Raw genomic sequence first — 288,358 nt, forward strand, 5'->3', positions numbered from 1 at the left:
AATAGGCTTCGGTGTTTAAAAACAGAGCTCCCAGTTCTGATTTAATTCTGAGGGTGAGGTGTGATAGCATCATGGAATGAACATTGTTTACACCACTTGCTGACTTAGCTGAATTTTAGGTCTGCTCTGTCAGAAGCTCTGTATTTGTCAGCTTTCTTTTTGCTGGAAGCAAATACCTGACACACACAATTTAAAGCAAGAGGTTAAGTGCTCACGTTTCAAAGGATTCAGTCCGTGGTTGACCTGCTCCAAGGGAAAAACACCATGGCAGAAGGGCCTAGAGTAGGCAAGCTGATGCTAAGTTCATAGTGGCCAGGAGGCAGAGCACAGGAACAATGCAAAGAAGGGGCCAGAGACCAGATAAAGACCCCAAGTCCACACCTCTGTGACTCACCAGAAACATCCAGAAGTGAGCTTTACTAATTTCCTGAACAGCTCCCAAGCCAATCCAATAAACAAGCTTAACCATCACAGGCCCTAACTGATACAGAATATACATCTTTAGAAAACCAGGATAAAATTCAGCAGTGAAGGACAGAGGGAAAATCAAGTATAAGACAAACATTTCTTTTGTACCCTATTTAACATTATTTTGACTAAAGTAGTATTGGGAAGGAAAACATATAGAAAAATAGGAGTTCAACTCGTTATTTATGATACATTATTATGCGTATCTATAAAAATGTAAATAACTTTATTTTTTAAAATTAATTTTATTGCTATGCTTTTTTGTTTTAAAGAGGATAAAACAAAACATAACGAAACAGAACACAGAAGAAAACAATGTAAGTGACAGATTTCAAAGCAAAACAACAGGAGATCTACAGTGGCTACCATAATGTCTCTTGTTTTCTTCTAAATAGTTGTCTATATCTTCACACACAAAGAATTCATACAAAACAAAATAGTGCAAAACTGATCAGAACAGCGTGATGAAGGCATTACAGGCCTTCAAAACCAGACAATAGGAAAACCAGACAATAGGAAAACCGGCAATGGCGGCCATAATGTCTCTTGTTTTCTTCAAAACAGCTGCCCATTCCTTCACAGAGGTTGAAATTGAACAACACAAAACAGAGTAAAACCACTCTGAACAAAGAATAACAGCTTTACTAGATGTCACAGCATGATGATAGGGAATCAGCAATGGATACTGTACTGTCTCTTTTTCTTCAAAGTAGCTGTTCACTTTATTGCTATATTTTTACTATACATAATGATCACATTCCTCATAGGGAATTTGTAGCTGTACTTAACATATCTTGATTCTTCCTGTTTCCATTTTTTCTTCTTTCTATTCTCTGTTTTTCCCTTCCCTCCGCCCTCCCTTCCTTGTCCTCCTTCCCAAATGAATATTTTCTTCCTGCTTTCCTGTATCTATCATCCATTTTTGTCTTTGTTTACACTTTCAGTTTCTCACGCAAAATAAACAATTCAGGGCAGGGTATATAGCTCAGCAGTACAGCACCTGCCTGGCAAATGTAAGGTTGTGAGTTCGATTCCTGGTAGCCCTCCTCTCCTCAAAATAACCAATGCAATATTTAAACATATGTGAACTTTATATTTGAAGCAGCATAGAAAATTTCAATAAGGTGGCCATGTGACATCAGTTTCAAAATCAATAGCTTAAACACTAAGAAATACAATGTAGGAAAACTTTTTTTGGAGGGTACCAGGACTCAAACTCACATCTTTGCCCTTGCTCGGCAGGCATTGGGCTGCTGAGCTATGTCCCCAGGTGTAGGAAAACATTTAATCAATAATGATGATAAAATTCTTTACTAAAATCTTAGGGAAACAAAACGATGTACTTTGCTTCTAAATGGAACGATGAATGTGAAAAGACAAAGTTATTTCTAAACTGTCTAATAGATCAAATGCACTGCTAATCATAGTCTCAAAAAAGTTTTCTTTGGGAACGAGGCCACATTATTCTAAAGTTTGTCTAGAAGACTAAATGTGAAAATGTCAAGACTTGCTTTTTTGAAAAGCGTGACTAGGAATTCTTCTAGGTGAACTGACAAAAATTAAATAATGTGAGACCAACAGAAGAATAAAAGTGCCAGCAGTAAAAGAACTCTGAAAATTGTCCTCATGTTTATAGTAACTGTTCATGATTTCTAAAACCTTAAAGAACATGGTGACTAAGATATGTGACTAAGTAGCCACAGAAAAACATGAAATTAAAATTTTGCTCTTTGACTATACAATATAATAAATGTTAGACAGATTAAAACTATAAAAAATCTTGAACAATATATGCACTTAAGTAATTTTAGAATGAAGGTGAATTTTGTAATCATGAAAGCATTGTAGTAAGTGAGTAGGATAAATAAATTCTAAAGGAAAATTCATTTAAAAATACAAGTAAAATTATGAAATTGAAAAAGTACATACAAAAAGTGTTATTGTGCCAATATTGGTAATGAAAAGAATAAAGGAGCCAGGCATGGTGCGCATCCCTGCAATCCCAGTGCTCTGGGAATCTGAGCAGGAGGATTCCAGGTTCAAGCCCAGCCTGGATAATTTGCTGACTTAATGAAACGCTGCCACAAAATTAAAGTAACAGTAACAAAAAATTAACAGAAGAGCTGGGTATCTAGCTCAGTGTGAAGGCCCTGGGTTCAACGCCCAGTGCCACCACCATCACAAACAAACAGAGAAATGACTGAAATGTGGAAAGGGTTATCATGAACAGTAAGAGAACCGTAACTATTCAACCAAAAACCCCCAAAATTTCAGTCTCACTAGTAATCAAAGAGATTCACATTAAAGCCATCATTGTAAGCCTTTTAAAAAGACAGATGTATATAATAGCTATATATTGTATGTGTCTAAACATAGTCAAACGTTTAATATGTAATACTGGCAGGATAAATACACTGCTTATGGCGTAGCTGGATATGCACACATAGTCCTTTAAGGGAGTAATTGTTCCAAGGTAGTGAGACACTGCAAGTTACTGCGCCTCAGTAGTTACTGCTGCCAAGGGATTGATCAGGGATGAGCTGAGCGTGCGTGGGAAACAGCAGAGCTCACAGTGACCTAAAGTAGGACAACCTGAAGAATCTAATTCCCTTTAAAGTAAATGTACTTATTTATGTATTTATATTGAAGAAGTGCTTCTTTATATAGATAGGTGAGGTTTAAGTTTTGTATCTTTCAATTTTTTGTGTGTTGAGCATATATTGTCTTTATATTTGGAAAGGTACTTGAACATTATATTTAAAAGTTAAAAATATTCTCCCTTTTCCTGTGCACTAAGAGGTATGACTGGTCTAATTTTTCCTTTTTCTGGTGTCTTTCAAGATACGTTTTCTCATAAAATCCTACACCTCCTCAGTAAAGAAAAACATGACATTCTTGTAATTTTGAATTTTCACTTTAACTGCTTTCTGTGGTACCCGGGATCGAACTGAGACCTCGCACTTGCCAGGCAGGTGCTTATGCCGCTGAGCTAAATCCCCAGCCCCCATCAAAAGGTTTTGTATTCACCCGCTGGGGTATAGCCGAGTAGTAGAGTGCTTTCCTGGCATGTGCAGAGCCCCGGGTTCAATCAGTGGTACCCGTTGCCAGCCCCCAAAATTTCCTGAGCGATTCACATTTCAGTTTAGTGTTATCTTCAGCTAACCCCTTTGACTCATCCCAGTGACAAAAGCCACAAAAATAGTTAAGGGAGATCATTTTGGAAAATACTGTAAGATAAAAGTAGACATTACTCTTCAGATATAGCTTGCAAGGGAGGTGCTTATGTTGCTGAGCTAAATCCCCAGCCCCCACTATTCTTGTATTTTAAAAAATAATTTACATAAACTCTTTCTTTAGACTGGTAGAGTTCAATAACTGCAGCAAGCAAGAAGTTTTCTGAGCTTCAGTTTAATCTAAAGCCAATTTCTCATTCTCTTCATGGTCTCCATTATAGTAAATTCACGGATTCTGAATATCATGGCAAAAAAAAAAAAAAAAAAAAAAAAAAAAAATCTTAGTTCCGTGATCTTAAAACCGCTCTTTAAAAGAAGCATTTCCCTAGACAGGTTCTTGAATTTCATTAAGGAAAAAGGGGCAATTTATATTATTACTCTTAACTTTGGGGATTAAAATGTGAAAAACCATATTCTAGATTAGATTTAGCCCAACTTCGTAGGTGTGGTAGGTAGAGGTTGGGTTGAGATGTGAGATCCCTAGATACTCACTTAGGCATTTATAGGTGCCCTCGAAGTTTTTATAATTTCAAATAACAGACTCACACACTTTCCCATAGAAGGTTGCTACTTTTATTTTTCTGGCTTTTGCTTTCCTGCTTTTACTTTTCAAGATAACCTTATTCCAGACATGCTGGCAGTTTTGTGTGACTTTGATGAATAAAAGCCTATAAATACACCATCTCAGCTTGGCAGACAATTTCAAAGCTCGTAGTTCACCGGATAAAGATGGAATTTAATCTGCTGACAACATTGTCACATCACACCATGCAGGACGATTGTTAACTGAAGTTTTGGTTTTTACTTAGTAGAATTGATTTCTACTTTTTTCATAGTTAAAAGCTTAAGAATCTTAAACAATTTATATATGATGGGTGTAAATATATAATATTAAATTTGAATCTACACAGCAGGTAATATGTTTGATTTCTTTGAGTAAGTCTATACACATAGGCCTCTAGACTGTATTTGTGCCTTCCAGAAAGCTCTGTATGGGAAAGAAACTTTCTGGTCTGGTTTATTTTGGGAACATTGCTGAGGGACACACATGACTCAGTTGTGCCAATGAATGCACACTGAAGTTTGGAGCTGGAAGGCTGTGAATTCTCAGTCGCGCAGTCAGTGAGTTCAGTAGGCAGCACCCTCTTTGGTGAATAAATTAGGAAGCTGCATTGAAGCAGTGAATCTTGAAGCAGCTTGAGGGAATCCTCTTCAAGGTGCCTCCAAATTTTACTTGGATATAGGATAGTTTGATCAGCTGCTTTTTTCCCCTATAAGTTTATTGATACAATGTAGATACATACATAACAACCACATTAATTATGTGGGAATTTGTATCTATAGTGATAGACCTTGATTCTTCTTCCCCATTCTTTTTTTTTTTTTTTTAAACCCGGTACCGGGGATCGAACCCACGACTGCCTGCTTGCAAAGTAGGTGCTTATGCCGCTGAGCTAAATCCCCAGCCCCCTTTTTCCCCATTCTTATCGCCTCTTTTCAACCACCTTGCCCTTCCTGTTCACAGACCTGTTTTCTTTTTATCTTTCATTTTTTCTTTCCTTTTCTTCACCCCATCTTCCCTATTTCCCTTTTCCTTCTGATGAGCTAGTTTTCACCAGGAGATGAAAAATGGGGAGAAAAAAATCTCATCATTAGTTTATCATCACTGTTAAAGGAGTCAGGGTAATTTATAAGTACAAATAGAGTCGACGGTGATTTTCACAGTAAGTTCCTAAAACTCAACTGAGAGTTTGAATACAACAGAATCAAAATTTCCAGATCTTTATGTCTTTTTCTCCCTGCTCCATCCTTGTGTTGTTTTTCTATGACAAAAGAAAGAATGATTACAAATAACCAGTAACAGAGAAAAAGTATCTCAGTGAACTTTATAATTCATATTGTTGTTTATCACTGGACCTTGTTTCCAACAGCTGCTTTTCTGAGTTGTAGGGAAACAGTTTACTGAAATTTATCAGTTTTCTCTTAAATCTATTTGGGAAAGAGAGAGAGACAGAGAGTGAGAGAGACAGAGAGACAGAGAAAGCAACGTCCCTAGGATCAGCGCTATTTGCATTGGTATTTCCAGTGGAAATGTCAAGTGTGACCTTTTCTTGTCTGGGTGTCTAATCCTATTTTAAAGCCCCGTCACGCCCCCGCCGGGGGTCAGTGCCCTCCTGAATAGAACTTCTGCACCTGCTCCCCCTTTCTTCTCCTCTTCCCCTCTGAGTAGAACTGGAGGATGTTCCGGATGGCAAACAATACTATGCTTCAGTGACTGCAGTGACAGAAAATCATTCCAGACTTGGGAATTTGGTAGAGTAAGTTTAGAAATCATGGGAAAATAAACACAAAAATGAGCAAACCTGAAAAGAGAAAAGAAAAAGTATGCAGGAATATTGTATTTCACTGCTGTAAATACCGGGGTTAACATGCCCTTGAACTCTTCAATTGATGAAACAGAGGCTTTGAAGGAATATACCAGCTCTAGAAAATACAGGATGTACAAATTAATCATTAATATTTTTCCTATAGTTGAAAAAGTATTAATATGAAAAATATCTTGGAAAATATAACAGGAAATCATCAAAGTGACTGGATTTGGTTTCCTGGAATTCCCCAAATAGAATTCTGAATAATTATGCTTCTGGTGCTGAGTAAACAAATACAGCCAATTTGATGAGTAAAAGGGTTGTATCTTAATGCTCATTACCATTTAAAGGTAAGGCATTATAAAATCAGTCCTTTGGTACTGGTTTCATTGACTTATAATTTCCCATGCCAGGAATTACTAGGGAACTAGAGCAATATAGGTCAGAACATAACCACATTTAAATAGGCCATCTGTTGCTATTAGTTTTAGTGCTAATCACAGGCGAAAGACAATTTACCGTGAAGCTCTGAAGTTCAATACCAACAGTTTTACTTTACGATGTTTGCCATAGACACCTAAAATTGTTTTCCAAGTATATTCATCTCACTGTTCTCTCTAAAATCCTGTGCATTTCTACATTTTATTATGAAATATATCTTCATAGTGTTCTTTTAGATTGTCATCCAAGAACATTTTATTTTTCACTTTGTACCATGCTCCAAAATCCAGTTTAGGGTGCTGTTCTTCAGTGCATACATCTCCACCTTTTCCTCATGATCTTATCTCTTGACCTGCAGTAGTTTCCTAATTAGCATCCTTCCCTCTACCCAATCCTTTGAGCATGCTGATGTAAGAGAAATCTTCCCAGGAGGTAATAGGATGCTTTCTTTAGTATCTCCAAATCCAGGAGTTACATTTAAAAAGATAATTGACTTCTCAAGGATTAATCAAAGCAATAGGGATGTCAGTGGTGGAAGTGTAGAGAGCTGGGCTCGGAATGCCTCAGAGAGCATAGACCTGGACCCAGGACTGGGAGGAGGCGGGCTTGAAACAAGCCTTAAAGACAGAGGAGAGGAGAAGAGGCGAGGGAGCTTGAGTCCTCATTAGGAAACAGGGACCAGAAACAGAAAACTGTCCTGCAGCATGGCTCGTGGAGCAGTTTCACTCGCAAGGAGCTGAGTTTTGGGACATGATTCTGAAAAGTAGGTTAAGATTTACCCATGGCTGGCTGTGATTATCAGCTTATCGGTTTTTGTCTTGTCGGTTTTGGGAAGCCAGTTGAAGGTGTTTGGGCAGGAAAGACTCGTCCACTCATTTACTGAGAGAGATCAGGTGGGGGTGATTGGGTGGGGATTCCTCAGAGGAGGCAGAGAAGCAGGTTAGCAGAGAGCTGCTGTAATCAGATGTGTGTGCAGGTCTTGGTTCCATGAAGGTAGTGAGAAAAATGAAAACAGATACTAAAACCCTGCAGAGCACGTCCTTACAGGATTTGGAAATCAAGTGGATATGAGGAAGGGGATTGAAAAATAACTCTGGAAATTCAAATTGATGACGAGGAGAAACAAAGCACTCAGGACAAGAATCTGGAGCTCTGTGTGTAATAAGAAGAGGGTTTTAGATGTCATTTGGAATGATGTAAGTAATTTTGTTGAGATTATGTACATTATGATGTGTACTCGTTCTCCTATTTACCAGATCTGGTACTGCGTAACTTTTGGGTCTTTTCCAAAGTCAAAATGATTGGGAAAGGTAAACATTTTGAATGAATTCAGGACATCAGGGCAACCCTAATAACTGAACTAAGGACACAAAAACAGACTTCCAAAACCACTTTAGAAAGTGGCAAAAATGATAGGATAAGGGTAATAAAATCAAGAAAGAGTATTTTGAAGAGGATGAATGGCAATGTGTCTTTTATTATAATTTTTAAGAAACAAGCTTTTACTGTAGTTTTTGATCACATCTTATAGGTTGAGCTATAGTGTTTGCCTTCCTAGGAGAGTCCTTGCTAAAAATCAACATTTAGAAATTATATTGAGTGATAGTTGAAGATTTTCAAATGATAAGATCATAAATAATGACCATATTTTGCATGGTGCTCATTTTTATGAAATAAGATAGATCAGAAAAAAGTAAGGAAAGAGAGTAGAGGTGTGTGGCACCCAGGGAAAGATTCTTAGAAAGGCAAAGGAGAGACGAGGCAGAAAGAGGATGACACCAGAAAAGACAAAAAAAAAAAAAAAAAAAAAAAAAAAATATATATATATATATATATATATATATATATATATATCTAGAGATTTCTCAGCAAAAAAGATGAAGGCTGAGAAGGGGCTGCTGGTTTGTAAACTAAGAGACCACGGTTGGCTTTTAAAAATATGGGGCCCGTGACAGATGATTTTTTTTTTGTCTTTTTCGTATTTTTATTTGGTACCAGGGATCGAACTCACGACTGCCTGCTTGCAAGGCAGGCGCTTATGCCGCTGAGCTAAATCCCCAGCCCCACCATGACAGATGATTTAAAAGGAAATGTGTTTTGTGAAAGCAGAGGCCGCAATCCTAAAATTTCATGAACTGTCATGGTACAGGAAAAAGCAAATTGGAGACAGCCAGGGCACGGAAGGCATATGGAGGGCAGCGTACAAACAGGCGTGTTGCTGCTGAGGGTAGAGAAGCAAAAGCCAGGAGAAAGAGACTGAAGGTGTAATAAAGGCAACCACTTACTGCAAGGTGTGTGCTTGGCAATGCTTTCCTCAGTGTACACAAGAACCTGGACTCTTTTGGGCCCATTCAGCTGCAACAGCTGGTGAGCCAGCCTGAAGAATGTCTCCTAGGAAGGTCTCAGAGCCCTCAGGGCTGTGGGGGAAAAGGAACCCTTCTCCACTGGGGTGGGAGTGTAGACAGGTGCAACCACTGTTGAAATCAGTGTGGAGATTCCTAAACAAAAACTAGGATTAGAAGTCCCATTTGACCCAGTTATTCCTCTAGTTATTTTCCCAGAAGAATTAAAAAATCATATCACAGCAATGTAGGTGCATCCATGCTTATAACGACAAAATTTGTAGCTGCTAAATCTTGGAAACAACCCAAATGCCCATCCACCATGGAACAGATAAGAAAGATGTGATGTTTTTATATAATGGAGTATTACTCAGCTATAAAGAAGGATAAACTTGAGGCTTTTATAGGTAAATGGATGCAATTTGAGACCACATTCATAAGTGAAATGAATCAGACTCACATGTGTAAACATCGTATTGTCTCCCTAGTATAAGAAACTTAAAGATTAACTAAGATCAAAAATGTGCAATAGATATTATGAAAGTGAAAGGGGAAGAAAGAACAACAGGGATCAGGAAAAGGAGAAAAGAAGGAAGGGAAAAGAAAAAATATATATGATAGCTAAGGTAATTATTCTACTAATTTCTATTAGTTCATTGCAAAAAGTGGATTGTGTTTGTATTGTTTGATCAATTTTTCATGCTTATATCTTGAAATCTGATCAAGTTGCACATTATTAATTCCCTATTATCTTGTTTTGAAGTTTTGTATCATTTTTATTGTTTTTTCTCTTAAAAAATCTCAGAATCATTAATAACACGGTGGTACTTATTTACCCATTAGTAGACGACTCACATACTCTTTTAGCACAGATCACAGGAGACACTACATGGTTGATCTCAAAGATGCCTTCTTCTCTATCTTCCAATATTTATTTGCATTTGAATGGGAGGATCCCCAAATAGGACTTTGCCAACAGTATACTTGCACTGTATTGCCCCAAGGCTTTAGAGATAGTTCCCACTTGTTTGAAAGGGCTGTAGGGCAAGACCTGAAAGACCTACACTTCAAAAATGGAAGCCTATTACAGTATGTAGATTACCCCCTCATTTATAGCCTCACTAGGAAGCTATCTTAGGAGAACACCATTAAGACTCAGTCTTCTAACAAAACAGGATTATAAGGTGTTCTAATACAAGGCTCAGATTTCTCAACAAAAGATGACTTGTCTGGAATATATATGAATTCCAAGACAAAAACAACTTCAAGGAAAACGGAGGCAATCTTCCATCTGGGTCCTTCAGAGTACAAACAGCAACTGAGGAGTTTCTTGGGAATGGTTGGCTTCTGGTGCATTATGGATACCCCACTTTGGAGTAATAGCCCAGCTGTTATATGAAGCAACTTGATGACCAGGAACAGAATCTCTAAATTGGGCAGCAGCTGCTCAAGAGGCTCTTAAATCCTTAAAACAGACCACCATTAGGAATCCCAGATCTAACTAAGCCTTTTCCTCTGTGACTGAGAGTCACAGAGTAGCCACAGGAGTACATCCCAACATCTAAAGTAGGAAGACTAACAAGTTGCTTACTCTTCTAGGAAACTAGATAGAGTATCACAAGGCTGGCTTAGCTACCTATTGCTACTACCGCACTCTTCGTCCAGGAAATTTCTAAGATAACTTCAGGATAAAAAATCTTAGTTCAAACTCTACATCGAGTAAAGGCTCTAATGGGCTGGGGATGTAGCTCAGCAGCACAGAATGCCTGCCTGGAAAGCACGAGGCCCTGAGTTCGATTTCCAGTATCAAACAATAAAAACAAAACAAAGCAACAATAACAATAACAATCCCCCACCCCCGCCAAAACCAAAGTCAAGCAAAGGCTCTTTTAGAACTCAAGAGATATTTATGGATGACTAGAAAAAGGTTCACTAAATATCAGGCCATTCTCACTGAAAACCTAGATGTTTCTCTTCAGTCTTTCACTGTTCTAAACTCAGTCACGCTTCTTCCAACCAACCAAAAGAACACGAGTGTGATAGACCATCACTCAAAATTATGGCGGTTGTCCTGATCTAGGGCACCAGCCATTAACAGTACTAGCTAACACACTGTTCTTTGATGGTAACAGTTTCATAAAGCATGGCATTAGAAGGGCAGGTTATGCCATGGTATGCACTGACACATTTACTGGGTAGATAGAGGCCTTCCCCACCAGGTCAGAATGGGTTCTAGGGATGATAAAAGTCCTCTATGGCTTTGTCTAGATGTAACCCCAAAGCCTCATGTAGTCATGGAGGCGGGCTTCTAGAGTCTGTAATTGATTCATGGTCAAATGCTGGGATTATGGGTGCGAGTGCTATGCCTGCCTTGGGCCGGTAGCCTACGTACAATGTAAGGGAGGGAAAGAGGCTTGCTCTCTTGCTTCTCCCCTTTTGCTCTGGTTTCTTTTGCTGTCTTCTGCTGCCATAAACTATTGCTCTTCTGCCATGCCACCCTGTCATGAAGCCAACCACTCAAGGACTAAAAAGTCCACAAACTTAGCTAAATAAACCTTTCTTCCTTAATTTTGGGCTTTGAGTATTTTGTCCCAGTAATGAGAGCAAAGTAACTAAGACATACTCTTTAAAGAAGTAATCCCTAGGTTTGGACAGCTTAGATCCATCCACAGTGATACTGGACCCTTTTAAATATCTCAAATCACAAAGCGAGTTCTCAAGACACTGGGAATTAAGTATTGTCTCCACACTGTGTTGAGCCCCAGTTATCTAGAAAGTTAACAGAGACAATAAAACTCTCAAATAAACCTTAGCTGAGTTTTGTCAAGAAACCCACCATAAGTGGCTAGGTCTCCTTTGGACTGGCTGAACGAGAATCCAAACTTAATGCTGGCCCATCTGAGATACTATATGAGAGAACCTTTTTGACAACTTAGCTACTCATTGACACTGAAACCTCCTAACTCCTTCAACACATGACCCATTAGGAACTTTCCAACAGGCCTTCTAGAAATACAGAAGGATAAACAATAATTGTCAGCTCACAGTCCCTCCTGATGAAGTCCTAATTAAGACATGGAAAGAGAGTGGACACCAGGACCAAGTTTCATCCAAATGGAAAGGCCCTTTCACAACTCTACGAACTACTCCTGCCATTAAGATAAAGGGAATAAATAGTTGGATTCACTTTTCCTGGGGAAAACTCAAACCACCTGAGGTGTTAGAAGATATCTGCATACACCTGTGAACCAATAAAGGCTTCAAATTTCTTTTCAGAAAACACCAACCGCTTTGGTGGATCAGATAAGTAAAACAGTTTGCTTCCTCTAAGTAAACTGCATGAATGTACTTGTGAGGAACCATTCAGATTGCTTCAAAAAACTCAGAGGTGTCCTAAGAACACCTGAGAATGTGACCATGCTATCACAAGCACACAGTAGGAGACAGTAAACATGCCTGTGCTGGTTACAGCACTATCCAAGAATGTAAACATATGATAACAACCTGTATAAGAATTGTACAATGAAGATACAGGCTACTTGTGTGCTCTGCTCTGCTCCATGATTTTTGTTGTTGCTGATGTTCTTTAACCTGAGAATCTCACCCTTGAAAATCTCCTTTGGGCTCCCTGAGTAAGCCTCTAATATTACTGTACTTAAGGTTCTTGTTCCAAGTCATAACATGACATCTTTTCTGTTTCTTCTGGTAGCATGTGGGATTATTAAAATGCTGCCAGTAGTAGAGATAATGAGACCTTAAAACTAATCACATCTTTCTCTTGTCATCAACAGCTACCTAAGGACTTGACAAACACCCTAGATGGACTTAACCAGAGTATCGCCTTCCTTCAAGTCCTGATAGACTCACTGGCAGCAGCAGCCATACAACAATGGAATAGAATAGATCTTTTAACAGCTGAAACAGAGGGGCTACGTTTATCCCTAAATGAGGAATGTAATTCCTTTGTCATTCTAAAGGTTTAAAAGAATCAGAGGACGCAGAAATTGGCTGACCATGCTTCTGAGAGTCATGAAAAACTATGTGAGTCATGGATGTGCTGGCCAAATATTTGGAATTGGAGATCCTGGTTACTGTCTTGGACATGGCCTTTATGGATGCTTCTCATAGTCTTATTATTTAGATCTTACACATTTACTTTTACTTGTTTCTTGTTTGGCAGCCATCACACTATTGGTGGGGACCACAATTCGAGATCAGATCTTGCTTCCACATCTACTTCATCAAGAAATCCTTGGAGGAAGTGCTCAGTTCCTTTGAACTCCTAGATTAGTTAGGATGGAAACTTCCTTGGTGTCCTTGGTGTCCAATGACTCTGTTCAGCTGGAAGTGTCTATAGAAGGTAGAACTTCCTTCAATTCCCATCAAAGATTTTTGGGGAGCAGGGCTCTCAGGGGGAAATAGTTTAGGGAAGTTGAGGAAGCCACTCCTTCCCCTTCTTTCTACTGAAAATACAGCAACACCCTAATTATTATCCACGTTGAAGCATAGAATGTTGTCATGCCCAAGGTAGCAGACATTGGCCCCAGTGGACGATGGAATGGGAGGCACTGGAGGCTCAGAGGTCTCTGACCACAGGGGAGGCCTCTGGAGCTAGAGGTGTCGCACCCTTTAAGTCCTGGAAGCCTGAGTTACAGAGGATTCCTTTCTCTCCCCCTTTTCCCTTTGTTCTTCTGCCTGTTCCATACGCAAGAACCTGGACTATTTTTGGCCTAACTGTAACTGTAAGAAAGGTGTTGGTGAGCCCGGCATGGCAATGAAAAGTAATTTGTCTGGATAAATTGTGGTGGGATGCTCTGTGATTGTGAAGCAGGTTGCCTAAACTTATAAGTGGTGCTTGTGCTCTCAAATGCGAGTGGCCGGGGTCTTGGGACCTTGAAGACTCAGATGTATGGTTTGGCTGCAACAGAATCCAGGTGAGTAGACTTCCGGAGACAGAAGTTTCATTTTTAAGTGGTTTGGTTTTTTGAGTGTGATGTGATGGAAAGACAGAAAACTTAGGTTGTCTTAGTCTGCTTTTTGGTTCTGTTATGGTCCCTGCACACCCGTTTGTGTGATTGACTGTCTACCTGCCAGTCCACGCATCACCCCGTGCACCTCAAGGGCAGCTCCCAGCTCCCTTGTCTCTATTCACAGATACCATGACTTTTCTTAGTACATAATATACAGCTGACATTGCTTACTAAAGAAATATGGATTGAATGGAGGAGTTTTTCTGGAGAGAAGAGATAGGTCTTTCACAAGGCAGGAGGAGGAAAAAGAGACAGAGAAGTGTGATTTAAAAAGATCAAATCAAAGCAAGACTGTATGAATAGGGTGATTTCCATTTTATTAGTAAAGTGATACTCGAGAGAGTTTTCTGAGTAGGACAGATAGAAGGCCCGGGAAAAAATGTTGTTTTCTATGAGCAAGACACAGAGTAACACTTTGTATACACTTCCTTCAAACCCAGAATAGTGCCAGGGAGTCATCGTTGTTCTCAATAGGTTAAAATATTCATGTTTACTTATTAAGCTCATAATAAAGTTCAAGCTCTTGACTGCAAAACCTCCACTTCCTTCCATATGGCATACACCAGTGCTCTTAATGGAACTGTCAGAATCGAAGGTGAAGAAAAATCATTATCAAGCAGTAGCAGCAGTCTAATGAGAGGGAGTGACCTAAATTTGCTTGACGTCCAAATGTACGGGTCTATACCTTTGAGCAGAATAGCCTACAGAAACGCAAGTTCCGTAGCTGGTGTGATAGAGGAAGTTTAAATGAGGAAGGTATGACCAAAGGCAGGGCTGGAGGGGCTCTGCATTAGTTCAGATGACTGCGGATCAAACTCGTGGGTACTCTGCCACTAAGCTATGGCCCCAACCCCATTACAGACATAGATTACCCAGGTGGGACTCGAACATGTGATGCTTCTGCCTCATACTCACAAGGTGCTGGCACCTGCACCTGTAGGCATGCACCCTGCCCAGCTCAAATCTAGTATCTCTAACAAGACTAGAAGATTCAAATATGTTTCCTTCTTGAGACTAGCGAAGTGCTAAGGACAGGCTCAGCGAGGTCACTCGCTCTCATCAGACTGCTGCTACTGCTGGATGCTTCACCTTTGATTCTGACAATTCCACAAAGAGTACTGGTGTGTGCCATATGGAAGGAAGTGGAGGTTTTGCAGTGGAACTACTTGTTGACTGTCGATATAAGACAATGTGGAGGACCTGGGTATGGCGGCTTAGGCCTGTAATCCCCGATACTCTGGAAACTGAGGCAGGAGGATCACAAATGCAAGGCCAGCCTGCTCAATTTAGTGAGACGCCGTCTCAGAGAAAAACCCAGAAAAGGCTAAGGATGTAGTTCATTGTAGAGCTTTCCTGGGTTCAATACCTTCTATTGCAAACAAAACAAAACAAAACAAACCCAAAAAAACAAAAACTTAAAATGGAGATTTGTGGTATTTAAATCCAACATTGCTTTGGAGTTGTATCTTTGCTTAATAATATGCTATTAAACCAGACAGGGATTTGATTAACACCAACAGCAGCAGTAACAACAGTAACAGTAACAATAACAATAACAATAACAATAACAATAACAATAACAATAACATAAAGATCTTTGTGAAGGAAAATCAGGCCAAACACATATTCCTGGATCAGAGTAGCTGCATGGAATCAAATCAACAGCCAGTCTTTGGTGAAAAGAGACTTTCGGCAAACATGTTCCCTTATATTTTGTTGTTTGAGGAAGCAAGATATTGAGTATTTTTTGTATACTTCTTTGAGCCAGGCAATGTTTTAAGTTCATGAAATTAACTGAAGGATCTAGAGGTAAATTCATCACGATTTCTTTTGAGGAGCTAAAAAGAGTTCAGTCGTATGTCGCAGAAACAGAGCAGATTAGTGGTAAATTTAGAACTGAAACTACTGGTCAGCTTCCAAGTCCACGTTCCTAGCTGCTTGGCTGTTCCGTGAGTTCTGATGCTTTCTATCTAAGGCAGTTGTGTGCACCTGATGAGAAACGTGAGTAACCTTTTATAAATCTGAAGTGTGTCCTTCCTTGATCGTCACATACATTCCCTTTTATTTTGCACCTGCCCTGTCAATTGTGTTCAGAAGGAAATCCTCTTTCTTACTCATTTGTGTGACATTTGTATCTTAGCGGTTTGCAAAAATATTCAAAACCCAAGGAAAACAACTGTGACAAAGTCAGCCTTCATGCATCTTTCCATAAACAATAGCAAGGCTGAGTCTCCGGCTGTCGGATGGCTTTTGCTCAGTTATGACCGGTTTCCACTCATTTGGCTTTAGAAGAGGTCTTTGTGAAATCCTTTAATAAGGAATTTAACCTGTTGATAATTATAGAAGAATTCTTTAGCAAAGGAATAATGGAACATGTCATGCTTTCTTATGACTTAAACTGGGGCGACCCTGCAGCTTATTATCTTCCCACTTCTATGCCCAAAGGACAGAAGTCACACTGGACTAGCTTGGAAGAAATAATTCTATTTTATGCTCATCTTCTTAAAGCAATAGGTGGAAACTAGAAAATAGCTCTTTTGGCTTCTTTCTGTGAAGTATTCAGAGATAACCAAGAGAAACTTACTTTTGAAGATTAAATGCAAAGTTTGTACCCTGTCATCCTCGTCTGTGAACATTTCCCCTTTATGGACTGTATCATAGGAGGCGTGATGTTAATAAAGATATTTGTTAATGAATAATTTTCTAGAACTACTTAAGGCAGGTTTTAAATTCTTGTTGAGTGCTCTTGTATACCCTAGCCAGCAGTCAAACTTCAGTTCATCTTAATTTAAGGAAACTCCATTGCTTGCATTAATGTGTGTAACAAATTTTTCCAGTTGGAATTTGCTTTTTGAGCTTCTAAAGCAGAAAATTAGGCCAGATGTATTACTTGGTTATCATGTACTTAAGAATTGATAGTACACAAAAAATTAAATTCTATTCATTGGATTTTCTGTCCAACAGAATTTTTTATCTTCAGTATTTTAAAAATTTCTTATTTGTTTGCTTTGCACTGCCAAGTTTAGCCCTTCAGAGGCCTTGCCTAAGACAGATGTTCTTAGCCATACAAACCTGTGCATATACAGTTTGGTGCTTGTGCTCAGTTACTGTACTTCCAATAGGTTCAAAGGCACATGTGTATTCTCCCATCTTACATAATTAATACGTTTATCAGAAATCTTTGCCCATGCACTTACAATCTCAGAGTACAGTCAATAAGCAACATGTACATGCTAAAGTTTTGTAATGAGCGTTGCCAAACTTAATATGTACTTAAAATTTTTGCCCTGAAATGTCTAAAACCACAAAATGTGACAAATAGTGCTAAGTAATAGACGAATAAAATAAACACCAAATTGCCTGACATGAGATTCCCCCACCTCAAGTTTCTGAATTTTATACTAGAGTGATTTTAAACATATGTGGTTATAAGCTTATCATATTTCCAAAAATGAATCTTCTATAAAAATCACATTGGGCCCCTCAGCTGTGTTTTCTTCCATTATTTATAGACAAATTGAAAACAAATGTCATTTTTAAAAAAAGTGCAATGAACTGAAAACAGCTGTCAGGCTGTACTTTTTCTCTAGACTTCATCTGTAAAACAGAAGTATAATAACTTAGAGTTTAAGTCTCATGAAATCATGTTATTTAGTGGTAGTTTGAATGTCAATTCAGAGAAAGAAGTGTTAATGTCTGCTGTACCCATACTTTAATTTACTGAGAGTTATGGCTAAAGAAAGCAACATGGGGCAAATGCAAATATTTCATTTTGGAGTGTTTAATTGCAAATATATTTTATAAACAAACAAAACATCATTTCAAGTGTTTTAATGAATATTATACACATGGTTCTGGGCATTTCCCTCTATAGCTACGAAAGCCTTGTGTGAATGCGTGACTGTCATATGGGCACACAGCAAACGCAGTTAGCAAAAAGGCTCAGAAAATATACGGATGAAATGTTTGATGGCTACCTGTCCTAGAAACATAAAAATTATTTTCTTAATGAAAACATTTCTCTTGCTTTAGAAAAATCATCTTAAATTAGTAGGAGCTTATTTTAAAGTCAAATATTTAGTTTTCAAAAATATTTTTTGGGGCTGGGGATTTAGCTCAGTGGCATAAGTACCTGCCTTGCAAGTAGGCAGTCCTGAGTTCGATCCCCGGTACCAATAAAAAGACAAAAAAAAATTTTTTTTTAATTAAAAATATCCATTTTTTATGGAGACTGTGAGGAGGTAGCATTCCTTATAAGGAATTCCTGCCAGGAATGCATAATCTCAGTTTAATGTGAGGAAACTGCAGACAACTCTAAATGGAGAACATTCCACTTAAAAAAAGAGAGAACTGAAGCAGAGTGGCAGTGGACACTTGTAATCCCAACATCCTGGAGGCTGGGACAGGAGGATCACTGTGAGTTCCTGACTAGCCTGGGCTACGTAGGGAGTGCAAGTCCATTGTGGACTAAAGAGGGAGAAATGAGAGAGAGAGAGAGAGAGAGAGAGAGAGAGAGAGAGAGAGAGAGAGAGAGAGAGAGACAGAGAGAGAGAGAGACAGAGAGAGAGAGAGAGACAGAGAGAGAGAGAGAGATTGTTAATTCTTTAAAATTTTCAAAATTAAAAGGGTCATTAACAGTTAAGTGGACTAACCAATCTTAGACTGGATTGGATTCTTAAGGAACAAATGTTTTGAAAGACATGATCAAGTCAGAAGACAAATTTGGAATGCAGATGGGAGGCTAGATTGCAGTTTTACCAGACCGATCCTGCACCAAGCAGGTAGGAGGACTTCTTTCTGAAGAGTCTCAGGCACAGCGCTGAGAGGTGTACAAGTTATCCTCAGAAGGTTTGGAATCATCAAGAAAATGGGACAGATGTTGACACAAGTAAATCTGAGCAAAGGTATGGAGATGACTGTCATAATATAGCAACTTTTCTGTAAGTCCTGATTTATTCCCCATTTAATTTATTTTACAAAATCATCTTATTTAAAAGGAATGACTTTTGATGACCATGATGGTGTTTTAGGTGAGGGCTGATGTGACAATGCCATGCTTGCCACAATTAGGTGACGCTCAACTGTGGTTGAGGAGGGGTTGTGACTGGCAGGTCAAATGACTTTAGACTTTGGTTTTAAACTTAATGCTAATTGATACAAAAAAATAAAATAAATGGTGTCTACCGACCAGTCTTTTAGTGATTACAGAGCTGGTTGTACTGTACACTGATTTGTTATGCCATAAGTTTCAAACTTTTATTTTTTGTACTGAAGATCAAAACCAGCGTACTCTACCACTATGCTACATCCCCACCCCTTTGAATTTTATTTTGAGATAGGCCTTCATGAAATTGCCCACATGAGACTTGAACTTGCAATCCTTCTGCCTCAGGCAATCTAAATGGTGGCATTACAGGCATGTGCCACCATGCCTACCTTTAAAGGATTTGGAGAAATAGGAGACTTGAACCAAAAGAGTGTTCAAAAGAGGAGAAATATAAGTAATCTAACTCACACTGGTTTTTTCTTTTTGAGACAGAATCTCACTACGTGGCCCACCTGGCCTTGAACACATGCCGATCCTCCTGCCTCAGCCTCCTGAGAGCATTAGCACACCTGGCTCTAAATCACACTGCAATTGCCAGCCGAGGCACTCTTAGGTCTGCACATAATTTTCTCTCGGAATAGACAGTGAATAGTCAGAGAACAAATGGCCTCTACACCAGCTCCAGGCTTCGCCTGTGGTGCACCAGCCGTTTCATGCTCAGCTCTGTCTGCTCACATCCTGTTTTCCTCTCATTTGTGGTAAAATAGCTTTAAAGATTCAAGTATAGTTTAGCACAATTAAATTTATTTTATTAAGGTTAAAGTAAAATGTATTCTATTTGATTCCATAAAACTGGCTTATAATTAATGGTGAAAGTCCCCAAAAGGAAAAATAATATTACTGGCCTTCACCATGCCATTGTTTATTATAATAGTATTATTACTAAAGCAAATATTCTTTTATTTATTTATTTTTTTGGGTTTTGGGACAGGGTTTTACTCTAAATAGTAACTTTCTAAGGAAATTATAAGAAGAAATAAAGCACGGTTTTGTTAAATGGGCAAGCCCTTCATTTATTATTTCTGGAACTCTTCATCTTTACCTGTGGACCCGGGTTTTCAGTAGATGTGATTTTCATTTGGCTGAAGGGCAATTGAAGTTTTTTTGTTAGTTTGTCTCGCTTTTGTTTTTATGGTACATGTCTTTTTTATCTGAAAATTCAACTTATCCTAATTTGTTTTCCTTTTATAAATGTTCTTTTTTAAAAAAATTTTTGGTAGTAGACATCAAACTCTCAACCTCACACTTGCCAGGCAGGTGGGTTAAATCCCCAGCCTTACCGTTATTTGTTTTTTAGTGGTACTGGGGGTTGAACCCAGAGCATTTGCATTAATCTACACCCCAGTCCTTTTTTCCTTTTTATTTTGAGACAGTGTCTTGCGAGGTTCCTAAGTCCCCTAGAGTAGGCTTGAACTTGATCCTCCTGCCTCAGCCTTACAGTTCACCTCTTTTTTTTAATGAATATTTTTATTGGATATACTGTTTTGTGTTAATGTTTTTCCTTGTACCTACTCCCCTGTTCTTTCAGCTCCACTCTTTATGAAGAGATGTCAGACACAGTTTTATCTTATTTACCTCGTTATTATGGATGCACTGTGTCTTTTATTTCCTCTGGTTGCTTCCATTATTTTCTCAGTCTTCGGTTTGGAGGGTTTGGAGCCGTTTGACTGTGAGGTCCCCCTGTGTGGGTCTTTCCTTGGTTGTTTATGGATTTGTGGGACTTGGGTAATGCTTTCACTAGATACTGCAGATTTCAATCTTTTTTTTTGGTCCCATTTTCCTTTCCACCCAGCACTCCAGACATATATCAAACTACTTTATATTGTCCTGTAGGTTGCTGAACTTCTGTCCATGTAATTTTTTTACCCTTGTTTATGTAGCTCTTTTGGTCCACAAATTTACTGACTGTTCTTTTTTCCCCTGTAGCACCTACTCTGCTGTTGTGTTGATCTCTTGATTTAAAAAAAGTTCAATTATTTTACTTTTAAGCCTCAGTTTTATTTTTTATTGATTGAATTATCTTTTGAATTTCTCTATTTATTCATTCATTGTTACTATATTTTCCTTTAACCATTAGAACATATTTCCATTGACTTCATTAAACATACTTATAAACGTTGCCTTTAAATTTTGTGTACTAAATCCACTTTCTGAGCAATTGCAGGTCTTGAACATTGCCAGTAAGAAGGTGTAGACATTACTTCCTACATAGAATATTGGTTCTTGTATTAACCTGGCAGTTCTGCTTGTGGCCAGTCACCCTGGACTCACATGGGTCTTGAGAAAGCCTTCAGGTGTATCCTGAACTCCTTTAATCTGGTGAGCCTTAATCTTTAAACCCTGTCATCTTTGTAGATTTTGTCTGAGTGAGATCTTAGATTGAATAGAGCAAGTTTACAGCAGATCTGAATAATACGTCTCAAATGAATTTCAAGGATGATAATGCGGTGTTAATTACACCTTAACACCCTTCTCTAGCGGGGCTAGAGCTTCAACATTCCCCATCAGGGTTCAACTTTTGTCATGTCTCTGTTCTGTTCCCAAGCTTCTAGCTGCTGCTGTCTGGTCAGCCTCAGGGGACATGGCCTGTGTAACTATGGATTCCTGGTGACCCCTACCCAGGTTCCAGCGCCCTCTTCCTGCACGGTTTGCTTTGCCCTGCAAATTCTCCCCATTCCCGTTGCCGTCCTGCGTTCTGCTTGTTGCCTGCTCAGAGCAGCCACGTATTACACCCTGCACAGACTTCGTTTTGCTTCATATTGTTCAGGAAATATTTGCCAGACAGAAAGCTGGGAGATTCTAGGATTCTAGTATTGTGTTTCTGTTTCAGGATCATTGTCTCGCATTTCTTGTTCTCCATTTCCTGGAAAGATTTACTTTGTTCAGTTTTATAAGTGTTTGAAGGGAAGGCTACTTTGGTTCCAGAAACTCCATCATGTCTAGAAGCTCCTTAAACACTTACACTGTGGAAGTGGAGAGAGACCAAGACTAAGGCCTTGGTGCTCATCTAAGGATGGGTGACCAAAAAGTGGTAGAAATTCGTTCTTTAAAGTCTGTTTAAGGGCTATCATTTAAAAATATGGATAATTTCCTATTAAATATTTGTACTTCATTTATGATCTGAACTTTTCAAAATAATAATTAGCATGTAGCCTTCATATGAGTAATATTTAATATATTATTTAGATTATTTTTATCCTTTGTCTTCATTAATTGTCTTAGAAATATTAGTTCTTTTTTTCAATACTAGCGACTTTGTACTGTGTCCTTTATTTTTTTATTTTGAGGAAAGGTGTCCCCAAGTTGCTATACTGTCCAGGCTGGCCTCAAACTTGCAATCCTCCTGCATCATCCTTCCAGAGTGGAAAATATCCCATTTTGATGAAATCTCATAGGCTATTATTAACAAATAAAAAGCTGTATATTTCCTTGGAAACCTACCATGGCTTTGTAATATCTAAGGCTCATTGCTACGGCTCATCCTTTCATGAATAAGAACTGCTATCATTAAATACATATACACTGCATGATGTATATGTGGTTGGATAAACACAGGAGTTCTAATGCTGTGGTACCCTAAAGAATCCCCTCATCCAATTACTTTCCATTGTTTCATGGGAATTTTCAGGCTTCCTGAGAAAGTAGATCTGCTTGGTAAACCAGTCTCTCCAGCTGCCTATCCCTGGGATTTTCATTTATTTTTTAAAAAAGAGAAAACATGGTGTAAATAATTGATATTAACCTAATATGATGCATTTTAATCTCAGTAAGTCCTTGTCTATCTTTGATTGCTAACACCTAGGTCTGAGTTAGGACTACCTCCTAAGAGTCTCCTCAGAGACAGGTGGCGAGGAGGATTCCGGAGAAGGCAAGCTCTTCCCTGAGCTTGGTAGGGCAGCCCAGATGTGGTGAATTAACTTTGCAAAAAGATGGCCAGCTTATGTAACAGCTCTTCATGTTGAAACCAGGATGGAATATAATTTCTCTGCTAATCATGATGACAAAAGCTTTTTTTGAATGTGAATACTTAGAGTGGCTGAGGCAGAAGTGATTGCAGGTTGCTCTCACTGGAGTGTAACCTGCAACATACTTTCTGGTAACCGATAGGCATCCTGTTAACCATATGGTTGTTTATTGTGCACAAAAATCTGAAATGAACAAATACTGAAGGAACACTATAATGTTAGGGTGTTATAGCTTAGAGCTAGAATGGCCCCTCAAAGCCTCATGTATTCAGAGGTTATGCCTGTGGGACACGATTGGATCACAGGGGGAATCTACTCATCAGTAAATTAATTCACTGAAAGACCAAGCTGTATGTGCCGTTAGGAGATGGGGTTGATGAGAAGAGGTGGCCACTGAGGGCAGGACCTGGGAGGGCCTGTCTCCTCCCCAGCTCCTTCCTCCTGGCTCTCTGTTTCCTGCCTGCCAGGACACGAGCTGCTTTTGTCCACGAGACTTCCACCGTGCCCTTCCTGCCTTGGAACCAGCAGAGCCTGGACCGAATCCTCTAAGAACTGTGAGCCAAAATAAACCTTTCTTCCTTTAAATTGTGGATGTTGAGGATTTTGTTCCAACAATAAGAAAGTGACTAACAGAGTAATAAATAATGTGGGAAACTGTTTTGCATACAATGATGAATGAAAAATGTATAATCCCCAAACTGCATAGTTAGAATTAGAATTTAATAATAAAGTAACATTTTCAGATGTTATGTCATATACTCTGGGAGGCTGAGGCAAGAGAATGGCAAGGTCAAGCCAGGACAACCCAGCAAGCAACTTAGTGGGACCCTGATTCAAAATTTTTAAAAAGGTAGGGATGAGGTGGGAGATGTAACAGTGTAAAGGCTCTGGATTCAATTGCCAGGACTGAATAGAAACAAACAAATAAATAATTAAGGAACTCAATCTTGTAAAAGGGATGACTATGTGGTTTTAGTGGTATCTTTATATTGGTTTTTATGGTGAAGAATGTTTTTATAATTTTAATGACCGGACAAGAGGACATTATTTCAAATTAAATCAGGAAGACGTCAACTAAACTTGAAAAACAATCCCTAACCATCACAGTTACAAAACGTTAGGAACAGTTGGGTAACTTCCATCCCTGGAGATCTTCAAATAGATTATTATTTGTCCTGTATATCCTGGAGTATTTCTTGCTAAACAATTACTTTTTAAATTCTGAGATTAAAACAGTATGTTATCTACAAATCTGTTTTCAAATGCCTGATTGCATTTGTGCCCTACCGTGCCCAGGTATAGTATCTTCATTTTGATATTTTCTCCTTATGTAGCATCTTAACGATGTTTAAAGGTCTGCCACTTCCTCTTCTAGAGCCATCAGGACACCATTACACAAATAACTTCCCTTTTTCTTCCCTCCTCTTTATTTCCTGCCATGGCTGCAGCTCTGAAGACTTTAAGGGGTCCCAGCGTAGTGGCGGTTACAACCGTGGGGCTTCTCTTCATTGCTCTTGGATGCTCTGTCTGTCCGAGGGAGAAGAGATAGGTCTATGAACACGAGGAACACGCTACGGGGCAGCCCTGTCCCGGGGTTGTGCGTGTGTCCCCGTGGACAGCTCTATAAAGCCCTGACCAGTGGTCAGGGTTCCTGAATTAAGAAAAGCACACCAACCCTGAGAGCCACGCAGGCTGTGTTCAACTTCATTTCTCTGAGCTCTTTCTGCTTCACCGTGCAGTGTTTCAGGGGGTGGTGGTGGTCGGGGTTCTAGGGACTGAACACAGGGCCTCTGCACTCACTAAGTCCGCAACGTCTTTTATTATTTTTAAATTTTGAAACAGAATCTAAATTGCCCTTGTGTGGCCTTGCGTTTGTGATCTTCCTGCTTCGGCTTCCCCAGGTGTGTGCTGAGATTAATGACTTGCACCACTATACTCAGTTTGGTTTTATTCATTTAAAGAATTAATGCTTGGTTGATTCTTTTCTTAATGAGGGATATTACAGTTAGCATTTTCAGTGAGTTGTTAGTGCTTTCAGTTAGGCAGAATTTACTTTTTGGTGGCTTAGTCTAGAATGAGTTAAAACTCTCAGGGCAGGGGCTGGGGGTGTTGGCACATCCCTATAATCCCAGCTCTTGGGAGGCTGAAGCAGGAGGATCACTGTGAGCTCAAGGCCAGCCTGGACTACACAGTGAGTTCATAGGAAGCTTGAACTATGTAAGGAGACCCTGTCTCAAAACCAAAACAACACAGAACAATATCAAACCAAACCCAACCCCAAACTAACTCTTAGATCAATGTTAGTTTCCTGCTTTATTTATTTTGCCCTCTGGCTGGCATGGGAAAAGTACTCTCACACGGTTACACCTACAGTCACTTCTGTGGCGTGTGGCAAGATACTGCCCGACTACTGGGGTGTGGGTGATGACTTCTGTAGCAGCCTGGCCGTGAACCTACTAGGACAGTCTCAGGGAAGTTCAAGGTCATGGGTGTCACAGACAGGTACCACCCTCATGCATCTGGTTAGCTGTTTAAAGGGGGGCGAGCAGGGAGGGACAGCAGTGGCCAGAGGGTTCCTCCCTGGCTACTGCCCCTTCCTGGTCCTCTCCCTCTAATGCTGCTGAAATGTACTTTAAAAATTATGAAATTGTTGTTATGCAATAATCAGGCATAAAGAAAAGCATAGCTAATATAATAAATGTTTGCACTCCAGTATTCTATCTAAGAAATAAAGCTTTAGAAATATAACTGAAATTCTGTATCCAATTCTAATTTTCCCTCTCATCTCTCTTTCCCCAGGGCTAATGTGTGTTTGAGATTTGTACATGTTAGTAATTATAACTATAATTCACTTATTTTCACTCTGTGTAGTATCTGACTGTATGAATATCCTACGTTTTATTTACGTTCAAGTTTGTAGACACTTAGAAGACAGGGGTAAAGTTGGTGGGAGACTTTGTAATTAGATGTGAATTATTTTCTACTAATTGTGTTCTGGGAGATATGCTTACAGATGTTTATTAGCCTATTGACAACAAGTTAATCATTAAATATAAACAGAACATTTACAACCCAATAATGACAAGTGTCATGAACCAAGGATCATGATTAAGCCAATGAACGCACACCAGGTTAATAATAAAGCTGCTAATATACCAGTTTGCTATGACCGCCTTAACAAAGTACCGTAAGCTAGGTGGCTTAACCAGCAGAGCTTTGTTTGTTATAGTCCTGGAGGAGCTATGCCAGTGATGTTGGACCCTCCTGAGGTCTCTCTCCCTGGCTTCCTGCCCCTCTCCTGTGTCTTTCCCTGTCTTTGCTTTGTGCCTATCTGTGACCCATCTCCACTGGGTTGGGGCCAACTTGAAGAACCTCTACCTTATTCACTTCTTTAAAGCACTGTCGTTCGGTACAGTCACATTCTAAGGATTCGCCTCACTTTAGCTATTATAGACAATGTGTCAGTGGTAGCCCTGCAAAGGCCTCCTTAAGAAACTGAAGTTTAGGTTCCTGGAGAATCCGTCTAAATACGGAATCCCTAGATCACATCATAGAGTACTACTATTAAATCAGTGGTGATGTGTTTGTGCAGTGGGACACAGCTCTGAGAACTTAGTCCATTTGCATCATGTGCCTTGTACACAAAGCCTGAAGGAGATTTTACACACTTTTGGTGTGTTTGTGTTTTGACTGTGACTTGTCACATGAATTATTCAGGTATGGAGTATTCCACTTGTGATGTTATATGGACCCTCAAAAAGTGTCTGATTTTGGATTGGGGATGCTCAATTTGTGTCATTATTCCCATTTTACTGATGAGAAAACTGAGGCTTGAGGAGATTAATCCTTTTAAGGACCCAGAGAAGTCAGTAATAAAGCTAGGATTCTGACCCAGAACTATTTGATTTCATAACTTATGCTTTTATGTGTTTCACAGCTTCTACAGTAGTGTCATTTGGAGAACTCTGTCTCTATCTCTGTCTCTCTCTGTCTCTGTCTCTGTCTCTCACTGTGGTGTCTCTGTCTCTCTCTTGGCCTCCCCATATCTTTATGAAGTACTGCCCTGGGGCACAATTAGTCACTAGCTGGGAAGCCCATTCATCAAGCTGCAGTCTGTGATGGGAAGATGAATGACAACAGGGCATGAGGACAGTCCAGGAAGAGAAAGGACGCACAAATTCCCCGCAGCCATCTCTCAGAAAGGCACATCTGTGTTGACTTACAAGACAGAAGAGCGGAGGAGTCCTGTGGCTTGCTTCAGGAGCACAGGCATGACATCCTGTGACGAGGTGGCGGAAGTCGCTGGGAACAATGGCCACAGATGCCAGGCAGAGGAGAGAGCCCTTCCCCGGGGCAGGCCGCCTGTCACCCTCCAGCTGCGGGAGCGGAGGACTTACTCAGGAAGGAAGTGGGTAGCCCTGAGGATGGAAGGAGCAGTGAGCGGGGTGCCCAGAGCGGCACCTGGCACCCGGGGAACGCTCACGCAGGTTGTTCACTACTATTAATGTCATTCTCGTTGCAGGGCCAATTTCCTCCAGAAACACACGCCACAAATAGTATGCACTTTACAGAATGAGATAAGCATTCCATTAATAAATCCTTGCACCCACAGTGGAGATACCTACTCCTTAATCTAATTAACCCAGCCTTGACAGGACACCACACATGTATGCTGGGCAACACTTGAGAAGATGCACTGTTCTTTCTTTATAACTTGAAAAATTAAAATGTGTTTCTTTCTTCACACTCAAACAAGCTGAAAGAGTTATTTGGATTTTACTTGAGGCATATTCAGTAGTAATTTCCAGGAAAAAAGGACCTAATTCTTGGGGTGTAGACAGATGGTTTACCTTCTGTCCTTTCCCTCTGTCCAGCTTTTAAGCCCAAATGGCCTATCTTCCCTTGATAAATCCTAGAGTATCCTAGAGTCAAAGCTTGGAATTACTGGCCTGTGCAAATCAGCTTTCTGCAGAGGACGAGCTATTCCCGTGGTACAATTTATAATGCTTTCCTAGTGTGGCTTGGAACAATGTGGCTTTTATCAGAGGAACCATAGTGGAGACGGAGGCCTCTGTTTGTGTTCGGAACAGGTCTGGGCTAGGGAGGAAGGAGGAAGGAGCTGTCCGAGGCGCAGCTCTGTGCAGCAGGCCTGACTGCTGGCTGGAACTCGGAAGGGCAAAGGGTGCTGGAGGCTCCACTTTGATGTGGTGGCGTTGGGCCTGGCCAGCTGGCCCAGCCTCTGTGTGGGGTGTGCATGAGTGCTGGGGGCAGGGCATGGGTGAGCAGGGAAGGTTTTGCAATGCTTGTCTATCAGCTGAGCGCTGGGCAAACATTTCCGCCACTGGCTATTTCCCTGAGGCTTTTGACAGTTTGTGCCACTTGTGTAAGACATTCCTGAAAGAGAGGAGCATTTGTTCAGCTTATATAACTTCTTTTTATATCAGAAGAGGAAAGCAGGTTTTCCGGGCATATGTCCTGTTGAATGTGGTCCAATCGAAACTCCTTTCCCTTTCCATAGTCAGAAACCTGACTACCTGTGTAAATTCCACCTGCTAGCAGAGCGTGTTGTTGGCTCTGGGTCCTAGTGTGACATTGCTTCTTCCTGTTGTCATTCTACAGAATCACCAAATCATTAACAAAAACAATAACTTGTGGGTGAATGATTTCTTTAATGCATTCTCACACTGTGTGATTGATATGTATGTTGTGAGAGATGCTAGGTGATTCCAGAATGGCAAGAGAGGAGTTCAGTGAAGTTTGGGGGATATTATGAGTGCACAAATCTGGCTGCTTGGGAGTGGAAAACTATTCTTCAGAGAGAGCCACCATTTCCTCACTGCCTGCCCCTAGCAAAGGGGTTTAACAAAGCATGTGCAATTTTAAATTTTATTTTATTTTTCACCCTGGCCTAAGAATAATCTTGGGGCCCTCACATTAAGCTATATCACCAATCCCCTTTAATTGTGTTATTTTTAAACAGGATTTCACTAAATCACCGACTTGCCCAGACTGGTTTCAAATGTGTGGTCTTCCTGCCTCAGCATCCCAGAATACTGGGGTTGCAGGTGTGCCTAGCACATGCTGCTGACATATGCAGTTCTTAAGATTTGATTTGGCTCCTGTATCCTTTTTTTTTTTTTTTACAAAAATGCTTGTGGGCTGTTTCTCAACTTATTCTGTTTAGAAGTTTTGGGCATAATTGCTCTAGGACATTCTGCTACAGCTTGAATGCAGGTTCTGATAACCATCACTCCACACCAGGGCCTCTCAGTGCTCTGTACTGTGTGACCCCTCACCTGGACTCCAACTCACCAGGGCCAGCGTGGCAGCCTCCGAGGGGGCTTTCCTAGCTATCTGCTGTTTATGGGTTTATGATTTACAGAGCACCTTTGCGAAGGTATTTTTTCACATTAGCCCATGAGAAAATAGTGCAGGTGTTTGATTTATCTGAGGACAATGCTACAGGGCTCAGAGAGGTGCAGGGCTTTGGCTCAAGTCACACAGCTCATATTTGAACAGTAATATTATTTTACTGTTTTTTTCTTTGTTCCTGAAAAGCACGTATTGCTCAGTCTGGCCTGGTTTCCACTGATTGTGGCTCTTGTTACCACGTGTCAGTCATTGTGTCTACAGCTTCAGGTAACATGACTTGATGTTCATCACAGCTGATGAGGAACAGCCTTATGTCACCCTGTCCTCTCCTTTAGAATGATGTCATTGGTGCAGTGCTGATGCTCTTTTAACTGCTACACACTTGGGGACACCAACCCGCATCGCTCCGTACATGTTAAATGTCTTCCTCTGTCCCTGTATTTCCTGTAGAGCAGGGGTGGGCCCTGCTCCAGGACAGTGATACAGAACAGCAAAAGCGCATAAGTAGACACATAGGCAGTGGTTCGACTGTCTCCGGGCTGCTCAGTCTGGGGTTCCGAGCTGTATGTGTAGGAAATGAAGCACAGAGGACCTGGGCAGCTGGGCCAGGGAGGTGAGGGGACCATGAGCAGTCTGTAACTAGCACAGCTCTCTAGGAAAGAGACCAATGCAAACTCCAGGTAAGTCAAGCACTCAGCACTGCTGTGTGTGTGTGTGTTCACATGCACATGTGCACTTTGCTTGTTTTATTTTTTGACACAGCGTCTCTATGTGGCCAGGCTGGCCTTGAGCTTGCCTTCCTCTTGCCTCTGCCTCCAAAATGATGTCACATAGGAATAAACCAACTCACCTGGCTGGCTCTGTGTTTTCAACCTTGGTGCTCCTGACACTCAAGCTAGAGAAGCCTGCTCCACACGTCCTCAAAGGGAAGGGCCCATCGGCTGGCAGTGTCAGCCCATCCCTCCCCCACCTCTTTTTATCTGCCATCATTGCTGCTGAACCCTTAGTATTATCTGTGAGCAATTTTAATGGTTTTGGCAGAGACTGAGATCAGCTTCACTGGGAAAAGCCGGAAGTGACTGAGCAAAAATCTTCAGGAAAACATAATAAATTGTTCTCAGCAATTAAAATTAAAAAAATACAAGCCATGCGTATTCAAGCATTCTAGTATAAAGCTAAATTTTAAGATGTGGCCCCCGATAATACTCATGAGACTGGCTATAAAAAATAGCCACTATGTTCTGAAACTTTGAATGAAATGTTGGTTTTTTTAAGCATTATTCCAAAATAAAAAATGTGATCCACTTTAGAGCTACTATTGGTTCTTACAGGTCTTAGCTCTTCTATCAATAAGAAGTGAAGATACCTGCTAAGAGGCGTGGATTCATTTTAAAGTATTGAAGTTGCTCGACAAACTATTGTCAAAATACGTTACTATTCACAAATATAGGTCATTTACAAACACAACTAGCCTGATATCTTAAAGGATGATTGAGTGAAATTAATTTGGTTTATGTGAAAATAAGAAATGCCTTTTCCCTGGACTGACTTTTGTAGGAAAGAAAGCGTGCACAAGGTCCTAGGTTTGACCCCACAGAATCATGGAGGGAAAAAGGGAGAGAGAAAGCATGAGAATGAATACAAACATCTTAAAGGGTGCTGGGTAAACTCACATACCCTGAGTGGACAAGTCAGGGTTTGGTCAGGAAAGCAGAAGCCATGCTTATGTGTTCTGGACATGCAGAGTTTGATTCAGAATTAGGGACTTGTACTCCCTCATGCGCCGTGACGAACTTACAGAGCTTCAGCAGAAGTTCAGGTGCAGCCCTAAAATCAGAGCATCAGGCACTGAAGTGCCACAAAACTTGGAGCATCCTCACCAGCTGCTTCCTTAGCCTCTCTGAGAAGCTGCCACAAGCTGTCCCAGTGTGTTGAAAAGCGGACATCGTTCCTCACGAACTGCCTGACACTCCTATAAGAATATCTCTTGCGTGTCCTTGTCATCCTTTGCCTTCATCCCAGGGCCTCCCCTGTTCCCAGAAGGCCACTGGGAGGCAGCTGATGGCTTGGAAGGGAAAACAGTCATGGGAAGCTGGCAGTAGACCTGCCCTGCCCCTGTAAACTCTCAGAAGGAAAATATACAGTAATCACTGATATACAGTAATCAGTGAACAAAACATGGACCCGAGTTGGGCAGGATGGGCATATCTATAATCCCAGTGGTCTGGGAGGTTGAGACCAGAGGGTGGCAAGTTTGAGCCCAACTTGGGCAACTTAGAGACTTAGCAAGACCCTATCTCAAAATTTAAAAACAGCTGGTGACCTAGCTTAGTGCAAAGGACCTAGGTTTAGTTCTTAGTACCACACACACACACACACACACACACACACACACACACACATACAGAAAAAGACTCGAGTTCTGGGGTGAATGTCAGTGCTTGAGCATGTGATTATTATGTTGAAGGTCTCAGTTTCAATACCACAGTATTAATAAATGCAATAATGAAATACAATAGATCTGGTTTTGATGAGTAAGCTTACATGGCATGCTGGGGGAAAACTATTTGCATAGAAACAGAACAATCCCTGTTTAGTTTAGTAGGGGAGATAACTAGGCATCAGTAATACTTGAAAAAACCCAGAACTTTTGATGGCATGAAGGACACAGATGCTAGGAGGGGCATTTCAGACTAAGCCCTGGAGCGGATTCCCTCAGGGCCTTGTGTCAGACACACCTGGATACACACTTGACATTTGAAGAGCTGTGTTTCTCCTGTGTGGACCCATGTACAGAGTGCACATTTTGGGAGATTTTTGACAATTTGAGAAAATTTTCGAACAATAACTTAGAAATATAAAGAGTTAAGAAAAATATATGAATATACAAAATATATGTAGAGGATAGTCTATGTCATTGTTTATTGCTATAAACACATAAATTGATTATCAAATATTAAAATTTAATATTATAAGATACAGATAGAAATCATAGTATGCCACTTGGAGTTGAGGGAATATAATCAAAGATGCAGTATAAAATCATAACTGCATAAAATTAATTCAAGTACATACCATATGCTTGTGATAATTTCACAGCTACTGCGTGGAGCTTGAGAGTTGTACGTGCCAAACTGCAATGCTAACAGACATCTCCACAGAGCAGTTTATCTTGACAGCACGTTGACCATTACTGTAAAAGGTGGTCTTTCACTGGTCTCCGGATTGTTTACTGGGTAAAATGCATACAGCACACACAGTGTGTTCTCACACTGAACGTGTTATGGCAAGACTTCTGGTCCCTGCCAGGATCAGTCCAGGGCAGTCAAACTGCACGTGGATTTTTGCCTGTGCCTCAATCGCAGTGTTGTGCAAGGTCAACCATACTTGTGTGTGTGGTGTGGTTTTAAGCTCGCTCTTGCAGGGCAGGATGATAGATCATTTCTTCTTTTATTCCTCGCACTTCTTGTACAAAGTAAGAAATGAAGCATTCAGTAAATGTGAGCTGGAGCATGTGGCTCACAGTTTCTATATGCAGTTGGACTTTTTCAGACCAAATGGGCAAGCTGTTTCTGTTTTGCATGTAATTCACAAGCTTAAATACGTGATAGGGATGGGTCATAGATTCTTCCAGTTGCTTTGTTTGATAGCTGGTACCTTGGCCTTTACCTGTTCTCAGAGTTCTGATAAAATATATATTTTTTGGTGGTACTGGTGATTGAATCCACAGCTTCCACACTGAGCGTCACCCCCCTCAGTCATTTTTTATTTTAAGATAAGGTCAGAGTCTCACTAAGTGGCTACGTCGGCAGGCGAAGCTCAGCTTGTCATTCTCCTGCTTCAGCCTCCTCACATGGTGTGATTACAGCCCGCATCACCATGCGTGCCTAAAGCAACCCCCCTTTGTGGGGATGGGCTTCTTCGTTGAATTTCCTGAAGGGACAGAATCATGGGGTAATAAATTATCGGAAGACGTCAATTAATGCGCAAATTAGTACCACACTGCACTTGGCACCCTTCCTATCTCTATATAAATGTCATCTTTTCAGAGTTTTTTCCCATAGCAACACTCTGCTGCTCAAAAAATGAAGGCTCATCTAAATTTAGGAGAACAAATGTTTTAGTTTTAATTATTCAGATTAAAGACAAATTAAAGGCAGTAATTAATATACTAGTGGAGTAATTGTTTACATCCTAAAGAATGAATGATAGGGTAAAATTTAAGATTAGGGTAATTGTAGATTTTTTTAGGGTTAGGTTTACTGTCAAAGTTCACATTTTCCTGAAAAGCTGGTCCTAGAATTAATTATATGAATCATTTATTTATACTGTTGTTTACAAGGGTTAAGTAAGTGACTATCTCTTTTTTTTCCTTAGTCTCTTACTGTTTTGTATTTTATCATAGTGGAAATAGAAGAGCTGCCCTAAGGGTTAATGGTCTTTTTTGACTGTCTCTCCATAGAAACCTGTCCCTAATCTCTCATCTTCCATGGCCATGTCTATTCTTAAGGGATAGTTTGGTACCTGGAGCTGATTGGAAAGGCTAGGCTGCAAATTTCTTTTTGTTTTGTTTTGTTTTGTTTTTTGGTGTTTTTCTTTTTTATCGGTACCGGGGATCGAACTCACCACTGCCTGCTTGCAAGGCAGGCACTTATGACGCTGAGCTAAATCCCCAGCCCCTAGACTGCAAATTTCACTGCTGCGTGCAAACCATGTTGTAAAATGTGATCGGCCAGCAGACAGTTAATTCTAGGGACCGCTCCGTGGCTCCAATCCCCCTTTTTGATGGTGCACCCTCCCAACTGACCCCACAACTGTCAAGGGCACATTTCGCATCCGCTCAGGTTGTATCCAGTGTTAAACAGATGGGTCCCGCCACGGCCTGAAGATGGGGGGTTTGCTTGGGCACAATATGTTTCGTATTCCTACCCAGCTGCCGCCTGCTTCCGTCTTTATAAAGTCTGCTGAGAACTCAGGGCTTCTCATGGTAATCTGGAGGGCATGTTCTTTTTGTTTCTTTCTTTCTCTTCCTCCACTGTGGCTGTAAATTATTTTCCCAGTTGTGATTTATGTAGTGTCCTGAAGGAGGAAAATCTGTCCAGCAATATGAAGGAAGAGGCAGCTGGCAGAGCTGCAGAGCTCCCGCAAAGCTCCAGGCGAGGGTCCTGCAGCCTTGCACCACAACTGGATTTGATTTTTTGACTGAGAAAGAGAAAAAGAAGTCTTATTCCCTCTCCCACATCCTTCTCTCCACTTCAATCCAAAGTGCATTCAATTATGTCTCAGGGTCACATTAAGATGTGTTGATAATACTTTGAAAAGCTCAGAAAAGAGCAACACTTCCAAGTAGGCCCTGGTATTGGTACAGGAGATAGGGCATGGCACAGCTGGCTGGGAACAAGGAGCGGGACCTGGTGATTACAGGGTGCCAGGGCACAGGCAGGACCCTGAGCTCCCAGGAGATGCAGACGGTGTAAAAGACACCTGGCCATTGTGGACGCCTGCTGTCCTCCTTGAGTTCTCCCAATGCCCTGTGCTGCATTTCTCAGAGGGGGCGTACCTTTATTTTTGTTTTTACCCATTTGTCCTCTTTGTTTAGCCCAAGTTCACTCTGCAGAGATGGTTTCTTCCATACCCATTCACTCCCATACTTTTCAAATAGACTTTTGGCACCACTTTAAAAAATATTTATTTATCTATTTATTTTGGTGGCTACCGTGGAACAGTATCACTGTGTTCGGCCTCTGTGAAACCATGCTGAGCTGTTCAGGCTTTGGATTTGGGATGCTGAGCCAATTAGTCTCTACCAGGCACAGGACGGAAGTTGTGTGATATGGAAAGAATTCCGAGGAATTTTAAAATCCGAAATGATGGAGCACGTGCTGGTTTTATTTTATTGGTGTAACAAGCAATTGAAGTATGATCAGGTCTCTGCTCTGGGCAAAGCAGTGTCACGTGCCGTGGTGAAGACAGCAGCGTCCTTCCTCTTTTTTTTTGATACCAAGCATCAAACTGATGTCTTCACACCTACAAGGCAAGTGCTTATGCCACTGAGCTAAATCCCCAGCCCCTAACCGTCCTTTGCAGCCCTGAACTGCAGTGATCATTCAGTTACAGAGGACTAGATTCTTTCATTTTTTTTTATTTTAAAGAGAATAAACAAAAGAGAACAGAATAAAGCAAATAAGAACAAAACAATGCAAGCAGCACAGCACTTCATGACAAGATTACTGGATATTAACAGTAGCTACCGTAATGTCTCTTTTCTTTGAAATAGTTGAGCATCCCTTCACACACAATAGTATCAAACATAACAAAATAGTATTAAACCGTTCAAGAGAATGAAAGTATTACAGGACATTCAAAACCAAATACCCGATCATGAACAATGGCTACTATAATATCTCATTTTCCTTAAAAATTTTGTTTAAACTATCACACATATTAAAATCCAATAAGACACAACACAGTAGAACCAATGGAAACAGAAGAGCAAAAGCATGGTAGGACTTCAAAGCAAGATGATATTAAATCAGCTGCTATAATGTCTTGTTTTCTTCAAAGTAGCTGTTTATACTATCCCACATAATAAAATCAAACAAAACAGAATAAAACCATTCCAACCAATGAATGAAAATATCATAAAACTTCAAAGCAATATAATGGGGAACCATAATTATCATAAAATCTTATGTACTCTTACCATTTCTTACACTAGGGAAACTATATGGTATTTATACATGTGGGTTTAATTTATTTCACTTATGAGTATGGTCTCTTTCATTTTTTTTTTCATTTTTTTTATCAGTACCGGGGATCGAACTCACAACTGCCTGCTTGCAAGGCAGGCACTTATGCCACTGAGCTAAATCCCCAGCCCCCATGAGTATGGTCTCAAGTTGCATCCATTTATTTATAAATATCTCAGTGCGATCATTCTTTATAGCTGAGTAGTACTCCATTGTATAAAAATACATCTTTTTTATCCATTCCTCAGTTGATGGACACTTAGGTTGTTTCCAAGATCTGGCTATTACAAATTCTGCTGCTATAAAAATGGGTGCACATATATCACTAGGATATGACGTTTTCAGTTCTTCTGAGAATATACCTAGAAGTGGGATAGCTGGGTCAAATGGGACTTTTAAAACCAGCTTTTTGAGGAATCTCCAGACTGACCTCCACAGTGGTTGCACCAGTCTACACTCCCACCAACAGTACAGGAGAGTTCCTTTTTCCCTGCAGTCTCTCCAGCATTTGTTGTTGGTAGTTTTCTTGATCCTGGCCATTCTTTCAGGAGTGAGATAAAATCTCAGTGTGGTTTTAATTTGTATTTCTCTAATGACTAATGATGATGAACATTTTTTAATGTATTGATTTGCCATTTGTATTTCTTCATCTGAGAACTTTGTGTTCATCTCAGCTGTCCATTTTTGGATTGAGTCTTTGAATTTCAGGCGTCTGATTTTTAAAATTTCTTTATATGTTCTGGGCAGAAAGACTAGATTCTTTTGCGAAGCATGTGTAGACCCGTGCCTCTCCCAATGCCCCAGCTTTGGAGTAGTGTCTTGCATGTAGTAGCCAGTTTTCCATGAACTTCTACCATGAAAATGTGTTGAATTCTTTTAAATGCTTTAGAAGATGATAATTTTCCTGCTTTAATGTGTTATGAAATCAAGGATTTTTAAATGATAGCTCCAGAATTTTAATAATAAACTGTACCTATTAACATTTATTAAATTTTCTGCTGGCTTCAGTGGACTAATATTTTACTTAGGATTCTGGAATATAAGTTTATATGTGTGGTCAGCCTATAATTTTCCTTTCTTGTATTATTTTTCTCTGATTTTTATTTTGGTATTATATTAGCTTCATAAAATAATGTGGGGAAAGTGTCCTCTTTTTCTTCTTTCTGGGAAAAGTTGGTGTAACTTTGAAATTGTGTACTTTTTAGACTGTGTGATGGAACAGCTGTACAAACCCTTAAGTCTGGTATTCATTTTGCCTAAGGATATTAAACCTCATTTACGGCTTTTACAGGTCTCATAAGATTTTTCTCTGTCTTGTGGGGTCTGTTATACTTTTTAGGTAATCACTCATTGTGTCTAGATTTTCAAGCTGAGTGAGTCATATCTACCAGATAAAGTGAAAAATCTCTACCACACCTGTAGTTATGTCTTTTTTTCATGTATCCTTAATGTGAATATTCAGTATTTAATTTGTCCTTTTAGTGCCTAACTTAGCTTATCCCATACTTTGATATAGAGGAAAATAGTTTTATTTTTCTTTAAATTGTAAGACTTTCCCTAATTTGCTTTGATACGTCTTCTGAAGCCTGTGATGTAGAAATATTTTTAAATTTTCAGACTTGAGTAATAAAAAATCATTTTTTAACTTTCTCATTTTCATTATGTTCAGGATTATGGTGTCCCAGATATCAGCTTTTTTTTTTTTAGTTGAGATTTGCTTTGTGGTTCCAATATGAAATAAAATTTTCTGAGTATTTTATTTGTGGCTGAGTGGGAATTTTTCTAGTAATTGGCACATGTACGATACTATATAGACTCACATATTGTTCTATAACCTTACTGAATTATTTTAACACTTTTATTGAGGTATGACTTATAAAATCACACATTTGAAGTTGTTTAATTTGCTGGGAACAGTGGCAGAGTGCTATAATTCCAGCACTCTGAAAGGCTGAGGCAGGAGGATTGCAAATTTAAGTCCAAGTTGGGCAAGTCAGCGACTTACTGTGACCCCCCATCTCAAAATTTTATAAAAGGCAGGTGAAGTTCAGAGAGAAGTCCTGGAATCAGCCCTCACTACCACCAAAAACAAAACAAAACAAAGCAAAAAAGTACAAGTTAAAGTTTTTAACACATTTACAGAGTTGTGCACATTTTATTACAGTACTGTTTCAGAACATTTTGCCTCAGAAAGACCCTGCCTGCCTGTGTGTAGTGATTCCTGCTCCTGTCTCACCTAAATTTTGTATGCTTAATCCACCAGTTTCAAATGTGAGTTTGACTATATCGATCCCACTAGGGGGGTGGCTTTCCTGCTTTCTTTTTGCAGTACTTTAATTTTTGCTTTATACATTTCATAGCTGCTTCTTAAGTACACACAAGTTTAAAACTATAGTATTTTAGAGGCAGGTTGCTCATTGAGTCACCTAAATGGGAAAGTGAAAAATGACTTTTATCATTATGTGACATCTATATCTCTAAACATTTCTTTTGTCTCAAAGCCTATTAAATTCTTATTTTTATTATTAATTTACTTATAACAACCCAATTTGGGTTTATATTTACGTGGCATTTTTTTCCCATCAATAACTTTAAGTTTCCATGTCCTTAAATTATAGGTCTAAATGTTGGAAACTGTGAACAGTCTCATGGTATTTACTGTTTTGTCTAATATGACAATCTCTGTGGTTTTTTCCTTTCCATTTTCCCCAGTACTGGCGAACGAACCTAAGGCCTTGCACTGAGCTACATCCCCAGCCCCTTCTTTATTATTATTATTTTTCATTTTGAGAAAGTGTTTCTCTAAGTTGCCCAGGCTGGGCTCAATTTGTGATCTTCCTTCTCTAGCATCCCAAAGTGATAAAATTACAGATTTATACCACCATGTACAATTAATGTCTGTCATTTTAAAAAAATGGTTTTTCTTTTCTTTTTAATTTTTTTGTTTGTTTGTTTTTGGGTCTTCTAGAGACAGGGTTTGGTTATATAGATCAGGCTGGCCTCGAACTTGCACTCACTTTGTAACCCAGGCTGGCTTGGAACTAACAGTGATCCTTCTGCTTTCCTGCCTCAGCCTCCTGAGTGCTAGGATTGCAGGCATTTACCACTGTGCCTGGCTAAAAATTTTTAATTTTTATTAGTACATACATAATTGAAGTACATGATTACATTTGTCATAGGGAGATAGTGCATACATATAACACATTTTATTTCCGTTTACTTCTTCCCTACCTGTCTGCCTTCTTCCTATTTGCTAAAGATCTGTCTCCCCATTCCCTCCTCCCCCCTTCTTTTTGTACGGGAATTGAACTCATGACTTCACGCTTGCCATGGAAGGCACAGTGCTGCTGAGCTATATCCCCAGCTCGTGTCCTTTTAATAGTTGAGCGTGAACTATTTGCGTTCAGTGTGATCACTGTCATGCTGATCTATATTCTGGCATATTACTTGGCGTCCTTTATTTACCATTTTTTTCCCAATCCTTCCCCATGTCCTTTGATTCTACTCCGCTGAATTCCCCATCCATCAGTCATTTTGTCAGTAATGGTTTCATGCTGACTGCTTCTATCTGGAGGCCCTGTCCACGTCCCCTGCCGAGAATACATATGTCAGGATGACTCGGTGCGGTGTCCCAGGTGGTCATCACTGTGTAGCTCAACCTCCTTCACAATCCCTACACATCCTGATGCTGTTTAATTCCAAGCAGCAATTTGCCAACTATGTTTCGGTCTGTGGTTTTCATCTTCCAATCAATTTTGTAGCCCTCAGATTCTGATTCTCCGAGGGTTTCTCTTTATGCTTTGAAACTTGATAATGCATGTCTATGTTAAAGTATACACTTTATGTATTTTCTCCATGTTATTGGAGCTCCAGTCACTCATGAATCAAAATCTTCTTTAATACCATTGTACAAATTCTTTGTCCAACTGTATTGGTCAGCTTTCCTGTTGCTGAGATACAGTTTGTGGTACCTACAATTTAAAGGGGGAAAAGGTTTAATTTGGCACACATTTCAAGGGGATTCAGTCCATGCCATTGTGGTGGAAGGACATTTTGGAGCAAGGCTGCTCAGTTCCCTGAGGCTGGGAATCAGAGCAGGGAAACAAGGCCAGAGGAGAAGCCAGGAACCAGTGTTACTCTTGAGGTTCCAGGTCCACAACCCTCCCTAACACACCCAGAACAATCAAGTTGACACAGATTAGCCTACCCACCTAGTTTCTGACTCTTTTCCTGAAATAGGATTACAGAGAGAGAGAGAGAGTGCTCAAAAGTTACATGAATTGATTCAGTACTCACAGTACATAGTGCTGAGTCGTTTTCTGTAAAGTTCCAATTTGGTTCTAACAAAATGTTCTGTTGCCATATGATAATTTAGGGAGAGAAGGCAGAGTTAGAGAGGATGAGGACTCACTGGCACTGGAACGTGGGTTATCTTGGAGTAAAGTTTCTCAGAAGGAGGCTTACAAGATGAGTAGAAGCTAGTGAGGCCAAGGATAGAAGAATCTTAGAGGAGAGGGACCGGCACATTCTGGAAGGGACCAGCACATTCTGGAAGGGACCAATTACACAGCCTAATTGAGGAACTGAAGTGAATTGAGTGAAACTAGAATGGGGGGAAGTATTAGAGTGATAAGGAGAGAGGAGGCAGTGAAGAAAAACAGGATTCAGATCAAAATGACTTGTGTCAAGAAGCCAGGGAAAGGGAAAGCTGTGACATGTACTTCCCTGGCATTGTGATGACTGCTCAGAGTGAAAACAGGCCTGGGGCAGGCCGCCTGGAGGCCCCTGCAGAAGAAAGGACATCAAGAGAGATGATGTGGAGGAGACCTGGGCTTTGCAGCAAAGGAAGGCAGAAGCAGCCCACGCAGATCCAGTTAGAGCGCCTCCCTGCACAGGTAGCAACCTACCAGATGCTCAATACAATCTATTAAATACTTGCTGTAGGTTGGAAGTGGACCAAGATCCCTTGGTCTTTCACAGAGTAACAGTGTCACACAGGGCTGCGGGTGCAGCTCAGCAGTGGAACACTCGCCTTACCTGCATAAAGGCCTGAGTTCCATTCCCAGCTGAGGGAAAAAAAGTTATGCACATTAATCTTGACTTTGCTTACCAGCTGATAATAACAAAATCTTTATAATGTTGGGCTGTATTTGTTGAGCCTCAGTGACTCAGAGAACACAGGAAACCCCAGAATCTTTTAGAAGAAAGCCTTTCTGAGTTTGTAAGAGTCAAGGTTACGCTAAGTGTGATAGCATAACAAAAATTAAAAGAGGGATTCTTTTACTACCTAGTACATTTTCAGGGCTTTAGAAGTCACTGGTTTTATTGCTAAGATTTCTGAGTTGTAGGGAAGAGAACTGATGTTAGTTAGTTTTTAAGAGACAGAGGGACTTATTAAAAATATTAGTAGCTTCTAGAATCTCCAAGATCATCAGAGATACAGTCCCTTGGGGACTGAGAGAATGTTCATGTATATCATAGTGCTTGTATAAAAAATGCCACTGTCAGCATAACCTACCTTTTTGTACATGTGACACAAATAACTTGTGACACTGTGAATGCTAGAATTTCCAGGATTGGAAGGTTTATTCCTCCAACTGATAGAGGTACTACAGGCTGACAGTTTGAACAACTCTTTCTAGGAATTTCCCTTTGGTGAATGACCTTGCCACATCCAAGGTCACAGTCCTCTTTGAAAAGCAGTTTGTACCCAGTGAATGGCCCACTCAGATCATCCAAGATAACCTTCTTTATTTAAAAAGCCAACAGATTATCAACATTAGTCTCATCTATAAAATATTTCACAGCAACTCATAGATTACTGTGTGACTGAGTACCTGGGGATTTTAGCCTCGCTGAGTTGACACATAAAACTGAGTTAAGGCGGCCCAGGGAGTTGGGGCCCGGCCACCAATGCCATCTCCACAGCTGCCATCACCTTGTTCCCCACCCTTCGCCTTGACAGAAGAGCTCTCCACGGCCACTTCCTACACTGAAGACGATTTATACTGTCCTGTTTGTCAGGATGTGCTCAGAATGCTGTGTGGACACGGCCTGCCATCATGTTTTCTGCAGAAAATGTTTCCTGACTTCAATAAGAGAAAGTGGAATACACTGTCCCTTGTGTCATGGAAATGTGACTAGAAGAGAAAGAGCGTGTCCAGAACAGGCCTTCGATCTTGAAAACATCATACTGAAGTTTTTTGGTAGTTGTAGATTTGTGCAAAACAGATTAAGTTTTATCACATAATTATAAATCTTGTAAGAAGTATCAGGATAAATATAGTGTTTTTTCTATGATTCCTAACTTTCAGATTTCAGTAATAGGAATGAAACATCTACATCTGATAATACAGATATTACCAACAGAATACAAGTTCTTCTGGGCATTTCTCCTTTAAGTGTCCCTTGTGTCAAGAGTCCAATTTTACCATTCAATGCTTATTGGATCACCTATTTCAGATAATTCCTGTGACATGTCCTATTTATATGTCTCTTCCTTGGGGAGATCCTAGCCAGGTTACTAGAAAGTTTATTAGTCATCTAAATCAAAGACATCAGTTTGATTATGGAGAATTTGTGAATCTTCAGCTAAATGAGGAAACCCAGTATCAAATGCTGTTGAAGAATCTTTTCAAATAGACATCTAAAGTTTGTAGACATCTCGCATCTTTGTACCTGCAAGTGCCATCTTGAAGGGGGAAAATCACATAAAGTCATCATTTCAATAACTTGGTGTGTATTTAATAAAAGTACTTCAGTTTAAAAAAAAACTGGATGAAGGCCATACATGATTGAAAAGTTAGGTTCTTACTGTTACCACTGGTCATAGACCGTGAAATCTTCAAGTTCTATAACTCTGTCTCTTAGAAGCCACCACTTTCTAAGGTATAGTATGGCGTGTGTCACCCAGATCCTCCTCATATATAATAAGGACTGATTGCCCCACCTGTGGCAGAGCTGCTGGACACACTCTCAACCGTCAGCTTATTTGGAAATTGCCCTTGATGGAGGGGGCCCCCTTGCCACACTGAGGTGTAGCTCCGCCCCATTGCTTCAACTCAGTATAATTCTGAGGGGCCATCCGAGTTTCAAGGCCTCCTTCTGGAGTCAGCCGATGCCACTGATGAGATGGAACTGAGCGCTCCTCCACCTTCTGCCCATTCTGTGTCCACAGGCTTTGATCCAGAGAGTCCTCCGTAGTAAACAGGCTAAACTCCATTTCAGAGTCTGCTTCCAGAGGAAACTTGAAATAGGAGTAGAAGCTCGCAGCTGCCCAGAAGAACCAGCTCAGCCACTGTCCTTGCCAGAAGATCTGGTCTCGCCATGTACGGCTACCAACAGTGCCTAGTTCTCCATCCAGGCCTCAGTTAGGTGTGTCTGCTTGGAAGACCTGTTGGTGGAGGGAGTCTTGGAAAGTGAATATTTAGGTTTCTGGCTGCTGTAGTATTAGACATGAAGCCACAGAAGATTTGAATGGGTATAAATTGGAAGAGACACAAAATGTCTCTCCCTGTACTATTCAGCGTCCATTTATCCTTTCCATACTTAGTCAGTCAAACAATAAACAGCAAAAACAACATGCTCCTGACTAACAGAATGCAATGATTTTTTTCTGCAAATATGTTCATACCTTGTCCCAAAGCAGGGGAGTAAAAAAGTCAATCACTACGTCTGAGTGACTTTCATTTCTGCTTTAATTTTGTCAGAATCTTGTTTGCTTATCTTGCATTCTAGGGGCAAAATTATAAAATTTAACATCACCAGTGTATCTTATCTAAGATAATAGAGAGTGATTAAAAAATAAAGAAAAAAATGAGGAGCGGCTAACGCTCTCTTTTTTTTGTACTGAGCACAAGTTTATTACGGACACTTACATTTTCTTTCCTATAGTTACAGTTTGATGTTTGCTGTGCTTTTACCCAATGTCTTACTGGGTCAGGGCTCTTTCTCTGATGAAGCATTTTTTTTTGTGCCTGAAACACCTGAACTCTTGGTATCTTGCTTGAATGTAGTTGCTATAGTCTTTTGGGGGGAAGATTTCTTTTTAATTGGGATAAAATACTTCTAATATAAAATTTACCATTTTAGCCATCTGCAAATGTATAATTTAGTGGCATTAAGCATATTTACACTGCTATGTAATCACCACCACTAGCTATTTCCAGAACTTTTTCATCATAGCAGACAGAAGCTCCATGTTCATTAAGAAACACCTCCCACATTCTGGAAACTCCATTTCTACTTTCTTTCTCTATGAATTTACGTATTTTTGATTCTTCAAAAAAAGAAGAATTGTATAATATTTACCCTTTTTGTGCTTGGGTTATTTTCCATAGCATGACGTTTTCAAGGTTCACTGATGTTTTAGTAAATATCAGAATTTCATTTCTTTTGGGGGATGAATAATATTTTATTGTCTGCATATGCCACATGCTTGTTTATCCATTCAGCTGCTGACAGATGCTTGGGCTGTTTTCATCTTGTGACTACCATGAGTGCTGCTCTGAACACTGGTGTGCAAAGATCTTTTGAATCCCGGTTTTCAGTTCTTCTGGTTATATATGCAGAGGTTAAATTGTTATATCATATGATACCGCTGTGTTCTATTTTTTTAGGAATCTGTTTCCCACAGAGGCCACACCATGTTACTTTCCTACTAGTAATTTACATGTTCTAATCTCTCCATATTCTCATCAGTATTTTTATCACCCATTTTTAAAAAAGTGTAGCCACCTAGCAGGTATAAAGTGGTATTTTACTGTAATTTTTGTCCTAATTTTTTCTAATACCCAAGTATGCTGAATGCTAACTAAGCTTCTTCACGGCTTCTGTTAACTTGTTATCACTTGATTGAAAAAACCCTGCAGGATGCTGATTTCAGATGTGTCTCTTCTACGCAGCTGTCTTTTCTTTTCTTTTTTTTTTTTCTCTTTCTCTCTTTTCTCTTTTTTTCTCTTTTTTTCTCTTTGCATTCTGGAACAATCACTCTAGCATGCTTGGTCCTGAACTTTGTAAATCCAGATGTTTGGAAGCTCCAGATGGCTAGGTGGCATTTTTAATTTCCAGTTTGATAAGACATTATTATATCTCCTTGGAAAATGAAACATTCTGTCATTGACTAATAAAACCTATAAATCAGTAAAGATAAAGCCAAGAAAACTGGAAGCAAAAACATTTTGCAAAGAAATCATTGGCTGTTATTAAGTAGAGAGAGGCTACTTTTTGTATTCCTTAGTTTTTTTATTATTTTATTTTATTGGACACGTATTGTGGTTAATGAAGAAATGATACCACTACTTGTTCAGGTAATGTTTTAAAATTTTGTACCAGGGATTGAACTGATGACCTTGCAGTTGCCAGGCAGGTGCTTGTACCGCTGCGCTAAATCCCTGGCCCTCAGACAAATTTTTGAAAAGGTTCAGGCTGTAGTTCAGGGGTACAGTGCTCACCTAGCATGTGCAAAAAGCTCAACCCACAGTACCGGGGCATAGGGAGAATGCAACTCTAGGCAGTGTAGTCAAATCAACATCAGAAGTGAAGATCTGCAAGGACTGTAGCTTTCCCTCTATGATGAAAAGAATCCAGTGTAACTGACTGTGGCTAGTTCCTTCCAGTTAGAGTTGCCCTATTAGGGGCTCAGCATTGGTTTCTGTTGCTAGAAGACTGGACTTTACACTACAATCTTTTATTTCTTAAGCCAGCTAGGCATGTCTGAATGAAGGGAATAAGCAAATATCTAAAAACTTAAGTCATCTTAATTATCTGGTTACTGAACATTTCCTTTGCAGAGCAATCTACTGCTAATACGTTGACACTGTGTGTAGTTATCTCCGTTCTCTTGGTGTCTTTCTGAATATTCACCTTCATGATTCTTCCCCAATTTCCCTTGTTAACAATACTTTGAACTTGTGTTACTCACAAAACCTGGACATCTGGACAAGCTTTTAGCCACATCAAATCATTCAAAGATGTTTGTCCCTCCAACTGTTTCTCCTAAGAGGCAAGCGAGAGATACTTCCCGAAGTTCTGTCCACTGGTGAGCGTGCTCCTTCTTTGCCATCTCTCTGAGGCTTTCTAGGGTGGGGCTGGGATGCTGCAGCAGGACCCTGAGAGCTGGAACTCTCCCTAAACCAATCCTGAGTGTTTCTTCCTCAGGCAACTTGTCATTGGAACTGCGGAGGAAATCTTAGCTGCATGTTGGTTAATGGACAGCTGGAGAGAGGAGTCATACACTGGGAGTGTGGAATGTCTGATGGAGTAGAGAGGAAGCTAGCTATTTCCTGAGGACACTATGGCTTTGCTCCAAAATCCTTGAAGTTTTTATTGTAATGATCTTACTGTCACAAAGTCCCCCATTGTCCTCATCTGCCAGTTCATAAGAGATAAGGGACAGGATTTATTACCATTTAAACTGGATTGGCTGTCAAACCTTTCCTCCCTGTAGACAGTCACCCGAGGCTTTAGGTGTTATTTAGTAAGTGTATTAAAATGGCACACTTGAATCTAAAGAGACCTACTAAACTTCGTGGTAGGGAACACAGTGGAAAGTACATTGTTTCTTCTTTAGAATGAAGACACTAGCATTTTTGGGTCACTGAAACCCAAAATCTTCACAAAGGCAAGAGATCTCTGAATTTACTTGGGCTTTAGCTATCTCCCATGACATGTTTGGATCTTTCCAAGACATCTAGAGTACTTGTGACTTCCAGTCTACTGGTCTTATTAGCACATTGTCATCAGTATCATGAGTCAAAAGAATACTCCAAGGAATGGTGATGATCAAGGTCTCAGTAGACTGAACTGTCTAAGGAACTGGGACATTGACATGGCCTTGGAATAAGCTGGTGTATGTACAGTGCTAATGCTTCTAAGTAAAAGCAAACTTTCTTTTGACATAACGATGTATGTACACAGGGTGAGGGTAATATGTTCAGGGCCGGTAGGTACATTCCAGATACCAAGGGGCCGTGTTGATTTGTCCGGTAATGAGGTCACATTTGGAACAGGCCTGGCTATACAGTCACCTAATGAGGAAGCTTAGCAACCCACTGTTAGTAATAAAAACTTTTCCTCCCTAGATCAAACAAGTGAGTTAAGAGAGGATATTATGGGGATTACTACCCCTTAAATTTCATTTCTTTAATGATTGTACTTCTGTGTTCCAATCAAGGATCAAATGGCCATCATTTGGGCTTCTGCTTAGGGAAGGATGTAATGGTAGCATCATGTGGTAGAACAAACAACTCACCTCATGACCCAGAGCGAGAGGATAAGACCAGTTATTTCTTGCATGCTGGGCATCAAACCTAGGGAACTCATACATGTTAGGCAAGCGCTCTAGCACTAAGCTACATACCCAGATGACCACTGAGTTTTTTTCCATTTTTTTTGTGTTTTTGTTTTTTATTGGTACCAGGAATTGAACTCACGACCACACACTTGTAAGGTAGGCGCTTATGCCACTGAGCTAAATCCCAGCCCTCGACCACTGAGTTTTAATAAGGCACTGATGCTTCTTTAATGTATTGCTTAAAGTTAGGGTTCAGTATCATCTGGGTCTCACTGCTAGATAGTTAACTAGTGGTCAAGTTGATTATATAAAAATATCCACCTAACTGTTTCTTTAAGTTTTCAAGTTCATTTCTGTATCAAGACATTCATAGCATCTGAACTCATCATATAGACTCACATTAATAAACAGAACTTTTGGCTGCTTAAGGCAAACTCACTGATTAGTGTGGCCATGTTGATTCAGTCAACCTGATTGGGAATCTTTCTCTTTCTCTCTCTAGGCCAGAAACCCCTTTTCAGTTATGGGTGGAGTTGTCAAGATACCAAGCAACCTCAAGTGCCATATGATACCTAAAACGAATGCAAATTCACCTGTGTCATCATTCAGAGACTTGTGGGGACAGACTGTATATCTCATTTTTGACTGTGTTATACAAAAAAGTGTAGTCGATGAGACTGAAAATCTCTGGGGTAGTAGGAGCAATTCCTTGATCTCTGACCATGCTTTTGAACAAGCACCTTGATGTTCTCCTTTTTTTTCTTTAAGAACTGAAAGCCAACTTATAGCTGTCATCCACCTTTTTAAAGGAGCTGTCAGACTCCTGACCTTCTTCTCCATTAACTGGGAGGACATGCAGGTTACAGGTGGGAGTCAGGGAGGCCGTATTAGCCAAGGGTCATTTCTCTTTAAAGATGAAGAATTTTCCGGGAAGAGTGGAGTTTTCCAAAGCCTAGTAGTAATTATGGTACAAAAATAGAAAGCAGATGTTTCAGATATTATAGCAAGGAAGGAAAAAGAAGCCAGTTTTTACAAAACAAAGAACCAATGGCAATGCTCTTCAATCCTCTTTCATTGGTACAACAATGGTACAGCCAAGAACAACAAAGAATAGAAGCTAGAAGAAATGAATTGCAGTTTCTTTTACTTTTCATTCATATCTAAATCTTCTGTGCTCAGATTTTTAAGTAAAACCAGCAACAAGAATTTAGCTCTGGGCTAAAACTGGAAACAATTCAGGTGGTTATATCTTCCTGAAAACAAATTTAGTTTTTTCAGGTTCAAACAAACATAATCAAAGCAATATAATGATAATAATGAATGATAGGAGGAGGTGACAGCATCCTAACTAGATGATAAAATAGTAAATAATTTGGGCAATAGTTCATACCTACTAGATGTGAAAAGTCAGAATCATGAAATTTGGATATAAAAAACCTAGAAATAAGTTTAACTTCTCTCTCCAAGGAAGAATTGTTTCTATTACGTCCTTGACATCTTTTCTCCTATGTTTTTATTTTTCTGGGATCAAAGAATAAACTGCCACATTGGTTATCAAATGAGAAATTTATTTTGTTCATTCTAAATTTTCCTTATTGAAATTTTCCTGTTATTCATATTTACTATTTTCTTTTTTAAGCCTTACAACCTATGTGATCTGTTCTTTTAATTATTAATGCAGTTTTAGGTTTATTTAAGGTGTTAAAATTTGTTTTTAAAAACCCATCCTGATGTGTCATACTTTTTCCTCTTAGAGTCAGCATTAAGCTTATCAGGAGGATTAGCGCCTTGGGTGGTTTCCAGTCTTCCTATTGTGGGGGCAGTAAAGTATGTATCTATTGTGAGTGTTTATCGTGAGTGTCTCAAAGATCCCCCATAACAAAAGGTGGACTAACAAGAGAAAGGCATCACAACTTATTTAATCAAAGTTTTGTGTGATGTGGAGACTTCAGAAATGAAGACCCAAAGACCTAGGGAGAATGTGTGATTTGTAGTTTAGGCTGGCTGAGCTAGCTTTGTGTAGAGATACAGTTGGACGGAAGGGTTTGATCTAATGGTAGTAGATGGGTGGCACCCACTGTATCATTCGACTTTTGGTTGCAGCAAATGTTTGACATTATCAACTTGCAAAAAGGAAATATTTATTTAGGTTCAGAGTTTTGGAGGTTTCAGTCAGCTGTTATAAGTTGTGCAGCCTATCCTGGTGGAGTATGTACAGCCAAATAAAAAATGCTCACCTCGTAGCTGGGCATGAAGAGACCAGGGTCCCACAGTCTCCTTCAAGGGCATGCCCTGCCAAAGACTTAACACCTCTTCACTAAACCCCACCTCCCGAAGTTCTACTACCTTCTAACAGCACCCTCGAGTGGGGACCAAACCTGCCATGTGGGCCTCTGGGGGACATTGCAGATCCAAACCCTAGCATTTAGCAAGGCCCGATCAGATTCCATCTTCTTGGGCAAGACCCGAGGATCTTCAAAAGGGAAGACAGGAATGCCGTTAGTAGGTTTAATGCTTTGTTTGGAGAAGTCAAGCTCTAGTTACTATGACTCATCTTGAGGAAGAACTCTAGTTGCTATGACGCCTATTGGGGAGAAAGAAGAATGAGAGACAGGAGGATGGAAGAAAACCAGTTGGACTTTGTTTCTAAGGTCTGCTGGTGTCCATTAGTTTAATTCTTCACTGTGTCAAAGCTTTGTACTCTAACAGGGATCTATAAGAGGATGTCCCATAGGAAGTTTAAGCCAGGATATAGCAGAGTGTGCTAGTGAATGTCTGTAATCCTAGGGCTTTGAAAGGCTGAAGCAGGAGGATCCAAAGTTTGAACCCATACTGGGCAACCTAGCAAGATCTTGTCTTCAAAAATAAAAAGGGGTCAGGTTGTAGTTCAGTGTGAAGGGCCTGGGTAGAACTCCTAGTGTGTGTGTGTCTGTGCACGCATGCGTGCACAGACACACACACCTCAAAACCAGAAAACAATCAAATGAAGCCCCACCAGGACGGATCTCAGCATCTCTGCCTTCATTTTGTATCTGTGTACTTTATTACCTTAAAACTTTGGGTCAGATCCCTGCTCAGCTTTGCACATCAGCATATTAATTACTTAAGGATTGTCTGCAGTACAAGGTTTATTAGCCCTAAATTTACATGGCCTTTCTCCTCTCCTGTCAAGACTGAGAACACCAAGATAAGAGGAACTAATTTTCAGGATTTGCAGGTATATCTAATTGCCAGCTTTTACGAACTCCAGTTCCAGACCCCTTGGATTGATGCCTAGAAGTTTCCAAGTCATTGTCTTAAACCTGTACTAACCTTGAATTCCAGGGGAAAAAAATCACAGACCACTGTTCACGAGGGAGCAATTCAGAGCTGCACTGAGCTGCCCCTCATCCCAGCAGAAGCCACAGCCTCTCTGATGGGAGCTGAATTGGCACCTCAAGCAATGATAGCTCTTTCAGAGCCTCAAACAGTCCCCAGGTACTGATCAACCAGTCCTTGACTTGACCAGGATTACTATGCAATTCCCTATCTTCGTATTTGTTCTCCTTTCCTATAAAACCTCAAAGCTTCTATCAGCCTCTCAAATACATATTTGCTGCATATAATGATTACATTTCTTGTAGGAGTTGGTGCTCATGCATAACACATTTCTGCTTTGTCCATCCCCTTTCTCCCCCCTCTTTCTAACTTTTGGTCTCATTATCTATTGCAAAAGATCCATCTCCCTATTTCCTATTACTTAGCTTTTGTTTTGCTCTTTGTTTATATTTTGACTTTCTCATATAAGAGAAATCATGTGGTATTTAAATTTGTGAGTCTGAATTCGCTTACCATTATGGTCTCAGAGTACAACCATTTTTCTACAAATGACTCAAGTTTATCATTAAGGCAGAGTGGTAGTCCATTGGATATAAATGTCACATTTTCTTTATTCATCTATTAGTGGGTTTAGCTGTTATAAGTTGTGCAGCAATAAACATAGATGTGCATGTATCACTGTAATATGGTGTCTCTAACTCTTTTGGGAAGATAGCTAGAAGGGGAATAGTTGGGTTTAATGAAAATTCTATTTATAGTTTGTTGAGGAATACACATACTGCTTTCCATAATGATTGTACTTGTTTACATTCCCACAACTCTTTTTTCCTCCCACAGCTTGCCAGCATTTGTTATTATTTGATTTCTTGATGATAGCCATTCTTTCTGGAGTAAGATGGAAACTCAGTATCGCATTTTTCTAATGCCCAGAGATGTTGAAGTATTTTCATGTATCTATTAGCCATGTGTGCTTCTGAGACATGTCTATTCACTTGCCTGTGTTTTTAATTGAGTCTTTTATTTGTCTGGTGCCAGGGATCGAACTCATGACCTTATACTTACCAGGTAGGCACTTGTGCCATGGAGCTAAATACCCAGCCCCCAGATCTTTTATTTTTGACAGCCTAGTTATTTGAGTTCTTTATATATTTTAGATCTGATATGAACTCCATTATTGTTATGCCTATATACTGTAGTTGGTGAAATTTTTTCCCCACTCTATCCGTTGTAACTTTATTATGCTAGTGGTTTTCTCAGGAAGATCTTGCTCAGGCCTATGTCTTCAAGGGTTTTACCTTTTTTTTTTTTTTTAATCTTCCAGCACATTGTGTATGTGTATTTTTTAATATGTAGAACTCTAATCCATTTTGATTTTATTTTAATATATGATGTGAGACATGGGTCTAGATTAAATCTTCTACATGTAGAAGCCAGTTTTGCCAGCACCACTTATTAAAGAGGTTATGTGCCCTTTACCATATCTTTTTAGTGTCTTTGTCTCAAAGACAGTGTCTTATCTACCCCTGCCCTTTAGTACTCAAGCTATACTACACAGTGGGCACTGCAAAGAGACAAAAATTGAAATCCCCAAAGAAAATAAAAATGCATTTATGTACTCTAGCTTAATGTCTTACATATTTTTAAAAGGTAGAATTGGCCTTAATTATAAAATTGATTTATAATGACTTATCTGGGACTGAAATACTTATGGAATATGCAGATGTTAAAGCTTAATAGGAAGTTTGTTGTGTAATATCATTTACTGTGAGATTTACCCTTTCCCACTCTGACAGTTGCATTGGCCAAGACCCTTTTGGGTTGCTGATGCTGTCTCCAAACAGAAGAATGTATTGGGTCCCCTAAATGAGTGATTGACTCAGATAGAATTTGGATTATGATACGATTAGCAGCATTTCATTCTCTTTGTCTTTCTTTCCCTCTTTTTCCCGGAGGGCCAGGTGTTTTGGGGCTACCCCACATTCCTATGCTACCATTTCACCTCTACTGCACAAGATTGCCTCTTTTCTCATATGGCCTGCAGAAGTTCACTGGCTAAATTTCATGAATCAGTTTAGTTCACATGCTTGTCCCAGAAACTTGTGACTGTGGCATGTCATGTGTTTACCGCAGGAACAAGGAAAGTCTGGGCGATGCACCCTGGCTATTTGCTGGTCCAGCCTGGTGCTCTGATGCTGGGCAGCACTTCAGCAACCTGAAGACAAGGGGGAGCTTTTCTAATTTGTGTGAAGTGTCCTATGGATTAGTTGTGGTCCTGGAACTACTATGGGCGTGGGTGGGGCCAGTGTCCCATCCTTTCAGCTTGGACTGTGAATGGAAGAGGACGGTTTTCTAAATGAAAATCAGGTTCACTTTCCATGAAGGAGAAGGCTGCCAGGCAAACAGAATTATCAGAAGTGCCCTACAGAAGGCTCTGCTATTTGTTTCGCTGTGAGCCTGACTCAGCTCAGCTCAAGGTACTCAGCTCACTGAAACCCAACAATTACTGTTCCTTCAGAGTACAGATTGGGCAGAAGGCTGCTACCTGACCTGCCCAAGAAAAGAAAAGAAAAAAGACCGCCCTTACAGAGCATTAAATAGTCTAGCTTTAAACCATGTCGACTGTGACTTTTCTTTTGCTAAGTTCTCCCCCTTTTTTTTTAACCAAATAATTAAAAAATTATCATGGAAACTCAGTAATGATAGTGTATTCTTTTACACCCCAGCAATAATGAGAGGTTGGACCAGGGCCTGCCAACTGTTACCCAGCTACACTTCCAACCCTTTTAGACATTTTTTCTTAAAATAATCTTTATCATGTATTTATGATGTGTCCAAAAATGATTACGGTCTAGTGAACTTATAAGATTAAGGGATTTTAAAGAAAATTCTTGTGTTTTATAGTTGTATCAGTCCTTTCTTAAGCTCCTAACACCCGAAATAATCAAATATAGCTTCTGTAGAGTCATCTCACATTTTCATGACTTTTAAATAACGTAGCTTTCTTTTTGAATTACTACTACTAACTCGGTTTTAAAAGTATCAAACTAGCATTTTCCATTGCTGCTGCAAAGAACAAAATATGCCTTTACTCCCCATGTGTGCTATAGAAACTTTAGTAGTCCATACTAACGTTAAATCCTAGGAAAAGCACAAAACGAACAGCAAGCTGGTAATATTATCTCATCAACATAAAAACCAGGACAGGCGAGTGGAAGAGTGGGCAGTTCCCCAAATGGGATTTGTTTTTATTTAAGCATGTGGGAGCTACATAGATCGCCCCACACCTGAAAAATAATTTAAGTCTGGCTCTTTCTAGATAAAAGGAAAACCAAACTAACCCAAACCTAAAAATCCACCAGGATTTAAGGGCGTAAAAATTTAGGAGGGGAAAAAAAACTGTCATCGGCCTTGTGGAACTTTTAATTTCTGTTGCTCAGCCACAGGCTGGCCTTTTCTGCTCCTCGGCAGGACAGCTGGGAAGCCAGCTTTCGGAGGTGTCCCTCCCGGGGCTGGAGGGGCAGCGAGAGGACCCGACGGGGCGGGCACCGCAGAGACCCGGGCGGCGGGCCGTTTGCATTTCAATGAGCCCCGCTGTTGACTCAGCGCGCGCTCGGCGGCCCGCCGCAGACCTGCCTTTGCGGCTTAGGTCCGGTCAAGTCCGCTCCGCGGCGGGGCGGCTCGCTGAGCGGTGCAGCGAGGCGGAACGCGCGCAGGAAGGAAGGAGCCGCTGCGCCCCACCTCGGCCGGCGGGCGCCCGGGAGAGGCGGGGATGCGGCCCCCCCCCCCCGAGTCTCACCGCACGGGGCCGCGTTTTCCTTTACTGGGGTGCTCGCCCAGACGGCGGAGCAGCCGCAGAGCTCGCCGGCTTTCCTTACCTCTCCGATTGCTGGGGTGGGCCTGCCTTTTGGGGAGCCGTGGGCCCCCCACCCACCCCACTTGCCCTTTTGGTGTCCTCGGGGCTGAGCCTGAGAGCAGCTCAGGGAAGTCCCGAAAGATCTGTTCTTCAGGGGTGCCGCCCCCGCCCCTTGTTTCGGGAAGCAGCACTCGGAGGACTCGGGGTGCCCTGCGTGGGTGGGGGGTGGGGGTCCTGCTGCTTTGAGGTGAACTGGACCACACCACAAAACGGGAAAGGGGATCCTCTGGGCTTCTCATTGGCCCCAAGGTCAGCTGTCACAGTTTGTGCAAAGGTGCTTGCAGGCCTGGTGGAGGAGACATGGAAGACTGTCCGTAGACATAGTCTTCATAGATCGGGGTCCCCCCCCCCCCAAGGACATCAAGGACTCCACTGGGGCTAAGTTTACATTCTAGGATCAGGGGATCATATTTTAAACCGGGCTCAAATGAGGTCAACCAGTTGTCCAAATATCTATCTACCTCTCTCTCTCTCTCTCTCTCTCTCTCTCTCTCTCTCTCTCTCTCTCTCTCTCTTGCTTATTCCAGCGGCCCCCCACCTCCATCCAGCCAGTGTTTGGGATTAAATTCAGGGTTTTACGCATGCTAGTCGTGCCCCGTACCACTAAGGTATATTCCCAGCCCTTGTCCCAGTTTTCGTTTAAAACATGCAGTCAGGATGCTGCTGGGCCATTGCAGTCATAATAATTCACATCAATTAGGAGAAAAATCCGAATGGACAGGCACAAACGTCAGGGAAAAAATCAGCTCGTCTTCCATTTCCAGGAGAGATTAAACAGGAAGCAGATTACTGTCTTGTGGTTTTGATGGTAGGATAAAGTTGACACATTAAAAAATAGATTCTTGAAGTGTTTTAATCTTCAGGTGTTTCAATCCTGGGCATGTTAATACATTTATATCAAGATGTCTGTTTAGTCTCTAATTCTAATGCAAACATTGACTCTGTGAAATGCTCACCATCTTTTGTTTTTCTTAAACACCGCTTTCTCTTACTTGCCATGTGGCTGCAGACTGCCTGTCCTCAGCTGTCTGGACATGCCCTCCCTAAGAGCACACACAATGCACATACAACACCTAGGCTGTCGGTTACTGCCTAGACTAAACCAAGAGATCTTTTCTTTTGTTATTTATGTATTTCCTTATTATCCAGTGCTGGGGATCCGAACTGAGAGCCTCATGCATGCTAGGCAAGTATTCTGCTGCTGAGTTATATCCCTGGCCCACCAAGACACTTGCTAAGTGGCCAAGTGCAAGGATCTTCTATTTCTTATCTGAATACATTCTTTCAACACAACTCCCAGGTCAAGAACTGACCCTTAACTATGAATTCCTGCTTCATTTCCATTTCACTCAGCCATTTAGAGGAGGAGGGAGCCAGAGGCAGGTGTCAGCTAGCAGGTGTGGCTTATAATTCATACCTTTTTTTTCTTTCTTGCTGAAGTAGCCTTCAAAGATAAAGTTATCTTATTAGTATAAATTAGCTAAAATGTGTGGATGGGAATTATTTCCCTGTATAAGCATTCTTCAGTAAACAATTTGTTTAGGTATTCAAGAATGGAGGGGCTGTGGCTGTGGCTCAGTGGTAAGAGTTCTTGCCTTGTGTGCATAAGGCCCTGGGTTTGATCCCCAGGAACACTTAAAAAAAAATTCAAGAATGGAAAGAGACAAGAGATGAAAAAGTTTGGGGGGACTTTGCTTAGAGTGTTTTCATTTTATAGATCTAACTTCTAAATAGTAAAAAATTGGAATACATTATTATTATTATTATTAGTCAGTGGGCAGGTGTGAGTTTGGGCATGTTAAATTCCTTGGCTTTCTTTTGATTTTATATAATGAGTCTTTTGTTTTGCTTCATTACAGTGATGTTCTCTCCTCATTCTGATTAAACCATGTAACACCATACACTCGCTGATACTGGTAATTTTCCTTTACATGGTCAATGAATGTTAGTTCCACCGTTTCCTAGAGCATGCACTGTAGTTAGACGGAAACTATCCTCTCTTAGCAGAGTTTTGATTTTAGTTGACCCTAACATTGTATAAGCATTCATAGTTAATTACTGTAGCCTCTGTGATGAGACTGGGAATCACCAATTCTACTGGGTGAATCTTAGGGTCTCCTAAGACCAGTGTGTTTAGTGAGATCAGTGTGGGTCACTATTATTGATGAGAGAAGGAGGCTATGTTTATCTGTGAGGAATGGTGACATTAGCAACTCGCTGTCCATATGGGAGAGGATTTGGCTTGCTAGGACACGAATTCAGAGGCTTTGTTCATGAATCAGTTCTTGGAAGACTATTATGTCTGGATTGAAGGTATTCAAATAGGACTATAATTTTAGTTGTCACTTTTCTTGGGTTCGTCCAAAATGGACATAATTATGGTGATTCTCCTTACCAAAGAGAAGATTGTTTAGAAGGGCACACCAAAAATTTCCATTTAGGTGCTGAATTCATTTAGGTATGCTCCCCAAGTCAGAAACTGTTATTCCCAAAGTCAGAACAACGTTCCAATTACCACCTAAACAATTTCGGATTTCTTTTGGATCCTCCCTAATCTCTGTAGTGGTTGCAAGAACTGGGTTTCCTGTTCAGAAAGTTCTCCTTAGAGCTCTGGTGGCCAGATGCACTTCTTGTTGGCATTTACCTTTTTGGCCTCTCCTTTTCAGCCCTCTTTTCAGGTTTCGCCCTCTGTTAGCCATAGCTGTGCTCTCTATGGGGGTTTATCTTTGGTTCTCTCCTCACCTGTACATTTTCTCTTGGTGAGCTTCTCGAGAAACCTTCTAGAACATACTATGTGCTTTCCTGCCTCTGGGCCTTTGTACATATGGTTTTCTCTGTTGAGAATGGTCTTTGGTGCTATGTGGCTAGCTTTTTTGTTTTGTTTCTATTCTCAGATTTGCCTTTCAAATGAAGCCTTCTCTGGTTTTTCATAGAAAATAGCAGATACTCAGTCAGGGCTGCAGATAAGGATGGGAAAGCCTAGGTGAGAATTCAAGGAGGTGCCCACTGTCCACTCCTGCAGGGTCAGTACCCAAGGATGAGGGCCTTATTACAGTCAGTAGTTGGAGACATTTGCTTGCTTAAGTCCAGTACCAACCACACTTTAGTCTCTCCATTTTCTTCTCGGATGTTATCACCGACTAGTATCCGTATAATTGATTACTGTACGATATCCTTCCCTACTCACACATTAGAATGGAAATGCTGAACGAGCAGAATGCTTACCTGTTTGGGATTGTGTTGTCTTCCCAGAGCCTAAAATAGTTCAGTATATACTTATATTTAAATGAGTATAGTGTGTGTGTGTGTGTGTGTGTGTGTGTGTGTGTGTGTGTCTGCCACTTACATCACTCATGATGCCCACATGTATGAAAACAAGGTTTGTAAATGGGTCTCTCCCTGGGCTGTCACACAGCTTTTCACACTCACCATGACCAAGATATCATTTATAATCTTCTGCCCCTCAGCTGTCTCCTACCTGCATTCTCTTTGCTGATACATAGCACTTCTGTCCAGCTCAAATCAAAATGCTGGTGAGCTGGAAACTCAGACTCATCAAGCCAGCTTCCCCCATAACAACCACGCTCGTCATTTCTCTCCGCTGTCCTGCTCCCTCTCGGACCCTCCCTTCTCCCTCAGTGGCTTCATCTTCCAATAGCTCTGGCGAATAGCTTGCTCTTCCTCACTCAGAACTTCTGCCATATGGATGTGAAATGAGCTCTAGAATCCACACACATCTGATCATTGCGTCTTACAATCCTTCCACATGGCATCTTCAGAATCTCCTTAGCCTGTGTCTCCCTTAGCTTGGCCTCCTCTTTTCCTGCTCCGGTACTCTGTGTGGCCACAGAGTACTTCAGATCTGTGGGAAAAGCTGACACGTGGATGCTGTCACACCATTGCCTGTCTTGTCCTTTGTTATCGGCTTTGATTTGAACTCTGACTCCATATCTAGCTATTATATAATTTCTGTTTACTCTTCCTCCATGACACTGTGATTACCTTAAGGACAGGAAATGGATCTTTTGTTTTTTCACGCTCAGCCTAGAGAGTTGCCCCTTCATACTGTCTGTTGAATGAATGCATGAATGCCTCTCAAGATTTTTTTTTTAAAGGTTAAAGATTTGTTATGTGGGATAGGTTTTGGATCTGAATGCCTACTGTTTCTTCACTTATTCCAGCATCATTACTCCTTTGTGTAAAAAGTTTATCACACATTATCTTCTTAAAATAGTTGGATAATATGAGGTGTGATCCAAACCTATGGCAGATGTTTACACTAAAAATTTTATTAGGTAAAAGACATGCTGCCATGAATTCCCTTCAAAACACTTCCCCTTGCTTTCAAAATGCTTATCCCATTCTCTGGGCAACCATCTGAATCAGTTATGGAAACACCCTTGCATATCTTCAGTTGCAATAGTTGTGGTTGCCTCCGTGTCCTGAATTGATTTAAAATTTTTACTTTTCAAGTCATTCTGATTTGGGGGAAGAGCTAAAACTTGCATGACTCCAGGTCCTGTGGATAGAAGGGACAAAACACTCTTTAATATCTTTATCCTCTGTGTTTTTAGTCAGATCTTGTGAAGACAGTCAGCTGAGAGGACTTCTAGAACTGCTTCAGGAAGTGTCAAGAATATAGGATAGGGCTAGGGATTTAGCTCAGCGGCATAAGCACCTGTCTTGCAAGCAGGCGGTCGTGAGTTCGATCCACCGTACCAATAAAAATGAAAAAGACATATATTATATATATATAATAACTGTATTTGAAGGAAACGGGGTATTTTGAGGGCATTAATGACCACAGGTCTTTTACTATAATGTTTTAACTTAGACACCCACTATGTTTTGATCACACCTCGTACTTTTTATTTTCCATTTTTCCCTTCCCTTCCTGCTCTAGCAGTAGCTCCTTCAGCCATGTTTTTTCCAGAACATTTTCTGGGCTTTGTCCATGCTTATCTTCTAACTGAAATACAGTGGTACCTCAGTTCATGAACTTGATTCGTTTTATGATTCTGGAAAAGATTGGCCACATTTGTGTTTGGGCAGGAATGATGGCTGTGATCACGTTTGTAACCCAAGGCAGAGTTTGCAAACAAGAACAAAATCTTGCCAAACACTTCTGTTTGCAAATCAAATTATTCACAAAACAGAAGTGTTTATGAAGCTAACTGAGGTACTACTTTTTTGTTGTTTATATTATTATTTATTATTTTACCTGCCTCTCCTCATCTTCACCAGGGAATATATCACATTCACCCCCTCCTCCTTTAAACCCTTTGTTGTTGATTTTAAATACACAAACCCAGTTAAGAATTTTCAATTGTGATACATGAAAATTAACTCTGAAAAAGCAAAACTCTATTTTCTCACCATGAAGTTGGTTAGTTGCTAGTTTAAGAGTAGCTAGATAATACAAAGTCACATCAAAAGGTGACACCGTGATCGCCACATTTGTAACTCACCCCACTTCCTAACAGAATTCGTAGGTTTACCTCTTCTGTCACTCTGTGCTCATTTCTCGCCATGCATAGAGAATCTACCTAGCAAATTAATACATCTGTCCTTTAAAACTCTGCAATGAAGATAAGCAATGTCTTCCATGTACCATTTTAGTAGCAGATAGAAGGTTCTAGATGGAATGTTGTTCCCCTTGTCTAACTTTAGTATCTGGAAATAAATTCAAACTATTTTCTTGGTAAAGCTGAAAAACAGCTGGCCACCATCCCTTTCCAAAGATTCTTGTATTTTCAACTGGCAACAGTGAAATACATCTTTTAGCTTAGTCTAAAAATTTATTTTGTGAGATCTTCTAGAGATTCGTAAATTTTACACAAACCATTCAATCCGTTTATATGATTAATCCTGGATTGTTTACCTAATGCAAGATACTGTGCATTGCCTGAAACTCAAATTATAAAGCAATGGCCATAACCTTGGGGGAGTCTGTGATTCCCGTTTATTACATCATCAGCCTTTCCCATCTACTTGTTTGTATTATAGGATTAAAAACACAATTATTTTGCTTTTTACCTTACTTATTTTAAATCCCTTGGGTCCCTTTTTTCTGGGAACAGAGTCTAAACTTTCTAATTTAAGCAAAAGGGTTTATGAGTCCCTGGGGCAAAGATTTCATTCCATAGCTCTGCAGTTGGAAGCAGGGAGATGATTTGGTTCATTGATTTCTTTTCTGGTCTATTTCTTTCCAGCTTTCTAGCCCCTGATCCCTATCTGCCAGGAGAATAGTTAATCATTTTTCTCATATCCTCTGGCTTTCAATTAATGAGTGCTCAGGTGATCTGATTTAGGGCATGCTTTAAAAGCAATTTACATGAGCCCATGGGCTGATTTCAGGTCAGGTCAGTTTATTGACAATGCATAAGGATGACATAACTTGGTTTATGTGACCATGAACTGAGTGACTTCTTAAATGTGGCTAATTTTACAAAATAAATATAATTGTTTACTTATTTAGAACCATGGAAATGGAAGGCCACATGTACTCTTGACTGCAGGCAATATCTTTTTAAATTATTCAAGACAGCTGAGTTTTAGGTCACACTGTCAACTGAAAAGAAGTAAACAACAACACTTACCTGCTTGAGCTACTGTTTACTAATTTTTCCTTCATTTCTCGGATTAAGAAAAACACCAACAGGACAGGTGAGTCTTTAAAAGCAAAACTTTCTAAAGCAGTGAGCACTTCTGGGATTTGTGTCCTTGGGCTGCAGAGCTCCAGCCCAGCACATGAGGTGCCGAGTGGGCAGAAAGCAGAAGGGAGGGATGGATTGTTTTCTTCCATAGGAGGGACCTTGGGAAGCTTTCTGCTTATTTCAGGGTTGCTCAGTGTTTGTTTTGGGAACTCCCTTTTAAGAAATGTCTTTAGATCTTTTATCCCCAAATATTTCCTGAATCTATTTCTTGTCATTCACTTAGCCTGTGTTCTCATTTAGATGCGTACCATTTCTTAATCTTGAATATGGAAATATCTCATGTTTCATTCTCTGCCTGCATCCCTTCAGTTAATTTTCCATGCTGTTGCTATAATTATCTTTTTCTTTGATCATATGTCTTGGTTCGCAATCAAATGCTTTGTACCAGCTAGTCTTGTGCTAGTTTTCCAGGCTTTTTTTCTCACTATTTCTCCATAAGATTAATACTGATGTGAATACCAGTGTGTCAGTCTTGGGTGTATCTTAATTTATTTTGGGTATATATATAGTCTTGGTGTGGAATTGCTTGGTCTTATGGTAACATTTTGAGGAACTGCCAGTTTGTTTTTCAGAGCAGCAGCACCCTTTTCTATTCCCGCCAGTGCTGTATGAGAGTTCCAGTGTCTCCACAGTCTCATCAACACCTGCTATTGTTGGTCTTCTGAACTGTAACCATCTGTTTGTGTAGTAGTACCACACTGTGATTTTGATTGGTACTTTCCTAACAATTAGTGGTTTTGAGCATCTTCAATATATTCATTAGCTATTCACATCTTTCTTAGAAAAAATGCCTGTTCAAATTCTTTGCCTATTATTTTTAAATTAGGTCATTTGTCTTTTCATTATTAAGTACTAAATTTTCTTTACATAATTGATTTTAAGACCCATATTGGACATATAATTTGCAAATTGACTGGTGCAGCCCCCCAATGAGACAGAGGATGCTCTTGTGGGTTAACAGGTAACTGCCGCTTTATTGTTGCGGGCTCTGGCTTATATATTCGGCCGTGACCAATCACAGGCTGCCACAAGCTGCTCACAAGGAGGCAGGGCTGGAATGGGACACGGGCTCTGGTTAATATACCCAGCTGTGGCCAATCAGGGGTTGCCACAGAATCAGCATGGGGCGAATACGGAGTGAGCACGAGGTGGCTAGTTTGGAGAGGGACGTAGCGCATTGCAGAAGCTGATGTGGTCCTTAGTCCTGGGTGGGGTATGGTATGTTGAGCGCCTGCACCCAACAGCAAATACTTGATCTGTCAATTGTTTTTTTACTTCTTGAGGATATGCTTTGAAACAAAAATATTTTAAAATTTTGATTTACTTTGCCAACATTCTCATTAGTGGTTCTGCTTTGGGTGTCAGTATCTAAGGAATCATTGTCTGATCCAGTGTCACAAAGATTTACTCTTAAAGTTTCCTGTAACAGTTTATAACTTTGGTTTTATCAGTTAGGCCTGTGATCCACTTTTAGTTAATTTTATATGTGGTGTGAAATTAGGGTTCTAGATTCATATTTCACATGTGGATTTCTGGTTATCACAGCACTACTTACTGAAGAGACTATGCTTTCCCCTATGTTATGGTTTGTTCCTGTGGCCTGCCTCAGCCCTCATGTAATCATGGATGTGGCTGAGTCTAGTGTTCCTGATTGATTGGTTTGTTGTCTAGCGCTGGGATTGTCGGTATGTGTGCTTCACCTGCCCAGGTGTGGAGCTGGCATACAGTGGAACGCTGGGAAGAAGGCCTGTCTTCTCTTTCTTACTGGTGTGCACCTTGCTGTTTGCCATGCCACCCTGCAGCCTGGAGCCAACTGAGCATGGATTGAAAACTCCAAAACCTGTAAGAAATCAACCTTTCCTCCCCTAATTTTGGGCGTCAGGTATTTTGTCTCAACAATAAGAGAGAAAAGTAACCAAGACACCCTATTACATTATCTTGGCTCTTTACTCCATGCAGTTTTGTAGTTTAATGTCCTTATTTATTTCTTATCTTGGAGAATTATTTTCTGAACTTCCATTCTTATTCTTTCATCTTACTTTATCATACATATACAGTATATATAGAATAGTGCTTATTTTGTACTCGGCATTTATCTTCTTGTATTCTAATTAGCTGTATTCATGTCTGCCTTTTCTACTACACTATGTGTTTCTTATGCAAGGACTTCCTTTAGTATGTGCTCAGCATAATATGTGACAACTGGTAGTTAATAAGTAAATTGTTGCTGATTAGATAAATGAACAAATGAATATTGACCAAATGAATGACTGTCCCAACTGAGAATACAATTTTACTTTAGAGAAGGGGATGTTGGGAATAGTGGCTGAGCCAAGGCTGAGCTGGGGGTCAGTGAACTCCAGCAAGGCCAGTTCTGCAGGTGTCCAGCCTTGGTGTTCTTTCTTGTTAACTAAAGCACAGATCACTTGGAGAATGTTTCACCTTTAGTGTTCTCAGCAAAACACTGAGACCTTGCATTTTTAACTATGCCAGGTTTCTCCCATTTTACTGTGTATAAATAAAGACACAAACTGTGCTGGGTTGTTGCTGCCTCTCCATCAGAGAGGTCACTTCCCACCCAGTCCCAGCTTTCTATTTAGTATGTGTCTATAGTTTTTCTTAATCTCCTGTTGCCTCCTCTCAGGACCTTGCTGACTGCATGGGTTGTGGCACAATGGATTTTGTTTTTAAATAATCAAGAGTCTTTGGTGAAGAAGAAAGTTACTCTAATGAATGATATGCTGTTATTTTGCATGAAAGGCAAAGTTTACTCCAAAGGAGACTCAGAATGTTTTGACCAATGATAATATTATTGAAATAACTTCTCCAGGTAGTACAATGAAAGATGACCACTTCTGAGTAGATGATTAAGGGCTGATGTGTTTGTTTTAAACCCTCAATGCTTAGTTGTTACATTTCCCCCTGGTGTTACCAGTCTTTGACCAGGGTAGTATAAGATATAATACCAGGATTGGCATTCTGATCTGTGGGATATTACAAACTTTTGCTTAACCCATATTTCCCCAATGAATTGTGACAGTGCTTATCTTTTCTACTCTGTAACCCAGATTTAGTGCCAATATTCTGCCCTATACATAAGAGTGGATGACAATATTTCTGGAAGGTTCTACTTAGAATGCCAAGCCAACCTCCTCTTTGAGAGCACAATCTATTTAGGCTTTACCTTGGGTATTATTGGAGCTTAACTGGTTGTCATTGGCAATCATTATATAGGTTATACTGGTGGACAAAAAATAAGTTGGTAGAGGCAAGACCTCGGGATGGCCAAAATCCCAGATTCTACCAATACTTGTTGTATCCTACTTGGATGCTGTGAAAGACACAATGGTGTTTTGTAGGGATATAGGATCTTTTGCTCTGTAGCAATGAATGAAAGCCCAAAGGCTAATGATCAGGAAAACTGGGCTCAGTTCTAAGACTGTGCTTAAATAGGACTTCTAATGCAAGGCAGCTATTGCTGAGATTTGAATTCCATTGTAACTTGTTGTCTAGAGAGGAGAAAATACCCACATAGATCATTGTGTACTTGGGGGTTGAGAACGTGGTCTGATCTGTACCACAATCAAATCCATGAAGAAGCCAGGTGTGCTTCACCTATGAGTTTTTAGTGTAATTATTATAAGTCAAAGCAACAAAAATTAGTAAAATTCTTTTGAAGATTGTCAAAAGAAGAGTCAGAGTGTCAGCTTTGTATAAGATACACTCTTCCCAAGATACACACATAGTATCTGCCATCTGCAAAACAGTACCAGAACTGAATAGCTCTCTGGTGTGTTGGAAGGAGTCATGAAGCCAGATAGGATACAGGGCAAAGTAAATGCTCATCTGGTAGATGCGTAGATGGAATTTCTGTTGAAGAGACTAACAACGAGTGTCAGGTCGGCAAGTGGCAACCACAGAACACCTGCACCTATTTCATGGGTTGAAAGTCAACTGTATTAAAATAAGCACTTGTCTATTTACATTACAAAAGTTTAATTGTCATACTTTTCAAACTTCATGTAAAGTTGAACATGGTCAAGAATTACATTCAATTGGGGCTGGGGATTTAGCTCAGTGGCATAAGCACCTGCCTTGCAAGCAGGCAGTCGAGAGTTCAATCCCTGGTACCAATAAAAATGAAAAAGACAAAAAAAAAAAAAAAAAAAAAAAAGAATTACATTCAATTGAATAGTATAAGTTATCAAAATTAAAGATCAAATGTTAACCTTTATTCACAGGTGAAGAGACTATTTAAAAACAACCAGAAAGTTTAAGCTTCTATCACTAGGCTAATTTGCATAAGTTAGAATACCTAATCTGATTAGAAGTGTGTAATAAGCGAATGCTGGAATGGCTTTCATACATTTTATCCTTTAGCCAAATACAGCAGGCTTAGCAAATTCTTCTCAGGAAACAAGTTCTTATATAATGACAGGTTTGCTTTGAAAGTAAATAATAAAACTGAAAGCAATTCATTTAATTAATACTTTTCTATTTGTTTAATCATAGCAAGAATGATGTGTGTAGACCTGAGGCCTATTGAACATACATAGCAGTCAATGTATACCATGCACATTTGAGGACTTTGTAAATATCCATCACTTAACAATTTCCAAATATTACTTTGTGTTATTTCAAGTTGTCTCCCAGAGCTGATGGAGAGTGATCTACCAGCAACTGTGTGCAGGACCTATAAGAAATAAAAAGTTAAGAGTCGATGAATGGATCTCAGATGGTAAGGTGCCTTGCAATCACCTGGGAAACAGTAAAAATGTAGAAGTCTTGACCCAAGAATAAGTATATTTTTACCCAGGTCATCCAGGTGATTCTGGGACACACTCATATTTGTAAAATATTGAATTAGGTGACCTGTAAAGTCTTTTTCAACTCTTGGGCTCTATGTGCCTATAAAAAAAGGCACATCCTGTATATGGGCTTTGAAATATCTCATGATATTGACGCTTACACTCAGAGCAAATAAACTTTCTTTGAAAGTGTCTCATGAAAGAAATCAGTATTTTAGTCACTCTGTTTTATTCCTGGTTGCCTCCCCACTGAGACGTTGTGTCAGTGTCGCTCTTCATGATCTATATTTCCCCTTCTTTCATGTGGTTCCCACATGTTACACAAAGTCCCAGGGTATATGAGGTAAGCTGGGTAAAACAGTTCAGTGTGTCAGGGCTCAGCCTTCTTCCTCTCCATTGTATCAGCCCACTACCTGGAAAAGAATGAGGCTATTACAGCTAATCAGATGCTTTTGGGTGAAACAAAATGAAAATGCTCCTTGCTTTAAAAGGTAGGCCTAGTTACAGCCATGGCAAAATGCAGGGGATTTAATTCAAGACTTCTGGGGCTGAGGCTGGGCATTAGCGACTCCAGCCTGTTCTGCCAAAGTCCGTGTGGATAGAGATACAGTTCCTCTGTTTGCTCCTTTCCAGAGCGCTGGGGCCTGTTTTATGTATTAGGGGAAATTAAATCCATAAGACATGACAGTGTAAAAGAAAACTCCACAAGGGAGGGTCAAATGTTATTTAAGAAAATACACTTTTTCTAATTTAAGTCTCTATTGCCCTGACAATAAGGATATAATCCCAATGAAGTTAATAGTGCATCTGGAATGACATTTTTTTGTGAACCTTGGAAAAGAGAATATTCTATTTTATTATGTGGAGTGTGTCTTTGCCAAATGAATAACAATTACGCAGCCTTGTTAATAGGGAGGAGCTCTGCTGTTAGTTTTTAATTATTGGCCTACAGTAACTTATGTGGATTTCCTGGCAAAGAAGGAGAAGTAGTTGATTCTGAACAGACCACAGCTTTAGCATCAGATTGCTCACATACTGTAAAACGATTATTTCACTAGTTGAACCTGATTATCATGCCTGCTTTTCTCTCCATCTCCATGGTAGTTTATCGTTTACTTCTTATTGCATTTCTCTTAAGGCATTAGGGAATCTTTTATGGCAGGGATCTTTTATGCAAAAATTGAAGTTCCCAGAAGATGAAATCATATGTGCCTGTACATTTGTGCATGTAATCCTGCGAGAGGGAGGGAGAAGACAAGTTTGTTAAAAGAGGATAATACTAGCTAAATTTATCATTTTAACTTCTGCATCTGACTATGCACTCAATGACTTGGACTGATTAAAGTTTCAAAAACTTTCATTATGGAACGGAAATGAGTCTCACCTGTGGCTGCTCAACTAGTGACTAGTGAAAACAGGATAATTTCAAACTGGTGAAAGAAGAATGCATATAGCATATGTGGATTTAGTTGATATAAAAGGCCTGAAGTCTCAGCCACAGAGAGCCCATGTACCTGAAACATTCTTCTAAACTTTAGTGGACTTCAATCATAGGATATAAAAATGCATGCGTATGTATTGTGCCAACCTTCATAAATTGCAATTATGAAAGGATAATTTGGTACAGAGTATTAAAACCAAAATATCTTTTTAAAATGTGTAAATCAGACTAGAAGAACAAAATTTTTATTCTTAACCAGCATGAGTGGGACTATAGCAGGCTTGCTTTCAGGAGCTCTTAAAACCCCAGAGCGCTCTCTCCCCACCTGGTTGGTTGCTAATCAGTATCAGGCTGGCTGCTGCTACTGATGGGAACGCGTCCTATCTGCAGATGGGTGCGGCAGGAAACAAGACCGGACGGCTGTGCCAAGCTGGAGTTTTAGATATCTTCCAGATGATCTTATTTATATCATGCAGTTCCTTTATATATGTACAAAAGTAAGTGTCAGCTTACTGCACTGAAATGGTATAAATGATTGGAATAATAAGCAAGAAGGTTTTAATTTAAAAAATAGTTTTTGTCTCAGAAGCACGCATAGATACAATATAATGTAAAAGATATAGATTACTGAAATGAAGTAAAACACATCTGACTTTAATACCTTTGTCAGTATGTTCATTTTGTGTTTGCATCTTCTGTTGTGTTGTTGGACTCAGGGCTCCAGGAGGGCTGGGTGTTGTCTGGATACAAAACCCTCAGTGCTAAAATCAGGAAAGTGCTGGGTAAAGCAGGCTAGTGAATCACCTTATAGTAGTCTCCAAAAGCAGAGTAACGTAAAAGCTGCTCATCTCAACCTAGTCAACTTGAGCAAACAAAACAAACATGGTGATAACAAATGGCCATTTTTAAAAGTCACTGTTTTCTAGTGGTTTGAGTCTGCCTTTTTCCCTCTCTCCTTCCCTATTTCTCTCTTACCCGCCCCCTTTTTCTTTTATTTCCTTTCCACCACTTTCAATCAAATTGTATGTAGAACTTTGTGTGGTAGTGCACCTTCCACTGGTTTAACAAATACTTGCAGTAAATCAATTTATTTGTATTTTACTTTAAAGATAATAAAATGAAACAAAATAAAACAGAATAAAGCCAATCAAAACAAACCAGTGTGACACAGGGCTTCAAAACAATACAAAATCAAAATAGCTGTAGATACCTTCAGAAATGTTAAAAATCAAACAAAACAGAACAGAACCAATAATGAATGCAAAAAAAGGATTTCAAAACAAGACAATAGTAAGTCCAAAATTGCTACCATAATATATTTTGCTATCTTTGAAATAGCTGCCCATGCCATTGGATATAACAAAATCAAACAAAGCAAAACAAAACAAAACAGAATAAAACCCAGACCAACAATATAATGAAAATGATACAGGACTTCAAAACAAGACAATAGGGAATTAACACTGGCTACCACTTTCAGAAGGAGATTCCCCTGTAGATGCCACACTGTATACCGTGATCTTCTGAACAGATGATCAGACCACCAGCCCCTAGACTCATAAAGTCAGTGAAACACCAAACACCACAAGCATCAAATCGCATTACACCGCAGTAGCTGTCCTCAGCCTGTGTTTCTCTGGATCAGCTGGGAGGATGGGGTGGGATTGGCTTTTCCTGTTTCCCAGCCCACATGCAGGAAGGGGCTAGGGTCTGGCTGGCCCCTGGCGGTGGCAGTCCACGCATGGTGCTGGTTTGCAGGGAGGGTTTGCTTCTTTTTGACTTCTTGTTTTCTTTCCCCAGTAAGTCAATTTAAAAGGAAAAAAAAATAATAATAAGGTTTATTTTAGAGATTTTATTTCATGGTTACTAGACGATGTTGTGGAACACAGTGCATAATAGGAGCATGTGGTAGGAGACGCTTGTTCATTTTCTGATGACTGGGAAGCAAAAGAGATTCAGACGAGGGCCTGGGGCCCTAGAATTCCCTTTGAGGGGAAACTCCGGAGGACCCAACTTCTTTCCACTAGGCCCCACGTCCTGACATTCAACATCCAGATTTTAGCTCTTCATAACCAGATTTTTAAAATAGCATTACAGTACACACACATTTAGATGCTGTAAAATATTCTCCTATTCATCAGTTTTAATGACTTCATGAAGTTCCACTGAAGAGATTATACCCCAGTCTGTTTCACAGCTCTTAAATCATTGGCCTTTTATTCACTTCCTATTTTTCTCTCGTAAATAATACTATCTCAAATATCCTATGACTATTTCTTCAGGATTCATTTTTGGAAGTAAAATTGTTGAGTCAAAAGATATTTTGAATGTTGTTGAAGAATATGGACAAATTTCCCTCCTTAATATGTTGTGCTAATTTACACAAATTAATTTAGACCTACTGACAGTTTTTGAGAATGTGCATTTTGCAAACATTGTATCTATATCAAAACAAGTTCTTAATTCTGTCACCCTGACATACAAATGGTACTTTCTTTTTTTTTTTTTTTTGTCTTTTTCCTTTTTATCGGTACCGGGGATCGAACTCACGACTGCCTGCTTGCAAGGCAGGCGCTTATGCCGTCGAGCTAAACCTCCAGCCCCAAATGGTACTTTCTTATACAGTCTACAGTCAGGCTCAGACACACCACAGTGAGATTCCTATGCTCAATTTAAAATTGTGCCATGAGAATATGTTCCATGCAGCAACTTCTGATGTTTGCATAAATCATTATTAAGCCCTCAACACCACCAAATATTTATTTAACTTCTACTGTGTGTTAAGCATTGAACCTAGAGCCTGCCTGCACAACTTAGAATTTAAAGGGAGAACAGGGGCACAATTTCTAACTTGGCCTTTAGTTGTTTTTTGTTTTTTTTTTTTTTTTAATAACTTGCTTTTTTTGCTTTCTTCTCTAGACTCTGTGGGATAAAATTATGTGAAAATCACTTTGCAATTTAAAAATGAAATAGTTTACACTGTAAAAGATATTTTCATAAAAGAACATGATGCATGCGTACATGTTAACAAATGGTTAAAAGTGAACGTCAAATACATAACCAGCATCCAACTCAAGAACTAGAATGTGGCCAGCACCGGTGAGTGCCCACTGAGTCCTGTGGGTCCTTGCACAATTGCAGCTTTCTTCCTCACAGGGAAAAGTGGGTGTCATTTTAACTTTCCAGGTCATAGTTTCTTTTCTTTTCTTTTTTTAGTCTAGCTTTGTTTTGTCTGCTCTGAAATTTTCTATTAAGAAATCATAAAGCATTTTTCGTCAGATTTGATATTTTTTGCTTGACATTATATAAGATTCATCTATTTTATTTCAGGTAATATTATTCCTTAGCCTGGATACACCAATAATTTTAATCATTTTACAATTGGTAAATTTGAGTTATTACTAACCTCTGGCTTGTAAGCCACAGGGTTCATGAAGTGACTGTGGAGTAGATGTTTGAGGTAGTAGACTTTAAGTTATATGCATAAATAAATCTAACCTTTAAAACACATTAATTATTTTCTGATGAATTGTTTTCCTATATTGTTTGCAATTTTGATGATTAAATCATAGTTATAATTGGGAGCATCATATTAAAAGGTTGGATGTCCCTTATCTAAACTTCTGGAGACCAAAAGCGCTTCAGATTTTAGAATATTCACAAATATATTATGAGATATTTGAGGAATGGGACCCAAACTTCAACATGAAATTCACTCATATTTTATTTATAATTTATACACATAACCTGATATACTTTTAGATAGTAATTTAATAATTTTGTGCACAAAGTTTCAAGGTATAGAATTTTCTACTCAAAAAGTTTCTGATTTTAAAGTCTTTCAGATTTTAGGTTTGTGGATTAAGGATTCTTAACCTTGCCTTGAACCCTTTTCAGTTGCACTTGTTTACGGGGGTTTCTTTCTTCCTGCTGGGTTTGTGTGGGTACACGTCATCTCATGCAGAAGCATCACATGCATAGTGCAGGCTGCCCCCACATCTGTACTGGCTCTTTATTCCGGCCATCATCACTGTTGCTCATGAAAAGCTGAGCCCTCTTTGAAAATCTCTCACCCAGAAAAGCAGAGTGGGGGAGTCTTTTTCTCTTTTAAAATTTATTTCTTGAACCACACAGTTTTAATTCTGAGAACCAAGAAATTCATGCTACTAGTCATAGTTTGCTTGCATAGCTAAACTGTAGATATTTAATCTTATTTAAGGAACTTGAGAGCTAATCTCAAAACTCTAAATGTTGCTGAAAGGGTTATCTCTGTACAAATTTCCCATAAAGACTGAAAAGCTGTCCTGTAGGTTCTGAAAACAGGACAAACATCATGGTTGATTCAGACAGCATTCTACCCACGGAGAAGCACAAACACTGCATTAGTCTGCTGCAGAAGGAAATGGGCCATACCTCCAAAATGCCCAGGGCTACCCAGATGTGTGGTGAATGTGTTTGTGAGTGTTGATGTGTCTCTGCAGGAGAAACAGTGGCTACCAGAGGGTCAGTAGGCCTTGGCTGAGACACACGGTTTAATGGTGTCAGGTCCCTTTCCAAGGTGTATGAGCCGCCCCAATAATTTGGTTCTGGAATACCTTGAGCCTGGTCCTCTGCCTCATCCTCTTTCTTCTGGCTTCCACTCACCGTTAGCCATGTGCTCAGAAACCTAAGAGAGCTAGCTTTCACGTCACAGTGTACAATGTTTTCACCATATGAGGTTCATTTTTGTAGTTAAGTAGTTTTAAACTACCCCTTCCAAAGATAGGGTTACAGCAAAGAACTACTTCTGAACTGTGTTGTCCATTTCCGATAGAATTCTGGATTCTTGATGGAAATCCGTAACGTGGGATCTATGGCTCATGATCTTGGCTGGAGGGCAGACATGAGCCATACTAAGTTTCTTCCACATGGCTTCCATTATCTGGGGTGTGCCACTGATAGTCCTTGTAAAATGAGGATAGTGATGTCTGTCTTCCTGGCAGCTTAAATAACATATCTAGCAGATTTAGCACAGTGCCTCTCACAAAAAAGCAGCTTTCGTTTCTCAATACTGGAAACCCAATAATGTTGCTTTTACTCTTTTTCACAAACCATACCTCCCTTTACCATCAGGGAAGCAGTTGATAAAATGTCTTAAACATCTAGACAAAAAGCACATTGCTGGGCAGTCGTACTGTTATTCACGTGACTTTCTGTTTGTCTGATCATGTTCTGAATGGCCTTGTTCCTTGGTATTGACCTTGGGTCTCCTCAACTGTGCATTATCAGCAGTGTTTCTCCTCCTCAATCTTCCCTTTCAGCATGGTTGTTGAGTGAAGCCTCCACCCAGCAAGCATAATGGATTTTCGCTGTAATTGTTGGTGGATACCCAGGGCGTGTAGAGTGTTTCCTATATGCATGTTGGTACATGAACTTGGTCTTGGTTAAATCTATATCCTGTCAGTTCAGAGCAATGTGCTGACTCTGAGAAAGTTCAGTGATACCTAAGATGTGCTTCTGTATACTGTCTGCCCGAGTTTCCGAATGATACTCAGGAATCTTAGGTATTGTTTATAGTTTGTATTGCAAACTCTATACAGTTTCACTATACAATCTGTGCCTTAGATTCCATGGGAAAGTAGCTTTGGGCTTTAAAGGCCACTGTCTCTATCACATATTCTTTTTTTATTCTAAACAACCCTCTAAAATGGAAAAGTCACTGTTTTGGAGATGGTGGGAGATGAAGGAGGAGGGGGAATATATAAAATCAGGCTGAGGCCCGGGGCCTCTGGGCTATAATTTGTCCATCTCTATAGTACATCATAGTGGGATATTCTAAACCCTCCTGCTATAATAAAGCAAGCAAACAAACACCATATTGTGCTCCTACCATATTGGCTTTGAGGAAGAAGCATACGTGGACTTATTTCCCACTCGTGATTCATTCTTTTAGTAATGGGGAGCTGAGCTGGCCGTATCACCACCCCACCAGCCCTTCTTTGTAGCCACATCATTACAAAGTGGATCTGAGATGATTATAAATTTCTCTTCTGGGCTGAGCAGTGAGTACTTCATTAGTGAGTGTCATGAGTCCTGTGGTAACAATTTGTAAAGTCCTTTGAGGTGAAAAGCAAAATCATAAATATTAATTATAGCCATTGTTTTGATGAAAGGAGGATTACTGGAGGCACAGAAGCCTCTAAATCTACCTATTAAACCATGCTCCAGCTATTAAGTTTTTGAATGAAGGGGTTAAATTACATTAGAAAAAAGTCCATGGGATTCCTCTGTGGTCTGAAGTCTAATGAAAGGCTCACTTTTCACATTATATTATTTTAGAAATGACTTCCAAAAGTTTTAGAGTCATTTTCATGAGAAAAAAAAAGTCAATAAAGAAACTTTAAGCTATTAGTGCATTTCGTCAGGAATTCAGTAATAGAGTCAGGTTATTGGTGGAAAGCTCCAGCCTTTGGTGTTAAATGAACCCTGTCTCTGCACAGTGAAGTTTTTAAGGAGGTATAAAACACACTTTAGTCTTTTTGAAGTAGTTATGAAAGAGAAAAAAAACTTGAGTAAATATATTTTTCCTATCTTATATGTGTTAGATGTGTTACTATGGAGAGTAATAATGACTGACTTCATTTAGATCAAAAATTTTTTTGCTTATTGCTACACTAACCGAAAAAAATCCCATATAATATGTTGGAAGGAGGTGCCGGTAATGTACTATCCTTCAAAAAGTCATCTTTACTAGTTGCAATGTTTGAAAAAGAAATAGTATGTCACCATATTAAAGGAAACTGATTTAGGAAGAAAAGTAGATGATAAAATTCAAAGTGCATTAGAGAGTGATTATGTTTTAATTTGTACATAGGCCTATAAGAAGATTGAATCAGAGTTTGAGTGTTAGTGTCATTAGTGTCATTTTCCCATTATAAAAGCAAAAATTATAAAATACAGAAAATAGCTTTTAAAAAGCACGTATAATTCTAATATCTGGAAGTCACCACTAAAATTTTGTGCCTCTTCTTACACATTTATAAAATTGGTTTTAACCTCATCAAGTGGATCAATCCGTTGATGAGAATATGATTTTGATGGCATCGTTGCTTGTCATAGAAAGAGTTGGGGCCAGTTGAAGGCAGTAGATTGGGGCTGTGGCCGCGGGGACCATACCTGGGCCCCAGCCCCTTCCTCTGGGGCTGTTTGTCCCTTTGCTTCCCTGCCTCCTTAATGGGAGTCGTGTTCCTCCGCCACATTCTCTGCTGTCATATTTCTGCCTGGACACGATGCTAAGAGCAGTGGAGTTGGCCAACCCTGAAACTGTGAGCCCAAATAAATCTTCCCTTTTAAAAGATATTCGTGCCAGGTATGTTGTCACGGGGATGCAAAGCTAACACCGGGGACTCCCGTCAGAAGGAAGGAACAGATGAAGTGGGCCTCTAAGTTAGTCAGCTCCGGGTTTGAAAGGGTCATCCATTTCTCCTCCTTAAACCTGGCTTTTTCTGTGTGGTCACCACTTATGTCTGTGACTTCAGAAGGCATTTGGATGGAGATGGCACAGACCGTGCTGGAGTTATGGGGAGTCCTGGAGGGTAGGCTTAGTAATGCCACAGGGAGCTTTCTCCCAGCCTCCCTTTGAGAGATATCTAGGATAAAAAAGGCTCACCGTAACACAGGAGCAATCTACTGGACCAACTGACAGAGCCCGTAATGATTAGTCCAATAACCTGGGTCTTGGTCATGGGTCTCCCTGTGGTCAAGGGGGCGGCCACCAGGAAGGAGAGAGGTGGACTCTCCACGTGGAGGGCAGGAGGAAGCATGGTATCAGGACTGGAAAACGTGGTGTTGTGTAAGGAAGTGCACGTGCTAGGCATTGTGCAGGCTCTGACAAGTTTATGAAACTAAATGTTTATACTTACAGCTGAATCTTGAGGAAAAGTTTAAAAAGCTGGTCAGGATGGTTTTTCCACATGTCTATTGCATTTTTTTCTGAACAAATTCAGAGAATTTTTAGCACTATATGGCTAGAATGGTATACTATAAAACTGAAGAATTATATATCCCTAGCTACTGTATTCTAATTTGTCTTAAACATTGAGGATTCTAGTCTGGTGTGGTGACAGGCCTGTATCTCAGCACTTGAGAGGCCAAGGCACAAGGATTGCCATGAGTCTAAGGCCTGCCCAGGCTACGTAGTGCGACCCTGTCTCAGACAAACAAAAAGTATTCTGACTTCTAAGTACTTTAAATGGCAAAGAGGAAGAGGAACGTGAACTCAACAGTCCAAGTAGGTTTGTTGCTAAACCTGAGAGGGACCTTTCTGTGCAAGCAGAAAGAGAACATGTCTCTTACAGGCCGAGAGACTGCTTACTAGTGTTTGGTGGGCTTTTGTGGGGGTGGACCAGAGAAGCTGCAGGCCGACGTCCTCTCTGTCCTCTGGGATCTGCCTAATGTGTCCTCTGTGAAACCTATGTTCCTCCGGGATGGCAGGTGAGCTCATTCGAGCTGGTGGTGTCCTTGTCTGGCTGACTCTGTCATTGACTGTGTGTGCTTTTTAAAAAAAATTTACTTAATAAAATGGTTTTAATTCCATCAAGTTCTATTTCCTGAATTAAAAACTTCCTGCAATACCAAGTACATTATCTGAATTACAACTTGCTGTAATCATTCCACATATAAATCAGCAAGACTAAATTTCTGTGGAGTCCAAGTAACACTCCTTTGCTTTGTTCTTGTGGTAGATTTAGCTTTGTGTGTTGATTATGCATTGAGTGTTCTGCCCGCTTCTCCGTATTATTAAGTGACATGATGGTCGTTAAGAATAATGCAAAAACCCATCACAAAATTGGGTGAGTTTGGGAGGCCTAAAAGAGCAGAAAAAGAAGAAAAACAAATATGAAACAAAAACAAACAAGAGCTAGCACCCTTTTTACTTCTCGAGGTCCTTCACCTCCAAAGAGCCGGAGAAGCCACACACGCTGATGTTCCTCTCTCCCCTCCTCACACTGCAAGCACTAGCCATTCAGAAGTACTGATTCTACCCTTTTCCTTTCTGCTCATAACTAAGTATGAATTGCTGTTTCTCAAAGGATATCTCCATTCATAAATTCTCCCCCGTGATCTGATGATAACTCGCCTGAGGTTTCATAACAAACCTTACTTACCATGTTGCTCATGGTCACTGGCCCACAAAAGACCCCCAACGCACAAGCTCCACCCCACCCTTCCTTTACGAAGTCCTCCTCCCTTGGTAACATTTTGTTATATAAGCCTTTAAGTTTGGTAGTTTCAAGTAATATCAAACATAATAACAAAACATTAAAACCTAATCCATTCGAAGTTACTAAATTGTCTAACTTGTCCATTTACTTGCTCGAAGTAATGTAAGAGTTCTCAGATTTCCATTTAGAAGACTGTGAACATGACCACTATTAAGGCTTCTAAATGAAACAACTTTATCTCTTCAGACTTCATTTATTGATCATATTTAGCATGCAACACTGTGTAAGCTGCATGTCGTAGAAAGAGAAATCCTTTCCTCTGCTTTCTACAGGTTCACAAACTGGAGCCTAGGAGTTAATTTTCAGAAGAAGATTAATAGGAAAAAATGGCTTATTCCTTATTCACAGAGGGCCTCCCAGAAAAGCTAAAATCCATTGGCAATTTGGAAAAATAGCCTATGGACTTTGATTCACAACCATTAGTGATGAAGAACGAGTCCATCCTCAGTGGTGTTTGAAATGTTTATGGTAATTTTGAAGTTGGAAGAGATATGGGGCTTTAAAAAGGTGATTTCCAAAAGTTAGGGGGGAAAAAGTTTCAAATCTTAGATGAGGGATTTTTTGGATACTGGGATTCCAACTCAGGACCTTGTTGTGCCGCTGAGCTAAATCCCCAGCCCCTTGGATGAGATTTTGGAGGCAGATTATAGAAGGAGGAGAGAGCAGAGCTTGGCAGAACTGGCTGGATGCCGGTACAGCATGAGGTAGCTATGGAACAGGGCAGCCATGGTTTCAATCGTAGTTGAGGATTACACATGGAATTTATGCAAAAAGTCCCCACCTGCTCATCCCAGGGCCATAGGAATCAAGAGAACTATCAGAAAGCAGACTTAACAGTAAACTCAAAATGGGCACTGGACAGAGTCACTAACATCCTAATCTATGTCCATCTAGGTCAAGCCCAATATGGCCAAATGGCTGGGGATTACTTGGTTTGTATCCTCTGATGTCATCTCAGTATTGGGTTTACTTGTGCTAAGTCTGGCCAACTATGCTATGTTTTATAGAACATAGGGCAGGCTGCATATGCCCTAGGGCTAAGAATTTAAAGGGTTGGGGGATATAGCCCAGTGGTATAGTGCTGTTGTAGTCAGGGGTTGTGAGGAGAACAATTAAAATCAAGACATGGAATTTATAATATTATTTTACGATGGCCACCTAGAGTTAACACAAGAAAGTGCAGGAAATCTATCCACAACACTAAAGACAGAATATTTAGCCAGGGGTCTGAATCCCACAACAATGTCCTACATGAGTTCAGATATGGACCCAGAGCTCATGAAAATGCCTCCCACAAGTCCAACTGAAGATCTAGAGGCCACAAGGACTCAAGCCAGTCTCTCGTATGGATCCATGCTGGGAAGGCCCAGAGGTCAGCAGTGGAAGCTAGAAAGTCCACGCCAGTGAGATGAAGGAGCTGTGCTGGTAGACTGAGGGTTTTACACTGGAGCCAAGAAGTCACACTCACAACAAAGACCAGGGCTGTCCTGAAAGGCACCACAGCCATCCTCAGTGACACAGAGGCCCCGAGCTCCTCCGAAGATAAGCACAGTCAAGTACATACCAGGAAGCCAGCTTGATGAGTTCATCCTGGAGATTAAGCAGCATACGTCTTCTCCTCTGGAGCCAGGAAGCAATGCTCAATGTAAGGACCAGAGTTTCTCCAGGAGAACCACTGGCTCAAACAGCAACTCATAGGAGAACCCACAATGCCACAATGCCACAATGCTTCAATGCCTCTCTTCTCTTTCTCCACATCTCTATTTATGCTGGCAACTTTCCTCAGGTGGACCATCTATGCTCAGCACCATGCTGATGTAATCCTGCTGGCATTAAGTTGACCACCAGTTTCCAACCCATAACAAGCGCGTTCCTAGCAGTCCTGAGGTCCTGGGTTAGATCTCCAGCACTGGGGGGAAAAATGTTTTTAAGAGCTTGATGTATAGAGGAAGAGCCCCAATTCTTCAAATAATGATGACATAAACTGATATAAAATTGGAAATTTGGAAGATTAGGGATTTTTCCTCATAGAGGTTTGGAGGACTGTAAGTACTATAGGGGACTGTTATTCAGATAACCGGATTGTCTAATTTTAAGGGGAAAAACTGAATTTTTTTTATTGAGGAAGGGAGACTGACTATGGGAATGCAGTCTCCCTGAACTTTTTTTTGAGACCAGGTCTCACTATGTAGTGCTGGCTGGCCTTGAACTTGCTTATGTAGCCCAGGTTGGCCTTAAACTCAGGGTGATCCTCCTGCCTCAGCTCCCCGAGATTAAGGTGTGTGCCATCACTCCTGGCTCCTTGAAGAGTTCTTGAATGGCGCTCATGTATGTTGTTGAGTGACGAGGAGTTCCATTAGTTCTCAAAGAAAAGAGAAACCTCCCTGTCCAGAGCAGCTCTCAAAACTCCAGAGGGAGGACGGTGGAGGATGAGGAAAAGAAGACCAAAGTCCAGATGCAGCAAGCTGAGGTCAGGTGGAGCGCCCCCTGATGCGAGAAAGGGCTGCGTAACAACTGCAGCGCATTTATTTATACACTGCAGAAGGCCGTGTGTACGGAACATTTAAGGGGAGGGTAAGATGTGGAGTAGGTTGAACCTCTAATTGTCAGCAAAACATCAGGCCTTGGTGGTTACAAGGGGCTAGGCTGTCTGGGCCAGAGAGACTCCAAAATATACTAGAACACTTCTTTCCTTGCCTTTTTCTCCTTTTCCTCCTCCTCCTCCTCCTTCTTGTACAGGGGAATGAACCCAGGGCCTTTGCACTGAGCTATCTTCCCAGGCCATTTTTACTTTTTGAGGCAGAGTTTCACTAAATCACCATGTTGCCTGAGCTGGGCTCGAACTTGCAATCCTTCTGCCTCAGTCTTGCAGAGTGCACCGTTAGGCCTGGTTCCATTCTTTTTCAGGAACATCTATTAAGCACATGATGAATGTATCACTTCTATCTTTATTATATGTCAGTGTGCCATTTGCTTTACCAATGTAATCTCTAATTCTCAGCAGTCCCTTCCTATGATCAGATCCCCAGGCTTTGTCTATCCCACCCTCACTCTCTATGAATCTACTATAGACCAGGACTAGGCCTGCCATAGGTCCGAGAACCACATTTTTACAAGAGATGAGTAATCTATAAGAGACCATCTTTCTCCACTGTAGGCCTCTGTTAGGAGTATACCTGATCTTCAGGATTCTAGTGGTAGATTATGGGACAAACTCATTTCAACCAATTCACCACAGCCACCTCTTCCTTTGTAGGGGAAGGAATTGGGATCGTTCAGGATCAAGACTAAGGGTGGAGTGAAATAACAGTTCTCCCTTCATCATTCTCTGTTCTGATTTTTATGTTCCTCTCCTTTGCCCATATTCTCAAAATCCATCAGAGTTTCTAATCTGGAAAAGAATCAGCAGCTGTAACAATTTATAGTCTGATAGCAGTGATTAAATACATCACTAAGCACTGTTGTCTTTTTAAAAGAAAAAAGAAAAATATAATAGGTTATATAGAGAAAGTAACCAGTAAGCCACATGTGGTGGCACATGCCTGTACCCTAGCATTCTGGATGCTGAGGCAGGAGGATTGCAAGTTCAAGCTCAGCCTGGGAAATTTAGCAATTTAACATAAACTGCTTAAAATAAAAACTGAAAAAGACTGGGGATACAGCTCAATCCAAGGCTCCTGTGTTCAATCCATGGTACAGAAAAGAAGGAAAAAAAAAAAAGAAAGAAAGAAAAGGAAAAACGAAAAGAAAAAAGCAACCAACCATTATTGGCAAATTTTGGCAAAAAAATCTTTCTTGATGCTATCACAAAATACCTGAGACTAGGAAGTTTATGAAGAATATAAGGTTACTTGGCTTTCAGATCCAGAGCTGGCAAGTCCACAGGCACGTAGGCAGCACCTGGTAAGGGCCTTCTTGCTTCATCATGGCTGGTAGAAGGCATTGCGTGGTGTCCCAGGTCATGGTGCTAGGTTGAACTTCTCTTCTTTATCACTAGTGCTGTCACAGTTGCTACCTTTATGGTTACAAATAGTCCTAATTCACGATTACATATAGTCCTAAGGCTCTGTCTTCAAATACTGTTGATGTATGAATTTGGAAGAACACATTCAAACCATGGTGCTTATACAACCCAGTCTCAGAGCTCTGCTTCATCATTTTAGCAGTTACTCCCCATCCTTCATATCTGATCATCCTCGATGTCTAATTGGGTTCATTATCCTTTACCATCCTTCAGGGTAAGTTGATCATCCCAGCCTGGCCTACTAAGTCAATACAATTAGATTCTCCACAAACTCACCCCTTGTATGTTCTCTAAGTAATTTTTTTTTTAATCCATCAACACCCACTCTACTTCTTGGCTATAAATTCCCATTTGCCTGTGTTGAATTATAAACTGAGCCTAGTTTTATACTGAGGTTTCTTTTCTTATTTTGCTGTCCTGGACAAATGGTCTTGAATAAAAAAATTTTTTTTGAACCAGTTTACTTTTTGGCTCTGGCTTTCCTTGTCAATCTTTAACCATTCAATAGTCATCAGGGTCTAACTTTTTAATGTACTGGGTACCACACCCAACCCTGGCAAACAGGGAGAGTAAAATCTACTTCCTATTTTCAATGAGTTTGTATTCCAATTTGGGAGACTTGACAAGCCAGTGCTATCACAGTCATCACGTGAAGGTGTCACTAGGGTCCCACAGGCACCCTCTGAGAACACAGGGGCCCTCTTAGGTAGGGAGTCAGGTGTGTTATAGGAAAGGGAACCTTTCCTATGCCTGGATGGTTGTATTCTATAAAGCTCACATTTGAAATGTGGGACGAGGGGGTCAAAGCTCTTATGTAGCTTTTAGTATGTTGGGCAGTTTCAGCTCAAGTACATTGGTGAATCAGGATTTCCATGTGATGTTTACAGTATTTTGCATCCTTAGGGGCAGGGGCAAGGCCAAGGAGGGTCAATCTAAAAGTCAAGAGAGTCCGGATACCATAGTAGAGGCATGTAAAGTTCCTCCTACTCCCGGAGTACGAATGCAAGGGTAGTACTCTGAAGGATGCTTCCTGCAACTGGATTTGGGGTTCAGGGGCAGCTTCTGGCTTCTAAGGCTCTATGCTAGTGCTCTGTAAGGAATCTGGGTAGAGTGCAGATGGCTTTTGTCAAGTCACTCGTTCTCCTTGTTGGGAGGCACTCATTTCTTGCAGCTCAAGTAATCCATACATTCTGAAAACATTTAATCTTCATTATGGTGCATTGATGGTGCTTCTTTTGATTATTACATGATGTTTAATTTATTTGGCTGTGGTTACAATGTCTTATTCAGAATTAAAGTGTGTTATACATGGGCAAGCTCTCCATGAGGAATGCAATCAGTATGTACTGCAAACACGTACCAGTAACATTTTTTAAAAAAATGTGTAATATCTACTGTCATGCATAGTGAAGGCAGAGGCCCTAAGAATTCTTGATTCATTTCAAGTGTAAAACTTTTTAGGGCCAATCCTTCTCAAACATCTTCCCATCCAAGTACTAACCAGGCCTGACCCTGCTTAGCTTCCGAGACCAGATCAGCGCGTTCAGGGTCTGGCCGTAGACCCCTCTCAAACATCTTCTGCTATTCTAGAGTCATTCCCCTGAGTCAGTGCTTCACCTTCTCAGGCCCACACAGGTCATTACCTGGCCATAAGAGTAGTCCACTAGGACGCATAGGTAAACAATAAAGGGTTATTATTTTAAAAATCAAAGTAAAAAGTCAGAGAAAATATGTAATGAGGGAAAACTGGGAGAAAAAACGTCTACCGATGGCTTTTAATAGTACTGGCTGACGCTTGATAAAAAACAAAACCCAAAAACCTCCATGAAAAAAAAGTAACTAAAATTAAGGGACCAACTTTGCCATTTTATGGATTTGCACAGAGCTTGCAAAGCTTATGCCTTTCAAGGCTTTTATGGCAGATAATTTTATTTGACTACTTAGGAAGATGCTAAAATTATAGTAAGTAGCCTCCAATTAAATGACAGGATAGCCAGAAACTCAATTATTTTTGGTATTACAAGCAGTTTTAATACATTTTTAACATTAAAAGGAAACAAGAAAATAATATATTTACAGTATACTTTGTTTTTAAAAATGTGTAGATCAATTTCTCTTAGAGAAAGGAAGGAAATATATTAAATTTCAAGTGCAAAGAACATTTCTCAGTTTCTATGTCTGGTGAACTCAAAAACTTACCACATAGATTCAATCAAATTACCATTTGATTCCTACAGTTGGCTGATGATCAGAACACTTTAAAATACTTATTTTAGACCCACTATATAGCATCTAAAAGTGAGGTCCCAGAAATTTGCTTTTCTTTCTTTCTTTCTTTCTTTCTTTCTTTCTTTCTTTCTTTCTTTCTTTCTTTCTTTTTCTTTCTTTCTTCTCTCTCTCTCTCTCTTCTCTCTCTCTCTCTCTCCTTTTCTTTGATAGTGTGGATCAAACCTAGGACTTTTGCACTGACCCACTCTCCAGCCCGTTTATTTTTTAGGCTGGGCTTGAGCTCCTCCTACCCCAGGCTGCTAAACTGCTGGGATTACAGGTGTGGGCAATTACAGCTGGTCAGAATCTGCATTTTAAAAAGGCTATTGAGGTGTTAGAGATATTCTGTTAGAATTAAGCTCTACTGCCATGAAACGAACAGGAATTTACAGACCCCCAGCCTGCTCCTGCAATGGTTTGGTAATAATGACCTTGATGTGGGCCATTTCCTATTGATCAATGATCCAGCTGGAAGAGGTTGTCTCTAGGATCTTTCTATTCAGGCTGCCGGTAATGACCGGACTAAACACAGCCTGCAGTTCAGATGTGTGCAGTTTTCCTCTGCAAGCAGTGTGCACGCTCAGGTTATCTTAACTGCATTCCTTTTCCAGTTCTTCTCTCAAGTGCCGCAGTTACTCCAAAAGAGAGCAAACAAACCGGAAGTTCAAAGTGTGCGTCTCTGCTGGCATAAAGAGAAAGGAAGAAGGGGCAGGCGAGAAGCTTCAGGTGTTAGGTGGATCTTGCTGAAATTTTCTATTTGTTTAGCATCGATTTCTACCAGGTAATGTGAACTGCGCTGCCCTCAGTCTCTATGGATTGCACCCCATTTCCCTTACTGGGCTGTAAGCAAATGGGAGGGAATTCTTCTTCCTCTACCTTCTGTGCGCTAAGGATCTGCCACACGTGCATCTACTTGGCTGCTGCTGGCCAGCTGTGGCTTCCCAAGGCTGCCTGCATTTCAGCCTCTGCCTGCCACGGCTGCGGGCTTTCCACCCACCCCTCTCCAGCCAGGTACAGGGAATGTTCATACCTTAGGTTTCGTTACCAAGTAACACACAGTTCCATTTGCCAATCGCCACCATTTCCTTCTCATAGTATTACAGGCCTTATTATTAACATTTAGTTCAGAGAAATTGCTGTCATTATGTGAAGTAACTTCCTTTAGAGGTTATTCATTAACCTTAGGTATTTTACTGCGTAATTGTAATTGCCAAGCGCCGCAGGCTTGGAAAACCTTTGAACTCCTTAAGGTATTAGGGGACTGCAGAAAGGATATTATCTGTTTTTTCTTCCTTTTCTAGTTAAGGTTTAATTTTGAAGGTGTCCTGTGTCCCCTCTAGAGGTGTCTGGCTTCCCAAAGGTTAAACTGTTCCGTCCCCTTCCAGATTGCTGACTGAAGCTGTAAGTGTTCGATATCCCCAACACTGCAGGGTGAAACTTGTTCCCCTTTGTCTTAAGAAAAACTCCCAGGGAACCAGAAGGCCCGGAGGTCGGTGAATGATTGGCAGGTGTACTTGTGTCTCTGGAGCACCGGAGGACCTTGCACAATGCCTGGAGTTGTATATTGCGCACAGCCTTGTTGTGACACAGCGGAAATCCTTCATCCTGTTGCTCAGATGATTGTATGAAAGCAATTTTTCACTCTCAGGCTGCGTGAGCCAGGTGTGCGATCCACAATACGCCTACTCCACAGCCATTCTCAGCGGCCATGCTGGTACAATGCCCCTTCTGATCTGCCCCGCACGGTGTGGTTGCCAAGACTTTGGTCCTCCCCTGCGACAACTTCAGGTATGCATTTCACATGGCCTCGTATGTGTGGGGGTGGGTGGGAGTACACGTTCCTCCACTCCCCAAGACAAGCAGTAGTACCTGGCTCCCCACCCTGCCCCGCCCCAGCTGCATGTGCCTGCAGCACTGGCGCCCTAAAAAAGGAAACCTGTTTTCCTCCTTCGGGGTTTCTGGTTTCTCCACCCCGTCTTTCCACAGTCCTTCCGGCCTTCACCCAGACCCTGAGAAGTGGCCCCACATTCCTGGTAACCCGACTCCCGAGACTGGCGGGGCGGGGCGGGTGCACGGAAGCCACGTGACTGCGCCCCGCGCACCGGGTGCAGAGACCCGGGGGACAGGTGAGCCCAGGGCACCGCGTGGACTCTGCATCTTAAAACACACGCATGAAAAGGGTGCTTGCTTCGCCTCCGACACCTACCGCTTTGATCATCACAAATGAAAAGGCACGGCTGGCCGTGGGGTTTTATGGCGTGAACTGGGCCGGGAGACAAAGGCGGCGCGATCTCCGTCCTGGGCGGAGCGGGTTTTATGGGCGCAGCGCGCAAGTCTGAACTGGGGCTTCCCGGGGAGGGCGGAGCCGGCCTGCAGGCCCCGCTCCTGCCCCTCCGTCGGTCCGAGCCGGGTCCCCGCTGCTCCTGACAGCTTGCTTCTTTGATCTGTGAAATGGGGAAAATAAGGCACACTTTGATATACTTTAAAGGGCGCAGGGATTTGCTGTGCTCTTCCCCAAGTAAAGGCGGGTAGAGATTTCTTTCCGAACAGGAGGCAACATGCTGTCACATGTCATCTAATGAGCTCAGCCTCCTCTTCCAGCGCCCATTAATCAATCAGCCAACACTTGTAAAGCATCTGTATGAATCCTGTGTGCAGCGGGGAAGGGAGGGCATGGTCTCTGCTCCCGAGGTATTTATTGTCTGGCCGGGCAGATGATGGAATGAGTACGTGAGTGTGAGCCATGATAATAGCTAACATTTACAGAGCACTTCCCGTGTGCCAGGCTCCTGGTGGTACTTTGCTTTATACCTTGTAACACTTCATCAAGTAGGCACTGTATTATCATCTCCATTTTACAGGCACTTTAGAGCAATCGCCTGCCCGGGTCACACCGTGTGCAGCATTAGACTGTGGCTGCCAGCCGACAGACTGGAGGGGAGCTGACATCTGCCTTGGGCCTGGTCCTCTTCATTCTCATTCTGCTGTGCTTGCTTTCTCTGCCTAGCAGGGACATTGCCTAGGGTCACACGACACACTTATCTTTTTAACCATTACTATCCTGTAGGACCCTACTCAAGGCTGTTTCTTTCTGTCCTTTGTCTTTCTGCACTCAACAATCACATTCTAGTTAATTTCTTTTTTCTTTCTTTCTTTCATTCTTTCTTTCTGTTCAGTTCTGGCTGGCCTTGAGCTCATTTTGTAGGTCACACTGGTCTTGAACTTACAAAGATCCTCTTGCCTCAGCCTCCCCAGTGCTGGGATTACAGGTATGTGCTACCACACCTGGCTCTGTTCCTGTTAATTTCTCTTTAGGAAACCTTAATCTTGTGGATATACTTTGTCCTGTCCTCTGTGGTTTTATTTCTAGAGAGAAGACATCTCATTCAAAACAGTTAAGTATATCAAGCAAAACTGGCTCCATGATTTCTTAGGCCTGTTCTTTCCTTAAATGCTCAACGTGTGCCTTCTCTCTGGACCCACCTAGGGTAGCTGCTTTCCTGAAATGCAGACATGTGGCATCGGGGTGTCACCAGGCCCTGCAGGCAGGTCTGCAGTACAGGCGTCTTTAGCCCAACTTGCCACACATGGTCACTAAACTCCCTCCTGATGACTAAGGAGCCTAGAAGAATGTGGTTTTCCCGGGGAAGTCAACATTTTGATACTTTTTAATAGTGTGGAACAGCAGTCAGGAGGATTTTATGAGTATCATGGGAAGACACATTCTTTGACCAGATATTTAATCTCACTTCTCTAGACACTGGGCTAATTACAGTGGCTCCTTTGGGCATGGATCTGAATGGGAAGTGTTCTGACATTTGGAAAATTCCAGACTGAAAGGCATTAATCTGGGACACTGCTCTTTATGCTGTATACCTAGTCAACCTAGTTTGTGCGAATTGACAAGCCCTGGAAATCCTTGTTTAGTAAAAGCCCCTCTTCTCTTAACTAGAAATATCAGTATCTGAAGACTTGCTACTTAGTTGGGCCTTTATTGAGCATCCACATTTGCATGACTCATTGGTAAGGATAATGGGAAGAACAGAAGCTCGTGCTAGTTTTGAGTTTACTGTGCTCTAACCAGCCCTAACCGGCCCTGGATCAGTCACACTGAATTCCTCCCTGTGAGCTTCAATCCCTCATCTTTAAGGAAATAAAAATATAAATTTGGACCAGGCTGATGGTTTATAAATCAGATCTCTTCTGCATTTTGTCATTTATAGATTGAGTTTTGTGTGCAAGATATTTATTTCAAAATCAGAAAAGGGAATTCACTGAGTCTTACAGTTTAGATCCAAAATATTCCTCAAAAGTCTCATGTGTTCAAAGGTGGGGCTTTTAGAAGGGTTATTGGATATTGGGGGCACCATGCTTATCAGCGAATCGACCACTGATGAATTCATAACTAAATGTGCTGTTAGGAGATGGAGCCTGATTGCAGAAGTGTGTTCCTGGGGTGTGTCTTTAGAGGTTATTTCTCCTTGTCCAGCTCTTCCGGGCTGCCATGAAATGAGCAGTTTTCCTCTATTGTGCTCCTCTATCATGTTTCTGCATTGGAGCAGGCTGACCATGGACTGAATCTTCTGAAATGTAAACTAAGTTAAACTTTTCCTCCTTTAAATTGTGAGTGTTCAAGTGTTTGGCCTAGTGATGGAAAAACTGAGTAATGCCTGACAAAAACTGTGCTAGGTCTCCTGCTCTAGAGGCTTATCAAGGTCCCTTTCACCATCAACTCTTCTGATCCATAATCTCTTAAACACAGTTAGTGGTGGCCATGCTCCTGGGGGAATCACAGCTATTTGGATTGAGTATATTATAAATTGAATGAAGGAAAGGAATGGAAGACAAGAGGAAATGAAGGTGAAGTCTAGATTTAGCATTGTTGTGGTTGTTGGACCAAGGGGTCTAGACCCTGATTTATCAGAATTTGGGAGCCACTAATGATTTTTTAGAACAAAATGTTATCAGTTTTAATTTGTACACAGCTGTGAATAATGGAGAAAAGCTATTTCCTCACAGAGGACTCTGGTAGGGGTAATTGAGAGCAGGTATGAGTTCCATGCAGTTATCAAGGACTCATTTTTCTGCTTTTCTGTTCAGTGAAGCAGACTTGCCTCTCACAGTTACTTCGGGGTCTGAGATGGCTGCCAGACTCCGAAGGCCACAGTTGCATTGCAGGCCAGGAGGGGAAAAAGGGGAAGGAGCGGGCATAACGTGCGTGTCTCTCAGTTCAGACAGTCTCCTCAGCTGTCCCTCTTAAGTTGGATTATTACAGATCATTGTCCAGAACTTAGGATGATAGAAACTTTATTCTGGGGAGCAATATGACCATCTAAACATCAGACTTCTGTTCCTAAGAAAATAGGGGAAATAGACATTGAGGGGCAGCGAGGCTCTCTGCTTCAGGTGTGAAATGATTAGAACTCTGATTGGCTTCGTTTATTCATTGACAATAAATGGGAAACTACAGGCTAATTGGAGCAAATGGGGACCTGAACTGGAGTGACTGTGGGCAGATGGGAGGGGACGCTTCAGGTTTAAGGGGATTTCAGCAGCTGGACTGAGGAAGTGGGAGGATACTAAGATCACATCTCACTTGGGCACCATGGGAAAGGCTGCTGGTGATAGCTCTGTCTAAAACAGTGAAGGTGGAGGAGGAGTTTTAAGAAGGAAGATCAGGAATTAGTGTTTGGACAAGCTGAGTGTGTCCAATAAGCTATACAAGGACTGGAGCTTGAAAGAAATGGCATTGTACCTTTCCAAATGAATATTCAGTCCATCTGTTTTCTTCAGTCTCCATGTTTAGGGTATCTTAATGTCTCAGACCGTTTTTTGGGTTTCATAAATTGGGACTCTGTTACTTAAGGGACTCTGTTAAGGCAAGTAAGCTTTCCTTTTCTCTGTTGGACTTAAACCACATAGAGGTTCTCTCCTACCACTGGGCTTAAGATCTTGAGAATATGATCAAGATGGTGTTCCATGCAAATGCATATTTTTAATGTTTTAAAATGTTTTTGATACAGAATTCCTGTGATTTCCCCCTCCCCCCCATACGCTGAAATATAGTGAAAGCCCCAAGTTCTTTAGTTCTAGTCTAGAAGCATTTCTTAGCGGCAGATTCCCTGATTTCCCTTTTGATCCAGTCCTCACTCAGCCTCTCTTGATCTTTGCTCTCTTGGGCCCACCATTTGAGTAGAACAAAGTAGGTGCTGACCAGGTATTCAGGAGAAATATAAATCAAGAGTTGTGAACAATCGCTGGCTTTAGGAAAGATGCTTCTAATAAAAGTACGGAAGTAAGAGCCCAAAATAGGTGGGAGATGGAAACAGACAGGAAGGTTAATAGTAAAGGTGGCCACGAGGTTAAAAATTAAGACAAAGGGTTGGAAGCTCAAGCTGCAGAATTTCAGCCAATGAGCATGGGCATGGTGGAGAAACCTTCTGGCGCACCTTGCCTAGGTGGAAAGCACTCCTTAAGGGAGCCGACTTGTGTCAGATCCCAAGTAAAGACCTCAGAAAAGACTTGCTCAATGAGAGAAGAGAGAGTGGCTCCTTCCACATTGTGCGTAATGTATAATATTCATATTAGTCTGCCTACACATGTAAAACCAGGCTGCATACCTTTTTCTTTCAGAGCTGTGACAGCACTGTTCTGCTGGCTCATAGATGCAGGCATTGCTGGTGAGGAGGCCCACAGCATTCTGATTACTACTCCTTATTTGTGGCTTTTTATTCTCTTTCTGGAACCTTCTAGAATCTTCTCCATTTGATGATGAAGTGCCTGCTGGAAATCTTTCATCTTATGCAGCATGATATTCGCTTAATGAGCCCCCAATCACATCGTTCAGGCATAGGAAATTTTCTTGTGTTCTTTTCTTTTCTCTTTCTTCTCTAGTACTGGAGATTGGACTCTGGGCCTTTGTCCTGATTTATATCTTCAGCCCTTTTAAAAAAATTTTTTTATTTGGGACAAATATTGCTAGGTCACTAATTTGTCTGGATTGGCCTTGAACTTGTAATCTGTCTGCCTCAGCCTCCCAAAGTGCTAGGATTACAGGGATGCACCACCTCCTCCTGTTCTCACATTAGTTCTTTGATGATTTCTGTCATGGTATATTCTCTGTTCTTTTTTTCTGGAAATCTCACAGTTACATGTTGGATATCTGAGACATTATCCCCCAAACTTTCACGCCTTTGATTTTTATTCTGGGGCTCTTTTGCTAAGCAAGTAAAAATTTTTAACAGTTGCCTCATGAGTGTAGTTTATTTTTCTGTTGCCATCAGAAATGGTCAGTGTCCAGTGATTGGGGCTGGGAACAGGGAGGGCCTTTTGGTACTGAAGGTTTGTCTAGTCAGGAATCATTCTGAAATTTCCTTCCACTTAGTTGCTCACATGGCTCTGGTCTTCCACCTGATTTGATGTGAGTGAAGTCCAGTGCCTGTTTCAATTTCTGCATGGAAGCAAGGGCCTTTGTGACCTTGGCTTTACCAGCTTTTGGGCCTGGAAGGGCATAACCTGTGTTCATGCTGTGGGTCACTGCTGTGAGTGAGACTTTGAAGAAGTGGACAGTTCTAAACAAGTAACCTGTTGTTATCAGAGTACACAGGGTGATCGTGGCTCTGTGTAGATCCTGATGATTCTGTTGGATGAATCTAGGTAGCCAATTATGTATATTGCTTGAATAACTACTTTTTTCACAGAAGCTTGAATTAATCTGAGTTTAGAATACTTTCACTTGTCAGGATGACATTTGCTTGTGTGTTGTGTTTGATAACAGAGCAGGATACTCTCCTTCCACCTCTGAAGCTGTCCTTGTCTTCCAAAGAGTCAAGGGCTTGTCGGTGTCCAGCTTATCAGTGGTTCTAACCCATCTTGGGCCCCTCAGCAAGCAGTCGTGTCTTTCCATTCTCCTCAGCACTGAGTCTTCCATTTCCTGGACTGTCTCCTGCTTGCCTTCCATACCTTTATGCTTCATCTTTCCCAGTTCCTCTTCTTTGTCTCACTCTGTGATTTTGGAGTGTTCAGGCCTGACCCGGCCTGCTGGATCAGAACTTTGAGGGAAGGTGGTGGCCAAGGGGTGTGCCTGAGAATTCTACCCAGGATGCACTGCTCTCCTCCCTCCTGATCACCAGGCTCAGTTCCCAACGCTGTTCTGCCTCCTTTGCCCTCCTACCACCCAGCTCTGGTCTTTCATCCAGCCCAGTCCGCTTAAAACCATTCCCCAGGGAATCCCGGGTGCCAGGCGGGACCACTCACACTTGCCACCTGCTGGAACAACATCCCGAGGGGTTAGGGTTTGTTGTTCTTTCTTATATGACTTCTACAACTACTGGGAGGGTGGAGGAGGAAACAAATGGTAAATTCTGTGGCAGAGTTCTGCATTAACAGTCAAAGTAGAAATCCTCTGCGGGTGCCTTTAGACGATGACAGGGCTGGCAGAGAGTGCCCTAAATGAGACTACCCATGGCATGTTAAAAAAACTGTGTGGCATTCATTGACTGTTGATTATTGCAGAACTAGGTCAGTTGGAGGTCAGGGAGGAAGGGAAGGGGGAAAGCTGTGCACTTAGAGATGTAATAAGCAGTTCTCCCCAGCCACAGGAAATCCCTAGGGAAAAGGCAGAGCTTTAAAAGGCATGCTCTGGAAATTTTCTTTATAAAATTATCAGGAGGTAGATCATTGCCCTGTTCACACTTTGGGTATGAGACAATACGGATGTTGTAGGAAAAGAATCCATTGTGAGAAAGCAGTTAAAATAATTGCATATGGAGAGATTTGGGTCACTGCTGGCCAGGCTTGGCTGTGGGAGTTGAATCCGTTTTAAAACTTGAGAAAGGAGTATTTGATCTGACAGAGAAAGGATGTTGCATGTGCCCAGCTTCGCTCTCCTTCTCACCCCCCTCCCCTCCCCAGGTTGATGACCTGAGGATCCCCAGGGAGCTGTCGCTTCCTCTCAGGAGCTCCCAGTTGCAGCTGGGGGAGAGGCTTGTTTCTCCAGCTGTCTAACCTTTAGTTTTATCTGCCTCTTGTTGACCTCTTAGTTTTATAATGAGTCAGTTTATTTGCTTGTGCAAATTGAGTTTTCTTAGAGAGAAATATAACAGAGCTAGAAAGAGGCCAATGTTTTGATTGTTTCCTCTTCAGAAGGAAACAGTTATGGGGCCGGGCACTGCTGGGGCTGTTCATTCGATGACAGTCCCTGTTGTTGGTTTATTTTAATTCCATGTACTGAACTCTGCTGGGCAGAGAAATACCGTCTTCCTTGTCAGAGGCAGAAATATCTGCAGAGTTTACAAGCTAATTACTTCTCGATTCCTCAGAGTTCTAAGAATTTGCTTAGCAACTGGCCTGACCAGTCTCTTCCTGCTGCACCCCTCAACCTGCCCATGCTTACTGGTGGGGGAGATGGAGTAGCTTTCCAACTAAACAAGCATTTTGTGAAAATGGTGCCAGTCTTTTCCTCGATGGGACCTGAGCCTGTAACCCAGTCCAACACAACGAGGGAGAACAAGCCAAAAAAAACCTTTTTAAGAAACAACACAGGCAGTAGGAAATCATACTGGTCAGGGCTTGTTTTCCTGGCGCAGGGCCTCATTCCAACCTGTTGCAATCAGCTCAGGAGTGTCTATAGGGACACCCTGGTGCAGGGGCCCTGTAGAGGAAAGGAACTTTTACATTTCTGTTTGACTGGGCTCCCTGCCAAAGGCTAAGTTCAAAGTGCAGTTTCCAGTAATTTGCTGGGACTTCTCTTTGGGCTTGATAGGCCAGGACAGAAGCCTGTAAGCCCGAGTAATATTTCCTGATTTCTGTCATTTCTTAAGACGAGAAGGAAGGTCACCGGGGGACTCAGGGCTGGAGAACTTTGGCTGGCTCTGAGTTCAGGCCTCTCTGCCTTCTGTTATCCCTAGCCCTTTCTGTTTGATCCTGTTCAGGGCCATGGGGAGTCTGGCTCCAGGGTGCACCACATGTGTCCCTTCTCAGAGCAAATGTGAGGTGCCCGTTGCATGCAGCCAGCGAAGCCTCTTCTGATTTACTGCGTGTTAGCATTATTTGGAGCTATAAAGTTGTCGGGGAATGGCAATATGCTCTTGTTTTCTCATATCTGTAGGATGAAAGTGAACACTTTTATAATCCCTCTCTCCTCACCACATTTAGTTCCCCGGTGTTAAACATGTGGGCTTGATTAAAGGGGAAAAAGAGCTACAAGGAGAAATTGGGTTTTACATTCCTGTCTACAGATCCTCGTTCCCCAGCCACCCCTTCCCAGAGCGTGGGGGCAGGGTCACACTCTTGTCATTTTATATTGGCATCCTCCTCTCCTTCTTTGGGTCCTTCAGAGGGTTTGATACACCGTCATCACAAAGGAATCTGAATCTCACTTCAAAGAACTGTTTGGTGAAAGTTAGGTGTAGTTTCTGTCAGGTTGGAGCCTCACGAGTGTGGTGTCTTATTATCTGATTGCAACTCACTCACTGCAAGAAAGAATTTTGTTCCGAAAATGTTTCCTGGAGAGTTATTCTTGATGTGGGAAAGACCTACTCTGAAGAGGCACTCGACCTAGAGGAGAGAAAATAGAAGTTGCAGGTGTCACCTTGCAACCTGCTAGGTTCTTTAGGCCTGTCATCAAGTTGCAATCACCTTTATTGCAGTCACCTGTACCTCGAATATCATGACAGCCGGAGAAACAACCCCCAGGGACTCACAAAAGGTGAAAGGGCACGGAGACAGCTTGTGGGAGTTATCTACCCTTCCTTCCTCACAAAGTTCCTTTGCCTGCTTCCAAGTTCCCCAAAACATGCATCTTTTCATTTGCTAATTTGCTTCTAAAAGACCAATTCTGTCCCCTCACCGCTTTTTCTCCATTATGGAAACTGAATTATAGCAATTTAGCCTTATAACATAATTCTGCCACAATAAGGCAGTTTGGGCCAGGGTGGTACCCGTGTGCTCGTGGGTGGGAGTGAGGAGCAGATAATTTACTACAGCAGAATTTTTCTGCATTTGTTTAAGAAAAGTTAGCGAGCAGCCATGTTAGAATGAAGCTGTGTTTCAATATTTTTATTTTAGGGTTGGTGACATTGGAAACCTATCTAAATGTGTATCTGTATGATGCCAAATAAACTTATTAAAAGTTTTTAAAAAGACAAAAGACTTGTTGGTTTGATGGGCTTAGATCACACAAATAACAGTTTGAGTACTCGCTCCCTTCTTTACATTTGATTTTTAAAAAACTTACATGAATGAATTGGTCATTTGTTTTTATACTGGGGTATTTAAAAAGTCTCAGAGTTCTCAGTTGTCTTTAGTTACAGTAAACACACACATACACTCGCACGCACGCATGCACACAACTTGTGACAAATTGCTTATAAGACCAGGTACCTACTTAACTCTGTAGGTAAGTCTCAAAGAAATGAAGAGGAAAGAACGGAGAATTTTAGCATTTTTGTTGTTCACACTATGGTGAAATGAAGTCATCTACGTTTGTGAATGAAGCTGGTGTTCCGGTCATCAGAGAGCTTCCTCAAGACAGAGCATGTACTTCCCAACACATCTGATTATTTATTATATCTCTCTATGCAAAAGAAGATGGATATCTGCAAGAAAGTCTGATATTAAGATTGTTTGAAAGCAGGTGTTACTGCCACCTTTTTTCTGTGTGCTCGTGACTGGGAGATGCCCCTTCTCTCCTGCATTCATATTAGGCCTTTGGCACCTAGGGCAATAACATTGGAGTCCATCTACTTGTGAGGCATCTCAGAGGCCTGTGTTAGGTGTAATCTGCAATCTCCATGAGGCCCAAAGCTCTTAAGTTCCTTCTCCCTTTCCTTCTCTTCCTTCCTTCCTTCCTTCCTTCCTTCCTTTTCTTCCTCCCTCTCTTGTTTACTTTTTGGTGCTGGAGGTTGAACTAAGGGCCTTTACATTGAATTACCTCTCTAGCCCTTTGAAATTTTTTTAAAAAATATTTGAAACAGAGTCTCACAAAGTTGCTGAATGTCTTAGGGTAGTTTTGAACTTGGGGTCCTCTTGTCTCAGTCTCAGGGTTACAGATGTTCACTGAAGTTTCATAGCTAGTCAAAGGTTGGTCCTGAGCATTGGAGTTGGCTTCTTATGCAGGGAATACAGTGCCCAGCTGCCTCAGCACGGCCAGCTCAGAATGCTGCTGCCGCTCCACACACATCCTGCCAGGCAGAGCTGTGACTCTTGTCAAAGTGGGCAACATTTGGCTCCTCTGTGAAAAGTGGATTCTGAACAAACCCACCTGAGCAGCTGATGAAAGTGACAAATGAAGGCTCAAAAGAACGGAAATTCTGGGTGAGCACAATTTTCCTTCAATTTGAAATCCTGTATTTTTAACTTCATTGTTAAGAGGCCTGAAGAATCACTTGACTTTTCAAACATGCTTTCACATATATTAAGGAGATATTATAGATATGCTGAGTTTGTTTATTTAATTATCATTTATTTTGTGGGGCTGGGGATGGAATCCATGGCCTGGAGCTTGCTAGACAAGCGCTCTACCACTGAGCGACATCCCTGGCCCTGGCAGCTTACTTTTCAATGAACTTCTTGGATTTATGCCTTCTTCTTCTTCTTCTTCTTCTTCTTCTTCTCCTCCTCCTCCTCCTCCTCCTCCTCTTCCTCCTCCTCCTCATTCTTCTTCTTCTTCTTCTTGTTATGCTTAAGGTGTATTGGAAAATGTTTCTTAGACTATCATACTGTAAGAATTCAAAAATATTTCTGAACTGCTCAGGACTATCATAGATTTTCAGCACTGAAATGAATAGTATCGAGAAGAATGACAGTGATATATTTACAGTACTGAGAAATGGGTATGCCTTAATTAGCACAGCTTAGAAGTGAAAGCCTTAGGAGGAGTGGGAGTTGCCCAGTGGTAGACTCATGCCTGTTAGCATGTGTGAGGCCCCTGGGTTCAATCCCCAGCACTGGAAGCAAGAAAAGAGCAGTCGGAGGCAATATTCACAGTGCCAAGCCTTCCTCCCTGTAGGAGAGGGCTCTCTCCCCCACACGCTCTCTTTCGGGTATGAGTGGAGCTTTTTTGCCTCCTCCTCTTCTTCCCCTTCTTTCTCTCCTCCTTTTTTCTTTTTCTTTCTTTCTTTCCTCCCTCCCCCATTCTCTCCCTTCTTCCTTTCTTACCCTCCCCCTCTGTTCTTTCTTCTTTCTCTTCATCTTCTCTTTCTTTTCCTTTTTTCTTTTCTTTCTTTCTTTCTTTCTTTCTTTCTTTCTTTCTTTCTTTCAGTACTGAGGTTGAATCCAGGGCGAGGGACTACTGAGCAACATTTTCAGCCCTTCTAACTATTTATTTTGAGACGTGATTTTGCTACATTGTTCAAGCAGGACTCAGACTTGCAATCTTCCTCCTCAGGCAAGTCCTGGGATTGCAGGCATGTGCCACCACCTAAGTCTCCTTCCTTCTGTGACTGAGATTCTCCTTCTCAAGTTATTATCCCTCCTTACCTCATTCTCACTCTCCTTTTTTGTTTGCATTCTTTCCATTTTAATGATCTCAAAGTCAAGATGACAACTAGGTAGGAAAGAGGAACTAACATATAATAGATATCTTCTCTGTTTTTCATATATTATCAGACTGAATTCTCACAGTGCTCTTTGAAATGAAGCCCTGAAAACACTTTATTTTGCAAAAGGAGCTCAGAAGTATTAAGAAACTTGCTGTAAACCATCCAGCAAAACAGTAGAGGAGTCATATCCAGGTTTATGTAGCTCTGAGGATGGAGCTTTTGCTATTCTTAGGCAACTGGATTTCTACTGGTTTGTATTTTGGTGAAGGCGATTTTGTTATCTTCTTTCTCTCAAGGTCTGACCACATCGCTTCCATTCTAACGAGTTTTCCTCACACACTAAGAAACAGGATTGAATTATGGAATGAAGCTATTGCATAGTGTAGGACACATCTGATTACGTTTTCCTCTCTGTGCATTATAGAGTTTAAGGATCATCCATGTCTTGGATGCATTTCTGGAAAAGGTACTCTTCTAATGCATCGCCTGAGTCCTTATTTTCAAAATAACTGTAGGATATCTTAGCCAAAAAGCTATGCATCTTGGTTATAATTTTAAATTTATCACTGTGCTATCCTTGTGAAAACGTCCAACTCAATATTTTTCTCCTTCCACTCTCCCTCCAAATGTTTAAGACCACCATTACCTACTAACTGTGGACTGAAATAGCAAGCCATTAGAATGTCTGCATTAACATCCAAAACATACTAGTTTTCTTCCAGGATTCCCGTATCTATTATTGTGAAAACATTTAACTTTTAAAACTCAAATGGTTTTCCCAAGCCAATTCTCTAATCACGGACATAAATTGCACTCCATTAAGGAGAGGAAACCAGGCAGTATGACTAAAGTTAGGAATATGATCAAATTTCAAGGGAGGAAAAAAAAGAAAAAAGATTAGGCATGGAATTCTTTCCATTGCTTTTGCTTGTGAAACACAGTTAAAATAAAAGTCCGCTTTCCTGCACACATAAAGTGTGCAGACCTTGAAAGCGAGAGCTTAGGTTTGAATGTGGGTGCTGTCATTTGCTCACTGACTTGGTTGGTTGCACAGAGGTTGTCTAAAGACTGTTCCATTTTTCCTTAGAATGGCGAGAGAGGCTGGGGGCCGGGCAGGACTGGTAAGAGCCAGCAAGATGCCTTCCCTCTTTCTGTAGCTTAGGGTGATTGGAAATTATGCAGTTGCATCTTCTCCCTTGAAATGCTTTCTACATATTTGTGAGTCTTCTAAATAATGATTATCAAGAACTGGTGAGATACGGGCAGGGTATGAACAAGGTTGGGGATGTGCGTGTCCGGGCCCATGGGTGGTAGATTGGTGGTATTCTTTTGATTACTACTCTTGAAAATGCCTCAACTTCTCAAGGGTTGCTTTTCTTTTTTTTGGTACCGGGGATTGAACTCACGACCTCGCGCTTGCCAGGCAGGAGCTTATGCCACTGAGCTAAGTTCCCAGCCCAAGAGTTGCTTTTTAATGTTTATCAAGACTTTTCTTTATTGGTGCCTTTTTCACCCCATTACACTTGTTTTCTTGCTTTTTTTTTTTAAACTTAGTTTTGTTCAACTATCTTTTAAACATGTTAACTCTTTTGCTATCTGTAGTAAGAACATGAGACCGCTCTGTTCTCACCTCACCAACAAATAGCAAGTGTGTTTCTTTCTTTTTAGAATGCTTGGTGAGATGTACATGCTTGATCTCATGGGAATATACAAATATACATGTACCCCTATTAAAGTATACAAAATGACATAAAGTAATTTTTATGTTTACCTTATAACTGATTTACATGTATGTTTAATTTAGCTGAGAAAGAAGAATTTTTTAGGTTTTTCTAGTAAGTCAGAAGAGAAAGACAAGAACAACTTACTTTTAAAAACTTACTTTAAAAAAATCTATATTTTCATTTTGGCAGAAAATGAGAATTATGAGAAATGCATCTTTTGAAAGCAAAGTAGCATTAATTGTTAAAATTAAAAATATACATAATCTTACAATTTAGCAATCTCATGCATGAGAATCTGTACTATGAAAAACTAAAGTTGCTACCAAGTGGCTGTTACATTACTCTACTTAACTCTCTTCAAATGACCATTATCTCCTGCATTTTTGCTATTCATATGTTGATTTACCTGTTGATTCACTAATTCATTTCTTGCCTTCTCCCACCAGACTGGGCGCTCTGTGAAAGCGAGGACCTCATCTGACTCCTTTGCCACTGAACCACAGCATCCTGAATAGTCCTTGGCGCTGAGTAGGCACACAGATTTGTTGAATTCAAGAAATAAAAGCACACATAGACTGGAAGTATATTCAAGGGTACTTAATACTGCAGTGGCACAGGACTGGATTCTCAGAAAACGACCATGACCGAGAACTGGTTGGTTGCTCCGCCCCTCACGTGGGTTTAATGGCAGGGATTTAGCCTCAGATGCGTATGCTTATCTTGAAATATACTGAACAGCTTTGGGAAGTGTGCTTAGACTCTGTGCCTTAGTGTTTCTTAGCTATTAAATGAAGACAATAGCGAAACCAATCTCATAATAACTCAGGCAGCATATCTGGGAATAATGCCTGGCACATAATAGGTACTCAGTAAATACTGGTTGGTATTATTTCACAGCATAGTAAAGAGAATGGCTCACGGGACATTTAACTTGGAGGCATTTTCAGGATGAATAATTCAGGGATTAAAATGCGATGCATACAAATGCATGTAATGGGTACTACTTTTGTAAATCAAACAATAATAAAAATCTAATGTACGTTTCTGCTTAATATGTTTGTGACGATATAAAATTATGAATGATATACATGAAGCATGAAAGTTAGGTGTGAGAAATCAAGATTGAGGAGTGGAAAAGAGGAAAAGGGAAAGTTGAGAACAAAATGACCACTATACTCATTTACCAACACATAGCTCTGATTAAAGTTACAAAATGTGTGTATAGCTACACAGTGATATCTCTAACCTATTAATGGTGGTTGTATTAGAGGTGTTGAGATTTCAGGTATATTTCTGTCTTTATACTTCAGTGTATTTGAATTTCTGACAAAAATCTCCTGGTTTATATAATCAAGAAAACCAATAAAGTGTTTCTACAGTGGGAGAAAAGAAAAAAGCGATCTCTACTCCTGTAACTCTCTGTTGAATGAAGGAAGCTTGGATAGGCCTTTCTTTTGGAAACTTCTGGCCTTTGAAGTTGTCAGAAACAGTTTCATAAGGAGTACTTGGCCCCGTGGTCTGAGTACAAGCTGAATTTATTTTACAGCAAATCACATGCCTGCACTCTCAGTCTTCGCCTGTTTTGAAAGGTGAACTCAAATCTAAGGGATTATATGAACCAGAGATACTGTAAACACAGAAAAATAGATCACATAATTCTTGAAAATGTGAAGGAGGGGCCTATCTACAGATAATCCAGCCACTGGGAGCTGTGTTAGAAATTTTCATAAAATACCACGTATGCCAAAGCCTTGTTCACAGACCTCCGTTCTCTTTGCATTCCTTGTAAGATAAGGCTGGGGGGTGTAGCTCAGTGCTAGTGTGTATCTGCGGCCCTCGTTAGATCCCCAGCACCACTGCAACCTGAAGATAAAAGTGATGAGGTTGCTCTTCAGAACCTTCTATACCTTGCTCAGTCTGCCCACCACTGGTTCTGTACACTTTTTTCCTCTTCTTTAGTCAGTGCAGACACCCCAGTGGCCACTAACCACCTCTCTTCACCTTGTTCATGCCTTTCCCCCTCCTTTCCCTTCCTTGTCCCTGAAGTCTTGGCTCCAGCCCATGTCCACTGAAAGAATTTGTGAAATATCCTGGTCCTCAGGGACTTCTCACTCCTTACCCTGCTTCTTCTACCAAGTTTGCCACCAGGTGTGTGCATGCCTCACAGTCTGGAACTTTCTGTGTGCTCCATGAAATAATCACCCGTCTTGAGATGCCAATTTTTCTCAATTTGTCAATTGGCGAACTCCTTGAACTACTTCAGTTTGGCAAATTGGAGGATAAAGTTTGTACCTTTTCTTTCTCTTATTTCCACACTTCCTAAAATGTTGCCTGGATATGGTTGGCATGCTGTAAATATTTTCTGATTGGTAGATATTTATAGGTATTTTCTTGAAAACCCAAGGTATGTAGTAATGCTATAATTAGAGTGTGTGTAGGAGCTCTTACGTAGAAACCAGTTTATTTGCATATAAGCTTATCCTAGATAAGAATTCCTTGGGTAAATACAGAAAATTTCAAGAGCCTTTCAGTTCCTGAAAAATGTGTGTGCACTCAGTGATATGCGTCTCTGTTTGTCATAGGCAGAGTAAGTGAAAAATGAATATAAATGGGAGCCAGACATTTAAAGTTTTGAGAATTGGAAACTGTGACATGTTAACAAGGCTACCAATAGCTAATCCTTATGGATTTTATTTTGAACTAGTTTGTTTCAATACTTTACGTATTTTTACTTAATCCTTAAAACAACTTGTTGAGATAGACACGCTTCTTATTGGCCCTGTTTTATAGAGGCTGAAATATACCTGAGCTAGCTCCTCCTATACTTCTGAGCTTGTCTATCAATCACTTTCCTGTGGCAGAGATAAAATATCCAACACTCACAGCTTAAAGGAGGAGAGGCTTAATTTGGCTCATGGTTGTCTCAGTCCAAGGCAGAAATGTCATGGCGAAAGGTGATGGAGAAAGGAAGCTGCTTAACCTGTGACACCAAGAATAGAGAAAAGAGGGGGCTGGAGTACAAAAATACAACTTTCTGTCTTTCTGCCCACCCACCATAGCAGTGTAGCAGTGATCCACCTTTTCTAAGCAGGTCCCATCTCTGAGCTCATGAGACTGGAGGGACACTTTAGATCTAAACCATAGCTATTTCTTTAAGCTATTTAGTTGAAATGTGAATCTTTTTTTATGATTTTTGACTTGTAATTTACCTATATGGTTATATCTGTACAAAGCACAAAGCTCACACACTCAAGTGCTTTGTAAATGAGAAGCCTGTGATTCCTCTCAAAGATGACGTTTAAAAAATACTGATTCTAGGTTAAAGAAAAATTAGTGCAACTACTCCAAAAAAGATTTTAAAGGAGATAGCTTTTTAAAGAGGCTATTTACTTTTAGTCTGAGAATTCTATCACTGCCTTTCTGTGAGAATGTTTTTAAAAGCCATTGTATGCTTCCTAAAAGAAATTCGATCTCTTTTATTAATAGTTACATCTGGTTTTAAACCAAAGACAGCTTTGTTATCTATCTCATTCAAATTGTCTTGGCTGTGTGCATAATTTTACTCTGCAAGGCTGAAGATTTGCTATTGGCAAAGGGAACTTGAAATAGTTTTCTAATGTATCTAAAGGGTATTTCAAGATAGGTTTTCCAAAAATGTCAACCTCGTGTTACCTAAATTCTGAAAAGATCAAGCGATCATCCAAGGTCATACAGTTATCCCATCCAGAGGCAGGATGAGAATCTTGGGCTTTGAAGTCCAGGCACTGTGATTGCTGATAGAGTACACTAGCACAGGAGGTGGTGGTGGTGGGGTGCTTGGGAGCTGCCCCTAGGAATGATCTTGAGAAAGGAGAGCTGTCTTTTGAGAGGTGGAGATGAGGACATAAATGGAAGTCTTTCCTTTTTTGAGAACAGCAGGTAAAGTTTCTGAATGTTGAGAGTTAGAAGACTAATTGGTGTTTGTAGTCTGCTTAGCTGCTCTGGGTGGGTGATGGAAGTTGCTGGATTTATGTTATGCTTCTCTATAAAAAGAGGAAATAACAATTTCCTATGAGCCAGATTTATGGATTTGAATGCTCAGAAGCTCTGTCCGAGTTTTGCCTGCTAAATGCTTTAGCATAATGCTCATCATTACGCTGTCTAACATGTAAGTACTTACTGTATGTCAGGAATTGATTTGAGTGTCTTACATGTATAGCTTCATCTCATCCACATGACAGCCTATTGAAGTAGTAAGATTACACAACTTACTCTAATTTGGCTGATGTGAAGCTGTTCTTAAGAAACTGGCCTGGCATTCAAACCCAGGCAATTTGGCTTCAAAGTCTAATCAATTACAAAAAAATTCTAGCCAGTTTCAATTATACACACACAAAAAAGGGTGAATAGTACAATGGACAATAAACTCCATTTACCCATTTTCCACCAAAAATAAGGAATACTCACCATCAGTTCTGTTCTATCTGTATCTCTCTCTGCTTCCCAGTTTTCCCAGTGCCATCCCCAGATTATTTTCAAGAAAACACAGCCATCCTATGATAACCACAACTATTTTAGTAAATATTATTGGGGGAAAAGTTTTTTAAAAAGCATCTTCAGAGCTGATACAGTGTCTGTTTTTTCCTCCACTTTTTTTTTTTAAACAGTAGCAGGTTTGGTGATGATTGTCTAGCTCTGTGATATTCTAATTCTGTTATTTTCATCTCATTTTATTTGCTGGAATACTTTATAGCAACTATTTGGTTATCCTGCTGCACAGTTTATATAAGGAAGGCCAGGTAGATGATTTTTTAAAAAATAGTTTGAAGGAGTTGACTTCTTAACATCAGCTGAAGTCAATCACTTTGTTTCTGTATGTTGGCTTTAAGATCCAATCAATTTGTCTTTAAAATGAACTGTCACCTGGTTCCTGGTTCTTTTCTCTCTGGCATTCTTCCTCTGTGTTTTGTCTCCCACGGTGGTGAATGAGAAACTTTTCTCAGTCATGCCTTTCTGCCATGACGTTTCTACTTTGGAACCATCTGACCATGGACTGAAACCTCTGAAACTGTGAGTCAAAATAAAATCTTTTCCCTTTGTCGGTGTTATGTATTTTGTCCCAGCAACTGGAAACTGACCAAAGCATTGTCCCAGATGATAGGATTTCCTTCTTTATAGCCAAATAATAGAGCATTTTGTATATGTACCACTTTAAAAATCCTCCATCTATTGGTGGATACTTAGGTTGACCCTGCAGCTTGCCTATTGTGCATAGTACCACAGTGATCGTGGGAGTATGGATATTTCTTCAATTCCACGTCTTTTGGATACTCTCCCACTGTTGGGATCACTGGAGCATGATTTCTAATTTTTTTCTATTTCTAATTTTTCTATTTCTATTTCTATTTCTATTTCTAATTTTTTTCAAGCACCTCTCTCCTGACTTCCACAATGGCTCCACTGATTTCCATTCTCACTTATGACGTATAAGGTTTTCTTTTCTCCACAGCCTCGCTAGCACTTGATATATGTCATTTTTTGATGATGTCTTTAATTTTGTTTTAAAGTTATGTAAAATAAGTTACTTTCAGAGAAGATGACCACCTGTTTTCCCTTGTCTCATAAGTAATTTTTTTATTTTATGATTTGTTTTTGTAGAATGAAAAATGTATATGGATGTATTTTCCCAACAGCCACACTCTTAGGTAAATATTAGCTTACCATACTGATTTGTTGCCATTTTCTTAACTATACAATTCTGTTTCAGTGTTCACTCTTTTTTTTTCCTGTGTTTTTTGAGACAGGGTCTCACTAAGTGTTTCAGGCTGGCTTTGAACTCATTTTGTAACCCAGGATGACCTCAGACTTGCAGTGACTCTCTTGCTTCAGCTTCCCAAGTGCTGGGATTATAGGTATGTACCACCGTGCCCAGCTTTCAGTTTTACTCTTCAAGGGTATATGTAGCCACTAATTTTAGAAAATCATGTGCTTATCTGATACCGACATTACCAATATACCTGTATTGGTCCCCTGGTGTTGTGTCTTTATCTATTTATTTATATCACTTAAAGTATAAATCTACCCTTTTGAATTCAAGTATCAGTTTTTGCACATGACTTCCAAGTATTCATCTTCGGCTCAGGTGTCGATTATAACCACCTTGAACCCCACTGCCTCAAACAAGATGCATCATCTATATCTTGCATTCAGTGTGAGAATATCTGCCCCACTATATCCTTCTGCTTTCTACTTTATTATCATTCTTCCGTGTTTAAAGTCACTGATGCTATATTGATTTTTTAGCTCGGGGCTATCTAATTTGACAAGGTTTTCCAAATTAGATATTGATTTACCTGGGGTCATGTGAAAACCTGACATGACAAATGTAAATACCCCAAGAAAACTCTACAACACAAGCAATTTATCTTTGTGCCCTTCCCATTGAATACACTAAAGATATTAAAAGCATATTGAAAGATATTGAAGAGCCAAAGTGACTATTTGGAAGAAACATTGAATGTGTGGAATAAAGCAAATAAAATGATTTTAAATCCGCTACAATTGCATTGGACTTAAATTGAAACTGATTTGATGGCAGATGTGCTCTTAGGAGAGGGTGCTGAGGTGTGAGAGAGGCTGAAGCCACATCCCAGCAGACTCTGTGAAGGGACAGTTGTGAGGCCTTCTGGCCTCGAAACATCTCTCTTGGGAAGCTGAAGCAGGACCAGTAGTGACAGAAATAAGTCATCCAGGGTTCTGTAGGGAAGCAGTGCCACTCTGAGCGTGGGTCGAGGTATTTATTGCATGAATTGAACCTTACTTAGTTGTGGGAGGAGAGGGGAAAGCAATGCTTGCAGAGGAGAGCTGGAGGATTGGAGAAGGAGTCGCAGGATGACTGAAGCTCTGGCCCAGATGGGCAAGTCCGAGCTTGCAGAGAAATCTGAGAAGATGAAGTCATTAAGCTGATGCCTTGGACTGGGAAGGGGAGATGGTGGAGAGTCTGCAGGGTGTTACCTCTAATAATTACATCAAGCCTCTGACCAAAGGTCTGCTGATTGGGAAGAGCTAATTGTAGAAAAGACAGCCCTGGACCTGACCCAGGCCCCTTTGCTTCTTTCTGTCACTATGTCTGACAATGACACATTTTCACTCTTGTCTCAAAGCTACCCTGAACTATTTATTGGCAGCTCTAGTTACAACCTATAGGAAAAGGAAATCTGAAAAATGTAGATGCCCAACTAACTAAATTGACTACTGCACCACATTCTTACCACAGTAAGAGGCGGGACTTATGTTCTGTAAAAGGAAGAAATACAAGAATGATTTCTAATTTGTTTAAGTGTGAGCTACCCTCAAAGACTATAAGGGAATGTGTGCTTGGTGGGCAAGTTAGATTTAGGCTTGAACTTCAGGCTATATTATCATTATTTTTAGGCGAGTATCAGGTGTCTGCTTGTAACGTTAATGGATAATTAATGAGCATTTCTTCATTTGGGAAAAGCCAGATGTCTTATCCTCTTTGAGATTGCCTTTTGTAAGACTAGTAACTGAAACTTTATGTTCCTGGCTAGGATGGATGGCCTAGAGAAAAAGCTATGCCAACATCTCCAAATGACCTTGTATGTATGCACATGCATATACTCCCACCTGCATGTGTGTACTCCCACCTGCATGGGAATAGTTGTATCCGTGTGGAAACAACTACTGTTATAGAAAAAGGTCAAGGTAGTCTTAATCAGCATCCTTGGATGCCTGTCCAAATAGAACAGGCAATAGAAATAGCAGAGGCTACTGTGGACATGAGGGTTGTAAACACAGCCCAAGACTAAGTGTGTTATCTTGTATGCTTCATTTGGAGTGTGTTTCATGCCATCCCTCTGGGGGGTAAAACCAAATCCCTCCATTTATACTTTCCAGCTAGGTAGTAATGGGCCACAGAAATAGGAAGTTGGGGGAACAGTGCACCCTTTGAATTAAGGGAGCAGGTATTTACTTTCATTGGCCCTGGTGCCAGCCCAGTCCAGGGAGCTAGGTGAAGTGTCTTTGATGCTTTCACTTCATGGAAGTCCATAAATACAATTTGGTGTATTTATGGAAGTCCATAAATACAAAGGACCAAACTAGTTTGGGAGCTAACTCACCTGTAATGTCTTGATGAAGATTTTCTTCAACAGAAATGGAAGACACTCTTTTGCTCAGGTAGAAGAGCCAGCTATTAGCTTGCCTTAAACTGTTTACACTTGGAATGTGTTTGTAGTGTGTTAATAAGTCAAAAGGCCTTTGCTTTTCCTCGTTATTTCCTATAGCTTCAGACTTAACTGCTGAAAGAAGATTGGAGTTTTCTGGTTTATATATTCTCTGATGCAAATCTCCCCAAGGTGGTTAGGATTGGTGTGGGACATAAACTCTGGGGTTGGAAGGAACCTGGAGATGTCTTTCAGAAAAACACTGAAATCTTCAACAAGAGAGAGTCCTACTTAAAGATATTTTGACACATCAGAGGCTGTTAGAATTGTTCATTTTATTACTTTGATCCACATGAATTTGCTAATTTTATGTATTAAACAGGGCTAAAGATTGGCTATTTCCTATTGTTAAGCCTGTAATTCAAAGATGTTCGACAGTTGTCCAAGGCTTTAAGGGATCTGAGTTCTCATGAGTGCAAAATTAAGAAGGTATGTGATTAAATAAAATTGTTACAAAGCATATTAGTCCATTTTCCATTGCTGGAACAAAGTACCCGAGTGTGAGTATAAAGAAAAGAGATTTAGGGGCTGGGGATTTAGCTCAGTGACATAAGCGCTGGCCTTGGAAGCAGGCAGTCGTGAGTTTGATCCCTGGTACCAATAAAAAGGAAAAAGACAAAAAAAAAAAAAAAAAAAAAGAAAAGAAAAGAGATTTATTCAGCTCACAATTCTAGTGTTTCAAGAGCACATTGCTGTATTTTGCTTGGCTCTGCTGAAGTTTTATGGGACATGAAACCACAGTGATGGGAGTAAGTGTGAGAAAAGAGAGCACATGATGACACAGAAGCCAGAGGATGGGAGGTGCCAGTCTTGCTATTCTATAACTCACACTTGCAGGAACTAATTGGAGTCCCATGGGAAATGCCTAATCCTTTCTGGAGATGATGACCCAGTCACCTGCGCTTTTTATAGGTTCTACTACCTCTGAGCATTGCCATACAGAGGACCACACTCCATGTGCCATGAGCCCTTAGAGGATGCACTCAAACCAGATCCAAATCATAGCAGAAAGGGCTGAATAAGTGCACTGTACTAGTGAAGAAAGTCAGAAAATCCTGATTTTAGATCCCAACCCTACAATCTTACAGTTTTTGTTCCCTTACTGTTTGAAAACATATCTTCTCAAGATTCTTAGGATGTTCATTGGAAAGTGACTTTTGTGCCCTTGTACCTGAATGTGTCCCTGTAAACAGAATAACAATTAAATCTTACAGAGTATCTTGATAATAATGCAAAAAAAAAAAAAAAGCATATAACCTTCAGTATGTGGTGATGCTGAGATCTGTGCTTAGGTTGTCCTAGGCATATTTAGATATTTAGTTTTATAAACTAATTCAGAGGAAATGGGGCAGGGACATACACAATTTATATAATTCTTAAGAAGTTAGATATTCCTTTTACTCTATATCTTAGTCTCTTTTATGTTGCTATCGTCATACCTGGGTGATTTATAAAGAGGTCTGTTTAGCTCACAGAGGCTAAATATCCAAGATCAGGCAGTCACATCTACTTGGCTTCTGGTGAGGGCATCAGGCAGCTAAAGTTCATCATGGAAGCAGAAGAGCAAGCAGCAGTATGCAGAAGAAAGAGAAAAGGTGCTGAGTTCCTGTAATAGCTCACGCATTCCCACAGCAAAGCACTAACCCATTCATGAGTTGGGATGCTTTAGAACAGTAGTCTCCAACAGTTTTGGTACCAAGGACTGGTTTCATGGGAGAAAATGTTCCAATGGATAAGGGGAGGAGTGGGGTACAGGTGGGACTGGACATGATAATGACTTGGGGGTGATTCAAAGGAACACACAACCTAGATCTTTGCACACATAGTTTAAGGTAGGGTTGATGTCTACCCCACTGCTGATCGGACAGGAGGTGGAGTTTAGCTGGTAAAGTGAGCATCTGTAACTACAGATGAAGATTTATCCACTGGCCTACCACTCACCTCTTGCTGTGCAGGTCTGTTCCTAGCAGGCCAGCAACCAGGATTTGGGGACCTCTGCCTTGGACCACAAATGCCTTGTAACAGCCCCACCAACTCTCAACACTTTCACTGGGACCAACCTTAAACAAGTATTTTAGTATACACCATATTCAAATCATAGCATTATGCAAAGTCTAACTTTTTGATAAATTGGATGTTTGGGTCACCTGGTTAGGTCATAATTGTTTGAGGAACTGACTTAGAACAGAAATAATGGTAAATGTGATTCGAGTAAGTTTTGTTGGATCATCCTAAAAGTGTATTTTTTTCGAGTTGTGCTATTCAGTGGAATAATGTTTTTCCACTTAAAAGGGCTCCTCTCCACCCCCAACATTGTCAAATAAACAGTGTATTCTCATTACTCCTCAGGGAGGTTTGAGGGTGCTACTCTATTTCATGGGCAGCAGCAGCAAAGTGCCAGGAAGGTTCCACCCTCCACCCCGGCCTCCACTTACTCCTTTTCATGTACTGCCCCTTTGCCTGTATCATTATCCCACCAAACTGTTCCATTCCAACACACTTTCAGTGTTGGAATGTCCCAAAGGCTGTGGGTGTATCAGATGGTAAATTCCTTGAAGGTATGATTTGTGTCTTGGGAAGGCAGGGTATGTGTTGGCAGACGTGTGGGCTTTGGGGTAGAGATGCCTGAATTCAAACTGTAGCTAATTTGGCCGCAATCTGTGTATGTGACCTAAGAGATCTGCTTAATTGCTCTAACTTTGTTAATCTACCTGAAAGAATAGAAATAATTATAACTCACTCACGAGTTCCACGGAGACTGAATGCGGTGGATGGGAAAGCACTTTGGGCTGAATGCCTGGTACCACATCCGTTACAGAGGCTGACTTCTTTGCTTCGTCTCAACTTTCTTGTAAGACATTGTACACAGCAGACATTTCTTTGGGTATGTTAGTTACATTAAAGTGGTTTCTTTTTGAGGATGTAGTGAAAACTTTTCATATCGGTAGCAAGTTATTTTCAAGTCACAGGATGGGTTGCTTGAGGAACACTTACTGGCACTTCTTTGCCTCCTCCGTAGTCAGAGGCTAATTCCAACCATCTCCTGTGGACTTGGGTTAAGTCAACCCCAGAGGAGAGCCTTCCCCATGTACCTTTATTTGAAGGTTACTTTTATGGGCTTGTAGAACTTTGTGTATTGAATTCTCCAGTCAGTGCTAGTATAGTTTTAAATGTTTGGAGCCAATGAAAGCTTTTAGAAATAAAACTGTCTTGGGTAGTATATGGCAACTTCTCTTTGAGTAATAGATGGTTTAAAATTTGATCTTTTACTTTTTTTGCCTATAGATTCTTTGCTCACATTTAATAATGGCAGGTTTTAGTTTTTAAAAAACTCCTGTAAAGTTAAAAAAAATGAAACAAGATAATATGCCTTTGCAATTGCTTTACCAGGGTTTCAGAAAAACAAAAACAAAAAAAACAAAAACAACTAAGTTTCTTTGTCGAATGTTTGGAAAATACAACTTTTGGATAGGTTTTTGGGAGACGTGTTTTGCATTAAAATACCAAATAAAACAAAATGATGAATTGTTTTTGGCACCACTTAAATTGTACTTATATGATGAGAACTGCACATAAAAGACAGCCAGTTACTGTCATAGTTGACAGATTTTTGAGTACTATCTACTTGTTCAGTATAGTAAAATCCCAGGGGTGAGGAGCTATTCCAAAATTCTTATGTCAAGAAAGATGCAACTTTTTGCCATAGCAGTGATTGACATTGCCCTTCTATAGCTATCTGTAAATTATGCTCCCCCTTGGCATGTCGTATTAGTTTCTGTTACTTTCAGTGTAACGCCTTCTTATTGATGCGAGGTGGGTTTTTTTAAGTAAGTTTTAAAGTTGCCTTTCAGTATTGGTCAGATTTCAATAGGCGATTAAGTGCACAGGTTTTCAAGTAGAACAGGTAGCTTGGGTAAAGAGAAAATAAAGCAAAGCATGTTCTCGGAAAAGCAGGGTGCTACATTTACTTGGAGTACAGCTTTTATCTACGGGTTCTCTCAAAATGAATATTGGAAAAGGATTTGAGGGGCCTATTTAGAAGGCTTTGCGTTCCAGAATGTATTTAAATTTTGGCAACGTGAATCAGCTTTAATCTGATGAAATACAAGTTGGAGAAAGTCAAAAGGAGTCTATTATAATGATCTGGCAGGAAAGTGATGATGCTTCGGTTGGGTGGAGGTGAGGGAAGAAGCACTTGGGGACACACTACCTTCATTCTGCCCCGTTAGACTTCATACAAGAGACAGGTGTCACTCATGGAGCCAACCTGTAAATCGATGTAAACCGATCACATAAATATACAGACCTGATCATAAGTCCAAAGCTAATGAGGAAGAAATGTTTTCAACACTTATTCATGTTTGATAGGTAGCTGTATGAGAAGTTGCCTCTAAACTTCACGTATCTGGAGAGGTTTAACTGAAAGATGATTGTTGAAGCTGGTCAATGCCTAACATTTTATTCAATATTTCAGTCTTTAACATTATCGCCCTTTCATAAACTTTGTTTTTTTGTACTAGAGATCGAACTCACAACCTTGCCCTTGCCAGGCAGGTACTGAGCCACTGAGCTAAATCCTGGGCCCCACACACATGCTTTTTAATTCATTAATCTTTCTAAGAGCTCTTTAAGGTAGCTCCTGGTAGCTTCATTTTGTAGAAAGGGAAACATTAAATGGTAAAGTAAGTTGCTCAGAACATAAAGGTGACAGAATCCAGATTTCCTCGCTGTCTGTGCTGTACTTAATGACATGTTAATTTGCAATGCAATGAAAACAATTTTAATGAATGTGGCCTGTTTATCTCTTTCATAAAAGTAATGCTAAAACTCCACTGGCCCTCTTTGTTTCCTACTTAAGCCTCTAAGGACAGTGTGAGAACTGCTTCCTAAAGTGCTTATACACTGTTTTTGGCACTGGCTTAAGTGGGGAATGTAGGCATGTTTGGATTAAACATATCGAATGAACCTCTATAGCACTTCCAATGAACGACAGGTCAGAACCTTTACGTGCTGAGTAAATGTTAGCTGAAGAACGTTCCAGGGAATAAGAAAGATGCTTAAGAATTTACCTAAAATGGAAAATTAAATGACCCCCTAGTGGTTGTACTTTTCTAAGTACCTCATTTAGGGCAAAGCTCAGAAGAAAACTTAGTTCCTTGAGATTTATTGTATATAATATGTGATATGTTATTTGAGACAAATTGAAGTACTCTATTTCTTGAAATGCTTATTTCTGGTATCACCCATCTTTGCACACAAATAGTTTTCAATATAAATTATAGTTCAATTCCTGAGTTTCAGCTGAGTTCACAGAAATAGGGTTTAAGTGCATCAGTCAGTTGCCTATAGGAAACATCTGACAGAGCCCTGATTTTGATGATTAGATTCAAACTTCTACCCTGAGTCTAAGCCAGAGCCTGCTGCTACAGTGGTGGTGGTGGCCGTGAGAAGAGGACCTTGTGAATGAGTATCTGTTTCGTGTTGGGTAAATATTAGCTAAGTATGACCAGTGAAGGAACTGGCAGTTTTAAAACATGGTTGCAAATGGAGGGAGAGGTGGGGTCTTGGCCTGTCTCCTTGAGTCTGGGAGGGCTTATGACTGATTTAAAAAGCCTATGACAGAAACAATGATGTGTGACTCTCAACACTATGTGTGACTCTCAGAAACTGGGTGGTTTCTGTTTGTTCATTACAGCATTTGCCCTGGGTTCCTGATCTGTCATGTAAGAGGTGACCACTCTGTAAGAGGTGTCATCTTAGGTCTCAAATAAATATTCAAGGTGACAGTTCCTGCTGAGCTCAGCTTTCCAATTATTCCTGTGAAGGGTTTGCTAGTGGATTTGGAAATAAAGCTCTTGTGAATCCTTCAGAAAAACCTAGTCGCTGGTTGCATGCCAATGAATTACCTGCTCAGAAGGTTACACAGCACAGGAATTAATAGCTGAGTCCTGCCTCTGTTAAGGACCCACAAAACATAGTTGTTACTCTAAGGAACGAAATTTGGAGGTAGTCTGTCATGCAAACTGGAAATAAGTAAGTTAAGCAGAATTTGGTATCAGAGGTGGGAAAAACTGTCAGAAATCTTTAAGCAATAACTGGTGAAGTAATTACGCATATGATATCAAGAGGATCTGTCCACTGATCTGAAAATGCCTGAAAGTGTGTGTGTGTGTGTGTGTGTGTGTGTGTGTGTGTGTGTGTTGGTTATGTAACATGCAAAGGCCAGCCCTAAAGTGAATTATTGTGCAGATGATTTGTCTTCTTCCTTTCTTGCCTTCTACAATATGATTTAGAATATCCTTGCTACTCAGAGTATAGTTCAAGTGCCAGTGGCATAGGTTTCTCTTGGGGCTTTGTTAAAAGAGCAGACCACAGATTTTGAATCAGCACCCACATTTTGGCAAGATCCCAGGAGGTGTTGAACACATTTATGTTGAAACATAACTGTTCTCAGCATTGTTCTTCACTATTACTATTGTTTTTCCTACAGTCACTACCTCTGAAGACCTAAGGAGAGTTGCTTCTTGCTGTACCATGTTATACATACTGCGGTAGGTATACAGTTCCATTCTCATAACACTGCAACATAGATATCATCACCCTCACCGGATACTGAGGAAACTGAGGCTTAGACTTCAAGAAATGTATCTGAGCCCTCATAGCTAATGAGTACGAGTGACAGAAGCAGAAGCCAACCCTGGAAGATGTGACTTCATGTATGGTGCGGTTGTGAAGTTTGCTGAGTGTAATGAAATACTTGAGATAAGTCAACTTATACAGAGAAAAGGTTTATTTTGGTTACAGTTTTGGAGGTTCTGGTCCCATAAGCATTTGGCCCTGTTGCTTCTGGGCCAGTAGCCAGGCAGCACATCATGACAGAAACATGGGCAAGAGCACGAAGCCACCCATTGCAAGGCTGGGACATGAATGGGAGAGGGAAGAAGGGAGGAGGGACCCAATCTGGTGCCCAATAATTTTCAAATACAACCCACCTCTTAAAGGTTCTGTCACTTCCCAACAGGTCCATGGGCTGGGTACCGTGTTTTTAGTACACGGATCTTTGGAGAGTACCAAACCAAACTATAGTGCTAAAGCCTCCAGATTTCCCTACAGATTTGCCTTGACATAGAGTTGAGGTTTGAGCTCTGACTCCAGGGCCATGGTGACTATTATACTATTTTATTCTAAGAAATAGAATGGTAAAGATGTTCTTACTATGCAATACTCATTGCTGCTCTAGAACTAATTTTAGCTGATTTAGTCAAGGAACAAACATTAAAAAGATGTTGAGGCTGGGTGAGGTGGCACATGCCTGTAATCCCAGTACTCGGGAGATCGACATAAGAGAACTGCTGTAAATTTGATGCTAGCCCGGGCTCAAATTAAACCCAGCCTGAACTGCATAGTGAGACCCTGTCTCAAAACAAAACAAAACAAAACAAAAAAAGATAGATATTAGAAAGCTCACACAGACCTGTGAATGCACTTCTGGGCTGCCAATCGCATGTTCTAATACCTGACATGTATGACAGGAAGCCTTTGAAATATCAGCATGTGACTCTTTTGTAAAAATGCATGTGAATTTTTTATAAAAATGCATGTGACTTTTTTGTAAAAATGCATGTGACTTTTTTGTAAGAATGCATGTTTTCTGTTACAGTTTTTATTCAAAGAAAAATTATATACATATATATATATATATTTAAATATATATATACACATATTTCATTTCTTCCTCTAAAGACCTGGATCCTGTCTGGGAGCTTTTGCCTTGGCTACAGCTAGACTGGGATCCAACCTCTCATGCCTCACAGGAGGCTACATGGCCTCTGCTGCTTCCCGACTGGGCACTCAGTGTGAAGTCCTGGTCTGGAGCAGGTGATTTCATCAACAGAGCATGGTCCTGTGTCACTCTAATGCCAGGATGATGACTTGGAAAGCAAATATCAGGCACTTTTATCTTCTATAATTAGGACAAGTGTTTCAGGGTCTGGGAGGCCAAAGAATGACTAATTCCACACTGTTTCTTAGTTCCTGTATACTCTTTTTTTTTTTTTTTTTTTTTTTTGTTAAGCAAAATTTGCTCACCCTTGAAGGTTCCATTTGTATCTCCTTGCCCTGTGAAGTTTTCATGGGAGTCCTCCAATTTTTGGTTTCTCCTCTGAACATTTCCTACGGCCAAAATGAGATGTCAGAACATATTTGTATATTGGCCTCAGGTCATTATACTTGAACCTTATTGTTCAAGAATTTTTATAATTAATGTAACACTGGTGCTGCTTTCAAACAGTTAGAAGGGAAGCAGTTTACAAACAGAAATAAATCTGAGAGAACAGATTCTTCTCTTTCTACCCAAATCCATTCCCTGGTTCTGCTTTTGGTCTTTATCTAGTAGTTTGATTTGGTTTTTACATTTCATGTTATTTTCTTGTCTCTTTAACTAGAATAATTACCCGCTGAGGGCAAAAATCATACCGAATACTTATTCTATGTTATTCACCATATGGACAGTACATATTTATTGATTAGCTGAGGACAAATATGCCTGAAAAATCCAACCCTTTATGACATATTTGGAACCTCTGATCCAAATAGTTACTCATTTGATGTTAGATTATGTCATTTGTAGAAACAGTAATAAAACATCTTCTTTTCCTGTAAAATCTTCCCTTCAATAGAGATTGACAACAGAACACTTTATTATGGGATTGATGATCCTCTTAGGAATGTTAGGTTCAAGCTCCCTCATGGTAAAGCATCCTTTATACATGTCTACAAACAAAGGTTGACTGCATAATCCTTTAATATGCTTTTCACAGGCTGAGTTCAGTGTAGTCTGCCGCACATTTTCACTGCTGAACAGCTTACCTGGTAGAGATCACACCAGGCCTAATAACTGATATGTATAACGGAAGTCATTTGAAAGACCAGTACTATATATGATTAATACATGCAAAAATGCATGTAGTGCCTATTTTGATTATGGTTTTCTTTCAAAGAAAAATTTAATGATAAATCTTTTTTTTCAGTGATATGGGGAATGTTCATGTCTTCTAGATCAAGTCTCTCTATGTAATGTAGTTAAGTGATGTCCAAATCCCCATGTGATGTACTCATGGGGGGGCTATAGCTGATATAAAGTCATCTCATTTGAAGATATAAAGCTACTAATCTACATTATTTATAGATTTAAAGCCTCAAAAGCTGTTTTCAAATGAACTACTCTCTTCTCTTTTTCATTTTGCAATATTTCTTGGATTGGGAAAATATTTGCAATTTACATATTCGGTAAAGGGCATAGTTGGGGGGGTATCCTTGATATCAATAACAAGAAAACTATCCCCCCAAATGAATGAAATATTTAAATACACAATTTACCAACAACATAGAGTTGGTCAAGAAACCCAATAAAATACACTTAAAATTATTTAGTCTCTAGGGAACGCATATTTAAACCACAGTGAGATACCAATATACACTAAGAATGGCTGAAAAAAAAAAGAAACTGAAAGTAGGTAGTGTGGCTAAGAATATAGAGAAACTGGAATTCATGCAAAGTTGGTGAAAATGAGAAATGGAATAGCCTCTTGGGCAGTTTCAGTTTCTAATCAAGTGAAATGTGTGCTTTCCTTAGGATGTAACAATTAGATTCGTAGTTATCTATCCAAAGGAAATAAAAACATGTTCATTTTTAAAAACAGCTTGAATGTTAGTGTTTATAATTGCTTTATTTACATGGCTCCACACTGGAAGCAACCCAGATGTCTCTCCACTGAGGAAGAGGCAAATAAACCGTTGCCCATTCCTAAGCAGAATGAATGCCCCTCAAGTCATACAAAGGGAGAGTGACTGCCACAGTAAAAACGGGTGGATCTCAAACGCACTGTACTAAGTGAAAGAAGCCTTACTCAAAAGACTTGTAAACTGCGTGATATCATTTATACAATGTGCAGGACTCTATAGGAACGTAAAGCTGTGGTTTGTTGGGCTGAGGCTAAAGACCAGCAAACTGGGGTACACTTTGGAAAGATGAGATTATGGAGGTGTCAGTTACATGATTATGAATTTGTGAAAGCTCGTAGAACTATATTAAAAGGGGAGAATTTGACATGTAAGTTTATACTTTAAAAACTATTAAATTTATCATAGGACTGAGGTAACTGCTAAGCATTGAAAATACAGACATTAATAAAAAGGTCTCCCGAGCTGCGGAAGTAGATATGAAGGGACATAGATAACTACACAAGCGAGGCCGTATTTATAATATAGGCATCACAAGGTGCTAGGGTAGCATTAAAAAGTTTGCAGTAAACTCTGACACGTGTGTGGCTTATGTTGTGGGCGTGTAGGGGCCAAGGAGACCCTCATCAGGAAGTGATGATCCAGAGGTGCAAAAAAGTCACCCTTAAGTTCATATAATTTAAGAAGGGTGCAGGAGAAGGGATCAGGAACAGAGTGAAAGAGGAGCTTATCCAAAAGAAATAGGAAAAATGGAACTATGAGTTTTTAAATAAAGATGCCTGTTAGAATATGTTTATCCCAAGAAGCAGCAGCACAAACATTATCAGACACATGCAACATGGTGTTTTTTTTTTTTTTTTTTTTTTTTTTGGTCTTAGCTACTGGGCCTCAGCATCAGGGCTTCCTGGTTATCCATCCTGGGACTAGAAGGGCACACCCTGCCTTAGCCCGAGGCAAAGAGATAATCACAGTCTGCTCGCCTGGCAGCCAGCCCTCTGGAAGGGTTTATGAGGAGGAAGTCCACAATTACATATTTCTGGGCAAACATTAACCAAGATTGAAACCCAGATTTGAAGAAAAATAACAGGCTGGAATCGTCAGCCGTCCACTGACGCTGTGCTGTGGACTGAAAACAGTGGTCCGAGGCTCCACTGATTCCCGAAAGCTGGGCAAAGTCCTGAGCAGCCAGCACCTTCCTGAAATGTGGTGAGGCGGCTTTGTCCGGCGCGCGCACGGTGCGAAACCGAGCACCCGGGACAGCGCCGAGGAAGCCACAACACTGGGCCTATTGTTCCTCCGTCCCGATGACCGAATCTATTTATTATCCCTGCGGTTCAGGAGCTCGCCGGCCGCCGCCGCGGGGAGAGGCCTACTCCTGGCAACGGCGCCCAGAGCGCCTCAATCACGGTTACTACAATCGGAACAGTTTGGGTTCCTCGCTGTGGTTTTGTAATTTCCATTTTTAAAACTCCTTGGGCTGAACCCTGATGTGCCCAGTCTAGATGGGGCATACTTAAAATGAAACTGTTGAGCTAAAATTAGCTTGACATCGAGACCGAGCGCGCTCCTTTTCCTGCTATTTGGGGCTGACCGCAGTCACCGCGCAGAGGGCGCTGCGCGCAGGGGCGGGGCGGGGCGGGGCGGGGCGGGGCACGCGGGCCTCCGCCGCGCAGGCGCAGACGGGCCGGCCGGGCAGGACTTTGCACCGCGCAGCTGTTTACTCTTCAGGGCTCCTGCAGTTAATCATGAGTGATGGGACCTTTTCTCCGGGTTTGGCTTGGGGGCCCAGAATCTAGCTTACATCACCACAGAGGAAGTGTATCTAGCAAAGCTTCCTCTGCGAGTTTCTTCACCAGGGCACTTATCTAGGGCACAGCCAGCCAGCCAGCGGGTGAAGATAAATAGACTCAGTGCGCCCTGAGGTACAGAAAAGAGATTCGGGTGAGAGTCAGAAGAAATGCGTTTTTAGCTTAGTGTTTGTTTCTAGCTTGTGTGCTTGGGGCTCAGTTTCGTCTAGTAAATTCAGAGGGCTGAGGTAAGATGCTTCGAGTTGCAAGTTCTGGTGTTTTTTCAGCTGTTTTGAGGGAAGAAAGATAATTTTCATTCTCATTATATATGGAACAACTAGGGAAGAAAGAAAGAAGACCTTCTATTCACCCCATGTAATCAATATTTCATTTCATCTTTTTTGTGCAGTACTGAGGATTGAACCCAGGGCCTTCCCGCTGAGCTACATTCACTGAACGCTTTTATGTTTTAATTTTGGGAGGATCCTCAGCAGGTCACTAAGTTGCCCAGGCTAGGCTCAATTTTGTGATTATCCTACCTCAGATTGCCAGGGTGTGGAATTACTGGCATGTGCCACCAAGCCTGTCTTTTTTTTTAAATTTCATAATACCATATGGGGGTCAAGTGTGTCAGGAGAATAGCAGTGACTTGGAGGCCAGCTTGGGCTATAAAAAGAGTTCGAGGCCAGCCTGAACTACATGATGAAACCCTGTCTTAGATAAAACAAATCAAAACAATATCATGTGGAAAATAGCCATACTTCAGGGATAAAATTTCATGTGAGACAGTGTACATTATCTTTTATGTAGCATTTGCTTCGCACTTGTACGTAAAGTATTTTTGGCTGTTTCATGTTATTCCAGTTGTGCTATGATTCATTTGGGTAGAGAGTTAGTTAAAGGAAAGGTGCAAGACTTTTCTGTCATAGGCTGTGCAGTCATTTTTTCTTTTTGATTTTGCTAGTTCAATTTTTGAAGTAACAGTCTGTGTCAAGGAGGAAGTCTTGATAAATTATTAGAATGCATTTTCATTGTCTTTCCCTGAATATTCATTATGTTGTGTTTACTAAGGAAAAAGACTGTGGGAAGCAGATGCCCTATAATTTTGTGAATAATCAAAGATATAGAGAAGAGGCAAGTAAGAGAGATACGGGGACCTCAGACAGATGAGGGAGACTAAAGAGGAGATGAATGGATTTACAAAAAGACACCACATTCTAAGCTCATTGGATTATGCTGTGGCTTTTTATAGACCAGAACTCTCTGTGATAGTTACCATTTATATGGTGACTCCTAAAGAGTTTCAAACTTTTCCCATAAAGGGTGAGGTAGTAACTATGTTTTGTGGACTTTATGGTTTTTCTTTTGAGTCCTCCCCTCTGTTTTTGTAACACAAATACAGATATAAACAATATGTAAATGATATAAACAATATGTAAATGAATGGGCATGGTTTTTCAATAGACTTTGTTTTCAGGAACAGAAAGCAAGCTGGATCAGACCTGTTGGGTCACAGTTTGCTGCACCTTGGAACAGGCTTATTGCAGCCCCACTATCAACATCAGTATCAGCCACTGCACCCCTGTTATTTAATCTGTGGTAGAATTGGGATCAAGAGAAGAGGAAGACAGAAACTCAAGCACCTATGGCCCACAAGCCAGCCTCAAACTTATTTGTCAGAAAAAGACCAGTTTTTAAAAGAGAAAACTATGATAGTGTGAAGGTCAAGGCAGAATGTTTCTTGATCCCTCAGTTGTAACCCAAGTGTTTGTGTCTAGAGAATAGATTTCTTTTTAAATTATCAGCTCGCTTTTTTTTCCTTTTTCTTTGTGTTGGGCATCAAACTCATTACCACATACTTGCCAGCAGATGCTGTGCTGCTGAGCTACATCCCCAGCCAGCTGCTTTTTATTTTTTTCAAACTATCATATTAGCTTTCTCATGGTCAGGATGAAATACCTGATACCCACAATTTAAAGGAGGAGAGGATTCATTTGACTCACAGGTTTAGGATTTCAGTCAATGGTTAGCTGGCTGCGAGGCAGAAACATCATAGTGGAAGGGTATGGTGGAACAAAGCTGTTCAGTTCAGGGTGATCCAGAGGCAGAGGAGAGGATTACTGGACAAGAGGAACTGTTTAGAGACCATAGATGGTACCCAAGGACCCACTTTCATGACCCACCCAGGAGCATGCTTCACCAGTAATCCAGTAGGCATTTCATGATCCATTGAAGTTGAAAAATCGAGATTAACAGTCAAAACTACTTTATGAAAAAAATAATTTGAAATTAAAATCAAACTCCTGAGGGTTTCTGAATTGAAGTTCTCTTGGGAGCATTCGAACATTAAAGTTCTTTTTGAGGCACATCTATAGAATATTTTAGAAATTCCAAGATGTTGGCTAGCAAACATTTTAAGCTAAGCCATGACTCTTAGGTAAAGTGATGCATTTTGAGAAATTCTTTGTGAAAATGAGAGTATGGATACTTACCTCTTTAGTATAACAAGATCGACTCCAACTAAGTTGAGGTCACACCAGTGCTATCAGATCCATTTTCTCTGTTTCTGCTTTTGAGACTAGGATCCCCAGGATCCTCTTGGGATCATTGATGAGGTAATGTCTTAGAAAATTTAGGAGGTGGGTGAAGCTCTAATCTTCTCTAACTGGTTTTTTTATCTTTGTTTTTGACTCAATTATCCTTCCCACTGGAAGCCTAAGTAGAAGTGTAATTCATGAATTTGATTATTCAATATTCTAGAATCTAGTGATGTTTTCTTTAATTTTTGAAGTCTTAAGTAGAACCATGCATATAAGCTGAGATCTCAAGGTGATGAAAGCATCCATTGTGCAATAGCATCTCTTTTTCTTTGATGTTGCATAAACTTTCTTCTTTGGCTTAGGGCCTTTTAAGATATATGTATTTTATATGGTGAAGAAGAATCATCAGCCATAAACTTCTCATCACAAATTTGCTTATGTCATAGTGCATCGAAACAAAGCTCTGTTATTCTGAGGGAGAATGAAGTCCTCAAATGAAACTTTTAAAAAGAAGGAATGAGTGGTATTCTCTCTTTTACTACCTATTTTTCCCTTTTGTCTCAGTATCAAATATAATGAATCTTTTCTGGAGCCTATAACAAACTCAGTGTGCTCTAGGAACATGCTGATTAATACATGATTAAAAAAGAATCAGTTGTCTCATTTTCTCATGTTGTATGTTTAGCACATGTGGTTACTTTTTTGTCCTCCTTCACAGTGCTAGGTATAGAACTCAGGGCCCATGCCTGACACGGAAGTGCTGTGCTGCTGAGCTATATCCCCAGCCTAACCAGTGTGTGTTACTTTGATGCTAAAGAAATTTTAGTAATATGAATAATAGACTACAATTATTGGTTAAAAGATCTTTCCTGATTAAAACAAAAAGATCTTTCCTGATTTTACATATATATATATGATTCCAAAGACTATATGAAATTTATTTGATCTTGTGACATAATGTATTTAAAGATAGAGTAATTTTTATAGAAAGAAAACAAGCACTAGTTCCCATGTCTGATTTATAGTTATTTCCCTTTCATCCTCTTTTCTCTATTAAGGAAATTGGTTCCATGACTAAAAGGTGGATGTTGAGATGGTGCACCACAGGGATGTGTAGACTGACTTGTCCTCAAGGAAGAACTCTGTCCATAAAGAGTGTTTTCTAGACTACCGTGGCTTTCCCTTTGAGTCAGGAGAGTGAACCCTGGCTAACACAACACCATGCAGCCAGGAAAAAGGGCGCTACTTCAACCAGAAGGAGCCCATGAATGTGCCTTATGCCAATCCTGTGTTAACAGTTCATTACATATTCTGGATGAGAAAAAAATCTATAAGATAATCACTAATTTGTAAGGAATATGTATATTTTTTAATTTTGGGAAATTCTTCAAAATAGGATGACCTGGGTAATGGTTGCCAAAGAAAGGGATTTAGAGATATTTGACCAAAGAAGGTTGTAAAGCAAATGTTAAAAAACCTGCCAATCTCCAGTCACTGTTGGGAAATGTGGGCACAGGAAGCAGTTTCATAGAAACTGTTGAGAAGGTGTCTCAGGATATCTGACCTCAGCAGAAGCCAGCCAGAACCTGGATGGTTAGGATGTCTGCTTAGATGTATGAGGAGGAAGTAATTATGCAGACACAGTAAATTGGCTTAGTTCTGGTTGAGGTACGCACTCACGGTGCGTTTCTTGATGTCTAATCCTCAGTTTCTTTATCTGTAATGACCATAATCAACACCTCGCCTGCTTACTGTAAGAACTCTTTGCAGAATGCAGTGAGGTAGTGTCTGAGAAAGCATGCTGAGACACACACAACCTCCAGGAGGGAAAACCTTTCCTCTACCCTTTTATATTCAGGACAGGGGGACCTGAGAATGCAAGTGACAGAAGATGAGCAGGACAAAGGCATGTGATTTTTATTAGTATTTACATGCATGATGCTCACAGAAAAGAAATGGTGAGTTTTGAGGCTTATATATCCTTTCAACAAAGGAAGATGGTTTGGGAGTCAAAGGATGATAAATTCTGCAAAGTAACTAGGAAATACACAGCAGGGACTAATGAGAGATAAAAATTATTTTGTGCAAACTTGTTTGGGAGTTGGCTCCTCCACCCTGGTAACTGGAGATACTCATCCCTGCCTTTGAAGAAAAGGGGTGCTGGTGGAGGTGCACCTGCAGAGAGAAAGGGGTTCTCTGCTTTTATGCAGGTGAGTGGAAGGCAGAGAGCTTTTCCTGCATGTTTATTCATTTTTCATGCCTTCAGATCAAAGCAGTCTTTACCCCACAGTGGCAGATTTGTATCTGTTGGTCCTGATTCCCTTCAAAAGTGTTCTACAAGTGTAAGGATTGGTTCTGGTATTTTACATCAATTTTCTTCAAATTGAAATTGTAGTTTCTTAATTAAATATTCAGCAAAATCGGGACAGTTAAAAAACATGGAGCCGAAATGACAAAGACTTTTAAAAAACATCCTTATGTGTCCTTATAAAAACGCACCTATTTTTATACTAACATTAAAAGCTAAGGAAGATGAGAGAGGAACTAATTCTCTGCAAACATCCCTTGACTCTTTCACTTCCTATATGAGTTAGTTTAGAAAAGAGACCTCAGTAGGTCCTGCCTTCAGGTATAATTATCTCAAGACTGACTGACATTTAAAGCATATGACATTTTCTTAGCTCTAATTAGAATTAATTGGTGGAAGTTAGGCACTGGCAGTTTTGGGAATGGTTGGAAGCATGAGAGTATACCTAGCATTACCATTTCCTGTCGATGTTGAGATTTAGCCCCTACTAGAGAGTTCTATGTTTAGGATAAAATCACCTAACAAATGTAGCCCAATGACTGTTAGTGTCATGGAGTAATCAGCCCAGTCAATGAGAAGTGGGATCTGAGAAGAAAAAAAATTACCATTTAGCAGAAGCAGACACACAAAATCCTTGGAAATTTTATCTAAACAGTCTTGAAGTTTTTCTTATTTTAACAACCTTAAATTTATTTTACTATAACTTTTTCAATGTTAGTACTAAAAAACACAAAAAAGTCAATGTATATAGAAGTGTTTTTAAAAAGTAATAAAAACACTTACCCAAGTGACTCCTGATTATTTTAAATTCTTCCATATTTGCCTATTTCTTTTTATAATTTTGTTCACTTATTTTTTCTTCTTCATATATTTTCAATTTTATTTTGTTTGTTTCTTGCTAATGTATTCATTCAAATTCTTAATTTGTCTTTTTGAATAATATGCTTATACTTGTAGATTTAAACTCTAAGTCAATTTCTAGCCTTTTTCGTATTTCTAAACTTGTAATGAATTTTATTATTATTTTGTAAACACTTTGAAAATTTAGTTCTGATTCTTTTCTTTGACTTAATTATTGGTTAAAAGAAACTTTCATACACCTGTAACCCAGCACGCAGAGAACTGAGGCCAAAGGATCTCAAGTTCGAGTCCAGCCTCTGATACATGGTGAGTGGGCTGTATAGCAGACCCTGTTCCCCATACCCAACAAGTTCCTTAACTTTCTGTGAGCTTGTCCTTCCCTTCCTAAATGACTTTTCCTATTGTTCCTCTTCTTCATTTGTAGTTTAATGCCATTCATATCACAGTCAATGACATGTCCTGTACTAATTCTAGATTTTTGACTTGATTTATGGTCAAATTTTCATAAATGTACTATAAATTTTTACAAAGCAGATGTAGCAGATTCTGCGTACCTACTATGCTTATGTTCATCAAATGTATAATTCATATCTAACATTCTTAATTTTTGTTTAATGATTTTTCAGGAACTAAAATGATTTAAACCTTTTTATGTTTAGTCTGTCTTTCCTTGCATTTCCTAGTCTATTCATTATGAATTTTAATTCAGACTATTTTGTGCACCCATGCAGTTGTAATCTCATTATAGCTTGCATTTTTTTTCTTCTCTTTTCAGGGTAGGTGGAGCTGGAGCTGGAACCCAGCATTCTAGTACCTTAGGCAAGTACTCTACCACTGAGGCACATCTTCAGCCCACATTAATTGAATTTTTTACATTTCGAGACAGGATCTTGCTAAGTTGTCAAGACCTTAAATTTGTAGTCTTACCTAAGCCTCCTGAGTAATTGGGGCTTATGGGCTTGCATGGTCATGCTGAGCCATGCATTCTTTATCATTGTGTTTCTTATATGTTTTGTTTGACGCTTTTGTTTAAATTTAGCCTTCTAGAGTATTAGTAGCATGGTCAACAATTATTAATTAGATGGGCAAAGGAAATGTAATTTCTGTATTTTTCACATCTGAGCTAAATGCCTTCATGAATTCTTACCTGGATAGAAAGAAGACAATTGGCATTTGGTAGTTAACTGCATCTTAGTGTCTCTTGGATTAATTAGGTATTTTGGGGTATGTGCTTCGGTGTTTTAGATTTCCTTTGCTCTCCCTGCATCTGCTCATGATAGCACATTGATATGCAAGACTGGTTTACACATTACTGCAGGATCTGTCAGCACTCTGTATACTTTTGATCTCTGTGACAGGATGTCTGTTGAGGTACAATGGAATCTATCAGGGCTTTTGGGTTGAGAATTATTAATATTCTGTGGCCTCTATCTTTCTGATTCTGGATCTGTGTTTGTTCTGCTTGTTTGGGTGCTCTAGTGGGGTATGTATCCCTTCTGGGTTCCTTGCATGCTCTACACAGGTGTCGAGGAACTGCTCGCTCCTCAGGTACATGGGCCTAGATCCTTCCCTGTGTTAGACCATCATGCCAAGCATCATACGGGCATGACACTAAGCCGAGGGGATGGTTTTCTCTTGAGGATTTTAGGTTTGGGGGCCATGAGTGGGAGAAGGGCCACTAGCTCTGATATTTCCTGGTTCCCTTCATTTTGTTTGCAAAGTTTTTCAGCCTCCATCTCTTTTTATGTTCACTTTAGAATTTTTAATTTTTGTGAGTCATATTGTGCTTTAAGTCAGAGATAAATCTAAAGCACAGTGTTAAAAAAGTGTGATGTCATCTGAACATCTTTTCCTTTAATAAATGTATTTACTTCAGTTACCCATATTGTTGATCCATCAACATATCCTGCTGATTTTATCTTCAAAAACGAATACCGATTCCATCTCCTTTTTGTCTCCACCACGCCCATCCTAATATAAGCTACTTCTTGTTTTGTTTTGGTTGGATTACTGCAAGAGCTTCCAAATTTATCTCCCTGATTCCAATCTACATAGCTGCCAGAGTGATTATTTAAAAATATAAATGAGATCATGTAACTTTGCAAGACCTAACAAAGGTATCTCTTCACACATGAAACAACATTCAAATTCTCTCCTGGATTCTACTTAGTCTGTATTCGCTAGCCAATGCCTAACCCCAGCCCCCAGCATCCTCTTGCATTCCTCTCTTCCTTTCTGACTACACTTTTGCCAAACCGCACTGACATTCTTTCTGCTCTGGAACAAGACAACTTCTTCCTGCCTTAAGGCTTTTGGACTAATTTTCTCTGTGTGTGGAAGGCTCTTTATGACTTCTTGAATCTGGTCTTACCTTCAGTTGTCACATTTTAGAGAAACCTTCTCCCATCATCCAGTGTAAAGTAGCTTGCCAGTTACATTTTATCACATTAACTTTCTCCGTGATAATCATAGGACATTTTATTACCAGATTAATCATATATTATTTATCTGCCTCAAGCAATGATATGTAAGCTGGGCAAGAAATGAAGCATGCTCCTTAGTTATCACTAATGGTGGCTGTAGTCGTTCTGGTAAATTCATTAAGCACTCGCTGTGGTTCCTTTGGCCCTGTTCTAAGCTTTTCTATGTATTATCTTCATTTAATCTTTACTGCAATCTTAGGAGGTTGGAAAAGCATTGTCCTTATCTTATTGTTGGAAGAACTGAAGCACAGAGAATCCTATGATTCATCTAAGGTCACACAGCTATTAAATGGTAAAGTGGGTACTTGAACCCAGTTAAAATGACAGTACAGGCTATGTCTGAGTCAAAACAGTTACAAGTCTGAATAATTCTTCCTACACACTCAATAGTAGGAGTGAGGAGACAGATAAGTGAAAGATAAGTTCCAGTGGAACCTGATAAGTTACATAATCACTGGCATTGAAGTTTACTGTTTTTTTGTTTTGTTTTTTTGAGACAGGGTCTCACTATATAGCTCAGGCTGGCCTCAAACTCTTTGTGATACTCCTGCTTCAATCTAGGCATTGAAGAAGAGATAAAAGAGTATATAAAGGGATATTATTTTTACATTATAAAATTTCTTTGATATAAAAATATATCAGAAAATCCTGCAATATCTTCATTAATATATTTGTTGGGGCTTGTGCTTTTATTTGTACAGGTGTCTGACATCATTATTATAGAAAACAGGGAGGTAAAGGATATAAAATATACTGTAAAATGGAAACCCAGACTCAGTTCTTTTTCTGAAGTGATTCTGATATCAGTATCTTATTCTTTTATACTGTTTGAGAGATAGATTATTTCATTCATGAAAGGTGCTATAGAGGGACTGAAAGCAGGTGAACCCAAACCGTCAGGGAAAAACCAGTATTTGCCTGCTTTGAAGAAATAATTTTGAAATAATCAGGCATAATTAATGTTTGTGCTTAGAATGATGTGAGAGTTTGCTAAGAGGCCAGTACAATTCTGATGACCAGAAACAGTAATCTGATCACAGGTGTGCTAAGTAGCAATAATGACCAGACTGCATTTAGTTCCTTGTAGGGATGGGTGCATTCATCCTTACCTGGTAGGCTGGTATTATTATGTTGTACTGTCTTTCCATTTCACTATTAAGGAAATTGTGGACCAGAAAGGTCAAGTAATTTGCTTAATATTATGGAGCTACAAAATAGTAAAGCTTGAATTTGAACCCAGTCCTAGGTTTGTGTAAATAAAGCAGGCATGGCTACTGTTTGCCTGGGTCTTGGCCAGGCACTTTAATGTGTTGTCCCATTTAATTTTCATGAAGAGAGTGCTAAACCCACATCACACGTAAAGAAACTAAGATTTGGAATTAGAGAATATTCCCAAGGTTATAAAACCAAGCATGCTGGGCTCTAAAGTTTGTAAAAACTAGTAAATCATTAAACTCTTTAAATCTGCAAATGGGATACTATTTTCCCTTCTGTACAATTACTTTTACCCACACTGAGGTTTTTTTTTTTTTATTTTTTGAGACAGGGTCTCCCTGTGCAGTTCAGGCTGGCCTTGACATCACTGTGTAGCCCAGGCTGGCCTCCAACTCATGGTGATCTTGCCTCTGCCTCCTGAGTGCTGGAACTACAGGTGTGTGCCACCACACCGGCTATCCCCCTATTCTGTGTTTTTATGATATATGGGTCATACAGCATATACAGGTCAATAGAATGCATAATGTAAAACTCTATGGTTTCCAGAGCTCAGATAATCTGGGCATTGTGGTAAACTGTTTTCCACTAGTTACTTCACTCAATTCTGTCAGCAACTGAGTATTTGTGGAACTGTCATTACCTTTTTATACAGGAGACCACGAGAGTTGAGAGAGACACTTGGAGCAGTTGGAGAAAAAGGCTGGTGATCCAAATTTTTTTGGAGAGAAAATGGAGCATTTTAAATTCTTACTGCCTTCCCCTGCACTGAAAATACATGGGCTGGATTCAGAATTCTTTTAATTTTTGAGTATTAAGAAAAATGTGCAATCCTTTTTACAATGGGTTTCTTTTGGGAAGCAGGTTGGTTGAAGCTGTATTCTTTGCAGCGCGTTTCTTGAAAGGATCCGTTGGGCTAATCTGGTTAATTCTGGGCACTTCCTCTTCCCGTCTTTCTGTAGTGCTCTCTTGTGTTCACAAGATAGTCACCATTAGCGGCCTCTGATGCAGGACCGAGTGGGGGGCAGGGCGCAGGGGCTCTGGGAAAGTTATTTGCATACCTCTTGTTAGGAAGGCGGACCACATCCTGGCCAGGACAATGTGCTGTCTGATAAACAGACTGCATCCCCCAGTGTCTGCCTGGAGCCCCGCCAGCAGCGGCTGCTTTTGTCACAAGGTGCTGTTTATTCTGCCTGGAAGTCCGAGGAAAGGACGAGCCAGTTAAATGAACCTTTTATTTCTCCTATTCTCTGGCAGAAATTCCTTGAGTCAAAAACATTTATTAATATTAGATTAAGGGGGAAGCATCAGAATTCTCCATAGAATCTTTCCTATCCTGTAGAAAACTTGCAAAGTTTTAAAAAATTTTTCTCTCTAGCTATAAATTCTTTGGGTTTGGAGAAAATAGGAAACTTGGAGAATATAGTGCAAGGTCCTTTAAGATCAATGTTTGCCAAGGTTTTTTGTTGATAAATATTTATTTCCACATCTGTTTTCTATGTGTTTTCTCTCTGTTTTCCTCCTCTCTCCTAGCTCAACCCACACAGACAAAAGGAAATACAAGCTTACACAATTAATGGTGACTGCAGGACACATTGTTTAAGAATCTGGATAATAGAGTCCTAATTTCTCCATTCTCCCTACAATTTGTTAAAAGGGAGAGAGAGGAGAGAGGGAGAGAGACAGAGAGAGAGAGAGAGAGAGAGAGAGAGAGAGAGAGAGAGAGACAGAGACAGAGAGACAGAGACAGAGACAGAGACAGAGACAGAGAGAGAGAGACAGAGACAGAGAGAGAGACAGAGAGAGAGGCACAGAGACAGAAACAGAGACACAGAGAGAGAGGCACACAGAGAGAGAACTGATTTTGAGATTCAGTCTCACCATTTCTGGCTCTGCTTAAAGGATTTTCAATTCTAAATGTGCAACATACTTGTTTTTAGCCATACATTTTATTGGTGACTGTAACCACTTTAAAGAAGTTAGTCTGTGGCACAGAAATTATTTTAATATTTTTAATCAATAATTCATTTTCATATATACCTACAGCTATATGAATCTTCCTATCTGCTTTTACAATTGACCTCTGAAATCCATTCTACCCTGCACTGTGTCTGATCCCACAGGAGCACTGGGGGCTTTCAGGAGAGCATTGTCTGGAATCATCCTGAAGATAACTGTGGAGGACAGCTGTAGAAATGAGGTCACAGAACATTTTAAAAATAGAGGATAGTTGGCATTTTGAAGGATGACTGGCATTTGTGATGAAGTCTCTTAAGTGATATCTAACAGCTGAAGAAAAATAATGTGGCAGAGACTGTTTATTGTAAGGTTTACAAATTAAACCTTGCATGCGAAGAGTATTGAGGTTTATGTCGAGAATGAAAATTAGACCTAAATAGAAAACTTGGTGAAGCTTGGTCTATGCCAAAGAAGGTTAGTCATTTTCCAAAGCTGTTTGGTTTACAACTACCCAGAGCGAGTTCACTGTGCTGGACCAAAGTTCTTTTGCATCAAGTTCTGGACCAAAATATAAGTCAGATCACCATCCTTGGTAAATTCCAGTGCTGCTGATTCTGAATCTTGAGGGCTGGCACCATGTGAAAAACTAAAATAAAAAATTCACTAAATTGTGGTGCTCTTTCCTAACTTAGAAAAGCTGATATTGCCTGGCAGTTAATAGCCACTCAGGGCAGTTAAAATGAATGAAGATGATAATATCATCTCCCTGCCCCACATCTATCTAAGCCGCCGTCTGTGCTAGGGCTTTATTTACATGACTGTATTTGTTATGATATAAATGAGGTAGCAATCTTCTTCATGACACAGATATATTTACTTATTCATGCTGGGGATTGAACCAGGGACTCATGCGTGCAAGGAAAGATCTCTACCACTATGCCACATCCCTGGACCAGATGCACATATCTCTTGATCAAGGGAGATCACCTTGGCTACCTCTTGGTGATTTTACTGCTGCTGGGAGTCACTACCCTAGAGTAGGGAAGGGAAATAAAAAGCAGCCAAATTCCAAGCAGTGCCTTTGATACTTGGTTATAGTTCTGGGAAGTGGCTGGGTAAGAGGAGAAGGAAGTTGAATCCATAGGCTTCCATAGCCACCTGGCCCGCGTCCCAAAGGTTTTAATGGCCAGTGTATACAAAGACAGGAAGTGGCTACAGTGGTTGCAAACCTGGGATTTACCTCTCTTGTCAGAGAAGAGATGGGATGAAATCTATTGGCATTTGAAAAGTTAAAAAAAAAGTGGTTGGTCAGATTTACACGCATGGTTATTCCTGGAACGTCATATAGAGGGTTTGTGTCTGACCATGTGGCTTTGTAAGGTAGGGAGTTGCATGTTGGTTAGTTATGATTGATCCTATCCCAAGCTCTTTGACATTCAGGGCCTTGGACAAAAGTACATAGTTTTGGTTTGGCATTCTCTAAGTATCCAGCTGGGTTATTTTTTCCTTCCTCTTCTTTTATAGGGCAGTTTAAGGTTTAGATTTTCTTTTTACCACTGAGTCTAATTTAATTGTGGCTTATTTTATTGTATATGTGCCCAGAGCTTTTTGAGTTATTAGTAAACTTAAAAAAATACCACAGCACATGTAAACATATATAATTTAAGAACCAGTCATGACAGAGGCCTATGATTGCCTTTGGAAAATTTTAACTTGGAAGCAATTCTAATTAACAAGGTACTTTCTGGACTCTTTCTTGCATACTTTATTAATAATAATGCTGTTAGATAGAATCTCTTTTCTTCCTATGATTTAATTTTTCCCCATTCTGTTTCTCAATAACCAATTCTATTGCAGTTACCTTTAATAAAAAAAGTGATTAATTTAAGATAAACAACAAACACCATAGAGATAAGAATAGTTGAACTCTTAAAAGTCAAAAATTTCCAGATTTTTCAAATAATAAATTGTGTGAGAATGGATTACAGAGAAACCTCATTAAACTACAACTGGCTTATTCAGAAGAATCTCAGAATTTAAGGAACATATTCTTCCCCCAGTTGATAAGATTCTATCTTTTTGGAATAAGGATATTGGATAACTTGCTTGGTTGTTCAACAACTACATTGTTATTTTTTTTTTTTTTCTGTCATTTGAATTTCAAGTTGAGACAGCTTAATTCTTTGAAGCAGAGAAGTCACTAATGCCTGAATAGAACCTGGGTAGAATTTAGCTCCACTCACCCACAGCGAGCAAGAGTGGCCAGGCTGTAAGATTTTGCTATTCAGAAAATGGTGACCTGACTCTTTATTCTTGACCACGCCAAGGATCAGTGAGGCTAAAAGTGATTTGTTTAGGAAAAATGAGCTGGCAGCTCAGCTCCAACTGCAAGGACCCTTAGAGGAAGGCCCTGTGGGAGGTGCATGTACTGTAACTCTTCGTTAACTTGTTTCATTTTTGGCAGGGGGTTTTATTTAAGAAAGAAGAATTATTTAGAGAAAGCATTTAATTGCCAAATTATTCACCTCTGGATGGCCACTGATGGCTGAGACATACATTAATATTAATAGTAATATTTCTTGTAGGTATTTTATACTGTAGCCTAAAAACTAATACTTTTTAAAAAAATGAATTCATGACTGGACCAATTAGGTCTCAGTAGTCACGCTGAAATTGTGTGTAATTTTATTTTATTTCGTTTTGTTTGTTTGTTTTGTAGTGTTGGGGATCAAACCCAGGGTTTCATGCTTGGTAGGCAAGCACTGGATAGTTCTTTCTTCGCGCAGCTGTGAGATCCATCTTTTGTCTGTCCTGAAGGTTAACATGCAATTCAGGTTCTTAAATCTCACCCCTTGAGTGGTTTATTGGTCCTTTGTGTTTTGGTCCACACTGAGAGATGTGACTGAAGGAGCACACCTTCTTTACCATGTTAATTGTCAGTCAGTGCTTACGGTTGCTTACAGAGAAGTCAACACTCCTAAAGGATGCCGTGTAAGGACCTACCCAGTGTGTCCTCAGTCTACCTTTTCAGAATTACCTGCTATCACTTTCCTCCCCCGACCTGGATCCAGTGTTGTCAGATGGTCTTCCTACCCACCTGTGAGTGAGGCTGGTCTCCTGCTTGCCTGCTGACAATTTTAAAGCCAGTCAGATTCTATCTTTCTCTGAAAACGATTCCTATAAGCTCTGAAATGGAGAGAGCTTTCCCACGGAGGCCACTTCTTGTCTAAACCACTGTTCAGCCACAGCAAATTACTGCAAGGTGTCCTGAGGAGAAAACAGGTGTGATGGTTTGATGTGCGATTGGTATGACCTCAGGTACGTAGGTCACTTTACATGTAAGATTTAGTTTCTGTACATTTAAAGGGGGTGTGGTATGTAACACTCTCCACTTGATTTACTTTGGACAAGCTGCTTTTCTTCTTCATGGCTCAGTTTCTTAAGTTGTAAAACAGAATAAGAGTAACTCACGCTATCGAACTGAAGTAGGAATGAACTTCGTGTTAGGATGCTCTGAATTGTGTTGCAAATCTTAGTGCATTGAAGCCACACAGTTTTACTTTCTCTTTTAGTAGGTGTCCATCTTGGGGCAGCAGGATCTCTGCACTGCAGTGGCCACGTGCAGGGGCCCTGTGTGCAGAGTCCTTGCTATCTGAAATTAGGCAGCTCACTGGGTCAGGCGGAAGGGGAGGTAGTGAATCAGGCATTGGTTCCTAAACCTCCTTGTTTAAAAGCAGAGTGTATCACTGCCCCACTAATTTTACCAGCCAAAGAAAGTGGCATGGCCTTAAAAGGGCAGGGGAGAGTCATCTTACCACGAACCCAGAGGGAGAGCCAGAATCACCATGGGATGGCACTGATTGTCACTATCCCACACCATGTCATTTGGCAATTTTCGTATGTGCATTTAAGTTTACCTGTCTTTCTACAGCACGGCCTTTTTGGAGTCATTGAGAGGCAGTGTTTGGTACCTTTCTTGCCCCAAAAGGACCAGCATGATGCTCATTTGGTGAATGTTTCATTGAATAGGAGATTAGATGGCTTTTCCCCTGATGCAAGGATCAGCTTAGGTTTCCAGGCCCAGGATTTGTTTTGTACTCAGGGAAGTTTTAGGCAGAACATACACTACACAGCACAAAATTAAGGCAAGTCTCAGAGAGGACCTTCCTGTCCCCTGTTCTCCCCTGCTTCTGCCCTTTAAAAGCTTTATCTTTCCTTTTCCACAGGACCAGTGTCAGAAACTGGATTGGATTTGGATCACTCCTGAGTAGCAACATAAAAAAAAGGCTCAGGAAGACCTGAGGATATCTCTCAGAACTCCTGCTCAGCTTCCAGAATGGGCTTGCAATCAACTTAACTAGACTTAACTTGTAGGAAGCGCTGGAAAGGTTTTGGGGGTTAAAGGATTTTCATTGGAAAACCACCTACTGGATAGTCTGAAGTCATAGTATCAACATTTTATTTGCTTTTTCTTTTTTAATTATGTCAGGCATTTATATTGTTTTAATAGAAAATTTAGCAAATACAGACAGGCAATGAGAAAGAGAAAGAACCATAAAAGGAAGAATTACCCAGGAGAAAAACATCTTATTTCCCATCTTGGGTTAATATCTTTTAAACAAAATGCCATATACTCTTTCATTGCTCTAGTGAATGTTTCTTACAGCACTGATCAATTAACATACTGTGTTATAGTTTCTGTCACTACATTGTAAATTTACAGACAGTAAATTTACATCATAAGCTTGGCCTGATGTTTTCAAAGAAATTCCTTTTTATTAAACAAATTTTAAACAATACATAACAACTGTCTTTCTCCGACTTAGACTTACAAACCCCAGATGCAAGCATGGCTTTTTAAAAGTCACGAAAACAATCTTTAAGTAAACAGCATGAAGTGGGTCACAAGTAAGTGGTTCCAAGAGGCCACAGCTTGGTGCGCAAAAGGGATGGGCCAGGCGTGGTTGAAAAATCAAGGCACCCAGAGAGCATGAGGCAAAGCCTGAGCTTTTCTATATAGTTGGGAATTTGACAGAGTGCCAACTTTGGAAACTGAGGAACTTTTGTAGCTGTTGGAGCCATTCTAAGAGCCTGAGAAACCAGCATCCAACTGCCAGGTCCCAGCCACCGTGTTGTGTTTGATCAGACAGCTCCAATAGTAAATGGCAAAATGGCAGCCATGAGTAGAGTAAAGAGCCAGCCAAGCATTCACTTCCTCTTGCTCCAAGTCTACTTAGGCTCCTCCTCTTGGCTTCCTTTGGATGAGACAGTCCGGACTAACTGGTGTGTCCTGGGTTGTAGACTGACTCAGTCTGGGAATAGCTCTGTTCTCCTGGGACATCTTTGCTCCTGCCAGATAGTGGGGAAGATTTTCTGGTATCAGCTTCTTGGTTGAAGTTGTAAAAAAGGACACGCCTGTGGGCTGTGTTGATATTAGGGCTGAAGTTATAAAGTCTACCAAACAACGTATATTTGGTAAATCAATATCAAAATGGCATTTGAAATGGAATTCAAATATAAGCTATGGGAGCTGGGCAAGATGGCAGCTGATGTTTAATGCATCATGAAGTAGCTAATTGATTTTTCTTTTTTTTATAGAAAAAAAGTCGATGCAAGAGAATTAGGAGTCTTGGCCCCAACACATGAGAACAATCTCCAGGTTTCCTGGTCAGTCAACATTCTATGTTGACTCCATGTTTTTTTTTCTATAAATGCAAATAATGTTATTTTTTGTCTTGGCATCTTCATCTTTCTCCTACAGACCCTGTTTTCACTTCCAAACTCTTTGTCTCCCCTTTGCTCATTGAATGTTTTTGAGGTGCTCTTCTCTGGGCCTCTTTGGCTGACACCTGAGGTGACACCCCCTCTATTTCTTAAGACCGCCTCAGTCACTTCTCAGGAAGCTTCTTGGTTGGTCTCGTCCACAGACAGCTCCCGTGAAAGCTCTGTCACCTGAAAAGCTCTTCTCGCATCTTAGTTCTGGATTCACTGAGTGCCTCAGAGTGGTTGCTGATTTTGTGTAAATTTGTATGTTAATCCCCAATCTAGATTGCAAGTTCCTACCAGGCAGAACAGCCTTGCATTGAACACTAGTGCTTTATTTTTTACTCCATGATGTACTTTTCTTGTTCATAAATATACAAAGAACATTCCTATACTGTGTATCTTCTAAAAGATAGATTAACATAATTATTCATATTGACATGTGGTATGCAGGAAGCAATCAGAGAGGCTAAATGAGAATTTTAAACTTGGGAAATATCTCTCCTAGCCACCCTCCAACCCCAGTATTGGGAATTGATTACAGGATTGTAACACTAAACTATATCCCCAGCATTTTCTTTTTTTTTGGGGGGGGGCTAGACTCCAACTTGCAATCCTCCTGCCTCAGCCTCTCAGAGTGCTGTGATCATAGGCATGTACCACCGCATCCAGAATCCAAGGTTTAAATTTTATTTGGTATTTCTCCAGTAATTGAAGAAGACTTCCATTTAATGGCATATATCAAACGTAGCAACGCTTATCTACTTTTTTTCTTGGTGGCATATTCTTAAGCGTTGCTACAGTGAAATTACAGGTCAGAAAAGCAATTAAAATATACTATTTCATTTCTACCAAGTCAGGTTTCTTCCCTGGAGTTGAACCTCTATTAAATGTTAATTTTATGCCTGTTTTAACAAAGATCTTTTTCAGTACTTTTTAAAGAGTTAAAATAAAGACCCTTATAAAAGTCAGTCATTACCACTTAATCCTGTTGATTTCAAAATCCTTAGCATAAAAGAAAAATAAGGCCTGGTATCTTTAAGGTGCACATAGTCTACAAATGTTTTCTTCAAACACATTGGGTCCTAAGTCTGTGTTTGTGACTTGGGAAATAAAGGATGTTTTGTGTTTCACGCAGAATCTGATATTTTAAAATTAATCTCTCTACATCTGTCTTGAAGAGAGCCAGATATGGTAAATGGAGATGATCAGACCAACTCTATGGGGAAGGGCTGGAATTTTCCCTTAAGTGGTTTCCTTAAGTGGAGACCAGAATCTCCAGTTTGGCAACATACATTGACAAAAATAAATGACTAACTTCTAAATCTCTATGTCCCTTTGGTCTGTGAAGACAGCCTTTTATTGGTTAATTGCCAGCAAGCAGATGATGACAAGATGCAGGAAGGGTTTGGATTCCCTTGTGAAAGGCACATGAGCAGGAACAGGGTTTGAAGACACAGGACAGATAGAGGATTCTTTTTCCCCTGAAGAATCATAATTGATTCTGTTTTTGGCTTTCTTCCCTCGCACATACCAGTTCACGGGATAATCTTAATCACTGGCATTTATATTTGCGTACTGCTTTGCCATTTGCGTCCACAGATTTTATTCCCACTTGATCAGAGGGCTCTGCTTTGTGCTGAGTACCTAATCTTGAAGTAAATCATTTACTATATGAGGATTTAAACAGGTCTGTTGGATAAAAAGCACATTACATATTTATGAGCAGTGATTTCAAGAATCACTTTGAAAGAGTTATTCATGTTGTTTTATACTACAGATCTGAATGTAATCTCTTTTGATTCATCCTTGTTTTATTTTCCAGAGGTCCCAAACTATGTTTGTAAATCCTTAAAGACGCATTTCTACCTGTGAGAGGAAAAATGTCTAGGTGCAAGTCTCTAGCTTTTGAACCTTTTGCTGCTGATCTCAGGAAACTGAGAAAACCAAGTTTCTGAAATTAACGTGGCAGGCCCCTTTTGCATGTCAGTAACGATGCCAATGCCAATAATAAGACTCAGGGGTTCTAATTCAGTACAGCGGGAGAGAGGAGATTATAGGTCTACTAAAACAAAATCCTTTGATGTCTTCTGTGGAGAGGGATCCCAGAAGTGGTTATTATTCACTTTTAAAATGCATTATTGCCCGAGCGTCCCTGATTTACTTTTTTATTTAGAGGTTGTTTATAAGGGTTATTTCCTTTAAACCACTTGCTTCCTGCATAATCAAATACAAAACAAACTGGGAGAAAATAAAAGACAATCACATGAAACTGAAATTATTTTGTGAGTTTCTGGGAAGGAAACTAAGGAATCGACTGAGCATTGTTTACTGGTTGATACAGTTCAAATTCAGTGAAGGATTTTGCTATTTTTTAATTAAAAATAAAATTTCTAGGGAAAGGCATTTTCCTCTACTTTCAAGAAGGGAGAGAAAGAAACCCAAGAGCAGAGGGAGCTTTGCAAGGCTTCTGGTGCCTGAGTAGAATTGCTAACTGTGTCCCTCGCTCTGTGCTGGGCTGTCTGTATTCACTGTATCACAAGCTTGAAACCAGACCTCATTTGACTGAGCCAAAAAATGGTCCTTTTGTTGCTGTTTTTTTTTTTCCCTAGTGTCATCTCTCATGGTTGCCTGGGCAACCGGTGTGTATCCGTTCAGCATAGGTTCCTGGGCCCCAGGAAGGAAGTGCTCCAGCGCTGGCCTGCTATTTTTATAGAACCGTTACATAATACAATCTATTAAAGCTTCCTCTTGGTGTTTTATTGCACAAAGGGGAAATTAAGTTTGATGACTCCTAAATGTTGGATGGAGGATGTCAGGTGACTCTGGGATTGTTTGGCTCAGGCCACATAGCAACAATATTCCCATATGCAATTCAAGGAGAACCGATATACAATCATGCCCTTGGCAATGTTTACCTGCCTGGGGATCATTAGAAGAAACTGAGCCTCTCTGTTACCCAAATGTGTGAGTTTTGTCCGACTATACAGTGCTCCTTCTCTGGTCACATGGCAGCAGACAATGAGATACTATTCACAGTTAAGGGCAAAGAGAATTTGAAAGGTGCAGCCCATAGGCTTTTCACAGGTGGGATGATTACTGGCAAAAGGAATTGGATTGGAAGACAGAGACTAGGGTGTCTCTCAAAGATGACCACTGCATACATGCTCTGGTCATGTGGCTTTGCTCTGGGTAACTTTGAAGTGACTCTGGTGGGGGCAGGGTTGGGAGAGTGGGGATAGTAGGTGGCATCCAGACTCAAGGCCCTTGCAACAGGGCTAAGTGTCCTCTGCTTGTCAGAGGTATCCATAGGACATGCAAGTTTAGTTCCTTTATGCCCATCTTACTAGTTACAGTTTGCTACCAGCCTGAAATAATGAAGGTAAAAGCATACATCATATTGGAGTTTTATTGTGGAGCCGAGAGGAACCACTTTATCCCCAGGGATACAGGAAGCCCTTCTGGACCTCACCAAGATTTGGAGGAGTCTGTATTTGTAATTCCAGGAAAAGCTATTGGAATTCTAATAAGTAATTCCAATCTACTACTTCCAGAACAGTCCATGGGGGGAATAAAGACACCAAGGCATATTCGTAGTTGTGGGGAGCCAAAGGGGTCCTAAGTCAACTAGAACAATGGCTAACTGGAACAAAGGCTTTGACCCAGGGCTGAACCCTGGTCTTATTAATTCATCAAGAGAGGAGTAGCTCAGGGATGAGTGACTGAGAGAAAGTGGGAAGTATGTGAGTCCTGGGAGCTGGTCTAAGTAGGAGGCCTCAAGTCAACTCTGCAAAATGCAGAGATAAAGAGATATACAGAAAGAATAATCTGCATATTACTGATGAAATATCTTGTGTTTAGGACTTTGGCTCTGATGTGTAATTTTCATGGCTTCAGATGTCAAAGCCTCTTTCTCAAAGTTCAATCCTAGCTGATAGCATGGCATCACTTGAACTGGCCCTTGGAGTCATAAGCAGAGCATCACTGACCTGTGATGTTGCTTTAAAGCTACACATCAGCACTTCTACTAGACCCATTTGCTTGCTTCAAGCCAAATGAGGGGACAAAGATAAATCCTAGCCAGCTCTGTACATATCAATACACAAAACAGGGCCAGGATTAGTCAAAACAGAGACAACTGTTCTTATTTCGTGCAGAGCCATTCTGGTGGTCCTCCATACAGGGAGACTTAGGCCACAAGTAACCTAAATCCCTAGAAAAAGTGGGAACCACTCTCCTCATCTTCACACCTGCTATTTGGGCAGTGCCATAATTGCAGCTAAACTGCCAGCCCTCTGCCTCACGAATCTGTTGTCTCCTAACTGTTTGCTGGAAATCTTTTCTGAATGTCTCATTTTGTCTCAAACTTACTAGATTTCAGTTAAAAATTTCTGTTTCTTTTTTTATACTCTCTTAGCACTTCTGACATCAAACCTACAAATTGAGTACAGAGGAAGAAATCCTGTCAATCAATTCTTCAGTTCTCTATGGGCATCCATTCACTATGCTACAGCTTAACTCTGGCTGTGTCCAAGATGGCTGCCATAGTGACCACCACCACCACACAACCTTTAACTTCATTATAATCCCAGCAGCTGATAGTTGCCATGATGATGACCAGAAAGGCCAGCAAGAACTATAAAGAGTGAAAAGAAGCAGTGCTTGAGTTCCCATATGTATTCATTTATACATATATCTTTCCCTTCATCTCTGCTCACTCAGTGCCTGATCTTATTATTAGTTCTACAATTTGGTGAGGGGAAAAGGATGCAATTTGGTGCCAAAAATTGCTGGTATTTATTTATGCCAGCCATAGACCATTTTAGTTTTTTAATTGCTTGATGCCTTCAGCTTCTGCTCTTTGAAACAATATTGAATTTTGCCTTTGTACTAATCTCACAACTTTATCATACCACTTTATTGGCAATACTTTTATCACATATTAAAGTCTAAACTTAACTCTCTATAATTTATAGACTCTCTCTTGCCTGTACAGATTTACCATTCATCTAAATCAGTGATTCTCTGTTTGGAAAGGTTTACTTTATTTACTGTTCTCGTTTCATAGCTCAGAGATGCACTGCCTTGTTTTTCTGTGTTAATCTTATTGCCCCAGACAGGAAATAATCCCAGTCCTTATTTTGTAGGACTTGCAGAAAATCTAAAAATGATGCAGAGTCAGTGGACTAGTAATGAACATTAGGAAACAATCTTCAGTCACTCATTCAAAACATTTCATTGAGTATTTACATTATGCACAAGTAGCAACCAAGAAAGAATATGGCTCTTGCTGTCTTAAAGTTTATTAAGTGCAGAAGGGAAGCATTACATAAAAATTACATAGCTATTAAATATATGATTACACAAAGAACCAATTTACCACCAGTTTTAAGGGCTATGAAACTTTAGTTACAGTGCATGAGAGCAAATATAGCCTGGAACTGGGGATGGGGGCGGGGGTCAGTATAGACTGGGAACTTGGAGGATTTTACAGAGCAAGGGATGTTTACACCAAACCTGAAGAATCAGATTGAGCTGGAGAAGCAAGAGGATCTTGAGAGAGGAGAAAGGTGAATCCAGGCAGAAGACACCGCCTAGTGAAAACTTAGAAGAAGCAAGGATCCAGTTTTGCAGCAACCAAGTAAAGGCAGGTAAGCTGAGCTCTGAGGTCTTTGGGAAATTACAGAGTGTGCATTCAGGTTGTTTTTTAAAATGCACCAGACAGCACCATGTCTCTCTGTAGGCACTTGGGTTTGTCGTAAGTCAAGTTCTTTTACTATTAGAGAAGTCCTTATATTTCGTAAAATTCTCAACCAGAGAGTGCACAAGTAATTGTGTGTCAATTACCAGTGTGTGCTTTCTTTGTTTTTGGGATGTATTGAGTTAGGATTTGGGTTTGACTTTTGTAATTAAAGTTAAATCTATTATTACTTATTATTCTGGTAATTCCTTTCATACAGAAACTAAAACTTTAGTTTCTGTATGGAAGGAATGTTTTATATTTAGCTTTAAAATCCATATTATTTTTAAGTATAAGCTCAATTTCAACAAACAGTTGGCTCTGTCTACAAGAATTTCTAATTGTTTAAAATTTATCCATTCAGAGAAGATATGATTAGTAAGAGTACAGGATTAGAAAGTTTTAATTTTCATACATTCAATTAGGATGCTGAAATAAAGTGTAAAATACATGGAAAATAGAGTTTTAGAAATGGGTGATATAATTAAAAATTCTTTTGAAAAAAACTTGAGCCCGGGGCTGGGGATTTAGTTCAGTGGTGCAAGCACTTGCCTGGCAAGTGCGAGGTCTTGAGTTCAACCCCCTGGTACAAAAAACAACAAAAAACAAAATGAACAAACAAAACCTTGAGCTAAAAAACTACCTGATGTATAAGGGGAAAATAATGCAGCAGGAAAGACATACATGACTGTTCTATTCCCGTCCACAGGAAGGATGCTGCCTGGGTTTTTTTTCTCCCCTTTGGCAGGTTTTCATGCCAGCTTCCTACGGGTGCAATAAATAGTATGTTATCCAGTGGCCTCTTTCTAGGCCTCCTGGTTACTCATATTGGCAAGGACACTACTCTCTTTTTTGCCTTATTTTTAGCAGCACCCCCCTCCCTTTTCTTTTTCAGAGTTGAGGGTAAGGCAAGAGCCTGTCATTACCAGAGAGTGAGGTGAACCACAGGGGCTGGTTTCCCAAGCGTCTGCACCCAGCTGCCAACCTGGTGGGTCAGAGTCATCGTCTTTATTACCAGCGTGGTTTTCCTGTGAAAGTGAGACTTCCTTTCAGTTAACACTCACACAGGCAAGGCAGCACGGGCATTTCCTTTCTCCAGTAGAAAATATACCTTTTGTCTTTACTGTGTTTTGCAAGCAATTCCTGTGAGTCCAGCCACAGCGAAGTGCTAAGTGCCTTCTGAGGATGAGAAGTCCTTTTACTTTCTCTGATGTTTTATCAGGATCCACCAAATGTTTTCCTATGGCTTCAGCTAGCTACGGAAGTTCCCTTTTTTAATAAAGCAGAAAAGGTAATCTGTCATTTTAAAAGGCTTTGGGGTTCTTGAAGGAGAAATCTGTTGCAACTTGGAGATTTGGACCAGGCTACGTTATTTGGAGAGGCTAAAAGAGGGAGAATAAAAGATTAATTATAGTTATCTTACTGGTGACATTTAGCAGAAATATATATCAACCAAATACAATCAATATGTTGTAAATTGCTGCAAAGAAACATGAAAACTATGGTAGGATTAAAATTCTTTGTTTTTATTGGAAGAAAGGAGAACTTTATTATTGGGGCCAGTTTTTTCATTTTGAGAAATTCTTTAGGGCAATCTAAATAAAATTCACTCATCCTTTCCTGTTTTTCTTTTCCTTCTATCTTTTAAAATTTTTTTTTTTAATTTTTAAAATGCAGCGGTCCTTTGTTGATGACCTTGGATTTTGTAACTAAGTGTCACCAAAAGGCTTGGACACTTGAGCTTGATCTTCATGGTCTCCTGCCGGAATTTATTGCTTCTTTGAAAGAGCTGTGCCTCCTAAGTGCTGTTTTGTTCTTACACGGTATTTGAACATCCTTCAAGAAGCCACAGTAAACAGCTGTGATATTTTAAATATCTGATATTCTACCTAACTCAGGGTGAAGAATATGTTTTTCTGCGCAAGTAGAAACCTATAATTTTGCATTTGGTGACAGGTTATTGTGTTTCTGCCTTCTGGTAGCTGGGAGGATGGAGTTGAATGGGTGCTTGGCATTACTTCTTTTGTGTGTTTGTTTTTGGTGTTAGGTTGTGAAATATGGCTGCTGCTTGGGTCCCTTGTGTTTTAAAAATGCCTGCTTTCTGGTTTGACTATTGTCTCCTTTGGAAGTCCTGTAATGTTTACAATGCCTAAGTTTTATTGGTCTTGTTCTCTACTGTTTTGTCCAACTTTATAATATCTAATGAGATAGACAAATCTTTTTAAGGAAACAAGAGACAACGTTGATAACCATTGTTGATAACCTTGTACTCTGTTCTACATCATGTGCTATGTCTATCCTTGGTTTTGACTGACAGCTTTGTTTTGCCATATTTGACTTTATTCTCCCCCCCCCCCAAAGTAATAAGAACTAAGGAGTAATAAAATCCAAAATGTGTAAATTTTGTTGTAAAAAAGAGAGGAAGGGAAAAAAAAAAGAGCTCTAACGGATATAATAGCAAGTGTGTATAGGGCTGTTAAATAGCTGACTATATTAATGTTTTTGGATCATTGAACACAGCTGTTTGCAGTCTCTCCGTTTGAATGTCTACTTTGTATTCTTTGATACTGTGATTTGAGCAACTATTTCCAGGATGATAATATGTAATCTATTAACAGGTGATTTCTTACTGTTATGTTTTTTTTTTTTTTGTAGTTCTGTATTATGTGTAACCTTACACTGCTTTGTTTGGTTTTGTGTTTTTCTCTTTTTCCTCTTAAAAAAAATGCCTGCTTTCTCACAAGAGAAATTACATACGTTGTGGCACTAACTTACGCGACTGTTGTGGGACAGGGCAGCCACGTATCAGACCCTTCCTCCATTTCACTTTATTTGTGCATTTCTCACCCATGAGGAAATGAAAAGAGTAATATTATACACTTGCTATCTGACTTCTTTGTAGATTTTTTTGTTAAAACAGAAAAAGCAATATTTTACAGAATTTTTCATTATTGACATTTGTTGCCTGAAATCAACAAAACTTTCTAAGAGTAGAAACTAACACTAAAGCCTCAGACTTCTAGAGAATGTGACCACTGGTGCTTTGGGCTGTTAGCCAACCATGATGATGCAAAAATTTTAACCATCTTTAATTTAGTTATTGGGGAAAAACCTAAAGTCACAGAAGTTCAGACCTAGAAGACAGTTTAAAGACACTGTGCAATCTCTTATTATGTAAATAAGGAAACAGAAGTCCCTCAGATAAAGCCACATAGTTGCAGGTGAGCTGCTGTACTGGACTTATATTCACAGTTTCCACCTGCTAGAAGCTTCTATTACGTGGTAGCCTCGTACTTGGCCGTATGTTTTATGTACATTATGATTTTGAGAGCACATCATTGAAAATTCTTGCACAACCACTTCATAATATTGTGATCTTGTAAATGTTCTTAGCTTCTGCAAGTGTCATCTTTTCTTAGCTGCAAAATGCTGAAATAATCTTTATTTCTTAGGATCATGACGGAGATTAAATTAGGTAATATGTGTAAAATACATAGCTCATAGTAAATGCTCTCTCTATAATCTTATGAGAGGACTTGATTACATTAATCATTTAAAATATTTAAAACCCTTTCTGTTATAAATTATAATTAGCAAAACTAATGGCCTATTATAAACTCACTGCATTCATCCAAAAGGATTAAGTGTTTACTACGTGTAAGTCACTGTGTTGGGTCCTTTGTGAAATAGAAGTATGAATATGTTTGGTGATGTATTATCTTGCTTCATATCTATTCTTCTGGTACTAGCACATTATTTATTGTTTGTCCTTTAAGAGTTTGTCTCTCAACACCATCACTAAATTTTAACAATGTCCAATGTTGTATTATGACTCTGAGTCTTCTGAGGCCAATCCTACAGACTGGGTTCAGGAAGCTGATGAAGACCATCAGCTTCTCCCCCAGGTCTCTTGACTTTTCCTACTTTATATGTGTGCATCAGAGCATGACTACCTAGGAGACATTATCAATTATAAGCATTTCTGAGAATGTAATTGCCTGAGGATAAGAGAATATGAACTTCCTTACTGAAACTTTTCATCAAAATTTTTCTTAAAGCTTCTGCATCATGAAATTACAGTAGAAACACTCTTTCACTGTAGCAACAAAGGTAGAATTTGCCTTTGATCATCTATCAGCATTTCTACCCGATCTAGGATTGTGGTTTCTCATTAGGTAGAATTTTTCTGTCTCCTAGAAAATGACAATGCTTTTTCTACTCCCTTTGGCAGCATTGAGGTTAGAACCCCAAGCTTTATGAGTGATAGGCAAATGCTCTACCACTAAGCCACGTCTCCAGCCCCGGTTGTGTTTTTTTTGTACTATGTGCTATTTTATTGCTTATATACATGTTTTCTGTGAATAATAATTTCTTTTTTCAAGAAAGAACCAATTGCTCTTCACTCTCTGATTTATATCAGCTCAGCAAGGAAGAAGCCTTCCTGTCTGCTTGTCAAGCAAGGCTCATAGAATGTGTATATGCATTCCTATACCTCTGTTTCTTCACCCGTCTCAGCCCTGCAATTAACATTCGACAGAATTTGCTTATACCACGGTCATCTTTCTTTGTAACCTAAGCTTTCGGATGTGAGTTTGCTTTCCTAAGTGTTAACCATTTTTGGTGTCAGTAACAGCATTAATAGTTCCTGACTATTTTCTGACAAGTCTGACATGACTTCTATCTGCCTCTGGCCGTTTTTTTCCTTTTCTACTCTTTGAAATGAAACATCAGACATAGTCTCACATCGTCAGCCGGGTCTAGATGACTCTTACAATATACATAACTGCCAGTGTAACAGAAACACACCCAATTAATATTGTTAGCAGAAGACTCTTCACTTGAATGCCTCAAAACCTTAAATTTTTCCATATGGGGTACTAATCTAGTAAATAAGATATGGTCAAGTAGTACTACCGTATGAATCGACCTAATACTTACACTCCTAAACTGGACTTAACGGCTTGCTCCAAAGCTTCATTTCCTCCAGTCAGCTTCTTACTGTGACTGATAGCTCTGGACCTGGAGCTTCTTGGTTTGTTACACTGAAATCATCTCTAGCAATTCCTTCCTTCTCCCATCTTCTCATTTTTCCAGGGATTGAAAAAGCTTTTAGTTGATCTCTGATTTTTTCTTCCATCTAACCATGTTATTCCTGGACTGTCATAATGAAGCTTGCATGTCCCCTTTCAATAATCTGATGTAGGCCCTGAAACTTTGGTAATACTGGTTTCTTTATTATGCCTTCTTTGGAGAGCCCTTTGTGACTTCTTTGAAGTTAAAAATGCTTCTGATTTTCTTGTTCAGTTTTTAGCACATTATCTCCAGCTCTGCTGTAGGTCTTTGACTCTACCAAAGATCTATATTTGAGTTTAATAAACCACAGTTTAATTTAGTTTAATCTTCTGCTCTGTAAATTGGAACTAATAATATTAACAATAATAAGGTGGTGGTTAGGATTAATTTAATACATACAGTCACTCAGAATGGTGCCTGAGTGATAGCAAACCCTTATTCAGTGTTAATTGTGTTGAAAAAATGCATTATCATCTTGTACAGAAGATGAATTTCTTTTGTTTTTTTCTATTATTTTTATGAAAAATAAAACAAAATAACACCCCCAAATCAACAACTTTTAAAAGATTTAATTCTAGATCTGTAAAAAACTCTTGGCTGATTCTTAGTTGTCTTGATTTAATTTTATCCTTCTTAATGATAATGTTCTTTAATGAAGTTTTTTTGTTTTAGAAAAAAGCTCCTAAAAATACATGTATTCTCTACAAGGTATTTAATATCAAATATTCTAATCTAGAGTAGCTATGAAGAAAATCTTTTGGTAAAGGTGATTCTCAAACTGTAGTTTGCTGAAATGGTCCACAAAATATCGCAGGGGATTTGCACTGCGGTAACGTCTTTGAAGTCTAGTTGCTTGCCTTTAATTTTGCAGTAAGCGCCTAATCTCATTAGATTTCATACACTCAGTGTTTGCACTTGCACAAAAGCTGTCCAAACAAAGCCAAAATGTTGACACCACCGTCCTCTGATGGCATTTAGAATGAATATATTAAACACACTTGCACTAGCATTGCATTAAGCTAAGAAATAAATTTTGAAATTTGAACTCAGCAGGATAAAAAAGCTTTACTTGATAGCTGAGCAATTGTGTTGTGGTATCATGGGGGGAATTCATTGTGTTGTGCAGAGAATCCAAACATGCAAACATTCTCTGCATACAGTAGGCACTGCACAAGTAAAGAATTCAAATAAGGAACAGTCCTCAAATCCTGTTGTTAGGGACATAAATGGAAGGTAAAGTGGACCGGGGGATTTGCTTTGAAAAGCACTGAATAAACTTTGATTAAACTCACTTCAGAGAAGAGCTCTGAAAGAATATCTTCTGGTTAGTGTGCAAACTAGAGTATATCTTTCTTCATTCACTGTGCTAATTTATAAATTTAGGAATTTTCTTTAGAATCTGTAAATTATCTTTTTATTAAAGGTTTCGAAGCTGATGATTATAGAGAACACAAAAGAAAAGATTGTACTCTGCTGTCATAAAATAAAGATAGCAACAAAGGTAGAATTTAGAACGAAGTAAATCTAATGGCTAAGGCTACTTAATGATTTCTAAGTAGATAGTATCAAAAGTAAAAGGGTTTTCCCATACATTGTGTATAAATGTATACATATATATAATATATATTATATATATTTAAATGTTTATATATGCTTATACATGTTTAAATGTTTATAAACTTGTACATCTGGAACGTGACCGTTGATTAAGAAATATGAACCAATGAGGAAAATACCAACCACAAAAATCCATGTATTAAAGTTTGTGGATATTAATTATTGAAAGTTTTATAATTTCTCAGTCTGATAGCTTTTACTCTTATTTTAGATGTTATTTGCGTGGCTTTTGCTTTTGGTTTATATTAAAGGATGAAGGGATTGAAGGCGTTACCTATGCTAATTCATATCATTTGATTTTTATGGATACCATGAAAAAAAATTCTCTCAGGTCTTCATATCAAGAGTGGTAATAGTTTTATGAAAAGCTGGCTTGTTTTTATTTTCAAGCATTGTGATCCTATAACTAAGCCATCACCTTGTTATCTTTGTGTTGCCTTCCAGGAAGCTTAGACCTCCATTTGTTTCCTAGTGCTCGAAATTAGAAAGGATACAGAGCATTTAGTTTCTGTGTTTCCCTTAGCTTTGTTATCTATTTTGATTTTCCTTTGGTTCAAATTCTCTTAGAAATCTTTATCTTTTTAATTAGAAGAGCTGCCACAAGTTCTTTGTAGAGAGAAATAGAAATGTATACATACATAAATTCATTAAGTTCATACTCGTGGCATGAATTGTAATATGATTTCCAAAACCACAACAAATTAGAAGCCACATATTAGCAGGGGGGTGGCTCTCAGAGAACGGCAAGAATGTCAAGTTGATATAACAACTGATAAACCCATGAGGACATCAGAAAACTGTCATTAAAAGGTAAGCATGGGAAATAAAAAAGCACAGATGCTCAACATTATGTAATACAGGGCTGTAAAATCTTTCACATTTCTACACCCAGGGATTGGTAACATGCAGCAAGCCTGCTCCTCTTGTCGTAAGATCACCTCAACCCTAAGCTTATATTATATTCCACATGCTTTGTCTAACAAGGTCGTGTTCTGTTTATTATCACTTAAAAACGCGTCTAAAAAAAATCAGTTCTCTTTAAGACACTAAACTTCAGCTGGGCGTGGTGGTGCTTGCCTGTAATTCCAGCACTCTAGGAGGCTGAGGCAAGGGGATTGCAAATTTGAGCCCAACCTGGAAAGTTTAATGGTTTAGTGAGATTCTGTCCCAAAATAAAAAATAAAGAAGGGCTGGGGATGCAACTCAGTGCAATAGCTCTGGGTTCAATTCCCAGTACTGGAAAAAAGAAAAGAAAAGAAAAGAAAAAAGGCTAAGACTAAATCAGGTATCCAGACTATGCAGCAGAAAAGCAGAGGCTTGCTAGGAGTGAGGTAGATTCATCCCACAAGCAGGGAGGGCTGGGTTCAGATGCAAGTGGTAACGTCCTATCAGAGAATAGCAATAATCCCAGGGAATGCTTCCCGTGTCAGTCCAGTGATGCTTTTCTTTCATAAGATGGCAGAAGGTCCTCAGCTTGTGGCCTGCAGGAGGAGGGCTGCATGTTGTGCTAAGAGACAGATGCTCAGTGCTCAGTTATAAATGAACAAAGACTATTGAGATGTATCTACGCCAGAGCAAAACACCTGGGTTCAAACCTTGCCTCCATTACTTACTAGTTTTTTGATCTTAGCCGAGTTGTTTAACTTCTCTGGGTCTTAGTTTTTCAGCCTGAAGAAGGAGATAGTAATATTCTGCACCACAAACAGTTGTGAGTGCTAAATGGGTTACTGTAAGTGAAGTGCTTAAATCAATGCCTGACTGATTAAACATTATACAAATGGTGTTATTTTGTCTTTATTTTCGCTGGAGTGAGAAGAAAGAAAATTTATCCCATTTCTAAGGTAATATAAATTGGTCTTTTATCTTGACATTATATTAAATTTTTGCATTAAATGTAATTTGCAAAGATATTTGTGAATATCCTTATTCTGGTCTATTCAAAAGCTTTGAAGTACTTAAAAGGAGCACAGAGCTCAGGAGAAACAGACTTGTGTCTTGGCAGTAAAAGTGTTGGGGTCCATTAATAATAATTCTGAACTGGAGTGTGGTGGCATGGACCTATAGTCTCGGCCACAGCCCGGGGAGAGAGGAGAGGTTCACTTGAATGCACAATTTTGAGGCCAGTCTGGGCAACATAGTGAGACCTCATTGGAAAAAAAAAAAAAAGAAAGAAAGAAAGATAACCCTATATATCAAATCATAGATCTCACTTTTTACAAGTTTATTTTAAATGTCACCTTTTGCATCTTGGGAGATGGGTACTGGAGATTTGAACCCAAGACTTTTGCACTGAGCTACCTTTAAAATGTTTTGTTTGTTTTTTTTTTTTTTTAATTTTGAAACAAGGTCTTGTTATGTCGCTTAATTTCTCAGGATGGCCTGGAGATTGCAATCTTCCTGCCTTAGCCTTCCAGAGTGCTGTGCCACCAAGCCTGGCCTAAATATAGTTTTAATTCAATTTAAAAAAAATATAACATTATAAAATGTTATATTAAAGAATAATATTTATTCTTTATCTGGTTTTGATCACATTAAAAAGTAAAAAACCAGCATCACGGACTAAACAATATGTACTTCAGTCTTTTCGTGGGGTGTCTATAACTATACATGTATATTATTTGTAACAGTATTAGTCACACTTGTATTTTTCCTCTGCATGCTTAATAAATATTTCCTTACTATGCTGAAAACCATCTCATAATTATTTCCTAGCGTGTTGATTGTATTTACCTCCTTATTGGAATACAAATAAAACCATCAGCAGATTTGAACATCTTAATGAAAAGATTATTTGTAACTCAGCATTTGTAACTTTAGCTCATTACTAGTCAATGGTTCTGTGGTGTTAAATGGGCAAATTTATTTTCTGTCCTTTGACTTACTAGTTTTCTTAAGCATTTTTCACATAATTATACATTTTAGAAACTGTTATGAAACAAAACACACAATAAACTACAAACATCTTACCTCTCACCAAGATTAAATAGTTATCCAACAATTTAGATGTCTTTCTTTCCTCTTTGGCAGAACCATTTTATAAACAAATCCCAGACACTGTGACATTTTAACATTTCACCTCTAAATACTTCCGCATGAGTCTCTAAAACAGGTAATTTTATCACATGACTGCAGCCACCTTTATCCCAATAGACTAAAGTAACATTTAACTTAGGCTATAGTTAAATTTCTCTAAAGGACTCAGAAAGGTCTTATTGGGTTCATTTGTTTGCTTCAGGATGCAACCTCCCCTAATACACACACAATTCACATAATACATGTGGTTTTGTGTCTCTTAAATCCTTTAAATCTAAAACCATGTTCTCTAATATGGTAGGCATTTAAGGGACATGATCATAACGCACTACAAAGAAAGACAGAAAGCTTTCTAGCCACAGAAATATGAAAGACAACGCTACATATAAAGAGAAACTAACCAATGATAAAAGACAACTTAAGTATCATTATATCTGTATATAAACATGAAGAGGTCCTGCAGGTGCAGGGACGAGAAGAAAGAGGAGGGCGAGGGGATAAAAAAGAATCAAGAACTATCCGTGTATACGTGCCAACTTCCCATGATAAATGTACTCATTTAGGTGCCATGGATGTGTCAGTAAAAAAAATTTAATAAATTGAAGTAATTAAGAAGTTACAATTTAACCTCATAGGTAAAATTAAACAAGATGATAAGTGACACTGGCCACATTTGGAGTGCTCAGTCACAATTGCCATATTGGACAGAGCAGATACACAAGATTTCCATCACAGCAAGAAGTTCAATGACAGGGGGCTCCAAAGGGTAACTCCTTCCTCTCCTCCAGACCACTGAATTACCAGAGAAATTAGAACAATTATTGATCATTTTAGGTGGCTTTGTTATGAACAGCTGAACTTGTTCCTTTCAACTGGCTTTTTTCTGTAAATTGGAAGTGTTATAAAAAAGCTAAAGTTCAACTGGTTGTGTGTGTGTGTGTGTGTGTGTGTGTGTGTGTGTGTGTAGATGCAGGAATAGTTCAGAGGTGGTAGTTTGATAATAAGAATTTGTATAATAACTATTGCATTAAGCATATTATATTTAAGTTGTCTTTTATTATTGGATAGTTTGTTTCGCTTTATATGTAGCATTGTCATGAATATTTCTGTGAATAGAGACCTTCCTTCCTTCCTTTCTTTCTTCCTAGCTTCTATCTTTCTTTTCTTATACTGTTTAGTATATTTAGAATAAACACCAAAAAAAGAATATTCCATATAAAGCTATTAAGATGACTTTAGATGCTATTGTTTAATTATTTTTTCCAAAGGATTGTACAACTGATGTGGCCCACATATATGCCAGTAATATGCAGGTGCCAGTTTTACCACATGTCTCCCAGCATCAAGTATTATCATGGAAATGCTCAGTTTTTCTCTTTAATAGTACTTTGCAGTTTGAATATGTTTTTCCTCCGTGCTTTCTGATTCCATCGTGTCTAGGGCACGCTGTACTAAAAAGGCCCCTTCTTCAAACAAGATACAGTTCTAACAATTTAGGCTTGAAGGGAGGATGCATGGAAGCTTTGCCCTGGGCCCTTCCTGCCTAGATCCTTTGGGCTAATAATCTCTTTTTTCTCTGTATGATTCATTCTGAGCAGGCTTAGTGGTTAATCTTCTATTTCCAGTTTTATGCTCTGTTCCTCCCCCTTGCCTAGATCTGAAACATCCTTCCCTTCAACAATTCAAATGTCTTGGCTATTCATTTTCCCCTTTGGTTTAGAAAGCTTTAGTTGTCAATTCTATTCCCTTGTCAGCAACAATTTTTATTCTTGCTGGCTTAGTCAGGCTGTCTGCCTTGGCTTTCTTTATAAGTGTTTTTGTGTAGAAATTTTGCCTCCTAGGAAGCCCACTGTAGCATAACATAATTAAGTGACAATATATGAGGTGCCAGGGCTTTACAAGCAGTTAATGACTGGTTGGAAGATTTATAAGCAAGAGGTGAAATCAAAGAGAACCAAACGCTCAAGTTCTATATAAAACAAAAACACAAACAAAACTAATGCGGTCAAAATTGTTGTTTAATAGTTCCTTGAAAAGAAGTATACAAAAATGTGCATATTAGGAAGTCCTGAATGCAATCACACACTGACTAACACAACGCCATCTGGGCCTTGTATGTCTGTCCCCAGCCTCTCGTACTTGTGTGTCTCCCATAACCTTCTCCTTCCACATTTGTTTTCCAGCCTGCTGACCTCTGGCCCTATTTTGATTCTTCATCACTCTCCCTTAAATTTTCAGTAAAAATAAAACAAGTGTGATTGAGGTCCGAATCTGGCTCTTGGTGCAAAGCTCCACATGCTAACTGGTACCGAAAAGGTCTATCATGGGAAAGTTAAAAGTGCAGTGAGAAAGTTAGCTTTGGAATTTCCTGCCGATCTGTCTCTTCAATTATGTTTTAATTTGATGTCCTCGTTTGACTGTAAAAGAAAAGTGGGTGTGGTCTCAAATCTTGACTGATATAGTCAAGAACAAGCCAATAAATAGACAAAAACAAGACAAAACAAAACAAAACAAAAACCCCCGAACAACAACAACAACAAATCCCTTCCATGCAACTTCTTATGTTTGTGATGGAGTAAGAAGCCACAAAAGCCCAGAACTCTCACATGGTTGTACTGAGTGTTCACAAAATCTCACACTCTCTGTGCTATATGACTTGTGAGGATACTTGTGATGATAGTGCCGTGAACGTAAGAAGTGAGTTTTAGATTCCTGATAGTTATATCTTAGCTGTAAACTTCATTTTCCATTTTCTCAAGAGCCCAAAAGTTGACATCTGGAATGTTACACTTCAAGAAAAATATCTAGCTGAACTGGTACTGTCTACAAAGATCCCGCTGAAATGAATTTTCAATCCAAGAACATATCCCCGCCTCACCCTGGAATAAACTAAAAGTGGTTGAACATCTTGCGTTAAGTTGGAAAACAAGTTTTGTGATTATATAACCATCATTTCCTTCTCAAGGCATTGGTTGGCACCAAGTATTGTTAAATACATGGTGAGTAAAATTGCAATCAGAGTTATTGGAAGAAGTCCAGCTTATTTATACTGCTCTAGCATCCGTCTCTTTCTATTTTTAATGTGGAGATATTAGAGTAATCAACCCAGCAAGAACTGGGAGTTTTAACAGGGCACTGAGTGCTCGAGGTCTCGGTTGAGCGATGGGATCAGGGTCAGCCTCGTTAGCCTCATGACTGTATTCAGAGGTTAGGCTTGTTAGCCACATAACCTCCAGCTTCCCAACTGCTTCGAGGCCACTTTTAAGGTGGTGTTCTGGGCTCCACTTAGCTTCCTGGCCAAAAATTTCCAAGGAAAAAATGATCCACTGTAGAGTACCGGTGAGCTGAACTTTGGAAATAAGCACGGGTCACTGGTAGTCAGTGCCGTAGAAGTTTCTGATGGGGGAATTACTGAGAAATTGAAGTCTCATTTTCCTAATGTATAAGTAGAGATGATCTGACCCTGGGACAAGGCTTGCCCCTTACTAGGTTAGGATTTGAGCTAGAGACAAAACATTGGGGTATCTATGGGAGAAATTTCTAGAGCCCTTAATAGCCTGATGATTACCCTTCTCACTGTGGATATTTTGTACATGGAAAGAGGAAACATTCTCTACAAGCAGGAGAATTTTTAGAGTGGAAAGTACTGACGCTGTCTTTCTATAAGTCTATTTTTTTCTCAAGTGTTGAGTCATACAAGTTTCTTCCTATGAGAGCACTGCCTCATTGGCAGCCCAGGTAGGAAGCAGGGCAGCCCCGGCCCACAGAGCTGAGAGTGGACAGGGGAGTTGGCTGTGGTGGCTGTGGTGAGGGCATCGGGCTGTGGAGTCACAGCTGTCACAGCGCTCTCTCCTTGGGGGTTCTGAGGGCTCAGAGGAAAATGGACTCAAATTTTGCACTTTATTATTCCCAAAATATTAGGGGAGTATTTGTTAACTGATCTTACCTGGAACGCCCAAGCTAGAGCACTTGGATGACACTTGGACTCTGTGTCCTGGTTGTGGGTACTTATCAGTGTCAAACTCAACAGGCAAAAAATTAAAAAGGCAGGAAGGAAAAAGAGTCGTGTTAATTTTGCATAATCCAACCCAGACTTATGTGGACCTTTATCTGAGTGGTTGATCTGGTTCTTTTAGTAAATAATCAATCCAGTGATACAAACATTCTAGAGGTAGACCCAGTCCTTGATTTCCCTTCATCTTTATTCTTGTGTTAGATATTGGCCAGTGGCAGGGTGGAGCTCAGCTGTGCTATGACATAAGAGGACAAAGACCCGGGCCCCTGCCTCATTCTGTCCTGTGTTGGCACCTGCTGATCTTTCTGGGTGTCTTTTGGGTTTTCATTCACCACCTTTCCTATGTAACCCGGTCATCTGGCCTTTGTAAGTTACTCTTGAGCCTCCTGTTTTGGACCTTAGGCCTCCCCAGTCCTCCTCAGACACTCACCCTTGGAAGTCCTGCAGGTACCTCTCTTCCTGCCCTACTGATGCAGCCCAGCTGCCCCTTCTCTGTTCCATGTGTGCAGGGTTCCTGATGACGCCTGATTCCTCAGACTTCCCTGGGAAATTAGGCACATATTTTTATTTTCTCTTTCTTTAGACACACTCAAGCTTGTCCGAGGAGTTTCATAACACTCCTCTCCCGGGGATACAGTGCAGAGTGGGATGACATGATATTTTCCTTTGTAGAGATTCACCTGTGGGGTTCACTCACTTGCTCAGGCCTAAATCTTTGGATTCACCCTTCAATTCTTTCTAATAGTCCTTGTCAATTCCATCAACTGCACCTGTTTTCTTGCTAAGTAGGTGAATATTTTTTTTTTCTTCCAAATGTCTGTTTTTCTTCTATGTTAGGTTTCTATGACAAAATGATAGAAACAATTTTTAAAAAAGAAAATGGAAGGATTATTTGGCTTCTGATTTCAAAGGTTTCCCTCAGTCCATGAGGGCTTGGCCCTGTTACTTTGGGCACGGTGAGAGTGTGTGGTAGAGGAAGCCTGTGCACCGCATAGTGGTCAGGAAGCGATGAGCCCGACAGAGGAGAGGTGGGGTTCAATATGTCATTCAAGGGCACATCCCCAGTAACCTTCTTCATTCACTACTAGAGGCCGCCCCCTAAAATTTCCACCAGCTCCCAATCAGGACATGGGTTGGGGAAGAAGCCTTTAACACATGAGCTTTGTGGGGGAGATTCAGTAATCAAATTATAGCACCTCTGTTTGAGTGTAAGCTCCATGAATACATAATTCACTTTTATCACTGAACTTTAAAATTCACCATTCATCACTAAATTCCCAGGAGAGTGTCTGAAGCATGGTCTGTACACACAAATTTTGTTGAATGAGTAAATCCATTTTTTAACTTAAAAGTTGTTTTCTTTTGTTTATTATTATGAACTACTTTCTATAGACATCTTTCCAGTTATGTTTTAATATTCAAAACTGCTGAGAGTAAATTCCCAGAAATTGGATTTCTAGGTTAAATACTGTACATATGTATAAAAACTTGATGTATATTGACAACGTGTCTCCTACACTTGAGTGAATGGTGATCCTTCTGACTCTTGAGCAGTATTGGGCCTGACTCTAAAAAACTATCAACTCGTTAGTCATGAGAAAAAAATGTTCGGTAATTTTAACACAGGTCTCTACATTTTCAGTTTGGTCAATTCAAAGTAAAATATCTTGATTCTGTTGCCTAATTGTGGGTGGAAGGGGATCATACTATTTACTATAGAGTACAAGGAAGAGTTTATACTTCACAATACTTAAAAAGTAAAATTATTATTTACTATAGAGTACAAGGAAGAGTTTATACTTCACAATACTTAAAAAGTAAAATTAAAATAAGAAAACTGTTACTCCTCCTAAAACAGAGCTTTGTTCCTTTAGTCCCAGAGACCATGTCCCAGTGGCCCCACACTACTGTGTATTCTTTGCTTCACTTGTTTTAGCAAAGTCTGAGCTTTACCGAATGCTTCATGCTTTAAATATTAACAGGTAAGAAAAGACCTGGGGATGAGACTCCGTAGTGGAGCATTTTCTTAACATGTGTGAGACACCGAGTTTGATACTTAGAGAAGAGATTGCACTCAACTGATTTGATTCAATCTTTATATTATGTATGGGAGTCTCAATAGCTAAATTGTAGGAGAAAGAAGAATTTTTATGAAAGATGAGTTATTTTGTGAAGAGTTCCTGCACATAGTAACATGCTTCTTAGTGGGAAAAAAAAAGGCTTACAGAAAAGTTTTTAGTTGTGGTGGACGTGCTGAGGTGAAATTAGGCTTTGGGCTCTGTGTAACTTTGCCTCTCAGTACAGTGAAAATCCAGTGCATTCTGTAATGGGACGAAAGCGCTTCAAGCTAAGGTTTTATGTCCTGCTCAGGAGATTTATGTATCTTTCTTTGTTTGTTCATATAAACCAATGATGCTGGTTCTCTCCGCATCATGGCACTGTAGGGATGACTTCTGTCTCCAACTCTGTGAACCCTAAAACCTTTGAGCAAACAACAATATACCTCTTTCTTGTCTGTATCTTCTTGTTCCCTGAAAATGTGAAAAACAGTAACTTCAGCTAGAAGGGTATATGTGTAGGTTTGTATATATGAATTTGAAAGCATTAGATTGGAAATGCTGAATAGTTCAAGAAAAAACATATATACATTTAGCATTTCAATTGTATATCATGGATTTTTTGGCTCCTATTATTTAGAATATTGAAAGTATCTATTAATTATCTTTTTTTTTTTTTTGCCTACAAGCATTCATACATTTTCTTGGTTACATTTGACCAAGGACCTTTCCAGCATTTGATTAACTTTCTCCAGCATCTGTTCATATATTTATCAAACTAATAGGTTTTGAAAGAGAGAACAGGCCATCTTGCTCTCACTTACCTTTTTTGGCTCGTGTGTGTATTTTTCATGAACTGTGATGGGAATACTGTGAGCAAGGATTATCTTTTCAGGCTTAGGTGTAAACACTGGAGCTTACTATAATAACTTGGATCATGCACCATCGTAGGAACTAGGGTTATTTCCTTGAGTCATTTGAGTGCATGGATCAGTTGCCAAGCAACTTGCATTCTTATGGGGCCAGGCTGAGGAACAAAGGGGTGCCAGGTGGTAACACAGAGAAAGAAAATAACAAAGACACATAGAAAAATAAAGCCTCTATCTGGGAACTGTTGTGCACAACCATTTAGAAATTAGAATATGTTCTTTCATAATTCACTTCAATATCTATCGATCCATGGCAAGATCTTCCCTATCTGTGGATATTTGTGCTTTTATTACGCATTCCTTTATTTAGCCATCTGTGCATCTTGACAGACTGATTTCAAGGTTAGAAAGTACACATAGTAAGCTAGAACTATATGTCTTTTATATTACTACTTGCTGATAATGATCCACTGGGCTGTCCCTCCTTGTCCTTATGTCTAGTTTGTCAGTGGGAAAGCACAACTGTGGTCTGAGAAAGGCCTGGTAACCAAGAGTTCATTTCCCTCAAAGATCAGTGTCTGAGCCATTCACCAGATAAGCTTCCTGGACTACTGAAAGTGCTAGCCATGACACAAGGAATGCTAGAGGAAGATTAGGAAACATACTGACTGAAACAGTTGGTGGGGTTACCTTCGCTGTTGTCATATTTTTCCTCAGAAATCATGACCGGCCGCCATCTTAGAACAGTACAGTGGAAAGGAGTAAATGTAAAGGGAGACATCAGTGATGGGGAAGGATGCTGACCTTTTGGACTCTAAAGGACACAGATAATGTTTAACTTGTGTCCTCATGTACGTACATCCCTAACCTGGTCCTAAGTGCTTTCACTTCTGACACCTTGCACTTGAGATTTTCTTCAGAGGCCTGCCCTCTGGCTAGTGGAATTGTTTTTCTTCTTAGATGCAGGTAGCCAAAGGTGCTTGAGAATTTTATTGCTTCCTGTGGCTGTTAACCAGGAGAAACTGGCCAGAGGCCAGGAAACCTGGCTTTTGCCTTCTTTTGGGATAAAGGCAAAGCACTGAATTCTGTACTTTTCTAGTAGGATCAACCCCAGGGTTTTGTATGAAATCTCATTTTTGTTTGGCTTGTTCTTTTTCTCTTTGGCTTCCCTCACTCATGTGTTGAATTCTTTCATGGATGCTCCCTTAATAAATTATTTACCTCATAAAAATTATCATCTTTAAAATGTTCATTTCTGAGAACTTAGCTTGAAATCCAGCTTTTGCATTCCTAATTGTATGAGATCTTGATTAATACATTTCTATCCTAAATAAATCAGACATATATCGCAATGAAGAACTATTCATTCTTTTTCTTTTTCTTTTTTTTTTTTTTTTTTTTGTCTTTTTCTTTTTTATTGGTACCAGGGATCGAACTCATGACTGCCTGCTTGCAAGGCAGGCGCTTATGCCACTGAGCTAAATCCCCAGCCCCAGAACTATTAATTCTAAAATGACAAAAAATGAATCAATGTCCACAGATCTCTGAACATCAAGGAAATTATTTCATTTGTAGACATACTTCATAGTATAATTATGTATAGCTCATTATTAAAAAGAACTGGCTTTCTCATACAGATTCTAGTTTCCTGTATGTGGTTGACGCCATTGAAATTGGCCATAAGCAACTCTGGTATCATTAGAGTTTGTTGTATGTTGCCAACTATTGTATCAGTTTCTTGTTGGATCCGTTGCCTTCCTTTACTGTTAATGTAAATCAGAAGTCAGCAATTGTCCCTGGAAAGAACAAAGAGTTGGTTCAAGTGTTCTTAATCCTTCTGCCTCACCAAGACTTTTTACTCCCCTGAGAGGAGCAAAGGGGAGGTCTAAGTAAGGAGGAAGCTAAAAGGGTCCCCCAATGCTAGAGGATGATTCATGCACAGGTGAACCTAATGTCCACTGTCACCCACTGTCTCTTTTGAGCTATGTATATTAAAAGTGTGAGAGGAGGCCTTCCATGGCTACCGGACCCCACTGGAAATGCGAGTGACATTCCTTGCTCCAGACCTATGCTGTTCTTGGCCGAGCTAGAGCCGATAGGAAAGCCTGCATATGGCCTGTGTCTTTCCTAGTACTCTTCATGCAGTTTTCAAAATCTGTTCTTTCAGCTATGATGCCAAAGAAGCAGTTACTCAACACATGTTAATTGAACTATTTTGTGTGCTAGACATTCACTTTAGGCTCTGGAGATAGAAATCTTAAGAGCATCTGGTTTCTGCCCTCTGGGGTCTAGAAGTGTGGCCGAGATACAAACAAGAGGAGTACAAGATACTGCTCTTAATTGCTAGATAACTAAGGATGCCTGGAGGGGTGTCAGTTCTTGCCTAAAAATCATGGTTGGCTGTAAGGTTTTGTAAGAAGCAGGTTAGAAAAGGAGCTGGGCATAGTGGAGTATACCTGTAATCCCAGCATTAGGGAGGCTGAGGCAAGAGGATCACTGTGAGTCTGAGGCCACCTGGGCTACAGAAGAGAGTTCAAAGCCATCCTGAACTACACAATGGGACTCTGTCTTTTTAAAAAAATCCTAAGAGGATATTTTTCTTTTAATTTTCAAAATATACATACTAGCGTGCTTCCAAATCTATTGGATCATAATCAGTGGGTCAGTGTAGGGTACGGGTGCAACATTACCTCATGCTGCAAGTTATTTTTCCCTCACTTTTTAGTGCAAGAAATTCAAACCCATAAAATAGATAAGAGATTGCAACTCATATACTTAACCTTTGACACAAAATCTATACAATTTATATTTAAAATCTCTCAGGCAGTTCTGAAGATGGTCAGTTCTTTGGATCTGGCAATTTATGTCCTGGCAACCTTGTCGGGGGCTGAATCAGAGTGGGGATCAGTCTTGCTTTCTTAGTCACTTTCTCCTCTGGGATAAAGGACCTAGCACCTAAAATTTAAAGGAGGAACACTTTGTTTGGTTCAGCCCCTGGACGCTGGCTGCAGGGTGCCGCAGGGGCATGGTGGAAGACAACCTGTTAGCTCCCAGCAGCTGGGAAGCAGAACGGAGAGAGATGCACCCAGAGACTCATCTCTTCAGACCAGGCCCACTTCCCAACCACACCCTCAGCTGCAGAGCTCCCCATGATGGGATCCTCTCTGGAGCAGAGTGCTCTGTGACCCAGTCACCTTCCGATGCCCCACCTCTGAGTGATGAGAGTTCTAGGGGTCATTTTTTATCTAAACCGTAGCACACATTGGAGGCCATTAGTGCTGCTTGGAGCTGTCGTTTCGTTTCAGCCAGCAGACAGCACCCCACTGGGACTTCCTTTAACCTGTTCTGTGTATCTCTGGAAGAGCCATGGAGAGATTGTTGAGCTATAGCTGAGAGTGGCATAAGAAGCATTGCCCTTGATTTACTTTGTTGATATTTCAAGAGTGTGTGTTGTTAGTATCTTGTTATAGGTAATTGAACACAAATGTTGGGTTATAAATCAATTCTTAAGTGTATGTAGAACAATGAAATGGAAGCTCAGTCTAAGCTTCTTAAGTAGCCACCAGAGTGCAAAAAAAAAAAAAAAAAAAGCTCATCAATACGTTTAAAAATTCCAGAGCAGTGGACCACTTTAAACTCATCTAAGTGATTGTATCTTTTTTTGGTATATGTAGGGGTTTGAGGGGGTCACAAAACCCTTTAGGAATTTGATGAAATTGCTAGATGTTCTGTCTAGTGATTGTATATATGAGCCAAATATAGTTTATTTGACATGCAAATTCAGGGTAATCCTCTAAGAATCTGCCAAGTTAAAAACTCTTTTTTGTATTGTAAAAGAAGGTCCTGATTTTGTTGTGAAAGCTAAAATATCCATAAGTGGTATTTTAGTTACTTTTTAGCCTTGGGATAGTATGCACAACTTTAAGGAGGAAATTCACTCAGGGAAGATGTTTTAAAACACTCAGATATGAAAGTATTCCCTGTGTTCTCCTAACAAGTTGTTTTAAATTTCATTTAAGCATACTTGACACTAGCGTTTGAATTCTTTATTGTTTTATTTGTATTTATCAACTGTTTGTAGAAGTTTTCATCTGTAATTAGCTGGCTCAGAGGAAGGGGTGGCCTGGCAGCAGGGAAGGGGAGAAGAAGAGGGCATGGCATAGCAAACAGGAAGGGGAGAGAGAGAGAGAAAGAGAGAGAGAGAGAGAGAGAGAGAGAGAGAGAGAGAGAGAGAGAGATTGATCTAGGGAGGAGGGCAAGAGGTAGACCTCTGCCCATGCCCCCAGGAACTCCTCTGAGTGGGCTTCACCTCCCAACACCACATTTAGCTATGAGCTCTACTCCACTGATGAGTAACCCACCCCTATGATCCAATCACCTCGCCAGTGTCCCACTTACAAGCACATAGGGCTCTTGGAGGACATCTAGATATAAACCATAACAACAGGTCAATAGTTGGAAATAGTCAATAAATATATCAATTTATGGACAAAGACAAAATTCTCCCTGCTCTCTAAATTATCCTATTCAATCTTCTGGAAAACTGAGAAGAGTAAAATATTCCATACATGTTTTATCTGATTCCTTAAGTAGCTACCAAGAGTGCAAAATAGCATTAGTTTTACCACCAAGGGAAGGCTTCTGGTTTATTGGTTCGGTACTATTTTCTTACCAAGGGGTCCTTTCTTAAATGTCACTCAGGGAAGAAGTCCTAAAACACCAAAGATGAAGATATTTCATATCCCTCTCATAACAGGTTGTTTTAATTTCCATTTTAGGATACTTGATACTTGCATTTGTATTCTTCATTGGTTTATTTGTATTTATTGACTCATAGAATTCAAGCAAAAATCTTGTTACCTTCCATATCATTGTATTCTTAGCAGGCACAGTGCCATATACCACTTAAGGGCTAAGAGATACTTGTTGACTTGGTGAATAATGGATTTTCAGAGTTCATAGTAAAACCCAGGTGTATGAATTTTCCCCAAGGTACTTAGGAAAGATATCTGGCCAATTAATTGTGTTTGTAATGAATTCTTTTACTGATGGTGATACTGAACATTAGCCAACTTTCTTTGTAACTGGCATGTGGTAAATTGAAATATGGATCCTAAAAGAAATTTTAAAAAGTCATGCCAAAGCACAGTTCTAAGCAATAGCCTTTAAATCTCGGGCTGCTGGGAAGACCAGCCACAGATAATCTGCTGTGGATGCCAGATACCAAAGGAGTTGGCAAGCTGGGGGTAAAGTCAGCTTTTGGAAGAGAAAGACAAAGCAACAGGTACTGCAGACTGTTCATGGTTGCTTATGAGAGAATGGGCCTGATGCCCAGGGCTTGGTCAGGGGAGCAGGTCAGACTGCCAGCTACTCACTTCCCGGGGGGGGGGACCTGAAGTCTTACTCACCGTTTACTAGTTCTTTTGTTCCTTCCTTCCTTCCTTCCTTCCTTCCTTTCTTTTCATTCTTCTTTCTTTTCTTCTGGCTGTGCTGCAATTGCACTAATGGAAGGCAAATATTCTATCACTAAGGTACATCCTCAATATCAGTCTTTTAAGATTTGTCTTTATTTGGAGACTGGGTCTTTCTAGGTTGCCTAGGCTGGCCTCCAAGTTGCGACCCTCTTGCCTCAGCCTTCCCCGTAGTTGGGGTTGGGGCTGTGGCCACTGCACCTGGCTCTAGCTATTTTCTTTGAACCACTGTAGTTTATCTACAAAGTTATACAGACCTACGGGAGCATTTACTATAATCGTTCTTGCTTTTTCTCCCTCTACCCTACATTTGAAAATTTATTTTAAAATTGAAAGTAGATACTATGTAAGCACCTCACGCACATATTCCACGATATATAGGAAATCTCTATTGTTTATCAAATCTTGATTCTAAATATTAGAAAATATGCATGTTTCTTGTTATTTGCATATAATCAGGACAAAAAGCTCAAATTAAAAAGTAATTAGACATCTTTGAAAGTCCTTTAGAATTCAACGTCACAGTTTTCTAACTAAATACTAATTACTACAGTTCAGCGCACACATATACAAACAAAACAAGGATGGAAGAAAGAAAGAAGATTGGAGGGAAGAAAAGAACAAAGGAAGGAGCAAGGGAAAAAGAGAGAGAGGAAGGGAGGGAGAGAAGATGGAAGGAGGGAAGGGAGGGGAGGAGTGGGGCTTTTTGTATCAGACGCTCAACATGTAGCATTTGTTTTCTGCTCCAACTAGAACCAAGATGTCCAAAGAGTATGTTGGGGGTCCTTGCTTTTTAAAATGATTTCTAGCTCTGTGGCCCAGTCAGGGAGTATGGAGGGATTTGGGCAGATTCCAGGAAGCAACTTCTTCCATGTAGAGAACTGGGGACCATAGTGTCCAGCTTCCACGTAATTATTTTTGCAGAGTAGGTGGCAAGTTCTCAAAGGAATCTTGTCTGTGAGACACCAATAGTTCCGAGAACTTTTGGTATAACTGGCTGCACAGTAAATGGCTCTGAGCTGGAACACACTAGACCCCAGGGACCCTGGGCTGTGGTGCAATGGCTGATAGGTAAACTCCGCTGCGTGGCTCAGATGACAAGTGGGTGGAGACAAGGTCCTGCTAGGCTTTCTTCTGGGCTCATTTTTCTTTCCTTCCAATCCCCAGCGGCTTTATCATGGACTCTACCACGTTCAGCACAGCTTTAAAACCCATATGGAATACAAAATTGTAGGAAGAATTTGGGTTTTATTTTTCTTCTGGGTTTACTGTGACTACTCAGTTCAGCACACTTAGTCATGTGTTCCTTAAACCGCAGGATCCTGAGGGCAGACTCTCTGGGGGGAAAGGGGCTCTGAGGGTTGATTAGCACCATTTGCCCGCTTCCTGCCTCTCCTCTGCTCAGGTATTAGTTGCTCAGATTGCTGAGCTAGTGCTCAGCTCCCGAGGTCCCTTGCTTCATTTTAATGCAAGCCAGTGATGCAAAGTCCCCAGCTTGGCCTGTCAGAACTTGATAGCTCTGTAAACACTGAAATCCTGTTGCCATAACACCAAGAAAAATAATATGGGATCTTGCATATAAATATAGCGGAGGCCTTGGGGAATGGGAGCATTTCTAAATGGCTTGAGTCTCTGTCATGGCATAATCTCTTATAAATAAATGTTAACGTAGTCACTGAATACAGACTGGATTTTTGCCTGACTATGGTGTTCAGCCTTCTAGACAATAGTTATGCTAAGGGATTATCTTTTAACATAGTGCAGTTATCTCTTTTGTTTGTTTTCTTTTTTCATTACTCACATAAGCCAGGGGAAATGAAAAGCATCTTATTTCAGGCAAAAGGGCCTGTGAATGATTAACTCTGGTTCCTTGCGTTGGGACTTTGCATAGCAACCCCTTGGCTCACAGCTAGAAAAGGACTCTGGGCCGCGGCGGCAGCAGCAGTGGGAGCAGGCACAGCAGCACCAGCACAGGGACCTGAGACCAACATTCTCCAATGGAGGTGGTGGGAAAGAGATTGAGTATAAGCATTCTGCTTATGGGTAATTTCTCTGTAGCTGGCTTAGTTCATTTTGCATTGGTTTTACTGCACTTTTCTTGATGGATATGTGTTTTCCTGACCTTTGCTTTAGCATTTGTTCTCACTTTTGAGTATACTTGAGAGCCCAAGTTCACCTTGGCCATGAAGATGGAGTAATCTGATTTATGCTACCGTATTTTATGTCCCCCCCCCAATATGATCCAGAGCTGGGCTAACTCTGTCTAATTCTATATGAAAAAGTAGAATTAACAGGTAGTTTCATAGGGGTTTAGGGTTTTAATCTTAGCTCACCTAAAATTCTGTTTTAGCAGTCTTGAAATTATAAGCACAAAGCTTTAGATGAAAGAAAGAGAAGGGAATGGAGTGATCACACGATCCTAATTGAAAGGACCTGAGTATATAAAGGACTCACACTGTACAAATATGAAAGATGAAATCAAGACCAATTCCTTATTTTTTGGGTGGACATTTGGTTATTAAATATTTATATAACAGGGTCTATTTTAATGGAAAATAAGACAAGTTAAAAAAAGACAGAAGAAAATGAATGTAAGCTAAGGACAGAAGAAACACTTGAGAATTTAGCGAAATGCAGTATAGTTATAATTGAGCCAAAATATTTAGGGCACTTAAATTTAGACTGCAAGTCAATCCAGATGTTTATTTATTAATGTTAATAATGTTTCCAGTGTTGTTATAGAATACTAAATCCCAGGGGTTCCACTGCTAAGTTTAAAGACAAATGCATGGTTTTTATTCTTTTCCAGCTCTGTTTTAATTTTAGGGTTTTTCTATAGCCATTATTTTCCTGTAAATGTGTTTGCAAAATCTTGAGCAGCTCCTGATGCCTTGCAAAAAGTCTGACTAAAACATTGGTCTAGCAAAGCTTCCCCCCTGCATTTCTCCTCTGGCTTCCATGGCAATAAAGAAAGAAACTTGGCATAGGAATATAATCTGTTCCTGCCTGTTTTTCATCTGAAGCCATAAACTTCTGCCATCCCACCCAAGACTAGAATTTCAGCTGGCATGAAACAGCTGTCTGCTTACAGGTTTATTCCGGTAGTAACCAAAGACAAAACTATTTTAATGAAGGCCCTAGGCTGTTCTCCAAACCCTCACAATCTCTGGGTCATCCCCAAGAAGAAACCATTGAAGAAAAGGTACAACTTACATGGTTTCTGATGGTTTTTGACACACTGTGTATTTATGAACCTTAGAATATTTTACTCTTCTAATTTCTCTCGTCTGGATGCCATGAAAAGCAGGAGGGCCACAAACAGAGCAGAGCATGCGGGTGAGGCACACAAGCTAAGTCAGCAAGGAGCAGGCCGGGTGGGGGGCAGTGCCCAATCCAAGGGGCTTCTGCTACTCTGCTCCACTTATTATTACCAGAAGGGAGCTGAGGAGCCCAATACCGCCAGGTATTTAGATTTGTTAATAGAAGTTCCCAATCCTGCTTTTTTATGTCAACTCTACATAGTTTTAAATGGTGACAATCTGAATTCAAATCAAAACATGACTTACATAGGAGGGTTCCTCATCCTCAATGGCTAGGTTTTGCTACCAATTCATTATGGCAGGCTTTACATTTTCAGCCACTTAGATCTGTAATGATCAGGTGGCATGCTACCACTTGGTTCAATGTCTGCAAAGGTCCATGTATCGAATGTTTGTTTCTCCTGGTGGAACCTTTGAAGGGTGGAGCCTAGACCTGAAAGGGATCCCAACCTTTTCCTCACTCTTACTGTCTGGCCATGATGGGCTTCCTCAGCACAGGCCCAAGACCACAGGGCCAACTGGTTATGGACTGAAATGTTTGAAATTAAGGGCCCAAGTAAAACTCTTCTCTTAATAAGTTGATTATATCTGGTATTTGTTATAGTGATGGAAGGCTGATTAATGCATACTTCATCCATTTCTTTTTTTTTCCTGGGTAGTACTGCCTAAAGAATGTAAGTATTAGCATTGGGGGAAAATGTGTATTTTACTAGTTTGAAATTTTACAAATTATGCCTTGCAGCAGCATGAACTCTTAAAGCCTCTCTTATAACATGTGGAAATGAGAACATATTCTGCATAGCAGTTAAGAGGATTAAATAAGATTCTGTAGCTGGGTGTGGTGGTGCATGCCTGTAATCCTAGTGCTCAGGAGGCAGAGACAAGAGGATCGCTGTGAGAGTTTGAGGCCAGTAAGGACTGCAAAGTGAGTTAAAAGCCAACCATGAATTGCATAGTAAAACTATCTCAAAAGGGCCAAAAAAATTGATGTGTAAAAAGCTTAGCCTGGTTCATAGGTGCTCTTTGCATGCATGTTACCATCCTAAACATTATTATAAAGTAATCCATTTTTAAGGGCGCAAGATCTATCAGAATGAGTTTGTCTCAGAATAAGGAGAAGGGTCTCTCTGTAGGTCTAACATGCTATGCAATACAAAGAAATTCTGTGAGGAACCATGCCTATGGCCTTAAATTTTTTTTTTAGAATTTTGGAACTGAAAAAGAACACGAAGAAACAGAAACTCTGTCATCTAGAAATTATAGACACATCCATTTTATCTCAGAAATTTAAGTTGGAGCAATAACAAATGAGTGCTTTCATTAAAATGCAGTATGAAATGTTATGAACATGACTTGTTAGGAAAATAAAACCAGAGAGCATGTCTGAAACCATGTTGTGAAGTGAGAGAACGTAGGCTAACGTTGTTCCTACCAATTTCTGTGGGAATATTTATTTTGGAAGCGGCTGGAAAAATGGCATTCAGAACATTTCCTTCGTTTGCACCCAGGCAGATCTGTGATTAGAGACAATGTCTTCCCCACTGTGTGTGGACCCATGATCTGTGGATGGCTGTGGCAAGAGACCACTCATCCAGTCCGGGCTCAGCAAACCGAGTTGGAGAGGGTGCTTTCTGCTAATTTTTCCTTCCTGACTTCTGTTCAAAATTTGTTGCAAGTTAAGCATTAGTGTTCAAAGGAAGAGCCTTCCTTCCTTTTCCTGGAACAGCTGCAAGTAATAACGGAAAGAAAAAGAGTCAGGCGAACAAATAGCCCAATAGTAAAAAACGAAACGGCGTAATCATGCAATAAGGTTCAGTGTATCTAGTTTCTTTCCCAGGACAGATCTTCTTGCTTGACAGGAACTCGGACAGTATGATACTGAGTGGTGTGGCTGTGTAATGGATCATTTGAATTGTTCTACTATAAGCCACTGATTTTTTTTTTTTTTTTTGCTGACAAAACTTTTTCCTTGTTCATTTATTTTACAGTCCTAGAGATTGAATCCAGAGCCTTGTACATCCTAAACAATGCTTCACTACTGAGCTGTGCCCCCAGCCCTTTTTGCTAAATTAGTCAAATTGGCCTCAAACTCGACGCCCGTTTGCCTCACCTTAGCCTCCCGAGTAGCTGAGATTGTAGGTGATTGCCACCACACCTGGGCACAGACTCATATTTCTAAAACTCATGATGCTGTTCATGTATGACTGAGGTAAAATCTTGCTGATATTTAAGAAACGTTATGACTCTGAACAACATTGTTATCTTCCATGAAATAGAAAGCGTACTAGGCACTTAGTGGACATTATTTATAAGCCTCAGCGCTCTTTGTGTAGGTCTTTATGGCCATTTTACAGAGGATTAAATTGGATCTCAAGTATCAGTGGGTTCTGTTGGGGGTCGTAGATGGTTCAATAAAACTAGAATTGAGGCACATTCTCAGCTCTAGGTCTCTCTACTCTATATGTCCTCAAGTGCGTGGAGAGTTCCTTGAACATCTTGTATAAAAACTAAGCTACTTAGACATAGTCAGCACTGAGACCTCCTGCAATCCAGCAGCCAAGCCAGGATGGAGTAAGAACAATTGAAAAATATCAGAAGCATCCTTTTTCCAAACTCTCAACCTCACACTTGCCAGGCAGACACTTGGGCCACTGAGCTAAACTCCTGACTCTGACATGCCATTTCTTACCACACAAAGAACTATATTCTCCTTGTTGTTCTTACTTACTATGCAATATTAAAGAAAAATAGAAAGGAAATGAACACAAATTGGAATGGTAAAGTATAGGGTGAGAGATTGGGATCGACAAAGATGTGAAAAACTAACCCCATCCTCCTTTTCTTTCATTAACTCGGGCACCTCAAGGGTGTAAATGGCTGGTAAATTTGATTGTAGCAAATGTCAGTAACTAACAGTGTCAGATATTCAGCAGACCAAGAAGTGATTGTTCAATAACTAGTGAGTGAACATTTCAGGTCTTTGGTAGTCTCTTTGCTTGTGTCTCCTCTGGATTCCCTTTACCCCAGCCACCTTTCCATAGTCCCACCTTATAAATATTAGTAGGTGATGAGGAAGTTAAAAGACCATCCTGGGTGGAGAGGAAATTCTCACACTTCCCTGGAGACAAGTTATCATGCAATAGCAACCTGCAAACATCAGTGTTACAGAGTCTTTTCTTTTTCTTTGGAGAAGAATATGGGGCTGTATATCCACACATCCAATCTAATTGTTTGATCATTTTTTTTCATGCCTGTGTCTTATAGTCTGAGCAACTACTTTGAAGATAACAATATGCAGTATATTAACCATTGTTAATCTTCTATTTTGTTGTTTTGAAATTATGTATTATCATTTTTGTTCTTTTCCCATTTTAAAATAAACAGTTACTCCTGTTGTTACTTTTGAACATTAGGCCAGGACTCTGCAGGAGTGGGAGAAGCATACAGAAGCAGTTTTATAAAGGGATGCAACGTGAAGACAGCAAAGTCACAGGAGGCTGATCTTACTACTTTCATTGGTGTACAGAGACGAAGTGCTGGGCTCTTTTTCTTCACCATGGCTGTGAATGTCATTATCTCAGGAGTTAATTAGGGACTAGGGATATAGAACATTTGCCAGTATGCACAAGGCCCTGGGTTCGATCCCGGGCACAGCAAAGTACAAGCCAAACAAAATACAAAAATCAGAAACAATAACAACAACAACAAAAAAATGAGTGAATTATTTGGGTCAGGTTCTGGAGTTTCTCTAGGGTTTCTGCATCAGAATGCCTGGGAAGAGAGAGGGCAGGACTTTTTCTTTTCTACAAATGTCCTACAGATGATTTTGATGTCCAACTGAGTTTAACTAGCTGATTTCGACCTTTTAGGTAACTCGCTTCAATTCTTTCTATTATCTATTCAGAATGACTAGACATTATTCATCATATTCTAAGCAGGAACTCAGATCACAAAAATGAGTACAGCCAAGAGATGGTAAAAGAAGAAAAAAATATCCTAATATACTTTCCTCCAAAACCTGAGATTCATGAACGAGGTGTGATACAATGGAAATGAAATTTGTAAAGTACCAGGTTAAAAATTTAGTACAGCCAGATTCCTGATCAGAATTTACAAGTGAAGACTGGTTAAAATATCTCTATTTTGTAGTTTAGTCTCCAATTTGCTAGCTATTTTTTTTGGATGCGGGGGGGGGGGTGGTTTACCGGTAATGACCACAGGTCATGCAAGGCAAGCACTTATGCCGCTGAGCTAAATCCCCAGCCCCCTAGTCTCTGATTTCATACTGGTGACTTTTCATCCAAGAGACAGGGGATGCTGGCAGCAGAACTACAAACATCTTGAAGATTTCAGAGAAAATACAGCATGGTGATGTGGGAGCAGAATGAACTGAAGGAGAGTAAATATACGGGACATTAAAAGAAAGACCTGTGTTTGAAGAAGATCACGGAAGGCCAGAAGGAAGTAAGAATGAGCCCGTCAGTATGAGATGCTCCTAACCTGCAGAGGACGGATGGTGCAGGGTAATTATGACTGAGCTGAGGCAGGGACCTAAGGCCAAGGAGCAAAAATTCAGCCTGCAGCGGAGGAGAAGATGAAGACAACCAGCAAAGACAGTGCCCCCAAGGGTCAGAGCTGGGAGAGTTACCTGTGACAAGAAATGGTGTGACAAGAGAGGCTTTGAGAGAGACAGTATTTAACTCTCTGGAAGCCAAGCAGCATGGAATTATATATTTATAATGGCATTTGGACACTGCTTGTGTCCTAAAAGTCTTTTTTCTTGTCACAAAAATAGTTGTATACTTGAAAGAACCGTGCATGCTGGATCCTGGCAGACACACTGAGTTTGACCAATGCCAGAATAACATAAAGGGAAAGGTCAAGGGCATGGTCTTTTGGAGGCAAAACTCTTTCACCTTAAAAACTGTGTCCTTGGGTGGCTGATGGACTGTCTGGAAGAGAAGCAGCATTTGGGAATCTAAGTGTGAGGATGGGTCATCATAGATGGTGACCTCTAGGTCAGGCAAGAGTTTAGAGAATATGATCTTGAAAAGATGGCCGCCCAGGGGGAAGTCTGAGAGGAGGAAGCTTGAAAGGGCTTAAGGGACAATCCATAGTGGGTTCTAAGGCCCCTCAAGGGTACATGTGGGATATAAATAGAAAACAGGAAGGAGAGCCTGGGAATCTGAAGACAGGAAAGCAGAACACAGGGCTTAATTCCAAAAGTGTATTTCAGGGACTCATTGGAAGAACAGCCCGGGGAACTGTGGGCTGAGGTGGTCGTGAGATGTGGAGATGCTTTTTGGCCTGAAGTGAGGTAGAAGACTGGGGAGAATGTGGGTGCGAATCCCTTCCCCTGTAGTCTCAGAGTGAAACAGCAACTAGACCAAGGGAAGAGGGAGGTGAGACCAGGTTCATGACTAGAAAGGACTTTTCTTGGAATACAAAACAAAAGTAGCTTGTGGAGCATGTTGAAAACCCAGCATGGTTGTCAAGCAGGGACTATTCTGTAGCTCAAAATTTTTCAAAATAAGAGTGTGAGGAACATGTCTGGCTGTCTGTGGGTCTTGGTTGGGGTTGGGGAGAAAAGGGGGTAATCCCTGCAAAGACAGGAAAGTAGTGAGCAGACATAACTCAAGAGATGAAGGTCCTCGAAGGGAACATTCCCCCGTCCTGACCTGAGTAGACAGTATGAATGGAACTAATTACAGGGACAAGGGAGAACAGTGATAGGAAAGTCTTTCCTGTGCAGGTCTTCACAGCAAGGATATTATAAATAAATTAGTTAAAGAGAACAAGAAATTGTGCAAGCATTTAAAGAAAGAGTAGGTATAAGTATCATATATCCAGTTTCATGTGAGATTATAACAACATGCTTAAAAATTATTATAAAACACACCGAAGATTTAGATATAATTGGAGTTTTCCAATGGGAGGAGAAATTTGCATTGAGCACACTATCTTTACAAAATGAAAAAAATTAGAGCTGTTCATCACTAGTGTACACATTCTGTCAAAAATTATACCTCCTGAGAAAGAGTTTATGGCAATTTTAAGCACCAGGAGAGTGTTCAACATGCATCTGTTGAAATACTTACAAAATAAATTTATGTTGAGCAGCAAAACAAATTTATACATGTATATTCCCCTTAGGAAGTCTTTCTCCAAGATGTGTTAGTTTCTCTGCACTCCTCCATGACCAGATATCAAATCCCTGATCACTTTATGCTATGTAAGGTGCCTGGAAGTATAAACTAATTTTTATGCTTCATGATAACTGTAGCACTGACTGTGGTGTCCTGCCATATGGTATATTACAATTCATACGTTAATTGTATACATGAGTGGCATTATTTAGAACAGTATTAGGTTAATTCAAATGTTTAATAGCATAATACATGGGGAAATAACAAAGATTACTTATTTTTTTAATACTTGAATCATTTCTAGAGAGTCCATTAAGAAACTTTGATAACTGGGTGTGGTAGTGCATGCCTGTAATCTCTCGGGAGGCTGAGGCAGGAGGATCATTGCAAATTCAAGACCAGCGTGGACTACCAGGTAAGCTCAAGTCCAGCCTGAATTGCATAGCAAGATGGTCTCGAAAAGACACACAAAGAATTTGATAAGTCAGCAACAGAAGGGCAATTTGGATGGTGTTATTGTAATGTGAATATATATTTAGATCGGAAAGTAGATTGTAATAATTCTGAGCAAAGAATTCCTTTTTTGAAATAAAAGGCTGAAGAACTGAGACTGCAGACACATTTCTTCCAGAAAATGCGACAGGCAGCTACCCTTCCCTCAAAGTCAGGCAGCCTGTCAGATAAAAACAGGGATTACTTCCTGAAAAAAATTTCCGAGAGGAAATCCAGCATCTATCTCCCCCTACTGGTGTCGTATTAAGAGTCATAGCTGACCTTTTTTCTTTCCCGCTTTAATGACGAATGTTTTCAGTAAGACGAAGATTTTAAATAATTATTTGGAAAAAATTATATAAAGTTAAGCATCTATGGTGGATATTTGCATTGCAATAAAATTTATCAAGATTTTGGGTATAAATTATTTCATCACAGATGAGAAATGGTTAAATACTGTTAGTTTATCTGCCATAATGAGACTTATATGGCAGTAGGTACTAACTGGTTGATGCAACAAAAGTTTTTATAAAGTCTTATTATAGAAAATTTCAAACATATCCAAATAGAATAATATAATGGACTTGTATGTGACCATTAGTTGACTTCAATAAATTTGTCATGGCCAGCAAATCTTGTTTCATTTATTAACTTTGCAGGGCAATAAATTCAGATCATTGCGAAGCAAAGTCCAAGCATTGTATCATTTCATCTGCAAGTATTTCAGTATGTGCCTAAAAGGTTAGAATATTTAAAATATCCTCATAGCATTATCATGCCTGACCCAGTGTAGCAGTGCTTTCTTAATAACAGCAATTATCTAATCAGTATTTGATTTTCCATGATTGTTTTAAAATATGTAATTGTTTATTTTACAGTTTGAAACAGGCTTTTAGCAATGACTATGATCGTAATTGACTGTTTCTTAAATTGATGGAATTCATAAGCTCCCTCGTCTATCAATTTTTTCTTGCAATATTCTTGTTGACAAAATTGCATGTTTCTATTCTGAAAAGTGTTTTGTACAGTGCTCCATGATCTAGAATTTGCTCACAGGATTCCCATGGTGTTGTGAAACACATTCTTCTGTCCCCTGTATTTCCTGTATATTGGTAGTTAGATCCAGAGGCTTAATTTTATTCAGTTTTTTTTTTCTTCTCTTTTGGCAAGGAGCGGTTGTGCACTTTCACCACTCAGTATTTGGCAGGAGTCAGGTCTGTTGTCTAGAACAGGCTCTTCAGAGCAGCGCTAACAGGAATTTCCATGGTGATGGAAATGTTCTGTATCTCTGGATCTACTCTGGGAGCCAGCATTACAGGTGCTGCCAAGCATTTGAAATGTGGCCAGTGTGACAAGAAACTGACTTCTTAAAACAATATTTATACCTAAGTAGTCATGTGTGGCTAGTGGCTATCATGTTGGAGATTGTAGCTTTAGACTCAAAATTCATGAAAAGTTGAAAAATAACAATGCTATTATTCTATTATTTACTAGTTGGAGTATTTTTTCTTCCCTCCTTTCCTCTGAATCTTCTTCCTGCCTTCCTTTTTTCCTTCCTTGCTTCTGTCCTTCCTTCTGTTACTAGGGGAATGAATGAACTGGTACTCTACAACGAGCTGTATTCCCAGCCCTTTAATTTTTTCTGTTTGTAACAGGATGCCACCAACTTGCCAGGCTAACTTATAATCCTCCTGTCTCAGGCTCACAAATAGTAGTTGAAATTTTTTTTTTTTTTTTGCCTTTTTCCTTTTTATCGGTACCAGGGATCGAACTCACGACTGCCTGCTTGCAAGGCAGGTGGTTATGCCACTGAGCTAAATCCCCAGCCCTGAAATGTTTTTTTTTTTTTTTTTTAAAGAGAAACTTGTTTTCACCAACTATCATGAAGTTCACTTCATACAAGAAAGGCAGAAATGAGTTCAGCATCCCTGCCTGTAATCCCAGCTTCTCAGAAGGCTGAGGCAGTAGGATCAAAAATTCTAAGCCACCCTGGGCAATTTAGTGAGATCTAGTCTCAAAATGAAGTTTAGAAAGGGTTGGAGTGATTTCTCCCTGAGCCCAGTTTCCAGTACCAAAGAGGGGAAAATGGTAGAAAGTGGTTTAATTAATTCTCTGTATTTATTAGTTGTCATAATAATGAGTTGGTTCTGTTGCATTCTCCAAAGGTGATCCTTGAGGATTTGTTGTTGTTATGAAGTCATGATTGATTTCATTGTAGTTATTCTTTTTGGCACTCAAATTGATCCATCCTTGGATAGAAAGAGTCCATTTAATAGGTCCTGAGTCCAGGATATGAGTCTAAAAGTCTTTGATGGTGTCCACATTTTGGCTAAGGTGTTTCAGGGCTGTCTTATATTGTTTCCTCATATCTGGACTAGCCATTTTCCAAGAAATCTTGGCTTTGTTTAAGAGTGTCTTAAGAACATAAAAGCCAAGCACATGGAGTGATCATTTCTTTTGGTTTGGTCATTGTTTATAGCTTTTTAAAAATTGAACTGGAAAATATGGATTAAAAAAGATTAGCTACATTATGCATTCATCCTAATACATGCAATTGGAAACCAGAGCTTTTGATTTAAAATTTTTCCTTTTTATATTGAAAATACATTTCTCAACCACACCAATATATGTGAAGCACATTAGTTTTTTAAATATAGGGTCTCATTATGTTAGCTAGGCTGCCCCATCAGTTGGGAGGCTGGCGCAGGAGGAGGACTAAGGAGCTGAGGCCAGCTTGGGTGGGCTACATAGGGAGTGTGAGGTCAGCCTGAAACAGCAAAACCCTAATTTGAAAAAATAAAACCAAAAACAGGAAGTCTCTGGGTTCTTTCTCTCCCCCTAAACTCTATTTCTTCCTTTCCTTAAGTATCCATCTATCTATCTATCTATCTATCTATCTATCTATCTATCTATCTATTTATCTATCGGCTATAAGAAATTTTTTTGCAAAAAGTTGTACTTATAGCAGCATCAACACATGTATTATTTTTCTCTATAATTTTGCATTATTTACTAGGTTCATGTGTATATTAGAAAAACATTAAAAACAAGACCAAGTTACATTAATGACATCAAGTGGTGAGAAATTAGGGTAAATTTATTGAAATATATAATAGGCCTTGGTATCCTAGAACTCAAACAAAATAATTTGCAGTAGTTATTTCACTAATGAGCAGTTGACTATTTTTACTTCTACATTTATGGACAGAGCTTGGGAAAGCAGGAAAAGTAAGCATTTTGAACAGGAAAGCTGTAAGTGGGAGAATTATCTTTTGGAAGGTAGAGTGGTGGCTTTGTCCAAAGATGACTTTGGGATTTGGTTTTACCTCCTGTTATTTGTTTATACATTTTCCAGGCAATTTGTGAGTAGAGAACAATTATAAAATAGTAGACAGTAATTGTTTTAGAACTAGGACATCATTTAAACTAGAGCTTTGAAGATACCTTTGGGTATTAGTTACACATGCTCTAGCTGCTTTATTCACTCTGCTTCTTTTGTCATATGCTATGTTTCAGATATTTAGAAGATAAAAAGCAAGTGATTATGAATAACCATCAACAAATGATCAAGTAAAGAGATACTCTGTTTTCTGTAGGATATTCTCCTCTTTTGTCTTTTGCAGGGACAAGGTTGAGCTTGTAATCTGATCTACTGTAACACGGATTTCCTTATTTTTTCCTTCAACTTTATTAAAGGTGACAGTTTTAGTAGGTTCTCATACCTGTTCATATTTATTCATTAGAAGCTGTTATCACTTTAATTGTAATACTAAAGAGCAAATAATTCCATCATGGGTTAATTCTGTTGATGCAGTTCATAAATACTAATTAAAAATTCTCTATAACCTTGAACTTATAGTTAAGCGAGTTATAGCCATGGCATAGATAGCTAAGAAGAGGGTTTGAAATGTACTAACTTTTATAACAACCCTCAAAATTGTAAGCCTAGAATGTCTACATCTGTCTCTGTCTCCTGTATGCTCTGTAACTATGTACTACTGATTCACTTTGGTAGCAGTGTTACTAGTAAATATGGTTTTAGATTTTGTACTCCAGATTTTAGATTCAATATTCTATGTTAAATGAAATTTTATTCAAAAACAAGTAAGACTAGGTATGCATTAGGACCTAATCAAAGTGGTGTCATATCTATTTGCAATTGTGCATGTGTTATGTAATTATGGGGAAAATCAGAGTGAAAGAATATTTTAACTCTTGATTAAGCTGGATATGGTGGCACTTTGGGAGGCTGATGCAGGATGACAAGTTGAAGCCAAGCATGGGCAACTTAGTACAATCCTGTCTCAAAATAAAAAATAAATCAAAGGACCCGGAATACAGCTTAGTGCGAAGGCCTCTTGTTCAATTCCCAGTGCCACAAAACCAAAACAAAGAATATAAACAATAACAGCATCACTGTTATGGTTTAGATCTAAAATGTGTCTCAGAAGTCCTACCATTTGGAAGGTGATTAGATCACAAGGGTGTACACTCATCTCCTGATTAGTTCATAATTAAATGTGCCGTTAGGAGTTAGGTCCTCCTTGGAAGAGGAGGGTCACTAGGGGTGTGATCCAGAAGGCTGTATTCTAGTTCCTGGCTCCTTTCTCTGTTCCTCTGCTTCTTGGTTGCCGTGGAGTGAACAGCTTTTCTCCACCATGGCCTTCACCATGCTGTTTCTTGGGCCAACTTGCCATGGCCTGAATTCCCTGGCACCATGAGCCAAATTAAGCTCTCCTCCTTTAAACTGTGACTATTGGGTGTTTTGACCCAGCAATGACTGGAACGAATGACTATCACAACCTTCTGGACTGGTGTGGTGGATTGACAACTGGAGGGCAGCTTATAGCACCCAGCTGAACTGAATCAGCGTGGTGCTGGGTGTGGAGGGCCCACCTGAGGATTGTTGCCAACAACATAGAAAGGAGAACTGGAGAGGAAGAAGTGTTGCTGTTCATTCTCTGGGAGGATCTTGTTATGCTGACTTTCCTAATATGAACTCAGCTGTTCTCATCATTAGAGTAGCTTGAGACTCCATTGTCACTGAGGATGGATGTGGTACTTCCTGGCTCCAGTGCAGATTCCTCAGCCTGCTGGCACAGACTTTTTAGTTTCCACCACTGACCTTTGGGCCTTCGCAGCATAGATCCACGAATCAGATTTTCATGAGATGTTGTATGCCCTCGGGCTCCAGTTGGATTCATGGGGGCATTGTCATAGCTCTAGATGTTTAGCTGGACTCACGCAGGACATTGCCATGGGATTCAGGCCCCCAGCTGGATTCTTTGGGTCTTCAGTGTGTGGACAGATTTCTTGCACTCTTTTGAATCGACCCTTTGAGGGACTATTAAAAAACAATCCAATAAATTATACGTCCTGTGTTAAACTGTTTCCCTTGCAAACCCCGACTATAACACCTGGATAGCAGGGAGAATGAAGTCAACAGTTTTGCACAAAGTGACAGAAATAAAAGTAGGAGAAACAGCTGTCAATGGAGGTGATAACAGAGAAGTTCCACCAGATGACTCCAGACTTCGTGGAGGCTATGCCTTCAGTAACCACTCTTTTTTTGAGATTTACTAAATTCGCAGTAGTAGAATACTAATGGTTGTTGAATTCTGGCTCCTTGAAAATATTACTGAAACAACCTGTTGGTAATAAAGCTGGATTTACTCCTACTTTTGTAAGGGAAAGGACTATCTTGCCAGTGTCACTAGTGCTTCAGAAAAAGCACAGCAAAATTGAGATTCTGATGAGATTTGGGGTCTAGTTGAAAGTGACTTTTTCAATGTGGAGGTTATTTTGGTTGGGTAAGATAGATAAAAACAAGATGAGAGCTGAGTGAAGAAATCCAGAGTCTTGGAAAACGAACTACTATTTCATATGGGGTATGGAAGAGTTGAACAATGTGATATTGATTTAATGAGAATCTTAAAAAGTACCTGGGATCATTTGTAACTTTTATCTGCCTGGGCTATTGTTTAATCTTTCAAAGGACCAACTCTTCAATTTATTTGTTCTTTGTATTTTGTTATTTTACTCTCGATTTCATTCTGCTCTGATCTTTATAGTTTTCTTCCTTGTAGTAGCTTTAAGTTTGGATTGTTCTTATTTTTCTAGGACCTTAAGGCACACCATTAGGTTATTTATTTGAATTTGTTGTTTTTCTGAGGTGGGAATTCACTGCTATAGACTTTCCTTTTAGGATTTACTGTGCCCCATAGATTCCAGAATGTTGTACTGGTATTATCATTTGATTATAGGAACTATCTAATTTCTTCCTTAATTTAATCTTTGACCCATTGATTATTCAAGGGGGTATTGTATAATTTCCATGTGTTTGCACATTTTCTGTGGTTTCTTGGCTATTTACTTCTCTTTCATTGTACTATGGTATGATAATGTGCGTGGGATAATTTAGATTCTTTTGCATTTACTTACGCAAGCTTTATGGCCTAGAATGTGGTCTATTTTGGAGACAGTCCCATGTACTGCTGGGAATAATGTATATACTATTGTCTTTGGATAAAACACGCTGTGGATATCTATTAAATCCATTTGTTAAGGTTTGGTACAACTCTGATATTTCTTTGTTGATTTTTTTTTTTGTCTAGTTGACCTATTTGTGAGAGTGGGGGTATTGAAATTCCCTATTATAATTGGATTGATGTTTATCTAATGTTTCATGTCTGTTTTATGAAGTTGGGTATGCTGGTATTTGGTGTGTATGTCTTTATAATCATTAACTCTTCCTGTTGAATTGTTTCCTTAACTAACTTGTAGTTACCTTCTTTTATCTCTTTTGATCAGTCTTGGCTTGAAATCTACTTTATCTAAAATTAGGATAGCTATTTCTGCTTTTTTTTCTGGGTTCCCATTGCATGTAATATTGTTTTTCATTCTTTGAGTTTTAATACATTTCTGCTGTCTGGAACCATTGGTGGTACACATATGACTGCCCAATTGAGCAGCTTATATTTTTGGTGGTACAGATGGATCTAATCTCTTTTATTCTCTGTTTCACTAATAAAATTAATAAAATATCTATTTATAGACCAAATCTAGTTATTTCCTTCTTGCATTTTAATTATTTACATCAATATAAATATTAATATAATATTCAAATATTAATATATTCAAATATTAATATATTCAAAACAGTTAGGAAAACTATTACAATAATCAAAAAATTTATTAAAAGAAATTTACTTATATTTGTGAATTTCTTTGAAACATTTTACACAGAAAGGTGGCTGATTTGTGCAGTATGTGCAGAACATCATGTAGTGTGTTTGGCTTTTTTTTGCAGCCAATGGAGCACTCACCTTTTTTTCAGACAGTCATCTATGTAGCACTAGAGGTTCTAACCAGTGGGATGATTGAATTCAAACAAGTACCACCAGCAATGACACACGAATCATGGTTCCACTGTGAATGTGTTAAGGTGTGAGTTTCTTTTTTAACTAAATATGCTCCTTCACACTGCTTATCATTTGGTTTTGTTTCTTGATCCATTTTGTCGATCTTTGTCTTCTGATTGGGGAAACTGAGGCCACGCACATTGAGAATAATTTCTGAGAAGTTTTGACTTCTTCCTGTCATTGCATTGCTTTCTTGTTTCTCATTTCCTTGTTTTTTTCTCTTTGTTTAGCTGCTCATCTCACCAGTATATTCATTTTTGATTTATTGGCATTATTGGCTTCACTAGGATATCCTTGAGCATGTTTTGTAATGCTAGTTTGGTCATGAATTTCTTGTGATGTACCTTGTGAGAGAAATACCTTATTTCTCCATCAATTTTAAAGGAAAGCTTTTCAGGATGCATGTCAGGATTGGAAGTTGTTATCTTTTAGGGTTTGAAACATTTCACTCAAAGCCCTCCTGGCCTTTAATGTTGTGTAGCCTTTAATGTTTGTGTGTAAATTCTAATGAATTTATATTTATGTGTAATTTTTTACCTTTCTCTAACATCTTTGAAGATTTTGTCCATGTTATTTATCATACTTTTGGCACAATGTGATAGAGAGAGATTCTCTTTTGGTTGTGGTTATTCAGGGTTCTATATGCATCACTTGTCTGTATGTTTTCTTTCCCTATATTTGGGAAGTTTTCTGCCATTTCAGTAAGCAGATTTTTAAAAAATACCATTTGTGCTGTTTTCTGCTTTTTTTCACTTATTTCCATTACTCTTTAATATTACATCATCTGGCAGCTGTTGGCGCATTTTTCATGCTTTCTTCTTGTTTTTAAGATGCCTTTGAATACTTGGTCAATAAAGGCATCATTGTCCTTTAGGTCTGAAATTCTGTCCTAACATTGACTAGTTCTGATGCTTATACTTCCTTTTTTTTTTAAAAAAAAATTATTTAAAGAAAGACGAAACAGAAAATGAGTAGAAATAATATATACTTTCAAAAAAAATAAACAGTAAGAAATCACTAGTTGATGATTACATATTGTCCTCATACAAATATGTTCAAGATGCAAAAGTGAAACATACAAAGTGGGGATTCAAATAGCAAGACTGCAAATGGTTCTGTTCAACTATCAAAAAAAAAAACTTAGTAATATAGTTATCAATCCTATACACTTAAACATACATGAAGTTATCCATATCTTAATTTATGTTGAGATTAAACAAACCACAGCAGGCTAAAAATCACTCTGAACAAAGAATAATAGTATTGCTGGATTTCACATCATGACACTATGGGATTAGCACTGGGTACTGTAGTGTTTCTTCAAAGTATTTGTTCATTTCATCATGCGTTATAAGGTCAGTTCTTGTAAACTGTTTATAGGTCTAACACATGCATGAGTCCCAACATGTATTTCTATCCTTTCTATATTAGAGGGAGAAACAAAACAAAGCAAGACAAAACAATACATATTCCTATAAACACATGAAATGAAAAAGACATATAAAACCACTGTACAAGAAGTTCTACAATGGTTACTGTGTTGTCTCTTGTTATCTTCAATAGAATTACCTATATCATCAGACATAGTATAATTTAATATAGCAGTACATAACAATATTAATAAAAACAAAACTTTGTAGATAGTGTAAAACTTCAAAAACATTCCAAACCAGAATGGGTTTCGTAGTCAATCTTGTCATCTTCAGTATAGTTGCCTATACTTTCAGACTTGATACTATCAATCATAACAGTTTTGAATAAAATCTATTGATACCAAACAGCAATCGAACAAACCAGATTTAACTAAGATCAGTCATGATAAAACAGTATAAGTTATACAGGGCTCCAGATTAAGTTAATAGGAAAGTAAAGGTGATTACTATATTCTGTTGTTTTTGGGATAGCTGTTTGTGCCCTCAGATCTAGTGCAAGTAGACAAACTGGGACAGAATAAAATCTATCTAAACAGATCAGTGAGTAATGTGGGTTTCAAATCCTGACACACTATTAACACTATCCTCTGTCATCTTTTAAAAGACTATTCCTCCCTTTCACTCTCCCAGGGTGCACTATGCATTTTTGGGTCTCACCAACACCCTCAGTTTTTAGACTTGGGGGGCAATCTGCTATTTACCTTAGTGGTTCTGAACCTTCTCCCTTCTGGACTTGATCTCTAGTTGTATTACTTTACTTATTAAAGCCTGTCTTTCCAACCTATCCACAAATACTGGTCAAGTTGCCCCTATTACTCTCTGGTTCCCTGTCACATAGAGCATTGTTTTCTCATATTTGATTTTCAGTCCATAAACTCTTCTTCAGGTTAAATATATTTCCTGTAAAGAGCATCTCAGTGGACTCTACGTCCTGATCTACTCTGCCTGTCTCTCTCTCTCTCTCTCTCGTGTATCAAGGCCATCTATATTAAAGATTATAGCCTACCTTCTCTGCCTCATTTCTGTTGTGCTCTTTTTCTCTCATTAGTTGTCTGCTTTTCTCCTTCATTCCACTTTCTGCTCCATTCATTGAGGCCTCTCTTCCACTGTTCCTGGAATCCTGGTACTTTTCTCTCTCTCTAGAATATCCTTCAGTATTCTCTGTAGAATTGGATTTGTGGCCACGAATTCCCCCAGTTCCTCTTTGTCCTGGAAGCATCTTGTTTCTTCATTAATTTCTAGAGACAGTTTTTCAGAGTACATCAATCTGGGCTGGAGGTTATTTTCTCAGGGCTTAGAATATTTTGCTCCAAGTTCTTCTTGATTTTATCGTCTGTGTCAAGAAGTCTGCTGTGATTTTGATGGGTTTTCCTTGATAGGTAATCTGTTTCTTTTCCTCTGACAGCTTTTAATATTCTGTTCTTATATTGAATTTCTGGGATCTTGATTACTATATGCCTAGGTGTAGCTCTGTTTTGGTTGTAGGTGGCTGGAGTTCTGTATGCCTCACACATCTGAATATCATTTTTTCCTTAATTATTTCTGAGAGTAGCCTTTGTAGTTCCTTTGTTTGTACCCCTGCTTCTTCATTCACAGTCTTTATTCTTAAGTTATAGATCCTCTTGTCATCTTCTAGCCTTTGTATTGTTACTGTCTTTCTATTGTTTCCTCATTATTTTTAAGAAATTTTTCCTTTCATGATCCCACATTGCAAACCTGTCCTCCAGTTTGGATAACCTATCCTTAGTTTCCTGGTAGGATCCCACAGCTGCAAATCGACTGGAGTCCTCAGGCCATAGCAAGATGAACCCCTAATTTGAGAAACTGGAAGAAATCTATGACTTCATGTGACAATTCTCTGATCCATACAGGGAGCATGGGACTTTTTCTTGTTGCTTCCTCTTACATTTTTGGTTTCTTCCATACAGATGTATAGAGGAAGTATAGTCCCTTTCCTGGTTAGTTATGGCTCTTCTGAAGCATGCTGGCTAGGTAATGCTTGCTAGATGCAAACCAGGGCAGCATATGCTGGTTCCTCCCCTCCAGGTCAGTCAACCTGCTGAGGCCTTCACTGTGTTAGTGTGTGCCCAGTGTACAGAAATGGCTTGGGACAACCTATTGGGTCTCAGTCAGGGGCGTGATCCAGGCCAGGCATATCCCCCAATCTCGTCTGAGAAGGGAACAATTGACTGAAGTCACTGCTGTTCCTTGTTCTTGCCATTCTTGCCTGATTCCAAAATGTCATCCTGTTGGTGCCCCTTTCCTGTGGAAGGGTTTTATTCCTGGCACCCACCACAGGTCAGTGCAGGTCCTTTGCCAGTTCTGGTCTCCACTGGACCTCTGACTTCAGTGCAACTGCACTTCAGTGTGACTATGGTTTCAGTGAGTCGAAGTGGCGCATGAGAGCACATAATCTTAGCTGCCTCAGTAGTAGCCCCAGGACCACATGTTTGACTAGTTCTTCTTGCTTTAGCTTCTTCCTGGTTTGAGAGGATCCATCTCCTTCTGTCCTGGACTCCCCACATCGTGTTATTTTGGCCTCTGAGTTGTCTGTCTCAGGGAGCTTCTGTATTCTGCTCTTATCTATCAGCCGTCTTTACCAGAAGCTGATGCTTATACTTTCAATATGATTTTTAATCTATATTTTTAGTTGGAACTTTTTCATGGAAATTAATTCTTTGGTAAACTGGTCATTTACATTTTGTCATTTTGTTTAGCCCATCTAGCTTTTTACTAGTGTCTTCTGGAAGCTACCAAATTTCTTTGGTTATTACTTCCGTTATCTATTTAGTTACAATTGCTCTGATCTCACTGAGTACCTCTTTGATCTATTTTTAAACCTTCTTTGTTAGCCTTTTGAGTATCTCAGATGTTTGTCTATGCTGTGCTGACTCTCAGTGCCCAGCTTAACTTCAGGAGAGCTAGGGTTTGGGGAGGCATTTTATTGCCTTTTCTTCTCATATCTCTATTGTTGGTTTTGTGCTGAGGTTTGTGGATATTCTAAAGAATTTGTTGCTAGTACAGAGATCTCTTTAGTTGCTTTTCAGTGATGTGTTTTTGGTGTGGTTAGGTGGATGTCCTTTGCCTTAGCTCCAAAATCTGACCACGTTGGTTAATTTGGGAGGGAGAATGCCATGTAGTTAACCCAACAACCAAGTTCTCTGGGAATGTTCTCTAGTATCGCAAAGTTAATCAAGAGTGTTAGTTTACAGAGAAATAGTGACAATTATGTGATCCTGTTAATATTATCAGAATCTGCTACAGCATTATTGTTCAAGACAAACAGAATATTTAATATACCATAAGAACCAGTAACTACCACCCTTAAGCTTAGAGAAGAAGCTCACAAAGGTGGTGTAAATATTAAGACAACCCGGGTACTGACATACAACTGATATGTACTAAATGCAACGACTATATCTTCACTAATGGTAGAAAAGATTTTGACAGTAATTTTACAATCAACTATCAAAAGATTAACAAACTGTGATTCTACCATTAAAGATACAGGCTTGGGGAACAGGGGAATACAAGAGGAAAGTTCAGAACCTTAAATTCTGAATTTAAGGTTCAAAGAAGAGAAGAAGAAGAAAATGGATCAAAGAATATTGGAGAATAGAAGGATATTTGTAGCATTAGCTAAAGATAAGAGGAAAAAACTGATGAAAAATATAAGCTAAATATAAAAAGGAGAAAGAAGTTAGAGAGTAAAAAAAAAAGACACAAATTAAAAAGAAGAGATAAAAAATGAGTAATGAGAAAAACAAGAAAGAAAGACAAAGGGAAATTCCCAAGACCCAGTAAACTGGTGAAAAAAAGGAGGAAAGAAAGGAAGAGAAACAAACAAACAAACCAAAAAAACCCCTGAACCAATCAACCAAATAAAAAAAAAACCCTCTAAAAAATAGCATACACACACACACACACACACACACACACACACACACACACACAAACCAAAATACAACCCCCCCATCACCAAAAAAGGAACTGCTGTGTGATTTTAAGCATGTGGTTTTCTTTCCAGATCTACAATTTCAGGGCAATGTCCAAGACAAGACCTGCTCCTGCCTGTGCTGGTAGATAAAGAGGACAGTCAGATCCCAGAGGAGTGCTGAAGGAAGACACCTGCCTGAACCACCATCCAGCTCACAGCATCCACCAGCAAGTAGGTTCTCCTGCTGCATTTCTCCCAGAAGCCCTCTGGATTTCCCCACTTTCTCTTTTAGATTTGGTCTTCTTTTCTCGTGAGCTATGAGCTGGGAGCTGGGGAGAAAGTGCAGGTTGTCCTTTCCCTTTCCACATTGTGTTCTCTCTTTTTAGGTTCTTGGTATAATTTTTTTCTCTGATCCTTTCTGATTCCTGAGGATCTGCTAACCTCTTTTTCTTTTTTTTTTCTTCCCCAAGTTTTTTTCCCCAGTGACTCGCTTCTGAATCTCAGGTTGAATTGTTACCACGTCACCATTTCCCTGGAAGTCTTTCTGGATCACAGATTTCTAAAATAATAAAGTACTCATGAAAAGAACAGTCTAATATGTGAGCTTATTAGCCACATTATCTAATTTTCAATTTCTCTGCTTATCCAGATCTTTAAAAAAATAAACATACCTTCCAGGAAATCTACAAGAATTTATACTTGGCATTCTTTCCTTAAAACAGTGTATGATGTCTTGAGAGAATTTAGCACTACATCTAATCTAGTTTTGCTTTGAATTACTTCCTGTCTAAGTCCATGAATGTCTGATGCAGGAGACCCACAGCCTTTGTGAGTACTTAACTCTCTTTTTTGAATGGTGCCTGTAGGTTTCTATGTAATTTCTAATAATCCTATAAAGCTGAAAAGAGAAAGAACCAATCCAGAAAGACCTTTGAATAGTGAGACTGAATTTCCCTTTTGGGATTAATTTTTTAAATAATCTTTTACTTAGAGAAGAAATTGGCAAAATGGACTCTTAAGTGATCTGAGGGATCATGCTGAAAGTGGGAGTTAGCTTACCGAGGTAAAGATCCCTGCCTGGTTTTCAGTAACCTTTTCTTCCACACATGTGATGCTGGGTACTGAGAACTATGCAGTGATTTGGTTTTGGTTCCACACCAAACCATTTGGTTGTGATTGTCAAACATTCTTTTGAGGTTATCATATATGCTGTAACAGTTTTCGTAGGACCCATCAAGAATGAAACATCACACACAGATGGGCACAGTAGCCCATATCTGTAATCCCACCTACTAAGGAGGCTGAGGCAAGAGGATCAAAAACTTGAGGCTAGCCTGGCAAATCAATGAAACCTTATCTCTAAATTTAAAAAAAAAATAAAAAGGCCTGGCGATGTAACTCAGTAGTAGCATGCCCCTGGCTTAGCTTACTAGTATAAAAAAAAGAGATAATTTTAAATTTCTTATAGATCTACAACCAGAAAGGAATAGTGTTATTTTAAAGATATATGAAGCCTTTAAATAAATACCATTTTCTGGTTCTTTCCCAATATATATCTGTGAATACTTGCAAACAAAACAATCTCCCAGGAAAGGTTCCAGAATATTCTTTTGCAGAGATAGGCATCTATTTTCTTTAATTTGTTTGTTTCTTGAGACAGAGTCTCACTATGTAGTTCTTGGCCTTGATTTCACTATGTAGTCCAGGTTGGCCTCAAACTCATGGTGATCCTCCTGCCTCAGCTTCCATGTGCTAGGACTGTAGGTGTGCATGATCACACCCAGCTGGAATCTTCTTTTCTAAATACAATGTAGAGGTATGGATAATATGCGGGTAGGATTACTGGCTGTCTGACATGCTGTGATGTTTTTCAGCATACCAAAAAAAAAAAAAAATGATCCTTAAAGTCAAATCCAGTTACCCAAGAAAACCAGCTGATCATCCCAAGGAATAGTACCATGGGAATCTAGATGATTACTAAATGAAAATGGACACAAACCCAACTTTAGTTTGTGTTGCTTTGACCAATTCAAAAGTGATTTGTGGTTGAATATTAGACTCTTAACATGAAGTAATTAGAGATTCAAAAAGCAAAGTTAAAAATAGGAGCCCCTATAATAATAATACAGAGAAAACAGTGAAATAAAACTTAAACTAGCAGAAGAGGAATGAAGATGGCTAGGAAACAAAGAAAGAAAGAGTGTAGATTACATGTCACAGTGTGGGCATGTTTCTAGGATTTGCTTTGGCAGCTGCCATGTCTCTTACAGGCATCTACTTGGAGTGAAGCTTCTGCTTCTTAGGTCTCCATTGATGATTACTCCTGGAGGGTTCCTGAGACTACTCACATTTTACTTTCCACTAAAATGATCTTACAGGCACCTGAAGATGGTTTATTCCTCTTTTATTCAGAATTACAAATCCTAACTTTCACTGCTATGGTAGGTCCTACCAGAACCTGACAGGATCCTTTCCTTCAGAGTTCAAAGGCTTTCTCTAATTGTCCATCCAGAAGCCTGGGTCTCTAGGTGATGCGGGTAGCTAGATATCTTCATGAAGCCTCATGGACTCATAGATAAGACTTTTTAGAGCTGTATGATACTGGCATTAAGGGTGCGTGGTACTAAATTAATCCACTGATTGAAATTAATGTAGTTCTAGGTGGCACCACCCAGAAGACTGGTAGCCTAGAGAGAATACATGGAAAGAGAGGCTGTTGCTGCTGCTTGCTGCTCCACGGCCTTTTGCTTGTTATACCATGGACTACTACTGCTCTATGAAGCCCCTCTGCTGTGTCTTCCTGCTTTGGAACCAGATGACTATCTGAAACTCCTACAAATGGTGAGCTAAAACACATCTTTCTTTTTTAAACTTTGAGTATTGCATATTTTATTTCAGCAATGAGAAATGTAATCAAGATACTAGATTTTAGGTCATGAGAGGATCTTAAGGAAAGATTCATGATAAGACTGGGTGCATTGTGTGAATTTCCTATAGTATTTGGCAATTTCTGTTTGCAACATGTGGAGTCCAGAACTGGATTGTAGTCCTAGATGAATGGATTGATTTGTTATTATATAAGGTGTTATGGCTTATGTCTAGATGTTCCCCCAAAGCTCATGCAGTAATCATTGGGGTTTTTTCAGAGGTCCCTCAATATAGAGTTTGTGATGCTGTAATCAGTTCATGAAGCAAGTTAGGATCAAGAGTACTAGCATTAAGGGTGTGAGTGGTACTCACCCTAAGTACATGGGTAAGATATAAGGAATAGAAAGAGATATAGTCATCCCTTGTTGATTGGCTGCATTCTGCCTGCCATGAATCGTTTCTCTTCTGTGGTGCCTTATTTGTTATCTACTCTCCCTTGAACCAGCAGAGTACAAACTAAAACCTCCATAAACCATGAGCTAAATAAGCCTTTCCTTTTTTAACTTTGGGTGTTGGGTATTTTGTCTCAGTAATGAGAAAAGTAACTAAAACAGAGAGCCTGGCACTGAGGAGTTGATAATGCCTTAGGATGTGAATTTTATAACATTATTGTGCTCTGGACCTGTTTCATGGGAATGGCTTGTTAGATGGGGCCTTTGTAGGGTGGGGAAAGCTAACTCTGGGTAGAAGCAGAGCCAAAGAAATCTGGCATTTACAAACAGTAATGAAAGAGTTGCTTTTTAAGAAAGATAAAGAATTCAACTGAAAATACATGTACTAGGAAAATTGATTATACTTTTGTCTTTCTAAGAGGCTTCACTTCTTTGAAAACAGTAGGTAAGAAAGGAGGTATCCTACCTGCATGTTCTAACAAAGATTTGGCCATAAAAATGAAGCAGCCAGACTAAACACAAAACAGTCATACCAATGAGACAAGCAAACCAAAAACTGCCCATTGAGTTTTTCAGTGTTTTATTAATAACTTATTTTTTGTATTTTACTACCCTGCCTGTAGCAGTGGTTGTCTTGCCTTGAGTTTTTATAATATTAGGTTACATGTAGGATTTGTATGTCTAAGATAAAATTTAATATGTATTAAATGTTAAAGTTATTTGATGGGCAATAATTTCAATAATTTATATATTATATATATGTTGCATAATTTCCTTGTGTTTATTTGTGTTTCTCAGAGTTCTGTAGGACAGAGGTTAGAGTGGAGTGACCCCAAATTTGGACCCCAAACTGAATAATTAAAAAAAAATCTCAGCAAGGAAATTATCATGACATACTTAAGAAAATCAAAATTAGTGCAAAAAATATTTACTAAACACCATGTGAAAACTATAAAGAAAAGATCTGACCCTAGACTTGAATAATTCTTTTTTACTCACTTCACTTTAATCCTGGCCCTGATTTCAGTACAATTTTACTTAAAAATTAAGCAACTAAAAAAACTAGGCAACTAGCTGAAGTGATCATAATTTGCTGACTTTTTTTTTTTTTTAAAAAAACCACCCTGTTAGGCTATTATTTATCTTGATTACTTCTTGTCTTAGTCTGTTTCATATTGTCAGAATACCACACTATGGGTAATTTAAGCTGTATAGAAATTTGTTGGCTTGTGATTCTGTAGCCTTGCACATAGTGGGGGCTTTATTGTTGTATCATCCTGTGGCAGAAGAAAGGAGGGTGATAGAGGGCAAGAGCAAGAGAGGACAAAACTTAGGTTTTTATAAGTCTACTCCCATGATTGTGACAGTAATAACGAAGGCAGCATCTCTGAGACATCATAATCTCTTGAAGTTCCCAACTTCCAACACTGTTTCACTGAGGATAAGTGTCCAACACATGAACTTTGAGGTACATATTCAAACCAGAAATGTGGGACATCTACTGAGGGAACCTGCAGAGTGTGAGTAGATCCAGCCCAAGAGAGAGGCTGTGTGGGATGCAACCAGCAAGACTGTTGGGGTGAGGCTGCCCAAGCTCCTTGAAATTCATACCTTACCACCTTGTGCCCCAGATACCTGATATATATCTATAGGATTTCATGTTCATTTTGCATTCAGTCTTTGTTTTGTTCCAAATTTTTTCTGTCCTCTTATACTTCCATTTTGGGATGTACCACTGTACCTTGGGATTGTGTAATTTATTTTGATTTTTATAGAAGCTCACAGCTAAGAGTTTGTGTTGAGTCTCCCAAAAGACTTTGACTTGGGCTTTTGAAAAATATAACTACTGAGGTTTTGGGGAGGGGAATATTGTGCTTTTAGTTGTAAGCAGGATACCTAGTTGTATTATGTTAGGAAGAATTATGAGCTCGCTATTGTCTGATTTGGAGCTTAAGAATGGTTTAAGGAGATGTGTTTGTGTATGGTGCTGACCAAGGATGGATGCAGCAATTAGGGTGAGGTGTCAATTTGCTTGAGTTTGAGATTCACATGGAGGATTGATGGAGCACACTTCTGGGTATGTCTGGATAGGGCATGGAGTCTAAACTGGTCTTGGAGTCTAGACTGGTGCCCTGCCCCTTTCTTTCTGGTGCTGCTCCTCTTATCTGTTTCCTGGTCATCCTGAACAAAGCAGTTTTGCTTTAGTGAGTCCTTCTGCATAATGTACGTGCCTTGGAAATTTCCAGCTAGGTACAGATTCCCTTAAAATTGTCAACTCAATTAAACTTTTATCTTTTTGTGAGTATCAGGTATCAGCAACAGGAAATCTGACTAATACATTAAGAGTTTGTACAATTAATCTGTAATATTTGAGTGCTATCGTTAACAGACCATGTACTTTGCAATTGGTAATCATTAGACCAAGAGGTTAGTGTTTCTTCATTTTCTCAAGAAGTAGGAAGACGATAAGAATTTTCAGTCTAGTAAATATAGTATAAGGTACAAATAGGGGTGTGGGTTCTGGTGGGTGGAAATGAGGAAAGGTTGTTTGGAAGAGAGGAAAACATAGTCACTTTATATGGCTTTTTGGTTAAAACTGTGAGATATTTGTGGGTTTCACATTAGTCAACTTTCATTATTCTCTTCCATCTTCTTTGATTCACATGGTTTCAATTTCTTTCAAAACATCTTTGTTTCAAAGCTTTATAGTCATGAACTAGAGTAGTTGAAAATGTTGACAAAAATTTTAGAAGCAATCATTGAATTTTGCACAACTTTACCACAGTTATTTTTAGTGTGAAAATAGTGCTTCTTCATAATAAACAGGAGTTAGGAATATTTATGTCATTATTATGTAGTCACTTAAAGGGAAATAAGACTATAATGTCATATATATTTTCTGGGAACACAATTTATTGGAAAGCTAAAAGTTGGAGATTATATAGATGGGTATATAATATATATTATAAATATATGATATAGATTATGTATTACATAAATAATGCATATATAATATAATGTATATGTGTATATATATAATGTACATATATAATGCATATACATGTGTAATATAATGTAAAGATCCATATATATAAAGAGGCATAATTTCATTCTGTTGAAATTAGCATTTACCTAAACTGGAAAAAAGGTGGCTATTTTGAGTCCCACTAATTGTATTTGATATTACATTTTAAAAATATTTAATTTAAATAGTTTACCGTATCTTTTGAAGCCCAGATATAATTTTTATCTTGAAATGAGATAGAATGAAACAGGAAAGTTAGTGAAAGATAACATCAATTTTAAAAGGAAGCAAAAATATTTTCTTGTGGAATCATATTAATGGTCAGCATATTTAATTACTTGACTTGCCTACTAATTCTATGTTCATAACAGATGCATAATTCAATTAATTGTGTGCATTATGTGTTCTAATTCATTTAAGGGAAATGAGCTATTATCATCATCCACAACTATTTATGGGGTGTCTAATAAAAGTGCAGGATAAATAGACTTTTTACTTCGAGAAATTTAGAACTAAAATTAAAAAAGAGATGACATCTAAAAAAAGGCATTCAGTAATCATGAAAGACACATAAAGAGTGCAATAGAAAGTGATAGTCACTTCATAGTTCATTAATAAATACCAACTGGATGGAGGCAAAAAAAATATTTTTGAGTACCAACTCTTGCCAAGCACTGTAGTAAATAGTTCACATTCTGTTGAATGTGGTGAGGTGGAGGCCACCGGGTAGAAACATACGGTAGAAATCTATGCACTTGAAGGAGGAGACTGTCCTTCCTTCAAGGGAAAAATGAGAAATAGGTCAGTGGCAAGACTTTTAAGAGACGGTCTTGGACAGCTGGCTAAGTGAGGTGATGTCATGGAGACTCTTTTAGGTGAGTTAATGTGTGCTCACTTTTTTCAGGAAGTAAAGGAGACCTGAAATGGTTTTGAGCAGAGTGACCTAACCAGAGCAGTACGTGGCAGACACAGTAGCCTGAGCTTGGGGACGGTGGGGACACTTGGAGATGGAAGCAGAGGCAAAGCCGGTCTACCGTGAAGGCAGCATTCTGACTTGGGAGACGGTCTAAGTAGGGTTTGTTAGGACACTTATGAGTAGTAGTGATTTTTATTCACTTATTATCAAGAATTCAGAACCAAAGTATCTTCTCTGGTTTGCTGCTCATCCTGGGAGCCCTTGATTGTATGAAATAAATGTTGAATAAATACAAGGTTAAATGTTTAGCATACACTGCTGTTTGGGGTTAGTTTGTGGAGACATTCAGGGAAAGTTAAACAAGAGCATGCCACTTCTCTTCAGATTTTTGGAAGAAGTAAGATTTGGGAAGGTTGGTGAAGGAGGGAGAGTGAGCCTGGGGCGGCCTTGGGACAGTGATGCGTTTGCTTCATATTTCCTGTCCATGTAAGCTGCCATCCATTCCATTCGACCCACATTCTCGAGACTCCCTTAAAAGAATTTTTCTTTGGGCTGGGGATTTAGCTCATTGGCATCAAAAAAATTTTTTTTCTTTTTCCATTTTCCCTATCCATCTTACATGCCTTATGGCGTTCCATACCGTCATCCACCTCTTCTCATCTGCCCAACCACACTCCCCTTGTTTGTGTGTCTGGATCATATTTAGCATCTTATTTCCTAACAAAGGACTCAGTCATCAGCCTTCAGTGATTCAGGAATGATAAAGAGTTTAAGCTGTTAAGAATCCCTAAATCTGTTAAGACGTCAGAAGCATCTAATTTACTCTTTAAAATACAACTTTTTTTTTGGTGACAAAAGCATTTGCGTCAGATTTATAAACTGGTTATTTCCTTAGATAGAACTCTGTGATCCCTAGGGCATTGGGCTCCATCAGGATATGAAGGTGTTGCTATAGTCCACCGTGCTCTAGTGACAGTCAGCTCATGTGAAGTTGATTGTTTGTAACTTACTGAGGACGTGGACTGTGTTATATGTATTCACAGTTGTAACTTTCAAAATTTAGCCCACGTACATGCAAGGAGTAATTAAAATATGTTTAAATTTTTAAAAATTACAGTAAAAAGGCACATTGCCATAAGTCCTCCTCAAAATACCCCTTGCCCTAATACATTTAATCCACTGTTCTTTCGCTTTCTAAAGTGGTTCTGGAAGTCCTCTTTGGCAACTGTCTTTGAGAAGTGGATCAAAAATATAGTGAGCGTGGCTGCCAAGTGCCAGCCAATGGAAACACAGCCTTGTGAAAACATAACTCTGTGCCCTCATCCACCTTTTCACTGGCTCTGGCATCACACCACTTCTGGCTCTTCCTCAAACTCAAAATAACCATGGAAGGTAAACATTTTGAATTGATTTAGGACACTGAGGCAACCATGGCAGTGCAACTAAAAACACTCATGAAAGAAGACTTCCAGAGCCACTTCAGAAAGTGGCAAGAATGTGGGGATAAGTGTGTTTGAAGTGAATGGGGAATATTTTGAGGGAGATTAATGGCAATGTGTCTTTTACTGTAATAATTTTTTAAAATTTAAAGACACTGTAGTTTTCAGTCATGCTACGTATTAGGAACTCGGGATACTTTTGCTGATGATCAAATACTTGCGGACTCGTTCAACAGCATGCACTTTACCTAGTATTTCATCTTAGGAACATAATGTCCTTAGCTTGCCTTGCTATCAGGTTTTTGTTGGTTTTTAAAATATCATACCAGGAGCAGTATTCGGCAGAGGGGGAACAGGGGACCACACAGCTACATTGAGACGTACGTACCTGCTGCTAGGCTAGGGGCTAGGCTCACAGGCCAGTGGATATTTTTTTTTTTTTATGTCAGCAAAATTTCAAATCACCACGTGTCATGAACCTTCAAGTTGACTCATAAATTTCTCAGACCACAAATTTTAACTCTACTCTTTGTATACTAAATGCATCCTGTTCAGTTTCTCTCTTGGGAAAGTTAGTGGTTGTGCCTCTCACGTGCGTATCTTTACACTTCTATGGTTAACTCCATCTTTCCTGTGAATACAACCTCATATCTGATCACAGCATGGTATTTGTTTTGGTTTGCCAAACTTAGCCTCTGTGGACGGTTGTATAATTAGGGTATGGTACAGGGAGTTGGGAGAATACTACATCTCTATATAATATTCTGGAATGGCCATTAACCTTCTAAGCAAATTAGTCACTTTACCTCATTAGGTTTTCTGAGAAGCTGAGAGATTCCCTAAAACACTGTAGGCTAATCAACCTGCTGAAAAAGTCCTGCACTCTTAGTGTTTTGAATTGTTCTGCAGTTTTGAGCTTTACAAGCTCAATGTTGTAGAGAAATGAAGTGTGCATGAAACTTTGGCCCTGACTGAATCAAGTGAAATTGAGATGCATCTCAGATTTACAAACCTAGTGGTGCCACTGGACACCTTTGTATTTTACTTTTCTTCAACTCAGGCTTCTTGAGAGATTTGGCTAGGTCAGAATAATATTAACCCCACACGAAGAAAGGAAAAATGGATCCAACTCCTCTCCTTTTTAAGCCTAGAAAGAAACAGCATCAGAGTGTCTATAGAGAAGGATAAAGTCAGTATAAGATAAACTCAGGGGCTGGGTGAAATGTAAGAAAACCTGGGAGCTTAAGTGTTTGGTTGAGAAATTTTCTTTGGACAATCACATGGCTTACTTACTTACATAACTTACTTAATCATCCCTTAGAAGGACAGAATTTGAGGAGATTTGGGGACATAAAGGCAGTGGTAGCACATTGGGAGACAAAACAACTGTTTTCCTGGTGAAGTAGAGGGTTCAGAAAGACAGGTTCTGATCAAGCTTCTTCCTTTTATGTTTGGAGGGAAAATTAATACTCCAGATTCAGGGTCTCTGACATAATATTTTGCTAGGGTGGTCAAAAGGGATTTATGCGATGTGTTGTAAGATATCATAAGACGACCAGATAATTAAAATATTATAAATAAAATATTATAAGGACAACCAGAGTGGGGATGGTATTCCTAGGTGCCAGCTGGTATTCACACATGCACTGAGGTAAAATTTCATTGAATTTTCAAAGGCAGGAAAATACTCTGTTGCTGGGAAATATAGCATAAAGGATTTCTGCAAGCTTCCTCTGGGTTTTTCTTGCAAACTTTAAATGAGAATTTTCTGCCAATTTTCTGGCAGAAGGAAGGAGAGAGCAGTTTTGCCAATGGTTTTGATTATGAATTGTCTATATGGCATCAAGAAATATAATGAGAACTAGGTCCGATGGGCACCAAACTTGCCTAAAATGTTAATAAAAATTATAAGAGAAGGGGATAAACCTTAAAATTTAGATATTTTTCTTATAATACATACGGAAAGACTATTTCTCAGTATTTTAGTGTTAAAAGTACAATAACTGGAGAAGAATATGTTCTCTTCAAAGTGCCAATAAAAATTGAAAATGTCATTTTCCAGTGCAATTCAGCCTGAAATCAACCTGTTTTATGGTAATTACGGGCTCTGGCACCAGAACACAGCAGAGCTTTAGAAAGACTGAATGAGTGATTGAGTCCAACCTCCTTAAATGGGAAACATATGAAACGATTTGTGTGAAGTAAAAACCACAGGGCACTGTCACCCTTCCCTGGACGTGCATCAGGCTTCATTAATGCAGTGAGGTCCTCTTGTCAGGATGAGGGAGTGGGTGAGGAGCATGTTCAAAACAATAGGAATAATGTGATGTGGGGAAAACACCTTACATGGTGAAAAGAAATTTCCCATAAAGGTATAAACTGTAAGAAAAAGATGAGGAGCCCTAAAGTAAGTCAAAGGTGCCTTTCATTGGCACAATCCTGGTGTCACCATGAAAAGAAAACGATATACATTTCTCATAACCACTGAGGTGTTGAGCCCAAGGACCCAGTAGTGCATCGCCATCTATGTGCCACATGGCAGTTATCAGGGGGTGGCTGCTGCAGCCAAGAGAAACACGCCAGAGCTTCTCACTCCTCCCCTTGCAGAGTAACCTGAGCCTCTTGTGATACAGGTGTCCTGGCACAAGTCTTATTTAGACTGGTCTTAAGTCTGTTGAATGGGGGTTAAAAGTAAAAGCATTTAAATCTTATAGTATTCAGGTGTCCCATAATACAGACACAAATGGAAACAGTGGCTGAATTTTCTTAGGTCCTATTTTTTTAATCAAACTTTTGAAAGATACCATAATCATTAAAGAAATCAAACTGATAGCTAAAAAATACCTTCAGTGCACAAAACCTCAAGACCAGATTTTTTAAACTGAAGAATTATTTTAAACACTTAAATTATTCCCAAACATATTTTTAAAAAAGGAGAGGAAAAAGGTGTCTAGCATAAACCTGATAAGAAACTTGACAACAAGATTATAAGGAATAAAAGTGATTGGTTAATCTCATCCATAAACAGAGAAGCAACATTCTTAACACAATATTATTTACCCAAACCCAACAGAGCATTTGAAAATCATCTTAGCCAGGTTGGGATTTTTCTTTATGACCAAGTGAAGTTCATCATTATAAAGTCATTACTATACTGATTTTACTCTATACTAGCAGATTAAAGAGAAAATTCATGTGATCATTTCAAGAAGAAAAAGGAATTTTACAAAATTCATCATCCAACGTTGGTAAAAATTTTTGGAATTAGAAGTTGAAGGTATATTATTGTTAAAAAGTATCAGCAGAGAAATTGTACAAAAGATAATATTAAGTGGTGAAACATTGAAAACATTCTCAATGCTTTTTGGAGTTTTAACATTATACTGTAATCTAAGTTTACCAAGGTGGGAAAAAAATGAAAAAAGAAAAGCATTTTATAAAGATAAAGAGAAAAGAAAACCACTGTGATCTAAAAATGATTTGTTTTCATATTCTATGAAATTTTTAAGAATCTATAGCTAAATTGTTAGAGTTTATAAGAAAGTATCTCAAGATTTATGAATCAAAATCAATTTAAAAAGTTATTCTATAAATCAATGATACGTAGTCAACAAAGTTAAACCTAAAATGTCATAAAAATAATGTGAAAAATAATTAAGCACTTAGAAATGTCTTACAGCCTTCAAGAAAGATGTCCACGGGAAAGTTATATAAAAATACATAAGTGATCTTAATAAAATAACATTATGTTCAAGAATTGGAAGAATCATCTATATTTTCTTTTTTAATTTGACAAGTTGAATTTAATACTTGTATAGAAATGGCAAAGACCAGAAATAGTTAAGATTTTTTGATGAAAATAATGTGTGGTAAGTTGGTACAGTAGATACCAAATGTACTAAAAAACTATAGTAGTTAAGTTAGCTTTGTAACAGTCACAGAAATGAGCCACTAGAACAGGGGATAGGTTATAAAACACTGTAGAAAGAGACACATACATATATAGATACTTGATTTATGATAGCAGTAGAATGGCTGCCCAGTAGTGAAAGAATCTATTTTGTATAATGTGCTGTGAAAGTTAGTTATCAATATGAGAAAAAATGAATTTGGACTGTTATCTCACACCATTCACAAAAACTAATGGGTATATTAGAAACCTTAATTTTTAAAATTATAAAATAAAATAAAATAGAGGAGATTGTTCTCTTTTTCTGAAATGATTTTTATGTACAGAATCCTGGGTTAGTGGCCTTTTCTTTGAGAAGTTTGAGTGTATTACATCATTTCTGTTAAGAATTCAGTTTTTAGGGATGGAGATTAGCTCAGCAGCATAAGTACCTGCCTAGCAAGTGTGAGGTGGTCAAATGTTTTTAAAAATTTTTAAAATTTTTATTTTTATTTTTATTTTTACTTTGGAGAGAATAAAACCAAATGAGAGAAAACAAAATGGGGTCAGTCAAAACAAAGTGATGGACATAGTACATGACTTACAACCAAAATACAAAGTGATTAACAATGGTTACCATAATGTCATTTTGTTATCTTCAATAGAATTGCCCATATCATAATAAAATTAAACATAGCAGTACAGGAAAAAAATCAACAAAAACAAATCATTGCAGACATTATAGGACTTCAAAAGAAGATAATACTCAAACCAGAATTGGTATAATAGTGAATCTTATTGTCTTCGGATTAGTTGCCTATACCCTCAGACTTGACTCTATCAAACATAACAGATTTGAATAAAATCAGTCAAGAGAAGAAGTGAAAACAATACAGGGCTTCCAATTAAGTTAATAGGAAATCAAAACTGGTTACCATAGTATATTCTGCTATCTTTGGAATAACTGTCCAAAGATAGCATCAAATCTAGTACAAGTAGACAGGTTGGAACAGAATATAACCAAACTAAACACATCATGATACAAGATTAACAATGTCCCCTGCCTTCCCTTTTTAGACAATTCCTCCCCTTTCACTTTCACAGGGTGCACTGTACATTTTGTATCTCACTAACTCTTTTAATTTTTAGATTAGGGAGGCAACCCACTATTTACCTAAGTGGTTCTGAACCTTTTTACCACTTAGCATGATCTCAAGTTGTATCCACTTACATACAAGAGCCTCAAGATTTTCCTTCCTTATAGCTGAGTAGTTCTCTATTGTATAAAAAGTGTTATGTCTTTCCAACCAATCTGCAGCTGAAGGGCGAGCTACTCTCACTTCTTTCTGGTTCCCTGTCACATAGAGCATTATTTTCTCATCATTGACTTTCAGTCCATTAACCCTCTTTTAGGTTAATTATATATCTTATATAGAGCATCTTGATATGCCCTATCTTCTGATCCACTCTGCCTGCATATATTTTTATTAGTGTATCGAGGCCATCCATGTTAGCAATTACAGCCAACCTTTTCTGCCTCACATCTACCATGCTATTTTTCTATCATTGTTTGTCTACTTTTCCCCTTCATTCCACTGTCTGCCCCATTCAGTGAGCCCCCTCTGCTGCTGTTCCTGAAACTACAGCCTTTTCTCTGTTTCTAGAATGTCCTTCAGTATTTTTTGTAGGTTTGAATTGGTGGTCATGAACTCCCCCAGTTCCTCTTTGTCATAGAAGCATTTTGTTTCTTCATTAACTTTGAGAGATAGTTTTTCAGGGTACATCAATCTGGGTTGGAGATTATTTTCTTTCAGGACTTGGAATACTTCACTCCAAGCTCTTTTTGATTTGATGATTTGTGTCGAGAAGTCTGCAATGATTTTGATGGGCTTTTCTTTATAGGTGATCTGTTTCCACTCTGACAGCTTTTAAAATTCTGTTCTTGTGTTGAATTTCTGAGATCTTGATTATTGTATGTCTAGGTGTAGATCTATTTTGGTTGTAGCTGGCTGGAGTTCTGTATGCCTCATATATCTGAATAGCATTTCCTTTTCCTATGCTTTGGAAGTTTTCTTTAATTATTTCTGTAAGTAGCCTTTGTATTTCATTTGTGTTTACCCTGGCTTGTTCACTCACATTTTTTATTCTTAAGTTACAGATCGTCTTGTTGTCTTCTAGCCTTTGTATTATTACTTCCTGGCTCCTTGTTACGTTTAAGAGATCTTTCCTTTCATGATCACAATTTGCAAACTTGTCTTCAAAGTTTGATAGTCTATCTTTAATTTCTTTCAAGCATTTTTGCCAGCTTTCAATGGAGTTTTTAATTTCCTGGTAATCTTTTTGAATGTTTCATGTATTCTAAATATTTTTTATATTCTTCATCGAAGGTTTCCCTCCTTTTTCTATGCTCCTCTATTCTTCCATCTGTGTCTTCTTGAGAGGTGTCTAGCATTTCTTGTATTATTTTTTCTTATAACTTCCTTTACTTGTATTAGTATTTCTGTTTTAAGTTCTTTTATAATTCCATGAAGGTTTTTTTTTTTTTTTTAATGTCAGCTGCCATTTCTTCAGAAACTGCAGGTGTGCAACTCTCGATCTCTTCTGTGTTTACCTCTCCTGGGCCAGTACTGCTTAGGTTGAAGGCTGGAGACTGCCTTTTGTTTCATCCTCTTGTCATGTTTCTGGTTTCTTCCAGACAAGTGGATAGTAGGGTTCCCTAGCACCTTCCTATAATTACTTTGAAGGGTGCTGGCTAGAGATTATTGCCCTTCCCAATCTGCTGGTGACTGCTGGAGTACAAGCAGGGATGGGGCAGGCTGGCCCCTTCCTTCTCAGGTGGTCAGCCACTGGGAATCTTCACCACATTAGTGTGTGCAGCAGTAGGGGCCAGTTAAGGATAACTTTTGGGAAACCCTGGTCTTGGCTATCGGATTGTGCACAGGGGTGGAACTCAGTCCAAGCAATTCTCACCAATCTGCTCTGTGCGAGGGGTGGTTGAATGAAGTCCACTGCAGTTCTGGTTCCAGGTTTATCCTTCCCAACTCCAAAATGGTGCCTGGCCAATCACCTGCTCCCATGGGAGCACAGAGTACCCCACACTCACCCCTAGCTGGTGCAGTTCTCTGGTCTGCCACCCCCTCTGTGAACGCATCTTTCCCCCAAGACCCTCCAACTTGCCAACCCCCAACTTCACTGTGACCCTGCATCTTTCAGATTCCAGTGGCATTTTATACACAGTGGGACTGGCTCTGGTGAAAGCATGTCTGGGTACTGCCTTCTGTCTAAGTTTTTCTTTTCTTTTTATTTTTCCACTTTGGTTTTTTCCTAGGTTGAGAGGATCCTTCCATCTGGTCTTCTCCAGAGTGTGATATTCCAGTATCTGGGCTGTTTCTCTGAGAGGCTTTTTACTTTGCTGCTTATTGATCCACCATCTTCCCTGCTCCTCACGATGATGAGTTTGATTCCTGGTACAAAAAAAAAAAAAAAAAAAAAAGAATTCAGTTTTTATTCTGTTTTGTGTATATATGTTTTGAAGACTCTATTTCCTTTGTTTTAAAATTTTCTGCTTACTTTGGCTTCCAGGAGTTTAATGTGTTATATCTTGGTTGCATACACCTTTTTGTATTAATCTCCCTTGAGGTTTATTTTGCCTTCTGAATTTATATATTAACTGTTTTTTGAAGTAATTTTGAAGGTTTTTATTTGTTATGTTTTTAAATATTGTTTTGCCTCATCCTCTTTATTTCCTTTTGAGAACTTATTCTAATCCTTCTGACTTTTCATTTGCATCATTTCTCTCCCTCTCTCTCTCTGTCTCTCTGTCTCTGTCTCTCTGTCTTTTGATGTTTCTTCCTGATTTGCTTCTAAATTTTCTTTGCAGTTTTTCTAACTTACTACTAAAACCTTTCATTTAAGTTCAAATTTGAGTTATTCTGTTTTTTAGTTCTATGATTTTCATTTGGCTCTTTTCAAAAATCTTCATTTTTTTTCTGAAGTTTTTTTTTTTTGTCTTTTTCCTTTTTATCGGTACCAGGGATCGAACTCACAACTGCCTGCTTGCAAGGCAGGCACTTATGCTGCTGAGCTAAATTCCTAGCCCCCTGAAGTTTTTAATTGTGTTTGTTTTGCTTGAGAAAAGTAAGCATCCTTATTTTAAAACATGTGCCTGACATTTTGAATATAAGAAGTTTCTGTGGGTCTGGTTCTCTGTGCTATTATTTCTGCTGGTATTCATTCAGATGTGTTGCCTTCTTTTGTGTTTAAAAAATTGTCAAAAATGTTAAAAAATTATTTTATATAGAATTCTGAATATAAATAATTCCCCTGTATTTTATACTTTAATTGATAAATATTGCCATATTACTTAAAATGTTATTTTATTTAAATTGAAAAATAATGATTGTATATATTTATAGAGGCACATCATTTTTTAAAAAGTCTTCAGCAATTCATCTTTGCCTGAGTACTGTCTGAGAGTCCCATTGTGTCTATTTCTAAAAGTTTTTTTTTATTTTAGCCTCAGTATCATTTTTCCTCTGGTTTTTCTGTTCTCTCCCAATGCCTTTGAATACATGTTTGAACTAACAGTAAATTGATACATTATAATGGAAGAATTAACTTCTAATAAATCTCATAATATTAAATATTTCACTTTTGAAACATGAGGAACATACAGACATTGCTTACTGTTCTACCCCTTATACTTAGAATTATATTCATCATATACAGTAGTACCTTGGCTCATGACCTCAATTCTTTCCACAATTCTGGTCACAAACTGAACTAAATGAGAATCAAATCAAATTTCCTCATAAAGTCAACATTGAACCTAATCATTGAATTTGATTCAGGTCTCATTCAACTCAAGTTTGTGAATAGATTTGTGGAAAGAACCAAGTTTGTGGACCAAGGACCACTGTAGTTGGTGCATAGAAATGGCACTATAGTTGGTGCCCTTTATTTTTTTTAATGTATTTCAATTTGTCTATGTAATTCTTCCAACTTTTATTTAATTTTTTCTATGTATTTTACAATTTTTGTTGCTACTATGAATAGGAATATTGTTTTTATGATTCATACATATGGAAAAGTTTTTAAATCCAGTACTTAATAAAAACTAAAGGGGTTTAGGAAATATAGAACATTAGAAAGAAAATTAAAATTAGTATTAATCATATTCTTATTAACACTTTCGTTTTGTCTCTAGTTCTGCACATATATTTGTACATGGACTCCTCTTTAACAGATACACATGCAAATGTTTGGATCATCTTAGTTGCCTTCCACCTTGCTGGGACAAAATTGTTAACTCCCACAATTTAAAGAAGGAAAGGTTTATTCTGACCACAGTTTTCGAGGTCTCAATCCTTGCATGGTCAACTGGCTCCAAGCAAAAGCTAAAAGGTGGACGATCATGGGCAGAGGAGAGCTGCTCACTTCATGAGAGCCAGGAAGCAGAGAGAAGTGAGGAGCCTGGGAGAGATGTGCACCACGCTGGGTCATGCCCCACCGTCCAGTCATCTACGTCTTTTGACCAAGCCCCACCTCTCAACAACACATTTAGTTATAGTGTCCTCACAATTTAATCACCTTTCCAAAGCTCCAAATATGAGTGAAATCCATTTATTATGGATTCACTGGTCTCTAAGATCGAAATAGATGGGCAGCTGACTAGGAGTGCGCTTAGCCTATGCAACATAAATGCTTCCATCATAACGGAAGTGGAGTTGCACTTGGCCTTCCCAGTGTCTGATCATCTGGTTTTATGAGTGTTGGGAGGTGTCTTATTACTTTTTTATCATTGCTGAGACAAAATACTGACACTCAAATATAAAAAGGGAAAGGTTAATAAACACAGTTTATAGAACTTTCAGTCCATAACTATCTGGCCCCAAGAAAGGGTTACAGATGACAGAGGGGCAGCAGTTCATGAAGGTGAAAGACAGCAAAAGCATCAAGGAGAGACAAGCCTCTCTGCCTCTTATATTGTGTCCAGGCTCATGGATTAGGGTGATGCCAACCAAATCAGTGGGTTAATCCGGCAATCACCCATCCTTAATCCTAGCACTCTTAATTCCAGCACTACACAATAAATCAGCCACAAACTCTAGATTCAGCCACCTCCACAAGGCCCCACCTATGACTACATGAGGCTTTTGGGGCACACCTAGACATAAATTATAACCGGAGGTACTTGCTGAGCCTTCCTGATTTCCAGAGTCTCCCCCATGATATTTTTAATTCAGTATCTCCAAGACCAAACTCCTAACTTCAATTGTTCCAGATGTCTGATGATCACAAAATAAATACTGTTCAAAATAGTGTCTTATTTAATCTGTTTGGGTTTTTTTTTTTTTTTTTTTGCTATAATAGAATACCATAGACTGACTAATTTATAAACAAAATAAGTTTACTTGGTCCACCAATTTGTCTGTGAGGGCTGGTTATAAGTCAAATTGGTTGTAAGTCAAGACTATTTTTCCTTTAAGAAATAATGAAGCTACTCACAATGTGTTCTGAGTCTCCCAAAATGCCCCTCAACTGTTTTCATAATAAAAAAATCATTTATATGCGTCATTTACCAGAAAAATCAGTAATTTCCTAACGTGTTCACTAAAACATTATAAAATGTGTCTAATTTACCAGAAACACCAATTGTATACTGTACTCATCATTCAAGTTGATATCTTTGGCTTGCAGGAAGGCGGGATGAAATGGAAGTGGTTATTGTATGGAGGAGAGTCCCCTTCCATAAGAATGTCAGGAATCTGGATCTCTGGTATCCTTTCTCACCTTGGGAGAATCTGGAGCTCACTAGAACCTGCCTCAAGGTCTCAACCTTTTCAGAACTAAAAACTGGTCTAAGGTTTCTGTTTCTGTCTTTTCTTTAACATTGTTCTATAGTATGATGTAACACTGTCATTAAGCAAGTGAATACAACAATCGGCCTTTTCTCTGTCTGAGTGGGTCTTCTCCACAAATATATTTAGCTCTGCCAGTTATTTCAGGATTTCCTTTATTTCAGAAGAACAACTTGAACTGATGGTTGATATTCCCTCTGTTCTTCAGAAGGCTCCTCTGCTGCCATTCTCTGATGCTCAGCCACAAGTTGCAGAAGTTTCTCAGTAGACAGCTCCTCTGAGTGCCCCTCCAACAGTTTCTCAGCATCACCACTGTCTGCCTGCAAGGTTATGGACTTTGCTATGGTGACAGTGTCTTCAACCACAGGCTCATTTGAAGATGATCCTCTATACCGTTTTTAAAATCTCTCTCTTCTATAATTTTAAGCCGTGCTTTCCTCCAGGGAGATAATACTTTCCTTAGAGTCACTGACCCAGGATCTTTTGCTTAGCACCACACAGCAAAGGATGTTGTAATGTTCCTTCCAGAATTCTTTACCTTATGTATCTGAGACCATCTGGAAGCACTTGAGGAAAGTTCCTCGGTATAGGGCTTAAAGTTAGCTGTAACCTGCTGGTCCACAGGTTGCAGTAGAGGAGCTATATTACGTGGGAGGAATTTGACTGTGAGCCATTGGAATTCTTTAGCCAATTCTTCCAAATCTTACGGTGAGGAGAAGCATTGTCTTTAATGAGAGAAGCCTGGAGTGGTAAATCTTTCGTCTACAGGACAGAAAGCCTCCCTGATCCACTCAAGAAAAAGTATTCTTGTTACTGAGACTTTTGTGTTAGATCCCCTCATGACCCTTGGCCTATTCTTCATGATTTTATGTTTTTTGAACACTGTACGGGCCTCAGAGTGATCAACCAAGTCACCACCCATATTGATATGTAGCAATAAATTTAGTTTATCCTTCATAGGTGTGTGGCCTGGCATTTTCTTCTCCTAATGTGTGTTCTCCTAAGCATTTCCTTCCAGAAAAAGCCAGTTTTGTCACAGTTGAAAACTTGATGAAAAAAATGGTCATTTCTCTGTATCATCATTTCAAAGTGGTGTATATAATTTTCAGTGGTCCTTTTGTCAGCAGTGGCTACTTCACCACGCCTAGTTATGCTATGAACCAAAGTTCTTGCTTCAAAACTGTGAAACCACCCTTTCCTGGCATGAAATGTTTCACCATTATCACTTATTGATGGATTATCTTTTATGAGATCTGCATTTATAGCTTTTTCACAAATTATAGACTCAGATAGACTATAACCTGTCATCTGCCTTTTGTTTATCCACACTAATTATTACAGCAGTCTCCCGTCATCTAACATGGCTGATGGTGACTTACTAATCTGAGTGACACCTTTAAGCAACACTAGCTTCCTCATATATTAGCAACATTGGTCACACAAATACCAGTCTCATATTTCTTCCATTGTGATTGCTTTATTCTTTCCTTTCTTATCTTGTTTTCTAGTTTTTGGGGGGAATTTTTTTTTTTTTCTTTTGGTACTGAGAATTCAACTCAGGACTTTGTATGGGCCAGGCAGGTGCTTGTGCTCCTGCGCTATACTGCTGGTCCTTCTGGGGCCATTTTGATAGTAGTAATCATAGTGATTACATAAAGCACTGACCAAAAGCACATCCACAAACCCATGCATCTAGGCTTAGATTGATGCTTGTGTATGTTTTTCTGGCATCCGAAGTCTTTTTTTTTAATAACCACATATGTGGCTGGCATTCAGGTTGTAATTCAAGACTCTGGTCATAAGTTAAACCTGAAATTCCAGTCATAACCCAAGTTGTTCATATGTGAGGCTGAGGATCCATTGGACCATTACAATGAATTCTTAAGGGGACATTCAAGCCATAGTATGTAGCTAGAATATTGTTTACTTACTGATTGAAACTTTGTGGATATAATACTTAATAGTAGGAGTAGGTGGTGGCAAGAAGCCTTTAATACAGGAAACTGGATTTGGTTTTCTGACCTGGATTTGAATGTGGCTTTTACTGAAAAATAAGACACTAGTGTTTGATGGCAAACCAGTAAAAGTGTTAAGTCATGATATCCTTGGACCAGGTGATTTATTAAATCCATATTTATCAGACCAAGTAGCTATTATTTTGTTAGATCATTATGGTTGCTATGAAAAATTCAAAGTGAAGTAAGATAACTGGTTCTGGGTGTTTTATAGAATTTATACAAAATGACAAATTCAAGGTTCTATATTCCTGGCTCAAGGCACAGGGTACAGGAGCTTTTGAGAAGTATGTCACATTGACTTTTTTTAAAGTCACCTCCTGTTCTCGCCTGGCTCCACAATACCTACTTTCTTTTCTCTTTTGTTAGGATCTGTGTACTTGTTACTCACGGGCCAACTTTTCTTGAAGCAAATTATTATCTTTGGCTTATGGATTCAAATCCTCTTGTATTTCAAGAAAGTTTCTTGAATTATATTTAAATATATGTTTTATTTTATTATTATTTACTTATAAAATATTTGACTATTTGCTAACATTTTCTTTTCTAATTTTTTTCTAATTCTTTTTTGGTCTCTCTGTTTCCTTTTTTCTGTCGATTGAGTTTTTTTTTCTTTTTAGCCTGTCTTTTCCCACACTTCAGGGCAGTCTGCTTTCTCTTGTAACAGTTCTAATCTCACCTTCATTTCTGCGGTCATCTTATTTTGTTTCTATACTTCTTTCCTGAGCTGTCCCTTTATATTTCACTTCCTCCAATAGTGTCACACTTCCTTGAAGTTTTGCATTTTGTGCTGTAGCAACACAGAAAAAATTATCTCTTTGTAGTTCCTAAGTTAATAGCAAAAGTGTGTATGTTATTTAACTTCTTATGCAGAAATCTGTGTTTGTCATTTGTATTTCCTATTTCTTGACTCCTTTTTTGCTAAACTGTTTTTGAATGAGATGAGTTTTTCTCAATATTTTCAGCTATTTATAGGAGACCACATGGGGAAAGTGTTGGTTTCAGGATAAATTAATTTTTTATTCTAATGCAGGGTTTCAAATATAACTTTAGTTAGCCTTTACATCTCCTATGCATACTGGCAGCCTTTGAGGAGTGCCTCTTACTGGTCAAAGTTCTCTTTTTTCTCTTTCTCTCTCTTCCTTACTCCCTGCAAATATCACTACATGTGTGATTTTTCAATGATTCTTAAGTCTTTTACATCTTGAAACCAAACCAGGCACAAGGACATTCTTTTTTTTTTTTTCCTTTTCTTTTTATCGGTACCGGGGATCGAACTCATGACCGCCTGCTTGCAAGGCAGGTGCTTATGCCGCTGAGCTAAATCCCCAGCCCCTACAAAGACATTCTTGAAGCCAGAGAGACCATTCTTGTCTATCTCCAGTGAAAACAGGATTTAGATTTTCTACCAAAGTATCCCTCTCCTCTGAGAAGCAAAGTGGCTTTACTGACCCTTCCTGCAGCCCTAAAGCCTTCTCAACCCTGTAACTCACTCCCTTTACCCCACCTCTGCTGCTTTTGGGAGTCCTTTCACATGTTTCATAATGGGCTTTAGCCATCTCCTAATAATGCTGAACATGGAATTGTACTTGGACCTCATTCTGTAAAGGTCAATTCAAGTCTTTTAACTAGGGATCATTGAATCTTGGCTATGTACCAGTTACTGGCTATTTAGGCTGTAAAGACAAATTGGTTTTAAGCATTTAAAAAATATATATATATATGCACCTGAAAAATAACCAGCCCTTCCGACTCCAAAAATATAAAATCTAAAATACAAAAGTGAAAAGAGCAGAAATTCAAAATAGTGATTAAGAGTAAACCTGGGGACCAGGAAAGCAGGGTGTTTGATACCATGCCTACAGAGTAGCATGGTCACTCAGCATTAAAAGTTCAAATAAATATTCAGTAATTCATTTTAATTGAGAGAACAGAGCTTTGTAATATTCTTGCTTTTGTGACCACAGTTTTGAGATATTTTAGTTTATGTAATTATCACTGGTTTTTTCAGCTAGATTTCCTTTTGAATCAAGGTTGTCCGTTTTCCAGTTTATATCCTTTTCATGAATGCTGACTTTAAGGTAGACTTTTGAGAGTCTACAGACGGCTAGAAAGAGGAGAGCTTCTACATATGACAAAGGACAGGGCACAGACCATGTGATTTGGAAATCAGGGCACCATGAGGCATAGGAAATTAAAATATAGGAATTTCAACCTAAAACATCATTGTGTTTTCTTATGAAATAAAATTTTGTTTCAATTAAAATAAAAGGAAATTAGATGGTTTTCTCATGAAATTCCTCCATGGTCTATCTGCACTTGAAAGATGGCACAGTGTTAATTGTATCAATCCAGTCCTGAAAATTGACCGTGTAAGGTTTAGTTTTATAAAGTGTCAAGTTTTTAATTGATAGCAGCAGAATATCTAGTCATTAACTGTTAGTAATCAGTCACTTACCCTTTTATTCTTTCAGTTTTCTTGGCTATGATTGATTGAAAGTATTATCTGATTTATTTACTCTAACAGGCTTCACTGTACTGATGTTCCTCCCCATTTTCACCATCTCTGTCCCCTTCCCTCCTCTCTTCTTTTCTCTGTCAAATATCAATCAATCAGTCATCCATGGGGGCATGTGATAGCAGCAGGATGACAATGAACTTTAAACAAAAAAAAAATTTAAAAGTAAAAAATAAATTAAAAAAATAGAACACTTATTTTAGTCCAGTAATAACATAAGGGCGATCAAAACAATACAAACAAATGTTTCACAAATACTTCCAGGGCAAACCACTTAAACAGTTGCATTTTTCACATATTATTATAATTGCCACCTCACTTCACTGCTACCTAAATTCACTGATCACTTGTAGTTGGGGAAACTTTGTCACAGAAACTTTCAGCATGATCTGACCCAGTAGTTTTCCTGACTTTGTTTTAGAATGAATTTTTTCTTTATCATCTAATACAAGGTTTGTGTACAACTAAACCACTAATTCAACCCTCTATTCACATATTCACATGCTCGTAGAACCTCCTCTGAATCTGGAATCCATTCTCAAAGTGTCTGATGATAAGGTTGATGGACTGCACCATCACCTTCTGCACTTTCTGGCCTGGCCCTGGGATGCCGTGATGGAATCTCACAGAGATCACACAAACTATCAGAATGGCAACTTTGAGAACTGACAATGTTTTTCAAAAGAAGTATTGCAATCTTTACCATTTAAGGTCCAACATTATATGTTTCACATTATGTATATTTTTTATTTTTTTTAAATTTTTCGGTATCAAGGATCAACCTCATGCTTGCCAAGTTTTTTGAAATGCTCATAATGCTGTCATTTGGTAACTATATATATATATATGTTTATTCATGTCATGAACTCAAACATTACTCTTGTCTGCCATATTCATAATGACCACCAATGCAACCATAATAATAGTAACCTTTCAGTTAAAAGGACCAAAAAATTCATGGTGGGCTACTCTTATCTTCTGATCTTTGCTATCATGGCTTTTATGTTCTCCCAGAAAAAAAAAAAAAAAAAAACAAAGAATAAAAGTTTGGGAGTTTACATGTTGTAAAAATTAAGAGGACATGACTTAGAATTAAAGAAGGAAATGATTTAATTTTGGAGTTGCTGAACTGAGCTCTGGTGGTCTGGAAGCTCTGGGGAAAATCCAGATATTGGAATGACAGATTCGGGTTGGAGTGTTTTGTGAACACAACAGCAGATGTGCTTATGGAAGGCTTTTCAAATCAAGTGTTGCCTCACGTGAACTTGTGGATCTCCCCAGGCTCTAGATATGATGAAAAGTGTTTCGTTTAGCCAAGACAGGAAGATCATTTCCCTTCACACGTTATTTAAAACCTATTTAAAATTTGCATAGTTGTAAAACTTATTCACAGGATAATGGTGGTCTTTAAATCAGTAAAATCAATTTGGTAAATATATATTTTATTATAATTTTTTTGGGATTATAAATTTGGCTATGTGCTGATACATCTTTGTACACGTCTGTTACATCTGAAAAATCTGAAATGGCCACAATTAGACCTTTATGGAGTCTCTGGGACTTTTCTAACTTCTACCAGGATGTTCAAATTATATATACTTTGAAAACATTCAAAGGTTCATCCACACTTTAATAATCAGAGGGAGTATATCCAAAACGTTTAAAAACTCATATTTGTGACATTTGGTACCTTGAATCATTGATTACTAGGCATTGTTTCTTATCTTTGCACACCTGCATTTGTTCATAACTTTTTAAACTTTCAAACACTACTAATAAATAATATATAGCATGTTCTATACTAATGGGCATACATCAGCTGATTCCATTTATAATGATCTACAGGAACTCTGCTATATGGTAAATATAGTTAAATACTATGGAAATATCTTATTAACTTCTGTAACTTTTAAGTGTATGAAATAAAATCACATGTAAAGATTTTATATCTCATCCTACGATATTTCTTAGAGCTCTATTCAAAGATGAAATAAAAAGTGACAGCTCTGAAAGTTATAAAATTAAGTAGAAGTCATGGTTAGTTGAGTAACAGAGGCTGCACATTGACTAACTATTCATATTTTATATAAAGATTTTAATTAGACATGATGGTATTTTTTTAGCTTTGTTTGAATTTACTGTCAAATTCCCCAAACTTTGTAAATGATACCCACACTTTTAAATCATAAGAAGAAACCTAGATTTGTTTGCAGTTTTTAATCTGTTGTTAATAAACTTGAAAGAACACAGCCCTGTCTAATAAACACATCAAACTAATGGGTACCAGAGCAGTTCAGAAGAGTGTTTGTTGTTTGGTGTTTAGATTTCAGTCAGAATTAATCAACAATGGAAGGGGCCTGCTGTATTTATTAGCAGCTCAGATCCCTGTGATTGAATGCCAGGTCCCTTTGACTCATTCCCGTGAAGGCTGGCAAGTTTACAGCACTGATCCATACTTACATTCTCAGTCTTAAAAAGAAAGGGAAAAATAGAGCCTAAAATCAGACCACAGGATTGGCAAGAATTTCCTGAGAGCCATTTTGAATTTAGCCCTGTACAGTGAGCCTGTGAATAGGAAGCAATTGATTCACAAACAGTGGAGCCTTTTTTGCCCGAAGAAGCCTTCAGCTGTGCAGATGGCTCCCTGGCATAATCCAGTCTGCTTTTGTGTTTTACTTTATATACTAGGCTACTTTCTTCTCACGCTTTAAGTTGCTTTTATTTTCTCTTTTTGGTATAAGCTTCCAAATTTCAGGGGCAAGGACAGGTTGCAAGGGTTCAGGAAGGGTGGCTGGACCCTACATGGAGGGTTTCCCACAGATTTACGGGTTGCTAGTAAATTGCTGGCAATGTCGCTTGCGTGTCACAGGCAGCGCTAGGTTGTTCTTTGTACAGAAGTGTCAACTTCTGAATGAGGACTCTGGAAACAGATGTAAAGATTAATTTTGAGAATGTGGCCTTTTTTTGTTTTGTTTTTGAGGCTCTAAAAACGTGTTGCTCTGTTTCTAGACACTTATTTTTCAAAGTGATCTCATTTCTCAATTACAAAGACTTGCATTCTTCACTGTGAATGTTCAGAAAGTTTCACAGTCTTTAGCCATTCCTCTGGCTTCTCATGTCTGGGGGCTGCATTTCCAGAGCAGATTATTTGTGGAAAGACATTAATCTGGAAACTCTTCAGTGCAAACTTGACGGAGTCCGTGTTATTCTGGGGCCATCCATCTCCTGCAGCAGATAAGATTTACCAGCGTGTCCGCCCTCGACTTCCTACGGGAAGATAGCCCACTCTTGGCCCGATAAGTAGTTTCACATTGAATGTGTCTGTGCCTCACGGCTCACGTAGCCTTTATTTGTCTTCCCAGAATGGAGTCCTTTTCTTTTTAAAGTGATCTTTAAAAAGTTAGGTCACATTGTCTTCTTTCTGTCCTATGGAGGTGAATTTTGAAGAAAAAATACATGCCCAAATGTTAGAGTGTATCTCCAGGCCTTCTGAAACAGGTCTGTAGGAAAAAAAATCCTTTTGCATTTAATCACACACCTGTTTTTCCCCTTGGAATTCTCTGTCCACTAGTTTCCCTTGCAGCACGTACACTCTGTGGGAATGATGTGGACTTTTTTCGCCTTGTAAATATTCTACAAATGGGAAATAAATGCCACAGAATCTGCCACTTTGGAATGACTTGTTTGTGAGTCAGTGTTCTTGCTTTCCCTCCCTAAAAATTATTTTTCCCAATTATGTGGGAAACGCACGCAGAGGGTTCCTTATTTCTTATCATTAAATGTGTGTAACACATTTCAGTTGAGGATTAGAAAGATCTTGTTCTCTAAACATTTATAAAAGATCAGTGAATGTCCTAACACACAGACATTTTTTCACCATTGTAATTATTCCCTCTACACTCAGCACTTTCGTCTGTGAAGGGCCTTTATTCAGGCACAGCCACACTGCATTTTCTTATGGGACCTCTTTTAAATTGTGTATATGTAGGGCACAGCATGTAATGAGCAACTTGGCTCTCAAATGGAAGATGTTTAAATTTAAGACTAAATGCAAAATTTTGACTACAAATAGCCTAGAAAACATGTTTGTATCTGTATGCATTCCTTGAAATAACAAAAAAACCCCAAAATGGTTTGAAACAGGCAAGAAAAATCATCTTCAAATTATGACAGCAAATTACAGTACCCAAACCAGTGGAATTAAGACTGAACTGGGAAGATCCTCAATGTGCTGACACATCTGGCCAGCCATAATCTGTGCAGGAAGAAAAGTGTTGCATCAGTTGCAGACTGAAACCTCAAAACCCCAGCCAAGCATCTCTCACTGGGATGCCAAGGTCTGGGCTTTTGGACTGTCAGGAGGACAGTCATTGCATTTGGATTCACATTCTGAGGAGGCACGGGGTTAGGGAGTAAACAGAACTGCTCGGATGCCATGCTTTATCACAAGCATGGTGACCACTAGGAAGAGAGAAGATAGAGGGCAAACAGATCAGGGTGGCAGTCACAGGCAGCTGGAATCTTTATGACATGCTTGAATTGGCTTATCCCTCCTCTCATGAGCTGACCTGTATATTTTCAAAAGATTGAAAGTTGATTGTTAGCACAGTGACTATTAAAATTACACAATAAACTTAAAATAAACTATATTAAAGGCAATAAGTACTCGAAACTCATCACTCCCCAGTTATGCTATTATTCTCTATGCTCTTCAGGTTGTTTACAGAGATTGTATCTATCTTGTGAAAATATTATATAAAAGTGTGCTTTTCTTTCTAACTCTTTGGCTGGTGATGTATCATGCTGGTGGCTTGAAATCAGCGACAGTGTGAGTATTTATACTATGACAATCTCCAAATACTATAAATCAGCACATGATTTATTGTCTCACTTTTTAGTTGGACACAAAGTAGTGGAAAATGTTAATATAATGCAAGGTAAAGTTAACCATGTCTTGCTTGTGGCATAAAAAATTGAGGAAGTATTCTAATATTCAAAACTGCTATGCTAGCAGAGTTGTTCAGTTCAATGAGAAAGAGGTGATGTTTTCATGTATATGTCTTTGGTTACTTCACTTTCACCTTATTAACATGAGTGAAGATAAAGTTGAACATTCTTAATCTGAAGTCTAAACCCAAAATGCTCCAAAATCTGAATCAAGGCTGACAAGCCACCTCAAGTAGAAAATTCTACACCTGACCTTATTTGGTGTATCACTGTCAAAACTAGGGTATACAGTATTCCTAAGGGAAAAATGACCTTTTCGGCTCCTTCGTTGGTGATACATCTTTTCCAGATACACCCAGATTTCTCTTTCAGACACGTGCTGGCCAGATACACCAATGGCAGGTTCCCTACAATCCTATCTGCACGGGGCCAAGACCTAAGTGGGGCCAAGAACTAAGAGCATTATTCACTGTATTTTTTTGGCCCTATTCTTTGCTCTGTGATAATGAAAATACATCTGGAGACAGCCCTGGGGGTAATGGTGATAAAAGGGGAAACACTTAATCAAGAACAGAAAGTGAAGCTGTTGGAGGAACTGGCCAGCAGCATTAGTGTGGAACTGCCTACAGAAGAGCATGGTATGGGAATGACCAGTATGTATGACCCAAAGAAACAGATGAATAAACTGTTGAAGATCTGTGCTGAGAGTAGTGAACAGAAATTAACAAGAAATAGAAAAATGCCTTAGCAATTCCCTGTTGCTGGGACAAAATACCCAATACCCACAAGAGAAAGGAGGAAAGGTCTATTTTAGGTCACAGTATGTAGAGGTTTTAGTCTGTAGTCAGCTGGCTACAAGGCAAGGTGACCTAGGAGAGACACATCACAGAGGAGAAATAGTTCATTGCCTGGCAGGCAGGAAGCAGGAAGCAGCAGTGAGCTTTCCTTTCCCTTTTTTTAGTATTCAGGCTACAAGCCTATTGGTTGATGCCACCCACACCCAAAGTGGCTTTCTGTCTTCAATTAATTAATCAGTGCTGATCCAAGTAGAGGACTCACCCAGTTATCACACGCCATTCACCCATATTCATACTTAATTCTAGGTCTAGCCATGTCTGAAAAGCCCCACTTATGAGCCCATGAGACTTTGGGAGGATATGTAGATATAAGCAGTAACACTGCATAAAGCTAAAGATGAAGATGTTTACAGTGTTTTGAAAAAGTGGACCCATCAGTGCTACAGTGAACACAAGCCACTTCATGATACATTGATCATCAAACAAAGATCATGATGAACTGAAAATGGGAGGGAACTGTGAATAGGCAGCACTTGTAGAAACTGAAGAAAAGACATGACATTATGTTTTTAAAGATTTATGGTGATCCAGTGTAGGCTGATTACACAGCAGTGCTGAAATTTACAAACAACTTTGTCAAGGTCATTGCTGAAGAAAATTTGATGCCATAATAAGTTTCTAATGCAGATGAAACACCATTGTTTTGGTATTATTTCTGGTTTTAGCTGATAAAACAGGCTCTGGTAGGAATAAATGCCAAATTCAGAATTACTGGGCTAGGCTGTGCTAGGCCAGTAGATACACATAAGTGTACCTGGGTCGACAGGCAAATCCCCACATCCTCATTGTTTTGGAGGAGTGAATTTCTTACTGGTTCATTATTATTGCTAATAAAAGGTATTGATCACCAGGGACATTTTTTTCTGACTTGCGTCACTACAGGAAAGCTGGACTGGACAAGATTTTCATTCTTCCTTGACAGCTGTTCTGCTTATCTTCCAGTTGAAATTCTTTTCAAAAATAATCTTCCTACCATGTACTTTCCCCTGTGACTCCACTAATGCAGTGATGTGAAATGAGTATTCTTATATCAATGAAGAGTAAATACAGAAACACTTTGTTGGACAGCACATTAACAGCCGTGAATAGAGGAGTACTGTAGCTGTGGAAGGTTTCCAAAAATGTAGCATAAAAGATGCCATATATGCTGCTGCCAGTGCTTGGAATAAATTGACTAAAGGCATACTTGTGCATGCCTGCCACATCTGGCCTACCACGAGTTTCAGTGATGATGATGAGCAAATTGTTGACTTTGATGATTCTGGATATCTAGGGAGAAAAAAATGGTGTCTATTCTTATTGCATATGCGAAAAGTACACCTGTTGAGTCCATCAGTAAGTTGGACAGGAGGGATATAGGATTTTTTTTAACGGCAGTAATAAAGCTCCAGTTGTTCACTGAATGAATCATGATGAACTAACCCAGATGGTTCTGAATCAAAGTGATCACAATTACTGATGTTGAAGACCACAGAAAACAAGTGCTTAGAGATGATGTGACAAAAAGTGTGAAAGGCTTATTGAAGGACTAGATCAGCATGGATTCACAACAGAACAAGATATCATGTCAGTTCATAAGATCAAAGAGGGATTTGCATTATGTTTTATATCTAGATATCTCCCAAAGCCTCATGCACCCAAATATATAGCTTTTAGAAGGATTATAGGTCATGATAGTCATCAGTGAGTCATCCACTGATGAGTTTATAGTTGACTTGTTATGAGGAGGTGGGACCTGGGCCAAAGGGGTGGGCTTCTCTCACCTCTGCTGCTCCCTTTATGTTCTCTCTTTGCTTCCCTGTTGCCATGCGATGCGCAACTGCGTCGCTATGTCCCTCAGCCAAGCCACCCTGCCTTGGAGCCTGCTTACCATAGACGACACCTCCATAGCTGTGAGGCAAAGTACGTCTCTCCTTCCTTTAAATTGTGAGTGTTGAGTATTGTGTCCGAGCAACAAGGAAATAAGGCAGTCTAAGACAAAACCCTTAATCAATGAAGTAGATGATTGGGGAAAACATTTTAAAAAGCTACTCAGTAGAATGCCTCTTTGTCCATAGAAGATCTCATTCCTGCTCCCCAATGTTTCTTCTCATGTAACAAAATTCAATGTACATTAACCTTTCAATCAAAGCCCATTGTGCATCTAGAGGTAGAAGCTGCAACTCTGGCATTGCAGTTGCTTTGCAGCTGATGTAGATATCCTGGGGATGCCTTGAACACATGATCCACACCCCTGTATTAATGATATGCCATTTTTAAGAACTAGTGAGTCCTTGTATGTAAATGAACATAAGGAAACTATAGCTTACTGGCAGCATATAAATTCAAAGTCATACATGATAGAGATACCAAATAGCCACAGACCATCTGCATGTGTGTCTGAGATTATGACTCTGTTGTTTTCTGACGAGTCAATGTATGCAAACTTCATTTCACTTGCAAAATAATTTAAATGATTGTAAAATTTTATCTTTCAGTTTTGCACTGGATTAGTATATAGGAAACATAAATGAATTTCATGTTTCAGTTTTGCACTGGATTAGTATATAGGAAACATAAATGAATTTCATGTTTAAACTTGGGTTGTGTCTCTAGGTTACCTCAGTATACTTATGCAAATTTTCCACAGTTCAAACATAAATCCACAAATCCATTGTGGCCTCAAGCATTTGAGAAGATGATTGTTCAACTTGTATTATTAGAAATTCATGCCAGAGATACACTTTTCAATCACAGACAGAGGCTGGGCTTGAGTTTGACAAAACTCAAGGAAAGCGTTCTGTGATAATCAATAGACTATATGAATTTTATAGCAATTATTTTCTTATTCTGAAGCAATATAGTTTTTGCTAATGACAAAAACTATATTTCTCTGAATAAAGATATTGAAGAAGACATTAGAAAATTGAAGGATACCCTCTGTTCTTGTATAGGCAGAACTAGCATCATCAACATGACCAGATTACTGGAAGATGATATTTGGATTTTTAACACAATATCAATCAAAATATCATCAACATTTTTTCACAGAACAACAGCAACAACAAAATTGTAACATTTGTATGGAGACTGAAGAGGCCCAGATGGCCAAAGCAATCCTGGAAAACATGACTAAAGCAGGCAGCATCACAATCCCAGATTTTAAATTATACTAAAACTATTGCTACAGTAGGAAAAACAACATGGTACTGACATAAAATAGATACATTGACCAATGGGAGAGAACAGACGATGCAGAATTGTTCCCCAGCACTTGCAGCAGGTGATTTTTGACAAAATGGCCACTTTTATATACTGGAGAGGAGATAGCCTCTTTAATACATGTCTTACCCTGTACTAAAAAGAAATGAAAATATAGACCTATATTAAAATAAACATTGGATGTACTGGGAGAAAAGATGGTAATACCCTTGAAGACACAAGCATAGAGAAAGATTTCCTGAACAGAACCCCATTTGCACACAAAGTAGTATCACGAATCAACAACTATATAACCATCTCACAGACAAAGAACTCCTCTCTAGAGCATATAAAGAATTAAAAAAATCAACCCCCCGCATTTTCAAACACCTGATCCAAAAATGGACATTTGAGATGAATATGCACGTCTCAGATGAAGAAATACAAATGGCAAATAAATATATGAAAAAATGTTCCACATCATTGATCATTAGAGGAATGCAAATAACACAACACTGAGATTCCATCTTACTTCAGAAAGAGTGACCATTATTAAGAAATCAATCAACAATAAATGTTGGCAGGGCTGTGGGGATAAAGGAACCTTTTCACCACTGTTAGTGGACGTTTAGACTGGCCCAACCACTGTGGATATTAGTATGGAGATTCCTTAAAAAACCTAGGATTAGATGTCCCATTTGACCTAGCTACTCCCTTTCTAAGTATTCTCCCAGAAGAATGAAAAATATCATACCCCAGTGATATATATGCACCTATGCTTATAGTAGCACAATTTGTAATAGCTAAATCTTGGAAACAACCCAAATGCCCATCAACAGAAGAGCAGATATAAAAGATGTATTTTTATACCATGGAATACTACTCAGCTATAAATAGGGATAAACTTGAGGTTTTTATAGGTAAATGGATGCAACTGGAGACCACACTTATAAGTGAAATAAACTGGACTCATATGTGTAAACATTGTATTGTCTCACTAGTGTAAGAAACTTAAAGGGTAAATAAGTGTCAAAATGTACAATAGATATTGTGAAGGGGGAAAAATTGCTTAGAAGAAAATAACAACAGGGATAAGGGAAAGGAGAAAAGTAGGAAAGGAAAAGAAAAAATATATTTACATATATATTTATACATACCTATATGATACCTGAGACAATTATACTACTTTCTCTCCTCCCCTCTCCTCTCCTCTGCTCTCTTCTCCCTTCTCCTTCCTTCCCTTCCTCTTCCTCCCCCATTCTTTTCCTTCCTTTTCTCTTCCCTTCCCTTCCCTTCCCTTCCCTTCCCTTCCCTTCTCTTCCCTTCCCTAACCCTCTCCTCCCCTCCCCTCCCTTCCCCTCTCTCTGTCTCTTTGAAACAGGGCCTTGCTATACAGCTCAGGCTGGCCTTGAACTCATTTTGTGACTCAGGCTGGCTTTGAACTCCCAGTGTCTGACTTGTCTCAACTTCCCCAGTGCTGGGATTACAGGGTGTGTCACCACACTTGCCTTTATACTGCTAATTTATATTGGTTCATTGAAAAAACGGGTTTTGTATATATTGTTTGATCTATTTTTCATGCCTATATCTTGTAATTTGAGCAATTACTTTGAAGATAACAATATGCAATATATTAATCATTGTTAATCCTCCTTTAGCTTATTTTAAAATTCTCTTTAAAATAAAGAGAATAAAGTTTTTTCTCTTTAAAACAAAAAAAAAAAACTTACACAAAGATAAAGCTTAACACTTTTAAAGGATTACCACAGTTTCTTTTAGGTATGGGTAAGAGAAATGATTTAAGCAATGTTAATTATTCTTTATATAGTAAGTTAAAATTACTGTTTATAATAAACTATCTTTGGGTTTCAAGATATTAAAGTAGGCAAGAGGAAATGGAAAATATTAAAGGGTTATCTGTTTAATATTAAAGACTAGATAAATAAAATAGCTACCTGTAAGAAAAATGAAAGCTTTTTCACAGCAAAGGAAGCAACCAAGACTGAAGATACAAGCTACAGAATGGGTAATTGTTTTCATAAACTACTCAGAAGATTAATAACTAAAATATCAAAAGAATTAAAAAAGTGCTAAAATTAAAAAAAAAACCCTATAAAGAAATGAGCAATTGAAATGAATATTTTTACTTCTCAAAAGTAAAAATAGCTGGGCGGGGGATTTAGCTCAGTATTGTAAGTGCCTGTTTTGTAATCCCCCAGTACCAAAAAAAAAAAAAAAAAAAAGGAAAAATAGCCAATAAATACATGAAAAATTGTTCAGCATCTTTACTTATTAGAGAGATGCAAATCAAAACAACACTGAGGTTCCACCTTAGTGCAATAAAAATGTTCATTATCACAGACTTGAAAAATAGTAAATGCTGCTGAGTTTGTGGTAGGAATGAAACTAGTACAACCAATTTGGAAATCAGTATCGAGATTTCTCAGAAAACTAAAAATAGAAATTCCATTTGAGCTAGTGCTAACTCTCCTGGGTATCTTTACAAAAGAGTTACCATCATCATATTACAGTGATACAGGCAAGTCTATGTTTATAACACAATTCAAGATAGCTGAATCATGGAAGGGATCCATGTGTCCATCACCTCATGACAAGATTAAAATGGGGTATAATTAAAGAAGGATAATTCTGAGTCATTTCTATGGAGATAGTCTTGGCAGAGATGACTCAGGATTATCCTTCTTTAATTTTACCCCATTTTAATCTTTTCATGAGGTGATGGGCACACAGGTCACTTCCACGAGATGGGAAGGGAGGGTGGAGGGAGGGAGAAACCAACAAGATGCCATATGTATTCTGAAAGTATTCTGAGACAACAGTTTTGAATTTATGATTCTGGGTCTCGGTTTACTTCCCTGATGCCTCCCATACCGTTCTCAACTAGTCTTGAAAGAAATGCTCGCATCTAAAAATGTCACAGTTATAAGCTCAACTGTGTCCTCTTGCAAGTTCATAACCTCTGAGGTAATGCTTCAGAGACAAGGCTGTTGAGAAGACAGTTAAAATTAAATGAGCACTGAGGTGGATCTCTGTTCCAATCACAGTGTGCCTCCTATAAGAAGAGGAAAGATGCCTGTTTATCCTGTATACAGAGGCGGAAGGGATGCGAAGACGTGGCAAGAATGTGGCCCTCTATGAACCCGGAAGACAGGCCTTAGAAGGAGCCAGTCCTGCCAGTACACTCATCTCGGACTTCTACCCTCCAGAATTGGACAACGTACATTTCAGTTGTTTAGGTCTCAAAGTCTGTCATAATATGTTATGGTGGCTTGAAAATACTAACATAGTCATCATTTGGAAAGAATGAATATGAGGAGTATACAGAGATATTTAAAGAGAAGCAAAGAACAGAAGCTTGTTTTTGTTTATTTTCTGTTGCTATAACAAAATACCCAAAGTTGGCTGCTTTATAAAGAAGAGAGGTTTATATAGCTCACAGTTGGAGGCCAAAAGTTCTAGATTAGACAGCTCGTGTCTGTTTGGCCTCTGTTGTTGCTTTGGCTACATCACAACATAGTAGAGAAGAGGAAAAGGAAATGGTAGTACATAGAAGGAGCCAAATACATGGGACAGCTTTTTTTTCTTCCTTCTAATTTCCCAACCTTAGAGACTTTTCTTTGGGAACAAGAATATACTCTCATGAGAAAAGTGTTAATTCTGTCACATGGTGGTGGCCCTGTTACCTAAATGTCTCCTATTAGGACTCCTTCTAATGATTACACCTCCTCCTAACATCATCGTACTGAGAGCCAAGCTTCTAGTATATGAAGCATTGGAATTCATGCTCAAACCATATCCAAACCACTGCAGAGCTCTTCCAATCATAATTATATAACTACATAATTACATAACTATGTAAAATAAATGAGTAAGTCACATCAGACTAAAGGTCATCACAGGAAGTAGAAAAATGATTTAAAAATACAACCCTCCATACTATCCCAAGATATTATAATATTGAAGACGATATAACTTTTTTTGAAGTGAGAAGTCATAGGAGAAAAGATGGATAGGAGAAGAGAAAGTTGTGAGAGAAGGAATCTTTTATTAGAAAATTCTAGAAGTTTTGGACCAAGTCAAGCTGTTTATGTGTAAAGGACACAGATAATCTCAGACATGGCAGGATGTGGTAAATAGAATATCCCTGTGTTTTCCTTGAGAAATGTACACGATGAAAACTAATACTATTTAACAAATATTTAACAAATAGAAATCACAGAAGACTTCCTATTTTTAATGTATTTGGAAAAATTTTAAGTGATATGTATATGGACACAAAGAAAACTATGATGCATTCTATAGACTAAAACATAAAGGATTAGATCAGAACATACTAAAACTAGAAATTTAGTATAAAAATGAAATACAATCTCAATCACCTAGAATTTACAAAAATAACAATAACTCAATCACTTTTTAGATGGAAGAGATAAGAAAAATGAAATTGCAGAGTGTATAGAAAAGAATACTATTATAAAAACATTATATACAGAAACCCACATGTATCTAAAGCCATGCTTAGAAGTATATTCATGTCCTTGACTACCAAATTAAATAAAGTTTTAACATAATTTTAACTGGCAAAATTACCAGAAAGCAGAAGTAAGAAGTTAAAAAGATAATAGCAAACACTAGTGGATGAGAAAACAGTAGAATAAGAACTCCTGTGACAAGACAAATCACCAGGTAATCTAACTTTGAAAAGGTTGCATAACTGTACAGCATTAGGAATCAAGAGAAAAGATAACCAGATACAGAGAGGATTATAAGAAATGCTCAGGATTTTCTTTTCACAAACATAGTTGAAAGCCTGGATAGACAAGTAATTTTTCAAAAAGGTGCATATGACCAAAACTGACCTCAGCTGTTAGGGAAGATTCCAACAAGGCAAATACACAATAGAAAATGGGGAAAAATTTGAGAAATTACAGCCCCTTAACAGACAAAGGTCTTAATACTCATGATATTTTAAATGTGAATCTTTCAGACATTTAGAATATATATCAAAGCACTATGTATGCTGTCCCAGAACTGACTTTAAACATTTTTTTTTTGGTGGGGTAGGATCTCACTATGTAAACATGTCAGCCTAGGCTTGAATTCAATGACTTTCCAGCCTCAGCCTCCCACAATACGGAGATTATAGGCATGTTCCTCCATGCCCACGTCCAGGATTAAATTAAGAAAGGCTTTCAAATGAGTTTTACAAAACTATCATGACACTGAAACCAAATTCTAAAAAACAAACAAAAAATCTATACTTACTTTACCAAGTGGGAACAAACCCAAAGTTAAAAGACTGGTTTTATAAATTTACACAATAGAGCATATGCATCTACAGAGGGATGCTATCTTTATATGCGTGTGGAAAGATATTATTTAAAAAACAGGGTTCAGAGCAACTGTAATATGCATCTATTTGAATGAGAATACATAGATTTATGAATGGATCATTTGATGAATAAACTATTGTGGGTGGTAATGAATATTAAAGCTAAGCTAAAAGTTGTTTTAATGTATCTTGACTTTTGTACTTTCAAAAATTTTATGAGCATATATCTGTATTATTTTCATTTAATCATTTATCAGATTCTTTATACAAAATAGAATTTGTACAGTCAGTAGATTAGCTGCTACTCTTGCATTATATAACTGGTCTAGAATTAAGGGCATGACATTTATTTTACGCATGTATTTTCATAAGATAGCATATCGAGTAAGATTGTGTTTTCTTTCTTTCTTTATAAAATAGAATTGTCAAGTTGGTTAACTCCTGAATATTCTATGAGAAACAAACTTACTACAAGGTTATAGAATTTGAAGTATACTGATCTGATATACCTCATTAGAAATACATAATTACTTTGCAGAAATACTTGTTATTGCATTTTCCATCATAAATTTCCATTTTTCCTTCTAGCCATTTGAAGAGACTAGCTAGTACACAGTACTTTAGAACAAACTAGCATCAAAAGGTTCCAGTGTCCTCTTCCAACCTGTTACAATTCTTGACCTTCATTTAGCATTCAAATAATGAGAAATTTCTGAAAATCTCACTTATCTGGTAATGGGACAGCTTATGTTAACGCTGTACATTTGACTGTTTGTCTGATGAATACTTTGCCTGATGAGATTTGTCTGGAAAACTTTTCACACAGGTTTACGCTCTTGCAGAATGCCACATGCGAATAATGAATCTCTTCAGAGAGATGATTTTTCTTTTTGTGAGGAAAGAGTATTTTGAACTGTGGCATGAACATTCCAGCGCCTGCAATGGGGCAAGTGTTATACTATGAAGTGGTGTACAAGAAATAGGGAAAAGACAATCCAGAAATGAGAAGAAGGTTATTAAAAGTTCTGAGATTGGGACACAGTTATATTTGCAGTGTAAGATTTTGGAGACTCATTGCTAAGGTGCACCCAGGCTTGATAACTACTCTGTCGAATTTTTAAAGGAATATTTAAATATGTGATGCTTGGAGGGTCAGCACTGTCTTACCTTTCTATATTTGTCGAGGTGACAGCAACTTGGAACTCACATACATACTGTTTTTGAGGGTGGGGGCCACTGGTGCATTCATAAATGTGGTTAGCAAAGTAGAGGAATCCTCTTAGTTTTGGTCTGGGGGTGCTTCCTTGGTCCAGAACTTTTTTTTAGCATTCTTGAACCCTGGCTAATGAAGTGCTAATGGGGTGTTATTACTGGCTACTAGACCAAGGCATCAGAGAGACAGGCTGGTAAACACCCTTTGAAGTATGTGCCTAATCCTTTGAAGTGCGCTTCTAGTGGGAAGATAAGCACATTTCCTGTAGTAGACATCCTTAGTTTTGTGTCCTGACCCTATGTTATAGATTCTAGGTCAACACATTTGCTGGTCTTCAGGTAGTACTTAGGGAAAGAAAGTTCGTTATGGAGATGGTTTAGGGCTTGGCCTTCTCGTGTTTGACTTGGCCAACTTGCCTCAAATAGGAAACCTCTAAATAATTAACTGTAAACTTGCTTAGGTGATTTTTTATATTCTACCCTCGCAAAACACAAATAGAAATATAGGTCAAACCCAGGGAATATAACCTGAGATGCCACTCTAAACTTCTCATTTTTAATTTCTCTTCACTCTCCCTTCGCCAGCACTATGATTAAGGTAAAAAGCTGAATCTTATTGTGTTTTTTAAAAATTTCCCCAGTTTTTAAAATACTGGTTTTTTACTGAAGGAATACTGAATCTTTTTGATGAATGGATATGAGTGGATTGGTTATTACATGCATAAAAACCCAGAAGAAGTTGATCTACTAAGTTTTTAAGAGTAGCAATCTATGCCTTTAGATCAAACTTCAGCAAGAAAAATTAAAGGTAACATATGGATGCTTATGTTTTACTTTTTTTTTTTGTCTTTTTCCTTTTTATCGGTACCAGGGATCGAACTCAGGACTGCCTGCTTGCAAGGCAGGCTCATATTTTACTTTTTACAAAAACAGACTTTATTTTTAAAAACAGATTTAGATCACTAGCAAAACTGAACGTTAGGTATAGAGATTTCCCACATCCCCCTTCCCTCATACACACAGATTCACTATCTCTGTACCACAATACTACGTTTGCTACAGTTGATGAGCTCACAGAAACATTTGTATTACCATCTACATTTAGGTTTATTCCCAGGGTTGTGCAGTCCATAGGGTCTTGGTATATTTTTGTAGTACATAATATCCCCATTCCTTTTTGGGAACTGGTACACATACAGGTTTATTCCCTTATAATACCCCCCTCCCCATTCATCTCTTGGTTTTCTTTGCAATATGTAATATTTACATTCCTTGTGTGGAACTGGTACTTTGTGCAGTGACATGTACCTACCATTATAGTATACAGCCGATAATGGAATGGTAATCGAGATTGCCATTTTAAGGCAGTAAAACTAATTATTTTATACATTTCCTAGCGTCAGTTAGTTTTGTTAAAATGGCTTGTTTCATTTAGTAATGTGAGGTTAAATTTCCTTCATGTCTTTTTTATGGTACCAGGGATCACACTTCTGACCTTGCACTTGCCAGGCAGGTGAATTATACTCTTTGGTGGATTCATTCATTGATGAGTTCAGGAGCTGAATGTGCTGTTACGAATTGGAGTCTGCTTGGATGTGTCACTTGGCCGTGACCTGGGAGAGTGTAGTCCTGTTTCCTGGCTATCAGGGGATGAGCAGACGTCCCCTCTCATGCCTTCCAACATGCTGCTTCTGCCTTGAAGTCTGCCCACTTTAGAACCCACTGGAAACTGTGAGGCAAACAAATCTGGCCCCCTTTAAGTTGGGGGTATCAGGTATTTTGTTTCTGTAACAGACAAGTGACAATTCTCTTTCCTTTATCAGAAGTGTAGTTTGCAAATGTTTTTTTCTAGTTTATGGCTTGTCATATCACACTCTTGACAATGTCTTTTCAGAGCTGACATTTTACATTTTAAATGAAGTCTATAATTCTTTTATAGACTGAATCTTTGTTGTTATGTTCAAAATAAGACTGTCCAATCTGAGGTAACAAGATTTTCACCTATGTTGTGTTTTATAGTTTTTCATTTTTGAGTTTTGAGATCCATATCATCCAATTTGAGGTTAGTTTTATTTTATTGTGAAAGTGTCTAAATTTTTTTTTTTGCATGATTTTCCATTTCAGGACAGTTGTCAAAAGATCATCTCTTCTCCATTGTATTATTGCCTTTACCCCTTGGTCCAGGCACTTGACTATGTTCAAGTGTCTATTTTTGAGCTTTCTATTCCATTGATATGTTTATTCTTTCAGTAATATCACATTCTCTGGATTCCTTTAGCTTTACAATAAGTCTTAAAGTCAGATAGTGTGAATTCTGTGACATTGTTCTTTTTCTTTCAGTGTTAAATTCATTTTTCTATTTCCCTCTCCATAAAAAACTCTAGAATTATTTTGTCAATATCTGCAAACTAAGTTCCTGAGATTTTTTTTAAGTTCCTGAGGTTTTGATTGGAATCTTATTACATCCATAGGTTGTTTGGGAAGAAATGCCATTTTAACAATATTGAGTCTTCCTATTCACGATCACAGAACAACTCTCTATTTACTTAATTCTTTTATTTCTTCCCTTAGAATTTTATAGTTTTTCTTCACATAAATATACATATTTTGTTGGATTTACACTCAAATAGTTATTTTTCTAGGTGCTATTGTAAACGGTATTGTGTTGTCAAATTTAAAATTCCATTTATTCATTTGCTATACACAGGGACATGTTCGGCTTTTGTATATTAATTTTGAATATTAATCACTTAGTAGTTTCAGGAATTTTTCTTTCAGATTTTCTACAGAGATGGTTATATCATCTGGAAATATGATAAAAGAAAGAATAAGTAAAGGGAAGAGTCATTTTTTATTTTCATTTTATTGCTTTAATCTTTTTTTCTTTTGATTGAGAGAGGATCTTGCTATGCAGTTCAGACTGGCCTGGAGCTTACCTTGTAGCCCAGGCTGGTCTCGAACTCGCAACAATCCTCTTGCTTCAGTCTCCCAAGTGCTGAGATTACATGTATACACCAGCATACCAACAATGATTAAGCTTTAGTGAGTATATAGATAACTCTAGCTCCAAGAGCTGTGTTCTTTACTCTCCAAAAATATTTCTTGGGATGTAACAAAATTTAAGTCCTCACCATAGTAATTTTATTAAGTTAGTTACTTTATAAAACATTGCAGACATCATAATTCTGAACATAGCAATTTACCAAGCAGTAGTTAACTGGTGAGGTTTGCTGGGCATGTTTTAGAAAGGAAAGGAAATGCCAAAACCTCCTTAAAGTTGTTCCATTGCAGCCTAGAAAAACAGAGAGTTGTTTCTTAGACACTTGAATCAGATAGTTTCCCTCTTCTGTTCTGAAGCACAGCTCTGGTAGAAATAGTCTAATAAGTTAGTACGAGGTAGTATATGCACTCAACATATTCCACAACTTGTACTTAGTAAAGGAGAGGTCTACCTTTCTTCAGCTTCAAAGTTGGAGGGTTTTGGTCATTTAATTTTTAAATATCTTCTCTTGAGATAAGCAGTCTTTTTGACAATGGATTTTTCATATTCTCATGCTTAATATTAAGACAAAGCAATTTTAATACTAGCTGTAGCCCACATGCCCTTGCTGCAATCTATTTTTCTTGGCAAGACAGGCAGTAGTTCAAGGAGGTGTGGTTAAGGCCGTGTTACCGAATGGTGGTAGCAAGTACTACATAGTCTTTTTGTCATGTTGCAGCCTTCATTTCCAACTTATCGACAACTGCTATGGAATCAATGACAACATTATTAGTCCTGTTTTTCATTATTAGATCCGATTTAGTAGCAGTTCAGGTTCCTGATTTTAACCCCTAGACAGCAAGATCCAAGTTCCCTTGTTTGCACATTAGCACCTAAGTGCTAAGGGGTTAAATAACCAGCACCAAAGATACTGAGCTTCTGACTGTAGCATTTGGCAGGATTGAAAGGAAAGGAAGTTGTGCTACATGTTGAAGGAATTGTGAGCAATAGAAAAAAGACCAAGAGAAGATAAAATGTTGCCAGACCGTCTTTCACAGTGGCCTATGTCCTCCTCTAGGAGCCACACCTTTCTCTGTCTTTTGGCTTTGCTTAGCTTTCTTCTGTTTTTCACAGGTCTCACACAGTGTCTGGGTCCCACGAGTGGGTGTCCACTGCCCTGCTGCCATCGCTGGCATCTCCAGGTGGATGTGAGTGTGTGTGAGGGAAAAGCCAAGCAGATGTGAGTCACTGAGCTGGCTCTAAGTGGCTGGCTGTCTTTTCTTCTTGTAAGGAGAAGTGGCGGGGAAGCCGTGCTGGGGAGAACCAGCCAGGGAGCTGGTCACCCTGTGTGCTGGTAGAGAGTCTGCCACCCGGGAGAAGCAGAGGGAAACCATCTCTGCCACTGCCTCATCCCTCCCCTAAGCAACCAGACAGGCCACAGGCTGAGGTGACAGTAAATGAAGCAAGGTAGCAACCTGACATTTAAGTTGTTTGATTGACTTTGCAAACCTGGAGCCAGTAGCTTGAGCAACTAATTAGAGGATAAAATGATGAAGTACAGTAATGACTGTGGATTTCCTGCTGCCCTATCATTGCCTTGTTTTGTTTTACTTTACTGTTTTACTTTCTTTTAAAAAAGGACATTTGTCGGAGTTTATCTTCACTTAAGCTCTATTGTGGAGATAGGTTTGTTTATGTTATTCCTTTTTTGGCTTTGAATGTCCATAGATCTATAGTGGTATAACCAGAAACTCATCGATTTTATCAGTCTGTTCAAAGAATCAGTTTTTGATTGTGTTGCTTTCTCTCTTGATTTCCTGTTTTAAATTTCATTGATTTCTACTCTAATTTTATTGTTTCTTTTCTTCTGTTACTTTGAATTAAGAGTCTCTTCTTTTTTTAATTTCCTAAAGTAGAAACTTAGGATCCTGGTTTTAGAGCTTTGTTCTTTTCAAATTAGGCACTCAGTGCTATAATTTTTCCTCTAATTACTGCTCTTGTTGCATTGTACAAATTTTGATAAAGTTATGCTTTTATTTTCATTTAGTACAAAATACCTCAAAATTTCTCTTGAGATATATTATTTTATCTGTATGTTATGTAGAAATATGTTGTATAATCTCTATGTATTTGGAACCTCCAGCTACCTTTCTATGAAATGGTTATGTTTAATCTAAGACAAAATCAATCTATATCCTTTTAAGTGTTTCTGAAATACACCTTTGTGTGGGGAGTAGAATGTTATGATAAATTTTTCCAGTTAACTTCTGTATGAATTCATCAGAATGAGCTGTGGTCACCTCCCAGTTAATAAATTTCAATCATTTTAGCATTATCTGCCATAAACAGACTGATCTTTGTTATGTTCAATAAACATTAGTGGATTTCTGCATTTGAAGTAATTCCAATTTTCACCAAGTTCAAATCCTCTTCATTTTTTACCTGAATTATTAGACTAATCTCTTAATTCATTTCCTGTTTCTAACTTTGGTTTTCCCATTGCATATACAGTAAAACCTTGATGATGAGTAACTTGTTCTGAGAGTGTTGTGCAAGATGAGCAAATATTTCTAGTGAATTCTAACAATAAAGCAGCAAGAGGCTATGGAGGAGATCTCATTTGGAGAGGAGGAGGAGAAATAGGCAGAGGAATCCCTTCCTTCAAATGAGTTTAGGGAGATGTGTAAAATGTGGGAAAAGTACACAATTCTGTAGAAAATCATTACCTTAACAAGCTTGCAGAAGTGTGAACAATCAGTCTGTTTAATGACAAGGTGGTGTCACATTTCTGTGAAATCTTTGAAAGGAGGCAAAAAGCAAGTGTCGTTGGGGAGATTCTTCCTTCAAATTGCATGAAAAAAAAAAAGGTTCTATTAAGCCAATAGACTGCAGTGATTCCAACAGTGATAATAAAAGGCATCCTACACTATAACCCACCCCTCTCATCTCCTCACACCAGCCACAAAGGTTTTCAAAGGTAAGTACGTTAATTTATCTTTCTTTGCCTTTTTATTTTCTTTAATATTTTGTATTGTAGTACTGTAATCATTTCATATGAATGTTTTTGGGCTATAGGACAAATCATATGAGCATACATTCTTTCTTATGGGGAAATTGTCTTTAATATACAGGGGCTTTGGATTACAAGCTTGTTTCCTGAATGAGTCATACTCATAAACCAAGGTTTTACTATATTTGTAATCAATGTAATATCAATCATAACATTTCCATAACAGTAGTGATATACGTATATACCAATATGTGTGATGTATTCATTTTATTTCAAATGTCTCAGTAGATTAAAATTGTCCCATTGCCTAGAGCAGTGGTGACGAACCTGCGGCATGCCTGCCCCATCAGGCTGTTGTATTATGGAAGCACTGAAAGGTTCTCTGCCCCTGGCCAAGAAGGTAAAGTACAGAACAAATTTCAGAACAAATTTAATTTTAATCTGAATCGTTCGACTCTGACTGTGACCTTCATTCCCAGAAGTTTGCTCACTGCCCAGTAGGCCACCGGCAGGCATACTTCTGAGTGTTCCTCAACGGTGACCTTCTTGGGAGCCCTTCCAGGAATCCTTCTTTCTTTCTTTGTCCATCTAAATCCCCTCTGTCCTTTGTCCACAGCTCCTTACCTTCAGTTTTCTGAGTGCTTCTCACATTTTGTTTCAGATGGCTATCCAAATGTCAGCTTTCCTACTGTATTTTCTTCATCTTTATTTCCTTTAGCTCACAACCTTGTGTAAAGTAGGTGCTCAGTAAATGTTTGTGAACTGGAGATCAAGTATGGAAAGCTCTGTGTGAATGTGGCCAAACCATTGCACTGACTTCATTCAATCCGAGCCAGATGGTCAATTAGAGATTTGTTGGAGGGAGAATGACAGGGATTAATCCAGATTTTTCCAAGTAGAGTAGAAATGAACTAGAGAAAGTTCTAATCTTATGCAGGTCCCCACAAACACATAATTGATATTTTTCAATGGATATGGTTTATATCTTGGTTCATAGGAATATTCATTTTATTTTTCAAGGATTTCCCTGAAGGTTATAACACTTAACTATGATTAGACAGATCCTTATCCTGAAAAAAAAATGTCAATTTGTATTTTAGTTGTTTGGAATTGTGATCCTTCTTTATTTCAATAATTTTTGTGCTTTTTCATTTAGTGGAATCTCCAAATATCAGTCAAGTCCTTCTCTGACAATTCTTCCTTCCCCACCCCCATTTCCCTCCCTTTTGTTTGTCTGGTGTTTAAGGTAATAGCACGTGCTCCCACTGGGGAGACAGGCTCCCGCCAGCTCCAACTGAGTTCCTCGCAGCAGGCATGGGTCAGTTTTGTGAAGTCGTCTCCCTTGGCCCCAGTGAAGAGACTTGTGTAATAGGAGGCTCAGTGAGTGTTGTGCAAATACATCATTTAATAATGATGATGAAGCTCATAAAGGGAGTGCAGATGGACATACAGTGACCCCGAATCAGTTCAGAGATATTATTTGAAAACCTGAGTAGGTGATATTGTTTACACATCACATTATCTGATCACTCAGTTTTCTGTGGCAACTAGTGCAGGATGGAGAAGAAATTCTGTGCAGTTCAGTAATTTGGGAGAAGCCCCCACTGGGATGGGAGAAAAGGACGAGATTTGAAGGCCACTCCTGGAAGGGATCCGAGTAGCCAGCTGTTCGTAGAACTCACCACAATGTTTGGTGAAGAGTGTAATTTCTGGTAAGAACAGAGAAAAGCTTTTTTTTTTTTTTTTTTTTTAAGGTCAAGCACTTTAAAAGGAACTGTAAGCAGTTTTAATAATAGGGTTTTCTCTTTTTTGAACGAAGAGACACTTCAATTTTAAATTTGGTGGGTCACGTGATTGTGTCATGTGACACAACTAGAGTGGAACGTGTGAGCGTGTGGCTGTGTTTTCACTGAGGAAAGTATGACTTATATTTGTAACATTGCAGTTTTGAGAAAGAGAGACTAATTTCTGTTGTGGGCGTTCTGCCTCTGCAAGAATACTTAGAACTTTGCTGCATTTAGGAAGGAAAATAAAAATGTCCGCATCATGTTTGTCACTGTTATACAAATAGAAGTCTGATCCTATGGGCTGTGCTTCTTAATATGGTCAAGATATTTTAAAAAAACCCAAATTGTTTGTTACTGTACTTAGTTGTATGCATTGAAAGATTAGCTTGTTAGCTCAGGAATTTATGCATTGTGGAAGTGAAAATACAAAGAGGTGTTGACTAAATTGTAAGATCCTTAATTTCTAGCTCCCTGCCTTATATCACTAAAGTGTTTATTAGGCCATTACAAAAGATCTACTGGATGCATGAATTTAAGATGTTTGAAATGTAAGTATGCATTAATCATTTTAAAATGTCATCAGGTATCAGTGAGTATTAATAATGGCAACTGACATTATTATTTAAAAAGGTTAATACAAATATTATTAATGATAGAATTTTTGGTGTGGCTAAAAGATAAGAAATATGAAATAAAAGTGGCCTTTGTTTTAAGAATGTGGAGAGAGACTCCATGACCTCCAGGGTCTGGCTTTCTCTCTACAGGATACGTGGTGTGGGGGCATACATATATCTTAGGTCTGGGGTGGTGCCTAAGGGGCATTACTGATGCACTGGTAGCCCATTGGAATTCATTTCGCTCCTCAGGTAAATTGCCTAGGGGCGGGGAAGGTGACCTCAAGATGGAGCCCCTTGGTTTCCCCTCCCAGCCTCCCACCGCTGCAGCTTCCCATTTAGGGCAAAATGCTTTCAATTAATATTAGTACAGATATTAGAGGTGTAAAAGGTATAAAAGATATTAAAGGTTGATTTGACTGACATCTTAAAAAGTTGCCATTATTATATGATTTTGTTAAACTATATTCTATTTCATGCTGTATAACAAAATCCAGGGCTTACTCACTGAGCTACATTCCCAGCCCTTTATAAGACAGGGTCTCATCAAGTTGTTTAGACTGTACTGAAACTTGTGACCTTCCTGCTTCAGCCTCCAGAGTGCTGGGATTATAAGTGTGTGCCACTATTCCTGGCCAGGATATGTCTTTTAATATAACAGTCAAGCCAATAACCAGATTAATTGGCCATAAATGAATCAGCACTCAAATCATGAGGATGTTGAGATTATTAGGTCTAAGAAATATATAAATAGACTTCTGGTCAGTGTCATTAGTTGCTGTCTTTATTTAACTAGTTGAAAGACATAGCTAATTAAAATTTTATTTTACTGATAAGAGTTCTTTTCCAATGTGATTTTTCCACTTTCCCCATCAGAACTTTTGCACAAAGCCTTTTCTTTTGTAGCTAGTCTTACATGCTTGGCATTACTCTACTAGACAAGATGGTATACGTTATGCACATAAAGTATAAGATTTTGTTTACATCTTTTTTCCAGATGCAGGACACTGTGTTTTCTCTAAAGAACTCTGTTCACAAATCTGAATACTCTGTGGGTAACAATAAATTACTGAGGCCTCATATTGGATGGTGAAAAGGAGCATGGATGTCCATTTTCTTAATAGAAATTTTAGAGAATTGGACTAGTTTTTCCTTTATTCATGGCATTCGTGTTTCATGAAGTCCTGCCTGATTTCAATCTGGCGTTTTCTCTTTAGTAGAACAATCTGCTGCCTCAAGAGATCTGGATTCTGATTGCCAAGATTCCGGTTCTCATCCTACCTCAGATTAGCAACTCCATTATTCAGCCTCAGTTTTCTCATTTATAGAATAATGGAAAAACTGGTAGAGTTGATGAGCATACAAGGCCACTAGTTACGTGAAGGGATGCATAGAAGGCATTCTAAGCTTATTGATTAGCCTGGTAGCAGTTTCTATTTATTTTCCTTTTTTCAATGGTCCTTAAGTGTTTTTCTTTTCTTTTCTTTTTTGTTTCTCAAATCAACTCTCTCACTCAGTCTAATTTATTTATCATATATGGATCTACAGCATAGCTTAAAAAGCAATGAGACTGGTTTCCATGTGTAGTTTTTGGAGCAGATCTCATTATAGTTAGAGTTTCTCCAGTAATTATAGAAAATACTTATTTAAACAGCAAGACATTTTACAAGTGACGCAAATGTAGATTGCTCACTCCCAGGGATTCACGTATTTTGTATGTATTCCTGGAAAGTCACTGTTCCCGCTTTGATTGTCTCTTCCTCTATCTACTCCTTTGCTCCTATTTATTTTTCCGGCTTTGGATTCTAGCTATCATTTTTTTCTCCTTGCCATATACTAGAGTTGATTTTCTTCTAACATTGCTTCGTAATGGAGCTCAGCTCACTGTCCTTTATCCTGTGTCCTGTGTGCTGGTGACAAGGGAAGATGAGTGGAGTTGTATTTTCCAGGTGCTTCCCAGTACTCGGTGGCTGATTGTGAACATGGGGCATGTTCCCAGGGGCTTCATCTTCGCACTTTAATAATAAATGGCTCACAATACCTAACACATCCTGTCCTGTTTTGCTCAGAATTTTTGGTAACACTGTTCTGCCCATCTTTGCTGACTCCCAACCTCTAGCATATCTTTCAGTGCTCAGCCTGGTGACTGTTTTTGCTGGAAAGCTTTTCTGTGATAGCTTTTTCCTTCCGTCTACTGGATACACTGCTCTCCTTTTAGCATCCTTTGCACACTGTACATAGCTCTGTTTTTAAAAATTCATTTACTAGGCAATGATTTGTTTATGGGTCCATTTTCTCTGGTAGACTGGAGTCTGTGACAGTGGGTTTACATATTATTCATTTCTGTATCTCCACTGTGTAGTGTGGTACACAGTGAAGTGCGTGAGAGCCAGAGTTACTTGAGGTACTCTTAATCCCGCCTCAGTGGAATCTGTGACCGTGAATACATGCTTAGCTGATCTTGACTTCCTTTTGTAGATGTTGCCTAAGAGTCCTCAACACAGGAATGTCTTCCAGATTATTTAACGATTTGGATAACCTAGCTCTTCTCTGATTTTCAATCTTATTATAGAAGTGTCTGTATTTTCTAACTTAAAATTCATATCTTTATATTATTTATAGACTTTTTGCTATGTTGTAATATAGTTTCTTTGCCAACCACATGTATTTCCAATTTACTCTTTTCTAAACAGAACACTTATTAAGAAAATGGACTTCCAAAAACACATGTGACAAATGCCTATGACATGCCTGAAACAAAACGAGCCATGCAACATCTTTGTTTCTCAAAGAAGAAACCTGTAGGCACATAATAAATCCCTCCCAGGATGAAAACAAAGAAGCAATTACCTGAACTGCTTCCTGTGGGAAGCCCAGCATCCTACCACCCATGGCGATGGCTTGGGTGATTGCTTTCAGAGAGGTTACATCACTCTAAGGAAATCCATTCATGTGTTTCTCAACAAATGAGCACTTTATTTTCTTGGACAGAAAACAAAGTTTGTGGCTTCATTCCAGTTATTTTCTTCTTTCTACTTTTTACTTTTGTTTTAAAAAGTGGTTGCTGAAGATGCAATTTTAAATAATACGGTGAGAAGCTGAACAGTGGTTGTCACGACTGATAAGTGGGGTGAAGCCTTGGGTGGCTGCAGAACGCAGCTGCCGCGCTGTCCCCCCCGAGCCTCAGCACTAAGCAATGACTTCCACAAGTGAAGTGGTCACGAGATGCTTAAATTGCAGATGCTGTTGCTGTTAGTCTGGTATAAATCATATCTTCAAATGAAAATTTTGGCATTTGTTTCTTGAGCTTGCAGGAGAATCACCAACTCATTTTGTAGAAAACTATTCATTTTAATTCAAAATTCTCGAGTTTTTCTTTGTTCTAAAATTTGTTGTTCTTTTAGTAATAGTTGTTTAAATAGAATAACGGGATGAAATTAGAAGTTCAAGAAGAGGTTGTTAACTTGGAAAAGTATATGAATTAGACGCAAATGGTGAAGTAACATCTTTTATCCTACCGTGACTCTAAGACTTTAGTACCAAGAACTTAAAAGCTGCATTTCAAAATTAATTTTTTCTGCTATCTGCAGAAAGCTATCTAACTAATGCTACAGAAAACACTTTATTAATCTCCCACTAATAGTTAAAGTTACTAATCATTGTTCTTTATTAGATGTTTACTCTTCATACCTTCTTGATCCTCAATAGTAGAGTGTGATTCTTTAACTGTAGGCTCATACTAGCAAAGATCCATTTCCTGCCCAATGTCTTTAAAAATGAAGAGACAGGCTTTTAGGCTTTACTTAGAGGGCTGTGGTGTGGTAGAGGTGGCTCCCGAGTTTAAAGTTGGAGCTGATGGGGCTGGCATTTCTGTCCACTTTGGTTGAGTATCTGAAAGCACTTCCGTGTGTCTTCATCAGGAAGTTAGCCTGACTTGTGATGAAAGACGGTGAAGACAAATCCTAAACAGGGCTTCCTGTTTGTTTAAACCCCCAACCCAGGAGAAAATCGCTTCCAGTTTCCCTGTACAATCACGGTAATATGTTTTCTTTTCAGATTGTTAGCAGACTGTTCAGTTTGTACTTGGAATTTCAATCATACTGAAAAGAAGTGAACCCCAGAGGATGCAGTGATTCTCATTAGGAATTTGAAATTGGATAGAACTTTGAAATTAACCTCTGCTTCTTGTCCCCTTCTCAGTAGGAAACACATTATTCATTGAATCGTAGCTATTGATTATATGTTCTTTGGGAAAGTTTGACCTGGTTACTGTGATAGATCTAAAAGAAAGAAATGTGTGTCTGTCCTTAGAGCTCACTCTTACTGAGGAATGTCATGTGAATACAGACGTAAACTTAATTTTAAAAAGATAATGACACAAGATTGTTTCCCTTCAAATTGTTTCCCAGCATGTGCATAAAGTGAGCTTTTAAATTTTACAAACAATTTTTGGGTAGTAAATAGTAGATAAAAGAGGAAAAGGAACCAAGAAAGAAAGAAGAGTTTAGAGAAAATATGTTTTACCTAGAATATCTAACTCATATTTGGGCAAGGAATTAAAAAAACAGGGAATTCATCCCAGCTTGATTTGTACAGAGAAAAATTGATTTAAAGGGTCAAGCTAAAGACCAGTTCACATTATATCTTAGAATTGATGTGATTATTATTTTCCTACTATTTTTATGTTACAGACCTTATGACAAGTATTAAAAATGTTTAAAAAAGAAAAATGGCAAGACTGGACACTGAAAAGAAATGATATTTAGATGAAAGATAAGAGATTTAAATTATGAAATATCATAGTATAAATGATACAGGTAACTACAATACTCTAATATTCAGTATATTATCAATGCTGGTAGCTAATATATATTGAATGCATTTCATAGCAGAGTTACATTTTATAGAAGAGCAAATTTGGACAAAGGCTAAGGAATGTTTTCAGACTTTACCATCCATGTTTTAAACTTCTGTTTTAGTCTTTACTTTGAAAGTCCCCTCGTTCTGTCTCTGTCTCTGTCTCTGTCTCTGTCTCTGTCTCTGTCTCTGTCTGTCTCTGTTTTTCCCGCTATCCTCAAGTATTTGAACTTAGGGCTTCAGGCATGCTGAGCAAGTGTTCTACCACTGAATTATATTCCCATCCTTTTACTTTTGAGATAGGATCTGACTGAGTTGCCTAGGGTGGCTTCAAACTTATGATCTTCCTGCCTCAGCCTCCCAAATAGCTGGAGTTGTAGACAAATGACATCACACTTGATTCACACCCTTCCCTTCTTTTTGTATTCCCATCATCTGGTTTTTCCTTGATTTCTTAACCCTTCTTTCACTTTTACAATAATACCTTTATAATTTGGAGTGCTGGCAGGACTTGATTATAATCAAGCAGTCAGACCCTTAGTATGAGATACTCTGTGGGGGACTCATTGTCCATTACAATGCTGATAAGTTTTAAATAGAACCATAGTCAGGATGAAGCCTACACTGATACGTTCATCAGAAAATAATGCTCTGTGTGATTGTATAGGTAACTAAAAAGAGAATTACCTTGATCAGACAAAAAAAAAAAAAAGAAAAAAACATCAAAACCCCAGAATTGCACTATTTATCTAAGCCCTTTCAAAGCTTTGTTATTTCAATGATTGCATAACAATTTGGCATACCCGAGTTCTCTGACAAGGTCCAAAATCACAAATTGTAAAAATATTTTAACACCGGATCTAGAATGAAGCAGATTGGCAAGGCAAGTGTTTTTACATCATGCCTGACCTTCAGTAGTTAGTAATTAATGATTTTGCCCAATATGGAATTCCGAGCTTAATGATTTCCTTTCTAGTCATCTGAATAATTTACCTAATGAGATTTAAAAAGTGTACAAGAATGTTTTAATCAGACAGCAGCACGGAGAGCCTTGTGTTTCTTAGAGGAGAGCCTGCACTTTTTGACAGAGGTCCAGGGTCTTCCCTGGGTGGTTTGTGAATCAAGGGTGTAGTTCTGCTTGCATGGTGGGTTGAAGGCTCAGGCATCACATTAATCGAATGCAGCTCAGCTTCTACCTAGTTTTTCTATGTTGGAGCCTACAATTTTCCTGAAAAATAATTCTGCTGCTAAAATAGTTTGAAATGAATGCTTGATAGCATAAATAAGGTCCATATTATATAACCTGGAAAAAAAGACTGCAAATCTAAAAGATAAAAAGAATTCAGTTCTGCAAAGAAGTACAACAAAATAAACAAAGCACTTAAAAACCCAAAGGTCTGACCGTATTTACAAAATCTGCATGTGTGTAACCTAAAAACTAGAAAAAATAGACACCAAGCCATGAACTATTTGTTCTGCTCCATCTGGCTGAATTCTTAAAGGTTACAGGAAGAGATTGTACTTATTGCTTAAGACGATGATAATTTATATGAAAAAATAAATACAGCCATGCGAGCAGGAAGGGGAAATTGCTTCATTAATTACCTGGTTATCTTATCAAGCCTCTAATTTTTTGGTTTTCTGGAATGCGTGGCGGGCTTCGTGAGCAGGGCTGAGTTGCTGCGGCGGCAGCCGGCCAAGCACAGTAATTTGCAGGGCTCCTCGCTGGCTCTGCCCTTCCGCTGTGTCAAGTGAGGCGCCTCGGTGCCCTTTGTGCCACTGCAGGGATCTGAGGATCTGAGGAGTCTGTGCTTTCACTCAGCACTGGCTGCCCTCCCTGGTAAGAGGCAATGCTGATCCTGCCCTCCCTGGAGGAGGCCGCTGCAGGCTGCCGAGCTCTGAAAGCCAAGGCCAAGGTGACACCAGTTGAAGCGGTTTCCCTCGGAGGTGGTTTTGGATGGTGGGCTAGGAGGCCTTCCTTCCGCCCCTGGAGTCCCTCAGCAGCTACCCCTCCTGGGCTCGATTTTCTTTTCTTGTAGAAGTAAGCATGTAGAGATTTAAAAATATAATCTCATGTTTAAAAACAGAGACAATTAAGTACTACAGTGCAACATGCTGTGTGTAGATCTTTACCAAATATTGAAAATATTTATATTCCCTTGAAGTTGGACAAAATAATTAATTGTAGAAAAATAGTTATTTTCCTAAATTAACTGCAGATTTGAACCTGAATTCCATTTTTTTTTTCTTGATATCTCTGTGTTCAACCTCTGTTTTTGTGGTACTAGGGAATGAAACCAGGGTTTTCACAATGATGTACCCCAACCTCTCTTTTTCTCCCTTTCTCTTTGTCGCTTCCTTTCTTTCTTGTTTTCTTTCTTTTGTTCTTTCTTCCTTTCTTTAAACTTGAAATAGTGTCTTCCTAGGTTGCTAAATTGCCAGTTTTCCTGCTTCAGCCTTCCAGAGTGCTGGGATTACAGGCATGTGCCACCATGCCTAGTTTAAAACCCAATTTCTCTTTCTTAGTATTCCAAAACTATTTTACTTATAGATTTGATTAGCATAACATCTAAATGATGCAACTATTTATAGCCAAAATTGATTAAAAATTGTAATTATTTTGATACATCACAAATCACTCCTTGATCTTAAGAAATGAGCCTCTGGCTTCTCTAGGCAAATGGTTAAATAAAAAAAAGTTGTATGTGACAATAATAATACTAAACACGATAGTAAAAATAGTAATTGTATAGTAATAATACTATTAAACTCCTCCAAACCTGGTAATTCTCTGCAAATCAAGAATATAGGAAGAAAGTGCTTGTTCTTCTATCCTGTCATATGATTTACATAAATGTCAATGTCACTGTGACATAACCAACCCGCGCCAATATTTCAGCAGAAAATGACAGTTGCAATCAGATAACACCCACAGAAGTCCCAGAGGATCACCAGAGTTTTCTAAGATGTTTATGTTTTATAAAACTGGCATTAAATTTGTGTATGAAATTCTTGATAGGTAGGGTCGCTGATTCATTTAACAAATCCACGGTAGTTAAAGTAGATAAACTGTTTACACTAGAGGACTCGATGTTGCTGATCAATAAAGTGGGAGAGATTATCAGAAGAGCATAAGTGTTTATAGATGAGGTATTTTGTATGGTTTCACATATATTCCATTATTTCATCCCATGTAAATTCTGTGAGACAGATGACAAATTATATATATTAGAGTAAAATGAATCAAAACCATTAGGCAATATAGCCAGCTGAACAATGCAGCTGTGGTGAGGCCCAGCCTCTGCCACGACAGTCAGTACAATCTGTTCCTGGCTGCGCTTGGCTGAGCTTGCTGGGCTCTGTCTGCTTCTCCAGCTTTTGAGAGCAGTCATATGTTGTCACCTGGAGTTCTTCACCATTCTTCTCTCTCCTTCCAAATGATTTCATTTGCTGGGAAGTAAGAAGTTCTTTTCATTAAAAAAAATAGGGATCCCTCATTTTCTCAGACCCAGGTGCAAAAGCAGGACTGGGATCAGGTTAGTCCTTTTCTGCTGCTGAGTCCCATTAATGGACATCGTTGCCACCAAGAAAACAAAGCTTCTGTTTAAAGACATAAGTAATTATGGAGCATCTCAAGAAGCACTTCTTGGCTGGAGGTGATGGAGTTTCATTTAGGATACTTCCTTCTTGTCTCCTTGGGATGAGAAATGTCAGGTCTCCACACTCCCTCCTCTGTATGATGGTATTGGAAGGTCTCAGCAGAAAGACAACAGGCCAAAATCAGTGATGTGAGCTGACGTGAACTGTGTGGACTGCGGGGGCAGAGAGCTTGAAAGAAGATATGTCATAATGAATATTAATTTAAAGGGTTGTAATGTCACCTCCTTTGTTGACTTTAAGCTTGAGGGGAAATCTGCTAGATAGATACCTAATGTCCAGTGAGTGGTGTTTTTGCAGGGAGAGCATTTGAAAAGAGATGAGCTACTGTTACATTCGGGCCTGCATTAGAGAAATGGAAATAACGCTGGCTGGAAGTTAAAGTCTAGGTTTCAGTGCATACACGAAAATTGTTGTTGATGGTATATAGCATAAGCCACAAAATTGGCCACCAATTGGTGGAGACTTTGAGAAGGGCAAGTGTTTTTCCTTTGGATGTGCATTTGCCAGTTTGATGGATGAAATCTCACTTCTTGGTTACACAAAGAAGAGGCAGGAAATCATTACTGATTACTCAAGAAATCTGAAAAGAGGATGTGACCTATTAGATATCTGTGTGAATCAGCTTTTTGTTACTGATAATATAAATGTGATAAACCAACTTTATTTGGTTTATTTTGGCTCACCATTTTAGGGGTTGCAGTCCACGGTTGCGTGGTCCTGTAGCTTTGGCCTGGTGGTAGCACATTACATCGTGGTAGAAGCACAGGGCAGAGGAGGCTGTTTATTTCATGGCATCCAGGAAGCAGAAAGACAAGAGAAAGGAGCCAGAGAACCCCATTTCTTCCCCAGGGGCATCCCCCCAATGATTTGACTCCCACTGGACCCACTGGACTCCTAGAGGTTCCACCACCTGCTAATAGCATCACCGGTGAGTGATCAAGCCTTTGGCATACAGCACTTTAGTGGGGGGTAAGCTCTAAGATTCAAATCCTAGCCGTACCTTAAAAGACTCTTAGATGACAGAACTGTGGAAATTGACACTTTAAACATCAGCTGCTTCCTTCATTGCTCCTCTGCCTTTATCTCTTACTCTTCTTGCAATAAAGGAGTCTAAGCCCTCAATACCTTATATAGTGTATTCAAGGTCAAATAGCCTGTGTGTGATCACAAATGGACAACTGAGATCTAACTGTGGATTCAGAGTCAGAATCCCTGAGTCTTGTTTCTGGTTCTATTTCCTTACCTTTGTAACCACAGTTCCCTCTTAGTAAAATGAAGACAGTAAAATCGTATCTATCAGGACTTTGTAAAATGAGACCTCTCAGGTGACTTAATGTGGGATTGAAAAACTGTAAAAGACTGTTCAAGCATTTTATTGGCATTTTTTGGGAAGCTATGTCTGGTGTCAATAATTGCACGAAGAGGATCATTTTGGTTTTCGTGAAAAAGACTGAGAAATGTAGCCTAGTAGAACTGTAGCACTGCACTGTTGGCGTGTGTGTGGGCCAGGTGAGGACAGGTGCTGACCTGAGTCCAGGGTAGTGTGGTTATGCAGTGTTTATGCAGTGAAGTTATGCGGTGTTTCTGGAGTGAGGAGTTTTGTGTTCCTGGTGGGGTCCTCTAAATAACACACTGGTTTACTCTTGTCTTTTTTTTTTCCTGTAGGAATTAAAGCAGAATCTAAATCTGAAACTTCTCATATTTTCTTATGGAAGTTAGAGATAATTCTTAGTAAACCAAGAGTTTCAGATTGACATCTCATGTTATAGACTTTTGAGAGTTAAAATTCAGTAGCCTCTTGGATGGGAACGTCAGGGTCGCTGCATGCTCCTAGGCTGAGGGGACTTTTTCAGCCACTTCTTGCTTAATCTCTTCTTGTACCTTCTTTGTAGCTGAACAGGATCTGTGGCAGAACATTCTCAGAGGCACAGGAAGGAGAAAGAGGTATAGGAAAGATAAGTCTAAAAGGTGTTATTGTGATGATAAAAATAATCAGATTCATTTTTATCTTCCTTAAGCTCATTCAAAAAAAGTTTGTCATATCAAAGGTTTATTGTTTATTCTGTCTTTCATATCTTTGCTATCTTTCCTATGTTTGTCATCTTTTCAGTGAGATTTTAACAGTTTAATAAAAATATACACAAATAAAAATTGTACATATTAATGGGGAATCATGTGATGTTCTGATGCATGTGTACATTGTGTAATCAGGTTGATCATATTTATTTCTTTACACATCTACCACTTTATGGAGAAAACATTCAAAATACTTTCTTCTAGCTTTTTGAGCTATGTGGTACACATCATTCTTTATAGTGCAATACTATGTAATAGCACTCCAAATGCTTACCACTCTTTAGTGGTAACTCAGTACTTATTAGTCAAATTCCTAAGCACTTTTGTGTGTTGTGAGAAAATGTGAGAAAATTAGAGGCATTATTTATAAGGATCAGACTTCAAATTTTATCTTTACAGCACTTGGATATTCAATTTTCAAAACTCTTTGAAATCTTTCAATCTTTTTAAGCCTGGGAATTTAACAGAAGGAAAGTTCTTTCAGTAAGAGGAATATTCTCAGATCTGTTTGCCTCTAGGGCCTGAAAAGAAAGGAATCTGTTTTAAACCCCGAATCAGTGAGCATCCTCCTTTCCATTTTCCCAGTTGTGAGGAAGAACCCCTTTAATCTCAGAGGCAGGAAAATACCAACGCAGACGACTTTGGCAGGTTTGCGGCAGGCTGGCGGCAGATTGGCCAGGCCAGCAATCAGTGGCTTCTAGAGTTTAGGGCGACAGGAAGCCGGAGCTGCCGCTGCCGCTCAGTCTGGTCATTAGTTAGCAACAACTGAGATAGATGATTAGTCCTTGCAGCACTGCAGAATGTATGCATATCAGGCCCAGGGGACAAAGAGGTCCCCAAGCATCCCAGACATTTGGTCGTCAACCCTTTCATTCCCTCATCACTCAGGAAGTTAGAAAGAAAATAAAAGCAATGAAGAAAATTTAAACAGCACCCAAGTTGTTTCTTTTCTTTTCCATTTCCTTTCACCACACAGATTTCCAGCTTTCTAATGAAATGGTAAATCGCAGATATAAAGATGTCACACAGCCTTCTGCACACCAAGGTAGCCATCCGAGAGTGCAAAGTGGCAGGATGTAAATAACTTTGCTGATTGAACTTTCTTAATAAAATAAATGATATTAAAATAGAATGAGTTATCGGCCTTGTCTGAGAGGTAGAGGGCAGCTACAGTAGCATTACTGTCTGGAGATGAGGGGGTGGGGAGGTTGCTCAGAGGGCTGTGGGCTGATCTGTGGAGCCTGGGGACACAAAACAGCCGAGGGCCAGGAGACAGGCTCCCTGCAGTGGCGGCCACTTCCTCCTCCTGTCTGCCTAGCTCTGCTCTGCAGACACACAATAATCACCCCAGCGGGTCTGGAGATCAAATGACCACACTGCTGAAAGATTAGGAGCAATTCTATCCTCTTGGCTCGGACTTCGGAATTTTCATTAAAATGACCTTGGGTGTGGTGGAAAAGGAATTCGGGCCACAAGGATCAAGCCTTAAACATCTCACCTGGGAACACAAAAGTGAAAGGCCCCTGGAGAGACAGCTTCTTCTCTATGCCTCTAGAAGAGTTGTCACCCTTTTCCCCTGAGCGTTTCTCTATGAGATTAGCTACCAGATATGTGCAAAGTGAAGGGATCAGGGTTTGAGATAGGCACAATTAGCTACTGGCAGTCTAGACTTCGCACACTTCCGGGGCTGGAGTCTGATCTCTCTTTTCTTTTGCTCTTGCTGGCTGCAAGTGGTTCTCCCTCTGCTCATTGTCATGGAGATCCTAAAGAGGACGGATGGACACTGGGCCGGCCTTGCCGAGGCAAGAAACTGTAGCCCAGCAGCCAACAGACCCCAGGCCTGAGACTGAGACAGATAAACTACGAAAAAGGTAGAGGGAAGATGTTGGAGAAACCGTACTCCAGTGATGATGCACACAATTTGGTGAAAAGAAAAAAGATTTCTCAGAGTTGTGGTAAGGGATCTAATGCAAAACGATTAGCAGCTGGGTCTAATGTGTCAGAGGTCATAAAAACCTGAAGGACAGTCATAGGACACAGGACCCAAAGTGACTCCATGGTTCCTGAGCACTGCTCTGTGCTCAATTGAAAAGCATTATTTCCAATTTCTCATTTGAATCCAGTGCTTCTATCAGGACAAATCGGAAGAGAGCTGTTTTCAGTTTCAGGGCCAATCAGAAGAGAGCTGTTTTCAGTCCTTCACGTGGGTTTGACAGGAGGCCAGGTGAGTCCTTCCATAGCCTTGTTTAATCTGGAGGCAGGCAAAGAAAGTTGTTGGTAAAACAGCTGTCTCGATGCCTTATTTATGTAAAGGGGAAGCCAATCTAGGAATTCTGAGTGCAAAAGACTCCTTTTTCTTGTCCTTGGGACTTCGATGAGCCTGTACACTGGCCTGTCACCCTGTACACTGTATCTCCTCTGCTTTCAATAAATGTACACTTCTGCTGCATTTTTGGTGTGTTATCCAATTCTTTGTTCAGGAAGACCAAGAACCTGAAAAGTGTCCCCGTGGGACTCACCATTCAGTGACACAGTGGCTACTAGTTCTGTGGACTCCTGTGTTAGGATGCGGCAATTTTATCTCATTGCAAAACAAATTAGAAAGATCCCATATCTGCTCCATGCCTCTGACCTGGAATACCGCATGGGTGCTCATCCCATTATCCTATGCAGACTTGTTTGCTTTTGTGAAACTTCTGAATGTTTACAGCTCTTTCTTTTCAGTCTTCTCAGGAAAGTCTAGGAGAGGAAGAAAGAATTTGGTTCTTTCCTGTACTGTAATCTACAATGGTATACCATAGTTTGCCGAAATCACCATATTTTAGTTTTCCTACTAAAGGAAAGATAATGCCTCAAATAATGCCTCAAAATTTTTCTTGGAAAGAAAATCAACAGCTATCTAGAAAATCTACAAGAGACTATAATTACATTACTGTAAGTAAATTTAACAAAGTCCCTGATGTAATACCAATATGTAAAAATCAGTTATATTACTTTATACCAGTAAAAATACAAATAATAAATAAAATTTATCAGAGATTTTGTGCATAGAAGGGTTAATACAGAAGATGTGTGAGTAGTTACTTTCATTTATTTATTTATTTTTATCTTTTTGAGACAGGATCTTGCTGTGCAGTTCAGGCTACCCTTAAGCTCATTTTTTAGCCTAGGACAGTCTCAAACTTGCAATGATCTTCCTGCCTCAGCCTCCTAAATGCTAGGATTACAGGCATGCGCCACCATGCCCAGAATGAATAGTTATTTTAAAAAAATAGGTTAATTCAAGATTGGCCTTGGAGTTTTAGGAGAGATCTCACAACCCTACCTGATAAAGAATTTTTTACTGCACCTAAATTGTTCGTGTGAATAATGATTTTTTGTGTGTGTGAACATTCAGTTTTCTTTTGAGAATCTGAAGTTTTGGTACAGTGAGCACAGAAACTCTACTAAGTTTCCCTGGTAGAAAACATTTTGCATGTGTAGTCAGCTTATTGTTGGGGGCACTAAGGCTACCTTGTGAGAATCCCCTGAGAGAAGAGTCTTGGACGCTTACATTGGTGTTCCTGTGACCTAGGGGAACGAAACTCCCATCCTACTACATGTCTGGTACAAGTTAGTGTTCTTTAAAGTTGAGGAATGAATTTTAGGAACAACAGAGGTTAAGAGCAGAATATATTTATTGAGAGAAAGGAAACTTCTGTCTGAGAGAGAGACAGAAGGGGTCCCAAGTGGGTTGCCTAAGTCCCCATCTTTTCTAGGGGTTTTATAGAGCAAAATCATGAAATGTGGCAGGTCCAGAATGGGAACTTGCAAGGTGGGCATGAGGTAGGACAGAACTATGATCAACCAATATAATTAACTGGTTAAACCAGGGACAAATGGGGAAGTGAGTCACATAGCAAGTGGGCATGACTAGGGAGCAGTGACTCTTTCTGTGGGGGCTTGAGATTGTGACTCTTGGCTTCCTCAGGATGATAGAGACCTAGTTAGAATATCAGTCATCCACACTAGGATGTGAGTGTATTTGTTCAATTTTTTGTCTTGAGATCTGGCCTAAGTGGGACTCATCTGTTTCCTCCAAGATTGCAATGTATCTGGCTTTCTGCTCTGGCTCCTTTGAGGGTCCAGCCCTGAGACTAACTATAATATTTCTACCTAACTCAGCTTCTTGTAACACCTGGACTTCATTTCATGTATCATTTCCTTTTGTTGATTTGTCTTATATCCTTTTGCAGTTATAAGCCATAGCCATGAGTGTAACAATATGTTGGGTGTTTTGATTCCACCAAGTGAATCATTGAAGCTGAGGGTTAGTACAGGGAACTGTAAAACAATTTTCTAGATAGCAAGAAATATAAAATTTTAAAAATCTAACAATAAAAATAATGAAAGATACATAAAATCACTGTATTGGAAACCATGTTCACACATTAGAAGATTCAATATTATTTTAATTTTGCCAAAATTAATCTATAGTGTCAAGGTAATATCAGTAAAATTTACTACAGTTTTTGTTTTCAGGAGGCTAAATTTTATGTTGAGCCTAAGATTCAAATAAAAAGGCAAAAAGTAAGAAATAGCCAGGAAAGGCCTGAAGCAGAATAAACCTGAAGTTTACCTGGTATCTACGTTTATTATAAGGATTTAGAAAGTAATATGTTATGAACAAAAGAAGAGATGGATTGTGCAATGAGCAATATAGAATATCCCAACAGACTCATTCAGATATGGTTTATGGCAAAAATAGCCCTGGTGTCCAGTGAATAAGGCATAATGCTTTCAATAAATGGTGCTATGTTATTTGGATGCATATGTGGTAAAAATATACCAAACACCTTGAATATACAAAAGCCAATTGCAGATAAATTATAGATATAAGCATGAATGGATAATAAAACACTGAAATAAAACATAGGTGAATACCTTTCTGACTTTAGGCTCAGCAAACTTGGTAAAATAGATATCTAAAACCCAACATGTAAGAAGATAATCATAAATAGAGTAAATAAAAGTAGCCTGTTTATTAGACTTGATTACTGAGTGAAAAAGTATTTATAATACATGTATCTAATATCTTGTATCTGCAGTGCATTAGAAAATCTTACAATTAGTAAGAAAGAGATAACCACCTAATAGGAATGTGGGCCAAAAGTGTCCCAAAAGGGAAAACTCAAATGTACAATGAACATATAAAATGATAATTGCATTCATCTTAAGAAATTCTAAAACCATTAATGAGATATCCCCATCATTACTAAATAAAAGTGGTGGGAAAATATGTTGATGGGGGAACCCTCTAAAATACGATGGCTGGGTAAAAGATTAAATTTAGTACAAACAGATTAGTAGTGTCTAATAAAGATGAGCATATGTATACCCCATGATTTGGCTTATTAATCAGCTTTTCTGTTGCTGGGATAAAATACTCAATACCCATGGCTTAAAGGAGAAAGGTTATTGCTTGTGGTTTCAGAGGGTCAGTGCATGGGCACATTCTGTGATCCAGAAATAGCATGGCAGAAGGGAAGGCAGAAGGAAACGGCTCAACTCATGGCATTTGGGAAAGAGAGAGCAGGGAAAGTGCCAGAGAGGAAGGGGCCAAAGACCAGACATGGTTCCCAAAACCATGCCCCTGGCACCAACCCAGATCTACCTTGAAGTGTGCTTTACTACGAGGAATCTCTCAAGGAAATCAAGGTGGCAGTCAAGATTAACCATCATTCTTGGTAATTCTATGTTTCGGTATATGCCCAGTACATATCCACTATATGATCACAAAAATACGTATGTTAGAACATTATTGTAATCTATTCATAATAGCCAAAAAATTAGAAAATAGCCAATGTCCATGGACAGTAGGATGGGTTGGTAAATTGTAGAGTATTCAAAGAACAGGGATGGTTTACTCTTTATGCAACAATGTGTGTGTTATAATATTGAATGTGTATGTTATAATATTGAATGAAGAAAACCACAGAAGACTACCTACTGGATGACATAAAGAGAAGAACAGGCAAAACCAAGCTCCAAGGTTAGAGATTATCAGGATAATGGTACTTCAGAGATGAATAGTCCCTGGGGCGGGAACATCATGCTGGTAGATTTTGATACTAGTAATGATTGAGGCTGAGTTTCCATTCATTACATACTGTTTACATGTGTTCAGTATGTAGAAATTTGGCAAGCTGTACAAATATGATCTTATGAATTTTTAATTCTTTGTATTTTTGTTCAATGGAAAGCCACAAAGTCTTGGAGTGTTTTATGGGTTTTATTTTTGCTTCAGAGCTGGAATGCAGTCATTTGATTAGATTATGGACACTCTCTTGGCCTATCATCAAAAACTCCTAGGAGGTGTGTGCCAAGTGCTTTAGGAAGAGGGAGACAGGAGTGCCTGATTGTACAGGGAAAGGAATAGGGAGTCAGCACTTCATGGAGAATAAGGGTTAGAAAATTTTGAGGGAGACGTGTTGTAAAACTTTCTACTTGGCTCTTCAATATCATGGATTTTCTTCAGTGTGAAATTGCTTATTTACTTATCTGTGTATTCAGGCTTTTAAGATTTGACTACTGTTTATATGAAAATTGATACCAATAAACATGATGAAAGTACAAAAATGGTAACACATCTGAGTTGTAGTAAGGTATAACCTATAATGGATTTGTAGGTTTTATTTTTATTTTTATTTTTATTTTTATTTTTCCTCTGCATTTTAATATTATTACTTTTGAAATTTTGGGAGCACATTAATATTATCAGACAAACTTTAAAAATAGGAGCTGGAGTTTTATTACTAGAAATTCTGATTTAATGGATCTGAAGCTGGCATCTGGACATCAATATTTTTTCAGGTTTTGAATGATTTTAATATACACCTGGAGCTGTAAATCACTGATTTAGGCAACAGGATGAGAGAGAGATACTAGGAGGAAAGAGGAATGAGGCTTGGTAGCAGCCTCAAGGGTCTCCGAGGGAAGCTGGAGAGAGGTGGATTGATCAGGCAGGCTGGGGCTGGCCAAATAAAGGACCAGCCTGAAGAGCCTGGCTGTTCTTCTGTAGGCCAACAGGGGCCTGGAGCATGGTGAGCCCAGGCCCGCAGTGATATTTATAATGAGCTCCTTAGAAAGTTTACCTCAGGAGGATGGTAGAGAATTAACTGGAAGCACAATTACTGGCAGGGTGATGAGGCTTTAATTAGTCTTCTTAACACTATTTTACAAGATTTTGGGTTCCTACAATTGTCCCTAGTCATGTACTTCCTTTTTGTGGTTTCTGGTTTTTTCCCTTTCTTTCTTTCTTTTTTTGTAAATGTGTGTCCCTCAGTCAGGATGGTTCCCAGCATGCTCTTCTGCACTACTTGTCTCCTAATCCTAGTTAAAAATCCTTTAACATAGGCCTTTCTAAGAAGAATTATGTAAAACACAGAGACCTTGCAAAAAAGGTTGATATTGGCAGTATTGTTTGGCTGTTCCATAGGCTACGGGAGGGTTAATTAATACTCTAGCATATGATGAACAAAATCAGAATACATTTGTCTAGGTGGGGTGTGGATTGACTGGAAGGGTCCATGGAACACTTTCTGGAATGGGGATCATCTCCATTTTGGTGCCCTTGTATACATGAGCGTGAACATATGCAGGTACTTGTGTTCTTCTATATTCCTTAAATTGCACACTCGAGATTTTTCCTGGGTAATAATTTTTCTCTATTTTATGAAAATCATTACAAAAGTGCTTCATTTTAAAGGAAAATATTTTCTTTTAAAATTCAAGTTATAGTAATACTGTCCGTCAAAATCTATCAATCCCTAAATGAACCTTTTTCCTTTATATAACAATGTCAAACCAAGAAAATATGTTGTTTTTATTTTTACAATGTGCTCTATCTTGGGACTACTTATACTTGAGTCAAAATTTGACCTTGAATTTCAAACACTTTCAAAACAATGGGAACCTACGAACAGTCTCTATAATTTGTCTATTTTAATAACATTCTCATTCTCAGTTGGTTTGTAGGTTTTATAAAAATTAGTGGTATGCGCCTTGTCATTCCTATCCATTTCAGGTAATTTTCTCTCAGTTTATTTATGGCATTAATTTTTCTTTTTTTTTTAAGCATCCATCCCATGACATTTCCAAGACTCTTGTTTATTTGAGCAACAGTTTTATTTCTCACAATCACCACATCCTCTATACTTGGGGATTCACCAGTTGGAAAACATCTCTGGCTCCCAGGATGATCGTGGAATGCTAGTTCACTGAGCAGAGTCCAAGGTCAGAGCAAAAGTGTGCAGCATACAGAGTTCAGAAGATGGTCAGGAAAAAAGCAATCTTCCCGTATGGAAGACATTTTCACCCTAACTGGTGAAAATAATGGGAAAATAAACAAACAAACAAACTTTATCTCTTTTTCTTTACCAGCTTTCTAGGAGGTTCTAGGTCAGCTTCCAAACTGTTCACATTTTATAAGCTTTAAACTATTTTTTAGCTATGCTCTCATTTTAAAAACTAGTACAAAACTATTACCCATTTAAAAAGTACAGAGTGATTATGAAAATAAAATAAAACCAAACCATTTGTAAAATCATGGGGCCAACTTTAAAGATTATGTATTGAGATAAATATTAGGTGATTCTTTACTCTCATTTTTTGGGAAAATGTGAGCAATTAGGCTAGCTGAGGTTTTTTTTTAATATTTATCAGGAAGAGGCTTTAAAACTGAAACAGCAAAACTTGGCACCTTTAAATGCCATGAATATGTGTATATAATAAATGCTAAGGAAGAGTATTAAAATGGGCCAAGTTGGGCTAAGAAATATTGAGAGAGAGGCATATTTTGATCAATTCAAGGTCAAAACACTACACAGCCAGAATGTTAATATTGAAAAGTACTTTAAACATAATCTTGCTGTACCCTAGCAAAAAGAGCTTCGTTATCTTTATATGACCAAAATACCTGTACTGTTCTGAATGCATTTTCCCCCCTCTGGATGACCTAATTGATATGTTAATCAATGCTCTCCTCTGTAAAGAATTGTGAATCCCTGGGAACCTAACCTAACTGATATGTTAACCATTGTTGCCCTCTACAAATAATAGATGTGGTGCTAAAATAAGTTGACAAAAAATTGTTAATTACTGCTAGACTTCCTCTGCTAAGGAAAACAAAGGTTTTTCTCATTTCCTTAGTAGATTTCCTGATCCACACCCATAACCCCTTACTTTGTAAACTGTGACATGTACATAAAGGCTGCAAGCTTAGAGGGAGACACACAGCTTTTGCAAACTCCAACTGCACTTTGTCACTGGGCCCAGGATAAAATAAATCAGTGCTGCTTTTTAAAATATGTTTTTGTCCCATTTTTTTTGAACTCGAGTTTGGGGCTTCATTTGTGGATTACAAGACTCTCATACCAATTCTTCACTCTGAAAATGAAGAAATTCAGGCTCTGAGAAAAGAAATAACTTTCCCATAGGTCTATGATGGCAGAATATGGATGTAAAGTCAGGTCTTTTGATTTCTCTCCAAGATTCTTCTCAATAATATCACTTGGCCTTTCTTGTCACATTGTTGCGGTTTAGATCTAGAATGGTTTAGCTCTAGAATATTCTTCCAAAGCCACATGTGTTCAGAGGTGGGGCTCTTGGAAGGTGATTGGATTATGTGGGCACTATATTTAACTTGCTGTTAGGGGCTAAGACCTGGACACAGGAGGCGGGTCACTCAGGGTGTGACCTGAAAGAATGTGTCTCCCATCCTGGCTCCTCCTCTCCCACGCTGGTTTCTAGTCAACCACGACCATGACATGAGCAGTTTCTCCACCAGATCCTTGCATCATGCCTTCCTGCGTTGAAACCAGCTAACTATGGCCTGGATTCTCTAAAAAGCCATGAGCCAAATAAACTTCCTCTTTTTAAATTTGTGGGTATGAGTATTGTGTCTCAACAATGAAGAAAAAGTGACTTCAGATATATTTTCATCTTGTTCAGTCATTATTTAACAGCAATGTCCTTGATCATACAAAGTCATCTTTGAGCCTTGCTAGAGATTCAGGCAGGTTCTAGATTCAGTCAGGAATACTTTCTGAGCTGGTATCATGTCCTTGAATTCCCACAATATTCAGCTTAATCACTCTTGATCAAGGCCTTTCATCACCTTAGTAGACATTGTTTTCATGCTAGGCAGTATGCCATGGACTGCTTCCCAAGGGCAGTAAGTAACTTACGCTGACAATGACAACAGTGTGTGAGTGAATGCTAAAGTAAAGAAGAGCATAAGGGACCACCTTAGGTCATTCAATTCAGCCGAGAGAATTTGGGGTATTTTTCTGAAAAGCATTGGCATGCAATGAGTCTTATGGCTAACCAGTTGAAAATAGGAAAAGAGAGAAAAGGCGGTGTTTTAGAACAGGACCAACAAGGCCTTGGGTGAGCAAAAGTCCATAGTCTCTTAAATTTACCTAATTTCTTTGCTTCCTGATGGCTTGGTTCTATATATTGGTGTACATAGACTCCTTATGGATTCTCTGCATTGCAGTGCTTCTGGGATTTCTGATCTTCAATATGTTTGTTTCCCTGGATATATTTTACTAGTGCATTCTGGCTCCATGCATTTGCTTTCCATCCCAGCATCAAGGTCTTCCCACAAAGAGCCAGGCTGCCTAGGGACAAGATGGACATAGAGGCAAGGCTGGAGAAATAAGCACTGTGCAGTTCAAAAAGTCTTTTAGATATGACAATAAAATATTGGAAGTTATCTAGAAGGTTGTAGGAACTAATGATGCATTTTAATCCCAGAAGAAAGGTCATTAGATTTATGCTATAGAAAGATGACTGGAAAGGATGGATTGCAGAGTTCAATTCTGATTGCAGGGAGAACAGGTATAATGCTAGTAAAATTATCCAAAAAAGGGGAACTCAGGCCCTGCACTGAAGTTCAGAGCAGTGTACAGAGGATGGATATTAAAGAACACAGGGGACTTTAGTAACTGGTTCTTACCAGAGAAATTTTCTATTTCTTTGTTGAATGCAGAATGGTTATTTTGTTCTTTTATTCCTTGTTAACTGTCATGATTTAGGTCCTAAATCTCTAACATCAGCAATGTAGATAAAAAGGCTTAGCACATATCTTGGCACACACTTAGTAAATGGTAGCTTTGCAACTAGATGGTAAGGAATTCTCAGATTCTTATGACATAATTGACTTACTTTGAGAATTTCATTTCCATTGAGTTACATTTAAGAGGATTGTGTGACTTTTAAATCTAAAATATAGGTAAGGGACAAAATAAAAGATAGATAATAGAGAGGTAGAGCTTTTTCAAATGTGTAGAAGACCTAAAGATGGAGGAGGAAAGAGGGGAGGGGAGTGGTTTGAGATCAGTCATATACACAGCAACTCCCCATGAAGAATGTAATAGTATATACTGCAAATATGTACTAATAAAAATAAAAACTGAGAAAAAACAACTTCAGCGAATACAAATCTGTGGCCTGTAATCCCAGCACTTGGGAGACTGAGGAAGAAATGATTCTTGTGAGTTCGAGGCCACCTCGGGCTATAAAGTGAGTTGAAGGCCAGCCTAAACTGTATTGTGAGACCCTGTCTCAAAAAGACAAGCACAACAAAAACACAGAGACTAAACAAAACAAAGGAAGAAGAAGAGGAGGAGGAAAAGAAAATTCATCTTTGTCCAAAGTGAAATTGGGTATTGACTCAGGTTCTGAATGCTTATTCCATGCCTCTGTGTCTCTCTTACATTTTTTAAGTTCTTGAATTTAGAAAAGTTTGCATTTAGGAAAGTTTGGTATATGTTTTATAGGACACACTTTCATTTGGAAGGGTAATGTTAGAAGCCAAACCTTGGACCCATAGTCCTGATGTGATTTTTATAATATTGTGAATGGTAAAAGAATGAGGCCAACTCAATTTTTTATAATGGCAGTAGTAACATAATTTTTCCTCTACAGACAAATTTATAAAGGGGAGTATTTATGTTAGAAAATGGTTTTTCATTCTATTGGTAATCATATTGCTGAAAACAAAGTGAAAAAAAATCCCACAGGCACAAAACCAATTTAAAAAGTGGGAACCTACAGAGTTTTAACCAAATCCACTGACAATGCACCCCAGGTGGACACCACATGGGAATGGAAAATGTGATTGTGAGTGTCACGGTGACAGTTCTGCAGCCACAGTCTGACCCTCCTAAATCTGACCTGTGGTTCAGTACATATCTATGCATGTATTTGTATTCCAGGAGCATGAAGCAGGAGCTCTTTAAGTAGATCAAGGATATCTGTGCTATGAAACTTCTTGTTAGAGAGACATAGCGAGGTAGTGTGAGTGGACTGAGAAACGAATATGGGTTGCACAGGGGCCTGTTAGAATATTTGATGTTTTTTAGAGAACCCTATCTCTGAGAACAGGATTAGTACAGACTATTTCAAGAAGGAATGGTGATAACCACTTCCTATAAGCTGTAAAAATCAAGGACAGTTCTGATAATGAAGTTTCAGTTAAGAATGAGAGCTGAAAATTACACTGCTACTATGCAAATTATAATTTTACTACACTTTTACTATGCTTCTCTGTTACTATTACCTATAATAAGCCAAGAAGAAATAATATGATGATGAAAGATCCAGAACATAAAATGAGTATCCATGGCTTCCAGTGGAGGGTAAGGATACATGATTACTCACATTTCAGGGGTGGTGTTTCAGCCTGTTTCACTGACTTTGCATCAAACCTATTATCTTAATTACTTTCCAAAGCATAAGTTAGATGCCTATCCCTGTTAACATTTTGGTGAAGAGTGGAGGTCTTAAGAAGAGCTGCTACATTGTTTATTTTTCCTAATAGATAGTATGGTTTAGAGACTTATGTCAAGAGACAGTGCATACTCCATCCAATTTGTGTTTCTGGATCTTGAAATATGTGGCCCAGTGCAAAGATTCCTAGTGATTCTTCAGCTCAGATTTGACAAGCCAGGTGTGCTACCTCTGGAAGGTAGGTCTGAAGATCACAATTCAGAGCCCAACTGGGGTAACTTAGTGATACCTGGTCACAAAATTTTAAAAAAAATGTTAAATGGGCTGGGTATGTAGCTCACGGTGGTTCAATCCTCAGTACTGTAAAAACAAAAGCAAAAGCAAACAACCCAAACCAAATGACTAGACAACACACAAAGAAAACCAAAACCAAAACCAAAACCAAAACAATACCCTAAGCACAAACCCAAAACCAATTTAGACTAAATTGCAAGGAATATTTAATTGGATTGTTCATCAGCTCTCAATTTTCTTTTCTTATGCTGAGTTCTTTCTCCAACCTGCTAACATCACCCATGAACCACTGATCAGATCTGCTTTGCGGTGATACTGGCACTGCCTTTTCTCTTAGTCTGCTTTTCTTCATCTCTTTCAATAATCACCTTCTTAAAGTGAAAGTTTAGCAATGTTTATGCCATTGGAGTCTCACCCAGATCTGCCATTTTATGGATGTTCATCCTCCATCAACTTGCTAACCTCTCCATGCCTCAGTTTTCTCAAATAAAATTTGGGTTAAACTTTGTGAAGTGTTTTTTGAAAATTAAATGAGTTAGTATAACCAAAACACCTACTATCTGACATATAGCAAGTGGTGTACAGGTGTTAGCTCTTACTCTCTTTTCTCATATCAAACAGAGAGGTGAACAATGGAAAATTGGTGCTGAAATGTTGTGTCAACAAATTTGTCACAGCTCTTCTGCAGTTTCTCCAACAGTTATAATTTACTACTTTTGAAAATACAAGCTCTAAAGGAGATACAAGCTTAGGCTTTTAGTATCATTTACTAGCCAGCTATCATCCATGTTGTAGAACCATGGAAATACTTGGGGTTATCTAGATAAATTTAAGTCCAGATCCCCAGAGGTCCCAGGTGGGTTTATGAAGATGAGTGTGTTGATGTAGCTGAGTCTTCTCATTTCTGGGGCTTGAAGCCCTCTCATTGGAAACGATGGATGCCTTACCCCATAGCCTGTTGTGGAATGCAAGCCTCATACAGACAGGAGGGAGTGCAGTGCACAGGAACATCACTGAAGCCTGGAGTGAGGCTGGGTGTGAAGAGCATGCGCCTGATAGATTTGTACCCGTTGGTAACCCTGGAGGCCACAGCCAAGGGCTTCCAGTCAGACAGTCATGGAGATACCACAAGAGGGAGCGGTAGGGACAGAGCCATGGATTCCTCTTGAGCCTGGTGATGGTGGATTCATCCCAGCCTGGATTTGGAGGCTCTTTAAGGAGTCCTTCTGCTAAAGAACAAGAAGGACTGTGGGACCTAGAAAGGAAAGTTCTTTGAGAGGAAACAATAGCTGCCATATTTTAAGCACATGTTAGAGGATGATTTAAGTGATTTATCTCATTTAATCTTCACAATTACCTGAAGAAGGGTCTTCCTGCCTGCATTTAACAAAAAAAAGAGGCCTGGAGGAACTCATCCAGGGTTACACAGCCTTTAGAAAGATCTGGTGTCTGATCCAAGGCTATCTGAATTCAAAGTCTTTTTTTGCTTGAGTTCTCAACTCTTGTCCCTGCAGCCCAGTGAAGGAGGTCTGAGATTTTCTCTGCAAGAAAGCAACAATTAACAGAGCTAAGCTGCTGGGGTGGGTTTCAAAAGTCAAGTAACTGAAATATTTCTCAATCTTTCTATTTCTGGTGATTCAAATGGAACTCTTATGTTGTAAACTCTTGTTCAGATATTATGATCATAGGAATTTGAGTGAAAATTCTGTGGAATTTCATCTATTCAGAAGGAAGATCTCTCTTAGGAGGGAAAGAGGTTAAAAAAAGAATGTGAAAGAATTTGACTCTTCACCTGATTTTTTTAAATCACAGACACTGGCAGCATGGACCGTGCATACTACAGTAAACGCAACCTCGAACCCAAGACAGTTGAAGCTGTATCATACACACTCACCCACGGGCCACTGCTTAACAAGGCATCTCCAGATTGGAATGCTGAGGAGAAATGACATCATTTTCCTGAAGCCACAGGGCAGAGTTAATTAAGGTTACTGGTCACCTCTCTTATTCTTCCTCTGCTGTCAACATTCTATATTAGCAGCATGCCTCCACAACCTGAAGTTCTAAGACTGCAAAGAATATGAATAGACCCTTTCCAAAGCCAATGTGAGATTTGTTTCCTTATCCAATGAATTAAGATTTAGCCACTAGTACCATTCAGTACCGACAAAGATATGGGGAAATGGGCACTCATACGTAGACAGTGGGAACTGTAATACAAACCTTTAAAGGGTAACTTTATATTTCCCTTAAAGTAAAAATTCTCATTCTTTGTGGGTCAGTTATTCCAGTTTTAGAATTGATCTTTTGTTTCTCAAATTCTTAAAACTTGCTCTTGATTTTAACGGGAAACTTTTAAAGTCTTGCTACAAAACAAGCATTGCTAAAGCTTTTTTCTTTGTTTAAGATATCCTCTTTTTAAGGAAATATTCTTCCATTCTTTGTTTTTATTAAAAAACAGGTTTGAATTTTTTTTTTGTTTCTAGAGATGGTTACACATTTTCCTCTTTCAATGTATTAATTAACTTACTGCTAGAATAACCGATGACAAAACATTCTAGATATTCTGAGATAAACTAAATTTGATATAGTACCTGGTTTTTATTAATTGCTGTATTTGGTTTATTATTGTGCATCAATTTTATATGTTCAGTTAATACATAATATTCTTTGCTTATATTATCCATCTTTAGTTTTGCTCTCAAAAATGTAATGATCTTATTATGGGATGAAAACTTTTTGTACTTTTATTTTTATAAAAGAATCACATGAGATTGCAAAAGTTTTATTTCTTTATTTTTTGGTAGAATTTACTTGTAAAACTAATTCCAGCCAGGCATGGTGGCATACTCCTATAATCCTATCACTTGGGAGGCTGATGCAGGAGGATTATGACAAATCTGAGAGCAGCCTGGGTTACAAAGTGAGCCCAATGCTAGCCTGAACTGCATAGCATGATCCTGTCTCAAAACAAACAAAACAAAACAAAAATTAGTAATTCTGCTTTTAATAAAATGCAGAAACATCTCTTGTTGCTCCATGGAACATACTGACTTTTGCTTCTGTTTAGCAAAAATAAAAACAAAGAGCACTCCTATGCAAAAATGGCATCTTATGACACTCCTTTAAAGCTATGTGAAAACAAGTTTCATTTCTTTATAAATGAGGAATGAACAAGAGGTAATCATGGGCATAAATGGTGTAGTTACCGTGCACTCATTTCAACTGTGGTGACCAGTGAATTTCAAGAACAAGAAAGACCGTGCACTGACTGCTTCCTATTGTGAGTCTTTGTTTGTATAAAAGATCTCAAGGCAGGTAACTTTATGTGTTCACTTAGTTCCCCAGACTCACATAAATATACATCTGTTGCACAAAAAGTAAGTTAAGCAACTCCTCCCACTGTGCTCACTTCCACCTGCCTTTATTCACTGCCATGTTATCATTTGTCCTTTTTAAAAAAGTCAGAGCATGAACACAGAGGACATGCATGTTTGTGAGTGTCTTTGCCTGTGCCCTTCTACCTGGCAGAAATCCCAGTTCACTGTTGGTCAGGTCATGGTACAAAGCTGATGATCATGCCTGATTTAAGATAGACAGTCAGGAGTCAACAGAATAACAACACTGTAAACATTAAGCTGATATGGTAAGTAATTAATCGGCCCTTCCACCATTGCACCGGTAAAGGATGTGTTATTTAGAAATTATTCAAACCATGCCCCCACAAGATTAGAACTCATGCCAATGAACTTGGCCCCATATATGTGTTAAATGATTGAATACATAGTAAGATGTGAGTGTGTATGTGTGAATGCGTGTATGTTGTATGTGTGTGTGTGTGTGTGTGTGTTTCTCAGTTGAGTTTGCAAGGACTAGGGTAAGGAAACTTTAGACAGTTTTTTTTTCAGTGCAAAACTGGATAAGAAAATCACCGTGTATGTGATTATCGATAGTCTTTATCTCTCATAATTAAAAAATGTCTCTAAAAGGTGATTTTTGACATCACTGGTTGGCAAAAGGACTGACTGTTTTTTTTTTCTTGGTAATTTATTAATTACATTTCATTGCCTGCCCTGTTCACATACTTTTAAAGGAAAAAAATTGTCAAATTCCACTCTCTGGCTAAGCAAAATGAACTTATCCTAGAGGGTATGACAGTTTTCTTTTTGCCAGTGTCTTTATGAGGTGTGTTCATAACCACAGTGAGTGCTGCTGTGAGATTCCTCCCAAAGGTAAGGCAGGCTTTGCAGAACCATCACGCGGTGTCTTCATCCTCTGGAGCCAGCACAGAGAAACTCTGGACTCTTCCCCAAAGTGAAAATGACCATGAATGGTCAATGTTCTGAACTGACTCACAACATCCAACCAGGTACAACAGAGCAGCTAAAGACACTTAGGAAAGAGGAGGTCCAGAACAACTTCAGAAAGTGGCAAAAACGATGGCATATGCATATTCAACGTAAAGGGTGAATCTTGAGGAGAATTAAGGGCAATGTGTCTTTGACATGATAATTTTTAAATTTAAATACACAGTTTTTTTTTTTTAAAACCACACTTCATATAAAGTGAGCCTGTGACCCCTTCTTTGCATTCTTCTGCATAAGTCCTATAATTCTGAGATGCCCCATGCATCTCAGACGTCAGTCTCTTCTTCTGGTGTATCATGCACATTTTCCAAGTCCATGCATTTGCTCATGTGGCTCATTCTGCTAATGTGCCCTTTGCTCCCCTTTCTAACTATTAAATTTCTACTCATTTCCCACAGTACCAAATCAAGCACTATTTCCTTTCTCTAGCTCTTCTGTATTCCTCAACAGCCATTGCATATTTCACACCGTACCAGTTACTTCCTGGGATTCATCAGGCGAGACATACTGCATCTGAAGACCAGGAATTTTTCTTGCTTTTATGTTACTAGGTAGTGCCTGGCATATAAACCAGAGACCAATAAGTGTTAGTGTTATAAGGAGGGAAAAGAATGCAATTTAGAGAGTTAGGAAAATTACTCATAATAAAAATTTATTAATGGAGAGAAGATTTTGTTCAAATCCATATTATATATCCTTACCTCCTATTAGACTGTTTCTAAGTAAATTCCTCAACAGAAGGAAAAGGAGTTTTGCTTTTTTAAAGCTGCACTAACAAGTAAACGATCTTTTATGAAAATGAAGGAAGAAGACAAAAGTATTACAACACCTGAGAGAGGACACTTTCTCAGCAACCCTCCCCTCAACTTTGAGGACAGACTTTGTCCCTGAGGATGAGACACCAGGGGGATAAAATGAATTCTTTCTGTGAAGCGGGAGTGACAGCACTAACGGCTTCTTAAAACTTCCATCAGGCAAAGATGCTAGCTTCAGTGGCTAACAGAGAGCGGTCATGAGACTGAATCAAAACAGACAGCACTAGGGCGCAACAATTTCCATGGCTATTCCACGAGTCTGGGAGTTTACAATTTGGAGACTGTGTCTCACCCACCAGGAATTATTAAGTATTACCTCCTCCATTTATCAGCCCTTTGGAAAATTACTTATCCTCTCTGGCACTTCCATAAAAAACAGGCTAACAGTAGCCTTGCCCTCATCCCTTTACCGAGAGGTTAGTGGGATAGTCTACAGGGAATAAAACAGTGCTAGTCCAGGGGTAGCTTCAGGAGCTTTTATCTGCTAGAACTGTCCAGGTAAAGTACGGATTGTGAATCTATCACCACACCACAGTGTCAAGGTACCAAAGAGAAAGACGCACACCACAGAGCCACTTCTCAAACCACTCAAGATGCGATGCCCAGTGAATCTTTGAAAACATACTGATTTTCGTTTTGCACCGAAGACAGAAAATATAAGTTAACCCACAGGGGAAGCCTGATACTCAAGCTTTGCAGGAGAAGAAAGCCAAATTCTTCAGTAGAGTTGGGTAGAGGTCATCAGCAGGCCTTGGGGCTTTAATGTCACTTCCACCGGAGCCACAAAATCAGCAGACAAGTGCGGAGGGGAAATGTAAGCATTGAAATAAACTGGGCTAGGATTTTCATTTCTGTGTACGACTATGGATGTTGGATAGGCCTATACCCTGGGCCTCCTAAAAGATGCTATTCCTGGGAAAGTGACCTTTGATTCATCAGGTCACACAATAAGCAAGAATTCACTGAGGTTATTTCATACCACTGATTCACAGATGGTCACATAGATTAGAATGGAAAGAAAAAACAAGAGGAAAGGAAAGTCATCTGGCAGAACCGTGACACTGCATGGCAGGTACTGGCTGCACCTGTACCTCCATCTGGGAGTGGGCTCAGTCGCTCCTGCTTTTTGTAATTGGTACCATAAGTTGCTACATCCTTTGTGATTAAAGAAACTTCATATCCTGTCCCTGATGTCTTTGCTGTCATCAATCACTTTGCTATAGTGGGACTGCAGTGCTGTGACAACCTCACATTATCTGTGTGACCCTGGACAAATTATTGGAACTTCTAAGTCCCCATTCCTCAGCTGCAGGACTTGACAGCAATGATTAGAGAATGATGTTTTTCATAATTGTTCAGCTTTCACATCCTTTAGGCCTTTTTATTCTTAGTCATTCACCCGCACACATCGATTCAAGACAATTCTATGAACCTTCCTTTTCATTTCATTAGAAAATACAGCAAACGTATTACACATTAAAGACTGTTTTTCTAGAGAAGAGAAATTTAAACCTCAAGTCGATATTCAAGTAATTGCATCTAGAACTATTCTTTTCCTCCACCATCATTAAAATTTCCACCATTTATATTTCATGATACATCATTTAAGAAAACCAATTGTAGGTATTGAAGCCAAAATGTCTTAATCTAAATCCCAGTAATCTCCAGCTCAAGCCTCTAATCCAACCCTGAATATCATTTATGGCATCATCTTATCTACTTTTCTCCATTAAACATGTGCCAAACTTATTTTTAATATTTAAAATAAACTATCTAGTATATTTTGTCTCTTCAACTAGGTTATTACTGCACTGACCACATCTCATGTCGTCATATCCTTAGGCATCTGACAGAGTACCTAGTACAGAAACTCAAAACTATCTGTTCATTTTCTTTAAAAAAATCATCTTCCCTCTCATACTATAAATAGCATGCAGGAGTTTTCACTACTGCACAAAACGACAAACTTTTAACACTCTGTGGCAACAAGGCAGACAATCCAAAGAGTCAAAATATAAATTTGAAAGCTCTGAAAAGAAATTGAATTATTCTAAAGCTGTAAGCTCCTCCATTACCAACTAGGGGTAAAACATGATTCACAAAAAAAGTGTGGACTTAAGAAAATATTCAAGATGACTGAAAGTGATTTACTACCTAGTTCTGCAATGATACATGATGATACTAAATATTACTGTTTAATCAAGGTAGTAACAATATATTCCTAAGTATCTTAGGTTTCTAAATATTATTCCTTTTACCTTGATTTAGATACAAAAAGTTTATATTCTTTATATTTATACTATAGTTTTATTTTTAAATCTGCCTTTGTAAAAAAAAAGTTGTGCCAGTGTCACTCTTGTTTTTCTCACCAAATATGGCAAAATCCCAGGATTTTAAATGCAGAAAGGAATTCCCACTAATTATCTTAACTGAAGCTACTTAGTCACAAAGATAAATGTGGTTCTGTGCTCTGTTTGCTTCCTCATTCTACTATGTGTGGAAATCAGTGTAAACCTGGCCCGTGTCAATCTAATGTATTGTCTTTACATAGTTGTAAGTTAAAATTGGAATAATTCTGAAGGCAGATATAACATGTGTGGGAAAGCACCCTGTGCCCACAGTGGACGTGAAGTTTGTTACTATTCAGAGACTTGCGAGAAAGGTTCAAGATGAGACAGGTGGGAAACAGCAGGTCACTGCAGATTAAAGATCATTGTGATTTTAGGAAAAGTTAAGCAGTGTTGCTTGAGATTAAGACTTTGCTTCTTTTCTGCTCCTGATCAACTTTCCCTTAAAAATAGAAAGTGTTTGCCATTATTTCAGCTAGTTTTTTTTCTAAAAATGTTGTCTCGCCATATAACTATTTAAAATGTCTCACTGAAAATCAGTATAACAGAAGTTTAAAACACAAGCCCACTGACCCTTCTACTAACAAGAAAGATTGTGTGTTATTCTTCTTCACAAAGAAGAAACGTTGAGTACTGTGAAACAAACTAGAAATTGTCAGGCACTTCTGCCTCCTCTTGGATGCTGTGTCAGTTGTGTGTGAGTCTTCATCTGAGTTATCTTAACTTCTTAATTTGTAGTACTTTTAAAGAGAGAGAGCAGTATTGCATCTAACACTCTATGACATTTAAAGAACTTGACACATGCACCTAGAGGGAAACAGCATTCTCTGTTGCCTCTTCAAGCAGCCAATTCATACTCTCTGGAGACATCAGAGATTTCTATAACTGAGTCCACAACTCCTAAGCAGAGCCCACACTATTGCTACAGTTTTGGAGATTAGAGGATAAATGAAGCCCTTTATGAAACATAAATTTTTCTAATAAATCTCAAAGTACTGTAAGCTCAGAATATATCAAGGTTTGTAAAAACTCTACAGGTTATTTGGAACTAGTTTTTAGGTGCCCATCAGTGGAGGGATGAAAACATGGTGCATATACACAATGGAGTATTATGCAGCTATGAAGATCAACAAAGGCTTATCATTTGCAAGAAGAGGGATGGAACTGGAATTCGTCATTGACGTGAAGTTAGCCAAACTTAGAAAGATAAATATTATGTGTTTTATCTTGCGTGTGGAAAGCAAAAACAGAAAAACATAAGGTGACCCGAAAATGCAAAACAGACTGTTTAAGAGGAGAGAAAATGGACCAGAATCAAGGGGAAGAGAAAGAAGGGCTACACAGTAGTGAAGCAGAAAAAGTGGATGCAATTAAAGTGTGCTACGTGTAAGTATGGAAATGTCACAGTAAATCCCCTTAATTTACATAATTAATGAAATCGAATGATTGTAACAAAATATAAAATAAAAACTCCACAGAAAGCCAGGGTGTATAATCCTCAAGATGCTGGAGAGTGCTATTTTTCAGACACGGGCCAGCTGCCCACCTCATAAATGACACCCCTTCTCCTGCACCGAGCCCCCTTCTCTATGACCTCACGCTAACCCTATAACCTCCTTTGTGACTTTATTGTAGGGCTTGGGGGGCACCTGTTTTGTAATCAAAATTAATAAAGGAATGAAATGAGAATCATGGAAACATTTAGAAGAATCAGAGTACAAAACTGTTTCTAAAACTTACCTCATTCCCCTAAGATTGAGGCTATCCTTAGCTTTGTCTGAAAATAAAAACCTGCCAAAGTTATCAGTGACCACACTGTTTCAAAACTAGTCCATCGTGTGACCAAATAAAGGCTATTTGGGTCTTTCCATGGATAGTGGTGACTTTATATCATCCTCCTATAGAATGGTCATTTGAACTGCAAGGAGGAAAACTTTGTTTCTTTTATCTCATTTGTGGTCGGTGGACTCCTTAAGGACCAAGCCTGGAGTTTTCAAAAAACAAATTAAGCTCTGATATTTCATCTTAGGGGTGTGGGTGTATGCATGAGCTCCTCAAAGTTCCAATTGTTTAAAAGCTTGAAAATCACTGAGAGTAGAAGATGCAAAAGAAGAGGAGAGAAGAAAGATGTTTGGGAGGAGAAAAGAGAGGGAGTTAGAGAGAAGGGTAGGGAGAGAAGGGATCCAGAAAGAGAGGAAGGAGAGAGGAAGGGAGGGAGGAAAGGGATTGAGAAGGGGATTTTAAAAAAGAAATAGAGGGAAAGAAGGAGGAGGAGAAAGAAAACCTGGAGAATCTCAGGATGAACATACCAGAAGCTCCACAGGAGGCCGCAGCCTTGGGTGCTGTTCACATGCGCATGGAGCTGTGTTTGTCACACACACAGCTGGTCCGCTCCCTGCTCCCGGTTGTGTTACAGAGATCCGGGGGAGTGTGCAGGGCCAGTGAACACGCAGGGGTTCTTACAGATGGGTCCCCATGGGTCCTCTTTACATGCCATAGCCTTTTTGTGGATGGACGCTTGGAATTCACTCTTTTTGCTCATGTAGCAACCCTGTAAAACAGGAGTTCCTGGTAGCTCCAAAACACCAGTGAGAAAAGCGGGACTCGGGAGGGTAAGTACTTCACCCAAGGGCTTAGAGACAGCACATGGCCGAGCAAGGATATAAACCTAATTCTTTTAACCAACAGTCTTTGGTTCCAATAGAAGAATAATAAATGTTTATTGCAGCCTTCATCATTTGTCTTGTCAGTAATTGTATTTTGTATTTTGGCTCATGAAATAGAATACATGGCAATAAAAGCCAGTCATGAGGAGCTGTCATGAGATCAGGTTCCTAGCATGGTGACAGCTGCACCCAGGACGATGCTGCTACAGAATTCCCTTCCTCCTCTCACACACCACAGGGAGTGGGGCTGATTATATCTGAGGACATTAGGTGCATTGCTAGCTTTTTGTGTTTAGTCACAGCTCTTCACATCACAGGAAGGTATTTGTCTCCTGTGGATGAAACACCAGTGCAAACCAGCGCCCTGTCTCTCTGCATCTGTCACTCAGCAGTTCTGTCAGTAACACTGATGGGGTCCAGGACAGCGGAGCAGACACTGCCTTGGGTCTTGTTTTCAGCCTCCTAAAATCCCCCACTGCACTCCAAATCAATATCGGACTCAATATAAATGTCTACTAGTCAAGATTTAAAGTTCAACAATTATCATCTTCAGCTAAGCAGGAAAGAAATTCTGTTGTAAGGATCAAAGTAAATTTATGAGCCCCAATTCCACAATTTCAGTGTCAAAATTCCTCAGCATTGAGCAACTCAAAGATGCTAGGATAGGGGCCTAGACCTGGTGACACGGTGCATCCCAGGGGCCCCCGTTCATGGCATTCTTCCTTAAGTACCCCTGCTTTCCCACCTCTTTAGCACTGGCTAAAATCTCCATATGTAGTTCATCCTAAACTTTTATACCTGCTGTCTATGTATTTGCTTTTGATTACTTATAGCCAGTGGGCTAACTTACAACTTAGTTGGGGTTTTCAGTAATGTGATTACATATGGAGCTTTCGTTCTAATTGCCCTTGTATGTGTCCATAGGCAAGTGTGTGTGTGTGTGTGTATGTGTGTGTTGTGTTGTGTGTGTGTTGTGTTGTGTGTGTGTGTTTATGCATGCCCTGCCTCTGAGTACAATGGTTAAAAAGTCTAAGAAATCCCAGAAGAAGGGGAATAAAATTAATTAAGATATGTACATGTATCTTCTTCCCAAAATGAATTTAATCATTAGTACTGAAAACATGTAGTAATAAAAAAATTAAATAACTTTCTATTGTTTTGCTATGAACCAAGAACTACAATAAAATTAGTATTAAGACTGACCCTTTTAACAGATTTTTAAGTGTAAAATAAAGTAATATGTTGGCATGATGTTTTCAGCAAATCACTAGAAGTATTTACCTTGCATAAGCAAAATTTTATGCCCCTTGATTAGGAACTCCCCATTTCCCTCTCCCCCAGCCTCTTGTAACTGCCGTTCTATTCTTTACTTCTATACTACTTTAAGGTCCCCATATAAGCAGAATCATGCTTTAAATATCCTTTGGGAACTGGTTTATTTCACTTAGTTTAATATCTTCAACTTCCATATATGTTGTCACATATATTTATGTTGTTTCATATATTTAAAATTGAATAATACTTCTTTGTACTTGTAGGCTACATTTTAAAATCTATTCATCTGTTGATGGACATTTGTATTATTTCCACATATCAGCTCTCATGGGGAAGTGCTGAATTCAGCATAGGAGACTAGATATCTCATCACGATCCTGATTTTAATTCTTTAAGATAAGTATCCTGAAGTACAAATGCTCAGACAGATGGTAGTTGAATTCTTAATTTTTGAGGAATCTCCATGTTTTTCCTAGAGACCATACCTTTTGGCTTTCCTACAAATAAGATGTGATCTTTCCACATGGTTGCCAATACTTGTCTTTTCTTCTTTTGGTAATAACTCTCCTAACTCAAGTGAGATGATATTTCATTTTGGTTTTGATTTGAATTTCCCTGTATATGAAATATTCTCCAGTGTAGATCACTGATTAGGTCACAAGGCTTTACAAACTCAAGAATGCAATCCTACCAAGTACCTTCTCCAACCTCAATGAAATAAAAATAGAAACCCATATCAAAAAGAAAACTGGAAAATTCAAAATATGTGGAAATTAAACAACATTCTTCTGAACAAAAATTGGGTAAAAGAGTAAACCAAAGGGAAAGTAGAAAAAGGTTTTGAGAAAAAAAAAAAAAACTTATGACCTAGCAAAAGCAGTAATACAAGGAAAGATTTTAGAAATAAACACCTACATTAGGGTACAAGACCTTAGAAGCTGGAGCTGGAGAATCACAGGTTTGCAGCCAGTCTAGGTTAACTTGTGAGATCCTGTCTCAAACCAAAAATATTTAAAAGACTGGCCTAGGTTAGTGGTAGAAGTAGCTCATGCCTGGATTTAATCCTCAATACAAAACAAAACAAAACAAAATCTCAAATAAGGATCCTGACTTTAAACTTCTAGGATCTAGGATAAAAGCAACCAACTCAATCCAAAGTTAACAAAAGGAAAGAAAGTATAAAAAATTTAATGGAAATAAACAAAATAAAAAAGCAATATAAAAATCAAAATTAACAGTAAACTTGTTTAAAAAAACCCTAAAATTAACAAATCTTTAGCCAAACTAAGAAAAAAGAAAAGACTTGAATAAATAATATTGGAAATGAAAGAGGAATTACAATTGATTTCATAGAAATAAAATGATCATGAATAAGTATCTACCAATAAACTAAATAATCTAAAACAAATAGGTAAATTCCTAGAAGCAACAACACATTGAGGTAAATCATGAAGATAAATCAGAAAAGTCTGAAAAGGCCTATAATCAGTAAGGAGTCGGAATTAGTAATTAAAACAAACAAACAAAACCCTTCAACAAAGTCCAAGACTAAATGGCATCACTGGTAAGTTCCTCAAAATACTATGAATTAATGGTAATACTTCTGAAGTAAACTTTTCCCAAAAATTGAAGGGAAAGGACACTTTTACATTCATATTACAAGGACAGCATTATTGTGATACAAAAACCAGGAAAAAAATACTACACACACACATAGCCACAGGGTAATATACCTAATGAACACAGATGCAAAAATTCTCAACAAAAAACTAACAAACCAAATTAAACAGTGCATTAAAAGTGACCAGTGAGACTGATCTCTGGGATGTAAAAATGTCTCAATACTGTATATAAAGTTCAATGAATGTGATACACCACATTAGCAAAATGATGTATAAAAAGCACACATATCAAAATAGATACAGAAAAAGTATTTGATATAAGTCAATGTCCTTCCATAATAAAACTATCAATACGCTACAAATATAGGAAAATAGTTCAATATAGTAAAGACTACATATGAAAATCCTACAGACAACATCAAAAGCGAAAATTGAAAACTTTTACTGTAATATAGCAAGCAAGAAAATATGAAACACTTGAAGCCATAAGAACAGTCAAAGACTGAATAGAGGACCTTACTTTCACACAAAATGATATCAGGAACCAACAAATGGGACTGCTCCAAATTAAAAGCCTCTGTGAACAAAGGAAATAACAGGGTGAAGAGGCAACCCACAGAATGGAAGAAAATCTTCGCCGTATACTCTTCTGATAAAGGATTACCATCTAGAATAAAGAAAGAGCTCAAAAAACTTAACACTAAGAAGAAATAGCCCCCAAAATAAATGGGCAAATGAACTACACAGAGAATTCTCAAAAGAAAAAGCACAAGTGGCCAATAAAGATATGAAAAGGTGTTCAACCACTTTTTCTTTAGCCATTGTGAGAATGCAAATCAAAATTACACTGCAATTCTATCTCACCCTGTTAGGGTGGTTGTCACCAAGAATATAGGAAACACTGAATTCTGATGAGGACATAGAGGAAAAGAAACAATTCTACACTGTTGGTGGGCATTTAAAGTACTATAATCACTATAGAAGTCAGCATGGAATTTCCCCAAAACCTAAAAAGTAGATACACTATTTGAGCCAACTATACCATATATATATATGTATATATATGTACGTATGTGCATATATGTGTGTGTGATATGTCATATGTAATAGAATTTTTTTTTGTCTTTTTCATTTTTATCGGTATCGGGGTTCTCGAACTCACGACCACTTGCTTGCAAGGCAGGTGCTTATGCCGCTGAGCTAAATCCCCAGCCCTGTAATAGAATATTTTTTGATCATAAAGTAAAATGAAATCATATGTTATTTGAAAGAAAATGAATAGAATGAAAGGAACCGGAGATCATATTGTTAGGTGAAATAAATCGAACACAGAAATTTAAATATTGTATTGTTTCTCTTATGTGAGAAACTTAAAATATAAATAAATAAGAAAGTAAAGTAAAAGAGAGATGGTAGAAACCAGACATTTTAGAGATGAAGAAGGGAATGTGAGGTAGGAGGAGTTAAACGAGAGGAGGAAAGGAATCCAAAATGATCAAGCTATGTTATATGGATGCAATAATTCACCCAAATTAACATGACTGTTATGTATTGCAAAATACACTAATAAAAGAACATAAAATTTAAACAAGATCTGAAATTATAAAATTCCTATAAGAAAGCACAGGTGGAAAACTTTATGATGTATTCTAAACATCGATTTCATGGCTATAATATCAAAAGCATTGGCAACACAAACAAAGACAGACAAGTGGAACTATATCAGAGTAAAGGGTTTTTGCACAGTGAAGGAGGCAATCAACTGAGTGAAAGGACGACCCATAGAATGGGAGAAAATATTTGTGAACCATGTATCTGATGAGAATTGCTCCCCAAGATATACAAGGATCTCCTACAATTCAATAACAAAAAAGTTAACAACACAATTTAAAACTGGGCTATGAATTTAAATAGACATTTTCCAAAAGAGGAAATACAAACGACCACAGTAAATGAAAAGATGTTCAACCTCACTAATCATCAGAGAAATGCAAGCCAAAGTTGCCTTGAAACGCCACCTCCCCTTTTGCAATCACAGATCCATCAGAGGGGGAGGCTCCAGGTTAGGCATTGCATAAGACGGTGTCAAAAGAGGTGATGAGCAGGAACTGAGGTGGAATTTCAAATGAGATAAAGGAGTGGAGTATTTTATGGTTATGCATAAATGTGTAAATCTAATCATCAAAATCCAGGCACATCTGCAACCTTCTGGGACATCTTGGAGGTGCTGGTTTCCTGCTGTCACTGATTAGGTCAGTGTGGTGAAACACTGGGACCTGATTAAAGAAACCTTGCACCAAAAAGAGATATACCTTTACCCATTACCCACTGCCCTATTCAAACGTGCCTGGGAAAAGAAGAAACAAGGACAGACTTCACCTTGAATAATCCTCCTTGTTCTTATTACCTCCCCACAGTGTTTACACCACCAAGAATGAGGAAAACAGCCTGTTGCTTTTTGTCCTCATATGGCTGTGTCAGTGTGCCCATCTTTCTGGCTGGGGAGAAATGGAAGATTAAGAACCTAATCCTTACAAGCGAAAGGGGATCTCTCTCTCTCTCTCTCTCTCTCTCTCTCTCTCTCTCTCTCTCTCTCTGTCTCTGTCTCTGTCTCTGTCTCTCTTTCTCTCTCCCCCTTTTCCATATTCCTATCTCTAACTCTCTTTAATACATACCCATATTTAAATATCTTGTTTAGAGGACAGTTTGTAATAGTCTAATGAGAAAAAGTTTTCTCTTAATGGAGCAAAACAATTTAATGAAGGAAATACCTACCAGTGGCTTTCAGAACATCCTGTTAGGATCACAGGAAGATGGAGTTCACAGCCAAAATGAACAGTATCTTAGGCTGGGGGTGTAGCTCAGTGCGTGACTAGCAAGGATGAGGTCTTGAGTTTGATTCCCAAAAGGTAGATAAACAAACAGACAAAAAAACAAAACTGTATCAGCTTTAAAGCACTAGGAAAATAGAAGTGAAATCCTGTTTGAAAACCATGTGCTCTAAATGTTTTACAAAGTAAAATAGATTTTAACAAATAACCATCTGGCCCTAAGTAACTAGTTTGCTAATCATAAGAATTATTACACATATTAGATTTTTTTGTACTGGAAATCAAACTCAGTACCTTGCGCTTGACAGGCAGGCACTTAGGCCGCTAAGCTATATCCCCCGCTCCACATACTAGATTCTTACTAACTACCACCTAGTAGGTCTACTTATGTACAGCATTTGGGCATTTATTGTTTACTTTACAACTGTCTTTGCTTTCAAATTTGAGGAGAGTTTCAATGTGCAGAACAGAGGTAGTGTAAACTACCAAAAAACTTAAGCCAGCACCACTCGAACAAATATGAAAAGATGAAAATTTTTAAACACTCAGTATCAGAATGGGGATTAAGCCCACAAGGTAAGTAGAAATGCAAAAATGTGAAAGAAAAGCACGTGCATTGTTCCTTCGCCTATGCGGCACTGCAGACCCAACACTATGTAATCGAGATGTCACCCTTTAGCCCGGGTCTCTGCACTGTCACCTCAGCCTCACTCCTCACAGTGGGAAACTGAAACCAGGGAAAGATCACACTATTTTCACTTTTCTCTCCATCTTAAGCAAGGAATTTTCAACACCGATAAACACCCGCAAAATATTCCAAATACATTTTTTGTCTTCTACAAATCTAGGACTACTGCTCCCTTTTAAGCATTCAAGTTACTCTCATAGAACTGAAGTAAAATCAGTATAAACACACAGACCCCGGAACTGACTTTTCTTTGTCTTTTTAAAACAGATGCTGCATCTTAGATTTGGAAAGGAAACCAGTCTGGACAGAGTGAGATTTTTAGAATTCTCAATTTTGTGCAGGTATAAACCCTGAGAAATCTTTTCCTCTTCACCAGGCCAAGAGGGATCCATTTATAAAGGAAGTTGAATAATTTTTTAATTAATTAAAGTTGTTGCTGTTGTTTGAGTTTTGATTTGTTCTTTTGTTGTTTTGTTTTGTTTTGTTTTGTTTTGTTTTGTTTTTATTATTATTACAATTTCCCATAGAAGAAGATGGTGGAGTTGGCTTACCTTCAGTGGAGGATACTTGAACTAGTTATTAGAAATGTCAGTCATTTATACCAGAACCAACCCCATGGCCTCCTGGGTTCCCTAATGTCCACCAGGGCAACCATCCCATGCTTCTGTTCTTTGCTGGACTGTCCATTGTCTCTCATGAGTCAATCAATCTCTGAAATTCTATATTCCAAAATTGCCTTTCCTCATCTCTCCTAAACTCTCCCACACTCTTCCTCATTCTGTGCTTCCCTCAACAACTTACTTTTTCCATCAGCAATTTCTTCCAACTAGATAAACTGAGTGATCTAAGGTCTGGCTTTTTAAATGGACTATGTAGTGCTGCTTTAGCGGCATATAGACTAACTGAAGTATTTATTAATGCAAATAACACTCTAACTGGTAGAGCTTCTATGAAAATCATAACTTACAAGCCCTGAGACTATTTCTTATGCTCTCTATTCCTAGTCCAATCATTCCACTGTCACCAGAAAATTCTTCCCCAACCCAGATCAACAGTAAACATTTAGTTTTTTGGGTTTTTTGTTTGTTTGTATCGGGGCTCAATCTCATGACTTCCGGCTTGCCAGGCAGGCACTTGTGCCACTGAGCTAAATCCCTGGCCCTCAACAGTAAACAATTTAGAAAGAGGTTAAGATTCAGAATGCAACTGATTTCATGGGTATTGCACTCAGTATTATTGTTAGACATGATTTGTCAGACATTTCTCATCATGCTGTAATTCCCTACTACCCAAATCTGATCCATAGTCCAACAGCATCAGCATCTCCCAGAACCTTGTTAAATGAGCAGACCATGTACGTTCCATCTCAGAGCCACTGGCCATTCAAGAATGTGCAGCTGCAGTAAAGTTTGAGAAGCTGCTGGAATGTACAGAGCTGAGCATCACTAGCAAGTTCTGAGCATGTATCATGAGGTTGCCCTAAATGTGTAACCTGGTAATCCACCCTTGTTACTAGCAGGAAACATGGGAATATCTTCAGAGCATCTTTGTTCCTATCTGGTCCATATGAAATAATAGAAGAAGAATGTGCTAGCAGAACAAACAACAAGGTTGGGGCAAGCTTTGGTCCTTTGGTCCAAGCTTTTGATTCTCACCTGTCCTCAGCTGCTTTCAGACTTCAAAAATGAACTTTCCATTTTCAACATTCACAGAATTATAGTCATCACTGTAGCATGATTTTGGATTTTGGATTTTGCATGGCTACTATACTGACACCTTGGCTGTGCATTGTGTTACAAAGGCCAGGTACATTTATTATAAATTATTCTAATAATAAATTATAATCTATTATAATTGCTCCAAATGACAAAAATACCCATGCACAATTCTTTGCTGGACAATTTTATCGCAAAGATACATACAGAAAATTTTGTTACCCCTAGCAAATAGACACTTTTATCACTCATTTCATATTTCAGAAAGTAAAAAGGTTATGTTGAGAGCTATAAAATAAATGCATTGATGTGCTTATCAATCAATCATATGACTTAGGATAAAGAATTATTATGGTACCCAAATAAAGCATAAAGCTAAGTCTTCTGTTTGAGTCACATGATCACAAAATGCATTCCCTTAATTAATACCAAGCAATTCCATGAACGTTAATGTCATTCTATCATTAGGAATTCTAGCTCACTGACTCATATTTGAGAACGAAAAAAAAAAAAATTCAGTAATCCTAACAGCTAAATCTAGTAGAAAACCTGCATGTGCTCTCCCTTAACTTGCTATAAATACAGAATAGCATGCAGTGGATATTTATGTAGAAGTTTTCAAGGAACAGAAAAGGGATCATAATGCAGAATGTGTTAGAGAGGTCAAAAGATGTTTTAAAATTGTAAGAGAACATATTCTAGCCCAGCAAGAACAGTTAAGTTTTTCAGTGCATCACTGTAAAAGAATTTGTCAGCATTCCAGGCAAAGTTCCTTCTATATTCATCACAGTCAACAAACGAAAATATATAAAGACAAAAACAGATCTAGGTGGAAATGGGTAAGGGAACAATCCTAACCCCCCCCCACTACATATCAATACAGTTTAAAAAGTTGCCCTCTCTGTTAGTGACTCGAGAAATGCCAGTCTCAATCAATCGTTATCATCATCAGAGTGTCTTCCTTGACTACAATATTTTTTGTACTTTAATTTACATCTTGGTTCTACCTGGACTTTGTTTGTCTCTTTTTGTTTGTTTTAACTATCTCAGAAATACATTACAATACCATGAAGACATTAAACTTAATAGAAAGTACCATCAGACTCTGAGTCTTCATTTTTACCACTAAGCTTTTTGATTCAATACCAAGAAGAATGGTAAATTAAACTGTGTTTAATCAAACCACTTCTTTGAATTTGAAAATGCTTTCAGGTTATTTCCCAATTATAGTGGGGAAATAATATGTTAAAGTTCTAAACTAACTTCATTTGGCAGTGATCTTTCAAAATAAGAAGAGGTCATAACTATCACCCCCTTCAATGTAAAGACACATACAGAAGTTCTTCCCAAGCCAGTGACTGCTTCTGGCATTGCTAAATCAAGAAGGCACAGCCCACGAGTCTCCCTCTGGCAGCAGGCACCCACATGTAGTCAGAAGTACATAAAAGGAAAAAGTGAAAACATCCTGTTTTGCCAAAAATTTGTCTCAGTATCTGCTCTACCCAGGCACTGGAGGCTGAGCCCTGTTTGCTTGCCTAGCTCAAAATAGAGGGATTCTTGCTATACTATACTTGCTCGTGGGATCAGACCTTTTCTTTTTCCAACCTGTGACATCCAGTCCCAGCTTGTTCCATGACTTCAGTCTCCTTCCCTTGATCTATCTAGAACCAGCCAGCATACTCTCCAAGCCCTGCCTGCCAATCCATGTTATTTGTATTTTATATCTCAAACTTTTGTGCTCTGCCACTGTCCCAGGATGAGAACATAGCATGCACTTGCATCCAGTAAGGGTAAGCACTCACCGTACAAAAGACATTGGACACTTTCCAGAATCAATTGCACATAAATTATGTAGAGAGCTGCTATACGTACACACTCCGATCTTAATGAAAATGGGGTGTATATGCTGAAGTTTCTCCAAAGAATGTATGGTTAAGAAGCATTAAAAAGCAGGAAGGAAAGGGCTTCATTCATATTAGGCACATCTCTTTGACTGTAGCAGGGTTGAGGCTCAGCCATGAAGCACACCAGCAGGGTAGTGGACACTCTGCTTTCTTTTTAGTTCCGTGTAAGTGACCACCGGTGACCACTGTAATGCCTGTGGAATGTTAACCCTGTCACTAGCTGAGACTGGCTCAAGTCCTGGCGTCTGCTCTGCTTGCAAACGCCTTCTTAAGCCACCTTACAGAAGTAGTTCTGTTCTCAGGCCACCTTTACACGGCTGTGTCCAGCTGCACTCAGCCTGCAGCCCAGCCACGGATTACATGCCAGATGATTCTTGTCTACTGAAAGTCTTGCAAACAACAAGGACTGCACTGCACCACCAAGTAATTAGATCTACCAAGAAAGACCAAAGGGAGCTGTGACATCTGAGGAACAGGCAAACTTTTCCCTGCATGCATTTACTGAAGCAAATATATGAGGAGGAAATTGATCTGCTAGATTCCCAGACACACATTTATACTCTCGTTCCTTTGTATTTAATTGGGTTTCTTTCTGGAAAGGGAAAGTTTAGGAGAAAGAAAAATTCTCTCATATTTTACCCAAGACGTTTTCTTTTCTTCTCTGTCAAATACTGTAAAAACAACGTTGGATACTCTACTGGAATGTTGTCACAGCTCTGAATATGGAAACTGATATAATTAATAGTCCTAAGGGACAAGGAACAGAGATCCCACAGGGTGTACTGAATAATGCTTTTTAAAAGTCCAGAGAGTGACCAACAGCTGAGAACTAACTTGATCCAGCTGAATATTTCTGTATATAAGAACAGACAATTAAACTTCAAACTGTTGATCTTAGACACATAATTTAAACTCCACACAGTAGCTGGATATCTTCAAGGTAGAAGCAACTTACGACCAACTTAAGGACAAGATGTTTTTTGGCAGAGGTCTCGGTAAGAGAGCTTTGTAAGTCTCTGTCATCCTTTCCTCCTGCTCTGTTTCTTTCCACACTCAGTGAGTGGAACATTCAGATCACTTTTAAAGTGTGTGAGGAAAAGACCGAAGGAGAAAAAATTGCAGAACAGGGTGACTCTTTAGTAGTAATAAATATTTAACTTGAAAAATGCCTAGAAATAATTTTCATCTCGATAGACATACACAAGGCTCTGGCACTTCTTCCTTTTCTAATAATATTAATAATAATCCCATTTTTCTATGAAAGATTTGTCAAAACTCCATTTTGAGTCACTTTTTTCCAGTGTACCTAACTCTCCTGAAGCTTCTCTTTTCAAAGAGCTAAGTGGACTCCTGCCCTTAGCACTCCACTTGTGAATCATTTAGAAATGATTCAACACCGTGTTTGAAAACGTAAGAAGGTTTTACAACCAAGGGTAAAAAATCAGAGCATGGCAAAACAGTTTAGTTCATCGTCATTCTGAAAATTCTTTTCCCATTTGACAAATTAAGCCTCTTCACAGAGGGAGAAGCTTCTGGGAAGGGAATGCCCTGACTTTGCCAAGAGAATCTCCTAGTGGACTGATGGCACCTTTAAAACTGTAGAAAGGAAGAGCCCATAAGCAGGCATCCTGGTCCCAACTGCTTCTCAATTTGAGTCAGGCCATAGCTCAGAATTCCAGATGTCGGAAGGAACCTGAATTAATTTGCAACTTTGAATTCATCTTTCTAGAGTCATGGTGAGATACTGCTACTACATCTGTGAAATTCTAGAAATGCCCAGAGCGAGTTACAAATCCATTAAGCATTTTTTTCTAATACCATTATTCTTCACCCAAAGGAGTCTTGGACATTAAGAGGTGTTTTTGAGTTTCAGAAATAAGTTGGAAAGCCTAGCTTTCATTGAAGACACTCTCATACTGGACTTGAAATTGCAGTCTTAGAAGCCTTAAAACAGGAAAAAGAGTGAGAATCATCTGTGGCAGAGACACCTCAATAGATGTCTCTAACTATTTTTTCATTCTTTAATAGTCATAGAATCCCTCACCTTCAGCTGGACATTGGAAATAATCTTATTTCCTGATTTTTTTGCAACTAGATTTTAACAATTCGCCCAATTTCTGAGTGTAAGTTGACGTGATATGTATGACCTATGATAAACACCCTTCAGGGTGTTTCTTTTCAAGGAAAAGACATGGGCTCCTCTCCTTCCTTTTTCTCCTCTCTGAAAACTGATGTGAATCCTAGAACTAAAGCAACCTTCTTGAACCACGAATCTGTCTTTAAAAATTGGGACAATTTATGGCAGAACACCAAGCCAGGATGCACGTTGGTCCCTAACAATTTGAAAGACAAAGCCCTAATGGCAGCATTGCATGGCTTTCCTCTATAAGGGAGAAAAAACAACTATTTCATTTTGAGTTTTAGTGTTAGTTGCAACCAGATTCTTTTCTAGTATATCATCCAACACGTTTTTACAGGGCCCTTGCTTGAAATATTTCCAGATGCAGTTAGTTTTCATTTGTTTGTTTGTTTGCTCAAATATCTCCATAGCTTTTAATTCTAAAAATTCTGCATCTGCCATTGATATAAAAGCTTCCTGAGTATTTACTTTCCAGGAAGAAGAAAACTAAGAGTTCTTTCTGTCTCTTGTTTTGCTACTTATTCTTCTCCATCTCTCATGTTACTTTTCTCCCTCAGTCCATATCCCCTGGAGATTTCATCTGTCTACAGGATGAATTTTTCAGCAAATAGCTAGAACGTATACAAAAATGAAGTGTTCCCAGAGTGTAGGAGATCGCTGAAAAGATTTTATTTTTGAGAACAGCCCTCGGAGAACGTGCAAGACCTTTGATCAATTAAGAGCTCAGCAAAAATATCTTCTGGGATCCAACTTCCAGCCTCCAAACTTACTAGGGATTTAGTGAGGAAAAAAAAAAAAAAAACACATCAAAACCGCACCTCAATGTGTTCACCAGTGTGAAAAGATAATGTGAAAATATATTCACAGTCAAATAAATTTATCTGTGGTACACACACACACACACACACACACACTTGCACCTACATGCTAAAATGTTAGTTTTCTGAGGTCTGGAATAGTGTCCCTGGACATGTATCTATTTAATAGCTATTTGTAGAAGTAGTCAGTGCAAAGCTTCTCTGGGGTTTTATTCATCTGTTTATTAGGATACTAAAAAAGACTCTGAGGAAAGACATCAGGCATATTAAGGTAGGACACCTACCAAAGTCTAAGATCTCCATATTCTCCAGTTAAAGGGACTCTCGCACACTTGAGCACAGCATCCTTCCTCTAGAATCATGTATGCAGTCTATCAAAACTCTCTTGGATGTCATGTACTTATTCCTAGCCTTCTAGACATGCCATCAGGGCACCATAGCACCACTAGCTAATGATAGAATGTTGAAAAGAGTTTTGTTTTCAAGTTGAATGACCTTAATTGTGCAAGTGAATTCATTCCTCTAATTCACTTCCTTTGCCCCTGTCAAACAGAGATGATAATATGAAGCACCTCGTTGGATTATGGAAAGGATTAACTAAAACAGTTGCATACTGTCAGACACATGGCAACATTCAGTGCACAAATGATCATGCTTGTGGTAGTGAGTTCTCTGCAAGGAGGTCACAGGGATGTTTCAGGAAGTGACCGGCTGAGGTCTCTGGGAAGATGAATAGATGTATGCAAGGTCGATTTTCTTGATTTGCCTTTGTCATCTGAAAATTAAGTCTTTGGACTATGTCATTTCTAGGAGTTTTTATCCAAATCTGTTATGTGCTTAGTCTTATATTCTATTTGTCAAAATAATTGAAAAAATATTAGAGACATATTTCTTTTTCCCTAATCAGAATTTAGGAGAAATAGCATATTTGTGTTGGCTATTTCTCACTTGTGAGTCACTTGTTGGATGAGTTTTATCAAGTTTAAATATATTAGACCTCATATTCACATTTATCAAATCACGAGTAATCCTGTGATTCACATAACCAACAGGGGTGTTGAGAAAACCATTTAACGAATGCAGAAAGAATTCATAAAAAAATTGAGTTTGCTGTCTCTGTGTGAGTCCTTGATTCTCTGAAATAGGTTTATAAATTTAACAAATATGCCAAGGGCCATTCTATATAATTTGAGGGGGAAAATCATTTCATAATTAACTTGTGATTAGGACGTGTCCTTGGTCTATTAGCCAGCTACACTATACAGAAACATAGCTCCAACGTGCCTCCAGTCACTGGTGAGGTTTCAGGGGTCCCCTAATGGTGTGATGTCCTAGAGCAAGATTACATCAGCTGAGGACCTCCTGGTTCCTTAAGAACCCAGTAGAATAAGGAAAGGGTTTCACCCTGGGGAGAGGACACACTCCCTGGTGACCTGACATCCCTCCCCTCCATCTTCATAGGCATAAAGACACTCATTAGCATAACATCACCACTTCCCTCTGGGTTATCCAATAATTCTTCACCATTTTCCTCAGCCAACAAATGCAGAGGTTCTGGCTGCCTTGTGGTCTTCAGTTCCCTTGAACAACTGGCCATCCCACTTCTCTGTTGCATTGCCATTTTGTCTCTTGCTCTTTCTTTTCAATGTACACAGTAACATCTTGCAGAAAATTGGGGACCAACTACAGAGGTCCTGGATACATGTAATAAACTTGTTTTTTAAAAAATTATATTTTATTTAAAATTTTTCATTATTTTACTCCAATATTCGAATCTGTAAGCAGTGGTAAGTATATATATATATAGAAATTCTAAAGGTATCCTTTGATTAGGCAAAGTAGAGAATATACTAAAGTATTTTACTTTAAAAGATATATCATTAGAAGTATAGACAGTGAAAGGATGCATTTTGCTTAAACTAGTACATGCAGGAATCTAAGTGACTTTCCTATCATCTATGTCATATACATGCATCTGGTTCCAGCAGCATAAAATATTTTACCCTTTAAAAATCCGCTTTCTGACATGCCACCATTAAAAATGACTGAAATAGCACAGCCTGCTTCTTACCAATAAGTCTGAATCAGTCCCAGATCCCTGGGGTGTTGGCTGTCTCTGAAATACATGGAAGCTGAATGCTCTCAGTAAGTTCAAAAAAATTAGTTCTGAAATTCTTGAACAAATAAGGAGAACCACTCTGAGCAAGAACTAAATTGGATTGAGACCTATGTTTGGTTTATCCAGCCAAAGTACATAATCAAGTACAGCAAAACAAAAAGCTTGATACTAAACTTGCAAGAGGAACTTGTTTTATCATCCTGAAATGTCCTTCACTTCCAGCAAATCTTCAGACCAAAGCAAATACCTAACCTCACACTGCATTATCAGTCCTGGTTCACTGCATTGATTGGAAAGGTAAGGAATCAGTGCATTATTTAGAGAAAAACCCTCAGTGTCTAAATTCCATTTTAAAATAAAGAAATTGGTTAACTGAAATGTGGTTTACCTAAGTACTACCTACTATATCTTATAAAATATCCTTGTGTATTAAGTTGGTTTCCAGTTGTTAGGACACAACACTGATATTCACAACTTCATCATTTAAAGGACAAGAGGTTTAATTTAGCTCATAGTTTCAGGGTTTCAGTCCATAGTTGACCGGCTACAAAGGAGAAACATCAATGTCACAGCATAGCAAGCCACCTCGTTCATAGGGGTGAGGAAGCAGTACAGGGAACAGTGAAAAACAGAGAAAGGGGCGAAGCACCAGATACATTACCTAAGGTTGTATCTCAGTGACCCACAGACACATCCAGAAGTGTGCCCACCAATACCCTGGGTGGATCCCAAGTCAGTCAAGTTGACATCTTTAAGTTAAATCATCATATTTGTCAACTTACTACAAATCAATCCATACATTAGTCTTCCTAAGCGCTCAACACTAACCTGTTTATACTGAGTGATACAAAAGACTCAGCCTATTCATGATGATTACTGCCTAATTGGGAATTTGTCCATATTTGAAAATTCCAAGTCAAGTAGTTTGGAGTACAATAATATATCATTAAGGACCATTAATTCCAACTCTTAAGTTCATTTAAATTCAAATTATAATTCTGAAGTAAGTACAAGTTCAGAAATATGTCACTGCTCAAAATTTCTACCCACATATGGAATCGTTTTGTCTTTGCTTAGAACCACTTCTTCCTTTAAGCAGTTTCTATTTTCAATTTAAAACTAGAATTTTGTCTTTAGTTCATCTTTTCAATTCCACCTGTTGGGCCAGCACTTGCCTTTCCCAGACTTCTGGTTCCATAAGTCCTTCCTCACTCGTCCTCCAAAGGTCAAACCCCAACGGCAAGGCCAAATATTTCACATATTTAGCTGCACATGTCAATGTTGCAAAGTTTATAAGCAAACATAATTTATAATTTCTATGAAAATTCATATATACTTTTTAAAAATGCATAAGCATGAGCCTCCTTTCAAAATGCTGACCTTTGAAGAGAACTCTGTTTTCTATATTCTGATTAACAAAACAGCAATGATGCATATGCTTTACTTACCTTGGGAATAATATAAAGGACTTTATAGGTGCTGCTTTCAAACAATAGCTTGTAGTATTCGTTGAGAATCAAAACATGATATATAGAGCCTTTGCAGTTCTGATCCCAACCTCCCTCCTTAGACATCCTGGCTTAGCAGTCCTACATCCTCCTCCCACCCACTTCTCTAACCCTATAATTCATTTCAAGAGCAGCTATGTATATTTCAGAGCCAAGTTCAAATATTCCCTTGTGAAAATCTAATGAATCCCCTAAGTGGGAGAAAGTCACTGTCTTTATATCAGCTCAGATTCCTCAGATTCCCCTGAAAGGCTCACAAGTATACACGACTCATTAGACTGGAGCTCTTCTTTCGTAATTTTTTCGTGTATATATCCATGCATCTCTGCAAAGAGTCACCATGTTTTTAGGTGAGCCTTTTCCAATGTCATGCTTAATTGACACCCTAGGCTTATTATCAGGGAGTATTTCAAGAATTTATTCCTGGGAGTTGAACGTGGTAGTGCACACTTGTAATCCCAGTGCTCAGGAGGCTGAGGCAGAAGGATCACTTCAAATTCAAGGGCAGTCTGGGCTACACAGTGAGTTCAAGATCAGTCTGAACTACATTGTGAGACACTGTCTCAAAAAAAAAAAATGACTCGGTCCCTTTTTTTCATGGAAAGCAAGAGCTACAGTAGTGAGTTCACTTCCACAGAGAAAAAATATTGCCTGTGGTGAGGAAAAGCACAGGGTAAAATAGAAATACAGGTGCAGGAAAAATTTCTGCAGCCAATTGTCCCTTAGGCTTGAGTACATCTGTGTCTTTTCATGCTCTACTTGCTAAAAAGGTCACTAGAGTCTGTAGAGCCATAAATTCCCTGTTTTTCTTAAACTAGTTTAAGTTGATCTCTGTCATATATAACCCAAATATCTTTAACTAGTACAATGGACTTTTAAAAAAAATCATATATATGTTTCTTACCCATGGATTATAAGCTTCTGAATACTAAGCCCCCTGGTACTCATTCCGTGTTTAACCTGATCCCTGACCAATTAACTAACCACCACATGAATGGATAAATAACAAAATGACTGAGTTAAACACATAGGTACTGAAACAAATCTAGAATTATAGCTACTTATTCTATTCAGCAGGAATCAATTATTTTTATTCGGGCCATAAATGGTATGCTAACACTGGTTTTGGTCCTAAGGTAACTAGTTTAAACAAATAACCAATCTGAAAAAGGAAATGGAAAAGAAAACATATACAAAGGTAAATACATACACACAGTTAACCATGGAAATAGCTACTTATCTTGTTTATTACTGATTAAATAACAATTTATGTTAGGTAAAATAAAAATCAACAACATTTCTAAAATTCCCATGACATTAAACTTGAGGAGCATCATGAAATATAGCTTGTATTAAGTAAACATTCTTTTTTTTCTATTTATAAGTATGTAAGTATGTCAGTACATCCTCACAGACATTTATTGACATATTTATAATAGAAATGAACGTTTTAAAATGTGACATGTCATTAAAAATATTTCATAAAACCATTGTTTTAAAAGAGGGGAGAAGTAGAATTTTAGAAGAATAAAAGAAATTTTAATGAAGATAGAATGGTTCATTTATACTCTTTCCCCACCAAAAAATATAATCGCTGGTAGGACTGGCAGGGGATCACGATGTTGCAAGATGGATAGTAGGATACAAACCACCGACAATAATTTGTTCATCCATTTAATTCGAGGGAAAAACAGTATTAAGCCTCCAAACTCCACAAGTACACGTAGTACTCTGAGATTTCCTCTTTGGCTTCTGCTTTTGTCAAACTTATCTTGCATTCCAGATTTCCAAAGTGAGTACATGCCAGATAGATTTTTCAAGTCGCTTTAGGTCTCCCAAAGTCCACAGGAAGGGCTGTGAGCAGCTCCAGGCCCCGAGGTATAGAAAGGCTCGCGGGGGCTTACAGACAAGTGCTCTGTGTCCAATCAGCTCAGTTTTGCTGGCAGGAGGCTCGGTGCGCAGCTGGGGAAGGTGCGCGCCAGGCCCTGAGCCACCGCAGCCATTGGCCAGCTCGGCTCTCCCAAACAAGATTAATCAAAATCACAACTGTTTACTCCTCAAAGTCTTGTTTCAAAATTGTTAATGTAATATTTCTGAGGCCTCTAAGAAGAGATTTTATGCCAAGTTTTTTAACCTATTGAACATTCAATCACATTGTCAGGCAAGCTGCTCTGCTGACACCCAAATTTAAAACTTTAGGATGCAGCATGAAGTGCTTTTCTATGTTCATTCCTGGGAATAGAAAAAGCAAAAATGATCATGGCCTTCTAAGATGCAGTGCACCTTGTATTTAAAAATGATTGTCTTATTCAGTATTTTCAATTTACAGGAGGAAGGGTTTAGTTGGGCTCACAGTTCAGAAGTTTCAGTCTGTGCTTGCAAAGTTCAAAGGCAGAAACAGCACAGCAGAAGAACCTGCCATGGAGGAAAGAGGATCCCATCTGAGTGCCCAAGAAACCAAGAGAGAAGGTAGGATCCAGGGAGGACACACTGAGGAGGGTCTGCCACCAGCCAGGCTCCGCCTCCTAAATCTGAATCTCACGGTGCCCACAAGAGCCAACCACTTTCCCAGAGTGCTCCCTGTGAACACGTGAGGCATTCTGGGAGCTTTCTAGATCTGAGCAGTGACATCCCTGTGCTTATTGTGTTTACAGATTAGAAACAGGATGAAGGCCAAGTAAATTATCATATAATTAGATTTTGGTTACAGATTATTATAAATTTTAAAAAGTATTGTATGCCATAAAAGTGTAAATGTGAAGATCTGCTCTAGGTTTGGAGGAAGTCACACTGGCTAAAGTCTGACTATGATGAATATAAATCCAGTTGGCTCTTCCCATCTCCTTCAATTCCTCACATTTCTTCTGCTCACTAGGATTCTCATAATTTGTTCTCTGGCTACGCAATAGCATAAATAGCTTATTTCTCAGAAATTATACAACTTGTCCTCCTAAAAGGCAAATCCAATTCCTGTTTCTTTGGTAATAAATATCCTTCGATATCTATTTTTCACCATAAGGTCAGAATCTAAACAGAAGGATGATATGACTTGTGACTTCCTCTACCTACAGACACTGTGCTTGCTGTGCTTCTCACATGGAATGCCCTTCATGCCCCCACCCCTACCCCGTTCTGTCATCTAATTGTTTTTCTGTGCATGCTTCACGACACATTCCAAAACTACCTCCCTCCTATTCCAACCCGAGTCCAGGCCATGCAGTCATTCAGTTTTAGAAAACACCAGCCTCATGGCCCTGGTGGCAGGGAAGTCGAGGGATTGGGGCACTCCAAAGTGCTCCCTGTCACTGTCCTTAGGTCCTACCCTTCTTCCGTATGAATGTTTCTTTAGAGTCTTGACACAGGTCGTCAGGATGCTCACAAGACTGTGTTGTCCACTTGTTTCCAGTGATCTTTCTGGGTTGTGAGCAGGGCCGTGTGTTTTTCTTTACAAGCAAATAGATTGCTACGGGCCTAGACTACCGTATGGGCTCAAAGGATGCTTTTAAAATTTTCAGATAATACTAAATATTGTAAACCAAAAAGGAAAGAAAATGCGGTTCCCATGTTCCCATGTGTTTATACAAGAGAATATACCTTTGATTGGTGTGTATTTTTCACTAAGTACTTGAGGCATCTCCTTCATCCCCTTTTTGCTCCATTATTTTGCTCCAACGAACCTGTCTTGTTCCCAGTGGTACAAGGTTCTGTCCCTCCACATCTAACCCCTTCTAGAATATCTTTGTAAAGTATTCAAGTTAAGATACCTTTTTATCTGAATTAAAAGCTATGCTTCTTTAGCATACAGGAGAGATATTTTGTAATCATACAAATGCATACCATTGTATTTTAATCAATAGAACCATCTTCAATCTACCCAGCCTGGGATTCAGCAGTAAATCTGGATCCCTCTGGGGAAGCTAAAGGACTTACCTTAAATAATGCATTCATATTGAACATAGATCAAGGTAAAAGTATAGGTAAATAAATATCTGCTTAAAAGTTTGGCTTTTTAAATGATTATACTATCAATTTATACTCATTGCAAAAAAATGGAATGTCCCTGAAATTAAT

General features: G+C 39.0%; 4 long non-coding RNA genes and 1 pseudogene across 9 annotated transcripts; 4 read left to right on the top strand and 1 right to left on the bottom strand.

Annotated features, from left to right (window-relative positions):
* The first annotated feature begins 15,008 nt into the window (after positions 1-15,008).
* LOC111753592 (uncharacterized) lies at positions 15,009-116,292 on the top strand. 5 transcript variants are annotated; one of them, XR_010051447.1, is made up of 7 exons: positions 15,009-15,884; positions 83,732-84,908; positions 85,107-85,246; positions 86,297-86,389; positions 98,832-104,069; positions 104,169-104,276; positions 113,101-116,291. It is a non-coding gene; the product is annotated as an uncharacterized LOC111753592 (long non-coding RNA). The 5 variants fall into 5 exon arrangements; XR_010051446.1 differs by lacking the exon at positions 15,009-15,884 and having other exon boundaries at positions 83,522-83,901; positions 84,579-84,908; positions 113,101-116,290; XR_002788366.2 differs by lacking the exon at positions 15,009-15,884 and having other exon boundaries at positions 83,522-84,908.
* LOC134478678 (uncharacterized) lies at positions 15,653-27,445 on the bottom strand. Its single transcript, XR_010051448.1, has 3 exons — positions 27,179-27,445; positions 24,243-24,482; positions 15,653-16,210 (listed from the first exon to the last, which is right to left on the bottom strand). It is a non-coding gene; the product is annotated as an uncharacterized LOC134478678 (long non-coding RNA).
* LOC100721738 (E3 ubiquitin-protein ligase RNF138-like) lies at positions 40,792-42,726 on the top strand (annotated as a pseudogene).
* Positions 116,293-118,044: 1,752 nt separating the features above from the next.
* LOC134478679 (uncharacterized) lies at positions 118,045-125,498 on the top strand. Its single transcript, XR_010051449.1, has 3 exons — positions 118,045-122,888; positions 124,073-124,153; positions 124,623-125,498. It is a non-coding gene; the product is annotated as an uncharacterized LOC134478679 (long non-coding RNA).
* A 39,569-nt stretch (positions 125,499-165,067) lies between these two features.
* LOC106029145 (uncharacterized) lies at positions 165,068-260,574 on the top strand. 2 transcript variants are annotated; one of them, XR_010051450.1, is made up of 4 exons: positions 165,068-165,182; positions 185,979-186,119; positions 188,544-188,729; positions 259,284-260,574. It is a non-coding gene; the product is annotated as an uncharacterized LOC106029145 (long non-coding RNA). The 2 variants fall into 2 exon arrangements; XR_002788353.2 differs by lacking the exon at positions 259,284-260,574 and adding an exon at positions 221,920-230,734.
* Positions 260,575-288,358: the final 27,784 nt, after the last annotated feature.

The sequence above is a fragment of the Cavia porcellus genome, unplaced genomic scaffold (assembly GCF_034190915.1).
Source record: "Cavia porcellus strain 051 isolate PalLab524CR breed Dunkin Hartley unplaced genomic scaffold, mCavPor4.1 scaffold_14, whole genome shotgun sequence".
Lineage (NCBI taxonomy): Eukaryota > Metazoa > Chordata > Mammalia > Rodentia > Caviidae > Cavia > Cavia porcellus.